The 230,263-nt window shown below is 37.2% G+C and overlaps 9 protein-coding genes, 1 long non-coding RNA gene and 1 pseudogene across 12 annotated transcripts; 5 read left to right on the top strand and 6 right to left on the bottom strand.

Annotated features, from left to right (window-relative positions):
- Positions 1-832: 832 nt before the first annotated feature.
- Positions 833-35,965, top strand: LOC139965786 (engulfment and cell motility protein 1-like). 3 transcript variants are annotated; one of them, XM_071968481.1, is made up of 21 exons: positions 833-1,115; positions 2,838-3,009; positions 4,140-4,307; positions 9,678-9,847; positions 10,928-11,027; positions 11,746-11,825; positions 14,402-14,467; positions 16,412-16,490; positions 17,060-17,110; positions 17,638-17,757; positions 18,258-18,365; positions 18,930-19,034; positions 19,359-19,467; positions 20,216-20,352; positions 21,122-21,294; positions 22,950-23,053; positions 24,199-24,225; positions 29,027-29,134; positions 30,698-30,768; positions 32,160-32,225; positions 33,131-35,965. In XM_071968481.1, exons 2-21 carry the CDS (start codon positions 2,890-2,892, stop codon positions 33,323-33,325), a joined length of 2,157 nt encoding a protein of 718 aa, XP_071824582.1. In that variant the 5' UTR covers positions 833-1,115; positions 2,838-2,889; the 3' UTR covers positions 33,326-35,965. The 3 variants fall into 3 exon arrangements, with proteins under 3 accessions (XP_071824582.1, XP_071824581.1, XP_071824583.1); XM_071968480.1 differs by having other exon boundaries at positions 834-1,070; XM_071968482.1 differs by lacking the exon at positions 24,199-24,225 and having other exon boundaries at positions 836-1,070.
- Positions 35,966-41,044: 5,079 nt separating this feature from the next.
- Positions 41,045-64,214, bottom strand: LOC139965785 (uncharacterized). The gene is made up of 10 exons (XM_071968478.1): positions 64,056-64,214; positions 61,311-61,608; positions 60,418-60,525; positions 58,693-58,771; positions 58,353-58,433; positions 57,025-57,132; positions 49,371-49,781; positions 48,584-48,783; positions 45,548-45,850; positions 41,045-45,021 (listed from the first exon to the last, which is right to left on the bottom strand). Exons 2-10 carry the CDS (start codon positions 61,459-61,461, stop codon positions 43,598-43,600), a joined length of 2,865 nt encoding a protein of 954 aa, XP_071824579.1. The 5' UTR covers positions 61,462-61,608; positions 64,056-64,214; the 3' UTR covers positions 41,045-43,597.
- Positions 64,215-67,958: 3,744 nt separating this feature from the next.
- On the top strand, positions 67,959-90,300 carry LOC139965783 (scavenger receptor cysteine-rich domain-containing group B protein-like). Its single transcript, XM_071968476.1, has 7 exons — positions 67,959-68,430; positions 76,645-76,910; positions 77,259-77,597; positions 78,622-78,960; positions 84,588-84,947; positions 85,206-85,583; positions 86,191-90,300. The coding sequence occupies exons 2-7, from the start codon at positions 76,775-76,777 to the stop codon at positions 86,595-86,597; spliced, it is 1,959 nt and encodes a 652-aa protein (XP_071824577.1). The 5' UTR covers positions 67,959-68,430; positions 76,645-76,774; the 3' UTR covers positions 86,598-90,300.
- Positions 90,301-90,717: 417 nt separating this feature from the next.
- LOC139965784 (BBSome complex assembly protein BBS10-like) lies at positions 90,718-93,976 on the bottom strand. Its single transcript, XM_071968477.1, has 2 exons — positions 93,779-93,976; positions 90,718-92,849 (listed from the first exon to the last, which is right to left on the bottom strand). The coding sequence occupies exons 1-2, from the start codon at positions 93,793-93,795 to the stop codon at positions 91,037-91,039; spliced, it is 1,830 nt and encodes a 609-aa protein (XP_071824578.1). The 5' UTR covers positions 93,796-93,976; the 3' UTR covers positions 90,718-91,036.
- Positions 93,977-99,513: 5,537 nt separating this feature from the next.
- LOC139958614 (adenosine receptor A2b-like) lies at positions 99,514-102,830 on the bottom strand. Its single transcript, XM_071955815.1, has one exon. The coding sequence runs from the start codon at positions 102,525-102,527 to the stop codon at positions 101,475-101,477; it is 1,053 nt and encodes a 350-aa protein (XP_071811916.1). The 5' UTR covers positions 102,528-102,830; the 3' UTR covers positions 99,514-101,474.
- Positions 102,831-115,087: 12,257 nt separating this feature from the next.
- LOC139965781 (sphingosine 1-phosphate receptor 3-like) lies at positions 115,088-115,710 on the bottom strand. Its single transcript, XM_071968475.1, has one exon. The coding sequence runs from the start codon at positions 115,677-115,679 to the stop codon at positions 115,101-115,103; it is 579 nt and encodes a 192-aa protein (XP_071824576.1). The 5' UTR covers positions 115,680-115,710; the 3' UTR covers positions 115,088-115,100.
- Positions 115,711-142,003: 26,293 nt separating this feature from the next.
- On the bottom strand, positions 142,004-145,176 carry LOC139965804 (alpha-1A adrenergic receptor-like). Its single transcript, XM_071968519.1, has one exon. The coding sequence runs from the start codon at positions 145,063-145,065 to the stop codon at positions 144,025-144,027; it is 1,041 nt and encodes a 346-aa protein (XP_071824620.1). The 5' UTR covers positions 145,066-145,176; the 3' UTR covers positions 142,004-144,024.
- A 17,397-nt stretch (positions 145,177-162,573) lies between these two features.
- LOC139958606 (T-box transcription factor TBX20-like) lies at positions 162,574-176,421 on the top strand. Its single transcript, XM_071955804.1, has 7 exons — positions 162,574-163,353; positions 169,501-169,849; positions 170,645-170,918; positions 171,768-171,932; positions 172,546-172,622; positions 175,179-175,408; positions 176,084-176,421. Exons 1-7 carry the CDS (start codon positions 163,239-163,241, stop codon positions 176,215-176,217), a joined length of 1,344 nt encoding a protein of 447 aa, XP_071811905.1. The 5' UTR covers positions 162,574-163,238; the 3' UTR covers positions 176,218-176,421.
- A 7,180-nt stretch (positions 176,422-183,601) lies between these two features.
- Positions 183,602-198,736, top strand: LOC139965794 (pyruvate dehydrogenase phosphatase regulatory subunit, mitochondrial-like). Its single transcript, XM_071968503.1, has 16 exons — positions 183,602-183,864; positions 184,399-184,532; positions 186,425-186,506; positions 186,989-187,152; positions 188,322-188,443; positions 189,255-189,372; positions 189,664-189,816; positions 190,931-191,055; positions 191,342-191,534; positions 192,122-192,280; positions 192,992-193,128; positions 193,961-194,109; positions 194,281-194,488; positions 195,094-195,183; positions 196,940-197,122; positions 198,337-198,736. Exons 1-16 carry the CDS (start codon positions 183,644-183,646, stop codon positions 198,706-198,708), a joined length of 2,610 nt encoding a protein of 869 aa, XP_071824604.1. The 5' UTR covers positions 183,602-183,643; the 3' UTR covers positions 198,709-198,736.
- Positions 198,737-203,786: 5,050 nt separating this feature from the next.
- LOC139964503 (lon protease homolog 2, peroxisomal-like) lies at positions 203,787-215,016 on the bottom strand (annotated as a pseudogene).
- Positions 215,017-217,336: 2,320 nt separating this feature from the next.
- Positions 217,337-219,281, top strand: LOC139965813 (uncharacterized). Its single transcript, XR_011792388.1, has 3 exons — positions 217,337-217,444; positions 218,204-218,441; positions 219,156-219,281. It is a non-coding gene; the product is annotated as an uncharacterized lncRNA (long non-coding RNA).
- The last annotated feature ends 10,982 nt before the right edge of the window (positions 219,282-230,263 follow it).

The raw sequence follows: 230,263 nt of genomic DNA, 5'->3' as shown, positions 1-230,263 counted from the left end.
CGCAACATCCTTGATAGGAGTCGTTTACCATCCACCGATACTTCCCAACCCAAGGGGAATATTAAATGTGGTAAAGCCCGGTGTAAGGCCTGTCATCATACGATCACGGACCCTGACATTCATCTCTCTCCTTCAGGGGTGTGTTTACACCCAGGCCCATGCAACTGTGACATTCCCTTTGTGATATACCTTATCACTTGTGTTCTCTGTCCTGATATACAATACATTGGCCAAACCTCCAATCCGTTTCGTATACGGTTTAATAATCAAAATAGCACAATCAGACTCAACAAAACCAGTTTTCCAATGGCTGAACATTTTAATTTCCACAAAACAATATCGACTGTCTAAAGTTTGCCATAATCCTGGTTAGTCTGTCTGACCATAAAAAGAGAAGCTTGAAGGAAGTCGAATTGATTCCATTGCTCTGGGCCGTGGTTCTTACCGGGGGAAAAATTTCCCCCTTGTGGGAACTTTTATTATTTTAGGGAGAACTTTTGTCTATCCTTAGCAATATGTAAGTTGCATTGTCCCCAGGCATTCTTCTTTCTGTGAATGTGAACTATGGAGAAAACCAATTTTGCTAACCCTTTTAGTGATATATTTTAGAAGTTGAAATACCTAGGGTGGCTGATTGGAAAGTGAGAACTGGGACGAAAAAGTTAAAGAATCGCTACTCTAGGCGCGACGCGATAGGCATAAACAACAAATTTATGTGTACATCATTCCTACACAGTAACATTGTCCGAGAGAGTGAGGAGGCGTCCGAAGTAAGTTCTTAGAACCTGTTCTGTAATCTGCTTAACACATGGACGGAGTTTGTATTTGGTGGCATGCCACCGAATTTACAGGAAGCAGGAAGTGAAACTCTGCTTAGGTGATACTTTGCACATTATGGTACGGTAGGGTTAATATTGAACATTTGAGTGTTTGAATAGTAACACCAGGTCTTCGTCTCTTGTACAGCATTGTTTGTATAAAGCAAGTAGTAAAAACCATAAAACAGCGAGAAAGGAATTATGTATTGAAGCAAGCGGTTCTGCTACGCCATCTTAGAAACAAGACTGGTGGTAAGTCGAAGGAAAAGTTCATGTTCCGACTTACACAAGTTACAGGTAGTTTGACATATACTAGTATTTGATCTAGGGCCTAACGTTAGGCCTCGGACAACAGTAGGTAACTAAAACCTTGACTAACCTTGTAGAGCCCTCACTCAAGAAACACATCTTTACACCATGGAAGTGCCAGCTGTACTGATCTATTACTGTCATCTGTCAGAGAGACAGATGACATTCCAGCAGGCATATATTACATAGAGTACAATATATAGTACTTAGTATTACTTAGGACTAGTTATAGGCCTACTTAGTCTTACTCTTAGGATTATTTACATAGGCTTACAATAATAACTTACACATGTATGGAACCTACTGAATCCTACAACATAAAGGAATTGAAGACTCGCCCAAAACTGTGTGAAAAAGTTAACTTTCCGTTGCTTGCAAGTGAAGTTTTCTACTTGTCGCTACAAAATGCAGAGGTAATGAAACGTGATACCTTGTTATCTTTTATCTAGACCTGAGATGCCCATCGCTGCTATGTACACTGTGTTGTGGGTATTGACCGTAGCTATATGTATTGACTGTACACTGGTGTCTAACTTCCGACGGTAGCAAGCTGTATGTGTATTTTCTTGGGTCGATGGTGGTGTCTAACACTTCTGTTACACCTCATTCAAAACTAGGTCAGAATACCAGCATGAAACGTTTCTCTGTGCGCGAGTCTTCATACCCTTTAAGCAATTGTTCCAAATTTGTGAGCTGCAATATTCATACTGTTGATGCATGAGAAGCGCTGTTGATACAGCAACATCGCATTTAGGAATCATAAATGATTTCGAGTTGGTTAGCATTCAAGATCTCTAGAGTAAGGCAAATATGTCACGAAAACAGAACTAGTTTTGTTCGATACAGGTGGCAAATGCCTGCAGTGGAATTACGACCTTCCTTACCGGTTTCGAACCTCTGGACATACAATCAGCGTCCATAGCCTAGTGGTTAGGGTGTCCGCATATAAAGCGGGAGGCACGCGTTCGAATCCTGGTGGAGGCTGGAAGTTTTTCACTGTTCTGGATTTTCCTACTCATTACATTTTCAATTATATTCATTTGCCTGTCGTTTACCTCCATTTCATTAACAAAAGTCTGTTCAAAGTATCTCTTTTGAGATCCGACTTTAGGAATCACAAATGACTTCGAGTTGGTTAGCATCATGTTTGATCTCTAGAGTGAGGCAAAATATGTCACCAAAAAAAAAACTAGTATTGTTCGATACAGGTGTCAAACGCCTACCGTGAAATTACGACCTTCCTTACCGGTTTCGAACCTCTGGACATACAATCACCAATCATAGCTTAGTTGGTTAGGGTGTTCGCGTACAAAGCGGGAGGCCGGGTTCGAATCCCGGTGGAGGCTGGAAGTTTTTTCACTGTTCTGGATTTTCCTACTCATTACATTTTCAATTATATTCATTTGCCTGTCGTTTACCTCCATTTCATTAACAAAAGTCTGTTCAGAGTATCTCTTTCGATATCCGACTTTAAGAATCACAAATGACTACGAGTTGGTTAGAATTATGTTTGATCTCTAGAGTAAGGCAAATATGTCACCAAAACAGAACTAGTATTGTTCGATACAAGTCTGGTTTCTTCAGTGTTGTTGTTCAGTTATAAACTGCATGCTATGTTTAAAGGTCACAATCAAGACCTACAGTTCAACTTCATGTTACTTTCTTTAGCTCATTAACTCCATCACTTGTATCATTTCTCTTCCTCGGCAGAACTTTTGAATAATTCATTTCCCCCTTCCCCTGCCTTAGAGGCTCTTCTACAATGATGGGAAACCCCCTGAAGATCCTTGACAACCAGCAGAAGGATAAGCACATCTTTAAGCTTGCCATTGAACCCCCTCAACACATAGCACCGACACCAAAACTTCATGAGTGGGATGTGGTTAGTATGATTCTAGGATATATTGGGTCTGTGACAAAAGACAGTGAGCTTATAATCATTTGGAATTTGTAATGACATTAAATAGAATGCCTTAGAAGAGGTGTTCGAAACAGGATATCAGGTTGTCTTTTAAACCTGATTGGAGAGTTAGTTTTAGAGTTAGTAGAGTTAGTTGTGGATAGTTATTTATCATTGTCAAAAGAAAATTTGATGATTGAACTGAAGGAAGTGCAGAGTGTACTATATATATCTTTTTGTTGTTGTGTGTAATCAGTAATGTATATCATATTTGGAAAAAAAAATTACTCGCTTTGAATGAGTCATGTTAATGGGGTAAGATTTATGGAACGGGGGGGGTGGGTGTATCAGAGGGGCTCTATTTCAGTGTACTAAAGTACCTACCAAAGTAAACTATATTTAGTTCAGAATCAGTTCAAGTTTGAGTCTTAGATATAAAGTTTGCAGACATCACAACTGACTATATTTCTGCATGACAGTGCTTGGTAGTGATGCATATGACACAGTGTGGTTAACTTCATGAGTATATAAAGAAGAGATACCAAACATCAAGTGTTAGGTCAAGTGTTAGGTTGGTCAGTGCATCAATTTAGTGCACTGTTCTCCATCCATAGACATGACCTCTCCCTAAATGCATGTTTCGTCCAGTATTTCTGATGAAAGGATTTGCAGAAAACCAAACAATCGGCTTTCAATATTTATAGAATCTTACAGCTACACATTTTAAGACTACATTAGTACGGCGTTCATTGTACTATCTTCTGTATATATGCATGTACATATATACAAATAAGTAGTTATCACCTCGAAAGCAACTACAACTACATTTAAGTCAGTAACACTATCACCTCCTCCAGCCATATATTAATTGTATTGAAATTGTGCTCATGACCTGTATTCAACATTGTGAAAAATATAGCCTTTTGTTTTCTCTCACAAGCTTTGAAGATGGTTCATGACTATTTGCACATGTCATATCATCTCAAGTTGTGTACTACATCCTCCATTTTGTTGTCATGTGACCAGTGGCCATTGTATTATTAAGACTCTGAGGCTGCATTTTGTTTATAATGGTAATTAAAAGCTCTCTTTGTGTTTTGTTTTTCCCTCAGCGACAACCATTGGAAGACATAATTAATGAACTCGCCGTGCACTACAACATTCCACGCCCCCAGGAGTATGGCATTAAGTTTGGCGACAATGTAAATAATTTTTACATCACAGAGAAAACCAAACGAGATGTGAAAGATGGAATAATTTTGAAACTCACAACAGCGCCTGTAAGTATAAATATCTTCTGAACTTCTTCCGGTTATTACAATTCTCTCTCTATTTGATGAACTGCTAACTAGAATAAATGGATTATGGCAGATGTTAGCTGCATTGATATCTTTTGCAACCGGAGTCGGCCTGTGGGCTGCCTCTTGGGAAGTACTTAGTAAACAAGAGAATATAAGAACCCATTCTGGAGTACATCTTTTCATTAAAGATTCCCATTAGAATGAAAATCAGATGATGAAACAACTGACCCAGCTGGGTGAAACCATGATGCCTTACAATATATCTCTAAATAGGCAGAAGTCTGTAGATGTTGTGTTCCTGGATTTTCATAAGGCCTTTGATAAAGTTCCCCACCAGCGTCTTTTACTTATGCTGAAGAATATGGGTGTCAATGGGAATTTACTGTCTTGGATCGAGAACTGGCTTGGTAATAGGAACAGAGGGTGCTAATTAAAGGCTGTGCTTCTTCTTGGCAGGACGTTACTAGTGGGGTTCCACAAGAGTCTGTTTTTGGTCCCTTGTTGTTTGTTGCCTATATAAATGACATTGACGAAGATATTTTTGTGTACAGCTTAGAAGTTTGCTGATGACACCAATCTGTATTCTGATGTCCCTTCCAAAAGAGGTTCTGAGAAATTTCAAACGGATTTAGATAAAGTTTTTTTCCAGGTCTGAGGGATGGCAACTGCTTTTTTAATATTGATAAATTCAAGGTGATGCATAATGGTTGTAGTAACCAAAAGTATACCTACAATCTTAATGGTGAGGAGTTACAGGAGGTCTTTGTTGAAAGAGACCTATAGGTATCTACATTGACTCATCTCTGCAACCTTCTAAACATTGTCTCAAAGCTGCTAAAAGAGGTAATAGGGTTTAGGTATGATCAAGAGGAACTTCAGTTTTCTGAAAGAGGACATAGTTGTTAGGCTTTATAAGCAGTTGGTTAGGCCTCATCTGGAGTATGCTGTGCAGGCTTGGAACCCATATTTTGCTAAGGATAAGGAAGTACTGGAAAAGGTCCAGTGGAGGGCTACTAGGATGATTAGTTCCTTAAAGGATGTTCCTTATTATAGGTGGTTACAACTGTTGAATCTCACCACAATGAAGCTTACTAGGTTACGTGGTGACTTGATTCAGGTTTTCAAGATTTTGTGTGGTTTTGACAATTTATTCTCCACTGACTTTTTCATGTTTGCTAATAGTAGTTGTACCAGAGGTCATAGTTTCAAACTTCAAAAGTCACAATGTAGGATTAATAGTCGGAATAACTTTTTTCTAATAGGGTTGTGAATGAGTGGAACAGTTTGCCTGAGAAAGTTGTACTTGCAAGTAGTGTCAATGGGTTTAAGAATGCTTTGGACAAGCACTTTAAGCATTGTAATTGGGTCTGAGTGTTTGTGTCTTCAGTTTTTTTTCTCGTCTCCTATAGGGTCCTTGATGGGGACTTGAATGTCCCTCCTGATCCTTTTTTTCTAGTAAACTAAACTAACTGATGAGTATGTGTAACTAACCAATGCGCCTCAAGAATCATACACAGATTTGTCAGTACCACATGTAAACAACATTAAAAACAATACACAAGACTCAGATTACTGAGTGTGGTGGCAATTACTAAGAACAAACGAAAAGTGTTGCTATAAATTCAGGATATTGGTTTTGTATCCATTGCACTGATTTCAAGCATTCAAGTAACCAAGTTTCATCTTTTCAGAGAAACAAAACTTTGACAATTCTGTGTTCCAGGTTGTAAGAAACAGCCTACTGTATGATACGACATGAGGCTGTGTGATAGCTATTAAGTGTTGGGTAAACAAGAATAGCATTGACCTCAAATTGACCCTTTTGAAGTAGTTCCTCTACAGTAAATTTAATATTGAGTAGCAGACTACATTTGTAAGGTTGACTTTCCCTGCCATTGAAGAAAACAATCAAACTTGAGTATGCTTGTCTCACAGCAAATATTTACACTGGAGGTAAATCCAATATTTTTTCAAATCAAGTGTAAACATTTACCTCAGTCCAGCAACACTTTCATAGCTGCAAATGTACCACCAGCCATAAACCTGATTTCCATTAAAGACACAGGGCACAAGTCAGTATGGCTATTAATTGGTTTTGCTTAATAATTAATGGCTAATTGCACCCATTTGAATCAGCAAGATTGTCGGTTATGTTTGACCAGCACATTTAAAGTGACTTACAATAAGTGACTTAAGTCTCTTGGGCAGTTGATTATGTACTCAATGTTTCTTAGTATAAATTTAAAAATTAAATACAACCAAATACTTTCGTTAGTGTGTACATAGATACAGTCATGGTTACTTTAATGATTACGTGACTTAGACTTGAGGGGTCAAAAGGTCACAGTCTGACCAGCTTTGGATAAATACTTAGCTACAAGGGGGACACACAGTTAAAGATATTGATATGTCATACAGTAGTTGCTTAAAAAGTGCCCTTGTGTTTATGCTTGAAAAATATTTGTGTACCACAAGGATGAATGGTACTTATACTGTACATGTATGTGCATGATCGTCATGACGACTGCCAGTGCCACATGTCATGTGTACAGAAGGCTGTTAGTTGTGATACAGCATCATGTGTAACACCACAAGTAGAATCCTGAATCCACCTTGTTTATTAGTAAGAGTGCAGAGCTGTAGGTGTATATGTAAGTGTACTAAGTATGTGTACTCAAGCTTGCCAGTGCTTACCTACACTAGAGTTCCAATTAAATGCCTCAAGTATGAATTCAGATACTGGGAACTGTGTTAGAATACAATTACAAACTGTGTGCAGACTTGAATGTTTTGATCATGTAGAGTACTTAAATATATACAGACTGCCATAGATTATCTGGTGTCACTATAGTTGTTAACAGTCTGCCATCATAACGCTAACATTAAAGTTGTATTTTTGTGTCACTTGTGGTGTTAGTATAGCTTGTACATAACCTATCGTATTTGGTAACTCTTCATTCTTAACAGTTTTATGAGAACTAATCCATTTACTTTGAAAGCGTTTTACAGTTGAAGGTTTACACTTTGCATCGATATTTGTCTGAAAAGCACCTTACCATACCAGTCAGCTTATAAGTCTGGTCACAGTACGGAAACTGCCCTCAATGCAGTTCATAATTTTATTACATCCAAGCTTGATGAAGACTGCTTTGTCCTTTTAGTTCTTTTAGACTTATCATCAGCTTTTGATACAGGTAATCATTCCATTTTGTTGGAAAGACTGCAGTCAAAGTATCGATTAGGTGGTTCTGTTCTATCCTGGTTCAATTCTTATATTACTGAGCGTTATCAACAGGTGAAAATTGAAGATGTTCTCTTGTCTCCTCGTCCATTAGTTACTGGTGTTCCACAGGGCTCTGTACTTGGACCTGTTCTTTTTTCTTTATATCTTGTGGAGTTGAGTGATATTATTCGGCACCATGGTGTTCATTTCCATCATTATGCGGATGATACTCAATTACTTCTTGCTTTCGATAAGGATGATGTGCCAAATGCTTTTCATAAAATGGAAACCTGTATAAGTGCTGTAAACACTTGGCTTACAACTAATCAGTTGAAACTAAACTGTGATAAAACAGAGTTTATTGTTTTTCGATCACGTTTCTCTGAAGTTACACCTAATTTTCCACCACTTACTGTTGGTAAAGACTCTATTAATATCTCCTCAACTGTAAGAAACCTTGGTGCATATTTTGACCAGACCATGTCACTTGAAAATCACGTTACTAATCTCTGTCGTTCTGCAAATTGGCAACTTAGGAAAATCAGTTTGATGAGGAATTACCTCGATAATAAGACTTGTGAGATACTGGTCCATGCGTTTGTGACATCAAAGCTTGATTTTCTTAATTCACTTTTATTTGGCCTTCCTGATTCGACCATTAAGAAACTCCAAAAGATCCAAAACACCGCTGCCCGTATTGTGAAAAGGAAAGGAAGAAAGTGTCGCACCACCCCACTTCTGAAGGAACTTCATTGGCTACCTATCAGCTACAGAATCCAGTATAAAATACTTCTTCTCACCTTCTGTGCTCATCATCTTGAACGACCTGTGTACCTGTCACAACTTCTCTTGCCATATACTCCAACTCGCACACTTCGTTCCTCCAACAAACTGTTTTTAACTGTTCCAAAACCACGATTGAAGAACTATGGTTACAGAAGCTTCCAATACTCTGGGTCTTATCTCTGGAACAAGTTACCAGATCACATTCGAACATGCTATAAACTTTCTACTTTCAAAAGTCTACTTAAGACCCATTTTTTCACTTGTTCTTTTGTAAATTAATTTACTTTCTCTGTAAAGCGCTTTGCGCAGTAACTTTTGTTTACTGATTTGGCGCTATATAAGTCTCATTTATTATTATTATTATTATTACAATTTTCAAAGGTACTATGCTTTGTTGTGAAGCCAGTAACCCAATGTAACAGTACACTCTTTTTTTGGGCTTGAATTCAAGCATGTTAATTGTGTTGAAGAATGATACCGTAACCAACCACTTTAAAATCAGATTTGGATCATATGAAAGCCAACAGTTTCACTTGACCTTTCGTAAGAGTTAGTTGAATGGGTTCACAATAATAGGTAATGCATCAGCCAACCTGTCCAATGATATCACATCAGGGTTATTTCCTGCTTTTTCAGTGATATCAATTATGTACGTATGTAGCCTACATAGTTGCTGTGAATCCAGGATGGTTTTTAGCAATGGTTCACTTGAGTTTGGAACAGACACATGTTACTCATTGTCAAATAAATTTCTCGAATTCCTACATATATCTAGAGTCATGATAATGTATAATTTTACATATTTTGATGAAGGTTTGATGCATCTCTGGACAATTTTTGTGGAAGTATCTTTGCTAATAATGATAACATTTTGGTATATTTTATATGGTAAAGTCTACTTAAAGAGAGTGGAATATGCCTGGAATTCACATTAAATGTGTTATGACTAGTACTGTCCTTTATTTTAAAGGATATACAGTACACTATGTACAATTATATATACACCCATACTTACATACATACATACACACATACATACATACACACACACACACACACATACATACACACATACATACTATATATTCTACTAAACTGATGTTCTTTGTGTAACTTTCATCGTAACAAGGCAAACAAATATGTAGAAAAATTATTTTAAAAACAAAGGATATTAACAGTGCATACCTGATTTAAAACATGAAATAAAACTTGGCCCTATTTTCAGTTTCTGTAATACAATAACCAGTTATTGTCTGTTCTTATGTTAAATCGGAGACAAACTGTTGGGTTTACTAGTCCACCCACTGAATTAAATAACTCACTGTTCTTCCTCTTTACAGTGGAAAGAAGCCAAGGAAGTGTACAGCGCCCTCAAGTCTGCAAGTGCAGGACATCGGAACGAGGCATTGGCCAAGCTCTCTGTTTCTGCCAAAGATGCAACTTTTGGGGCCGAGTTTGTCAAGTTAGAAGGAGTGGAGTATTTGATGTCAAGAGTAGAGGAAGGAAAAGAGTAAGAACAAATGATAAACTCATACTTTCTGGCTTCATTTTTGTGCTTTTTAAAAAAAAAATTATAGTTAGACTTGTTCTTGACTGTAAATAAAGGGGCAGGCTGAGTTTGTTCAACAGTTTCACCAAACCTAACCATTTTTCTCAAAACAAGATTGCAATTAATCAAACAAAGACATCCTGCTTATTTTTTGGGGGGTCTCCCAGTGAAATTAAATAATTAGTTAATGAATGAATGAATATGACTTGATCCTAAAAATTTGTTTTTGCTCAGTGTTTATATTAATCTTAATCTCATGCAAATAAAAATTGGAAACCTACAAAATGCTTTATACTTTTTTCCTTCATTATTTGAGTTGACAAGTGGCATTTTAATTTATGGTACATAAATTAAATTTATTTTGGATGGAATAATTAAAAATTTCACCCACTATTGACTTAAAATGCTGCTTCATTGAAAAAGAACATAAAACTAAAACAGAAATCGGAAGCAATGGTCCTTGACTTACTCAGTTAAAAAAAAGGAAAAACAACAAATGAAAATAGTGAAATCGTTCAACTTGTGTCTGGTAGAGCTAAATTTGTTAATATTATTTGAAATAAGTAAGGGACAAATTTAAGCATATTAATTTTTGTAAAGAAAATTCCAGTATTTATGACATGGTTCATGATATCACATGATCATTTTGCTATGAAAAATGCAGTAGAAAGTCAAGATGCATCAGTTTTTAATAATTATAAATGTCCAGTTATTAAATTTTGGTTTTGGGTTAACAGTTTGTACTTTCAGACCATTGTAGTACATATATGTCAAACTCCAATGGAAGTTCATTTTGCCATTTAATAATCAGAACAAGAAATATGCCACAGCTTTGCTTTTAAAATACTTTCAATTGTTTTCTGCCTTTGAAAATATTGCTGAGTTTTATAATTCTTTTGTTCTCACTCAAAATTTTGCTTATTTCAAGAACTGAATTTTTTTTTGTAGAATAGCTGTGTAATAAAAGTATCTACACAAAACATATTCTTCTTTTGTGGGATACAATGTAAATGATAATGTACATATTAATTGTTCCTTCAGAAAAGGTCAGGAACTATGTTGCCTTCTAACAGGGGTTCAAGCCCTGATGAAGAACAAACAAATACCAAGCACCACCCTGACACCTGCTGTCTTGAAAAAGGTAAAAGTAAAACAAAAATGAAACTTCATTGTACATATATTACTCCATTTGGTGGTAAGACATGCTCTATATAGAGCTCAGCTTCTCTCTAACTCATGTTCAACCCATCAACACATCTCAAGCAAAGCATTGACCAAGTGAATCACAGTTTAGGTGTTTAATAACATTAGTTTTTTATACTACTTCAATGTAAGCCCCAAACTTATGTTAACATATTGTCTGTCAAGGTAAAAAAAGGACTATCTTGTTTTCAGTCGAAAATTTTGCATTATGGTCTTTGGAGTAATTGTACATACAATTATCACTCAGTTGTATAGCCAGAATAGTTAAGCCTATCATATTTAATCATACAATATACACAGCCTAGCTATCTGTGTATAATTATCAGTTCATATAGACATGTGAATATGAATACCAGTCATGATGTTTGACAAGAAGCAGATGGCATTAGGATCTGAAAATCAGTCATTCATTATCTAGTATTGCTCCAGCAATTTGCTACATTTCAGGTTCTCAAACCAGTGAAAGTATCATTTATGAATTCTATTGGGGTTTGGCAAATATTTCTAGGGTTCCTGATTGCAGGTTATTTCTGGTGCTGTACTGTTCAATTACAGGAAAGTATAAATATTCTGGTTAGCTTTAACAAATTCCGTATATGATGTCAAGCTGTTATGCTAAATTGTGCTCTCTCTTTCACTGGTTTTTTCTTCATTAGATTGCTTTCTTCGTAGGCCCAGCAAATGCCAAAGTTACTCAGGTAGCACTTGCCATTCTGGAATCTGTTGTCATGAACTGGTGAGTAAAAAAGTATTAATGCTGATATCAATAACTATACTGGTATGTGTTGTGATGAACTCATGAATAATCATGATGCTGATTCTTCAATCACCCACCACCACCACCACCACCACCACCACCTCACCCCCTCACCCCCCCATGCACCTCGCAACTGTCATCTCCCTCCAAATTGTCAAATGTTGAAAGAAACTGATTAAACATGTTCACTTTGGAGGACATAGCCAGAGCAAGTTTGATTTTCAGTTTATGGCAAGATGCTCACAAATGCACAGTAGTAACAATCAATCGATCAATCAGTAGTAAAGTACAGTAGTATATAAAGTTAGCTCAAGTTAGTGATGAACAAGGCTAGTAGCATAATAACCATTAACTGTATACTATATAGATAAACTAAAAGTAGCAAACAGGCTTGTCATTAAAGAATTTTTGTTAAACAGGCTGGGGCAGTTTGGTTTTATGCCCATGAATTAATTTGTGTCTCTAGTTTGGCTATTCCTTCACAACCTATATATATTCATGTATCTTATACAGGCATGCATTGAAATGCCAAAAGGGAAGGCTATCACACATGAATACATTGATGCCATCCAAGCTGTTTACTGTACTTCCTTGTTCACACCTGTTAGGTGTTAGGTTAAGTGGTTAGGCTGAGCCCGTACTAAATTTATGCCATCCAAGCTGTTTACTGTACTTCCTTGCTCACACCTGTTAGGTGTTAGGTTAAGTGGTTAGGCTGAGCCCGTACTAACTTAAATTGCTGATTAAGTTATTGTGTAGGTTAATTTTGTCATTTTTCCAAAACTGAGTAAGGTTTTTGTTCCTTGATCAAACAATAAAGATTCCTTTCAGTTGCTTTCTTATATTTCATTGTCCCTATTATTTTCAAGTTTACATAATTTTCAATAGTTTCTGGCTTAAGTATATTTCATAAAACAAACAATATAGCATAAATATTATTGCTGTCTATATAGTTTACATGTCACTGTTCTTCTTCTACTTGCTTCAACCAGTCAAGAAACTGACTCAATAAAAGTTGTCTTGAAACTCTTTCTCTGTTGCTTTCTTTATCTCAAATAGTTAAATCTGCTACTTATTATAATCAGCTGCAGGTATTAAATAATGATCCCCAAAACAGTGACAAAAACAAGTGGGAATTACTAGATGATTTAGACCTGCTTCCTTGTACATTGTTGTACATCTGTTGTATTTTCTTTTCCCATGTAACACTTCCTGGTTTTTAAATAAAGTGTTGTTCCAGTCAAAGACACTTTGTCTTGTATAGTCACTGTTTTTCCCTTCTGGTTTCCCTGTGGTGTAACTCCCTTATACTTCAAAACACACTGTTTTGTGTGTGTAGGACTGATATAAGCTGTTAATTAGTTCGGCTGCATGTATATGCCATTATCCACTGATTTTTGTACATTGCTTGACCATAATATATTTATACTTACCACTTCTTGCAGTATGGGTCTTTGAAATAAATGGGAAAACTCAGTACAGTTTACAACCACGGTGATGAGTGCCTTTGATTTGTTATCTTTGATAAAAACAGATAATTGTTCAGCAAGAATCACCACATTTAGATTGTTGTCAGATCATAGGGCTATACAGTATTCATGGCACAGGGATGTTAGGTGGCATCCTTCAGTGCATAACATTTATAACTCCTGTTTAAACTCCATTTTGTTAAACTCTGTCAACATGATTACTGGTTCCTGGTACCTTCCTTTATATGTTACTGCATTAGTCTATAGATAATCCTCTTCATTTTGGCGTGCACAAGTTTATCAATATTAACATGTTTGGCTTACAACACTATGGAAACGTCTTTGTATCTTAACCGCTAAACGTTTTCATTTTCTAGTGCCTCTTCCCTTCATGCATGGGAGGTGTTCTAGTCATGAAGCTGCTTATAACACTAGCTTACACCAATATGCATGCTATATATGTAGATTAATCAATATATGTTTATATTGTATGTTGTTGTGGAAAAATATATAAATAAATGAAAATGAAGTGAAATATGTCAGCTTCAGTAAGTTTGAGCAACACGTATACTTTTCATAAAGTTTAATGACTATTAATACAGCAGTAACAGTTGTTGTTCCACAGTCATTACGTATAAGCAGGGTGTTGTTATGGAACTCCCTGGTATAAGATATCAAACTTAACCAGTGCGTGGCTTCTTAACTAGTAGGATTTGTAACATGAGTGAAGATGATGAAATGGAAAGTTATGCAAACCATCAGGAAACATAGTTTTCATATAAAGTATGTCTTTTGTGTGAAGTACCTGTTGAGCTCTCAGAATTGCTAAATGAGGTTTATATGAAAACATGTGAAAGATTCACATAAATTAGGTGTTCAGTTGTAAATCAAAATACATAATGAGATGTTGCAATGTTGAATCCTCGCTATGCCTGCACTATACAAAATACTTTGAAAAAGTGAAACTACGGTCCACATTTAGCATAGATATATAGCATTGTAAATGTCTTTTGAATTAAAAACAAAATCATTATTGTCCATTCCACTCTGTTCTTTTAAAATATTTTTCTTTCTTTACTTTTGCAGTCCTGACCATTATGTTACTGTTACCAATGAAGTTACTCTGTCTTCCCTACGACCATATTTAGACAAGTAAGTCACCCAGTACTGTACCTTCCTTCATTGCCTCTCTTTAAAGCACTCGTACTGTCAGTATGAGCAGTACCAACATCATGTTTCTATCAGAGAACAGGTTAGGAACTGTTCATACTGTCAGTAGGAGTGCATAAAGCATGATATGGAAGGAGGTACAATGTTATTAGCATTAGGAAATTTAGTGTGCTTTTGGTTTTATAAGTATTCACATTATCATATGTATTATCATTGATGTTTTGATATTGGTTAGTCCAATGCTCTTTGCATGTGTAAGTCATTTTGATATATTATGGGGCAGAGAGAACAAGGTCACAGGCTAAGAATAACAACTCTTTCCTGGTATCTTGTCTTTATAAACTATTTTATAGGTTAGGCTAACTAATAGGATATTGTCTGCAGGAACTGTGTACTATCAGGTGTTGTCTTGTCTGTGAATAACCACAAAGTTATGTTTGTATAGTTCTGCATACGTGGTCAGAGTGAAAGTCCTGTTCAAGCCGTGCAAGGCACAGCTCCCGCAGGTTAATTGGAACTTCTTTTTTTGATTGGGAAAAACAGACAATCGAGCAACTTAGAAGACAAGAAGTACAAACATTTGGAAGCTTTAAAAGAGAGAAGGGAGCTACTTAGGAAAAAATAATGGGAGGTTGCCCCAGACCTGGCAAACCCACCCTGCCGTAATGCACTCTTATGCTAAGAAAAAATAAAAAAGTAAATAATATTTCTGCATAGTAAATGATTACTGTTTGATATAGCTATGGGAAGCCAAAGATAGTGGTTGCATTGTAGAGACAGTTGCTTGAAATAGGAGAGTGTTAATAGATTAAATATATTGTGATAGTGTTTATGACAGGTTTGGACAGGGAGGGTGGATGGGGGGGGGGTTGGGGAGGTGAGGGAAATGATACGGGTGGAACTATGTAAATAAGTTCCTTACATTTGTTTTTATTATTCATAACATAGTAAAGAGAGCTGAAAAAGTCCACCTTTCAGATGTTTTATGATCTCTTTTATTTTCAGTTTTGCTTTCATTTAGTAGGAACAATAACTGGCTGAAATTAACATGAACATAAAAGTTACTTATAACTCTGTATACATAACCTAGGATTTATGCACTCTATGCAAATACTACAGGGCTATGTAAGCACTCATAGGCCATAAACTTTGTTCCTTAGATGATTTTGTTATCTTAAGCAAAGCTTGTAGTGCAAAGTTGTTATTAGATCCAGGAAGGGTAGCAATTCCTTACCTGTTTATGGTTGGAAAAAAAATATATATAAAAAACCCGGTTTCCATTTTAATCGGTGCGGTTTTGACCTTCAATGTAAATATTATTGTTGTAGCATCAGGTATCTCTTCGACAAATGTGCCGGAATCAAATAATGTTAGTCACTCACTAAGGGAAGGACCGATGAGTGAATAGAAAGCTTGTAAAATGTCTTAGTTTGATCAATGATAAGTGAAGGAATGTCTCGCCAAGCCTGCTGTGAATTGATACTGCCCACTGGGTGTGTGTTCATTTCACTCTGCAGTAAGAGTCAGCATTGCGTTATGCAAAAACTGACTGATGCCAAGCTTTCTTCAAATATTTCATCTCTTCTTAAAAAAAGATGTTTTTTAGACAAACTTTTTCAATTGTGGGTTTATTGATCAAACTCATTACATTCCAAGCTTCACGGTTGGGTAATAATCATATTTTAAACAGAACTTGAAAGGAGTCATACTTTGATTTTCTCACACTTCATGTGGGCGGGACTGTGCCCCAATGTCATTCACGCCTTGAGCACCCTTCCAGGTGGATTTGTGCATGTGATAAATCACCATTATTATTATTATTACTGTTATTATTCACATTTTACACTTTCTGCTCATATGTGGTCATCTTACTGTTCGTACATTTGTTCTCATCTTATTGTTTTTGTCTTATTTTTTTATATCTAGCCCTGATGATGGCGTTCGCCAAGAATGTCTAGGTCTCATCAACGCTCTGTGTTTGAAAGCAACTGCAGAAAAGAAGAAGGTGAAGCAATAAATTGATGATATAAAGACAAGTGATACATTCATGTAAATAGACATAACTCATGCCCCAACTCTTCCTGTCGATGTGCCCCTCTACCCTGTGGTGGAGCTAGGGGTATTGGTCAGGAGGGGCGAGAATGGTCAGTAGGGGCGCTTTCGACACTATCTAAGCGGAGCGCCACCACAGGTTGGCGCGTAGCATACAGAAACTTTTTTGAGTAAAGATACTCCCTAGATCGCCGGAAATGACCCTTTCCGGGCCTGGCTAATTTGCAGAATAAATAGGTTTCATCGCCAAATTACACCAACAAAATGTGACAAATGTCAATATGTAGATGAGAGCGCAATAAAAAAGTCAATAATCGTGAATAAATAAAAAGTGGTAAAGAGCTGAAAAGGGCGCCAGCAGTCCGTTTGAGTCCGTCAGGGGGGGCATTCGCCCCCCCCTCCTGACTGTATGGACGCTCTGCCACTGCCTCTACCCTCATTGACAATTCTCTGATTATGCTGCTGTTGTTAATACATCAGTATTCATGTGTAATAAAAGTCTTACCTTTGTCCCATTCACAGAGATTTGAAGAAAGCATTGCTTCCAGGGAGCTCAGAGTCGTGATTCACGAGGTTTGATTTTTTTCTGTTTTTTGGTAATCAACACAAACTAGGAGTATGTTAAGAAACAGAGTTTTGAATTAAGAGTATGCACATTTTCACCCTATTTACTCTTGTTACATTACTGTTTCATTTACCATTCTACAAAAAGCATTTGAAACTGAAAATCTGTGTAAGACTGGATAAATTTCTGTGAAACATAAACCAGTAATCTCTGTTATAGTATGACACTGTAGAGATGTCCGTTGTTTGTCTACGACGATGGTGCATGAGTGGGCCAGTGAAGTAAAGTGCATATATAGGTAACCTAGGTAATATGGTTCGTGACCTCCATAGGTAAATACAGCACATTACACTATACCTTGTGTTGAACTGCTGTCTTCATAAACATGTTTTGCGATGCAAATGTACTTATTTCATGGGGTGAGGGGGGGGGGGAATGTGGTTACTTGATGAAAATAGTGAACCTAATAGTTAAATGTTGAAATATTTGTGTTGTTAATTAATTGATAATAATTTGTAATTTTTACCCCGAACAGAAAGTGGTACGAGCTGCCTTAATCTCAAATGAAATGGCTCACAACCTCTATGTGTTCCAACAGCTGTACCTTAATTTGTTGCAACATAAGCGGATGATGAAGGTGGACCAAAATGACGAAGTAGGTGTCCATTCCAATGAGGAGAGGTTATATGTAGCTATGATTAATTTAAATGAAAGTAGTGCCTCATTGTTCCATTGCACACATGAAGCATGTACTGTTCAGAGGAAGCAAAGTATGTATCAATTTACTTGTTTTTTAATTCAGCCTATCAATGAGCTGCAGCACCCTTAAATCAACATGTGTAATTTGGAATCCAGGAAAGAACACATCATCAGTTGGTTTTAAATATCCATGGTTGCCACGGAGAAGATTATTCTATATATATATATATATATACATATATATATATATATATATATATATATAGCACTATACATTTCATGGAATCTTTTATATGAAAACAAAGAGCACAGCGAGTAAAATATTGCAGTTGGTTAAATTGGCTAGATTTTTAAGTAAGTTTCAGAAGTTATAGTCAATTCCCAGGACTCTGTTTCACTTTCCAAGTCTATATTAAAATGATATTTTGATATTCTTGCGACATTCCTCAATCACAGCTTCATCAGGAAATGATTCTCAATCTGAGGAAGAACGCTTTTGCAGCCGACGCAGAAAACAAGAGACCAATGATGCACACAGATGATTTCAAGAAGCTGGGATTTACTGTAATTATATCCAAACTTCTGAAATTATCATTGATTAATTGTTGAAGTTCTGTCCGCAACAACCCCCCCCCCCAATTAAAAAAGGAATAGCAAAATAAAATCATTATGGATTGTTTACCATTTTGTTAATATTATTTATTTGTCCTTAAGTAGCTATTGGTGTTGTTGCTCTGTATAGGATTTTACAGTACACAATTTTCATTTGTAGGATTAAATAAATAACAAATGTGATTTGATATTGCATGATTATTTTGTATTATGATAGAACAATTTTCTTCTGAGCAATGTTCTGATATATATATATATATATATATATATATATATATATATATATATATATATCCCTGGCATGTGTTCGAATAAGTTTCTGAAAGAACTACTTCAGCTAAATTTTCTATTCTGTTTAGGTTCTAATAGTTGTTGTAAACAATTTGAGAGGAACATTTGAGTAAACATTTCACTCAGCATTCTCATAATAGAGCAATACAAGGACTCCTTGATTAAACATTATACTCAGCATTCTGATAATAGAGCAATACAAGGACTCCTTGATTAAACCTACAGGACCCGTCAGACCCTGCCAAGGACTTTGAGGCCACACCACCAGGCGTCTTAGGGCTACAGTGTTGGTCCCATCTCTCCAATCAACACACAGAGAATTACACGCAGGTAAGAACATGATGTCACTGTAAAATAATCCAACGACTAAGGCAGTAACTTGACAACAGGTTCCTTCCCCAGGATTTTTCACTACAGGAAAGCAATTTTGCCCTAACAAAGAAAAATACCTCACAAATGAGAAAGTGTCTTTAAAGCCACATTTTGTTATTAATTTACTAGGATTATCACCATTGAAACCACCTTGATTGAAGCTTCTGGATTTAAATAAATGAACAATGGTCTTGAAACCCCTTTTTTCCCATCACCGGTCGAAAACTTATCGATAAAATGGATAAAATTTAATTTCTTTTTCTTTCGCCTTACCTGCTTCAGATGGTCCATGATAATCTTGGTCGAGGCGAAGAGTACCAATGTCCATTTGCCCAGGCATGCATCTCTCTCACCGAAGCCCTCTGCAATATTCTGAACATTGGAGACGAACGTAAGCGATCCACATTTGCTTGCCTAAGTTCCTTTATGACAATGACAAAGACAACAATTTATTTCCAGCTATTGTGTACAGTCCATGAATGTTTAACAAAGTATAAACTAATATTTTGATAAACAATACAATCTAGAGTGACAGGTACAAAGAAGAAGAAAAAAATTCATCATGATAATTTATATACAATAATTAAGCTATACAAATGCATGGAAAAGGAGAAAAAAAGAAGTGCAATGCTTATAGAATGTTTCCCATTTGAATATAATAAATATATACATATACTGGAGAGAAATTGGTGAAAGGAAACAAAACTCTAAAACAAAAATGAAATAATATAAAAAAAAAATATCAAATTTGGTTGAAATTTTCTTCAGTGTAACAGGTTCTTTTAGTGAACAAAAGAACGCACAAACAAAGGGAACACACACTGGAAATTGAACAATTATATTTGTTGACATCAAGAAGTAAACCATAACTAATCATTCTATCACTGGTGTCAGCCCCTAGCTACTGTAAAACTAACCCCACTCCCACCTTACATTATTCCAGCCCCTAGCTACTGCAAAACTAACCCCAATTCCAGTCTATACATGATTCCAGCCCTAGCTTCATTTTACATATAAGACACTACTTATATATTACATCAAACTGTCATAAGGCATCATACACCAGTAGAAATCTTTGCTGAGTATACTATAGAGTATACTATACTATAAGTCCAATATTTGTGTTATATTTTCTCTAGCTGATACTGTGAGCACAAGCTATCATCCAATGTTCTTTGCTATGGAAGACAGTTTTGAGGAATTCTTCTGTCACTGTATCAAACTATTCCACAAGACCTGGAAAGAAATGAAGGCTTGTCATGTTGACTTTCCCAAGGTATGTAAGCTTATTATATCCTCAGCCATACATACATACAGCTTAGCTATATTAGGTATGTAGGCTTATTATGTCTTGTACATAGGCACTGTATAACCTCAGCCGTACATACATACAGCTTAGCTATATAAGGTATGTAAGCTTTTTATGTCCTCAGCCATACATACATACAGCTTAGCTATATTAGGTATGTAGGCTTATTATGTCTTGTACATAGGCACTGTATAACCTCAGCTGTACATACATACAGCTTAGCTATATAAGGTAAGTAAGCTTATTATGTCTTGTACATAGGCATAGTATAACCTCAGCTGTACATACACACAGCTTAGCTATATAAAGTATGTAGGCTTATTATGTCTTGTACTTAGGCACTGTATAACCTCATCCATACATACATACAGCTTAGCTATATAAGGTATGTAAGCTTATTATGTCTTGTACTTAGGCACAGTATAACCTCAGCCATACATACATACAGCTTAGCTATATAAGGTATGTAAGCTCATTATGTCTTGTGCTTAGGCACAGTATAACCTCAGCTGTACATACATACAGCTTAGCTATATAAGGTATGTAAGCTTATTATGTCTTGTACTTAGGCACTCAAAGAAATCATTTTCTCAAACATTAACCTGTCTCTGAAAGGCCTTCCCTGAAGGACCCCCCCCCCTCCTAGGGGCCAAAGAGAGTTACACCTATTGTATTCATATTCAGAAGAAGAAGACAGTTTAACTATGGTTATCACACATTTTGTTTTCGTCAAAAGGTAATGAGCGTGGTAAAAGAACAGATTACGGAGGCCTTGGCTCTCAAGCCAGCATCCATGGATTCTTTTTGGCAGCAAGTTCAGACCCGCTTCGCCTATGCAAACATCAAGGAGCTGAGAAAGTTGAGACGAGTTAGTCTTGATGACAATAACAGCCAAGCTCCATCTGTTTTGTAAGTGTGATGTATGCTTCAACTTGCCATAACTCAACTGCTATGGATTGTTTTTGCAGTCCAGTGGTGAAAGCTGATTTGAGTTAGCTTTGATGAAAATAACCGACATAACTTTATTCACCTGCAGTTACACTTTCACCTGTTCTGAGTGAAGGTAAAGTCGGCCATTAATGAGGGTAGAATTATATTCTAAGCTACAACAACTAGTAAATGTGCTGTGATACAATTTATGCTGTAACCCAGTTTTTTTTTTTATGATTTTTTTTATTGCTCTTGAAAATCATACAATACACAATAAAGGATGAATTCAATAAGTGAAAAGAATAGTCATCTCACAATAATAATAATAATAATAATAATAAACGAAACTCTCACGATTGAAGTCAATGTACCCAAGGGAGCCAATACTTCTCCCATACCAACTCATCCATATTCTTCTGAAAATCATTTTTTGTATCATAAAATAACCTTCAGATATTTCACAGTGCCAATCACTGTGGGAAGAATCTTGATTTTCTTACAACTAAAAATGTAACATTTTATCAAAATGAGCATTGAATTGAGGACACATGAAAAATCGCCCCCAAACAAAACTTCAGAAATATCCAAATGAATTTTAATATCAACATTAATGAAAAGGTTTTCAAAGAAATTCCAAATTCTCTGAACAAAATCACAATGATAAAACAAATGTTCTATTGGTTTGAGATTAAGAAGGCAAAAAGTGCACATATTTGATGCAACAATACCAATCTTTTGCAAATAATAATTTGTCGGGATGATTCTATGAAGAATACGATACTGAAACCAGCGAATGTAATTATCACTACTAGAGTTAAAAGGGACTGTACAATGCAAGGCCCAATCCGCACTAGTAATACTGAACGATTCTGTCCATTTGAGGTAAGATTTACACGGGCGGTATGAAGAATACAGCCAATGATTGTAAACATATTTACAATCAAAACTACCCATATTCCATAGTATATTTATGAAACTATTAACAGGGCCACAAAAAGATACTGAACATTACAGGCATCTTTAATACTTCGCAGCCTGGTTTTTACAGACCGAATAAGGCCATGATATTCCAAAAAATTGGTCTTGATGGGATACTTCTCAATAAAGTGAATCAAAGAAAATGTCCGTTTTCATCAATCAAGTCACCAATGAAAAGTACGCCATGAAGCGCCCAATGACGATAATCAACCGGGAAATCCCCTATCGTCACCAGGGAGATATTCCAAATTGGCAGACTACAGTTTCAGTTAGCTTAAGCCAGTTGAACTAAGGGTGCCCTTATGTAAAAACCTGCCATAGCTTAATGTAATGTAAACCTTAAGTTTATAATAGATCACTACTACTAATCATTATTGATTGGTGTGTGGGTGGATATAAGTGTTACTGTTTTCTTGTATTGTTCTCTTTATTACTTATGGGAGCGCTCTATTAGACAAGCCGTCTGGGTTTTTTGGAGTGCTTCCTTTCACAATTTTCCGTGTTGTTGATATGTTCTGTCACTTAGCTAACTTCTCTGTATTTATGTTGTGAAGAAACAAACAAATGAAATGAAAATGAAATTATAAGCTGTGCTTAATGAAACCAAGTACCCTTGCAAACTCTAAATTTTTAATTTTTTACCCCTTCCATTGTAGAGATCTCAAACAGCAGTTAACAGCAGATGTGATGGAGTTGATAAAACAACAGAGACTTAACTTTATGGTCAAGGGTGGAAAGCTATCTAACAGATCAATGAAAGGTAAGAGAATGATAATATTGTCAAGATAATTCTAACAAGAAGTAAACTCAGAAAGGAAATGGGAGGGGGTGGTGGTGTTTGGAGGTGTAAGGCAGAAGAAACAGAAACAGTTTAAATTGTAGCTGAGTGGCTTATAATTTTAATTTAGGCGCACCTTGTAGCCCTTTGATGTCTACTAATTGAGCTGATAACCTAATTGAGTCATTGTGATGGTCAGATATGCAGATAAAGATCTAACAAACCTGTATTTTATCTATAATAGGGAGGGAGTGAGGGCAGGCTCATAGCCAGGTTAGGCTACAGGGGGGGGGGGGGGGGTGGGGAGTAATGTTAAGAAGAAGGGAAAGGAAGGAACATATGGGATCTCTTGATGGTCCTAAGTTAGATAAATGAAAACTCACATTCACCAATATGAAAGATTCCATGCATTTGTGTGTTTGAGTGTGGTGTTGGCTCTATGGTGAAAAGGATGTGGTTTTTTTTCCAGCAGTGGGTAACCAGAATTTTTCATTTATGGGGATTTACCCACTAACTTGATTTGCCATTTTCAGCAGCCTCATTGGTTGCGAGAGGGACCAGAGCACTCCCTACCTCTCCCACTTTCTCTTGTGGTGTTTTCTGTTTGTCTGTTTGCTTGTCTGTTTGTCCTGTGAATCGACACTCACATTGCTTTTATCTCTGCTTCATTCAGCCAATCAAAACCCAAGTCATGGTAGTGAAGGAATATCAGGGCAATTACCTGTTGCTTACAATATTTAAATGCTGTTTCACTATTCTACATTGATTTTTATGTAAATAAACAACTCAAAACTGATGAGGAACTTTAAAGAGGTTTTTGGCTAGAATAGTTTTTGAACCAGTGACTTCAGATGTACTTTGGCTTTGGACTGTCACCCTTCCCCCCCCCCCCCCTCCTCGCAATCAAAGAGATGGCTTTATAGGAATTGCCAACAACTACATGCTTAATTGGTCACTCGGGTAGAGGGTGTTGAGTTTTGTGTTGTGAGCTTTGTGTTGAGTTTCAAATCCTGGGGTCACTGCTTCAAATCCCGCTCTAGCCACATATTTCTATCTTTGTCTTTACAACTTTTTTGGTTAATTTATGAAGAATGTGAGAAAGTTTTATTGATTGCCTTGTCTCATAGACTCTTCCAGCTTCAAGAAGTCAGGAGGTATTCTATCTTCTTTGTGTTCACTTTGCTGTCACTCCAATTTAACTTTTCTTCTATCAGTTTCAAAACATACTCACACTTCTTACCATGAGTCGTCTGCTTGTCATGAAAAATTTCAGTACAAGTTGTTCCATCTTTTTATCTCACGCATATCCATGATCGACCGAGTTGTGGTGGAGGGCGCATTTCGGTATTGGGCAGTATCACACGCCTTATCTTTCTCACGTAACCAGAAACGTGAGAAAGAGCAGAATATCCAAGTTTTTTAGCCTATTCCCCTTCCAGCCAGCCAACCCCAAGAATTATACCACGCAACTGTCTGAAAGCAGTTTAGAACCACTTTGACTTTCTCTTTCGATTCCTACTTCGAGGATAAATAGCATGAGGTATTTACCACGGCAACTGAGGTCACAGGGTCAACGATCAAATGTACAACTTTTAGTACAAATTTGTTGTTAAAAACTTCTCCATAAATTTGCAGCAGTAAGTCAGAGAAAGATGTCAACCATTTCAATTTCCAACAGTTCATGTCTTTGCAGGAGAAGGAAGAGAGAGGGAAGTGGATGGGGGGGGGAGGGGGGCTCAGAAGAGTGCCGGAGAGAATGGCTCTGAGGAATAGCAGGTCTATTGATCCTGCGTTCCATCAGCCTGTTCTTAAATATGTTGAGTGTTGGGGCTGTTACTACATTCTCTGATATAGTCTCTTCTATATTTTCCAAACACAGTTGAATATAGTTTCCTCCTTTATTTCTAATCGTTCAATTTGTCATCAGCCTTAATTCTCTCCTCAAAGACTTTGCTTTCCATTGCTACTATTTTATTTGTCTCATCATTCTGTGTTGTACTCCTATTAAGCTAATATCCTCTTTGTCGGAGGCAGAAGGATTCTATGCGATGCGATGGTGTGACGCTTGTAAACACCGTAACTCAAAAAGTTCAAGGTGGATTAATTTAATACGTAGTATGTGGATCTGTCTTATTGAGCACAAGAACCATACTCCTTTCTGTCAAGTTCAATGGTCATTTGGGGTAAACAGAGGTCAAAATCTGAAAACTTTGTAAAACTCAAAAACTACATCTTTGTTGAACTTAATACTTGGTATGCAGATCAAGCTTGAACCAGCAAGAACCGTATTGAAATTGGTGGAGATCAAAGGTCATTTGTGGTCAACATTTAGGCCAAATCTGAAAATCTTGTAAAAATGATAACTCAAGTGGTACATCTTTCTTGAACTTCATACTTGTAGGTGGATCCAGCTTGGTGAGTGCCAGAATCCTATTGGAATTGGTAGAGGTCAAAGGTCAACTGAGGTCAACAGTTGTCAAAGTCTGAAAACCTTTAATACATGGTAGCTCAAACTTAAAGTTACAATTAACCTGTGACTTCTCCAATGCTATGATTTTTATAGTTTGGTCAAAATTCAGTTCAGTTTAGTGAGGCAAAGGAGCTCTATAAATCTTCAACAAAACATAAAGTCATCCAGGATATGAAATCTGCTTCAAGTTTGTTGATAATATTTTAACACATTCACTTTAACACAATCAACAGGCCCTTGTCAACTTTAAACCTCTGAGCTTCAAGGTTATCTAAAATTGTGGAAAAATTTGGCTTTAAAGGGGTCAACAGGTTATCTCAAATGGACTCAAAATTGGTCATTTTCTCTATGATTTATACTAGATGACTTTTGCGTGGCATAAGTAGTGAAATATTTCACAGTGTCTAAACAATGTGGGGGGGGGGGGGTAGAGCTCTCATTAATTAATAACAATTATTTAAGGGATGATTGCACAGAGGCAGAGTTGATTTTATTCATACATCTATGTTTCTATATTTCACAATAAGAAGACTGTTCTTTCTGGATATTGAAACGTTTTGGATAAAAAATTTTTATGTAAAATCTTTACCAGTTGATTAAAAGGTTGATGCCCACAAAGGGAGTGCTACAAATAAGAGCTGAAATTATCAGAATTTTTTTCTGGTTCTCACTTAATTCTTGGACAACTTTAACTCCCTTGCTCTACATTAGTGAGTCAGATAGTTATTTGTAATTTTGAGCAAATTGTATGGCAAGGAATTCACAAAGCCAACTGGCTTTCTAGTTTCAATATGGCTTCCAAACCTGTATGCAATAATCCAGGAGTGGCCTTACAAGGGACTTGTACAGGTTCAATACAACTTGCCATCAAAATTGGTAAAGTTCCCTTTGATAATTAATTTGCATTCTTTGTAAAGCGCCTTGAGCAGTGACTTTTGTCTACTGATTTGGGGCTATATAAGTCTCATTTATTATTATTATTATAATGCCAATAACTCTATTGGCTTTCTTTGTCAATTCGGCACACTGCCTACTGAATCTCTTTGATGTATTTCACATACACTCATAAATCCTTTTCCTGTCTGCTGTTCTTTCAAATCCTTTCCTCCCATTTCATATTTGAATTTTGGATTACCATCTCCAAAATGCAATCAATACCGAACATTTCCCAACATTAAATATCGTTCGCCACTTTTTGGTTCATTATCATCAACATGTCTAAATCTTGCTGTAGCTGTTATACTGCCCTCTCTCATTTGTTATTGGGCTTATTACTTGTGTGTCATCTGCGGACTTACGTCTGACTGCACCTATCTGTAAGTCATTCATGTACATTGTGGAACAAACAGGTCCTAATAGTGACCCTTGTACCGCCGAGCGGGTCACCTCCGTCCATCTGGATTCTTTCCCATTCAAACCTACTCGCTGCTTCCAATATCGTAGCCATTCCTCAATCCAGTTCAATATGATATCTATTCTATGTGCCCTGATTTTTGTTAACAGTCTTCTATGAGGTACCGTGTCAAATGCCTTCTGCAGGTCTAAATATATCACGTCTAACCTAGATTTTTTAGGATATATATGGCTGTAATGCTGGCAGTCCCATTATTATTGGCAGTGTTGGCGCACAAGTTTGCACAAACGCTGCGTACATGTTCTTACATGTGACAGCATGGATAGTGTGTAGTGAGGCACTGTACTAACAACAGACGCTGGCAATTCCGTACCTAACTTGTCTCAATGCATGAGAACACAAGAGTGCATGAAGTCATGGCAACGCAGTGAAAATTTGCATAGGCTAGAGCACAATATAATCAACTTGAAATTGCCATGAATTTCTACAAATGGGATTCCAGCAAATTGTGTTTCTTGTGGACCTAAAGTAATTATGATTAGTTGCTAGGATATATTTTTCTTGCATGAAAGAGTAATTAAATTTTTGGATTGGATCATGAAATTTTGGTCACCAAAGGGTGCAGGAACCTGTATAAGGCTACAAATATGGCACCATTTTGTTTGTAGACACCTTTCAAAATCATTTTAATTCAGGTGGACATTCCCTTGTCCTTAGACTTCTCACCAGGACATCAAATAGTGTCCTTCTTTATTACCAACAAAATGTGGTAACACTAGCTTAAAGTAATGAAACAAATTAGACATCTGGCATCACTTCATTATGGAAACTGGATATATGAGATAAAGGGATGGTCCATTAAAAGTTATAAGCAGCAGATTTCAAGCTTTCATTATTTTCTTCTGATAATTTATGGCATGAAAGAAAGAAGCAGAGGAAATTTCCCATTTGGGATATGTCTGTAGAAAATAAGATATGTAATATATCGACCAAATGCAGGGCAGCTGTACTTTGAATTAAAAAAAGAAGCAAAGCTATAAAAGCCGAATGTAGTAAATATACACAAACTAGACAGCAGTAGCTTAAAGAGCAACTCTTTAAAATAAACCAAAAAATAACATAGAAGAGAAAAAAAAAGCAATCGCGCAAGAGCTGAGACTATTCAAGAGCAGCATGACATTGTGCATGTAAGATAAATATGCTCTGAAACTGGATAAAGTCTCGCCTTGTGTTTTAATTTCTCCTATGGGGCAGGGGGGGGGTGTATGTGCTTGTTTATTACACATGTTTGTTGCAGTCACTTACAATGCCACCCAAGTTAGGATTCATAGTTTAGTCTTGCCAGGGTTTGAACCTGGATCACCATATTTAGTGGTCCACCAGAAGAACACCAAGACTTTGTAGTTCCCTCTAATTGGGTGTCATTCAAGTGATGCTGGTAAGTGGTTGGTCAAGGGCTTTTCCTAAAAGTGAAAAATTTGCTATTTTCTGTTCAATTTCTTATGTCCATAATCTGCTGAATCACAGAAAAATCAAGTAAACCTTGATGGTGATGATATATTCCAGTTTGAACTGTGAGCTGTGTTCGATATTTGAATACAGACTTGAAATAGACAAAGGGCAATCATATGTGGCTACTAATCATATGAAGCTAGTTGTTACATTTCAGATAACATGTGCACGATAACCTATTCTTTCCTTTTTTGATCCTCAAAACTTGATTTATAAAAAAAAATTGGGGGGGGGGGCTAAACTTATCACCATTTTCTGATCATAGATTCATGAACATTAAATATATTATAGGTCTGTCTAGAGGTCTTATAATGCAAACAGTAGCTTGTGGTTGCTGCAAGGAACTTTTTTGTATAATGATAACCTCACAGCTGTCAATACGTTATACTTAAATATAACTGAAAGAAAACAGAGCGCCTGCATTCTACAGGGTTTGACATGGCTAACAGTGTTGATCGTTTATGTCAGCTATTTTCCAAGTTTGCTATTTTCCCTGCAAAGATTTTACCGAGCGATTGGCATGAGTTAACTTATAGACTTGTCCTACTGCAGTTTGAAATGGTCAGTATTATGCATAAATTTAAAACCTAACGTTCACATTTACTTACTAAATCCTCAGGTAAGCCAACACAATACTTCCAGCTTTCGAGAAATCACAAGGTTCTGCATTACGGTGACTATAGGGATAGCACCAGCATTCCATCGATTGAGACCCTGAAGGAAAAGAGTAAGCATACATATTCATGAATAATTTATAAGACTTGTGGAAAGTCAAGTCATAGTCTATTTGTTATTTATGATGGTACAATGCATATTCATGAATGAATAATTAATTAGTCAGATTTGTAGCAAGTCAAGTCATACATATTCCCTTTGTTGCTTATATGATGATGCAATGTATATCCATTAATATATAAAACCCTCCCACACTCCATAAATGTATTTGCCATTAGTGTAATTGCTGAAAATACTGTACAAAAGCATTAATATGCTGCAAATAACAATAGGCATCATATATTTAACTGATCACAAAGGAGTTGCAAAGTTCCAGCCGTTAACTGCGATCATGTGTAGTATCATGTGTAGTCATGTAGTATATGATACATAGTAATATAAGTATCATGTGTAGTTATGTTCTATATGTTACATAGTAATATAAGTATCATGTGTAGTAATGTAGTATATAGATACATAGTAAAAGTATCATGTGTAGTAATGTTGTATATGATACATAGTAAAAGTATCATGTGTAGTAATATAGTATAGCCTATAGTATGATACATAGTAAAAGTATCATGTGTAGTAATATAGTATATGATACATAGTAATATAAGTATCATGTGTAGTCATGTAGTATATGATACATAGTAAAAGTATCATGTGTAGTAATGTTGTATATGATACATAGTAAAAGTATCATGTGTAGTAATATAGTATAGCCTATAGTATGATACATAGTAAAAGTATCATGTGTAGTAATGTAGTATATGATACATAGTATTATAAGTATCATGTGTAGTAATGTAGTATATGGATACATAGTAAAAGTATCATGTGTAGTAATGTTGTATATGATACATAGTAAAAGTATCATGTGTAGTTATGTTGTATATGATACATAGTAATATAAGTATCATGTGTAGTAATGTAGTATATAGATACATAGTAAAAGTATCATGTGTAGTAATGTTGTATATGATACATAGTAAAAGTATCATGTGTAGTAATATAGTATAGCCTAAAGTATGTTACATAGTAAAAGTATAATGTGTAATCATGTCGTATATTATACATAGTAATATAAGTATCATGTTTAGTAATGTAGTATGATACATAGTAAATGTATGTGTTGTAATGTAGTATATAATACATAGTAAAAGAACCATATGTAGTCTCATGTGTAGTATCTATTCCTGTTGAAGGGTCACCTGATACCTCCCTAGATGTATTAACGCTGTCATGATCACAGTTAGTCTCGGTGTAAGAAGACTGGAGATTAGAGCAAATCACGTTATTCGGTTGTATTAATATTTAGTGTTTATTTTTACATTAATACTTGAACACAAAATGTTGTTAGTGATCTGTATTACTCTCAAAACAAATGATGTTTGACAACTATGTGAAGCAATAAAACCAAACTTCCAGTCATGACAAACAATATTTACAAGATTGAAAAAGAAATGAAGAAAAGAATATTCCTAAAATTTCGACACCTTAGTCTTTGTAGGATGTCCTTCAACTTTGATACTCCTCATGTGCTTACTACTTGTGATTGTTACTTTGGTTACAGTTCAGGTGATAGATATTGCAGAGGTAGCTGCTGGCAAATACCAAACAACAGGAAATAGACCACATCACAAGGTTAGTAAAGAATTGAAGAAAGGTGACTACTGTTTACTAGGTGACAGAGGAGTAGTTAAGCATTGGGTGGAAGAGGGGGACTGAAAGGTTGGTGAGGTAGGAGGGCAGGTAGGTTGGGAATAAGAGGGGGTGACTACTGTTTACTAGGTGACAGAGGAGTAATTAAGCATTGGGTGGAAGAGGGGGACTGAAAGGTAGGTGAGATAGGAGGGCAGGTAGGTTGGGAATAAGAGGGGGGGGGGGTGACTACTGTTTACTAGGTGACAGATGAGTAATTAAGCATTGGGTGGAAGAGGGGGACTGAAAGGTAGGTGAGGTAGGAGGGCAGGTAGGTTGGGAATAAGAGGGGGGGGGGGGTGACTACTGTTTACTAGGTGACAGATGAGTAATTAAGCATTGGGTGGAAGAGGGGGACTGAAAGGTAGGAGGGCAGGTAGGTTGGGAATAAGAGGGGGGGTGACTACTGTTTACTAGGTGACAGATGAGTAATTAAGCATTGGGTGGAAGAAGGGGACTGAAAGGTAGGTGAGGTAGGAGGGCAGGTAGGTTGGGAATAAGAGGGGGGGGGTGACTACTGTTTCTAGGTGACAGAGGAGTAATAAGCATTGGGTGGAAGAGGGGGACTGAAGGTAGGTGAGGTAGGAGGGCAGGTAGGTTGAGAATAAGAGGGGGTGACTACTGTTTATTAGGTGACAGAGGAGTAATTAAGCATTGGGTGGAAGAGGGGGACTGAAAGGTAGGTGAGGTAGGAGGGCAGGTAGGTTGGGAATAAGAGGGGGTGGGTACAGAAGGAGGCAGGGGAGTGATTGTAGAGAATTGGGCAATGCAATGTGTGCGAAATTTACTTGTAACTAAAGAGCTTCTTGCATGAAGAGCACATGGCGTTAAACATGAAGTTTTCAGTGAATCTGTGAATTCCTTTAATGTTGCTTGGAACTTCAGCAAACCTCCGAAATCAGGTTAATGAAAGTCAAAAACTATACCATCTGGTTTTGTGCAGAGGCTACAATCTACCCTGGGTGACTGCAAAGTTCTCTTCATAAATGAAGCAAGTAGACCCCTCCCCCCACCCTGCTGCACATTGTAACAGTGGTGTAGATGTTCAATGTATGTGTCCAGCGAATTTAAGTCATTCTCTCAACCACAGACTTCCCAATGCAGTCCATTGTGGGTAACAAAACTTAAAAGTTTATCCCATCAATGTAAATATTAATAATTTGTATTATTTGTTTTGGAGATTGTAAGGGGGTCATGGAGTATTCTTTACATAAGATGGTTGTTTGCAACAAAGTTATTAAGATATCACATCATTTCAGAGCCAAACCATATATAAATGACATGTCATAATTTCTAGCTGATGTTGACATGTAATCATTTTTGTTCTTCTGCAGCATTTATTTACAATTTCCATGATCAACAATACAAAGATCGAGCTAAGTTCAGAAACTTTTGAAGGTGTAAGTAGAATCTTTTGAATACTTTACTAACGTAATCACAAATATTCATTCATTTATATATATGAAGTCTGTCGGCTGCCAATTATTAGCATTTTAAATACAATGATTTCAATGTATTTCCAAGTTGTAGTAATGATTGTGATGCTTTTAGCATCCAAGTTGCCTGGCAACACATCCTTCAAACCAATTGATCTCTCAACCATGTGACTGACCTTCGGTAAATTATGCCTTCCTAATGCTGTGACATGTGCATTAAAGTCATGCACAGTTTATATCCCACCAAATGGATTATTGTGGCATATACAATTACAATAAGCACAGGATTACTGGTTTGTATTGTTTGCAAGTAAATTTCAAAGTACTGGAATACTATAGGGTCTCATGTTGATAATGAAGAGCCCTCAAGGCAAACACAAAGAAGAGAGAACAACAACCTATTGTATTAGTAGTACAAAACTGAGCAACTAATGAGTGACATTATTTCCGCTGATGAGATTTTTTTAGCACCGAAAATGGTTTCCATTTTCGGGATAATTCAGGAATATCGAATAGATAAAAAAGGCACTACTATTTTGCATCACACAAACTAATTTTGTTGATGAAAATTTACTTCATGATTAACAGTTTAAAGGTTTAAATACATTTGTGCATAATAATGTTGTTGACTATGATTGCATTGGTGGAATTGTGGTGATTAAAGACATGATGATAATTGTGATGATGGTGAAGATGATGGCAGTGATGCCACTTATTAAAAACTGGTTCATTCTATACTTTTGAGAATAATAAGATGTGTCAGGTTTGGAAGAAAGTTACTACTCCATCTTCAAATCTAATCAAATTTATATACCTTATTAAATCCTCTCACTGTGTTTCAAATTGTAAGTGACTTGATTTTGTTTCAGATGGAGATGTGGATTGATGGTTTTGACATTCTCTTAGGGAGAGAAATGAGCAGCAATAAAGCCAAGTCAGATCTGGAATATCTATTAGGAATAGAGGTCAGCATACACCTATTGGACACTGCTAACCTTGTCATTCCTCACATCGCTCCTGTTGTACCAGAACCACCAGAAGACTTCAACTTTTGTACTGACTGAAAAGTCAGACCCATCGATAGGATGAGAAAATATGTAGATGAAATATAGAGGACAACCAGGGCTTGTCAGCAAAACAATGTATAGTAGGCAAGGATTAGGACCAATTAAGCATTGGGTGGAGAAGGGGGACTGAGAGGAGGGCATGGGGGTAAGTAGGGATTAAGTGGGGGGGGGGAGGGACTGGACAGGAGGCAGGGAAGCAAGGGTATGGGAAATTGGGCAAAACAGGTGTGTGCGTGTGGGGAATTGGGCAATACAAGTGTGTGTGTGTGGGGAATTGGGCAATACAAGTGTGTGTGTGTGGGGAATTGGGCAACACAAGTGTGTGTGGGGGTATGGGGAATTGGGTAACACAAGTGTGTGTGTGGGTAGGCGGTATTGGGCAGCATAAGTGTGTGTGTGTAATTTACTTGTGGCTAAAGGGTGTCCTGCTTTTAGAGTACATGCCAAGGAAAACATGGAAGTATTTGTTATCCTAAATGTATATAGTTTAACATGCATAAAATAGCTATGTTTTGCTATTGAAACAGCCACATTCCAGTTTAGGATGGGGTAGGGAAAGGAAGACCCATGCTGGCTGGCATCCTTGCTGAGGCCACAGTCATGCCAGGGCTCAATCAAAATCCATGTTTGACTGAGAAACGAAAATTTCACTGTCTATGCAACAATGAGTAGGTGTAGAACTAATTACATTAACAATACACATACAGTTTTACTATATAGGTCCTATAGGTGCACATAGAGTCTACATGTAAATAGTTACAGAACTGTTAATTCCTTTTTCTTTTAATTGGCTAGATCATCTGGGTTTTATTTGGGCATTCTATTCCACTGGGTTTGAAATGCAATACATGTTGTTGATTTTCATGCTGGCCCAAGAAGTAGTCACTGGAATGGTTTATATATGTGTTACTAGTTACTGAAGGATGTTGCATGGACAGAATTAATATTTCCATTTTGCCTGATCTCAAGTAGGAGACAGTTATCACTTGATGCGTATGTAAAGCAGGAAGACTGTATACTGCTAATTAACCATACTTCAGCTGTACGTTTAGGGATAGCATTTATACTCTAAACTTGTAAAATATATCAAGCTTTCTAAAGGTTGTATAAAAGCAGGTGACAACTTAAGTTGTTCCCTGGAGTTCACACATTAGTTACATCATTAAGTCATTCCCTTTTGGTGTAGGTCAAGTTTCCAACAAATCATGATCCAATTTGACAAAATGCAATCAGCTTTTTTTTTACTTTCTTTTTTACAAACAAGCATTTTCCTTGCTTAGAAAAGTAACACAAGCCTCACAAATTCCAAATATTCCATGTGTTGATGAACCAAATGTATTAACTGTAATATAATATTAAATTTAATTTTAGAAATTTACAATCTCAGCCTTCTGCTCTACAGCCTTCCTAATTCCATCTTTTGAAATGTGAGCAATGTTTAAATTTGGTAGAATCGTATCTTGCAGAATGATGCATCCATTCCAAATATTTTTTTTCTTCAAAATATACAGAATTTTCCTTAATGGTAACATTTTGTACATGTTTCTATGTTTTACGTTTCTATGTTTTACATGACTATGCAGCCCCGATTCTTTGAAAAACATGCTAGCCTTTTAATAACTGGGGTGGAAGATGTACACATTACTTTATCTCTGTCCAAATTAATATATGACAGGTTGATGTTAAGTGCGGGCAACTAGTAATACAAGTAAAAAGTAAATGTTCACAGAACAGTTGCCATGACAACTTCAATCTGGGTGGATTTAAATAAGATTCAAACATGGCAAATCTTAATCTGCAGTATTTTGCAAAATATTAACTACAGCTGTTTTTTGTTGAAAGTGGGGGGAATTCTGATAAGGTTATTGATAAAAGCTGCACCTCAATGGCCCGACTCTAAGATGGAACTAAGAGAGACATTAAACAGTGTATTAAAATCATTCCAACAGTCATAGCAAAGAGAAAGATGTTATGATACTCAAAATGTTCTTTCAAGTAAAGCTGCATATTTATTTTCCTCACTAAACATAATTTTGCATGCAATAGCTACTCTCTTTCAGCATTATGCATAAATACTCAGTGAAAATATTAATCTTACCAGAATACTTTTCATTTGAATTTAAAGGCATCTTTGTACATATGTAACTGCAACTCTACAGTATGATCATTTAGGATTAAGTAAGCCGCATAGCAACCATGGCGGAATAGAAGACTATTCTTACTCACTTAGTTGGTTTGAAGTAAAATACCAATTTGTCAATAACAAAGTCCCTTCAGAAGGAGGTGTGATATAGGGGATGGGGGGGGGGGGGGAGTGGAGTGCATGGTTTAAGATTTAAAGCTGGGATTGACTGCAAGTATGGAGTTTTCATTTTATTTTCTGCAAGAAATTTTTATAAATATATAGTTTGCTCTTTAAGATGTATTTTTGTGTTACAAATTTTTACATTAATTTCATAAACATTGTTATAAGAAACTGTATGTCATTTTGACTGTTTATATAGAGAAAAGGTTATTTTATGGCTGCAACTGGAATTTATTATGTTGTACACACTCAGATTCAAAATGTAAGAATTATGTCATCACAGCATTTACGTTAAAAATAAATATTTTAACATCAGAACAGCGCTGACACAATGTCTTAATTTGTGAATTTTTATATGGTTTGTGTATTTCATCTCCATCCTGTATGGAACCAATGCAATGACATTCCCTACAGTTGAAGAGAAACTCACATGCCCTGGATCACCTCATAATAGACTGAAATAGACTGGGCTGTATGGTGAGGGCTATACCGGGCTGTAGGGTGAGGGCTATACAGGGCTGTAGGGTGAGGGCTGTACCGGGCTGTAGGGTGAGGGCTGTACCGGGCTGTAGGGTGAGGGTTATACGGTGAAGGCTATACCGGGCTGTAGGGTGAGGGCTATACCGGGCTTGAGGGTGAGGGCTATACTGGGCTTGAGGGTGAGACCGGGCTGTAGGGTGAGGGCTGTAGGGTGAGGGCTATACCGGGCTGTAGGGTGAGGGCTATATCGGGCTGTAGGGTAAGGGTTATACCGGGCTGTAGGATGAGGGCTATACCGGGCTGTAGGATGAGGGCTTTACCGGGCTGTAGGGTGAGGGCTATTCCAGACAGCAAGATGAGGGCTATACTGGGCTGTAGGGTGAGGGCTCTACCTGGCTGTAGGGTGAGGGCTATACCAGGCTTGAGGGTGAGGGCTATACCGGGCTGTAGGGTGAGGGCTATACCGGGCTTGAGGGTGAGGGCTATACCGGGCTTGAGGGTGAGGGCTATACCAGGTTTGAGGGTGAGAACGGGCTGTATGGTGAGGGCTATACTGGGCTGTAGGGTGAGGGCTATACCGGGCTGTAGGGTGAGGGCTATATCGGGCTGTAGGGTGAGGGCTATACCGGGCTGTAGGATGAGGGCTTTACCGGGCTGTAGGGTGAGGGCTATACCAGACAGCAAGATGAGGGCTATACTGGGCTGTAGGGTGAGGGCTATACCAGACAGCAAGAGGAGGGCTATACTGGGCTGTAAGATGAGGGCTTTACTGGGCTGTAGGGTGAGGGCTATATCGGGCTGTACGGTGAGGGCCATACCGGGCTGTAGGGTGAGGGCTATACCGGGTTTGAGGGTGAGAACGGGCTGTATGGTGAGGGCTATACCGGGCTGTAGGGTGAGGGCTATACCGGGCTGTAGGGTGAGGGCTATAACAGGCTGTAGGGTGAGGGCTATACCGGGCTGTAGGGTGAGGGCTATACCGGGCTGTAGGGTGAGGGCTATAACAGGCTGTATGGTGAGGGCTATACCGGGCTGTAGGGTGAGGGCTATACCGGGCTGTAGGGTGAGGGCTATAACAGGCTGTAGGGTAAGGGCTATATCGGGCTGTAGGGTGAGGGCTATATCGGGCTGTAGGGTGAGGGCTATACCGGGCTGTAGAATGAGGGCTTTACCGGGCTGTAGGGTGAGGGCTATACCAGACAGCAAGATGAGGGCTATACTGGGCTGTAGGGTGAGGGCTATACCTGGCTGTAGGGTGAGGGCTATAGGGTGAAGGCTATACCAGGCTTGAGGGTGAGGGCTATACCGGGCTGTAGGGTGAGGGCTATACCGGGCTTGAGGGTGAGGGCTATACCGGGCTTGAGGGTGAGGGCTATACCAGGTTTGAGGGTGAGAACGGGCTGTATGGTGAGGGCTATACTGGGCTGTAGGGTGAGGGCTATACCGGGCTGTAGGGTGAGGGCTATATCGGGCTGTAGGGTGAGGGCTATACCGGGCTGTAGGATGAGGGCTTTACCGGGCTGTAGGGTGAGGGCTATACCAGACAGCAAGATGAGGGCTATACTGGGCTGTAGGGTGAGGGCTATACCAGACAGCAAGAGGAGGGCTATACTGGGCTGTAAGATGAGGGCTTTACTGGGCTGTAGGGTGAGGGCTATATCGGGCTGTACGGTGAGGGCCATACCGGGCTGTAGGGTGAGGGCTATACTGGGCAGTAAGCATAGAATAAATTTCCTTGTGGTTAACTGGTGAAGGGTAATATGTAAGAACTGCTCTATTGATTTTGTTGAGGAACTTGTTCCAAAACTTCATTGGAGCTATTTGGACTTGTTTGTTCCTAGAACTTCCTGCTACCCCTGGCAGGGTTCATTGACATTATAACAAGGGTCTGATAGTGTTAGGATAATTGTTTGCTCAAAGTTGTGTCAACTATTATGGGTACCGGCTGCTTGAACAAAAAAAAGTGTCAGACAGATGCGCCTCCTAATTGAAAGAGATAAGTAACCCCATCTCATTGTCATACAACTGTAATCATGCGGCTTTACATTGATACTTGATAGCCTGGCTTTATTAAAAATAAAAAGTCTCATTTATTTGAAATTGTTGTAGACAAAACTAAATGAAAAAGCAACTAATAATAAGAAGCGATTGCAACTTTATTTTATTTACAAATTGGAAAATATTTAAAGAAATAAAATAATTTGATCTTAGAGGACAACAAGTGATTGCACCAATTCGAAGACAGGGCATGCATGCATGTTTCAAGTATACCAGACAGGTGGTTGAACTTCACACAGGGGGGTAGGAAGCTTCCAAAAATGGGGGGCACAACATCAGAGGGGCACTTTCTCATTCCACAACCACCACTTGATATGCTATAAACCGATACACACCGGCCATATCACTTAAATATAGATGATGTGTTAGTATGCTATCAATACTATTATGGTGCATGTGAATAATTCAAATAAAATATTAAAATTAACAAAGGCTTAAGATATCCAAAAGATAGTCCTTCATCAAAGAGGTACATTTTATTTGCCATTTGCGAAAAAGTGGGGGGGGGGGGCACATGCCCCCGGCTCCTACCCCCTGACTTCACATATAAAAGCACTAATGAAAATATAGATAGAAATATGTCTTCTGGTTGAAAGGCTTTATAAATGAAAGAGCAACACATGTCAGTATTTGAAGGGTGGGGAAGAGGATGTAGTGCATTTTATCCAATAGGATAAAGAAATGATGTGAGAAAGTGACTGGGGGGGGGGGCGAATAAATTTCCAATTAGCCAAGATGATATATCACTTACTTAAGATTGGCCTCCATGTCTACAAAGTATTCATAGAGTCTCCAGAACAACCTTTTTTCAGAATGTAAATAATTTGGGTACAATTTGTCTGTTCAACTTAAACTTAACTTTCCATTATGACTTCCCACAATAAAAGACATCTTGTAAAATTCCTTGTGTCAAACCAACAGACTCGATCCATTAGAAGATGTTACCATACAATTAAATAACAATTTTATTCCCTGATTTAAAATAAATTGTTCCTAAATTTGTAATTGATGTTTTCATCTTTTGTGATACTTCAAAAAATGTTATCCATAATATTCCACTTTTGACAGAAAGTACTTTTCTCAATGTTTTTATGCCCTGAACATTTTGCTGAGTCTATCACAGTTGAGGAGACTTGTATTAGACCTTACTTCATTTTATTCATTTGTTATTTCATAAAAAAACATGATCTGTGGGTGGCTGTAAACTTGAAATTATTAATTATTCTACAGTTTACATGACTATTTTTTTGTCATATTTTTTCGGCAATAATGAGCTTTCTGGTCACATTATCTGTAAAGTGGCCTCTTCCACATTGTAAGTCATTCTGAGCACAAAGCACTAGTTTGTTGGAAAGTATAATTTTCAACAAACATCAAACATTACTATTATACAGGATCTTGTCCTGCCAAGGCTGTGACTCATTACAAAATCTGGAAACTTGTCACAAGGTATCCTCTGATGATGATGTGGTCATAGCAAAGACTCCGCAGAAAAACTCAGCAACTTGGAACATCTGAACCTAGAGAATCTCCAAGTCTATGATGTGGTCATATTAAAGACTCCGTAAGACCATCTGCACCTAGAAAATCTCCAAGTCTATGATGTGGTCATATTAAAGACTCCGTAAGACCATCTGCACCTAGAAAATCTCCAAGTCTATGATGTGGTCATATTAAAGACTCCGCAAGACCATCTGCACCTAGAAAATCTCCAAGTCTATGATGTGGTCATATTAAAGACTCTGCAAGACCATCGGCATGGTAAACCTATGATATTAGGTTTAAACACTAATAGCAGCTGAACATGCCACTAGCAGCATGGAATGGTAATTAACAGGCAAAGTACTTGCACAGTCTATTACCAATATAGTACAAAATAGTATAAGCAGTAGCATGCACATGATTTTAAAGGTGGGGAGATGGAATGGGGGAGGGGAACAAATTCTAAATTTAGGGGACATCTATCTTTATGGAATGACCAGTGGTCCCCAACTGACTGAGGTGGGGGAGCTACCTTTATGGATGACCAGTGGTAGGAGCATTTGAGAAAGTAGTGTGGTCCTGGGGTGTATGAAGCGATCACCTCCCTGCAAAATGGGGTACTCGGGGTCATATTTATTTAGACTATAAATTAGGTCAAGAATCAGGTATAATCGCAAGGGATATGCTAATAAATACTCTTGAATTGTCAAAAATCCTTGGACTGAAATTTTTCCCTCCAGGCCAAGGTGAGGTGGCTGTATGGACCGCCAATGTGCACCCCACCAAGTATAAGAAAATGATATACCAAATAAAACCGATATTATGGTGAAATATTAAATTGCATAACGTTCAATGGAAAACCAAAGGCTGTGGTCATATACCAGCTAACCACCATAAACCAAACAAGACAGTAAGGATGTGTGATACTGAGAGGGAATGGACAAAACAAAAACATTAACAGAAATAAACACACCAAAACTAAGATCACTCTTAATTTATGAAAGAGAAACCACTACAACACAATTTATCACTGTATGTGTTGACACTTATTGATACAAAGCAGAGGGGTACTACATCAGCTGGATTCAACAGCAAGACATTCAGAAACAAGGAGAGGTGAAAACAATTTGTGATTTACAACAAGAAAACAATTAATCATGGTTTTCATCCTATGCTAAATGAAGGGTGGCACAAAAGTCACAAATTGCTAGTAGCTCTGTTGTGTATTTAAAGAAATATTTTTATCTAATATTGAAAGAAAAATGATATTGACTTGCTTGGGCATAGTCATGCAGTGCGGTAATCACAAAAATAAATAGCAAAACACAAAGAAACGAAACAGAAATAGTAATAAAATCTCCACCAGAAAGAAAAGAAATTGACACAAGATATTTCTGCATGTTTGAAATCTATTGATACAGTGCCTTCTTTCAAGACAATAAGAAAAACACAAAATCAGGAAAAGTTTATCAGGGCTGATTGTAGACATTTCGTTATTTGAGGGGTTGCTAAAATACATCCAGAATAAATGAACTGCTGATATCTGTGGTAATAATATAAAACAAACTTCCTATAAGGATATACCTCCTCTCCTTAGACCTGTTCCCCCCCCCCCGGCAACAACCTTGGAGGGTCGACAAGATGATGAAGGTATTGGGTCATCAAGTTAAAACAGAATGAATAGCAGGGATTTAGAGCAAATCGATTGCTCAGCCCTTACTTATTTATATTGTTACTTGACATCCTTGGGTTTACCATGCTGTCTTCTTCATCTGAACTATGATTGGTATGAAGGATAAATGGCCATAAACAACAAACAGAATAAACCAGTTACAGCTCTGGACATGAATATCTGCATCTCTTGGGACAGTAAGAGCACCAGAATGGTCTTCTCAGTGTATATGACCAGGCCTGACAAGAAAAGGGACTGCAGCCCAGGGTCAATTAGGAGGGGGGGAGGCAGGAAAATATGGGATGACAATAGTTTGTTCTCACTTCACAATATACATAAAGAAAAGACTTCGAGAAGGTGGCATATTTTTCCACAGGGTCCCACCTGGCTCTGGACGTCTCTGTATATGACGATATCGTTTCTTATATAGGCTAGTACCAGAAGATTCAACTCAAGATAAATACCAATGTACAAGAAATAATGTCAAGATAACTGGTACTGTTTGGGGGTGGGGGGGGGGGTTGGGCCCTGTATAAAGTTAAAAGGAGTGATACATTCTCTAGAAGACAGTTTCTTTACTGGCCCACTCATAAATCTCTCATCCCTTTACTAGCTACAAGAGAGCTTGTGACCAGAATTCAACACTTAACTTCTATCCAGATGGAATACTTAAAAATTATAACTAAGTGAACAAGGTAAATATTACATAAAAGTTATAAGAACTAACAACAGTAAAATGATTTGATATCAGCAAACTATCCTATCCCTGTATGGGGTGAACCATAAAGGGAGACACACTATCCCCTTGTTAACTGAAATTGTGAGACATGCTCCCCCCCCCCCCCGTCTTAATGGTCACGCACTATCCTCTCCATGAAAAGGGTCACAGATAGAGTATGGGGAGCAGGGGGGGGTTGACTAACAATCCCCTCCCCACTAGGGTAAGACAAATTGTCTATTGTTAGCTTCCTTTTAAATTCCTCCTTGGATCCATTCCTGGGAAAGCTACATAGAGCATACCAGTGCTGTGGCCGAGTAGATAAAGCGGGTGGCATTTAAAGCAATGAGGCTTAGCAATCAAGAGGTTCTGAGTTCGATCCCCGGCTGGGTCATAGTAAGGTGGGTTTTTCATCCAAGAGCAATCTAGGGTTTTCCATCTGAAATGACTTTCTAAATTCAAAATATTCCAAATTTTAATTAAAATGTTGAAAGCCATCTGATGTGTAAGTTGTTATGCATAAACCCTTGGGGATGGTTCCCACATTTGTGGATGCTTAAAAAAATAACTGATTATTTAAAAAAATAAGTCACTGCTGATTGTTATTATATACAGCAATTACAACATCTGCACATCCACCTAGTGTTCACATATGAACATAAGTGTTCACCATTGCAAGTGTTCACATATACTTTGAATTAAACCTCATGAAATTTTAATTACAAAACCACAAGGAGGAAGTCAGAACCCCCTGAACCCGGGTCCCAGACCAATTTTTATTATCTCCTGTTCTCATCTTTGTTAGTGATATCATCAATATCTGTAAAAGTTAACCAGAAATGGATGATGGGAAAGAATTAACAAACAACACTAATCCTTCGATTATGCTTTATTTGAAAGTCATTGCTACTAAAACCTCAATAATATGAATTACAAAGAAAACAAAATTTCACATCCTCATTGGCTGAAAGTGGTTTTTCTTTATTACTTAAAAGCAATCTGGATTACATCTTACATCTTTTATTCATGAAAATCATTCTCAAAATTAATAGGAATGGTTACAAAACACATCTACAACAAATTGGTTAAGCATTATAGCAATTAAAACACTTAATTATTTAAACAATTAATAAGTTCTTAGCTTAACTATAATAGCTAAACATCACATTTTGTATCAAGCAGTGAACGATGGTCTAACTACAGTCAACAAGTGAGTTCCAAATTCACCGTTTTTACAGAAAATTTGTACATTATGTCAACCATGTTTATTTCCTGCTACATGACCCTTACTATCAACTTAAAATGCTCTCTTATAGTAAAACCACTTTTTTAATGGTTTATTACTGATCAAAGCTTACATGGAAACATTCTTTTTACAATACAGTGAAATTTAAATTAATTTAATATTTAGAAGTAACCAGAACTCCTTTGTTGTCCTTGCCATCCTGGTGTTCTTGCACATTGCTGTTGCTGAGACGGAGGCTGCATTGAAACATTCTATTTACAATGCAATTAGGTTAAGTTCAGATTAATTTAACATTTAGTAGTAACCATTTAGTAGTAACCAGAACTCATTTGTTGTGCTTGCCATCCTGGTGTTCTTGCACGTTGCTGTGGTTGTTGTGGTTGCTGCTGCTGAGATGGTGCTGGCTGCTGAGATGGTGGCTGCTGTTGTGGCTGCTGATAGTGCCGCTGAGGGGTCTGTCGTGCCGGTGGTGACTGCTGAGTCGGACGTTGCTGCTGCTGGGTTTGTTGCTGCTGCTGTTGCATGTGCAACTGTCGTTGCTGTGTGGGGGGTGTCTGCTGTTGTTGACTTGGTTGCTGTTGCAACTGCCTATGCTGTTGAGCTGGTGACAACTGTTGCTGCTGCTGCTGAGCCTGGGGCAACTGTTGCTGTTGCAGCTGTCGAGCCTGCTGCTGCTGTCGCTGCTGTTGAGTCTGAACCATCTGCTGGTGGTGTTGCTGTTGTGCCGGTGCTTGTGAAACTTGCTGCTGCTGCAACTGTCTCTGTTGTAGTTGTGTCTGCTGCAGTTGCTGTTGTCTCTGGAGCATTTGTTGTTGGACACTAGCTGCTGCCATGGGCCGTAGGCCCTGTTGTTGGTATGTTGTTGGCCCAGGCTGCCTTGGTTTTGCAGTTGTTGCAGGTAGTGTTGGTTTAGGGTGTCCCATATTCTGAGAATTAGCTGGGGGCAATGGAGGCTGACCTGCTGACACACCATGTGGACTGCTCGTAGGCAATGGCGGCTGAGCTGCTGATATGGGGGGTCGAGCTCCGGTGCCTCCCTGGGATGTACGAAGGGACGCTGTCATAGCCGTGGCATGAGACAGAGCAGCCAAGTTGACACCTTGCAACTTCGGTAGCCCAGTCAGGTTCTTCAAAAGATTCGGCCCATTCTGAATGAGGTCATCAAGAGCCTTTTGGATGTTGGGATTATTCAAGTTGAGGGCAGCAGCTGCAGACACTGGTGGTTTAGCTTGACTGGCGGGAGGTGGCTGTATTCTTTGTTGCTGCTGTTGATGTTGCTGTTGTTGTAGCTGCTGCTGCTGTTGCTGCTGTTGTTGCTGCTGATGCTGCTGTTGTTGCTGCTGATGCTGCTGCTGTTGTTGCTGCTGTTGTTGCTGCTGCTGTTGCTGCTGCATCACTTGATGGTTGACTCTGTTAGCAGCATTCAGCTGTGTCATAGCTGCCATACTAGCTGCTACTGATCTAGCCATGGCAGGCTGCTGTGCTATGGCCACTGCCTGTTGGATGGCAGCCAAGGATTGGCCTTGGGGCATAACTGGACTCATTCCCACAGGTACAGGGTTAGGAGCTTTTCCAAGCAAGCCTGACGCTGCACTAGCGGCTGCCAGTGTCATGGAGGGGGGTGTCACCACTGCAGAGGTCCCAGCACCAGCACTAAAAATGCTAAGAATCTTTGCCTGCAATGCTGAATCCGAAACTTGGGCTGGCTTGATTTCTGCGTTTTGAGGCAGAGCTGAAACAGAAGAAAATGTATTAATTATTAACTCCCTTGTAGTTACATATTTCTTGTCAGATTAAGGCTGGGGTTTTCATGAAATTAAAGTACATGCCTCCCTATCTGTGTTTACCACCTTGTGGGTGGTCTACCTACCATCTATCTACAGTCATTTCAAACATGGTTCAAATTGTTTCCGATGAAAAGAAGGACTATAACCACCCCGATATGAATATACAGCCACCCTTCACCCACCCTGAGGACCAAGTGCATCGTGTATTTTGGTGGGTAATTAACCATTTTGTTACAAAGCGTTTTTAACTGACTTCAATCAAGTTTCCTGGCGGATTCAATGTAATTGATACTCAACTTCAGTTCACATGACTGAGTATACGAGGACCACTACAGCTTCGGGTAGAGCAGAGAGTGGAAGGAGAAAGCTTAAATATCATGGAATAAAGATGCCCCTCATCAGGGTTATACATAGCTCTTAAAATAAGAAACCAAACATTACTGTATTTCTGACAGCTGAACTTAAACTTACCAGCTGTTGGAGGGACACCTGCTTCCCTCCCTAGGGTTTCACGCATACGTTGTAAGAAATCAACAACACGATCGATTTCTGGTACAGTTAACTGCCTGCCTTCTGCAAGGAGATTTAACAACTGTGGCAGTGTCAAATCCATGCTTGAAGCAGGAGGGGGAATTTGTGATGGGGAAATAGATCTCCTAGACTTGGGTCCAGTTGAAGGACCTCGCTCTCTTCTCTCTCGCATATCTTGGATATAACGATCAAAGTTTCGACCAATGAAAGCCAGCGCATCGTCGAGCGGCATGTTGCGGTGCTCTGAACAAGAATGAAGGAGAAAAAAACAGAAGTTTGCGTGTAAGTGAAACTGTACCGAAGTTCAACTTGGGAGGATATAAACAGGGCCTTTCCTATTAAGTAAAGATGACGGAAATAGAAAAACCTTACTTACCACATGTAACTGCTGACCACATCTGACAAGTAACTATCGTAATAATACTTAATCAAAAGTGTTCAAGTTCTTCACATCTCTATACAGCAAGTTCTACAAGGAGATAACTTACAAGGCTGTTCACTCTTTTGTTTTTGCCTGTCACTAATTTTCACCCAACTTCAGATTTCAAGAATATTTCATTCTTGAAAAACTTTTATTAGACAATTAATCAAACAAAAACTTTTGTCATACATCCAATTACTAAATTAACATCCCCCCAAAAAATGCATTCCATCTCATTTAACATTATTTTCACAATGTGGTTAGATGGAATGTACTCGCACATTGCACATCCTTTACACAATGTGGAAAATTTCTTATTACAGCAATGTAAGACGATCTTATACCGCCCTCTTGAGACAGCTTAATCCAAACAGGTACAAGACATACAAAGACTCTATATTCAATGGTTGGTACTAATAGACATCGAAGAAGAAATTAAACAAACAATAACAAACATCTCGTTATAAGATCAGGCTCAAATCAAGCCAAGTTAAATATCGCACATTGAGTAAACAACCTCATTTTGACATTTATGACTTACTCCAAACAAGTAACACATCAACAGTCTGCTGAACGGGATTGGCACAATACTTTACATTAAGCCCGAAGGCAGTTTGCAGGGACGATTTGCTTTTTTGTGTGAAGGGACGTTCTGTGGATTCCAAAGTTACTTCAAATTTTACGAAAGACGCTTTCCAATTATGCAATCTACGTTGACGCAAATGTAAGGTGAGAGACGTAGAGTACGAAAGACGCTTTGACATGTTTTTTCTTTGTTAACGAAAGGAAAGGAAAATACGAGAGAAATTTTGAATAAAACACTGTGTTTCGATCCGTGCGTAATGCAACTTTTGCACCGAAAGAAATATGTTGTTCACATGAGTTCATTAAACGCAGAGCTCAACAAATCCTTTGCAATCTCAATATATGGACAACTGAGTTAGACTATCAAACAGGCTCACCAGGCTTTCAACATTTCCAAGCTAGCACACCTGTATACCTTCATTCGCATATAAAGAAAGGTTGCAAAATCTTGTTTGTGGTCGTCCCATGTTAAAAGTAGAAGCAGTAAAAGTCACAAGACTTCTTTCTGCTTTCCGTGATAAACTTTAAAGGAAACTACACTGTGTTTCCAACTTTATCATATCTGCACATATAAGCAGACTTTCTGTTGCTTGTGTCATTTGAAACTGTGGTACCATAATGCAAGCAGTAACGTACTAGGTTTTGATTGACAACAATCAGAACAAATTCGATGCAAACTTGAAGAGGAAAAAAATGGAATGAAAACCCATTTATAACCAACTTTGCATCGTTCAAATTTGAGATGAGAGAGTGGCTTTGCGATGACAATCTCGAAACCACAGACATATTTTACTCATTTCATATTGTCCTCGGTAGTCATACATGAAATTTCAATATCGGCTCTACAAATACGTACAAGGTCGAGTTCGTAAGCATTGGATGCGTTGCGTTTTACGCTGTAACTGAAAGACACGACCAGCAAGTATACAGCTCACCAGCATCACAAGAGAATATAGCTAAGAACGAATCAACAACTGTTTGTTCTTGTTGGGTTCTATGTGAAGAGAACTTTGACGAGGGTTCAACAATGTTGTTTGACAATGATTATCACAGTCACGGTTACGATACGTGATAAATAATGAATGAAAGGTGAATGTATACCCAAAACAAACACGTTGATGGAAAAACTCTATTTGCGAGAGAGTTTATTTGGTGCGACCGTTCATGTTACTGGTTAATTAAAGAGAGACCGGTAGTACCGATAGTGATGCGATTTGATACGAAGAATGGCTGTTCCTTGTTATAATGACATTCCAGCCTGCCCACTGTTCTTGAGTGTGCAATACCATCTGATTAATCCAGATTTATATTAATTATGAACTCAAGTTGAGCATATGCGAAAGGTTATGCACAATTATTTCAGCAATTTGTGATGATTGCTAAGCAGCTTTGAATGGTGTGCCTGCTGCTCATTGTACGATACACTTGTCAGGTTCGAAGAACTCAAATTGCGTAACTGCCAAAGCATTTCCCACAATCATTCTGGCTGTTCATGTTTATTTTAAAGTGAACGATAGACACACTAATGGATGAAGCAATCACAAACTTAGCAATCAAATAAATAGTTTGAAGGAAAAGTATGTTTATTAACTACGGCATTAGAAATGAAATAACGCAATCCATATGTACATGCACCTACAATTCAATATTAAATCTCCGGTCTCTTCTCATCTATGGTTACATTTTTCTTAACATGAAACTTTTCAGGTTAATGTAACAGTTCCATCTACCATCACATTCCCTGCTTCCAAGTAGCCGTTGACGAGAATCTTGCTAAATCTATTACGCATTCCGAGACAATCTGTATACGCATGGTAACTTCAAATCCTCAGGGCACTCTACCCTCGAGTCTCGCCGCCAAGCATATTGCAATACGAAAACGGATTAGTGAGATGAGAGTGACTGGAAGATGTAAAAGATTAAGTAAAAGTTAGTACAACAGTAAGAACATGAGTTAGCAAATGATGTACCTTGAGGGGTGCCGTACAAGATGTTGAGTGTGATTGACTGATGAACTTCATGTTGGTGAGTCACAACAACAGCATAGAGAATGCCACGACGAGATGCACTGTCCAGAGCTGAGGTTAGTGTCACCTCTGCACTGAGATACATGAAGTCTACAGTCATTCTAAGACCTCGGATTCTACGCTCCACCATCTCAGCGTACGTCCTGTGTAAATGATGCAGAGAACAAGGAAGGGATCAAAATCTCACCTCTTGAGACATAAATCTATTATAAAGGTCTATTCACTTGTAGGGATTTTCTTACAGAGAGCAAACCGCAGACAGGTTAAAACACATGAAATTCACATTATGAAGGATTAATTAATATTCCTTTCAGTGAATTAGGTGTGGTTGACCAAACAACCCCCCCCCCCCTACTCTTCCCCCAACTAATTCACTTCAAACACTGCAATTACATCTTCTATTCTATTTCAATTTATCCAGAAATCAAGAGCCTATTGCAAGATAACAACAATCATTTCTATTCTATTTATTATAAACAGAACACAAACAATGCCAAACTCTTGCTGACAAAGTTCTCCAGACACCCAGTGTAAAACTTATGCACCTACCCACTCACCTAGCTAATAGGATTTCTTATACCAGTACAAGACCATAGAGGTTTAAACATTTTTGTACTGGGAAGGGAGCTAGTATTTTATGTCGAGTTTGTGGAGATAGGGTCAAAAGGGAGTAGCTGCACGACATAGGTATATAAACCCAGAATGTCCTGTGCTAATCATATTGACTTACTTCTGAGATCGACTAGCAATTACTATTTCCACATCCGTAGGTCCTTTCTCAGGAGGTTCTCGGATATCAGGAACAGCAGGCGGTGCAGGCCGACGTTCATAGAGTTCTCTCTCCCTTAATTCCCTCTCTCTTAATTCTCGTTCCCTAACATCCCGGAATTCCCTCGCGTCCCTTGCGTCTCTGATATCCCGCGGGTCTCTAATGTCCCTTGGATCCCCCCGCATATCCCTCCCGTCTCTTATGTCCCTAGAGTCTCTGAGCTCTCTGGCATCCCGAATGGACAGTGGATCTCTGATGGCCAGAGGATCTCGGAGTGGGAGTGGATCTCTGATTGAGAGGGGATCCCTCACTGAGAGGGGATCACGCAGGTCCCTGTCACGCAGGTCTCTTTCCAGTAGCTCCCTCTCTCTTCTGTAAAATTAAAAAAGACATTCTTTCAGCTGTCAGAAATATTTTTTTGGGGGGGGGGGGGTATCTGACATCGAATAGCAAAACACTGTGCAAAATAAGCAAGCGACACAAATGCAAACACACTGTGGAGAAACACGGTGTTTTGAACACAGAACTACAGTACAGAACTTTCAGAATGTAACTTCAATAATGCTCAAATTTGAACAAGTTATTCCCTGAATCTAACTGGCCTCTTGGCAATGCATATTTGTATAAACTTCAATGACACATGTCCAATGTTAAAACTTCATTACATTTGCATAAAAGCAGGTTGAAGCTAGGAAGACCAGTAGATTGTCCAAGTGTTGAGAGAGTTATCCTAGGTAAACAAAATGTCATCTAATATAAAATATTCATTTTTGAATAACTTACAAGATGGCGCTGCTTTTTAGCTTAAACTACGAATCTGAAAAATGCAGTTTAGATTCATGTCTGAGTTGGGGGTTGCATCAGTCATTTCCTTGTCTCAAAATCAACTTTTTTCACTACAAACTGCGCTGCCGTTTCTGTTGAACGCAGGCATAGTCAGCTAACCCTGCTGACAAACGGTCACTGTTGCAAATAAATCAGTCTCAAGTTCTAGTTGGACTGCCATTTCCAAGAGTTAAAGGCACAATACTGATGATGCCAACTGCCAGGAAAGTACTTGTACACTGGATTTAAGCGATTCCCAATATTTGATATCACATTAATATCAACATTCCTACATATGTCGATAATGTATGGTGGACATCGAACTGTTCTGTCTCTTGCTCTCTTACACTAGAGGCAGATCATCCATCTTACAAGATATTCAAAAGTTAAAAGTAATACATATAGATGGTTGCTTACTTGTCAAGAGTATGATATCAAAATACACCAGGTCAAGTTAAATATTTTACTTTTGCCAATTGGACTTGCACACTGTCAATAGCCAAGGCTGTACACATACATTTTCATGTTGAGCAAATTTATAACTTTTTGTGTGTTACCAAATTTTTTAAAAGGTCCTTGTACCAGACAAACAAATATATATGAATATAGAGAAAAGTGATTTAACTTCAAGCACTTATTGCTCTCAGTGCTCTGTGATATTTATACTGTGTAAATTACAAATCAGGGACACCATATTCCTGGTAACTCCCAAACTGAGGTATTAGTAGCTGTTCCTTAGCTGCTTGGGGAGGAAGAAGAGATGGGGGGGGGAGGGGTGGGGAGGAGATGGTGCAATTGCATATCACTATTACATGCATCTGTAATAATCTTTGCATGTTATTACAGGAGCCAGAGGGACCGTTTCCGAGAAAGGAATAAAAGAATTAACAACTTCAGTCTTCCATTTTAGAGAAAGATATATATTTGAGTCTTTGTTGACAATGAAATTACGATTTGTAACCACTTGAGATCAAAGTAAAAAATAAAGACAACGAAAAATAATTCATCATGGTTGTTATTTTGTGACAAAGTATTTCACAAATGACAAAGTAATGATTTGTACAGATCTAAGGGTAACTAACTGCACAGTAAACTGAAATAATCATAGTTACTACATAACAGATATTATGAGTCTCAAGGACAAACCAACATTAACAGACAAGCTGCAGTAACTGAAATGATCATAGCTACTACACAACTGAGACTATGACAGCCTCAAGGGCAAACCAACATTTATAGACAGTCTGGTCACGGGTGGAGGAAAATAATCAGTAACAAATACTTGAGTCAATCAGGAGCAACAACTAAAGAACTGGCAGCTTATTTCTTGCCAAGCACATGTGACAAGACTCATAGTGATGATTCATCGAGAAATAGCTCAAACCAAAAACAGGCTTCAAGTAGAACGATTTGAAACAAAGCATATGACAAAGAAAGAAGAAAAGGTAACATTTATTCATCATCCAGTTGGTAGAGTCTACATGAAAGATTCAAGGTGGTTTTATAGACTGAGTGCATCATGCATATATTGTGTGTACTAAACAATGTATTGTAAAAGCTCTTGAATTTTAATGGAATGCATTCCTTCTACAACTTAAAGCTTAGGTACAATATAAGAGCACCTCATTCCTAACCTACGCAAATCCCTTACAATCACCGTCACAAAGGAACTTGACCTCTAGCTCTCAGGACTGGCCTACAATGGAAATAGAATTTGTTGAATCTAGAGTGCTGTATCAGGGTAACTTTGTATTAGAACAGAATTCTAGCATCTTCAATGAAAACATGATACAGGTGGCCGACGAAAATAAAGGACAAATTTATCCAAGTGAGTTATCTTTCTTACAATAGAATATTTTTCAATGGTTTGGTATATGCGTGGTATTTCATTGTTACTTTGTATTAATTCTCATGAACCTGTTTATGCTTTACTTATACTTTTAGCTAAAAGCAAAACAATGAATCACACCCTTGTTGAATTTTAAGGGTTGAGAGTCTTTCACTGATTTAGCTAAAACCCTATAATCATGGACAAACAATATCTTATATCCAGCCTTCCTTTCTTATTAGTATTCATGGAATTACACAGCGGGTATTTTTGCTGCTCCCTGGGGCTGCGTCTTAACAGCCCCAATCTGGTAGAAATGAGTGTATCCTGAACATCTGACTCACTATCTGAAATACAGAGGGCTGTTACAACTGCACCTGATTCAACAGAAGGGCGGCACAGTTATAGAGAACAAAGTCAATTTGAGACAAGGAAAAGGACGGATCTATACTACACACACAGCATTTGAGTTGGTCTCTAGAAAATGGCTTCTGTTGCGTATTGAAATCGGACCCTATTGCTCGTTCCTTGGACATGCTTCACATTTTAAAGGTAAGTTGAAAAGTGTTATAGGCAATCTCCCAAGAGAGGGTAACAGTAAACTGTACCATGAAGTGCATCAGGCAGATGTTAGAATTATCGTCTCCTGTGATGAAAATGTTTTAACATATTTCAAACTTCATTCTCCTAGAAACTATCTAAAGGACACTCATGTAAAATTGACAATTAAGTTACCATACATTGGGATTCTTCGATTCAAACCACACTCTTAGCAGTTGCTAACATGGCCTCCGTTTGTGTACAGCATGCGACAGGAAGCCTGCGGACTGTCGGGCTGGTTCCCATTCTAACCTTGCAAATATGGATTATATGTAAACTTAGATCAGAGAACAACCAATGACAGTAACTGCCTACAACATTTAAGTCTACTCTGAATCTCAAATCTGTTTTGTACTCATCGCACAAATGAATGAACAGTGGAAAACTGACAGGGAATTTACAAACAAAGGAAAAGAACAGAGAAAATTGGCTGGAACATAACTTGAACCAGGTGGCTAGAACAAAGTGACTAAAACCAGGTGACTAAAGCATGACTTGAACAAAGTGACTAAAACATGACTAGAACCAGGTCACTGGTTCCAATGCTGTTCTAGCCAAAATATATTTTACATGTTTCCCTTTCATATAAATTAGATAGAAAGTCCAGTAAGCTTTGACCAATCACACTGATTAACCTATTGAACATCTGTGACCTTACATCAGGATTCTATGGAAATAAAGCTGGAGGTCAAGCAATCTGACAGACTGCTTTTCAATCAGGGCTGACTGATGGAAACAAAATCAAAGTACATACTGGGAGAGTAGCATGATGGCAAGATGGTCTCAGAAGCTCACTATGGGTTAACTAAAAATAATTTGTTGCACAAAACTGCTGTCACATGTATCTGAGTTATCCTGATATCCATTGATGCTCACAAAAGTTAGCTTTGAAAACTCCTTATTGGAAGTACAGATGTTGTTCTTGTACCATGTACATAGTAAAAGGAAACAACCAAACATATGACACTGGCACTAGAACTAGAAGAAGTCCACTGATAGGCCAACAGGCTTATGAATATGCATGGTGATTTAAACAAAACAGCTGTCACCTTATCAAGAGTAAAAATGCATTCAGGCTTGCTGCCATAAATAGTGACTTCCATAACCTAACCTTCTCGTTGTTGGGAACAGTGAGCATGTTTCCTGAAGTAGTCTGAAATTTTTCCAGAAAATGTCAATTATCTGTTTGTTTGTGTGTGTAATTGGAACATCCATACCTGAGGAAAGTTACCTTATATAGTTCAATTAAAATGTTTACATCCTTTGTAAAAACAATCATGAATGATAACACTTAACTCACTTCCAAGAACGTGGCTTCATAAATCCCAAACATTTTAAGTTATTACTTCTATTCTACAAGTCCGACATGAAACCTGCATCATATACCCGACACTGCTCAGACTCCGAACAAAGGATTCTTCTCTAACTTGAATCATTTCTTAGATGACTAGTTTAGATATCTCAATCACGATTTGTATCCATATTGTCATTTCCATTGCAATTACTGCATGCCAGTTGAATATGTCACCGCTGATATTTCCGGAATTGTTTTTACTACTGCCTTTGATCTCTCCCATATAGTCCACTTTTCATTACACCTGGAGAACCCCCAGATGCAGAAGACGGGGGTAGCAACGGCATCATTCCCCTTCCGGAGGGTTGGCTACTTGGAAGCAGAGAGGTGGCTGGTGGCGCATTGGACATGGGAGAATTGTAGGTATAAGATGATGAAGCCAGTCTCGGGTCTGCAATGCTAGAGAAACTCTTTTGCTGGTAATTGACTGGATCCATGCTCTGCTTGTAAATCTCTAACTCCAATGACTTTTTCTTCAATTCCAGTACCTCCATCTTGAGGGTGTGCTCCTCCTTCAATACCCGCATTCTCTCAAAGTGGTAGGCTTCGTTGTCCTCTAACTGACGGCGATGAACCAAATGCTTCCTCTCCATGTCCCTTATGAACTCTGGGGTGCGTGGACGTGGTGGCCTGGGGGGATCGTCTTCGGACTTCTCCAGGTTACTGATGAAAGAATGAAAAGCATCCAGATCACACATGTTGAAATCCACAATGTGCCAACTTTGCCCAGGCCACCACATCCAAAGATCTCGCAAATGCATCCTCTGTTGATAATCAAAAAACTTAAGGGAGAGAAAACGTCCAAAACCAAAATAACCAAACCTCGTGAAAATAACACAGCAACAAACTTTTTCTAACTTTTATTTCGCACTATCGATGAAGTCCATAGGAACACATAAACTTCATGTTTAATGTTGAGGCAACACTGTCGCCCACCATTCACAAATGCATGGTGAAGATTGCATGAAACCAGATCAAAAAGGTTTGGAAGAAAGGTGGTCCTCACACTACTATCAATGTTATCACCAACACCAAGGAAAGCATGCCTGGATTCCCCTTATAATACTAGAGGGCAGCATTTCAATCAAGCAAAAGAATAAAGAACAGAGCAGATGCATCGTACAGAAGACAAAATATGATATGTACTCCTCAACGCAAGAAGCCTGTCAAATCTTCAGATTCAAATTCACAGAAAATTTTCCAAGCTTGGTGAGTCAACATGACCAAATATCACAAAAGTCTAAAGTAAGATAGAAGGGTTATATCTCAAGAGATCCAACTCCTTACTTCAAAATGGTTTCCTGACTCGCACGCAAGATGAGTGTAAAAACTTAGAAAGATGCGTCTGTAAAGCAGGTTATACTGCACAATATGTCTTGGTTACCGATCTAAATCTCTCGTCTCCTTGGCCCTACCACCTTCTTGCAACTGTCAGTGACAATGTTTTATTTTCAATAAACTCTACACAGCAAGACAGATCCATGCAAACGTGCACTATCAGTTCACAATGAAATAAAATGGAAACAAATTTGTAGGAACTTCACTTAAGAGCCCCTGACATGTAACAATGCTAAACCAAAGTTTCCAAATACTTAGTTTCTTTTTAAGACCAGAAGTCTTTGAATCCAGGAGAGACATGGAACAATGACTCCTTTAGGTTCATGTCAGGATCCATACAAACCTGTAGGTAGATGTAGTGCCATACATTACAGCAGCCATGGGTACAAGCTCTGAGCCTATCATGTTGCAATGTACTGAAGGAAGTCAGGACAAATAGCTGATACAAGGACTTGACGATCTTCCTTACTTAAGTCAACTTAGGTGCACTTGCTGTTGACACATCCATCTATGTCCTCTACAAAGTCTCTCAAGTAATTACTTCAAGCCATTCAAGTATAGTCAGCTGATCAATTGATTCACACCCTTGTATTGTCCAGAACTGTATTAGCAAATTGGGCTAGGTCTATGAGTATATATGCTGGCAACGTGTTGTATGCCTGGAATTAGTATTAGGCAGTACATCCCAAAATCAAGACTTTAAGGCAGTAGTTTTTAACTTCCCCTACTATATTTTAGAACGGAACAAAAGGAAGAATAGTTTTTCTTTACGTTTGTCATCATCAGTAGAAGAAAATTTGTAATCAATCGTTGCTTACTGCAATGATTTGTTTCTGTCACTAAAATAATGGTAAAAAGAAGACATGCTAGATTGGCAAACATAACACCCTAATTAAGGCAAATTAACTTGAAGTTATTTACATTTCCACTCAAGAAGTGCAGAAACAGTCACTACAACCAAGAAAACAGACACTTAATTACATAAACTTACAGAAATAATGCAGCATTGCTTTCATTTATAATTCTTTACTGTGTTAATGAAAGCCACTTAATGCACTACAGCCTATGAGTGACTAAGTGTTGCTATTGGCCTGTTGTGCTTCATTACAAACTTGCCTGTGGGGAGGGGGAAAGAGGGGAAGGGGAAGGGATAAGAAGGACGAAGACTACTTTATAGTATAAATTAGCCATTTTGAGAAGAATAATCTTTAAGACAAACCTTAACCCCATTAAGATAAGCAATATCTACTTTCACAACAGTTCAACTGCACCACTTCATTTACACCATTTACCAACCGAGTCAAGATTCAAACATGATTTCAAAATTACATTTGAAGTAAAAGTGGTATTAGCTAGCACAGATGTAAGAGTAACCAATATATTTTTATAATGATAATGCCAAGGACCATCAATGGATCTTTACCTTTTTTTTTTTTCAGATTGGCCCACAACCTTTGTTCCTATTTTTTCAATAGAAGTAACACAGAAGGAGCTTGATGTGTTTCGAGAAAACTTCAGAGGTGGGTGTCACTTGTAACAAGTATGACCATTTTTATTAGGACTTGTAAGTGTGGGGGGGGGGTGGGGTGGGGGAGGGATCAAAACAAATTTGTAGATTTTTTTGTCATGTTTCTTCATTCTTAAAGAAGAATTGAAAGGTATTTACAAACCTGAGGAAGGCTTCCCTCTCTGCTAACTCCCTGTAGAATGGATCATCTCTCCTGTATGGATCATCTCTGAACTCACGAAGAGGGTACCGATCTAAGTCATCGTATCTTCTGCAGAAAAACAATTTAAACTCATCACTGAGAAAATCAGAATTTTGAAGATATTTTCAATAAATCAAATATTTAATGACACTTGATATCACATAGCTGCATAGCTGCATACTTGATATCACATAGCTGCATGCTGTCAGAATTTCTTAAGTTACTGCACATATGAAGGTGTGGAAGCATTACACAAGTAAATGGCAATGCAAAATAACTAAATTAATAACTCATAAAAATAAACTAACTTAATAACTAAATAACTTCATCACTCAATGATAGGCAAGTTCTGTACATCACATTGATACAATAATGGTAGACTTGGAGAATTGCCCTATTATGTATTGCAGAAGAGACTCAACCTCTGGGCAGCTGGACATTGCCTCACAAACCTCAACTTGTATTTTTGGTGCTGCATTTAAACAGTATTGAATAAATTTGCGTTATTTGAGTGGTAGTAAGTTTCACATCCCCTGCCATTGATAAATTACACTGTCAAATTTCAAATTAATAATCCATTTACAATCATCTAACCAGAGAATTTCTTTAACCTTTCTGGTGTGGTATACTTAGACGGATGGGAGAGAAAAACAGCAAGTGTTTTTATTGCAATTAGAACAGCATTGTTTATGTATTTGCTTGAAATTATTTAGTTTGTTAGGAAGTATCCAAATATGTTAACCATGATATGGGTCTGACAAGTCTTACACTGCAATCTACAACAAGGCAGAAATTGAAATATGCTTCCAGTATCCTTTCCGTGGGTAATGCCGAAATAGTGGTGATTGACCAAACCAGCGACCATTTGGAGAGTGTTTACTATCGGCCATATTATGAACACCACAGATTATGATTCTCTGAGATGCCTTCGATGCAGGCCAAATTATACAAGATGTTATAATGAAATTGTCACTTTAAGCACTTTGTTGCATTGAGTTGGGTACGCTTACATAAATCCCATACAGTACTTAGGCAGATTGTCAGCCTTACTTATCAAAATGTTATTATCAAGTCAGGAATAAGCGGTCCAACATAATCATCATTTCCATTGCATACATGTGATTAAGTTTACTGAGCTATGAAAAATACTAGCCTAACTAACATACAATCATTGAAATAACAGGTGTGTCAAAGCTGAATTCCATGTTATGTGAAGTTAGGTTACACGAGAATCTTGGGTACAAAATAGATAGAAACTTGTGACGGCAGGCATCAAGATACTTACTCACCTTTGCTCAAACCTGTCATCGAATCCTCTCACCGGCGACCTTTCACGACCTCTGCCCAATGACCCATATCCCGATGGACCACTACAAAATACCAGAGAAATGAAAAAAGTTTAAAAAAACCAACCTCACAGATACAAATACTGTTGGAGATTAAGATCAATCTTGCAGATTATTAACTTCAATCTTCTTTCTACAGTGTTCGAAGCATTTGTGCTACCGTACTAAATTACTGACAATGAACATCTTGTGGTCAAGACTGACTACAGACCTAACAATGCAAACACACCTGCAAGCTGAGCCGTGTGTTAAGTTGGCTGTTGCACCAAAACAAAAAGCTTACCCTCTGTATGCTCCGCTATCACCTTTCCCTGCTTCAGGTGGCCTGACACTTCGAGGCTGTTTCCTTGCTAGAGAACATTCTATAGTGAGAAACAAGAGAGAAGTATTTGTACATTCTTGCAAATATTCTACGCATGAATGTTTCCCACAATTCACTGAAATTTATAGATGACGTCGAGCCTAATTAACAGAGTGATTTGAGATCTTGTCATCAGATGCTGAATGTAAGAACTTGTTTCCATTGGTATTGGTGTCTCTGAATTGTGCATGTTCTTGTCACTGTACAGTTTATATGTATTCCTCTTCAGATGTCACATTTTATTAGCACTTGGGCCTTAGTTACTGACTGGTCTATCTTCATTTCAACGAATTGCAATGTGAACATTCAATTCAACATGAAAAATTATCCAACAAGATTGACTAGTTAGTAATGTACAGTTCTTTCCCAATTTTGCTTATTCTCTTCCAATTTCAATGATAACAAAATGACAGAATATTTTCATCTCTCAGAACCTAAAACATATGACCTAACATATTTTTACTAAACATTTCTCAAATTTGAAACAAAATTTTGCAAAACGGATTCTACTTAGTGTTGTTGTGGTTTCCATCTAGAGAATTGCCCTAATATGTTAAGCAGAAGAGACTCAACCTCTGGGCAGCTTAACATTGCCTCACAAACTTCAACTTGTATTTATGGTGCTGCATTTAAACAGTACTGAATAAATTTGCATTATTTGAGTGGTAGTAATTTTTACTTTCCCTGCAATTGATAAATAACACTGTCAAATTTCAAATTAATAATCCATTTACAATCATCTAACCAGACAGTTTCTTTAACCTTTCTGGTGTGGTATACTTTGACGGGTGGGAGAGAAAAACAGCAAATGTTTTCATTGCAATTAGAACAGCATTGTTTATGTATTTGCTTGAAATTATTTAGTTTGTTGTTAGGAAGTATCCAAATATGTTAACTATGATATGGGTCTGACAAGTCTTACACTGCAATCTACAACATGGCAAAAATTGAAATATAAGCTTCTAGTATCCTTTCCGTGGGTAATGCCGAAATAGTGGTGATTGACCAAACCAGCGACCATTTGGAGAGTGTTTACTATTGGCCATATTATGAACACCACAGATTATGATTCTCTGAGATGCCTTCGATGCAGGCCAAATTATACAAGATGTTATTATGAAATTGTTAAAAACTGTCACTTTAAGCACTTGGTTGCATTGAGTTGGGTAAGCTTACATAACTCCATGGTAAGGCAGATCGTCTAATTAATGTTATTGCAGTTTCCATCTATACAGCCTTAGCATTAATTCAACTTTCAGTACTGTACCAGAAAAAAACCTTAAATATTGGTGCGAAAGAACTAACCACAAACAAGTACGACTTGAAATAAAACTTTGCAAAACTGACCCTAACTGATATAGTCATGGTCTCCATCTTGATAGTCCTAGCATCACCTTAACATAGGAAGTGTACTAGAAACCCACAAAATTAAATCCAACATGGCCCCAAAATGACAGAATGTCCACACTACACCTGATTAGAGGAACTACTACAAACTGTACATATAATTATATTACTGATTTTAGTTTCTTCTTCCAGCTTAGTTCAATCATGTAATAATTACACACCTTTAATTTGCATCAAGTAAGATGATAAATTGTGAAAACTGATCAGACACGGGATAGATCATGGCAGTGGACTACATACCTATCCTGTTTTCCTCAATAAATGAACCAGATTCTCCTTTAATGGCAGTGTCCGCATCTTCTGCATTATCAAACTGTACAAAAGCAAAGGACTTTCCAATGTATACATCTGGAAATGAGAAAGCATAAGAACATCATGAAACATCATTGAATACCAATGCAGGTAACCATGGAGGAGAGAAATGGTCAGGTGGAGAGGGGGTAGGTAGAGAGAGGGTACAGTATACCACAAGGGTAAATGGGAGGGGATGGGTGGGGGCCATGTGGGGTTGCTTCATTGGTGCAACCTTCGTCTGGATGAGGGGTTGATGGATCCTCATCAAGTAAATATGTTTATATGAGAAGTGTAACAAATGTTTTGCATCACCTGGGTGCAGGATCTACTGTAAGCCTGTAGTTAACTATATATGATAATCAAGAATGGCTTTAAATGATTGCTTTCACTAGGCCTTAGCTAACACAAATGTGTACAGTGCTTTAAGGAGAATGCCAGTCTGATCTGGAGAGTCGTGTGGGCTAAACATTTCTTTTCTTTCTCCAAATATCATGCTTTTTTAATCTTAATTCTTTGTAGGTTGCACCTAACGAAAGAATTGAGAGAGTGTTGCATTATTCCATATGATATCAACAGAACCGTGGATAATATTTCTTGACAATTTTGTAACAATTTATCTTTTGGACTTAATCTCGAACTCCAAATCAAACAATCAAATGAGACATCAATATGCCTGAATAAGGTAAATATTTCACTAATGAAATAATATGCAATCCTTAGATACAGCAATAAATTACACAAACAAACCAATTTGCTGCATTCCCATTTTACCTATTTTATGAAAACATGAAGGCACCACTCATAGCTTTAACAATTCAATATGACACCCTTCTACTTACCTAAGACTCTACCATATTTCTCAAACCTTTCTCTCATCTGCTTGTTTGTAATCTTTTCCGGGGGGACATTGGCCACAAAGATCCTGGAGCTCATATTAAGTATGCTCCCCTTTTTATTATCATCATCTTTTTTCAGTCCATTGTCTGCCATAATTAATGTTGCTCTATAAGAGCTCAGTAATGTTCCTTCTTTCCAGTCTTCTTATCTCTGAACACATCAAATCTGTCACCTTAAACTTTGTGTAACTGGGCCACCAGTTACTGTCCTTGGATATCAACAGTTTGGGTAAGAAATCATCTGCCGCAAGCAAGAGAAGAATATTTATAAGATAACAACATTATGACCAAAACAACAATACTGCAAAAATGATTTCTCAATGTATGCCTTAAAGCCTAGGTTCTCAACCTTTTTCTATCCAGGGACCCCTTGAGATAAACTGAAATGTTTGGAGGACCCCCGGACAGTGACCGCCGGCCTGGGGGAGGGGTATAAGGGGAGGGGGTGTCCCCCTCCCCTTTTTATTTTTTTTTGCAATATTTGAGGGTTAGATGCGAAATGGTGTTTTATTTTGTGTTTTTTGAAGTAAATTTATGTTTAGAAATGCATTTTTCTGGGCCTGGAATGCAATTTTTCTTAGACCTGCAAGTATTGCTAGGCATAGGCCTACTTGGAAATTCTTACTTTCAAATTATATATTTCCCAATTAAATTTTAATTTGGAAGCGATGAGTTGTCAGATACAAACTGGTTGATTCTGCATGAGGTCAGGAGAATTATGGGTTTTCTTTAACTACGCGCTTCGCTGTGTCAACAGTGAGCAACACATCATAGTTATTGCTCTGCATATTAGGATGTATAGTGTGCAGTTAAGTTGTACACAACACTCGGTGGCATGTTACCATACCTCACCGAATGTATACCAATGAGAAACTATATTACTTGTTTTCATCGGGGGAACGCATGATTCAACATTTATCGACTACTGACGATACGGTCTGATCATCAGGGTCAGACGTATTGACGGCTAGCCTAGCCTAGATTTCTAGAGGCATACATACTTCTTCCTTCGACTATATCTCTCATTCCATTTTTCACGAACCTCTTCGGCTTATTTTTTCACGGACCCCCTGCGGACCTCTTTGCCCTCACGGACCCCCAAATAAATTTCACGGACCCCCTAGGGGTCCGCGGACCCCAGGTTGAGTAACCTGGCCTTAAAGCAACATGGAAAATATTATTGCATTTGTTATTGTGTAGATGTTGCATAATTTGTTATTGTGGTCATACCATTTTTGCATGTAATGCCCTTATCCATTGAGAGCTGATCATTTAAAATACATGTAGTTGTATGCATGTGCACATTATTTATCTCATTGTTTATGCCAGTAAGTAATTATGCAATAAATACAATTTCACTAGGAAAGGCTCAGCAGAGTTAGGAACACAGGATTCTGCATCTGTGATGCAAATCTTCAAATTACTGGTGTCTAGCAGACACATTCATTTTGTTTGTTTGGAGAAACTCCAAGTACACACTCACATTCAAAACTAGGCCTATGTAAAACTAGCCTATAGTGGTTGGGGAAAAGGACAACTTTGAATAAAACTTATGAATAAAGTTGCATTGGTCAACTGTTGATGGTAACTTATGACAGGGTTTCATAAACCTTGTGAGCAAGTACTACTGTAGGCCTTTCAGAGGGGTGTTCTTGTGTCGTCAAGATATATACGTGTAGAACTTTCTACATCATAATGGGCTTAATTAAATCAGTTAGAATTGCAGTATTTTATAAGAGCATTTTCTCTAGGCACTTGTTTTACTTTACATTGATTTTCAATATTTCCAAAGTATGCATATCCAATAACATTTTCACAGATGTTATTTAGGGTGTACCATAACAATTATGTGGTCCTTATTTAGGTGTGATACTGATGAATATTAAGGCCTATCCACCTTAAAAAAATCATAATTATTTCACAGAAGGCTGTCATTACAGGGGCTTGTGGTTTTAAGATTTTATGTGTGTATGGTAAAGACTTTTTTCCACTTCACTCGGGAACAACCTCTGCACATGAAAAATTCCCTTACTTAATGTACGTGCAGCACAGATAGCGAACCCTTTTACACAGTTAATTCCCATTGAGATTGGTCACTGACAATAATCAGTTACAACTTTAACTTGGTTCGCCAAGGTACTGCTTTTATGATACTGGGAATTTTTTGCAACTAATCCACAAGTAACTCCCCAAAATGTCAATTGTAGTGCATTTCCTATCCCCCAAAGCTAAATATTCTACTTGACAATGCCGAGTTGGCCACCGTATTTGTCGGGGCCTGCCCGGAGCTCTAATTTAGTGGACTGCAAATGCAGTTAAACTAAAGCTGAAATGACAGGGCCATACAATCTTGTCTTTTCTTTCCAACATAGCCCTTAGTATCATTTGGTATACGTTCGGAACCTTGTTAGTGAACCTAGGTAAGAGCATTCCCAGTACTACTACTAGGCCTTCCGGCCTCGTGGGCATTGTGGGAAAAGACGCCGCTAAACCATCCTAAGCCTAAATGCGTTAAGCATACTGCAGTCTCATCCTACCATATGTATCTTTTGTACATGTACGTGTTTGAGATTAGCCTAACCACGTGAGACCTAAGTTGAGCTGGGATATTAAACATGACAAAACTAAAAGCTGTTTCTCACTATGTACAGACAAATCTGCACAGGAAAGTACACTTATATATTTTACCTGTCGTTACTGGCCATACTGCAACCGATTACTTCACCATTTCTTGTTTCAATTGGTTAATTTTAGCATTTTCAGCCTGATTAATGTTCTCTGGCGCTCGCCGAATGTGACAACCAATAACGATACAGATATATTACAATGCAAGATCAGAAATACCCGTATAAAATCAAAGATATTTCACCTTCGGGATTATCTTTGATAAAATAAAGTATATGAAAAGTCATGAATATATATATTCATTGAACTTAATCCTGTTACTGATCAGTAACATCTAAAAATATATTGTTCTTTTTCAAATATTTTGTGGATATTATTAGTAAACATCAACGGATTTTAAAAGTAGTAATACTGGCAGAGTCTCGCTGAAAAAAAAAATCAAGATTTGACTGATAAGTATCTGTGTCCTGTGACAGCTACTTCTATGTAAGTGGGTTATGAAGAGGGCGTGGGTGCGAGAGAGAAGCGTTTTATGTGTTCCTGGACATGTGCATGTATAGTTTTATCAATTATCTTATCAATTATCAATTATCTTATCAATTATCTTATCAATTATCATAACTTACAATCTTTACCGTCCAAGGTTAATTATTGAATTTTTGTTTACATATATATCATTGGTGAATTTTCGTAAAAAAATCTATAAGATATTTTCTCTAGTGGAGGTAGATAGTTACCCCTTCCCCGGATTGTACCCCCCCCCCCTCCTCATGCACTGACGCAGTTCAGGTCATCTTTTCATATCTTTATATGAGATTTGGAATTCATTTTGAGAATTCTCAAAAGAATCACATACCTCATGTTTCGGTTAATCTATTAAATTCGACCCTTACCTCCTTCTTAGGAGAATAAAATCATTTTTAGATACTGGTACTTCAATTGTATTCTATACTAACTTGTCTGTATTCTGTGTGTGTTTCTGTTACTTGTCATTCAGCCTTTGAAGAAGATCCTGCTAGGATCGAAACGTCAGGCCAACTTACTTTTACACATACTTATTCTATAAGGGAAATATTTAACCATTTTCAGATTATTGTTGTCTCGTATGGGGAGCGTGCAATGATGGGAGCACGGAAAGAATTGTAATGTGAAAGTTACAGAAGAGTGATGCAAGGATAATTTTAAATATGCTCCTTACCATGACAGATCTACTTTGCTATTTGATAAATTAGGATGGAAAACTTTTGATAGATATATGAAACAAAAAAGAATGATAATAGTATACAAAAATTATAAATGATCTTACCTCATCTTACTTAAAAGAATGATTTACCCCGATAATGGAATTCCATAACAATTTGCTTGGATCCTCATCGTCTAAGAATTTCTACATTACAAAGGGGCAGTGGCGTAGCTAGAGGGTTTGGCGCCCGGGTGCGAGAGTAGAAAATTGCGCCAGTCCCAATTACAATTATAATATTGTGAAATAAATTGATATTGGTTGTATAGGCTTTAAGCATATCCGTACCGTACCATGCACTGCAAAAATAAGTAAACTGTCTAAATAACATTATTTAAACCCGAATAAGTTAGTCTTTCATCGATAGTAGGTTCTTTCTACTATTGAAACTGCATTACGATGTTCGCAACTTACAACATTACCATTATCCTAAGTTGTAAGGCTCTCATTACAAAACAGGATAAATAAGGAAAGAAAACGGTCGAAATGGACTGAAAAGAAATCACAATCTATAAATTTGCCAATAAAAACAATAACATTCATATTCTACGGTAATTCGTAACTGGAAAATATTCATGCCTGACGACAAACATAAATTTTGTCATGTTTTTCTTAAAAGTTCTTATTTTTTAAGTTCTCATTCTCCCATTTCAGCGCCCACAAACCCGGTGCATGGGGCACGTGCCTCCTGACCCCCCCCCCATAGCTACGCCACTGCAAGGGGCATACTGAATACCATAGAAATATATTTAAATGCTTATAGCGGCAAAATAATGGAATGAGCTTAAGCTAAGATAAAACTTGCCAATTACGCTCTTGCGAGTTTTAAAGAAATGATTGCTGATGTTTTTTAATGGTGTATATACCAGGCCTTGATATGTTTTATCTACTATATTTGTACTTCTGTTTCAGTGTTCCTTGTGATTTTATTTTGTATTTTATTCTTAGTTTACTCTGTTATTTAAATGTTTATATGTTTTAAATTATGTTCGAGGGCGTCATATAAGATTATCGTTTTGTATCGCTAAAAGACGTTTACCCTTGAAAGTTGAAATACATAAAATTAATAAGAATACACACGAATCAGTGAATAGTAGTTACAAACACCCCGAATGAACCACAATAGCTAGATCGGAAATCCGTGTATCTGTTATGCATGGGCATTTTTCTATTACGGGATAGCGCCATCCTCTAAGTTAATTACACGTAAAGGTAAGGTTCCAATTTTGATATAGGTTGTAGTACAAGAAATTAGACAAACGCTAGTGCTAGTCAAGTCACACCAAAAATTAGGCGTGGAATAACATAAGATCACCATGAAAGTTCCCTCAAATGAGCATTCCCAAGCAGTTGACAAAGTTTATTGGTGAATATCTTGAAATCTGGGATTGAAATCGAAATATGATATATGCGTCTTTCATATAGTTCTCTATGCTTCTGGACTATCGGACGTAAAATCAATTTTCTCCAAATTCATATCGTTTGAACTCCTCATGATAGCTGATACCAACTTCAAATCAGTCTGTGATTCGACAAAAAGCAATGAGATCTATTGAGAATAGCGAGTCATTACCCACACCGGACGTATAAAGTATCCGAAAATTGTTCATATGTCCATTGTTGAAAGTTTTACCCCTCAATCAATCAGTTAATACGCACAAATATATACGAAGTTTTTTGTGGGAAGTGATAGGGAAGGTACGTGCTAAACGGTCTTGATGTTGAATCGAAGATCCCATCAGTAAATAGTCCTTGACCGTGGTCTGGATGTGTAACTTTATCAATGTTAATCAAGGGCGTAGCCAGGATTTTCAAAGTTGTAGGCACGACTATCTGAGCGGAGCCCCGCCATCGGTTGGCCTCGGAGCGTACAAGAAAAGTTTTGGTTTAACAACCCCCCCCCCCCCAGATGGCCGGAAACGGCCCTTCCCGAGTGTTCATTCTGGTTCCACTGGCCTCTTGCTAACTTGAGACACCTCATTCAATATCACTTTTAAACCCAAAACACAAACTAGTTAAAATAGTACGTAATTCAATACTACATAATGTATTTAAAATTAGCAAGGTACATGTAAAGAGTAGTCTTACTTTTCAACTTCTGATACTTGTAGATACAAAGATAGGCCAGAAATGTCTTTGATACAACTATAGCCAGTAATTGTCTTTGATACAACTGTAGCTAGTAAATGTTTATCGAAAAGGCTGTTTTGGAACTTGGAACGCCGATCGTGACAACAACAGGCAACAAAGTGCTGCAGCTCTATAAAGTCTGTTAATCAACGATAGGCTTATTTGACTGTGGAATGTTTCTCAACTGAAATATTATCTGCGTAAACGGGTTCTTAGCCTAACTAGATGTTAAAAAACTGACAAGATCGGATCTTTGTCTTTTGCGCGGGTAGAGTGTTGAATGAAACGGCACGCGATAGAAATGACAGCTTAGATGACAGAAGAATAGGTTACCTAATTTAGCCATATTCTTGCTACGTTCATTTCATTAGTTTTTCCTGTCTAGAATCTTAAACTCGTCCAGCAAGCTCTATGGATTTGAATTATGGGTGTTTAAAAAAAAAGATAACTTGGCCCAAAAAAGTGTAGGCCCGGGCCTACAGTGCTACATACTGGCTACGTCCCTGTTAATGTAATAACATTGGCTATAATATAAATACTGTATGTACTTTCAATCAATGGGGTGAGACTTCCGGAATGATTGCCAATAGTTTTGAATGTTTGGAACTACCTTCAATCCCCATTACATGCTTCAACGACTTTGTCCCTTGGCGAAAGGTTCTTGCAATGCATTGTCCATTGTGACTAACTATTCTCGTCCATTGTGAATCTTTCAAGTGCACAACCACGAAGATCGAGACACTGAATGGTTTGTCACTAGCTGATTCACCTGAGCCTTGGGACACATGATTTCGCCACATGATCTTCGGAATAGTACGTACAGAGCACACAACTTGAATGATTACGTAACATAGCCAGGTTACCCTTTCGATCTTTCCTGCGGGACCTCTCTCAGTGAGTTCGATGTATGGTAGATGTTTACGAACTTTGCCAAACACAGTTCTCTGTCAAGTCGGAGTGTCGAAAGAGCAACGTTCACATAGCCGGGAACTCAACAAGTGACTGCAGAACTAGTATTAGAAACGCAAGAAAAAAGAGTGCCATGAAGTGAAGACAAAATGCTCTGAAGTACGTTCCCTCTTTGCGTAGTGTAACTCTAACTTAGTTACGCGAAGAAGTTTCTATTGATTGTATAGATGTTCACTATATTACCAGGCCTAGACATTTTATTGCATAGGAGACAGTACCGTAGGTCAACATAGCTGTATTCAAAACACATAGGTTAGCTTTATGTCTGTACATGCAAATGGCGAGACGAAAACAAGAGAGTAGGAAATAACACGAAAATATGATTCATTTTAGATCATATAAATTAAGTGCACTGTTGAAGTATGTAGGCTACTGTTCGTGAATATAACAAATGGTGTTCTGAACACATCACTGAGGCCAGTTATTAATCTAGGTTTAGGACCTGCCCATATATAAAATTAATAATCTTTGATTTAGCATAATGTGTGATTTTGTACCATAGGCTAAGAAATGCCAAACATTAAACTGATGTATGAAGTATATCAAACAACAGCCTTCTTAAAAGTGCTCTATATGTTATACTTAAAATGTCGAATGACTTCGACTTCTGAATACTCTGAGGATGGTTTTTAACTTAATTGTACTGCTTGATCCAAGCACATGCATCTCTTACATTGACCTAAGTCACACTATACTTTTGTTACTTCGGGTGATACTGATAGCGCCTCTCTTATCGGCCTAACCTGAGTTTGGCCAAGGATACAATTTGCAAGTCAAATTTTTAGCTGAATCGCATCATAATTGTTCCATGCTAGTATATATGTATATTTATTAATTCAACTTTAAAAGAAAAGCATTATATGTGATAATTTTAGAAAATGACTTTCATCTCCTAGCTAGCTTGGTTGTAGTTAAGACAGCTATATTACTTTGTATTTTGTCCCAAATCCAACGTGCTACTCAGTGTATTATTTGTAGTAGGCCTTTTGAGTCATATTCCAGTATAATTGCATGCCATATCATGCCTTAAATGACTGATAGTTCAAAGTGTGATTTATTGCATGCAAAACCAAAATTAAATAAGAAAATAAGGAAGGAATGGACAACTTTGTTTTCATTCATCAACTCACCCAAATTTGAATTTGTTGTACATGTATGTATAAGATATTTCCATATACAATGATAGTCCTAGCTGAGGACCAAATTTCTGTTTTGACAACCAAAATTAGCTGTGGAGGTTGTCTGCCCAATGACTATATAGATGTTTACATCAAATTCAAATTGCATTATAACTATAAATAACCCCAATAGGTCAAAAGATAATTGCTAGCATCCAAAGCTGGTGTTCTATTCACCAACTACACATCTGCCCTGTATTTACAGGTGCACATCCTACAGTGTAAAATCCTACAGTGTACATCCTACAGTGATATACAGGTCATTGTTATTTTGCTACATTTTTCGAACAACCAAATGTGCTGTGCGGAAAAAGAAAATGTAAGGCCTATGGGAAAACCAGAAATACTTCTTCAAATTTGCCTTATCCTGAAGTGCATAGATAAAAACAGAACATGTATTAAAAGAAATATTTCTGTTGGGAAGTAACATGAGGTATATGACCAGGAAGCTGTTACCAACTCAGTATAAGAAGTCCCTTGTTTGACCTAGCCATTTACAGTATTTTACTCTTTATTTCAATGTAACTAATAGACCTAGATGTGAATGATCCTGTTAAAGTAACAAATTTAAGCCAATACAGATTAGTCTTGTTCTGGGTTAATCTAATATACACTGTTTTGTGCAAATAATCTTGTAAATTTATCATGATCATGGTGTGAATTTAGTATGAGGTAATCAGGCATGTTTGAAGGTTCTTTTCTTCTTTCCCAGCTTGATCCAGCATGATATGTCACCAGACCATGACAAATTCAATGTGAAATTATTTTGTGTTTTGGGTGCTACCATTGATATGGTATTTTGTTGATGGTCTTTTTGATCGAGCACTCCCATATTAACTAGAAAGTCAAAGACATTTGGTTATTTATATGTTCACTCATTCAAACAGCATTTTTTGTCAGCAACCAGGCATTTTACCTATGGATATAAGACATGTATGCAAGATATTAATGTCAAGTTTAACACTGTACCTCAAATACCTGGGAATAATTTGGTGGTTTAGATTAAGCCCCCCAACCCCCCCCTTGCCCCAAGAAAATACTTTTGAAAACATCAATAAATATTAGCATGCTAAAACCTGTGCTATATGTTGTTTGCTGTACGTGATCAACTATTGCTGCACCTGTTTGTTGTTGCTTCTGTTATCAAAGATTGATAGCTGTATAGACAAAATCCCTTATGGGACAGTTTCAACCTATGTTGAACCAATGAATAGTCGTTACACTCCAAAAATATATGACCCTCAGGGAAGTCCTTTCACCATTATATTGAAATAATTCATTTGTGTTGGAATACACATTAAAGAGCATTTCGTGTTCTTGTTCGTTGGTAAATATTCTTCTTGGAATCCTCTAGGTTGTTCTAATTTATGGTAACCTTGATGGATCATTGTGAGTTGTGTGAGTACATCTGTAGAAACAAGTGGAATCGAAAAGTTAAGTCCCACCTGTATGACACAGAGTGTATTAGTATTTTAGGAGGAATTTGCCAACTAGTGTTTGTTGTTATTATACACAACTTAATAGTAGCTGTCAAAGAGGTCATGACAGGTTATTTGAAGAACGATATCGATAATCTTGGTGTTTATCAGATTGCAGACACATGTCTTGGTATCTCCGAATCAGTTTCTGTTGTTTCTGTTGATGTTGTTTCTGTTGATAAACTTAATCTATTGTATTTGTTTGTGTTTGCTATGTAAACTTGCTTAACATTTAAAGGCCTTGAAGACTCGCCCCAAACCACATGCGGCCATCTGAAAAAGTTAACTTTCTGTTGCTTTCAAGTGAAGTTTTGTTTGTGTCACTACAAAATGCAGACAGTAATGAAACGTGATACCTTGTTATCTTTAGCAGGACCTGAGATGTCCATCACTCTATTGTTTGTACACTGTGCTGTGGGTATTGACAGCAGCTGTATTTACTGACTGTACACTAGTGTCTAATTACCAATGGTAGCAAGCCGTGTGTGTATTTTCTGGGATTGATGGTGGTGTCTAACACTGCTGTTACACCTCATTCAAAACTAGGTCAGATTACCGGCATTAGACGTTTCTTTTTGCGCGAGTCTTCATACCCTTCAAATGGTCGTCTGCATGAACCCTGCACTGAGTGTGGTGAGGCTATGCTGAGCTGGAAGGTGTTTTTGTTGTTGTGTTTAGATTGGAGTTTAAACTTGAACCTCTGACTAAAGAAAATTGTTGAGTTTTAAACAACAAGGTCTAAGAGCTACGTATGTACTATATCATGGCTTAATTTGTGCAGTAATTGAAAATCAATGAAATTGGTAGTACAGTATTAAAAATACATATCCCGGCCACCACAATTGGTATTTTTAATACACATATCTCGTTCCCAAATTGATAGTACTAAATCACATATCCCATTCCTAGGTTGATAATTATATCCACCTAGTACAAATTTAGTGCAACGTTCCTTCTTAACTTCAAAAGCTAATTCTCTAAGACCTGAACACTTCATTTGTACATAGTGTGTACCAGAATTGACCAGTGTCAGAGAGAGGTGATTTCACCGAATTGTGTGGAGATTCTCCCTAACTTTGTTTACCCTTTTCTTTTGCATGGCCCTGCCCTTACCTGCCTATCTCTTTGCTATCAATAGAGATTGATCTATTCACTTTGTTATTTTGAAGTCTCAAGGGGTGTAGAAAACTTTCAATGGTAGTTATAACAAATGGACAATGGGATACATAGTAGTACTGTAAACCAGAAGAAAGGAACATGCAGGATAAATCAGACAATATTAGATTAAGGCAAAAACATGGTTCGTTGCATCAACCTTGTTCACATTTCAGAACGCAAGAGAGATTTGGATCTTGTTCCAACTCGAGTACAGATAAGAAAGCCAACTCTGGACACGTCAGAGAGCTGGGGGGTGGGCGGGGGGGCAGATCAACATCCAACTTAAGCAGATGATGAAAGCACGAAGAAGGGTCAAGAGGATTGTTTATCAATTAGCTAAATTATAGTTAGTAAATTGCTCCCTCCTTTAGACTCACGAAAGTTTGTGTTTTATGCCAGAGTAGCAAGGAAGAGTAACCAGAGATCAGTTGGGTTGCTTGATTATGTCCAGTGTGTTCACAGTGAACTAATTCACACCACAATCTTGATTGCACTTGCGGGATCATGATATCCTCCCCAAAAGCATCAACTCTACAATGTTGATCGTCTGTGCAGGGTATCAGGTCCCCTCTTGCATTCTCAAATGTGAACAAGGCTGAGTTCTATTGTCACCCTTTTTCACATGTTGCAAGGTCTTATAGTCAAGGCTTCTTGCAAGGTCGTATATTGTCTCAAAATACACGAGAGAAAAGTACTGTTTACAAGCTACTGAAGTCTTTGCAATTATGTAAAATACGGCTTGCATGATGGAATGAATTGGAAATTAATTCTCAGACAATAGACATTCCACCCAATTGCTCAAGCCAAACTTTGGCTTATATTTTAATAGATCTTGCCTGCATAATTTCATACAATAATTATTGTAAGTTAGATGGTAATAATGTATGGGATGTCCAGGGATGTGCCCAGGATTTCCTGAGTGCCAGGTATACCGATCGCCTGAGGGAGAAATTTTTCGATTTTTGAAGGTGCTCAGATGCCAAATGCTGGCACTTGTGTAGCTTTTTAAGCACATACACTAGTTTTGCTAACAATTTTCATTTTTTAATTTTGTTTTAGTGAAATATATTGTTAGGTATGTCAGGATTTTAGATGAAAATCGTGCTGGGCAGGATTCACGATTTTTAAGACAGTGCTGGGCGGTAATTTTTAGTGCTGGGTGGTGCCGCCCAGCGTGGGCACATCCCTGGATGTAAATTGCATTTCATGACTTGTACCACATACCCCCACCTTATCTTGTGTCATTATTTGTGGTGTAATTCTTTACCGAATTGATTACTTTCCTCAACTAATCAGATTCAATGTGAACTGTGCAATGAAGTCCAAGCTACATGTTTACTATTCGACTGACTTACTGAAAATACCATCAATTCTCAAGATCCAACTGGAAAATCTACCCACTAGCTGCAGAAGTTTTGTAATAACTGTTACCTTTAAGAGTCGTGACTTTAACATTGAACAAATTTGTGATACTGATTATTGGACAGGCCAATTTGTCATCATTAATGTAACAGTGTGACACCTGTATGATTTTAAAACCAGTGCTGCTGTACCTCAAGTTGAAGGATAATGGCTTCAAGGATTCGCAGCCTGAAGAGATTATGGAACTTCAGGGAAGACAATGAAGTTCCGCATACCATTTAATTACATCAGAGATTTCATTACCATGCCCGTTTGGAATCTGGGATACTGAATTTTTCTCAGAATAATACTTTTTGGCTATTTAACTCCTAAGTGTTGCATGATTTGCATCTACAGGGATTTATACAAGTCCCTGTGATTGCTTTCGTGGCAAGAAAGGTCTTTAATTCTGGCCATGAGATTATTCACTGTAAGTCCATGTAGAAATTTACAACTAAAAGAAAGGGATTTAGTAGGGACACATTTAATGGCTATTTCCGTTTAAGTCACGACTTAGTTGTAGAAAGCTTTCTCAATTAATCTTAGGATATTCATCATTGGAGATGATAGTTTGAGTCCTTATCAAAGTCAAATCATAAGTAGCCAGTTTACTCCACGGATTTAAAGAAGATGGAATGCTGTTTCTGTAAGAGGCATCATTAAGTAATGTAACCTTGTGTAGTTGTTTCAGATAGCTTTACAGATTACTTACAGTACATCATCCCTAGAAAAAAAAAACTAAAGTATACAAAGAAGGCCGTCTTCTTCAGATAAGAGTTTCAAAGATTGTTCTTTGACACAAGAAAGACAAAAAAGAACTGAAAACTAAAGGAAGAATTTGGAATTCAGGTTGAATAGAGGTCAATTATTCAGGTATTCAAAGTGGTAGTAAGAGATTACGAGCAACTGAACCACCTTAAATATTGATCAATATGCATAATTGCATATGTTGATCCACTTAATACGGTTCACCTTTTGGATTTCAAAAAAGGTCTTTATACAGTAGAAGTTTGTGTTTAAAGCAAATCTGGTACAACCATGATTTATTTATTTGCGCAGGGGAAACTTTTGATCTGTTTCAAGTTTAAACGAAAACAGAAAAACAAATAATAACCGAGAAGCGACCAAAGGCAATATTGCATTAAATTTGTCATTTATCAAAATGCTGGAAAGATTCTAGTACCGGAAGAATCTTGTTGTAAATTGTGTTTGTTGCGATGGGGGAGATTAGAGGGGAGATGTATGAGTGAGGAAGGGTTTGAGTAGATGATGCCAAGTGGATGGTTGCCCACAGACATGAAACATATCACATCTGTTTGTTGTTTTTCTATCTTCATGTCTCACTCATGGAACACCAATTGTAAGAACCATCCTTACAGTATATGTAACTGAGGATTTAGCAACAAAACTGTAAACAATTTTAAACGAACAAAAAAGAGCAAATACAAAGTAAAAACAACAGCATGAGTGTGAGAAGTAAATGTACATAGCAATGTTAGAATATTAGTAAGACTATGAATCAACTTACTACAAATCTGGTTTTGTGCAATACACAGTACCACACTAATTTATTTATCAGATTTACCAGTTCTTGTCTGTTTTTAGTTACAGTTTGTTTTGAACCAGTCACATTTGGTTGATGATTTTCATCCATGTATAGTGCATTGGTGTTTCTGACATACAGGTATTGGGGATATCCACTTCCTAGCACAAATGTACTTTAATGAGGCTGTGATACATTTATTGCGTTGAACTGATCTATCGATCACAATGCAATCCATAAGTACATTATTGTCAAAGCTGTGAATACAGTCAGTATCAGGTGAATGTCAGTTCCTGTCTGTACTCCTTCAGTGTAGCTGTGAAATTTAAGCCCACATCTCGTACTCAACCTCTCTTAAAATTGTATTTGGACTGTAAAATTAATATTTTACCTTACCAAAGGCAAAAAGAATCTTTGTGATGGTACTTGCATGTGTGTGACACCTTGGCTTGTACACATAACTCAAAATCCTTATGGTGGGTGAACTTCTTATTTGGTAAGTGGCAGCACCATATAGCTTAGAGGAAGGATATATTCCCTGCAGAGTTCAAGGGCATTTGAGACCAACAAAGATCATGTTCTAAAAACCTTGTAAACAAGGTAAATCCAAAGTAAACGTGTATGTAGTCAAACTCAAAATACGGATCCACTTATTGAGTACAACAACCCAATAGTTTTCTACAGAGGTCTAAGGTCTTTTGGTACCAGAGGTCAAAGTCTGAAAACCTTACAATAAACCCAAAAATAAATCTTGAATGAACTTCATACTTGGTATTTGGAGATCAAAAGTCATTTAAGCTTAGTAGAGGTCACAGTATGAAAAGCCACAAGAGAAAAACTTGAAATGAATATCATATGTGGATCCATCTTAAAGAATGCAAGAGTCTAAATTCTACTTGCTGGAGTATACTTAATTCAGTTGTGTGTTGGTACAATGTCTATTAAATTTGTAAGGTTTAAACCTTAAATCTGATATAATTTACTAAAAAACTTTGGAAAGATTCTAGTACATTAAAACATAGTTTATTAACCTACTGTGCCGTTAATACTAAGTACTGCTAGGTCCCTTCAGGTAAAAATGTGACAATTGCACTTTTTAAGAGGTGATTTACGGTACACTGTACTACGTATGTCCAGAGGTCAGAGAGGTGATGAGTTTAAATGGCCCATGGCAGTGCCACACTGATTGTGCACCCACTTGAGTTAATTGATATGAATTAATTAGATTGCGGATAAAACAAGGGAGCTTCCACTAGCTCTCTCTCTCTCCCTGATAAAACTTTCACCTCATAATGTGGCAGTAATGTATTGCCTTTAGAAACTGACTTCTTTAATGCTGGTTTCTAGTTCATTTCCAGAGGATAAAAGTTTCTATATAGCAACCAAACCCTGCATGCAAAAGTGTGGCAAGGAATCACAAAAGCCTCCTTAGTTTTCTGGTTACCAGCTAACAGTAGTTATATGTGTGTGTACCTGATCAACTCAAATTGAGGAATGCTGCTTTAATGTCATCTCTTTTGGTAAATTCTCTTTTTTCTTGTTCTTCTTTCAACAGTTTGGTTTATACAGAAATTTATCAATTGCTATAAAGGCGATAAGAGTGAAAAATGAAGTCCATGCCAATGTCGCTTGGGACATTTGCGCTGCTAATTCAGAGATAAATTGGAACAAGGGGTTTGAAAAAGATGAAGTTCACCAAGATGTCATCATCCACAGTGACCAAGAGGGGTTGTTTTTGGGGTAATTTGCCCCTCAGACTGGTTCTTACTTGGACCGTTCATCTTTTGTTGTGCAATAAATCCAAATCAATAAAGTTGACAGGTGAGTAAAGTTTGTTTTCTGCTCTTACCAAATGTTATGATTTTGCTGCTACATGAAAACAGCTGGGGGAGTTTTGTGTGTGTGTTTGGGGGGGGGGGTGGGGCAGAAAGTATTAATCAGTGACCTGTGGAGTATGTGTTAAATTTAATCTCTATCATGAGAGGTGGTGATCACAATTGCTGGGTAGGATCATGAGTACGCCATTGTTCACACTACAGAGCTGATTGCCCCTAGCTATATCAGATGGGTTCTCAAATTTGAACACTTGAGGTCTTAATTTCTAGTTTGTTCCTTAGCGTTTTGCATTTGATTTGAATTTTTTAATTATTTTTTAATTTTTTATTCCAGGTTACAAATTAAAACTAACAGGTGGCATCCATCCATGGGAAGGAAGGCCTCAAATTTTCACAAATGGAACTTGGTATACTATATGCAAATACAACGTAAACCAAACAGTCACTGCCGATGTGGTTTGCCATGAGATGGGCTTTCAAAGAGGATTATCTGTAGAGTCGTACATTCGTAACGTAGCATCGACAGATCCTATCTTGCCTGGATCTTTTGTCTGTGATTCTTCTTCGTCGAATAGCCTTAGTTCTTGTGTTTTCAGCTTAGATACCTTAAATAATGATTGCAGTCATTACACCGACTTGGTGGTCAATTGTTGGAATTCAGAACAACTATATGGTGAGTACAATAAACAAATAGATAAGGTTAATAGAAATGAGGAAGTGATATGGGTGTTGAGAGAGGATACAAGATTAACTATGGCAGGACTCAGACGTTTGTCTTAAAAATCAATGTTTCTGCAGGTCAAGCCAGATAAATAAACTTGTATCACTTTAAAAAAAAAACTCCCTTTAACCTCTGTCACAAAGAATGAAAAAGAACCCACACCCCCCCCTCCCCGCCCCAAAAAAAGAAGCAAGGTACTTTAAAAGAGCAGGAACTTTGAACCAAAAAATACATTTTCTTCAGAGTAATATTTCTACTTTTACATACAAATACAAATACATACAAATACAATACATACAAATACAATACATACTTTTGTTGAAGATGACGATGAAAATCTGTATGCTCACATCTGAACAAAGAAAGTTCAGAAATGTTGAACAAATAAGTGCATGAGAACAGTACAAATAGTTTGAATTAAGGAGTATTAAAATGGTAATCAAACATTGAAGTATTGCTAGCACTAGTGAAGTGAATTTTTCACCAGTTTCTTTGCAGAAAGGGATCTCAATTTATTGTATCATAAGGCCAGAAAAAATCATTGGTAGAGACCAAGGACCAGACAGAATCCAAGGTTCTTAGCTTGTACTGTACCTAGATTGAGCAATGTGGATGTTAGTTCTGGGTAGGGTAATCATGCCTATGGTCTCTGTATACATGATTCGTCCAAGTTTCTGGACTGATGCTTTTCACAGGCCGGGTTGATATCTTACATGGTCCAGATTTGGCCTGAGGCCCTGCCTATTGCTCGGAGCCCTTCCTTGGGGCATTCAAATTCCTCTTGAAATGGCTATACATTTATATTATTCCAAAATTTACAGTGATTTGACTTGCATATTGTGTACTTGTTTAAGCGCTTTGAGGCCTTTGCATAAAGCGCTCTATAAATATTTGCTTATTATTATTATCATTATGATTATTATATTTTCTGTTACAACGTATCAGAGCCTCCAAACGAATCGTTCTTTACCTACAGAAAACTTTGTGAGTCTACGTCTAGTTGGAGGCAGTGGGCCCAATGAAGGACGAGTGGAAGCTTTCCATGGTGAAGAGTGGGGCACAGTATGTGATGACTACTGGGACATCCATGATGCCTACGTGGTTTGCCGTCAGCTCGGGTATCCTTACGCCCTGGAGGCCACCAGCGTGGCATCGTTTGGCCCAGGAACGGGCACCATCCTAATGGACGATGTGAAATGTCATGGTTTAGAGGAAAACTTGGCAGAATGCCAACATGCAGGCCTGCGATCAAGTAACTGCTTCCACCCAGAAGATGCTGGGGTAGTTTGCGCAAAAACTTCCTCTCAGTTTTCTGGTGAGTTAAGTAGTACTGTGAGCATCATATTTCATTAAATCAAAACAGTTTGTTAACTTCATGAAACCATGTGATGTTCCCTTAGGATAAAATTTTCATCAGTTAGTCCGAGACAACCAAATTTCTGTTCTGAGAACCAAAGTCATGCTTGGGTGATGCTCCTGTGGACTACTAGTGGTTTACATTGAATTCAGATTGCACTGTGACTATACATACCTCCAAATAGGTAAAATGATATCTTGGTGTCACCCTCCGTCAATATATAGAGAATTTACTTCGCTCCTCGCTTACCTGTCTCCTCACAACCTTAGCACCTCATTCTACCGTGTCTAGTATGCCCTGGTATTCTTTTAACACTGTGCACCCTCAATGACTGGCTCCTCCGGTCGTTGCCCTCCCTTCTCTTTCTACCATCCAAAGTGTCTACACATGCGTTTTTGTAGTGGATAGCAAATCTTACTGAAATAGCCCGGATACTTTGGATTTTTACCTTTTATACATCCTTTGGGGATTTCAGAACGTTCTACAGTGGTTAACATTGAATTCAGATTGCACTGTAACTATACCTACCACCAAATAGGTAAAATAATATATTGGTGTCACCCTCCATCAATATATAGAGAAACTGAAATAAAGCACACAAAAGAGAATGTCATAGGCCTATGATCCACTCGAGTGGGAGTTTTACTGGCCCAAAAAGCAGGTGTTTTCTTCACATAACCCACACATCTCTCCTACAGTGTACATATTGGTCGTTCGTTGTTATTTTGCTACATTTTTATTGCTGTTCGGACTGGACCTGGTTGTCTGAGGGACAACCAGCTAAATCCTTAGAAATTTGCCATGTTCCCAGAGAATTAGAAGCTCTTTAATTTAAACGAATAGATCTATGTAGTTATTACCATTAAGTTGCCAACTTAGTAGAGTGTAAACTGATACAGAAATGTGTTTCCCGAAAAAATTAAGTGCAATTTTTTTCTCCAAATAAGCCAACCATTATTCGTGACTTCAGCATTCCTGTTTTGATACCAATGGACTAAGTCACAGATTTTGTTTATCAGTTTTCTTTAAAGGCATTGAAGACTAGCCCCAAACCGTGTGCCGCGCTCTGAAAAAGTGAAACTTTCCGTTTCTTGCAAGTGAAGTTTTCTTCTTGTCGCTACAAAATGCAGACAGTAATGAAACGTGATACCTTATTATCTTTTATCAAGACCTGATATGTCCATCGCTGCTATGAACACTGTGTTGCGGGTATTGACCGTAGTTGTATGTATTGACTGTACACTAGTGTCTAATTACCGACGGTAGCAAGCTGTGTGTGTATTTTCTGGGATCGATGGTGGTGTCTAACACTTTTGTTACACCTCATTCGATCTAGGTCAGATTACCGGCAACAGTGCGTCACTCTTCAATCCCTTTAAGCTATCCTTAACCTTCAAGTTACTATAAGATTTTGTTAAATATAACTCAAAATGCAGCTTAACAGAAACAAAACAAAAATTAGCCTGGTTGCTAAGCATGCAATTTTGAGAAGTGCTCACAAGTCTGTGTTAGGAGATTCAAAGAATAGCTGTACTTCATCGTATTAGTTTGAAATCGTAGCAATACAATTCAGAATTTTAACGACTTGAAATTTCAGTATCTGAGTTACGAAGGTAGCAGAACGACATAAGTTTTTGTTTCAACAGACAACATTGTTTGTTATCTTGTAGACAAATAGACAATGGTGTTGTTATCTAATTGGATTATAGTCAATGCTTCCCTTTTTGCAGGAAGACCTAGGATTGGTAGTTATGTCTGTTCTATAAAGTCCCAAGGGTGACTTAAGGAAAGCATTTAAGGACAATGGCTTTGATGGCCTTTGTTGGTTTCCTGCCCTCAGGGATGTTTTAATCAGCCACTTGAAAACAAATGCAAAAGAATTCAAAACTGTTAATTCAGCTACATTGCATTGAACCAAATCAGTCAATTTAGTAAATCGTGTGAACGGTTCAAAGAAGTCAACTGTGATACAGTATATATACTAATAACAGTAATTAATATCTAAATGCTTCACACGTATAGGAAAACAAATAAACTTGTAACTGTAGTGTAGGGGACAGTTTGTTAAATATTGTCATAGATAAATTTCATATCTTTTAAATGTAATCTTCAGAATAGTTCCAACAATAAATTGCAAATGGATGCATTTACAGCAGCTTTTTGAAAGTGATAAATATATTATTCCCATAACAATGGAACTCTTTAGTTTTGTTTAGTCATTTACTAATGTCAATAATTTTGAAATTTTGAAACTTGCTTTTACATATTTTTTGATGCTACTACTTTATGAAAAGTGTCTGACCAATGAATTATTGACGATTGAATTTATTAATTACTCACACAAACTGTGTATTAGTTCATTGCAAAAAAGCATGGAATGATTTCTTGGTTTGGATAATTTCTATCATATTTTAAGAAATACTCAAATATTTGTAAAAATGTCTGACAAATTCAAACCGATGCTCTAAAGTGAAATATTAAACATAAACAGAAGCATCTTTAAAGGGCTGTCTTGGTCAACCTTTTATGTTTTTTTTTTACTATAACAACGGTCGGAACTCAAGGTGATCTCCAAGTTTTGAATACTGTATGAACAAAGCAGATTTCCAAAACAGGTCAAGACTTGCCAAAAAAACTGTGTTGTGATTTTGAGAGCGTCATGACCAAATTAAGAATAACCAGCCAAGGTTTAAAACTACTGGAAATAACTTTTTAGAAAGTTGTACTGAAACTACAATATGACCATGATGGATGCTCTCTTTAGCAACCTTGACATATTGTACAAATATTGCAGTAGTATGGTCACTGAAGTATATATATAGTGTACAGTTAACTGCGTGATAGACTTCATTGTAGTCCATGCAGACCTTGAGATTTCTGTTCAATGCCAAAACTACTGTTAAGTCTGTATAATTAGTCTGAGTCAATCAGGTGGCAAGCCATTGTCAGCTAATAAAGCAATTGATAAGTAAATATCAAAGCTCTGAAATTTATTCTTTGTATGGAATTTACATTGGAAAGTGACTTATTTGCTTTGAGGCTACACTGCATACCAGCAATGTTTAGAAGGTATATTACACCAACACCTGTCAGAAAGAAAAAGACAATTTTAGATTGTCAAGAGGCTAATAGACTCATAAACATGTAACCTTGTCTTTTTGCAGTTGTAAGGTTTGTAGATCCTTAGTAACAGGGCATATTTGTTTTTTTTATTTTTTTTTTTATGATATTGTTGAATAGATGCTTGTACAACAAAATTGATTTGATGCTGAGGTATACCTGTAGATGGAATTCTGTCTTATATTATCCTAGAATGTTACAAGACTTACTGATTGAAATTTCTACCAGAATTTTGCAACTGTTTCTTTCATGGATGTGTGTGATTCCATGCCTAAACCAAACTTGGACTCTACTGTATGCAAACCACTTTTGCAAGGTCCCCAAAGCATGTAGATCTAAGTTTTCAAGTAACATGTCGTATCCACGAAATTAGAGCTGATGACTTTGAACACTGTATGATGACACAGTTTACAAATTTATCCACCGTTGTCATTTAGATTTTTGAGCTAGAACAGGTGAAATTTTAGCAAGGTACATCCCAACCTATGTGTCACCCGTTCTTGCATGATTTACCCATTTTATTAACCAACTTCTAAAATGCATTTAATCTAATAAGTCATTATTTGAATCCACTTGATATTTACACCGTCGATAGTTAATTTCATCCACTTCATTAAATCCAAGCATTAAAAAAATACCCCCCCCCCCCCTCAAAAAAAGAAAAAAAAATCATGCACTAGGTAGGACTTTTTAGGGATAATTTGGGACAATGGTTAACCTACTTGGTCTGATGTACATTGACCTAACTGTGGATACGTTACATGTTAACACACTTACTGAACAAGTACAGTAGTGGTGAAGCTCATATTTAGGTGGTATAGTGCAATAGGTTCCCCTTAATGAGTACTGCAGCTTTCTCTTTGCCATGGTGGAAATCAAAGGTCATTCAAGGTCAAAATTTATTCTATGGCTACAGTCATCTGTTATCGTCGTTATACAGATAAAAGACTGCTTGCTCCACAAACTGGTTACTGCTTGTTTGAAATGATCCTTGATCCCCAGGGTAAAGTACAATCTATGTTGCAATTAAGATTAAAAAGGCATCACTGCTAAAAAATGTATGGTAATGGCTCTTCTTCTGTGAGTAGGTTACTGTGATATTTTATGCCAAAATGTATTTGAACATGAGTGGGTACTGGGTAGTCAATTCTTCTTGTGCAGTGCCAGCCAGATGACTGGATTTTTTTAATATTTGTTGAGTTCTGCCAAGCTATAGCCGAGGTAATTGATTTGTAACGATGCATCATGAAAACAATATACTGCTTGGCTGTAGGTCAAATATAAGACAGTTCAATGAAACTTCAAAACATATTGAAATTGATTTAAATTGGTCTTTGTGTTTCTGTCTCGTTACCAGATGAATAGCTATTATTTTCACCAGGTCATGTAACAACAACAAGGGTTATAAGAGCTAACGTTTTTAAAAGGAACTTGATAAAAGAAAATATAAGCCAATCTGGGGTAATATATGTACATATTAGTTAGATAACCTGGTCGGTGTTTGACACCTTGGAAATACTGAGATTCATAAGTAGGTGACACTTTACGTACTTTAGAATATATACAGTAAACCGGTTAATTGTTGGCCGTTATGCAGTATTCCCTATGATAGAGGTCTGTGGCAAACTCAATGGTAGTGTGGTGTTTGATTTACACTGTATTTCAAACCATTTGCCTGTGCAGGCCGAAGATACAGGGACACAGAGAAGCGCAAAGAAGAATTGACATGAAAGAGACTATAGAATGATCCTAAAATTGCCAGATATGTTGTTAAATCAGAGCAACAAACAATGGTTTAGAAAAGCATGATGCTTTACTATATTTTCTAGCAATTTTGTACCCAATTTTTGTGACTGAAATTATGTAAAAAAATCTGTTGTTTAGTGAATTTCGTATCTGCAGAGTGATGGCTTACTTGTGTTCCACTCTATGAAGTCACTTAATTGACAAGAACAATGAGTAGCATCTGATTGATGAGATCTCCAAATTAAGGCAAAGGTTAAAAAAAGTCATTTTATTTGGGTTTGATCAAATCCCTCATTGTACTTGTGTTTATCATTAATAGTATCATTTCTTGTTCAGACGTAATAAATCAATCCTATTGGTCGGTCGTAATGAACAATAACCTGTGACATTTCTCACTGGCTGTGAAGCGGATTCTTGTACAATCTGTGGCATCTGGAGCCAGGTCTGACAATTATATCACGGGAATCCCCTCGGATCATTTCTAAGTGTAATAAGCTATAACCTGTGGCATTTCTCATTGCCTGTGAAGCAGATTCTTGTACATAATCTGTGGGATCTAGAGCCAGGTCTAACAATTATGTCATGGGAATCCCTCGGATCAGTTCTAAGTGTACTTGGGAGAGGTGAACATGCTGTACATAATTTTTAGATCATTTTTCCTTGGTCCGACATTAATATATACTTTACATTCACGATTAACTTTCTCTGACTTCTTTCAGCTGATTTCCTACTATTTGAAAGACCAATAAAGTTCGGTTGGTGCAGATACGGAGGAATTATAAAGGTCAAGTACGATAATATTTGGTGGACCGTTTGTGCGGATAGCTCATGGAACTTGGTGGACGTTGAAACTATATGCACACAAATGGGATATTCGACAGAGGGCGCCGTGCGGTTCTTTGACGATTCACTCGGATATCATCAGATCAGATTCGCGGATGTAGGATGTTTAGGAAATGAAGACAACTTTTTGCAGTGTTCTATGCGGGAGATTTTTCCAAGAGAATGCCACCCAGCACGAACAGCGGCTCTTTGTTGCGGGGAACCGTTTACAAAAGACAAAATCAGTTCTAAAGAAGGTAACTTTTTTCCTGGTTGTTGACAACAAAAAGCTAATCCCAGAAATTGCTTATGGAACACTGAATCCTTAAGCTTGTATGATGAGTGTGAGTCAAACATATAGCTAATTAAACCAACTGTTTTGCAAGAATCCATGAAATGAATCGCTTTGGAAATGATGTGTGACAGTGTTATATGTAATTAATTTTTAATCCTTGTTTTTTCTATAACTGTTTTTTCTTCTTCTGAATTCTGACTTTTCTCTTACTTCCAACCAGATTTAGACGTAAGGTTAAGGGGTTCCTCTTCAATCTTTGAAGGTCGTGTCGAAGTCCGCCAACCGGGAGAAGATTGGTCCACCGTTTGCGATGACATGTGGGACCTTCAAGACGCAGAGGTGGTTTGCCGTCAGCTTGGCTTTCCGGGAGCAAAGAGCGCTCATAACTATGCCATGTTTGGCCCAGGGTCAGGAGTCATTTTGCTAGATGATGTGGACTGCATAGGCACCGAGACTAACCTCGGTCACTGCAAACACAAGGGCTTTATGAACAGTGACTGTAATCACAAAGAAGATGCAGGGGTGTCCTGTTTACAATACTCTGAAGATAACATCACAGATACTTTCTGGGAACCTAACACAGTGAAGCCTGGTCAAGGTTTGTCCTACCCTTTTCTGTTCCATTGTAGGACTCAAACATAGTAACCAAAACTGCATGATTTTGATAATATCATCATCATCATCACATATCATATCATCATATTCTGTCCCCAGGTTTACCCTTTCTCAGTTAACAGAGGTTGGGCAACTACTTAAGACGTACGTTGAGCAATCTTTTCAGTTTGCGACACTCAAACTCTGGAACATTCTACCCATCCACACTAGGAATGCCCCTACCATGGACAATTTTAAAAGCATCTTAAAAACTCACTTATTCACATGCTACCCACATTGGACCTTGTCATTTTTTTTTTATCCTTTCATGTTTCTTTAAGTTTTTTTCCTAATGCTCTATATTTTTATAAACAATGTAGAATTCTTGTCAAGATAAAAAGTTTGATAGTTTTAGGAAACAATGCTGTGTGTTTACAGTATGCTATTTCAAGTATCATGAATACTTTTTTTTGGAGGGGGGAGGGGGGCAGAGATGGGGCAGTGAAATATGTGTAAATTAACATGAGTAACTGTCCGCCAGCATAATCTGTGTAAGATATATATGTTATGTGAATTAAAAGGTTTCTCTTTTTCTTTCTTTTCTTGGACAGTGGTGTCTTTTTCCTCCGGGGCTGTTATCATCATTGCTCTAGTGTCTTCTTTCGGTGGAATCCTCTGTTTAACTTTTGTTTCGTACCTCTCTTGCCTTGTACTTGATAAATGTTGTTGTAAACATCCAGAACCAACCTCAACACCTAACGTAAGAGTACGCAATGACCTCAGCCACTGGTCAAACCGTTACCAAGATGCATTTCACTTAAGTCAAGCAATCGCAGACCTAGACTGTCCTATCGAGACCATGCTGCCTGTCGTGGATCAGCCTCCCGCATATGAAGCTTTGCCAGCCGAGGAACAACCGCTATCAGGTGAACTTCAGAATATAGATCGTCCAGAGGAGGGAGCGACATTGCGACCTAACACTCCACCCCCGCCATATGAGGAAGTTGTATCAACGTAAAGGAAGGCTTTACCACCAGTTTTAAAGATATCAGAGCAAGAAAAGTCACAATTCCTTGAAAGTTTTGTTATGTTAATGGAGCAGTTACATTGCACTTGCCACATTGTTAACATTCTGTGAAAATAATGTTATTTGTTCAATGCAAGACAAATCATTACAGTTAAATGCTTTAGTAATTGGCTTTCGATTTAGTCAGCTGTAGCAGTTTTACTTCACATGCAACTATGATCTCAAATTGTGATGAAGATCTCAAATTTCAGAGAAGGGAAAAAGGATGTACAAACTGTCTCTGGCACACTGCTTTGACTAGACAAAGTACAGGAAGAAATCTGAGAAAATAGCTAGTGTTCCTAGTGTAACAGATGGGGATAAAGTGTCTCTGGCTCACTGCTTTGACTAGACAAAGTACAGGAAGAAAGTTGAGAAAATAGCTAGTGTTGCTAGTGTAACAGATGCAGATAAAGTGTCTCTGGCACACTGCTTTTGACTAGACAAAGTACAGGAAGAAAGTTGAAAAAAATAACTAGTGTTGCTAGTGTAACAAATGGGGATGAAGTGTCTCTGGCACACTGCTTTGACTAGACAAAGTACAGGAAGCAAGTTGAGAAAATAACTAGTGTTGCTAGTGTAACAGATGGGGATGAAGTGTCTCTGGCAAACTGCTTTGACTAGACAAAGTACAGGAAGCAAGTTGAGAAAATAACTAGTGTTGCTAGTGTAACAGATGGGGATGAAGTGTCTCTGGCACACTGCTTTGACTAGACAAAGTACAGGAAGAAAGTTGAGTAAATAACTAGTGTTGCTAGTGTAACAGATGGGGATTAAATGTCTCTGGCACACTGCTTTGACTAGACAATGTACAGGGAGAAAGTTGAGTAAATAACTAGTGTTCCTAGTGTAACAGATGGGATGAAGTGTCTCTGGGACACTGCTGTTGGTGGGCAAATGTCTTTGTGTCTTTGTGAAACTACAAAGAAGGCACAGGCAAATTAGGGAGGATGAAATAACTTATCACTTTCACACAAGCCAGCTGTTTGTTTATGGTCACCAATTTTGGAAATATTTTCAATTCTATTTTGTTATTGAAGACAGATTACCTCTGCCCAAGATATGACACCCGGGTTCCTTAAATTTTTTCCTTCTTTTTTTTTTGCCATAAGAAATTTAATTTGCTAATAATGACTTAAGTTTCAAGTGAAAACATTTGTCAACTCGACACTTTCAAATAACAAAATGTGGACCGTTTTTTCTTCTCAGTATTTGAAATGAAACTTTTCATACAAATTTCAGTTTGGAATTATGTCAAAATTAAAGTTAAACATCAGTGTAAAAGATTATTTTAATCCGTGGAAGTCGTTTTTATTTTATTATAGATGTAGAACACCGAATTCCATTTTAGACGTGAAACACTGTAATTTTCTCCTGGCTAGAAAATGATAATCATTTCCTGTAAGTTTGATCTTGGTAATCAATAAAATTAAAAAGTGAGTAACAGGAATAATCATGTAGTATTACAATAAAGCTATTCCTGTTTAAGAACAGGAATAATCATATGGTATTACAATATAACTATTCCTGTTCAAGAACAGGAATAATCATATGCTATTACAATAAAGCTATTCCTGTTTAAGAACAGGAATAATCATGTAGTATTACAATAAAGCTATTCCTGTTTAAGAACAGGAATAATCATATGGTATTACAATATAACTATTCCTGTTTAAGAAAAGGAATAATCATAGTATTACAATCAGGCTATTCCTGTTTAATAACAGGAAAACATGCCTTAGGTAAGTAATGAAAGGAGCAATGCTTTCTTTTTTGAAGAGTGAATCGTAGTGACCGGTCTTTGATGATCAACAAAATTCTTTTCTTCGCTCTTATATTCTTGTCGATTTGTGACTGCAAATGGGATTCATGTGGAGTTTTCTTATCGGTCAAGGTTCATTTCTGTCAGACATTTCATCACTATGCAACTTTTGTGTAAGAATATTCATTTTTGATATATATACGATTTGTACATAATTTTTTAGAAAAATATTGACCTGTTCAGCTCAAAATATCATGATGGCATTGTTAACTCTGCTGCTACCAGATATACATTCATAAAACTTGAACTAAGTTTGCATAAAATGTTTGATATTAATTATTGTTTAACCATGAGATGGTCAAGTAATATTTACATTGTTGACAATTTGAAGTCAAACGGTTGTCATTAGCACCAGTGCTACTCATTTAGGTCTGAAATGCAAAAACATGTGTGAAACGAGAATACGACTTTCAATGTTTCTCTACCATCTCTAAACTCCTGAGGAAAGCCGTAAGTTCTGTCTCATAACCAGACTGCAGCCTGCCTGCCAGATGGGTGTGACAGCTTTAAGCTTTAATTCCTACTAACCTTGAGATGAAACATTTACACTGCTGCTGATGTTGTGGTTCCTGCCTGGATCTTATTTATTGATTAACTGGTTCTTTGCTATTTCATTGAAAATTCACTATGCATATTTGATATCAGAAGCTAAAGTTATTTTGCTTCACAAATTTCAGGTTTGAATATATTCATAAATTTGATCATTGTGATTTGAATTTTAGTTGTATTTGTTTATTTACTGAATGAAGGCTATAATTCAGTTCTAAGAATGCCTCATTTAAGCAAAATAGGAATGATATATTTAAAATAGTTCAAATAAGAAAACGTGGACTTGTTATGAGGAATGTGGTTATTTTGAAATCTATAAAGAGGATATCTAATGATAAAATAATAGTTAATACCTTTTGCTCTTTTTTTTTTTTTTTTTTTTTGAGAAATGCTGTAGGAGAGAAATCATCTCATTGAGTTTGAGGGGCAGAAGTATTTATTTAATAAATGAATGATGTATGACAAGCTGTTTTGTTATTTTATTTATTTGTTTTATTTTTATCACCTATATTGAACAATACTAGTTCTGTTTTGGTGACATTTTTGCCTTACTCTAGAGATCAAACATGGTTCTAACTAACTTAAAGTCATTTGTGATTCCTAAGGCTCCGTCTTGAAAGAGATACTTAGAACAGACTCCATTAAATGAAAATATATATATATTCTATATATATATATATATACATACATACATATATACATATATATATACATATATATATACATATATATTCGAATCCCGGTGGAGGCTGGAAGTTTTTTCACTGTTCTTGATTTTCCAACTCATTACAATTTTCATTTATATATATATATATATATATATGTGTATATATATATATATATATATTTATTTATTTAAATAAGTATATATATTTTCAACAAGGTTGACTAGTTTATCTGGCAGGTTTTGTTCTAGGTTTCCGTGTTGTATATTTCAGACACTTTATAGGCTGCTCTTTAACCACTGTTTGGTTTTGTGCAATTAGGGAATCCCATATGTTATTTTTCTTGGGGGGGGGGGGTTGGAGGGATGGGATGGGGAAGAGATGGAGTGGAAGAAATCAAGTGAAAGGAAGAGGTGGAATCCATTGCCAAGGTTTATTTTTCTAATTTTGATTTCTGTTTTGTATGATCATCTTTTCAGATTTTTCTCTGCTGATTTTCTTGAGTTTTAATTATTTTCATTACTGTAGAGGCTACAATCAAGTACAGCGTCTATCATTTTTCCATGTTTTTGGAAATAAAATTTTGTACTAAAAATAAATAATATTGATTAAGAGATAATATTATGTTCTTCTCAATTATTTCCAGTTACCATGATTTAAGCATTTCAGTACCATGTATTGTAAAATACTGCTACTCTGAACTTGTGCAAGGAATTTCTGACTTTTACAAACTACTTTTAGAAAGGCAAGGTGGTCCAAAGAATATGTAGTATTTTTGAAAAAGTCCCTTTTAAAATCTTTAATAATAAGAAAAATAAATAATTTGTGAAACCTTGAAGGAAACATTAAAACTGTAGTGTAGTAAGGAATACCAAATTTGTGACCTGGATATACCACAAGGCTTGCAACAACAGTTATGGAAATCTTTTAGATGTAATTTTGAGATCTTCAGGACTGAAATGACCTATGAAAAAGTGCAAAAAATTGCTAAACTTCACAGAAGATTAATTGTGTTTGTGTAAACAACTTCTTGATCTTTTTGAACAGCTTCAACACAGGATTTCAGAATTTCAAAAATGTTCTGTAGTTTATCAAAACCTTGATTGGAGTTTGGTAGTAGCGTCTCTGTAAATATAGAAACATTTTGCTGATAATTCGGAAGACCAATGCAATGCCTTCGGTTGAATTATTAAAGGGGTTAGCATCCACACACAGTTTCAACAGGAACTTTCTGAACCTGCACCATGTTCACAGAATATGTTCACATCATTCATAATCTTCCAAAGAATCAAAATTGCATGATTTGTTTATTACATAGCATTTTGATAGTCAGCCAATGAAAGGATTTCTATTAATTATTGTTTTTCCTTGCAATTAGAATTGGCCATGCCAACACCAATAATGGCATCAATTCGAAACAAATCACAGAAAGTTTCCAAAACTTGCTGCCAAAGAGTCAACTTGTACATTAATGGCTCGATGATGCCGACTTCCTTGGCTGGCACCCATTTCCCAGTTCTGGCATGGATTCCACACACAGATTCCTGACCAATACCCACTTTTCCTTCCAGGTACCTTTTTGGATCTACTTGATATGAATTGTTATGCAATGTTTTAGGTACAATCTCTAATGAATCTGCAAAACATTTAAAGGCTAACCGAGTCATTTTATTTTCATATTTTTCTGAAAGATCTCGGATATTAATACTTGCTAACATTTCTGCAACACCACCCCCGTACACAGCATAGAGTTGCTTGTGATTTGTACCACAATCATGTCCTCTCTTACAGCAGGCATCCAGTTGCTCATCGAGACACCCACTTGAATGAGGAGTGGAGTCAAAGTGACCTCCCTCTAAAGCAGTCGCGACATTTCTAAGGGAGTTATGAATGGCGGAACTGTAAGATCTGCACACTGCACTTGTTGGCCCGCACACGACCAAATGTTTCATTCTTTGGCCTCGTTTATTCTGAAATCCAACAGAACAAAAGACGCTCTTACCGAGAACAACTCGCTTGAGGAAGGGGACAGTATGAATAAACCAAGCCGAAGTATCTGGAAAGTCATAGTTTAGAGGAACACCGGTTTCGTCAGAGATGTAGCACAGGTCTTCGAGAAACACAGAATGGATGACGGATATGCCAGAGAGACGGCAAAAAGCCATCAAAGGTTCCGGGAAAATATTGACTGATATGATTGCTGCCACGTTCAAACTTTGTAAATTGTAGACAAACTTTTTCCACTTTGTTTCATTCCAAGAGGCAGCACGGCTTATCCCTTCCACTGAAGAAATAGTTACACAAAGCGAGTCAGCTTGTTGGTCAATCTCAAAGTCGTAAGCTGTCAGTAGAAGTTTCACATCTTTGTCAGACTTTGAAAGAGTTGGATCTTGATAAGCAAAATCTCGTTGAATTAAAATACCTTCCATGATCATACTATCTTTGACTGAATAACCACTGACTTCTTGACAAACATGACGAAAACTTTTGATGATGTCAGAAATATGTCCCTCAATATGCAACTCTGGATGAGGTAACTTAGCAAACTGGATGGTAAGGTCGCTTAATAATCTAGCGTTTTCCTTCGCAAACTTATCTTGCAAAACTGTAAATGTCAACTGTTTCAGAAATTCCCAGAATTCATCAGTGTCACAGGGAGACATTTTCAAACACACACGATTAGAGATGATGGATGGTGCTAAAAGGGAGGGTATTACTTCCCTTCCAAGCAATGTGAAATGTTCCATCAATGCCTGACAAAATCTTTTCAAGGAATCATTACCAAATTGATTTTCATATGCAGCTCCTATGTGGGTGTAATAGGCTTCAACTCTTCTTAGTAGCTCTGATAAAAGTAGAATGAAAGATTTGCTGCCATCACCAGAAGACTTAAAATGGCTTTTTATGCGATCCTTTACCCAATGATTCAGAGGTGTCTGTGCTATGCAGGCTTCCATTATAGTCTTGCCATCTTTGCTTACCAAACAGTGTCCACTGCTGTTATTTATGAGGACTTGACTCCCACACGGTCCAAATGAAGGAGCAATGACTTCCTCAAATGCCTTGACTGCTTTATGATATTCCAAAAAGTTCACTGGTTTCTGTTCCATTAGGTTAAAGACACCTAAGTTGTGTGGTTTCATTTGAGGAAATAATTCACAGAGATGTCTGCAAGATGAAAAAGAATCACTTCTTGGTTAAATTCATACCAGATGAAAACAAAACTACTTATTTAAAAAGAAAAGACAATTGAATTGTCAACGGATCCTACTGTAGTTAACCCTCTCCATCTCGATCAAGGTGTGCTTTTCACTTCCTGACCACAGGGACAGTATATGTCTTTGCCTAAATACCATATTCCTACATCATACTCAACCTCAATAGGTGTAATTAAATATATTTTGTTTCTTCGACAGTTTATAAAATAATTTCAGCCATAATTCATATATGCAATGTAAGCATGGGCATTTGATATGAAAATTTTGGCTTAGCTGAGTGAAAAGAGATCAGGAGGGTAATAAGTCCACATCAAGGACCCTAGGTATGAATAAAACCTGAACACAGAAACTTCAAATCTGGTAGCTAGTTCTATGTTAAGTTGTCTTGCTTATTTTGGAGCATATTCATCACTTGTTCCAGTATTAAACATCACTTTTCAAAATTTCGTGACTATAGTCATGACTAGTTAAAAAACTGCTGCGGGGGAAGAATTCTGCCCATGGTTGCTCACTAACAACACATTACTATTTAGGCATAGGCCAATCAATATTTATTTCTGTGATGAAGCTAGCTAGGCCAGGCTATAGTAATAGTACTTATTACTATCGCTACACAGGAATGAGTTTCAAGGCTTGTCAAACGTGCTTGAAATTCTAATCACTTAGAAAACGGTGAAACCAAGGGCGTTATAATTGCAATCACAATTTACTGTACTGTAGCCAAGCTGGGTTTACCCAGAACATGTTTTGCACGTACAGTATATGATTTTCCTTACTCTGCGAGTGTAACTTGGTAATCAAACCACGTTGTACATACCGGATACGCGATTTTTCAAAACGTGTAATCTACAGTGTATTCACTGAACTAATTGTTCTTACCTAAACGTTTCCTCCATTAATCTACTCTTATCACCAGCATACTGTTTCAGAATCTTCTTTTCTTTGCTAAAAATACGATAATGAAAGTATCATTTGGTCTTTAAATTCTGTCCGACTTTTGTTTGCCATCAGAACCTAAGGTAGCATACACGATATAATTGCCCCCATCGACTGAACACATGCGCGTGAGGAATAATTTGTTCAGGAACGCTTATTCACGTATAGTAATGAACGTGAACTTCAATGACTCTGGGGTGTTATAGCTATTCACCTCAGTTTATATATATATTATAACAGTCAGCCATCATATGATTATTGATTATGTATTTATATAGTTCATATTTAAGAGGAGCAGAATACCTTGTCACTGATTCCGAATCTCTGGAATATCTTAGGGATTAGGGTCTAACCCTAACCTTATTACTCCAACGAAGAAATATTTTCTCACGCTGCTCTCAGTTATAGGAAAGGTATGTATGTATATAAGGGTCCAGCAGCGCAACCACGTATACTTCTGGGAGAGCTGTACCTACCCACGCCGCCCCCACCCGCCCCTCGACATAAATTTGAAGTAGATCAGCCTTTCCCGCTCTCCCTTCCAACCCGGCTGAAAGAATAGTAAAACAAATGCTAGTGTAGAATACAAAATATACAACATCAACATGTAGCCTATCTGCCTGGTGACAAATCTAAACAGTTGAAAATTCTTAATATATCGTTTCCACATCGTTTCCAAGTCGAGAAATATAGCACCAATTTGTAACTAAGCACCCTCCATTTTACAAAAAAAGGAAAATATTCTCAAAGGAGAGGGCCCGCTCCCTTGGATGTCCCCCTATCCCAAAGTATGGTCAATGGTTCGAATCCCTTCACTTGTTCGAATCCCGTTCTAGCCATAAATGTCTTTGCTCTTTTCCGCTAAAAAAAACAAAACAAACATCTTTTCCTATATAGCAGCCTGTTAATGTTCTTTCTCTCTACACTGACCTTGAGAAGAAAGGGGCTGGGGTATTGCCTGGCGCGAATGTAGTCAGTATTGTATTGCTCTTTCATATAAGTTTTAATAATTTAAGGATTTTGAGGTGTAAATTTTAAATGTTATAATTGCTTTATCTAATAACTTAGGGCGAAGACTTTGTAACCTTCTAATATATTTAGTGTTCATTCGTTCATTCTATTAGAATTTATGCTTCTATTTTCTTTCTGCATGGGAGTGTTCTTCGAAGTGTGTTTCTTAGAACTCTGCCCTTCACAAGTATTTATGCTGTGTTCAATCAATCAGTTTATTAGATATAGTCATGCAGTTCACACTGTACATAACCTGGTTATGAGTTATGAGTACTTTTACCACGTGATTTACAAGCTAAAGAGAGATCATTTTAAGTCGTGCATGTGCAATACAATCAAATTACATTTTAAAAGTTTTCAATTAAACATGAATAGTGAAATCTTTGAATGTAAAGTACTCTAACCGCAACTTACATTCGCTACCAACGTTTTCGTAAGAGCATGCTTGGAAGAGCATTTATTCTTTTGGCCTTCGTTGATTTCTATAGCGACAGTTCTATACATCTCTATGTTTGTATAACGGTCATGCAAATATATTGAAAACATGCAAGATACAATGCAGACAAAACATACCAAAAGGAGAAAATAGGTGTACGGGGGAGGGGCGAGCGGGTATGTGTGGGGGTGCATGGGGTGCATGGGGTTGGCTGATATATACAATCAACAATAACACGACTTTAGGAGTCATAGAACACTATACACACTATAAACGTTGGGCATTCCTATTATACCAATCCTCATGCATGGGTACGTATGTATACAACCACGTTTGCGTAAAGTATTTGTATTTTTGCAGTTGTCTGCATTTTACTTGTATCGGAGCAAGACTTTACCCAAATCTGGTTAAGATCATGCGTACACAGAGTAAACGTTGGGCATTTATGTTATACCAAATCCTCTGTATGGGTTCGTATGTATATCCAACCAAATTTGCGAATAGGTCTTGCGCTTTTTTGCAAAGTGTCTGCATTTTACTTTTACCAATTTATGGTTAAAAACACCTATACTTAGTGTTTGTTTCAATATTTGACTAAATGTTGAGTGAGTGTATGTTGCATACTCTCTGATTGGTATTACACCCAAATTATGCTATAACATATGCTACAAAATATGCTACAAAATATGCTATAAAATTGGTCACCTATTGTCAAGCTTTGACTAAAATCGTTTACTGCACAATAAGGGCATTTTGATTCACTGGAATATGTGATTGTTGTTTCTGACAATCGGCAAACCCTGGGAATCTGGGTATGTATGTTAATTTAATTATTGGAAAAGTAAAAGGTATTATCCTCATTCAACAAAGTTATATTAAGAACGCCGACGGCAGAATGGACAGAACGAACATTGAACAAAAAAACAAACACAAAAAAGAATTTGTACTTACGAGTTCCATTCATTGGCAAGAAACTTGCGATGTTATGTCTCTTTGAAAGAATAAATTGTTCTACTTCTGGAACTTATGATAACAAAGCTGTGGCGTCGAGAGTTTTTTTATATTAAGTTTGCAGTTAGAGAGTTAAATATTTTCTATGAATTAAATACAAGTTAATTGGTTGCTTATACGTCATCAACTAATTTAATATGTGACAACATGTGATATCGAATAACTTGTTTTAAACAACCATAAGTAGTTACTTAGCAATAGCTATTTAATTGTATAGGGCGAATCCAAAAGGAACGTTTTAACTTTCCATCCTCATTATTGAAACAACAAAAAACACAGCAGTGAATCATTAAAATTAATGTTACAATGTTAAGTAAGAGTTGGTAAGCTTCTGCAGTATTATCTGCAGAGAGCGAAACTGGAAGTAGGCCGCCTATAGAAGTTTCGTATACTTATATCTGTGGCCAATAAGGGAAGCGAAAATATACACATGCATGCAGCCGTTCAATTGTGCTCATCATTATAAGTTCCATAATGTACAATATTTTACCAACAAATTTTTAAGTTTGTCAAATGTTCAAAACTAGCAATATTTGTTAAATAAAGGTAGGCTATAGTCAAGGCCGGTAGCAAGTTTCTGCGACAGTATATAAGCATTCCTCCTTTTAAAATTGTTTAGATACAACATTATAATCAATCTTATCATTAGATTTAGAACCGTATTGATTAGGATATATATTACTTATATGTTCATGGCCGAAAATGATGTTGCTTTGTCAACCACATGTTTGCTAATAACGTTCACGAGTTTAGAGATGTCAGATAACTAATAGTTACGGTCTACTTGCACCTCGATCGGTTTGCAGACTTTCTAGTTTGCACAGTTCGGTTGGTTTGAACGTGTGATGTGGCTTTGGCGACAGTTTGGTACCAATTCTGATCTTTCGTTCGGTCGGTTGGCATGGCTTTCATTGAAGATGGCGGACTTCTCTTCAATGGACTAGAATTCCTTTATAGAGGAACTCTACTATGGACATGTATGTATATACTGATTGAGATAATTACCTTTGTGTTTGCTTCTTTTAATTTGAAGCATTTAATGCCATATAATATTTGACGTTTTCGGTGCGGTCAAAATAAAATTTGAGACATCTGTTTCTTATTTCTTGACGATTTAGTGTGATTTTTGTATCTTTGTTCAAATCCAAGTTGGTGTATTGATGGGATCTACTATCTCCGTGACTTACTTCAGACTTGTACACAATAGCGACAGCTATAAACAAGTCCAGAGCTATAGATACTCTATGTAGCTCTCTCTATATATATGGCTATATGAGCAAGTCATGCGCTAATCGAGGGCGCATGATCTATTAGTCTACATTTACACGCTTTTTAAGGTGGTTTGGTTTTGTTGCTTCTTGCAAGGGTCTTTGAATTGGTTCCTATAAATGGACTTCGTGACTGATCATGCATATGTAGCTTACTTTCAATTAATTTTTATTGGAAAGAAAATACTTAAATATAAATATATACAATGTTAGAAAATAGTATATAGGAGACTGCTATATTCATAATACTATAACGTAAATATACGTGTTAAGTTTGTATGTCTTCAGTTTCTTGAAATGCTCTAAGCAATGCCCTTTACAAGTATCCGTAAGAAAGTTTGTTTCTCAGATTTGCTTTTGTTGAAGTTCCAAATGATTCCAAATGGTGCATTCTAAGGCATATTTAGACTGTAATTTAAGTCTATTTATTTGTTTGCCACAAAAGTACAAAGTGGAGGGAAGTCTTCCATAAAGCTTAAAAGCTTAACAATGTGGAAGACTCCCTGAAGAAAGAAAAGAAAAGAAAAGAAAAAACAAAATATATATATGTGTATAAATACATATATATAAATATAAGTACAAATTAAATGTTCAATATATATATATATATATATATATATATATATATATATATAGTAATTACATACAGGTATAATTTTGTTTTAGTCAGTAACTAGCTATTATTTCCTTACAAAACCACTTCTTAAAGGATGTGACTGACTTTTTACTCTTTAAATCGTTCGTTAGAAGATTCCATGTTTTTGTTGCAGGGTTTTGTAGGCTTAAAGTTCCAATGGTGGTATTGTAGAGATTATATAGTGGGCATGATTAGCATGCCTCGTGTTATGATTATGTACATCTCTGTTACTGGTTAAAAAATTGTCAAAGGCAGCTGGTAGTAATCCATTCCAGGTCTTGTAGGCAAATAATGCAAGCTTAACTTTACTGAGATCGTGCAAAGTTGAGTATGATGATAGGGGACTGGTGTGCTCACGTGGGGCTGAGTGTGTTATGTGGCGAATGGCTGCCTTTTGGAGTATTATAAGATTGTTAAGGTTGGTGTTGTATGTACCAGACCAAATAATGGAACAATAAGTGAGATGCGGGACAACCAGGGTCTGGTATAGTGTTCTGAGTATGTTTTCCGATAGATAATATTTCAACTTAGATAATATGCCAACATTCCGTGCAATTATACTGCAAATAGTTGAAATATGGTTGCGCCAGCTAAGTTTACAATCAATATTTACACCTAAAAACTTAGTAGTATAAACTTGCTTAATTATTTTCCCATCCATACTATTATTTATGTTTATACGCCAGAGTGTTTAATAAATACTCTTGCATTGTTAAAAAAGAAAGAATAGGAAATAATCCCCATCAAATGAACGTTCTCCCCTGTCTGACGATGGAGGTGGGCCCATTCCGCTCATCCAACCGCCCTTCCAACTCCGCCTTGCGCACCACACTGCTAATGCAAACATCAGAACACGTGATGTGACGATAAGTTGGACCGTCGTGTATAAGAAATATCAAACTTCCGGAACTTTCCATTCTCCTTCCCCACCCCCCCCCCCCCCAATAAAAAGAAGAAGACGCAAAACCAATTTTTTTTGTGACATAAATTTAACTACATTTAACGATCCGACTCAAAGAATAATAGAACACATATGCAAAGTTTACTCAAGGACTTTCCCGGAAAACACGTTAAATATCATTAGTGCCTTTTGAGATTACGACACAACCATAGGCGTACGAGGCGGGGGGGGGGGGGGGCAGGGGGGCAGACTGCCCCCCCAAATTTCCAGAGGACAAGAAATTCGGGCAAAAGTCCTGAAAAATTCGGGCAGCCTAAGAGGAGAAAAAAATATATATATATATATATATATATATAATTTTTTTTTAGGCTGCCCGAATTTTTCAGGACTTTTGCCCGAATTTCTTGTGCTCTGGAAATATATGCAGTAGCTTGCCCGAATCTTTTCAAATTTTTGCCCGACAATTCCATGATTTTCTTTATTTAGCATCATGATGCCCGAATATTTCCGTGTAACACCACCGTAAGCGCAGTTCATCTGGGCTACCACGCTTTTTGCACAATCAATTTTTTTTTTAACTAATCAATTGTATACCTGGACCAAGGGCGGCGGAACCGGGGGGCGGGGGCACAGGGGGCACGTGCCCCCCACTTTTCCTCAGGTTAAAAATGTGCCTTTTTTCTACATAAAAATTGAGGTGCCTCAAGTTAGCAATAGGCCAGGGAACCAGAATGAACACTCGGGAAGGGCCGTTTCCGGCCATCTGAGGGGTTTGTAAAACCAAAAATTTTCTAGTGCGCTCCGCGCCAACCGATGGTGGCGCTCCGCTCAGATAGTCGTGCAGACAACTTTGCAAATCCTGGCTAAGCCCGTGACTTTTAATGAATTTCTGTGGGTCAAACTCAAAGCTATTTCGAATGGAAAAAATTTGTTAGGATATTAACAAGAAAAAACCCTCTAATTCGGAAGATTCCTGCATTAGCAACTAGCATGATTTCACCTCATTTTGTCTCAAAAGAAAACTTGTTCCTTGTTTCCCAATTTGCGCATTGGATATCGCAGTGCTAGTATGTATATTTTCCTTTAAGGGGGGGGGGGCGTTGATGGAGTGATGTGTATACACAAATAAGATAATACAATAAGAGTTATAAAGGGTACTAAATGTAAGGCTGCATCAGTCCAATCCATATTCTGCAAAGTGCCCTTTTGATGTCGGTGCCCCCTCCTCCAGATTAAAAGTGCTTCCACCACCCTTGACCTGGACATCCCCAACATGAGTATATAAGAAACATTTTCTTTTTCATGGATGGTGGGGGGGGGGGGGGGTAGTGCCTACAAGCCTACAAGTACAGGTTTATCATATTCTTTGTTATATTTTATACTTTTTTGTGAGACAAATTGCAGTCTCATCCGACACAGCGACATTATCCCGCCTATGTGTCGTTGAACAATGTATGTTTTTCTGGAGGTAGCTGAGTACTGTGTTAAAGTAATAAATAAGGTAACTAAATAGGAGCTTTAAAAATATACTGTCCAATTTTTCCCATTCAAAGTGATGTTACCATTTTTTCTTCTTCTAATTTACCAAATTTTTGGGGAAGTGTAAATTTCTAAAACGTGAGATTATAAAATAAAGAATGTTTAGATGCAACTTGCAAGGCCTCAGAAGTGCCGTTTCCGGCAATCTGAGAGGCATTGTGTGCCAAAAATTTTCTTGTACGCTACGCGCCAACCGATGGTGGCGCTCCGCTTAGATAGTGTCACGGGAACTTTCGGGCACAAAAAGGTCTGCCCCCCAAACTGAAATGGTCCCGTACGCCTATGGACACAACACCATGTGTAGTATGACCAAATTCCACAATATATCAAACATTGTTATTGGTTACTCTTAATGCTACTGATATTGTTACAACGTTGTTCAAATCAATTCTCACTTAGACTATACATGCACGTCAAATGCCATCGATTTTACTAAATTCTGTAAGTATATCAAAATAGCTGAAGTCACTTTTCCACTTGTTTGAACGCTTAGCCTACATAACGTCATGTATATATTATAGGCCTATACGTTCGTATATCAATACGAAATTGGCAAATAGAATATGCCATGAATTTAAAGCAGATTGGCCTTTTGTGCGAAAAACTTGTTGTGCGAAACGGTTAACCGGAATAATTTATATACGTTTAACCACTTTTATTTGTTATTAGAACAACAACAACTTAAGTAATATTTGAAAATGCAAATCGAGACAATTCACTGTGATACATGATTAATTGTAACTTAATCAACTTACAATTGCAGTTAAGTTCACCTCGTGTATTCGACATATATGTTAGAGTTAGTTTGGTTTTAGACCCAGATTCGCATGAAATCTTTAACCACGAATTGAGGAAGTGTTTGAGATAGATGTGGTCTTGGAACTCACTACCTGACTTGTACCACCCTTTTCTTTCTTTTCACTCTTGAGAACGAACGGACAACATATGCACAGTGCCACTTTAAATGAATCTCTGTATTTCTTGTTTCTGAGGGCGTAAAGAATCGGATTAATCGCAGAATTACAATAGGCCATGAACTCTACTACGGTTTGATAAATAAATTGTACATCTTCAGGTGGATCGTAAAGAACGTCGATAACCAATTTGATAGACATCGGCAACCAACAGATGCTAAATATCAACACCACTAACACCGCGGTAACAGTTGCTTTCATTCGAGATTTAGATTCCAAATTGCGAACTTTTTCTTCGTCCATTCCAGTACGTCGACGTTTGGAGACTTCTTTAAGGTGTCGTTGCGCAATCATGAAGATGCGCGCGTAACCGCAAAGCAGAATTGCAGATATTGTTGGTGTAAAACCAGCCGCAAGCAACGAATGAAGCGCCACTGTGCCAGATTTGTATGGGACATTTCCACACACCCACTGATTGGGATATTTAAGCCCACCAATGGCCGGCATCGTGCCAAATCCAAAACCGAGTATCCAAATTGAGGCGAGGATGATTTTACATTTGGACTTCGTCATAATAAGCGGATACTTTAACGGTGAAGAAACCGCGATAAGTCTGTCAACGGTTAAGACAATCAAATGACCCATAGAAATTGCACAGAAAATGAACGCTGGGGCGAAAAAGAACGGTCTAACGCCAGCCAGGCAAGTCACTCTACTAATAACAATGCGCGCGAACATTGCGGCCGGTACAGCGGTTAAACCAGTCAGAAAATCGGTTACCGCCAAACTGCAGAGGAAAATATTGTTCGGAGTTTGGGTTAAACGGTCCTTCACTACCGTTGTAACTACGACATAATTACCAACAAGGGTCAGAAAAATCACTGCTCCGTGCACGAGTAGATAAAGAGAAAGCGGGAAAATATCTAACCTTAGAGAAAATGTTTCCTCGGGAATGTTGCTGGAGTTCATCGCCATATCTTCAAAGTACTGGTAAATCTATTTAGCTTTATCTTCGAAGTAAAACGCGGCCAAGAACAATATTTAAAAGTCATGTATGTTAGCGACACAGCTCCACAGCGTTTTAACTTCACAGGTAACTGTTCATGTGCTTGCATTGACACAGGGCAATTCCCTCGGTTTAGATGAACTTGTGCGCCAACGATTCACAGTACCTTTTACAGCCGGAAAGTATAATCAAAGAAACTTCAAAAAGTGTCTAAAAATGTAGTTTTGTTTCACTTTCAAGAATACTGTATCCTGGAATAGTAAACTATTTCAAGCGAGAAGCTCTTAGCTAAAGCAGAGCAAATAATGATATAGCGACCGACTTTCAGGTATCTTCAAGTATATCGTTCTCAAATCCTTTCCAGTTTCATCAAAGTCTGTACGGAGGCAAAGAAACACCATAGAAAGAAACTTTATTACCTGTGTTTGCTCTATAACTGTGCATCTGCCTTTTCTTGTTTTCCCTACATTTTCCATATCATTTTCTATTGTTGTTGTCTCACGTGTGACTTTAATGGCTGACGACGAAAAATGGGAGGAAGAGAAAAGGATGGGGGAGGGGATGGGGATAGGGAGGGGATGGGGTTGGGGGTGGGGGAGGGCGGGGTTATAGAAAGTGGAAACATGTTCTACTTTCATGGCTTTTGTGAGCCGCCGTAAATTTGACAGTGTGACGTACATTTGCTGTTCCTTTTAATGTAACGGGTGATTACCAGTAATCAATATGATAATGTTGTGTATTCTTTAACTGCTGAACAAACTAACTGTGTTTGATACCCTTGAACTAATGGAAAAATCAGGACAGAGGGGTGGGGATTGGATGATATTAATGGGAAACATTGTCTCACACGGGTCTACCCTGCAGCAAGTTCTTACAAACTTCGGCACCGAGTAGCGATGATAAATCTTATGTGTTAATCCACACACAGACGTTACGGAAAATGTACACTTCGAAATTCCATTCTTTGGATCTAACTGAAAGCCGTTGTTGAAATTGGCTGAAGAAGAGGGATATTTTCGATCAAACAGCTATTTTGCCTTCTAAGACAAAACGAAGTTGATAATTAATTTAGCTCACTCTTATACGGGTCTAGGATAAACAGGGGCGCTCTTACTTGAAAGGTACATTTTTAGAGGATTTTAGCGTTGGCCAAGGCATGTGAACATTGACGTTGTTGATGTTCATCATTCAGGGGCAGATTTATGATTCTATATATAAAGGAGGCTGGGAGGGTGGTGACCCTGGGTTCCTTGAGTGTACTCCAATGTAGGCGGAGTAGGTGGGGTTGGGGGGGGGGGAGTTCTCTACAACAAAAACAAATCAAAGTTGATACTTCAAGTGGTGCATTCTCATTAGATAATATAGATGTATAATTATAGCTTAAATCAAGATTGTATTAAAAAAAAAACTTTTGAATATTTATAATTATGATAATAGGGAACCTAATCTTAATGCTTTCCCAGGCAACGAGTTTATGAGAATAAATCCACGACGTTGCGTACGAGTTCAAATAATTATGCTAGAAAACAAGTATTGGCTCACACTAGAGGAGAGCATGCGCACGAAAAACCAAAGAAGTTGATCCACTCTCTCAACCCCCGGGCCCAGTCCCCTCACATCGAGACTGTAACCATGTGATCGCGAAGGGTGTTAAGTACCAAATTAAGTACCAAGTTAAGTACCAAGAGTCGTTTCGAAAGGGAATATATACTGCGCATGATCTTTAACAGAAGTCCGAGAAGTCTAGTTAACGATATTATATCTGCTTTTAAACAATCTAGACTGTCTGTTTGTTCTTGCCAATCTGTATAATACGGCCAGCCCCGTCACCATATTATTTGACGCAGAGCTCCATTATTATTCCGAAGAACCCCTGCATGCTCCGAACAGCCAACCGAGGTGTAAATAGAGGGCGGTCTGGTAGATATTCGAGATTGTGAATATATATATCGGAAAATGATCTCCACGGTCTTGAGCAAGACTACTTCTAAACGTGATTCGTAAAGTTGAGTCGATTCCTGGATCCTGCGTATATATATCTACCTACCTATCGACCTACCTAGCTGGGATGCATTCACATACCATTACAATCACTGTGGTCGAGTGGTACGGACATCGGTCTGTGACACAAGATCCGGGGGCTCGATTCCTAACTTGGCCTGATGAGTCCCAAAAGGACGAAACTTGACATGAAGTGTAATTATTCTGGTGTGTTATTCTTTATTTATTTACTATATATCCGTCATACCACTTGCTAAACATTCATTATATATATATATATATATATATATATATATATATACATATATATATATATATATATATATATATATATATACATATATATATATATATATATATATATATATATATATATATATATATATATATATATATATATATATATTATGTCTTTAACTGGCTCAAAAACTTGTTCAAATAGTATGTCTTTCACTGGCTCAGAAACTAGTTTTCAAATAGTATTTCTTAATAACAATAATAATACCAAACACTTATAAGGCGCCAATTATAAGCAAAAGTTGTCAAAAGCGCCTCAGTAGAGATAACAACTAAAATAATACAAAAACAAATTAGCAAAAATACCTCATGAAGAGATACGTTTCAGCTTAGCCATGAACAGTGATTTATCGGTCTGTATATCTAAGATAATTGGGAAGGGAATTCTATGACTTTGGACCAGAGACATATAAAGTACACTTACTATAAGTAAGACCAACTTGATTGACGGGTATGCCGTTTATTGGTATGATTTCACAGAGATATTTTGGTGAGGAACCGTAGATGCATCCATGTACTAAAATAATAATTTCCATTGTATTCTTGATTCAATTGGTAATCAGTGTAACGATCTAAGAAGGGGGTAACGTGGGCGCATTTTGATTGCTCAAAAAGCAGTTTAGCATTTTGCAGACGATATGCATAGGTTTTTGGAAGACCAATTGAAATGGAGTATACAAAAGTTGAGACGAGATGTCACAAAAGCATGAATTAAACGTTCACTTAGTTCACGACACAGATATTGCCTTATATAGATCTTATATTTCTGAGGAGTACACAACATGATTGAACGATATTTGAGATATGTTTCTTAAGGGTTAAATTTGTATCAAAGGTTATCCCAACATTTCTTGCATGAGTTCATGGATTAACAATCGTCCCGCAAAGGTTCAATTTTATGTTGAGTACCTGTTTTTGTCGTGATTTTGATACTAACAACAAGAATTCAGTTTTATCAGCGTTAAATTTGAGATTGTTTAGTACCATCCAATTCTGAATTTTAATAAATGTGTCTTGAATTAAGCCGATCTTAGTTTGGATGTCAGTTGGGTCATCTAAATTAACCTCTGTCCAAATGTGCGTATCATCCGCATACATATAAAAAGAAAAATTTATTAAGTAGAATATCACTCAGGGGCGTAGTATAAAGAGTGAATAATAATGGACTTAATTAGACACTTCCTTGTGGCACACCATAACTAAGAAGATAATCAGATGATTGATGGGATTGAATTTGAATTCTAAAGTGCCTATTAACAAGATAAGATTTTAGTAAACCTAAGGCCGCATTAGAAAAAACAAACACATTTTTGAAACGTGTCAAGAGCATGCTATATGATCTATCGTATCAAAAGCAGCACTTAGCTCTAATAGTAATAAAATCACAGCTTTACGCCTGTAAAGTGACATTACCAGCTTATTGGAAATAGCCACCATGGCAGTCTCCACACTGTGCCCAGACCTTATAGGCGGATTGATACGAGGGATACGCATTTATCTCAAATAAATGCACTGGCTCAGACACTAGTTCAATTATTATGTCTTGCACTGGCTCATCAATGTGCACATAATAGGAACAGATCACACACATGATCCTGCATTACAAGACTAGGCTATATCGCCTATCGTACTATAGCTTCTTCAGATCACGTACCATCGCATGTGTTTCATGATGAAGGACTGTTGGCTGATACTTTACACACAAAAATTGACCCACTTGCGTAGAAATGCTGTATTTTAGTTGCCCTTGTATTTTTTTCAAATAAGTTTCCCAATATGAAGAACCCAAATATAATGTACAGGAAATATAGTTAATTTCTCTCTTTGTTTTCTGTAATTGTTTTGCGACCAAATCGATCTTATCAATTGTTTCATTAATTAGAATTTGTTTCATACGTTAATGAGTTACTTAAATTTACACTTGACACAACTTTTGTCAAGTGTGAAGGCAGACCTGCATGGCAAATTTATCTTTAACCACGTTTGTGACCTTCACATTTCATCTACGATTTGTTCGAAATTTCGAGATAAAAAAAAAACATAAAGTGATTTGGCCTTTCCGTCATCTGGGTCATGATGTACGTAGTTGCAAACTTTGATTAAAATATATAACACATTGATGGAAAAAAGACCAAGCTTAACTTGAAAAAGATCAATTATTAAATTTGTTAAATTTGATTGAATTATATATTCAGTTTGACTCGTGCATGGCTGAAACACTATTCGTTTTCTCGAGACTACCTTAGAGATCACAAAGGACAAGCAAAATTTGGCGCAAGAAATGTGTGTGTGTTTCTCTTTATTTGTCCCATAAAACGTGATTATTGTTTAAACTTGGCTCGTAATTCTTTTTGGAAACAGGGGTTAGTGTTTCTATTCATCGTAATATGCAGAGTGAAAATTCAAAGAAATGAAGCATCTGGGAATATGCTGAGCCAAGAAAGAAGAATTAATCCGTCTTTATTTTGTTGTTATTTGTTAATATAATTTGATTACACTTTAAAATTTTGTTGTCAGCCAGGCCTCGACAAATACGGTCGCCAACTCGCCAATGGCGAGTAGAATTTTGCGACTGGCGAGCAAAAAATGCATTACGCTCGACATTTTGGCGAGTGGGTCATTCGCTCACTGACTTTATACGATAGGCTTACTATTAACTTGTGAGCCAATCAAGAAAGGCCTATTGCCTAATGTTACACATCACGGTAGTATTATCAAGTGCACTGTTACATGTAGGTGAATAACTAGAAGAACTAGAACTAGAAGAACTCATCAGATGAACTAGTTTGCCAATCCCCCCCCCCCCCCCCATCCGTATCTTCAAACGATTCAACTTCATTCGACACCATCATTTATTCATTTCCCCAAAGATAACTAAGCAAGCAGTATTCGCGGTTACCTTAGCAGAAACAGAATGTGAGCCCCCCCCCCCCAAAAAAAAAAAGCCCGCGTATTTTCACAAATAGTTTTTCAAGTATCACAGAAGTATCACAGAAGTTTATTGCAGTGAACTTTAAGCAAGTCCAAATCGCATTTTTGTTCAACGACCAATGTCAATGGGAGATAACTGTGTGAAATCGCTTACTATTTTATACGTACATTATGTACGGATATTTTTCAGGTGCGGTGACTTTTTACGAAAAGTAGTGTGATACGAACAGAACTTTCAAGGGAACAAACGTAAAATAATAATTTTACCGAAATAACATTACATATCTCGAAATGAACAACAGGAAGTTTATTGGATTAATTTTTAGTCCAAAAAAATTGATAATTTTCGAGACCCGACCAAATGAAAGCTGTAAGTCCGACACTCAGTAATCGATCGATAATAATAATAATAATTGCCAGTGTCAAGCGTTATCTTAACTTATAAACGATACTAACACATGTATACACTGACTGACACAGTAGTCTGATGTCATGTCAAGTGAAAGTTACAGATTGTCAGCAATGCCATTGCTTATTTTTGTGTCCTAAACAATGCTTACAATGTTTCACCATTTTATATTTTCACATATATCATGTTTTAAACAGTTTTGACGAACCACAATTTAAATAGATCGTTTTTGCTGTAAACAACTAACAGTAACACTATACGGCCATATCCTAAGTTAGGCCATACTACCTAGGATTATATCACACACAAAATTAGCGGGGAAAATGGCGAGTAAATTTAACGTTTTGGAGAGTAGAATTTTAGACTCGGTCGCCAGTTGGCGAGTAGTTTTAAAAAAATTTGTCGAGGCCTGATGTCAGCTGAAAGTAACCATATACCGGGCGCCCTCTATTTTTGTACGTGTAATTGCAGAGCCATTGCAGATTGTATGTCCAGAGGTTTGAAACCGGTAATATATATATATATATATATAGCAATTGGTATAACAGATGTAAAAACAAATTAGGAAGAAGGAGGCTTTCCATTTCATACGTTTGGTGACGTTTTCGACTTTGCCTATGAGTTATATATTCTAAGAGTACAACATGAAGCAACCGTGGTAACTACAGAAACACGGCCTACTAATTGAAAATAGCTGGTAACAATTGATAAACTTATCGATTGAACTTCCCGACACATTCGAGTCTATAATAGCCTATTCGTGTGAATTTATTTTCGATGTTTACCTTATTTGTTTATCTAGTACAGTAGATACAGTCCTTAGACGCAACTGTCCTAGAGTCATAGAGACCTACAAAGCAGGACCGACTGTGTTCAATGTATTGTTCGATCGAACCTTTTTTGAAAACCTTCCAATGTTCACCAAACCTTTGGCTTCATTAACGTAGGCAATTTTGTGAGGTAAAAGTAAACATAGAATGCCTTTTAATTTCCTGACCACTGAATGCGATCTTTACAAGACGTGATAGTTTCCCTGCAAGATTCAATTGATTGTTCGAAAAAAAAGGAAGATTGATCCCACTGTCACAAGTGCAAATGTAACGCCTAGATACGCCTGTAACGCCTGAAACGGTTTTTAAGAAATTAGTCATAACAGAATCTATTTAAATACGAAGAAAATTTAGTGTTAAACGCAATTTTAGCAAACAACAAAAATTACTTGTATACCAGATTTTAATTATTGATGTTCAACACTCATCCGAGGGTAATGGTTTTATATATATATATATATATATATATATATATATATATATATATATATATATATATATATATACATATATATATATATATAGTTATATATATATAGTTATATAGTTATATATATATAGTTATATATATATATATATATATATATATATAGTTATATATATATATATATATAGTTATATATATATATATAACTATATATATATATATATGTATATAACTATATATATATATATATAAAACTATATATATATATATATATATATATATATATATATATATATACATATATATATATATATATATATATATATATATATATATATATATATATATATATATATAGTTATATATATATAGTTATATAGTTATAGTTATATATATATATATATATATATATAGTTATATAGTTATAGTTATAGTTATATATATATATATATATATATATATATATATATATATATATATATATATATATGTACCCATGATGAGATGTTTCACGTGTTGGATAGAAATAATAGTAGAAAAGATAATGACAACATGTTAAGCCTTCAAATATTTAAATCCAACACAATATTTAGACAAGATATTACTGCACGCCTTACAAATTTTCGGACACCCTGGTCCTTCGTCAGGTGTAAAAAGATGGGTTGAAATCACGTTAGTCTACCGTAAGCACCATACTGTTCAAAGTGCTTGAACCCGGAAAGAAAAGCCGTATCCCTATTGAGACCATGACAGAGTGAACGTACTTTAAGGATCAATTCGACTTCCTTCAAGTTTCTTTTATTAAAGTTAGACAGATTACACAGGAGTATGGCAATAGATATATACACACACCCACAAACACATATACTCACCTCCACAATAATATTGGGTGGGACCAGTAACTTGGTACGTTCACACACACACACACGCACACACGCACATACACACATATATATATATATATATTTATATATATATATATATATATATATATATATATATATATATATATATATAAACTGCGTGGTTGTGGTTTACGTACGCCTAGTTTTCGGTTACCAGCAGAGACAAACGCTATAGAAATTATTGGCAATGACTTCCATTTTTGACAGAATTCAAGTATGTAAGGGATTACAATCAAGACATCCGAAAATATTTTGCAGTTCCGCACATGATTCGAAGATGGTGGGTTGAGGTGGGAGGGAAGGGGTGGTGGAAATATCTAGGCTTCTCCAACTGATTTTGGTATTGGTATGAACCTGTATGGAAGAGCGTCCTGGTTCCGGAGCAATATTTGGAATTCTTTATAACGACTGAGAATATGTAAAATAAATCAGACGATAGGGATTGAGATGTGGGGGAGGGGGGAGGCCGGGGTGAAGGAGCATTCAATTGTACTGCAGATCATATGTTACTTGAAACTCTTCAGAAATAGTTGATACTCGAGGAAGCAAGTCCACTGGAAGTTGGAATACTTCATTGTACACACCTCATTTCGTCGCCAAGTTATACAATGATTTGATAAACCTAGTGATATTGCGAGCTGAAAAACTTACAGAAACAAATCAAATTAAAACAATGAAAATAAAACGAGACAAACAAGCAAGCAAAACAAAGAAAAAATTTAACTTCGTGCGAGAAATTATCCCATTAACCCATTTCATCAGAAAGGTTATACGTCACGCACCTTACAAAATGTGATCTGATCTTACCCTATAATTATTCAGAATCTTTACTCTTTCTTAAAATACCTGCACGTTTGCTTCGTGATTAGAAAGGAAAATTTGTGATTATTTTCTCTCCTTTATTGAGAATACAATGTATATAATTTTATTTGAGTGTAAAAAGTCAAACCATTGTAATCGAAAATTGTTAGAAATATCCATTGTTTCTCAGAAAGATCAAAGTTAACAAGCATCGTACTACAGTGAACACGAAACGGTGATGTTCATACGCAATTTTGCTAAAGTCTAAGAAAGGTGTTCATTTGACCAATCATACGCAATGACAAAAAGTAAGAATTGTTTTTTCATCCTCCCAAGGTTACCAATTTTCCCCTTCTTATTAGCATAAAAGAAAAAAGAGATACACGGTTAGTTTTATTCAAATGAGGAAATTCATAATAAGATATTTATTATGTAAACAAGCAACAACAAAAAACATTGAAAAACTAATGTATGTATTTCGAGACATTTTATGAAAAGATCCGAAAACACACGAGGCAAAAATATTTCAAAATTATTTCATTCTAAAATATTTTTGTTACCATATTTCTAAAAAGTTTCTATTGATGTTGAGTCAAATGACAAAAAAAAAAAAAAAATAACTCTCGACTTTTCTTAAGATTATATCAATTTGTCTACTCTGTTTTCATAACTTGCTAGCTTTCAAAATACAATAGCCCCATCAAGTTGACAAATTTCTCTTCAAGTGATTAAAAATGCAGCTCAGGAACACTGTAGGCTATGCTCTTAGCGTTATTCGACTAGTTTTCAAAAGTAAACATGAATATAGCCATTTCTGATCTCTGTAAATAGTTTCGAAGAACACAGCGAAGTTAACTTTTCTCTTATAAAATTAATTTTGGGAATCCATCTGTCAGTATCGCATATTTATTATTCGCCCCGAGGGTGTTTAGATAAATCTACAAGTTTTTCTGGTAAATGTGCATATTGTTTGTACGTACGAGTACAATATGCAATCAAGAGCGCTGGAACAGAATTCAGTCTGGAGGGGTAGCAACATGAAGCGGGGGCGGGGGGGGGGGGGGGTGGCAGGGGGAGTTTACCTCAAAAATCAAGTATTTGAACGTTTTGTTTGGATTTGTTCTGCCAAAAAAAGCACACTTGAATTACCTTTCTCTTCCTTAAAGGGAGTGAAGACTCGCGCACAAAGACACGTCTGATGCCGGTATTCTGACCTATTTTCGGATGAGGTGTAACAAAAGTGTTAGACACCACCATCCGAGAAAATACACACACAGCTTGCTACCGTCGGTAATTAGACACTAGTGTACAGTCAATTCATACAAGTAGCTACGGTCAATACTCACAACACAGTATACATAGCAGCTATGGACATCTCACGTCCAGCTAAAGATAACAAGGTATCACGTTTCATTACTGTCTGCATTTTTAAGGGACAAGAAAAAAAAACTTCACTGAACGGAAAGTTAATTTTTTTTTCAGAGGGCGGCACGCGGTTTGGGCGAGTCTTCAATGCCTGAGTCAACGACAGCAGGACTGGATTAAGCTAGTGCGGGGCCTGTAGCAATCAGCTAAGGCACGTTCCGTATTCGTTTTCATCTTTGTGACTTCGGTTTTAAATACAGTCTTCGTATTTATGTGTCGTTTATGTATCACACAGATCTCATACTCCCATTAATTAATTCGTTAATATAATAACCCCAATTTGAAGGCGAAAATTTGCTAAAATCACTAACCTTAAACACCCAGTCGTTTATAAGAGTTGCAGACAGTATATGTAGAGCAAGTATAGAGTCACTGAGTTGATGTTGATAGTTTGCAAGCATTTAGCGCGGGACCTTTGAAAATCCTACTTTTGCTTCTTTGTTAATCGGCCGGCAGTGGACGACAGGGTAACTCTTGTTTACAAGTTTCATTTTTTTTTTAAAAGGGAACTATTTACGTTTACGAAGATGGTTAAAAGTTTATTTATAATAATCACATATATCAATAAAAACATGCACATAAAGTCTGTATATATATACATTATAATAAGCTTAATAAATAACGTTTTGAGTATATACCATTTGGCAAAGAAACAGTGACTTGATTACTAATGAAAGAGAATTAATGATGAATATTCTGAATATTAATCTGAAATTACTGACCATACATGTATAGTCGGGTTCATAAAGCCTTCTTCTTCATGGCAAAAGTAAATAAAAACAAATAAACACGAAACCTGTCATCACTTTTTTTTTAAATACATTAATTTTGATGCAACGAAAAATCAATGCGTCGAAACCGGTAAGGAATGTCGTAATTCCACTGTAGGCGTTTGTCACCTGTATCGAACAATACTAGTTCTGTTTTTGGTGACATATTTGCCTTACTCTAGAGATCAAACATGATTCCAACCAACTCGAAGTCATTTGTGATTCCTAAGGCCGGATCTCGAAAAAGATACTTTAAACAGACTTTTGTTAATGAAATAGAGGTAAACGACAAAGGCAAATGAATATATATATGATTGAAAACGTACCGTAATGAGTTGGAACATTTAGAACAGTGGAAAAACTTCCAGCCTCCATCGGTGAAAACGGGATACAGTGGAATTACGACCTTCCTTACCGGTTTCAAACCTATGGACATACAATCAGCGTCCATAGCCTAGTGGTTAGGGTGTCCGCGGGAGGCCCGGGTTTGAATCCCGGTGGAGGCTGGAAGATTTCAATGTTCAATTATATATATATATATTATATATATATATATATATATATATATATATATATATATATATATATATATATATATATATATATAGTAGGTTGGCGTCTATCTTGGCGCAGAGTGCTCTATGTCCATTGGACAGAGCGTAATATATGTTGATACTAGATGAGACTAGTGGAACACTAGTAGTTGTTACTCGGAGTTTCACGCGTTATAGCGATCTTCAGAGTTGTCTGAAGATCTAGTATCAACATATATATATATATATATATATATATATATATATATATATATATATATATATATATATATATATATAAAAAACAGTGAATATATATATATATATATGTATATATATATATATGTATATATATATATATATATATATATATATATATAAATATATATATATATATATATATATATATATATATAAATATATATATATATATATTATATATATACACGCCGTTTTATAACACAACAATATATTGCAGTCATACGTGAAGCCATTTCAACAAAAACTCGTGAAGAACTTAAACTGTAAACTCTTATCTATGAAAACTGGTCTAATTAATATTTTGTTTATATACGTCACACGCAGTGACCAATTTTTATTGATAGCCTTATTAAGCCTAACTAGGTCAAATGGCTGAAAAAAAAAACTGTCCGCTCCACTAAGTATGCCTATATTATATGTAAAAACTTTGTATAAGATGCTTATCGAACAGAATATATAAAGCTCGTTGTAGTGTTGTTGTTAAATATCTATTTCCGTTACAGCTTAATATCCCTCGCTATCAACTTTACTTTAAAATAGTAACATTAATGTTATAGTTTGTCTATTACATTTATATGCGCGTTAACATATTTTATTAGGTGTTATGTCTTGCTTTTCAAAAAAACCCCATTTAATTATGTTAGTTAGCAAATCTATAGGCCTGTCACACGCTCATAGCAGGGTAACCCAAAGCTAGACTAATTTGCATATTAAATTCGGTGCTGTCTTCAGGCTAAATATCTAGTATTGGGTCGAAGAGTAATACAATAACTTGATATTGAATGAATGCCTGACGAGAGGGAGCCACGGTCTACAGCTTCTTGTCCGGGGTCAATTATGAGACCCTGGGAAATATCTGCTACAGAATTTCACTGTAGGCATTTGCCACCTATATCGAACAATGCCAGTTCTGTTGAAATATTGATGAAATATTTTGCCTTACTCTAATAATTTAAAGTCCAAATGATGAACCCGTTGTTAAACTTGTGCTCAAGGAAATATTCCGGTTTACAGAATCGTGACCGACCGTTGGCCCTCGTTTTTTATTCGAAAGAACGGACAGGGCTACTTTAAATGAATCTCTGTATTTCTTACTTCTGAGAGCGTAAATAATGGGATTAAGCGCAGAATTAGCGAACGACAAGATCTCTACAATGGTTTGATAAACAAACTGTACATCTACCGGTGGATCGTAAAGAACATCGACAACCAATTTGACAGACATCGGCAACCAACAGATGCTAAATATCAACACCACCAACACCGCGGTAACCGTTGCTTTCATTCGAGATTTAGATTCCAAATATCGAACACGATCTACGTCCATTCCAGTAAGTCGCCGACGAGACACCTCTTTTAGGTGTCGTTGCGCAATCACGAAGATGCGCGCGTAGCTACAAAGTAGGATTGCTAAGATAGTTGGCGTAAAACCAGCAATAAGCAACGAATGACCAGCCACGGCACCAGACTTATATGGGACATTTCCACACACCCACTGATTAGGATGTTTTAGTCCGCCAAAGGCCGGCATCGATCCAAGTCCAATACCGAATATCGAAATTGACGCAAAGATAAATTTGCACTTGCTTTTCGTTACATACATGTGATACTTCAACGGTGACGAAACCGCAATTAACCGATCAATGGTTATGACAATCAAATGGCCGACAGAAACTGCACAGAAAACAAATGCTGGCACGAAAAAGAAAGGTCTAGAACCTGCCCGGCAGGTTAATTGGCTGATGACAACGCGCACGAACATCGCTGATGGTACCGCGATTAGACCGGTGAGAACATCCGCTACCGCCAGACCGCAGAGAAAAATGTTGTTTGGAGTTTGGATTAAACGATTTTTGACGATCGTAATAATAACTACAGAATTACCAACAAGTGTTAGAAATATGACTATCCCGTGTGCGAGTAGATATAGGGAAAGCGGGAAAAGTCCTAACCGAAGATAAAATGTGTCCTCGGAAATGTTGCTGGAGTTCATCGCCATTTTGTTTTTCTCTAAATTATACGTAAATAAGTCAACTTCTGCGTTTTCTAAGCGAAACACACTTACAGAATAGTCACTACGGCCGGGACGATTTTAAGAGCAGTAAGTTCAAATTGAATTTCAACCACGAGATGAATTTGGGACGATGACTACATATAAAAACGGCAAAGCTGAAAGTGGTGTCAATCAACCGAACAGACGATAAATATATTTTGCGAACAATACATGCCACCTTTTTGGGACTGGCAAATGTGTCACACAATTGTTAAAGTCGTTGCGTAAATGACGATTGCAACGTAATTAAAAATTTTGTAAAAAGACGCGAAGGTTTGCTTTACCACCACCACGTGATTGAGTTTACTAAGGAATAGCTCACGATACTAACTTGCACAGTCGCCTGACTAATTCAATTCCTTGTGTGTAGAATTAGACTTTTCCAAATCCGCTTTGTACAATACCGGCTTTCAGTGGAAGATAATTGAAACAATGACGTCATCATCCAAACATACATATTATCATCCAATAGCATCCGCGAAAGATAATGAAGAAGGTGGGGTTAGGTGAGGTGAGTCAAACCTGCAAGGGTTGTTACGAACAACGAGACAGCCAGACATAATCCCCTCACAGTCATTACTTAATCCTTGTTCATGTTCAATTGTGTTGTCATTTTGGTGTTGTTTTTATTAGAAAACGAGGTTGGGGGGGGGGGGGAACCACAGGATTTCTTTACTCTACTAAAGGGATGCAAAAGGAACTCCCCAAACAATTTTTCAGTGGATAAACAATGCTGTGATGGGGGTGCTTAACCGACAGTAGCTACAGGGACACAGACGACACAATATCGGATGTCATGAGGTTTCGTGGAGCCTTGAGTCGGTAAAGTGTTATATAACTGAGTTCGTAAGGGTCTAAGTTTTCTAAGCAATGTACTGTAACTTTATCAAAAAGTGACAGAATTCTGGAAAGAAAGTTTTGTCAAATGTCCACTCAGGAAATGAACACTAGCTGTGACACAAGAGACATGGTCGTTTGTATGACTAGTTTGCTGTGGAAATCAAAGCTCACCATTTAGCTGTAGCAGACCAAACCTTGTATGAGTTCCCGATCCATATCCTGCCATCTTGTCAATCTGTCGAAACAGTATCCAACATAACAAGCGGTACTTTACATAGCTGGTTAAAGGTTATATCTTTTTAGCATTTATCACCTTGTAACACCTCTGTAGTCAATAAAGATTGTACTATACATTTGGCAAAATAAAACGGTCGGCTTCAAAACTTTGACGCTCATAACAAATACACATTATGTGGCACAAAATTCAAGCTGACAATTAATGCGGGGAATATGCAATTTCTTCTCAATATTTTATGACACTGTCGCCTTACAAGTCGGAATGATCACGTGTCCTTTTCGAGGAAGGGAATGGCGTCGTATGCTTCGCTGTTATACGGTCATGCACTCTTAGTCTACAAGTTGTCCTAGCCTGTATTTTTAACGTGCTAACTGTTGAATGTCATTATTTACTAACACGTGGGAGCTGTTCATATAAACTGAGTATTATAAATTATATGCATGATGTGTTTCAGCGGACAATCTCCTCCGTGTAACGTTATTGAAATACTACACAACAAAAGACGGAGAGGTCGTTGCTTTTTGTGATTGCTTTGTGACGTGATGACCCTCCTTTCATCTTTTAGAGAGGTCTGGTTTGTAAGTTCCCCTTCCATTGGTGTGTACCATTTGCTGTAACCTCATCACTCATGTTATGTACCCGGGGATGATTTACAGACCTATATGGAAAACGTTCATATCGGATGGAAGTACCATTTTAGGGTGGGGTCAAAAAGTATGTTAACAAGAAATCAAGAACCCCGCAGTAAAACCAAGAGGCCTAACGGACATCACACTTACTGATGAAAGACTGCCGTTTGGAATGCAATGCAGTTCTTCATAATGTAGACGGTCATAGGGTCATGTACCAGTGTCTGTGGTTCTTCATAATGTAGACGGTCATATGGTCATGTACCAGTGTCTGTAGTTCTTCCATATTGTAGACGGTCATATGGTCATGTACCAGTGTCTGTGGTTATTCATAATGTAGACGGTCATATGGTCATGTACCAGTGTCTGTGGTTCTTCATAATGTAGACAGTCATAGGAAGGGTCATGTACCAGTGTCTGTGGTTCTTCATAATGTAGACGGTCATATGGTCATGTACCAGTGTCAAGACTGTGGTTCTTCATAATGTAGACGGTCATAGGGTCATGTACCAGTGTCTGTGGTTATTCATAATGTAGACGGTAATAGGGTCATGTAACACTGTATGTGGTTCTTCATAGTGTCTGTGGTTATTCATATTGTAGACGGTCATATGGTCAAGTACCAGTGTCTGTGGTTTTTCATAATGTAGATGGTCATATGGTCATGAACCAGTGTCTGTGGTTATTCATAATGTAGACGGTCATATGGTCATGTACGACTGTCTGTGGTTCTTCATCATGTAGGCGGTCATATGGTCATGTACCAGTGTCTGTGGTTCTTCATCATGTAGATGGTCATATGGTCATGTACCAGTGTCTGTGGTTCTTCATAATGTAGATGGTCATAGGGTCATGTACCAGTGTCTGTGGTTCTTCATAATGTAGATGGTCATATGGTCATGTACCAGTGTCTGTGGTTATTCATAATGTAGACGGTCATATGGTCATGTACAATTGTCTGTGGTTCTTCATCATGTAGGCGGTCATATGGTCATGTACCAGTGTCTGTGGTTATTCATAATGTAGACGGTCATATGGTCATGTACCAGTGTCTGTGGTTATTCATAATGTAGACGGTCATAGGGTCATGTAACACTGTATGTGGTTCTTCATAGTGTCTGTGGTTATTCATATTGTAGACGGTCATATGGTCATGTACCAGTGTCTGTGGTTTTTCATAATGTAGATGGTCATATGGTCATGAACCAGTGTCTGTGGTTATTCATAATGTAGACGGTCATATGGTCATGTACAACTGTCTGTGGTTCTTCATCATGTAGGCGGTCATATGGTCATGTACCAGTGTCTGTGGTTCTTCATCATGTAGATGGTCATATGGTCATGTACCAGTGTCTGTGGTTCTTCATAATGTAGATGGTCATAGGGTCATGTACCAGTGTCTGTGGTTCTTCATAATGTAGATGGTCATATGGTCATGTACCAGTGTCTGTGGTTATTCATAATGTAGACGGTCATATGGTCATGTACAACTGTCTGTGGTTCTTCATCATGTAGGCGGTCATATGGTCATGTACCAGTGTCTGTGGTTTTTCATAATGTAGACGGTCATAGGGTCATGTACCAGTGTCTGTGGTTCTTCATAATGTAGACGGTCATAGGGTCATGTACCAGTGTCTGTGGTTCTTTATCATGTAGACGGTCATATGGTCATGTACCAGTGTCTGTGGTTCTTCATCATGTAGACGGTCATATGGTCATGTACCAGTGTCTGTGGTTATGCATAATGTAGACAGTCATATGGTCATGTACCAGTGTCTGTGGTTCTTCCATATTGTAGACGGCCATATGGTCATGTGCCAGTGTCTGTGGTTCTTCATCATGTAGACGGTCATAGGGTCATGTACCAGTGTCTGTGGTTATGCATAATGTAAACAGTCATAGGGTCATGTACCAGTGTCTGTGGTTCTTCATAATGTAGACGGTCATATGGTCATGTACCAGTGTCTGTGGTTCTTCATAATGTAGACGGTCATATGGTCATGTACCAGTGTCTGTGGTTCTTCATTATGTAGACGGTCATATGGTCATGTACCAGTGTCTGTGGTTCTTCATAATATAGACGGTCATATGGTCATGTACCAGTGTCTGTGGTTCTTCATAATATAGACGGTCATAGGGTCATGTGGCAGTATCTCTGGTTCTTCATAATATAGACGGTCTACGGTCATGTGCCAGTGTCTGTGGTTATTCATAATGTAGACGGTCATAGGGTCATGTACCAGTGTCTGTGGTTCTTCATCACGTAGACGGTTATATGGTCATGTACCAGTGTCTATGGTTATTCATAATGTAGACGGTCATATGGTCATGTTCCAGTGTCTGTGGTTCTTCATCATGTAGACGGTCATATGGTCATGTACCAGTGTCTGTGGTTCTTCATAATATAGACGGTCTACGGTCATGTGCCAGTGTCTGTGGTTCTTCATAATGTAGATGGTCATATGGTCATGTACCAGTGTCTGTGGTTATTCATCATGTAGACGGTCATATGGTCATGTACCAGTGTCTGTGGTTATTCATCATGTAGACGGTCATATGGTCATGTTCCAGTGTCTGTGGTTCTTCATCATGTAGACGGTCATATGGTCATGTACCAGTGTCTGTGGTTCTTCATGATGTAGACGGTCATATGGTCATGTACCAGTGTCTGTGGTTCTTCATAATATAGACGGTCATATGGTCATGTACCAGTGTCTGTGGTTCTTCATAATGTAGACGGTCATATGGTCATGTACCAGTGTCTGTGGTTATTCATAATGTAGACGGTCATATGGTCATGTACCAGTGTCTGTGGTTTTTCATGATGTAGACGGTCATATGGTCATGTACCAGTGTCTGTGGTTCTTCATAATGTAGACGGTCATATGGTCATGTACCAGTGTCTGTGCTTATTCATAATGTAGACGGTCATATGGTCATGTACCAGTGTCTGTGGTTCTTCATAATGTAGACGGTCATATGGTCATGTACCAGTGTCTGTGGTTATTCATAATGTAGACGGTCATATGGTCATGTACCAGTGTCTGTGGTTATTCATAATGTAGACGGCCATATGGTCATGTACCAGTGTCTGTGGTTCGTCATGATGTAGACGGTCATATGGTCATATACCAGTGTCTGTGGTTCTTCATAATGTAGACGGTCATATGGTCATGTGCCAGTATCTGTGGTTCTTCATAATATAGACGGTCTACGGTCATGTGCCAGTGTCTGTGGTTCTTCATAATGTAGACGGTCATATGGTCATGTACCAGTGTCTGTGCTTATTCATAATGTAGACGGTCATATGGTCATGTACCAGTGTCTGTGGTTTTTCATGATGTAGACGGTCATATGGTCATGTACCAGTGTCTGTGGTTCTTCATAATGTAGAAGGTCATATGGTCATGTACCAGTGTCTGTGGTTATTCATAATGTAGACGGTCATATGGTCATGTACCAGTGTCTGTGGTTTTTCATGATGTAGACGGTCATATGGTCATGTACCAGTGTCTGTGCTTCTTCATAATGTAGACGGTCATATGGTCATGTACCAGTGTCTGTGGTTATTCATAATGTAGACGGTCATAGGGTCATGTACCCGTGTCTGTGGTTCTTCATAATGTAGACGGTCATATGGTCATGTACCAGTGTCTGTGGTTCTTCATGATGTAGACGGTCATATGGTCATGTACCAGTGTCTGTGGTTCTTCATAATATAGACGGTCTACAGTCATGTGCCAGTGTCTGTGGTTCTTCATAATATAGACGGTCATAGGGTCATGTACCAGTGTCTGTGGTTCTTCATAATGTAGATTGTCATAGGGTCATGTACCACTGTCTATGGTTATTCATCTTGTAGACGGTCATAGGGTCATGTACCAGTATCTGTGGTTTTTCATGATGTAGACGGCCATATGGTCATGTACCAGTGTCTGTGGTTCTTCCATATTGTAGACGGTCATATGGTCATGTACCAGTGTCTGTGGTTATATCATAATGTAGACGGTCATAGGGTCATGTGTAGTGTCTGTGGTTATTCATAATGGAGATGGTCATGTACCACTGTCTGTGGTTCTTCCATATTGTAAACGGTCATATGGTCATGTACCAGTGTCTGTGGTTTTTCATACTGTAGACGGCCATAGGGTCATGTACCAGTGTCTGTAGTTCTTCCATATTGTAGACGGTCATATGGTCATGTACCAGTGTCTGTGGGTATTCATAATGTAGACGGTCATATGGTCATGTACCAGTGTCTGTGGTTCTTCCCTAATAGCAAGTAAAGGTTCTAAATAATTACATCGCATTGAATAACGTAATTTTTACGGGGTCACAGTGGATGTTACATGTCAATTGTAACCAAAACAAAATAAGCGAATGCAGTTTTTCAAACCTCTTCCTAAGCCGTGAGCACGATAGGTAGTATTATCTCCTGAATGTATGATATCATAGCATCAAAAGTCAGAAGTAAAGGGTAACAAAATATTTGTTTGAACTGCCGAATCAATATTCTGCTGATTGCGATCTTGCGATCTGAAGAGTTCTGAAAATACGTAAATACGTCAATGCAGGAAGCAAACCATATCCCCTGGTTTTGAGTTTTTTTAGTTGTTTTGTGCGGGTTGAAGCAAGCGTGCCGAGGTTAAGACATTCTTCTAGGTTTTTGACAATTAAAGACAAGGCGGGGGAGGGGGGGGGGAATCAAATCTGAGTAGTAAAAAAAGACAGCAAGAAATGTCTCAAAGTGCTATAGCTTCCGGGGGCTTCACCCCTGAAACCCATCTACTACTAAATACTTTCTACGCGTCTGAGTACCAGCTGTAAACTATAAAGCAAATTGTCTCTTTGTCTTTTAAATGTTTCAATCGTTGTTCGATCAGTCGCTGCAGTCGGTCTCAAGAAAGCTAATCGGTCTCAAAATCGATATACTGTGCGCCCCCTTGAGAGAAGATTTTTCCAGTTTGCAAGTTGCTTTATCTACCAAATTTGCCGCGAAAACTACTTTCCAAATCGGATATAGCAATCGACCAACTTACAGAATAGCGTACCGTACTGACTGATCTAAAATCTGGAGAAAGTCCCAAAACAGCGACGTGGCAAATACCGAGAATAAAATATCCACTGAATTCGACCTACTAAAGTAAAATTGATAAAATTCTTTTCCGATACCCACCAAATGGGAATTCAAAAGAAATCTTGTCCTCAAGAAAGAAAACCCGAAACTGAGTGCCATACCATGTCCTCATGGTGTCTAGAGGTGACAAATATCAAAATGTGCCTACCCGAGCCCAAACCATGTTGAATAAAAACTTTCCTTTGCTACGCCAATTACTGTAGCCTCAGATACACAACGAAACGGTTCAACTTTTCCCGTTACCCTCCAAAATGGGAAGTCAAGAGAAATCCTATCCTCAACAGAGGAATTCCGAGAGTTCCTTATCCGGACGTACAGAGGTGCCAAATATATAAAAAAAATGCTCACCCAAGTCCATCGATGGGTTGGGATTCTCATTTGGGGCTAATTTAAAAGGATTGTCTGGTGGCCCAAAGAAGTTACCTTAAAAAATAGTAAATAATTTTCCAAACATGTTGTCAAAGTATGAGAACGCTAATGTTGCGTTTGACAGAGAAACGATTTTTTAATCGTTATGGATAGACATTTCAAATATGATTTGAACAGTACAATACGTGACGTCAGCTCTGCCATAGCAGATTGCGTCATAACCCACCCTCCGCACAGTACCTATACGGTAATCACAACAAAAACAGCGTGTGTATACAGATAAATTTCTTCCTTAATTTCCGGTGAAATTTCTTAAAAATTAGATATGTTTTCAAAAACTCCTTAAGCCACCATGTACTTGAGCGGTGGTTCCGTGGTCTTTGTGTAACACAAGGTAAATTTTAACAGCAGACTCTGAGTTGTTCAGGCTAGCTATACATCGCGCTATCCAGCTCCAACGCGAAAAATGTTCGCATGTAGGCTGTACTCAAACGTTGACAATCGGACAGTTCTGCGAAGCCTAAGCTTTTCAGCGCTATATTCTGCTCTGACAACGATTCGATCAATTTCTTCAATAATTTCCGGTGAAATTTCTTATAAATTAGATATGATTTAAAAATCTCCTTAAGCCGCAATACATTTGGTAGATCGGTGGTTTAGTGGTCTTTGTGTAACACAAGATAAGTTTTAACAGCAGGCTCTTCGTTTTTTATACATCGCGGTATCCAGCTCCAGCGCGAAGAATGTTCGCGTGTATAGGCTACCCTAACGTTTACAATCGGACAGTTCTGCGATGACATCGATCCCGCCAAGTTTCATCTTTCGGTTTAACGAATACTTTATAAGTTTCCTTTTACTGTTAATTTGATCCGTGAATTTTATTTCAGCGAGTTCGAAGAACAGTTAATGAACTGTGGTTTGAGTGTGAGTGTACTATGTGTAACGCTATACAAGTACACCAACTGAGCATCGTAGTATATACGTTCGCGAGTATGTACGTTATATATATGAGGCAATTCAATGTGCTTACACGTGAGTTAATTTGCTGCGGAATTGGGAGTGCTAACTTCAAGTCGCCTGTTTTGCCTATCTGCAAGCACTACGTCAAACACCATATTGAAGCGTTCGAACAAACGGTACTTTTGGTGAGAAACTGGTGAATTTGAAAACCAGATTTCTACAAGAAGAAAATGTCGAATGGGGACAATTTTTACATGGTTAGAAAGAGAAAAATAATAACTACAAGGACAATGTATCAAAATCTTCCACCAGACAATTCCTTTAAATTGCGGCACCGCTACGCTCCTTGCTACGCCAAAATCAATTCACTTTTGCAATGTACTGAAATAGCGCCACCCCTTTGGAAGTGACGCTCTGAAGATTGGTCGACTTTGCTAAAATATTTTCCAGAGATAGTTTACCGTGATTCCAAGTCGTAAAAAAAAAACCAAAGTACGGAAATGATGTTTCGAGATTATTTTGAACCATTGCTGAAGTTTGTAGACATCCCTCGACCGCTGAAAGCAAAATGATAGGATATTTCTCTTGGTAATTTATTGGTTTTTCATTGTAAAAGCATATATAGGCCCATGCCCACTAAGGTATGCATTTTGCTGCTCCTGCATATGTGCATCAAGGATTTTTTTAGCCTACTTACTGTCATTAATTGTCTGTTGTTTTGTAAATTTTCAGAGAAAGTTGATGTGTTAAGTGCACAGCAGTCACAGCTATAAACTTTGAACATGTGTGGTACCAATGTTCTCCATTGGCTTTTAATAGGCGTATATGCTACAGTTTATGTTCTGTAGACACACCATCTCCATGGTTACACTCAGTCCGACTGTGAGGGGTCTGAGTCTGAAAGGGTATCCCGTCAGTGAAATAACGTTAGCATTTGATGACCAGGGTCTGTCTTACAAGGACCATCTTTTCTTACGGAGCATTCTTAAGTACATATACAAAGTCATATGCTGATAAAGTTATACAGAAGTGGAAAGTATATTTGGTAAACTAAAAACTTTAAGCCATGCTATAAATACCTAGTTCCGCGAACACAACATGAAAGAAGCAGTTACGAGAACGAGTTAGATGGAGATCGTTTAGGGGAAGAAGATGAAAAAGAACGACAGATGGAAGATGAGGGGACAGACATTGTGGGAGGGGAAGGGTGGATAAAGATGAAGTACTATAACTATTTCGTCACCGTACATACGTCCCAGTTGTACTTATATACTATATATATATATATATATATATATATATATATATATATATATATATATATATATATATATATATATATATATATATATAAGGGTCAGTCTATAGAAAATGTATTTCCATAAAATTAAAGAACTCATTCCCTCACATTTATCCTTCAAATACAAGAATATTTCTTATGGGTAATTGCGAGCGAAGATAAATGGGTGTACTAAATGTGAGGTTACATACCATGAATTGTTTCATACCATGTATTGTTTTATACCATGTATTGTTTTATACCATGTATTGTTTTATACCATGTATTGTTTCATACCATGTATTGTTTCATACCATGTATTGTATTATACCATGTAGCCTACATTTGTAAAGAGGAAATTCTCTGCTCCAAGCATTATAAAAAGGATTAACTACCAACATTGAAAAATGCCGAGTTTATGAATATTCATATTTAATTGCTATGACTGTTGTTAAAATAGTTTGCAGGACTGTCGAGTGTCACTTTATCTTTTAGTGAAAATAGCAATCAAATTATCTGGATGTTTTATGTAAGAAATAGACTTCACTATCTGTCAAAACAATCTGTTAAAACAATTTAAAGAAAGAGCGCCCACATTTGGTTTCCAAGCCACTCGTTACATCATCATTACATTATCGTAATTTAGTTGGATACATACACTATGTAACTTATCCACCAATCAGAAATTAGCACACTGTTCTATTATGAACATGCAGTGAGAAAGCTGTGTGTGTGTTTGTGTGTGAGAGAGTAATAATTACGAGGGAAACGCCTTTCAACGTATATTCTACGGTAGCCTCCATACACCATTGTTATTCATCAGCGTACAATAAACATATCCATACGATATTTTATGGCAACGGCTTGTTCTACAGGAAACTGTAAAACATAGTCTCACCTACTATTGATATCACAAGTTATTCAACTATTTTCGATTCAAAATAAAATATTAAAATTCCATATTCGTAGCTGTGAAACAAGTTTCGATCGAAAAGGTTCATATTAAGGCCAATATTTCAATTCAAATTTGAGGATCATCTGCAGCATAAAGCTTCCTACTAAAGTTGAGTGTACTAAAGTTGAGGGTACGCTTTCAAATGGGGAGTCCCCCTGGTGATAATTTGAACCTTGAATGCTTCGAGATTCGGTGCTAACGTCGTCGTTGGAGGGTCGAAAGTTCATCTTGACTTTCTAGTATAGTTTCACTAGCACAAGACCAGACATGAAGTGTAGTGATTTGCATATTATGTATAATGTTTATATGATGTAGTGAATTGATCTCAAGTATGCTGAAATGTATTCATGAGTGTAACATGTAATTTATATATGAATATGATGTGGTGTATTGAGGCATATGGTGTAGTTTAATGATGCAATGTACTGATGTATAAGCTAATGTAGTGTATCGATGTGTATGATGTAGTGTATCGATGTATGTGATGTAGTAGGCCTATATTGATATGTATCGCGTAGTGTACTAATGTGTATATGGCGTGTTGTACATTATGTGCATATACTGTTGTGTATTGATGCAATATACTAATGTATATAAGCTAATGTAGTGTATCGATGTGTATGATGTTGTGTATCGATGTATGTTATGTAGTAGGCCTATATTGATATGTATCGCGTTGTGTACTAATGTGTATATGAAGCGTTGTATATTATGTGCATATACTGTTGTGTATTGATGCAATGTACCGTACTAATGTATATAAGCTAATGTAGTGTATCAATGTGTATGATGTTGTGTATCGATGTATGTTATGTAGTAGGCCTATATTGATATGTATCGCGTAGTGTACTAATGTGTATATGAAGCGTTGTATATTATGTGCATATACTGTTGTGTATTGATGCAATGTACCGTACTAATGTATATAAGCTAATGTAGTGTATCAATGTGTATGATGTTGTGTATCGATGTATGTGATGTAGTAGGCCTATATTGATATGTATCGCGTAGTGTACTAATGTGTATATGAAGTGTTGTATATTATGTGCATATAATGTGTATTGATGCAATGTACCTTACTAATATAAGCTAATGTAGTGTATCGATGTGTATGATGTTGTGTATGTATGCCATCCTTGTGATCATTGACAGGCTATACTGTCACTTATTACATTCTGGTAATTCTGCACGGGTCATGTTTTTCAATTTTTCCTCTGCCTTTAATACTATTCAACCCCATAATTTAGTATCTAAACTCTTAAAAATGGACATCCCCGATGGTTTAATTAAATGGATTATGACGTATCTTACCAACCGTACACAGTTTGTGAAACTTAGTCCCACCTGCCGTTCAGATACTATTATGTCCAATACACGGGCCCCTCAAGGGACTGTCCAGTACAGGGGCCCCTCAAGGGACTGTCCTGGCTCCTTTTCTTTCTCAGTATACACGTCTGATTGCAGATCTCTCGGAGAGGTGCCCTCTAAAGCCATGGCTGGACTCATTCATGGAAATGATGAATAGGGCATACCTCCGCCAAATGCAATCATTCGTGGACTACTGTGACTCTAACTTTTTACAATTAAATGTCTCTAAAACTAAAGAAATGGTCATCGACTTTAGACATAATGTTATTCCATCACCGCCTGTAATTATTAAGGAGAATGAGGTAGAACGTGTGTCTACCTATAAATATCTGGGAGTGGTTTTCAACAATAAGTTGACATGGACGGATCATGTTGACGTCCTGGTTAGAAAGTTGAATTCGAGATTATATTGTCTGAGAAAAATGTCACTTTTCAATGTGCGTACAGAAATTGTAGATATGTTGTATAATGCTGGTTTGGAGATACTGCCTCATTTGTTGGGGTGGTAACGTTAGTAAGACAGAAAGGGATCGTGTTGACAACATCATTAAAAAAGCTGAAATTTTAGTAGGGGGGTCTCAGTGTGCTGTTGATTCTGTCTACCAGTGTCTCCTACAGTCCAAGCTCAACTCCGTTTGGGACGACTGTAGTCACCCATTTCATGTTCAACTCCATGATAGATTAATAGATAGGGGCATTGGTAGACTAAGACTTCCTCAACTGTAGACTAACCGGCGCCGCAATTCATTTATCCCTCGTGCAATAAAACTTTACAACAGCAATATGAGTCGTTAGGTGCCATGGTTACCTAGTCCTTGGATGGGTAGGCTCTCTGTCTTTAACTATTTAACTTGATCTTACCTTCTTTAGTTATTAATTGTAAATGTGAATATAGTTTTATATATATTTTTGTATTTCTTATAATGTGCGAGTATCGAAATTTCCAATTTTATGGAGCAATAAAGTTTTACTTACTTACTTACTTACTTACTTACTTACTTACTTACTTACTTACTTACTTACTTACTTACTTACTTACTTACTTACTTACTTACTTACTTACTTACTTACTTACTTACTTACTTACTTACTTACTTACTTGCTTGCTTGCTTGCTTGCTTGCTTGCTTGCTTGCTTGCTTGCTTGCTTGCTTGCTTGCTTGCTTGCTTGCTTGCTTGCTTGCTTGCTTGCTTGCTTGCTTGCTTGCTTGCTTGCTTGCTTGCTTGCTTGCTTGCTTGCTTGCTTGCTTGCTTGCTTGCTTGCTTGCTTGCTTGCTTGCTTGCTTGCTTGCTTGCTTGCTTGCTTGCTTGCTTGCTTGCTTGCTTGCTTGCTTGCTTGCTTGCTTGCTTGCTTGCTTACTTACTTACTTATGTATGTGATGTAGTATATTAGTATGTATCGCGTAGTGTACTAATGTGTATATGAAGTGTTCTGTGATGTGCACATAATGTTGTGTATTGACGCAATGTATACTGATGTATATAAGTTAATGTAGTGTATCGATGTGTATGATGTAGTGTATCGATGTATGTGATGTAGTATATTGATATGTATCGTGTAGTGTATTAATGTGTATAAGAAGTATTGTTTGATGTTATATAATGTTGTGTATTGATGCAACGTACTGACGAATATAAGCTAATATAGTGTACCGATGTGCATGGTGTGCTGTGTTGATGTATACATTGTAGTGTATTGATGTAATGCAATACTTAACATGTAGTGTAAGATATTATAGTCGTGCATTGGTATGCATGAGGTAGTGTTTATATAACACAGTGTGTATGATGTATGGCAGTACAGTGATGTGAATGAGGTAGTCTAGACACTAGAGTGATGTATCGATATGCATGAGGCACGGTACTGCATCGCTATGTGAACAATAATTGCCAAATTTAATGTCTGCGGGAGAATAATAAACAGATCAGAATCATGACAGCGAGCTATATACCTCGGTGTTTATTATTCATTTTGTTAAATCCGTGTTAATCGCATTCATCCTCCCTGCAACAAGTTACTTTGATATAAAACTAATATTTCAAACTCTTTACTTACAAGTTTAGATTTTGTTTTAACTGAACATGTCATTTTTCTTAAAATAAAATTTGATGAAGTAATGTTTATAAACCCTTTGCCAAACCGTTTTAAAAGGCGACATCACAAACCGACCAAGTCCATTCCATTGCTTGTTCATTCCAGAACCCAAGGTCAAAAATGACATGTAATATATTGTAGTTTGTTACAAACGATTATGGAATGATCTTCATAGTTTTATTTTATTATTTTTTTTTGAGGATGAGAAAACGAGATATTTTTAAAACTGTTAAGTGTCGGTCTTTGTACTTATTACAAACGTTTTCTCGATTTATCCATCATTTTAATGGATTTCAGAATATTACTTGTCAAAGTATTAAAGGATAACTTTAAGTAGAATAATACACATGTCGTAGAAACCTAAACCAGACATATTATCGGTGAAGGCGCTCTTGATTACCACTTTAATTTAAAGAACTTGCAGGGTGTTTTGGGTCAGTTCCATGAATTTGAAAGCGAGATGTGACGAAATAGAGTGATGCCTAAGAATCCGCAAAACTTTCAGCCTTTCTCTCGTGCAAATAATGGAGAATGAAAGTCGGTGTATTTTTGTATAGTGTCACTTCATTATAATATATATTAATTATAGTTAATTAAGACTATTGACCTATTTTTTGTTAACTTGAGAGTGAAACTTCACTCTTAGATAGAATCCCACATGACGAATCTTCTTTTTAGTGTGTGTACATTTCACACGTATCAAGGAGTGAAAACAAGTGATATTATTGCTCTCAAGTTGTAGTGAAATTTCGGTTCCCATTCTACAAGCTGCGTTTTGAATATAAGGCAAGTGTCAGGCCACGCTGGTCAAACTATATAGCGTTACACATCATGGGATAATCCATGAATTAAGGTTAAATCAGAAATTCCACTAGCCCTTAATTAGCGAATTATCAACTGTTTAAGTCGCTAAGGAAAACGTCTGTGTCCGACAAACATGTAAATTTAATCGTAATGCTTTCATTCTTTCACTCGGGGCGAGCCTTTGAATTATTTGACTAAAGGATATCGTTTCCTGAAGCAAATTTGGCAGAGATACTGGAATATGTAATAAATCGCATAAATTAAAGGATGCTGATCCCATCCTTACTTCACAAAAATGTATTCATTTTTTTTATGAGCACATTGGACGATAATATTAAAGTCATACATATATATAGACATCAAAAACTGAGTTTGTTTATAACAAACTATAAAAAAAACACATTTATAATATCGTTAAACAATGTACAATGTATATACATATACACACTCCTATATATATATATATATATATATATATTATATATATATATTATATATATATATATATTATATATATAGGAGTGTGTATATGTATATACATTGTACATTGTTTAACGATATTATAAATGTATAAAATATATAAATCCGAATTTCGAAATTCCGAAATAATCCGAATTTCTAAAACTTCTGCTCAATTCAGCAGAGAGCAGTAAGTCGCTTTGCCTTTACAACCATGCCGACTTCTCTATAAAATAGTTTCAATTCTTGCTACTCCTTGTCACTTTCGGTGATCATGCACTGAAGAAGAGCTAGTTTTGCTCGAAAGCTCTGCAAAAACCAAACATTGGCTGTTTTACTTCCAATCACTTACCTAATTCAATTATTGTATCTCACTCGAGATCCAGCCTTTTTCTAAATGCAGCATAGTTGTTTAACAGTGTTTCCATTCAATTTCTCGCCTATTATTTGATCTATCATTACATCATAACTAGATGCAACAAGGTAGTGCAATTGCTATATACTTGCCTTCATTTTACTGCTAAACGTGACCTTCGATTAGCACATTAGTTTTATACCCTGGATCGATGAAAAATATGATAAGAATGTTAAAAGAAAGAAGCAAGTAATCCATCATTTAATAAAAACAAAACATGATTATAGAATTAACAAAACCTGTGGTAAATTATCACGTTGTCTCTCTTTTTCTTAAATGCGAAATGTCATCAATTTGTCAAAACATCTGTGTCATAGCATTTGTTTAAAGTGGTTAAGAATCAATGAAAACGTCTTATATATCAAGTAAAGTTGATTATGTAGTTCCTGTTTGAATATACTCCACCACCTGTCTCAACAATTACATTTCATAGTACTGGTTTTCTTTATGGCGTACACATCACTTGATTCTTTTCCGTAGATATTTGCCGATACAGGTACATTTTTCGTATATTATGCGAACAATAGTTGGTTTTTCTCTAGAACTTACTGCATTAACATCGCTTCAATACTGGGAAAGTATTTCGTCTGTTTCGATGGAGTTTTAACATAAAGGTCTTTCCATTTCTCGTCAAATACTAACTTTCTGTTATTTTTATTCCTTTTACCAAATTGATTTGTTTACGGAGAATCGATGTTCGTTATAACCTTCATGGAATTTCTATGGAAACCAATGTAAATAGTTCAGTAGCGCTTTTAAAATCGGAGTGACTACTTTGTGCAAAACTTTCGTCAATAACATTACCAGTCATGCGGAGGTATTTTTGCGCATAATTTAACTGCCAAGTATATACGTTGTTTTATTACGGTGGACTTGGCTTAATCTCGAATAGAAAAGGGAAATATTGAACACGCGAAAAAGGTTTTGACTCTGCGCATCAGATTAGGATGAAAATCCTCTTATGATAGCCATGTAGCCTCATTTGCTACATTTGTTTGTTTTTAATGACATTTTATCTTTTTTTAAACACAAGTGACCATCTATAGGTTACTCTTTTTTGCAAGACATTTAATTCATCTCCATCCGACCGAAGCCAAGGTTTTCTCTGATCTGATAAAAACCTCTTTATTCAAAGGAAAAGAAAAACACAAAGACGAGGTCACCTATAGCTATTTACGCTATGCTAAAATGCCGAATTTACTTCTTTTTTTTTCTTTGTTTGTATATGATTTTTTTTTCAGCAAAAAGCGATTCAAGAGTATATATGAATAAAGATAAATAAATGGATCAATAATGTGTTTATAAACCCATATGCTCTTTATAGTGAAAGATGCATTTGAATTACTTTAATATGTTTGGTTTATGTATTGGCAGATGAAAGAACTTGATAACAACGAACTTGTGTATTACTTGAAAAGCTGGAGATTTGTTAGCAATTAAAATGATTTATCGCATCAGATGTGGGCGCTATTCGACTACACATCTCCAGTTTGTGAAGTTTATCCAATTCAAAAGTTCCCCTTTTCGTTGTTATCCAGTATGCATTTTAATCAAGAATCTTAATTAGAAAAATATTCGTTACTTCTTGTTTCACTTAGCTAACTATACACATGTAGCTTTTTTTTCCATTCTATTCACGACTAAACTAACACTTTAATCAAAAAACCGATCTTGTTGTTAAGTTTGACGATGTTTTAATCATTAAAAATATATCTTTACATTTATTTTTATTTTTAGTCGTATGATTAATAACTATATGAAAAAAGTGTCTCAGTTTTATACTTTATAAAATGGAACAAAAAATGAAATTACTCGCTGTCTTAGGTTTTAATCGGAGACAAGAATCTCTCTCGATTAGTCATAGTTTTTCACAATTGTTACTTTGTTAACACATTTTAAAGACAAATTGCCGACTAAAATCCAAACTGCTGCTTTAATAAACAAGACACCGTCTATTTCATAAGCTGAGAGTGTTTCTTTGCTATAGTTCAACTACTGGTTAATCAGGTGAATAAACTGACTGACTTAAGTCAAGAATTTGTTTTTTATTTGAAAGCAGTAAGTTTATAAAACACTCTTGGTTATTCCTCTTCCCATCAGGGTCATCGCTCAAGTGAAAATCGATGTTGCATGAATAATAATTGTCCGAAACGAAAGGTGTCAAGAATTTCCTTCTCGTCCTAAACTTGCCATGGTAACTATTGTCAAGGATACTGACAATTATCGCCCCTGATTGTAATATGCACCTGTGTGTTAGGATTAGAACTTTGGCCCATCTCCATAGCAATGCCTTTATTTATATTTATAAACAACTATAAGTGTATATTTGAAGAAGGAAAAAAAAGCGAACTTTTTCGAGATTTTAACGTGACATTAATAACATGTTCATTATGTATAAACATGGCCTTTTAAACTCAAGTCACGTTCGGTCTCAAAATGTCAATCTATTTTAATTGGAAGCAATTCTGTGACTTAACTTATATTCTCATCAAAATTCATAATTACCGATTATCTGCAAAAAAGAGGAGATAAAACGAAAAGAAAAAGGAATTCATTGTACTATATCTTGATGACGTTAGTTTTACGTATCAATTATTCCGACAGCATTAGCTATATATGTCCTGAAGCAAAACATGCCAGTTCACCAATAATTAGAAGATTAACTTATCAAACACCAATAAAATTTCTGAAATTTTATTGGTCAGATTAAAGATTGCTACAATTAATTGAGAAAGAAGGTTTCATTTCCAGGTATAGCACCATACACATAACCTTGTTATATTTTGTTAAAAGTTACTCAGTTTTCACCGGCAACAGTGCCAAATTAGAATGATATCAAAAGAAATTCAAATTCACAATATCATATTAGCTAGATTAGTTAGCAGATAAGATATATTCTTGTTTGGTTGTTCTCAAGGTCTTCAATTATGCTAATCGCTGTTGATATCTAACTCACGTAATTAACAAGATTAAAATAGTTCAAACTAAGTTTTTCATCTCAAAAGTACAATGTGCCTTGTTATGAACTTTTTCCCGTTTATCATTTGTCGTTTAATTTCGCAATATTCGGTGAATTAAGAATTGAGAGGCCCAAAATCACAGAGTCAAACTAAAAGCCATTAGCGTAGTTGGTAGTCATACAATATCATCCATTAGGCTTGTCAGTTCCCAGATTGTAGTTCGAATAATCAGCATGTTTGTCAATATAAAACGTTGAGGAAATGATTTATATTTTGACAAATATATAAACCGCAATAAACTTGATTTGTATTATATGAAACGTCCGTTAATATATTTTATCATATGTACGACTTTAATGTGTGTTACATTAAATCATGATTTTAAGGTATGTTGATGTAATGATATCATTACAAAGAAATAACATTGTATGTTATTGATGTTATGATTACGTCACACAGACGTAACATTCTGAAGAAATGAAATTATTTTCTTTAATTGTAGTATATATATAGGTCTATTCGCAGTAAGCAATTTGCAATGGATCACAACGCAATGAAATGTAACTCGGTTAATAAATCAGCGCATCATATCAAAATGTTATTCAATATATTAGCGTGCGACGCTGTGCTATAATTATGCTATAAGAAGATATATGTGTTGCTATGGCATGCTATGTTATGCTATGATATGCTATGGTTTGCTAATTTACGTTATGTCCTATGTTGTGGAAATAGGAAGCCATGCAATATAACCCAACGCAATGAAAAAGCTATGATGGAAATGGTTAGGTATACGTTAGAATTTAAAAGAAATATGGCCTCCTGTTATATGTTGTAATACTATGAGGAAATAAGTTTTTCCTCAGAGGTTTGGAACATATTTATTCGTAAAATATTATGTTGTTAATTTGTTTAATTTTCATTTGTCTTCACTATTTGTTACAGCTTCACTAAAATCTTAGACCATAAAATTTTAATAAAGGTAAGACTATATTTTTAATTGGAGTTTAAGGAAAAATTCCTTCATTACAGCACAGTTAGTCTTCATTCTTTATTGCTTATTCTTTTAGCAATTGCAGAAGTAATACCTGATTGTGCTCACGTAATTCCATTGATGGATATTAAACATCGCATACATTCATATACCACCAGGTAATTAGTGGAGGCGTAAAGACAGAGAGAAGGACCGCTACAAGGGCTACTCTCTCTATCACCGTTCAAAACCAACAAACATTCTGGCACCATTCCCTGCATAAATGACCACAAAAATTCATTTTCAGTCATTTTCATCTCCACGAAACTTCAGGAGTAGTAAGACACTCTTCCAATTATACCTGAAACAATCTTTAATTTTACAGTATATCAAACAATTATATATATTTAAACTGAAACTCTCCTGTCGTAAATCTATCAAAAATATCCATTCTTCAGAAGATGAGGTGTTTTATAGATGCACTACATACAAAACACCCTCCTTGAATTAATATGGGTCACAACAGGATAGCAAAGTCATTGCAGATAGTGAATAATAATAATACATGTATATGTATATATATAGAGAGAGAGGTCGAAATGTAATATCAGTTATAACAGTTCCTATCACCCTTGAGTAAGTCAGTCCATGTAGATATACGTACTTTCACGGTCACATTGTAAAAGGAAATTGAATTTTACGATTGCTATATATTTCATATCTAACATAATTACAACACAAAAGGAAGGCAAAAGAAGAAAAAAAGTAAGAAGGAAGGCTGATTTCTTCGAATACTCCACGTTTTCAAAAGTAATTTATCAACCTTAACGAGGGTTCTTACACGGTGAAGGTTACCTTTGACACATCAGTAGAGTCATTATCATATTTTATATGACGTAAGTGTTTCGCCTTTCCTTTGTATTTTATGTGTAGCGCGTTGATTAAAGCAAAGAGAGATAGGTGAAATGAAAGTTTTTTCCTAATAGTTTATTCAAGGATGATTTCTGTTTTATCTATAGTCACTTACGGGGTTAGTTTCGCGCTTCTACGAGTCCGGCATTGAGATCAGCAATGAATATGTCTTACTTATATAATTCAAACTACACCCTTGAACTTTCAAAGTTAACTGCCTACAGAAGTCGTCTCGAGATAAAAGTGCTACTTTTGGCTTCAACTTTTCAAAAGTTATTTAAGAAAAGATTCTACTGTGAACTAAACCAATAGGGAAATGTACAAAAACATCGGACAAAGTTGTGATTACTTTGAAGGAAGCCGATTAGTACTGCCATCGCCAGTCTACACTGATGTAAGAGAGTTATAGTCCGAAAAGGTGTCGAGTTGTTGTGGAAATATGTTTTAGTTGTTCATAGATTCAGTATAATCCTAACAGAGTAACTAAAGCTCTTAAAAGTACCGGTGAAAGAGCAATACCCCTCCCAATCCTCACCCCGCCAATTAATATGTTATTTCTTCGAACATCGTGGTTTGCTCAGAGCTGAATTCTTTAGTATAGGCTACCTGTATGTGATTTTCTGCTCGTTTTCTAAATAAAGCGTTGTTTATTTTGATTTTTGTTGCTTTCGTTTAATACTGATGTTTCCATTTCTGGGGAACTGAGTTACTTATAGCCACACAAGATACAGCTACGGGCACGATAACCGGTGCTGCGGCCGAGTGGATAAAGGCGGTGGCATTTGAAGCAATCATGCTTAGCAATCGGGGAGTTAATGGTTCGATTCCAGACCGGTTCATAGAAAGGTGGGTAATTTCATCCAAGAGCAGTCTATGGTTTACCCATCTGAAATGACTTTCTAAATTGAAATGATTCCAAATTTGAGTTAAAATGTTGAATTGGAAGCCACCCGACGTGTAAGTTGTAATCCATAAGCCCCTTTTCGCTTAAGCGTCGTAAAAGAGTAACTGCTGCTGATTATTATAGCACGCTCATGGCATTGTTAGATTCTCGGCTCCCGTTCCTTTACAGCGATACAGTTTCTCGCCTTGCACGAATGGGAAAGTATCTTTTTTGGAGGATTGGGTGGGAATTGGCAGAACTTTTTCCAGTCTGTTAATAGCACGTGGTATATTATAAAAGTTTTTCATTTGACGGAATGAAGAGGGCGGTTGGGGGGGGGGGGGGGGTCCAAGGATGGTAGAGGAGTGTGGGTATATAGAGACCGGACATGCCGCAGTTTTCTTGAAATGCTCGTAATTTTAAAATGAAAAATTTACTGCTTAGTTTTGCATTGTAATTTTGCATTGTTACTTCTCCTCGTTATATAGAATGTAAAGGTCATGTGTGGACATAATAATAATGAAAGGTCATGGTCAAAGTTAAAGTTCATGTTTGGACATAATAACAATAATATGTCGCAGGTTGTAATGATATAGAAATTGATCGCCGTCTATTTGTTTGACTTTTCGTCTTTGAGACTGATCGAGTCCGGTTACCAGACGGTGCAATGGTGGTACGTTCTGGATGAATCTCGACTTCAGCTAACTCCGCAGGGACAAGGGGAGATTATGGGGGGGGGGGTGCCTGTCGCTATTTAAGCGGTAAAAACTCATTTTCACCTAACTTTTCACCATAGCCCTGATTTACATGTGCGGTAATTTGACAATGACAATGACAATGAAACTGTTTATTTCCAACATAAAAGATAAGTACATTTTAAACAAGAATTCATATACATATAATCAAATAATCATGGCATTATATATAATTCAATGAAAACTACCAAAGATCTAATGTGTGGAAAAGGAGAAGTGCAATACTTATGAATCGTTTTCCTCCAAATATGTGTTGAAAAGTATAGACAAAAGAATTAGTCAAGACAAGTTAACATACACAAAGTTACAAAAATAACAGAAAATCGAAGGAAAAAAAGAAAAGATTGAGAGAAAAAAGAAAAGAAAGAAAGAGAAGATTGGGCATTTATACATATTTGACATTAATGGAGATAATCAATTTGAACTAGCAGTAGATAACAACATTTGTTTGTACATTTTCTTAAATAATGACTGGGTTCCATTGTTCTTCAGTTTATCATCAAATGAATTCCAGAGTTTAACACCAGAGATGGAGATGCACTTCTATTTTTTTGGTTGTTCTTGCAAAAATTTGTTTAAAATTATAATTCTTGTGCCTTATATTATAAGTATCACTAGATGCAAAAGAAAAATAGCTTTGTAGAGTGGGTGGTAATAACTTATGAAAAAACTTATACATGAATACACCTGTATATAGAAATCAATTAGTTTGGGTACAGTTAAGATTTTTCAATTGTAAAACAGTTCAGAAGTATGAGCTAAATAATGTACATTACATATTATGCGAATGACCTTTTGTTTTAAGAATAAAGGAGTAATATTAGACTTATATGTGTGCCCCCATACTTCTATACAATAGTTCAGATATGGAAGAAAAATTGCACAATATAAGGTATATAATGCCGTTTTGTTTAATATATGACTTGCTTTACGTATGACTGCAATACTTTTAGAGAGTTTACTTGATAGATTCGATATGTGAAACTTTGTCACATAAACTCTATCAATTCTTACATCATCTATTATAATTTTAGGATCAGCATTATACGAACAATTGGAAAAAAAAATCATATAATTTGTTTTCTTTATATTAATAGATAGTTTATTTACAGCAAACCAGACACTGAGTTTCTGGAGCTCCTTACTAACTAATCTGCTCAGGGTGTGGACATTCTCATGGGAACAAAAGATATTTGTGTCATCAGCAAACAGTTCGAATTTGAGTAATGAGGAGATATTGCAAATGTCATTAATATACAAAATGAATAACTTGGGTCCAAGGATAGAGCCTTGTGGGACGCCACACACTACATTACAAGAATCATATTCTAAGTTATTGATGTGAACATACTGTTTTCTATTGGATAAATAACTCTCAAACCAGTCATGAACTATTCCACGTATAACATAGTGTTCAAGTTTCTTTAGTAACAAATGATGATCTATAGTATCGAATGCCTTTTTTAAATCAATAAAAACTCCAATTGTTGATTCTTTACTATCAAGTGATGATGTAATTTCTTCACCTATTTCTAATAATGCCATTGATGTGGAACGTCCAGACCTGAAACCATATTGGTTCTCAGTAAGGAGATCAAGTTTTGAAATAAAGGCATTAAGTCTACTATCAAACAGTTTCTCAAGCATTTTAGAGAATTGTGATAAGTGTGATACAGGCCTGTAATTTGTATAAACATTCTTATCACCTGACTTAAAAATTGGAATTACTTTGGCTACTTTCATGCCATCAGGAAAAATACCAGCAGAAAATGATTTGTTGCATATAAACGTGAAAGGTTGAACTATATATGCGATAATACTTTTAACAACTGACATACTTAAACCATTTCAATCAACTGAGGTTTGATTACTTAAATTTCTAACAATATTCAATATCTCTATCTTAGTTGTATCTACTAGAAAATTAGAGTGTGTGTTTTTATCATGCAGATGATTATTAATAACGGCCATATTCGAACGTTAATTTAAGGAATGTTATTTAAGTTAAGGTAATATTTTTGAACATATTATTTACATTACTTCTTTTCATTTATAGAAATAATATCAGTGAAATGAATTTACTCGTTATGTAATTAATGTTATTTTATCCCCCCCCCCCGCCCCCCCCCCAAACCGCGGTTGAAATCCGGTGCGTTACAAGCACAATCCTATATGATTGTAAGTGTGTAAACTCATATTTGCCATTCTTAAGGGTGGATACAGCTGCTTGGCTTTTTCCAGACAAATTATTAATTTCACTTTCATACCCCTCCTCATATACAGGCAATTATGTGTTTAAATCAACAAATTGTATATGCTAGGCATGTTACATATTGAAGAAAATATTGAAATGACAAAAGAAAAATAGATATAGAAAACATAAAGTGTTAATCACAATAAAGAGATATATGTACAATAAATCATGGAAACTATAATAATGTCCTAATTTAGCAAAGATCAGTGGCGCCATTGGACATTATGTCAATATTCCTCCACTCCCTCACTCTCCCCAACCCCTCCCTGTTAAAAATTCCAATAATTTGTTATATGACGCTCTGAAAAAATAGAGAAAATACTGTGATGATAGAAAGTGAAGTCTACGTACCTTAGTATAATGTAATCTAACTTACAACTAATATAGTACCGATAGTAAATATATATCACTGAATTCTAGTTTTGGCTTTTCCTGTTTAATACATGGACCGTATTTTCTTCTGTATTTGCTTATTTAATGGCGAACAGTAATTTTCCTTTTTAAAACGTTACATCACATTACAAAAAATACCGCTTTACTAAAAAACTCAACTAAATAAAGTTAACAAACAACGAAAAACGAAGAATACCACTTTTTAGTGACTGGCATCCATTTCATACATACACCACTTCCTTTACTGTGGTTGCAGAGTAAAGATGGACGTTTCTTAGATTAACTATACCGAACGATCATAATTTGATCTCTTTTTTCCAACTTGTTTTTTGTAAAATACGATTCGAAAGAGAACCAACATTATCACACAAAGTGTGTACTATAGTGGGTTGGTGGGTGTCATAGAGGGAGAAGTGGATGGATCTAGGATTCTAAGTATGATGGCGGGGGGGGGGTGCCCTGGGGTAACTGAAGCTACCTCTCATTAAGGGAGTTGAAGGGGTCCCTCATCAGAAAAAAGTAAACGTTTAGACGTGAAATAATGCATTCTGAGGTATAAATTGTTAGGCTATAAGTTAGGTCTATCGTTAGGGCTACACACAAGATTGTGCGAATATAACCAAATTGAATTCTTTTTTTGAGGGGGGGGGGGGATGAAAAGACCAACATCCCCTGAATCCCTGACTGGAGAGAGTCGATCCATGTTGATTGATTACTTTGACACAAGGAACGATGTTTACAATCCATACTATAGCTGCACATAAAACGTATAATATATCATAATCCACAATCTGTACTCAATAATAGATAAGTTATGAACAAATATAGTTCTATTCAGTCTTCTTATTATAATTGAAAAAAATTGATGAAAATATAACGAATATATAATCTGTAAATTAATATCTCTAATCGATATACTTATCGAACTTTATGAAACTATTAACAAAAGAGTTCAAGTGAGATATAGTACATTTGAATCATAAAGAATGAGCAATCGCGACGTCTTGAAATACTATACAGATATAACTTGCGATCCTCGCTATCTACTCATCAACATTTTAATAATTGAATTTAAATATGAAATATAGTCAATTAATGACGTAGAATGTGGTAAATGAGGAAAAACTTTCTTTGCGAAATTAAAGTTATTTTTTATTTCCTATGTTATATTACATTATTTATATACAGATATGGGAGGGGTAATGTACTTTTTATTTAATTTATTTTATTTACATTGGTGTATTTTCCTCACGATTTGCTCTAACTTCGTGGGATATTATCGCGAATAGATCCCTGAAGTGAATTCTTCCTTCAACCCCACATTTGTCTTACTATTCGCCAAAGTTAATCTCTATTGAAGCGCTAAACACAAAACACGTTTATTAAAAACATTCAGTTACTTTATCTATAACATAACTGTACTAAATCGCTAAAAGCAATAAATAAAGTAATATGTTATGATGTTATTGACATTGAAGAATTCCTTCAAACTCTAAACAAAATTCCCAGAATCTGTTTAATTCGATAGATTAAATAGGGAAAAGAACTAAGATTTAGTAAAGATCGAAATGTCAAGAGCATACGATACCTGTATAAAGAACCTCATCAAACAAAGAACTGCCATGAACGAAGAATACGATATAATGAAGGGAAAAACATAACGTATCATTTGAAAATCAGAAAGTGGTTTTGAGAATTTTACAGAAATTGAAGGTAAAACTAGAACATAAACAAGGAACAGAAATAAAAGAAATAAAAGCATGAGGTCATTTCAAAGTACTTTTAGTTCGATAGAAGCAGAGAAACTTGAATTTGGCAAAATTAAAATGATGTCGAATTTTAAAGCTGTAACTTGTCCGAAAATTCCTAGACACTGTATAAATGTTTTTGAAGTTTGACGTAGTGGCAATAAAACTATTAATAATGGTTGTATTCAATTCACATGAAGTAGAATATTTTTAATTTCAAACAATGACATATTATTAGGCCATATTATTTTTGTCTCTAGCAAGATAAAACGGTGAAAGAAATTTGATAGAACCCAATCATAAACATTTACAATTATGATGTAATATAGTCGATTGCTGCTCTCTCTATATTGCGAGCTTAAATATGCCTTATTACAAAATACATGATTTGCTGATAAATACAGACAGAAATATCATATTCCAATTTGATCGATTTTGTTTAATTTTGAAGAAACTGCAACTAATCAAATTTGAGGTTTTATGTTTTAGGATGTAAAATATACATACACATAAAGAGGGGCTTATTGTTTTGGATGAAAAATTATGTTCTAATAAAGCAATCCATTATTACAGATTTTGCAATCAATTTTCACTTATCAGTGAGCAACAGAATAGTTCACACATGTATTTATATAATTTGCGTTTCATTCATTTTGCCAATAGCTTTTCCCTCTGTGGCATTCGCATTTCAACCATTAAGCAATCACATTTCAACCATTAAATTAAGAACCGCATTTAGCAATTACAATCAGTTATACTATAGCAACTGCATTTATCCCGCTATGAATCGCATTCATCCGCATAGATAGGATTAAGATCGTTTTGGGATGAATTTCTTTCATTTAGCGTAATTTCTATTTGATGATTACTTAGATGTCTAGTAAATGATCGGTAACTAAACCAGATAATAAAACTATAATTTATCATTGATCAATCGCATAATAACTGGACTACGATAACTTTGAAATATAATTAATGATCGGTAACTAATGTAACCCAAATAGTGAGGCTATTATTTAGCATTTAGCATTCAGCAATAGCATAATTTGTACGTTATGGTTACTCTGAGGTAATGTAATGATCGATAACTAATGTTCCACTTACAATTATAATATTAATAATAATAATCAGCAGTTATTTCTACGACGCTTAAGTGACCACAAATGTGGGAGAAAACCTGCAAGGGCTTATGGATTACACGTCGTTAACTAATTAACAGTTAAATAAAAAAATAAAAAACATATATGTTAAGAGTAGGTCTATTTAATGAAATTAATGATTTGGAAACCTAATACTCTCCCGACTCTAAGGTTACCTTTTTTAAACACTTTATAATAATTTTGAATGATAAACTTGTATTTGTATTTCGTTTGGTATATCATTTAGCCAATTAGCTAATTATTGATAAACTGACGAACTTCCGGAGACGATTGTGTTTCCCGTTACTGTGCTATTAACGAACGTTTTCTTATTTTCCTTGTTTTTTTTCTGATTTGAAACACAGAAGCAAAGGATTGATTTGTATGCTTCTTTGTACTTTCTGTTACGCAGTGCATATATGATAGGATTCACTGCCGAGTTGAAGTAGGCCAGAAACTCCACTGCAGTTTGGTAAATAAACTGAACTTCTTCCGATGGCTCCAAGAGCGAGTCGAGGACCAACTTAGCAGATTGTGGTAACCAACAGATGATGAACAGAAGTACCACCAACACAGCGGTAACCGTTGCTTTCATCAGAGATTTCGATTCCAAACTTCGGACTTTCTCTTCATCCATACCAGTGCGTCGTCGCATAGCAACATCTTTCACGTGACGTTGCGCAATCATGAAGATGCGCGCGTAAGCGAGAAGCAGTACCGCAGAGAGGGTGGGTGTAATGGAGGCCACGATAAAAGAATGGACCACAATGGCGCCGGGCTCATATTCGATATTTCCGCAGACCCACTTGTTGGGAGTATCTAATCCACTGAAGACCGGAATAATACTTAATCCGATTCCCAGAAACCAGGTAGATGCGATAATAATTTTGCATTTTCCCTTCGTCATTATCTGTGAGTATCGCAGAGGCCAAGACACCGCGATTAGCCTATCCACGGTTATCGCCATCAGGGTGAAGACGGACGCCCCACAGCAGGCGAAAGCCGGTACGAAGAATAATGGTCTGTATCCAGCCAAACATGTCAACTTACTGATGACAACGCGGGCGAATATGCCCGGAGGTAACGCAATGATACCTGTTAGTAGATCCACCACAGCAAGACTGCAGAGGAAAATATTGCTTGGGCTCTGTGTGAATTTTTCTCTAGCCATTGTAATAATGACCACTAAATTTCCAACGACGATAAAGAAAAGCAGTGTCCCATGGACCAGAATATAGATGGAAAAAGGCAACCAACCGATTCTTAGGTGAAAATCGTACGAAACATCGCTCGAATTCATTTTCAATATTTTGGCTGGATATTATCCTCAGCTGTGCCAAAAATATATAAATCTTCTACAAATACGGTATAATTCTGAGCTAAGTATAACGACGAATGTGAGAATTCTCACGAAAAGACTGAGTCTTGAATAAGTAGAAAGTTGGAAAAAGTAACTTGGGTTTTACAACCGACTCTTAATCTCCGAACGTGCATCAAAACTTACGGTAGTTTTGAAGAGACATTATGACAATGGCAATATGTTTACTGGCAAGGGCTCATGGGTAATATGAACTAGAGCCGCTATATTATATGTACTAAAAGAAGAAAAACAATTACGGAATATTAAAAGTAATGAATTATTTAATGATTCTGTGTGGATTACTCTCAAGGTGTGTGTGTGTGTGGGGGGGGGGGGTATTTGACACAGGCTCGCCAGAATAGAATATGCTTAAATATGTATTACAATGATCAAGCGAGTTGTTATTTTGCTGACTTAGCAAACTTTCGGTGAATTGTTTTTTTCTCAACGTATTGTTCTCATTTGACAAGAATATACTGGAACAGGAAGTGTTTGATAGCAGGCGCGTATCCAGGATTTTCAAACCCGGGGGGCGCGAATTACTATCTAAGCGGAGCGCCACCATCGGTTGGCGCGCAGCGTACAAGAAAATTTCTTGTTTTGAAACCCCCCCAGATCACCGGAAACGGCACTTCTCGGGCTTGAAATGACCAACCAGATGTACACTTTTTGCCTGAGAACCAGGTATTTCTTAATAGTTTTTTTTTCCATCCATAACCTTTTTGAAGTTTGTCAACCCGGCACATAACACATCATGTTCGACCTGATGGCATCTCCTGTGGGTCTTTGCTTTTGTATGTGATTCTACGTCGCGGCCCACAATACCCGTCAGCCCCACTTTTCAAGGTTTTAAGCCCCATATTTGTTCAGAATTTGAAAATTCACATTTCTCGTGAATAAACTCACTTGAAAACATACCCATAATGTTGTACAAAACATTAACAACTTCCTTCAACCCCTAACAGACCGGTCAAAATTGCACGAGTAGAGGGAAGTGTGATGCAGAATGTTGGTCAGAAATTTTCGAAAATTCAGACACAGTTAATTTATTGGTGTACAAACATTAAAACCTCTTATAACGGCTATTATAAAACTTGGTTGAAGAAAATGAAAAAATAGCAGATATTTCCGAGAGCGAACACTACACACATAGGCGTAGGAGGCGCGGCGGCAGTGGCGGAGCTAGGGGTATTGGTCAGGAGTGGCGAGAATGGTCTGTAGGAGCGCTTTCGACACTATCTAAGCGGAGCGCCACCACTGGTTGGCGCGTAGCGTACAGAAAATTTTTGAATAAAGATACTCCCTAGATCGCCGGAAATGACCCTTTCCGGGCCTGGCTAATTTGCAGATAAACGAAGAATAAGGTGTCATCGCGAAATTACACCAACAAAATGTGAGAAATGTCAATAAGTAGATGAGAGCACAATACAAAAGTTAATAATCTAGAATAAGTAAAAAGTGGTAAAGAGCTGAAAAAGGCGCCAGCAGTCCATTTGAGTCCGTCGGGGGGGGGGGCATCCACCCCGACCGTATGGACGCTCCGCCACTGCGCGGCGGGGGTGCAGCCCCTAATTCGCCATTACTAATGTAAAAGAGAGTTTTGACATAATTGGACCTCCATGCTTTTTATACATCTACATGAGACATGTCGTTGTTTACATTAGCATCCCGCGAAATACTGCGCAATTTTAACTGACCGTACGGTACATGATGGCATGCGATGTAATAACCGATGCTTGCTTATATGATATTGACATGAACACGTTGAACGCGTTGAAAATTTTTGGTTATTTTTTCAGGCCAGTCGGACAGTTTTGAGGCTTTTCATCCTGGAACGCCATTTTCATGCTCACTGATATGATGTGATATCTGCTGTTTGCGTTACAAATTCGAACAGGCGCGTAGCGAGGAATTTGCCAAGGGAGGGGCGAAGCCTGTAGGCAAATTATCTAAGCGTAGCGCCACCATAGGTTGGCGCGAAGCGTACAAGAAAATTTTGGCCGAAAATGCCTCACAGATCGCTGGAAATGGCACTACCCAGGACCATTTGTTAGCGCGAAGCGTACAAGCATATTTTGGCCGAAAATGTCTCCCAGATCGCTGGAAATGACACTTCCCAGGCCTTGTAAGTTGCCTCTAAGCACTTTCTATTTTGAAATTACTTAGCGATATCATTTAAAAAAAAGGTTGCTGAATGGGGGGGCGGGCGGGCGGTCGCCCCCATCCCAAAATGCGTCATGTTCCCCGACGACACGGTCGAGTTCGAGACCAGCCACAGTTGGTTTCATAGCACAATTCTACACACGCGTTATGATAGACCATATATAGTACATATATAGATCATTAGTGAGAGAGGAAAATGGAAACGTCAAAAAATGGAGTTGTCGGTGTAAGGGGTAGGGTGAGTCACACTTTTACGAAATCATTGATCCGTCACTGGCTACCCTTCAGCGCTGTAATGATGTCACTGTTCCTCTTTCTCTCCCCGGTGTCTTTGCGTTTTTCTTTTACTCCCTCCTTTTCTCCTTTTTCTCTCTTTCTTCTTTTTCTTTTCCCTTCCTTCCTCGCCTCCTCCTCTTTTTTCCCCTCTTTTTTCCTTTTTTCTTCTCTTTTTTTTCTCTCCTCTTTTTCTTACCCGGGGGGCGCGCGCCCCCAACGCCCCCCCCCCCTGGATACGCACCTGGATAGCTTAGGAAGATGAAATTTCACCCGTTGAAGGGAAACGAAGAAGACGAAGAAGAAGTAGAAGAAGAAGAAGAAATTGTGTAAATGTTTTAACAACATGTTAGCAAAAACTCATGCATATAAGTTAACAAACGAAGTTGACATGACTTTATAGTTTACACTCACTGATAATTCAACAGCAATATCATATAACGAAGTGATTTATGTTGAACCATTAATTTTAATTTTATTTTGGGTGGGGGTGGGGGGGGGAGAATTGTGCATTTTTAATATAATTAATTAGCTGCAATTCATGCTTTGTGAAATGTTAAACAAAATTTTCTCAGAAGGATGTTAGAAACTTGGGGTTTCTTAAATTTCCCATCATTTTCTTTACATCAATATAACAGCTTTTTAACAAAGTCTTCAAAATGATATTTTTAAAACAAAATGCTGCGTTGAAATGTAATATAATTACTAAACTGTTAGATAAAAACGATATTGTATTCCACAGTCTGACAATTCTGTTCATGACAAAGATTTGAATTTTCAGCTCAATGTGCAGGATATTGAGTTATTTTGCCTAGAGTATATTCAAATTGATCATGCACTCTTGCTACATTCATGTGATGACCATTGAGCCGCCTTCAGTATCCTTATAACAAACGATAAACGATTTCATGAAAAAGATGTATGACATTGGCTTATTTTGATATGATATTTTGGTTGAATCAGGTAACAAACAGATCACGTGACAAGGCTGCCATATTATCGTGTACTGGACCGTTGAGTGTAATATCACAATGTAATATACTGCTTTAAGTTTGAACTTATGGTGCCCTGACCTACATACATGCTTGAGAGAACATCTGGCATCAAACTCTATAACCATGGAGGTAAAGCAACTGTTTTACCTCCATGGTAACAACTCCCTTCCATAACAACTCCCCGCTTATATTGAACTAATTTTACAGCTGTAACACCTCAATGCCACACGGCTCGTTATATATATTTATATAGTAAAGTGACGCAATATGAACTTATGTAAAAGTTAAATTAAAATATTATCTCGGTTAAAATCCATACTTCATTTGACGCTTTGTGATAATTACCGTATGCGTTCTGATGGCATTTCTTTTTATCCATAGTCCATTAACCATCACTTCGCATGAATTATGACATATACTTTACTTGGAAAGTCAAATGTTCGTGATATTCAGTTCTGTGTCAAAGAAATAGAGAAAGAGAGAGAGAGAGAAGTGGAAGGGGGGGAGGGGGGAGGGGGGGGAAGAAACTTTACGCAAGGTCACCTGCGTGCAACAGCGAAATTAATGGCAGCAAACTATAGTTATAATAGCAATGAACTACTTGAATTATTTTCATCGATTATTTAAGGTACAATTGACGGGTTCATTGCCAATTTCCCACAGTTTTCTCCATAATTCATAAGATCTATAAATAACAAAAGAAATCTGCATATTCCGCTTTGCTTTACGAAGGTTGATTTTGTACTTATGAAAGAAATTAAGTAATAAATCCACTTTTTAAGTTTTGTTTATGAACTCACTTGCAGGAAGGAAGTTGATGAGATAATATGACCGTGATTGGTGAATTTGATGTACCTATGATTATAATTACAATTGCAATTATTATTATTATTATCATTATTATTATTATTATCATTATTATTATTATTATTATTATTATTAATATTATTATTATTATTATTATTATTATTATTAATATTATTATTATTAATATTATTATTATTATTATTATTATTATTGTTATTATTATTATTATTATTATTATTATTATTAATATTATTATTATTATTATTATTATTATTATTATTATTATTATTATTATTATTATTATTATTATTATTATTATTATTATTATTATTATTATAATATATTCTTTGAGGCCAATTACGTATATGGTAAGTCAATTACTAATGAGGATTATGCAAGCAGAGCACAGCGCCATTGAACAAAAAAATAAAAGCAAAGCGCCTTGGCTTCAGTTTTTGTTACTTGACGTTTGATGACGTCACCCGCTTTTATAACATCTATAACCTTAAGACGTATATGCAAAGAGACTCGGATCATTCTCTTCATAAAGGGATTATATACCTAGAAGCGTGAATGAATATGAAATAAGAGTGTTATTTGAAATTATCCAAATCCCCGCAAGGAAATATCCATAATAAATGTTCTTGTTCGTTAATAATATATACATAAGAAGTGTGCTGCTTTGTTCAGGGAAATGCACTTTTTACAGGTAATGTACTTACAATGAAGCCTAACTGTGTTAATAAGGTTACATTTGCTCAATCATAAAAAATTAACGCAGTTGGCCCATCTGTGGTTGGCTGCCATGTGCTTACGTCACTTAAATGTCAGAGGGTTTGACAATACCTTATAAATAATCAATTTAGCGTCAACATGCGTTGATGGAAAAAGGTGCATAAAGAGGGGGAGAGATAGAGGGAGGGATTGGGTTGGGGGCGGGAGGCGCTGAGCTTTGACGATGGGAGGGGGGGGGTCAATTTTTGGAATGTTTGACAAACCTACCGGGAATTATTCAAACTAAGATTAATTTTGAATTTGAAATTCAAGTTCTCTACGCCCCTGCTAAAGAATCCTCAACAGTGGCTTGAGCAAGGGAGAAAGTGGGCATGCCAAACCTCCATCATCAGATGTGGGTCTTTGTAATCCTGTGCGTGTCACTGACTCACAAACCTCATTACGCAACACATTATGAAAGTCACCACCATCAAAGATATTTATCTTTACCACCATCTAAAAATAAACGATGGCGCTAGACTGTTAAGAAAATTTAACCAAAACTAATATAAACTGTTTCTTTACAAAATTCCGCTGGATCTTGTGGCATATCGATTGTACATGTCTAATCAGCCTAGGGTATTGGAATAAGGACGGGTTGTGAATGATTGCGTTGCGACCCTCAGGAGGTGTTCGCAGTAAACTGTGTGGCATTTCAGTCGTGCAAAGTTACTTACCACCATACAATGGTTTAGCATGTTATAACCAGGGAGGTGATTGAGACCTTCCTAATACGACTTATATGTTAAGTCGTATTCACTCTTCGTTCGATTTGGGTAAATGACTTTCTATTCACAGAGATTCGTTTAAGATCTAATACACGTATAGCGCCACCAGTTTAACTTTATTCCTCTTTTTTTGGGACTGTCTAATTTGACGGGCGCCGTGTAATCCAACTGCCGCATATTTCACAAAATAAAACTTAGGTAAATTGCCTAGAAAATTGTACTGGTGGGCGATATCTCCTGCAATGCCGTCGCTTGTGGTCCCGAGTAAAGAAAGCGAGGAAAAGTTTTAACTTGGAGGGAATTTGGTATGATTACAATAATAATACTAATCTGCTTTTACATTCACATTCGTACCCAGCCCTGTATAACATGGAGGATCTCCCTTAGTTTAACATAGACACTCAATTAACAACGCCATGCCAATATAGTCTGTCAAGGTATGTACGCCAATTGGCGATGGACGTTCACAACCCAACATCGATATTTAAACTGGTCCAACAAGCTTCGTCTTCTCCTGTTGAGACATCTGGTCTATATTTAATCTTTAGCTGCATCTGTTTATTGTCTGATATCACATCAACAAAGCTATCGACGTAATCTTGAAGTATTAATGCTATATGTCCCCCTCTATAATCCCTCTTAATCCAACCATACCAGTCTTTGTTTCCCGAAGCTAAGGAGGTTTGTAATGTACTATGTTTATACTTGATTAATTGATGTGGAAGTTCTATTCGTCAAGACGGGAATGTTTGAGCTTCCTTTTCGAGTATTCTCTTTCATAACCAATAAATTAGAGTAATATAAACGGTACACTAAGTTACTCATTAACCTTAAATGCAATGTGGCGTTTCAGAGATAAGGAATCAGGAGAGTTTATGACAATAGATGTGACTCGTTTACCCTTTTACCCTGTCTAGTTAGTACCCTATCAGTTACTTACTCAATGTCTTTGTTGGTTCAGTATATCATCGCTGTCTGTTAGAGAATATTGTGGCTGAAATTTTTCGTGCGTCCCCTCATTCACTGAAATGGTGGACGGAAAATGTCCCCTCCGTCCAATAATAGTCGACTCCATGGGCATATAGCTGCCCGAATCATTCCTGCAGAAAACTGCGCAAGTGAAACGAAAGACAATGCACGATAATTAGAATTAGAAGGAAACCAAGTCTAATATATTGGACGAGGCGAAGGCTTTGACCAGAGCAACAACAACAAAAACAGGAGAGAGATCGAATAGAAAATATATTAAATTTATATTCTATAAAATTATAATTAGTTTTATGGAAACACGGGGAAAGGAACATACTGTGATGATATTATAGAGGAACAGCGGCTTGCATATAGAGCCTTCTCTTTTCGAAAAGTTTCCTCAGAGAATTACGAGCCAGGTGATTAATGATTAAACTGCACATTGTTGGAATTGATTGAAATTGATAGCATATTGACAGAACGTTTGTAAACAAACGCACACACCCACATACACACATACTTTGCACAATTTATCAACAGAAATCATCTTGTGACAAAGGGGAAATTGATTCTGTTCGCGACAAATCGTAAAACAATTGGCAATCCATTGTTGGGTGGTGATCTATGATGCATAGTTTGAGAAGAGTGGCTCAGAATGCTCATGTTTTTCCGAGTCTCATAACTTTTTGCAACATATTTGTGTTACATTGCTCATCTAGCGATACACCCAGAACATTACTCAAACCTGCTTTCCGTCTTAAAACAATGGTTTTTACATGGTTATTCAATAGAATGTTATGAGCAAAACCATGTAGAAACCAACCAACCAGAAAATAAGCAAACCCCCAAATTTAAAGTATTTCTTTAGTTCAGACATTTGTCAATAATTAAAGCTTGATCTGGTAAATATTTTTAAGTGGCTATATATAGGTACTCGTACACTGCTTTAAGTTTGTATACGTTTGTTTACAGGTGGCCATAACTCTATACCAGAGGTAACCTACATACAGCTGGTGCCGTTGTCTGTGCATTACCATTGAATAATATACAGCCTGAGTTATGATGCAAAGGTCTCGAATATTTAATATGTTTTTAACTGTGATTGACACATTTGTTCAGTTTCAATCGTAAAAGTTCTCATACGCTGTGTGGATTATTGTCACGTAAAATCCAGAGTGCGCTTCCACGCCGGAAGGTGAATTACTACCAATAAACAGGTAAACCGCGGCGGCGGAGCTCAATATATATAGATGATGTATTTCATCGAAAAAGGACAGAAAACGAAAGAAAGAACAAGCAATGTTGATAGTAACACTCATGTACATGTTACTGCATGCGTACCGTACGTTATTTTCTTTCCGTCGGCGCGAACTGGCACATGTGGTACTTAGAAAAGTGCCGGGCTATGTAGGCTTAGATCAATGGAAGTAGGTTGTACTCTCGAATCGTCACTTCAAGTAACAATACATCCTTGCCAAATAATAATAGCTGAATTTCCCTGAGTAAATCATGAATACGCACATGCGTATAGGTTACATTTTGCTCGTTATGATATAAACTTAAGTTGTAGAGGCCATCAGGTGATGGTTTCGGGCAGTTCCTCCCAGTGGCGTAGGAAGGTCCTTTTGAGTGGTGGGGCTGAAGACTGATGGCCGGCCTGGGGGAGGGGCCAAAGGGGAGGGGGTGTCCCCTTTGGGTGTCCCCCTCCCCTTTGGAATTGTTTGCATTTCCAGGTGGCCTCGGATGCAATTTGGTGCAATATAGCACACTTCAACACCCACTCCATTTTGTAAACTTAATTTTGTATTTTCACCTGGCCTTAGATGCAATTTGGTGCTCCAAATAAGATTTTTTTTCTCATTTCGAAATGAAAAAGGGGTTTTCAGACTTGCGAAGCGGGGGGGGGGGCGGAATGATACTTCCGCCCCTCCACATTTTTCACTGGGGGGCTGGCGCTCCCCCAGCCCCCCCCCGGTTCCCACGCCCTTGGTTCCTCGATAGAAATGCTTCTATTGTTCCACAGGTTAGGCTCCTTTATATACATTGGAAATGATTTTCCAATAAGACAGAAGGCAAGACATTTACACAAGACTTTTTTCTTCTCACTAACAGAGTAAAATGGTACACAAGCTGACCCTTTACTTCACACCGTGTCAAACCAGTATATCCAGTCTATATTAAATCTATTAGAATATATGGTAATAATAATAGTAATCGTTATTATAATAGAAATTAGTAATATTTCGTCAATGACGTGCCCAACAGTTGTTAGAGTGTTACTGATCTAATGTTAGCAAGTCTCATGCATTTGAATAATATAAACCACTAGTATACTCAAACCTGCTAACTTCGTTATCTTGGCAATCCTCCAGTGGTGGGATATTGTGATCTGGAAAATGGACATACGGGTAAGAAGGTAACCCCCTCTGCCTTCCTCGCCCCCTTTTACTCCAGCCACGGTGGTATCCCCTCCTCCTTGAGATATGGTTAGATATGGTTAAGGGTGCCGGCGCTTTTTTCAATAATCCTGATATTTTGCCAACCTTTGCAGTATGCTAATTTATATTCAAGGTTTTTCCACAGTTTTGCCACAAACTCATTAGGCTCCAATTTTTGCTCACCCTCCCTGTTTGTTTTAAGATGATTGCGACTCCCACTTGGAATACCAGTGATTTTAAGCATAGCTCCATGTTTTAAGCTATATATATTATTCACACAATATAGAGTAAACACCATGATGGGCGTTAATAATGGCCCGATTCTCGTAGTTTATATACTAACTCAGGGTTGTCCAACCTACGGCCCGCGTGCCACAGTCCGGCCCGCCGCAGGGTTGCGTCCGGCCCGCCAGATATGCTCTACGGTGCGAAATTTTAGTGAGCAGATTTATTGATAACAATTTGAAGCTATATAATCAATCATTCGAACCTTCTGGGTCCAAAAATCTGCATACAGGTCAGTTTTGTGACACTCTCAGCGGAGGGGGGGGGGGGGAGCGGCTGGACTTTATTCATCTGTTTTATCAGGAAGGAAAATATCGAGCGTAGGGTTCATACGGCCCCTCCTTCATCATAATCATTCCATGTGGCCCTCCTCTGCAAAAGGTTGGACAACCCTGTACTAACTGAAAGCCTCTCAACGTTGCTCCCTAAATATGCGTGAATGTCTACAACTCTCCATAACTATTCTGGCAAATCGTCTACATGTATTTTACTGCCATACTAAAAAACAATTATCCATGCATATAACCTATAACACTTCTCGTTGCCTTAGGAAACATATTGAGGGTCGGAAATCTTGCAGAAATTATTCATTTCTCAGACTTTTTTCCGGCCCACTGGCTATTCCGTATTTTAGTTCTTCTCCTTTTCCCGGGTCAGTGGGTAAAGTCATCAAGCCGTTTTACATTGATTCAGTGAAGTGTTGACTACCTGTCGCTGATCGTCATTAATAACCCGGGACCATACCGTCGAAAGCGCCCGGCGAACCCGTTATGTTTTCTTTGCCGTCAACCGTTGAGAAACTTTTGCCCGACGCTTCGACAATGAGTAGCAAAAACATTGTAGCAGGCACGTCTCTATCGACTGAACACTCGTAAAGATTGTGTCAAGTTCAAGGCAAATGGTTCAAACTTTTTATTATATTTATTTCTATTCTCCTTCTAAGTTCTATTTTTTTATTATTTAAGCTGTTAAAAATACTGACGGAATTAAAAATAACATATTTCAGGTTAGCTGTTTCGACACGTTATGCTCAATTTACGGTTTGCCATCGCTGTAAAATGATGAATGTTTTTACAGGGGGGAAAAAGGAGAATAGTTTATACACTCAACTTAAAAGTTTATGTGTGAATGTGGTTACGAAGCGAACCCAAAATGTTTACCGTTGAACGCTTGATTTATTTTCATGAGAACAGACTGCAAACTTGAGAAAAGAGATCGCTGAAGGATGTACGTACAGGTAATAGGAACAGGCAGAAGAAACACGCAACAAAGGTCAAATCATTGTGAAATATGAAATCATATATTAAAATGAAAGGTAACTTTCTCTCTCAAAATCGAATCAGTGGCCTATATATGTAAAAATCTTCGTCTTAAAAATTACAAATGATAATCTCCCTACGTCGATATAACATAATATACATTCTCATGATAACGCGGCCATTTTATGGATATTTAATGTGACAAAATGTCTTAGAAGCAATATAACAAACTTGAGTATATAATTCACATGTACGTGAGTCAGGGTAATGTTCATTGATTGAATAAAACGGTGTGCGTGTAAGAGAGGCGAGGTTTAATTGAAAGGTTTTGTATTTTATAGGAGGGGCTCCGGGTTAGGGTAGGGGGTGGGGTAGGGGTGGGGGTTGGGGGACTGATCAAAATGGTCGCGTGGGACGAATTGGTAAAGGTATGTAAGGAAGTTCAGACAGTATATTGGGATAGTGGTATGAAGGAATTTATGTGCTGGCGCCCATAGAATACGTTTCCGTCAGTTAAGCTTGATAACAGTAGTGGTTTCGGCTGTATGTGCTATGGATGATGACGCCATCGTTATCTCCCTGTGGGGTTGAGTCGCTTTTTACAATTACTATCGTTCTGGTTTGTCTTCGTGAAAGTATTCGTCGTTTTGACAATCCGCCTGCAGTGAATGATTCGAAGCTTGAGCTGGTACAGATCAAGGTATATAGTGATAATCTATTAATGACATCAGCAGACAGTAAACTCAGCAGCAACATAGTGTGTACTCAAGAAAGAGAATAACCAAACCCCGCATGTAGATAGATGAAAAGATAATCTATGGGATCAAGGTCACAGGGTTGTCGGTCAAATAAAACGGTAAGAGGAAAGGAACGGAGACCGTTTATGATGGCGACTCAATTATTGCTGAAACGCGGTTCAGATCCTCTAAAGCGGGGTTAGGACCAAAAAGGCGTAACAATATACTTAAATTGACTAATTATACTGTTCAAATGTTTTCGAGTCAAACAGTCAAATATTACAATACCCGGCCTACATGAGGTCGTCTTCGACGATACTCGGGACAACATCCCTTTCTTTATAAAATGTTAGATCTACCCCAGTGCAGGACACGAAAACTTCCGAATTGTGTTACATGCATAATAACGAGTGGCTGAAGCGAGCATACAGTTAGTTATATAAGGGGTATAGAGTGATGTCATGGGACCCCGAATGGCGAAGATGAAGCGCGTATACCCTCCAGTTGTCTTATAACTCCAGTGGTGTTGAATTTGCGCGATAGGTTGCACCTCGCCAGCTTGAAGTTATTTCCGATGCCTCCACCCCCCCACACCCACCCCCGATATCCGTGGTCCTGGAAGTGTGAATATTAAATATGCATGGTCAGACTGACAAGACGTTACAGTCCATGGCAATGTAAACATACGGCACAAACAGAACACAAAGAACCGATGATTGGAACAATGATGGTAAACATCACATGTGACCTCTAAATGGTCGTTTTTGTCTGAGGTGACCAAAAGGGTTTCTTTCAAAATACTGCTGGAGAATACAGGACATTTTCGCGTGTAATGTTCAAGTCGGTCGTTGCTCCTTTAAGGTATGTTTGACTTCTGGCTGTCGCCATCAGATAATGCTGTAATCCTGCATTGTATCTGCAAGTTATCAAACTCGACACCAGTAATCCGTACTACACTCAAGAAAAAAAAAACCCGGGCACGGCATCTACATACGTAAGGTGACGCTGCAATATTATCGAATTATTTTAAAGGCGGAAGAGGGTTAACGGGGGTGCCCTGTTCCAGTATGAAGAGAATAAATCAGTTGAACGAACTAATAATTAGTATATCGTCAAAATTGGATGGACTTCACCTGAAGTGATGACTTTCTATTATTGTTATACGTTGTTAAGTTGCTCCTTTTAAGACCAAACTTGTTTTTCAGAAATAACCTATACAACACATCGCAATACTGCAATGATAACGTCACAGATCCCTATACTTGTGACATAATGTCCTTTCCGTGTTTGCGTTGTGGTAAATGGTCATCAGAATTTTACTATCAGCTTAACTTTATTTGAAAGAGACAAAATTATTTGCCTAGAATTTCGCAGTTTCCTTGACATTTTGAATTAGACTATTAATATGCGAAGAAGTTGTAAAAGGGGCATCAAACTGAATTTTGAACATGAGCGACCACCCCCCCCCCCTCTATCATGCTCTTGGGAGGGCGCCACTGATGATCTTTAAACTAACACAACGATTCACGATGACGTCATAGTCCAATAAAAACAGACAAAAAGATTGGAGAATGACGGTCTTTAAAGTTCAATAGAGGGCGTGCAATGGATCAAGAATTAGACGATTGGTTGAAGAGACATATATATCTGGATTATGTTTCCTCGCTCGACCCTCCTTATAGCGATGAATATTTACTCCCGTTGTCGTTTCTTCAAGTACTTTTAGATGGATTGGTCGCACCGCGTCAAACAAAACAGTGGTTTACTCTCGCGAAGTTGTTGACAGGCTTACGAGCAATTACGCTGTTCTTCGAGAGTACGACGCTTCCGTCGTAACCTCACGGGTTTTGTAGCCCAGTGAGCTCACCATCCTCGACGGTAGTACAGTATAGAACCCTTTAGGGAACTGGTGAAGTTCACCGGAGGTGCGAGTAGGTTCATGATCAATGGGGTTTTCGTGGATGTAATTTCCCTTGGCATATTACACCCTCCACCGAAGGACCGCAGAAATTATACAGAAAGCTACATAATAAATGCTATGTTTATGATATATTTATTTATATATATATATTTATATATCTATATATACTGGCCTAAACAAAGACATGGGACCCCTGAAAAACTATCAGTTCTACAAACTTATATGTAATCCGTTCTTTGCTCCTTAATCCGCTTCCTGTATAGTCATGTTTTATTTGGTTCTAATTCTATCAATGACACTTGAACATATCTAGCGTCATACTTTCATTGTGTTACATTTTGTACTTTTGATTCGACTGCCAAGTATTGCTGACGAAGGTCCCAGGGGGACCGAAAATTCCAATATATTTTCTAAAACAATACTCCTTATTTGTCAATTATGAGTCATATCTTATTTCTCTGGTTTTCTCTAATGATATATATATATATAAATATTGGCCTTTATATACAAAGTGTTATTATTTGATATTTCGATATATTTTACAATATTTGATCGTATATGGTTAACTGAAGTTATAGTCTTACTAGAAGAAAGAAAGATGAAACATAAGATAGCAATAATGATGAAAACAACACGTTTGAAAGTATTTAATAACCACATTTATTGAATAATATATTTAGAGACATATATTATTTTATACTTGTCAGCGTTCATTTATAAACTTCATGAGATATTAGAGCATTGCAATGAAATGTATATTCCATAAGTTACAAACCGTGAGTTTAGCAATTAGCCAATTAGGTGAGTAGCTTAGATGTAAATTAATTAAATATTCATGTTATTGCTTTGTTCGTCCCGATGGAACACTTTTCCTTTCAAGATGTTTGAAAATATAAAAACGTTCTTATCTTGTAACTCAGATTACGACGAAATAGCACATATTGAGCAAAACCAGGCCCCCAAATGAACCTCTTTATTTTATTGAAAAATTAATTTAGTTACAATTCTTGCGATGTATATAGTTTATCCTGGTGATGTGAGAACATATTTACAATCTAAACCGGTCATTTTCTCTTTGTGTACGGGAGAGTCTCTGTGGTTTAGATAGAGAATCGACGCGCTTTTGTGCTATGTCAGAAAAACCAACTGGTACACATAAATACCGGGACAAACAAACGTGGCTTATATTGCTGGAGCAATTATTGTTATCAATTTGTCACAATATTTGTACATTAAAAGTGACCGATAAGCTAAGGCCAATATTTCACAAGTTTTATTGACGCCTAAATTATGGTCACGCCGTAAATATGATTTTATTGGATGAGCTCTGGACCAGAAGTCCTATAGATTGAATGCGAAGTGGGAAGGAGCTGGGATCGGGGGGGGGGCAGGTGAGTGGGACATAGTTGGGTAATATATGTTATGGTTATCTAAACATATATTTTAAAGCTCATTCTTTTGCGCTTCGAATTGGTTCAAGGCCCCGCCATATGGGAAGGATGAGAGCGGCGGGAAACTCCTAAAACGTCCACACCAATGATTTTCAAAAGTGGGTGGGTATTGAGATTAATATTTTCAATTTAATACAGAATTCAAATTTCTGTACATTTTTTGGGGGGTATTCGCTTGAAATAATCGATTACAATTAAAATAGTCCTTGTCATTGATGCAATAATATTATATAGTCTCTATATATAATTTCGAGTTGGTTAGCATCATGATTGATCTCTAGAGTTTGGCACATATGTCACCAAAACAGAACTATAGCATTGTTTGGTACAGGTGACAATAGCCTACAATGGAATTACGAAATTCCTTACCGGTTTCGAACATCTGGACATAGCTAGTTGGTTATGGTGTCCGGAGGCCCCGGTTCGAATCCCGGTGGATGCTGGAAGTTCTACACTCTTCTAGATTTTCCAGCTCATTAAAATTTTTAAATATACATATACTCATTTGCCTTTGTCGTTTATTTCCATTAAATTTAACAGAGACTGTTGAAAGTATCTCTTTCGAGATCCGGCCATGCAGTGAGACAGCAATACAAACAGTTAAATGTTTTGCATATTTTCACAATTCTCCTTTCAGTTGAAAGAGGTGAATGAGTAACAGTGTTTGGAAGGGACATATATAGGAAAGGGCTCGGGCTGTTTATTTGTAGGGTCATGCATGAACGTGTGATATTGTGAGGTGTTAGGCATAATGCTATCGTGGCTTTTCTTTAGGAGGGGGGGGGGGTGGGGGTGGTTGTTATTAACCTCTTTCTATATCCGTAAAATTATGCAGCCCCTTTACCCAAACCCACAAGGGTTTGTTACAGTTAGGGTATTCTTCCTTGCATAATGACCGTGTCTTCTATTTGTAAATTATAAGTGTTATAAACAACCGAAAGGAGCAATAAAAATAGAATAATAAAATAATACAAAACAATGAAAAGAGAAGGAAAGAGATAAATGGCGCAAACGTCATCTCCGTCCCACCCAACGTCATGATCACGTGGTGACCGGAGTATACCATTCGGTCACTGCACAGAGGTATTATTAATGCAATGCACGAGCAGATGATGTTTGTTGAAGCAAAGACAAGTCGCCTTGCGTGTTCCTATATTACCATCAAATGTATTTAAGTCTGTAGCAAACTCCTGAGTTATTTATAAACAGTCTAGACAGGTAAAGGTTGGTATTGTGTCTACTCGAGATAAATAAAGATGAAAAGCGAGAAGATTGACTACTACCAGCCACCCCGGCTGTTGACAGTTTTTCCCTTTAGGTGTGAATGTGAAACGTGATGACTCGAGAACACATCTTAATTTTCTTCTCATTATTACAAGCAACACGTCCTCATCTGGTAAAATTATCCTTAATGAGTCTAAACCATCTGCACCAGTTTATCTGACAAAGCTCTCGCCATTTCCACGCGCCATTAAACCAGTAATTCCTTTCACCAGACTTGATCTTTAATCCTAAGCCAATTAAAGGTGCCACCGATTCCCTATTCAAAACGTTGTGACTTCGTTTGATCCTTAAGAGAGGGTGTTAATAGGGAGAAATTACCTAATTATAAGCAAAATAAATACAAAGAGACCCGACAACGGGTGGCTTGAAAACTCTCTCGAATATTTCTAAACTTCTTGACCACACAAAGTGTTTTTTTACTCGGAGCCTCATAACGATGGCATATTAGCAATAGTTGACTATCAAGCACTTGTTTCTGCAGCTTGATCATTAAACTAATTAGATCGATTTTCCGAGAAATACAAACAAAAACGAACCAACATATACCCAGCCAAGTGACCAAAACAACCATACCACTTACACGTGCTTATACACCTGCCAACAACAACGCACGCTTGTCGTTCAAAAACAGAGATGCAGGCCTTTAGGTGAGGAAAAGACTGAAAATTGCAACCCCCTCTTCCCAACCACTAAATGGTGCTTGTGACCCCCCCCCCCACCCCGATTCTTAGTTAAAATCTGTCCCTTACTAAGAAACGAGTTGTGCTTTGCCAATGCCCTCCGTGATAGTCAATAACTTATCAAGCACCTTATCAAGTTAGAGATCAATTAACGAATTGACGGACTTATTTCGTGATGTCACAACAATAAATGACGATTTAATTGTCTTTGAATTATTAAAATTAGAAGGTGTCTCTTAGCGCTCAAAGTTTCTTTCAATGCGTTTTCGAATCATTCTTTTTCCATTGTTCTTATAAGCTATGGCAGTAAGGTCGGGTATGAAAAGATAAATTTAATACTGACAGAAGTGGTATATCCCATATCAGGTACATATAGACACACTCGGCAACCTGGTTTCAAAGAATAGCCTATAATAAAGCATATGAATGATGGAACACCTAAGATGTAACATTAATAAATAATTAAACAATATTTCTCCTATACACATTATTGGCCATACCATATAGAATGTGATCTTGTCGTCTGCTTGGCGGGAACAGTGATTTTGTGCACGATCGTAACGTTATACACTATGCCCTTCCACTTCTGGGTTGTTTCAAGTAACGGCGTTCAGTGACGTCACGAAATCGGAACGAAACAACGACGGAGTTCGATAGACTAGAGGGAGCTGTCATTTGAGCAACACTTTATTTCTCACCTCTTGTTTGGTGACTGTTTGTTTTTAGAGGTATCGTTTGCGACGGATCAGTAAAAACACAAAATCCGCCCGATGGTCGTCACTATAACCCTTAAGAGACAGAGGCTTTACCTGGTTTGAGTGCACTATTCACTTTGTTGACTTCGAGGACAATAACGGACCAACTATAACTGTTAGAAAGTTAGAAGTGACGGAAATCAATTACACAGTGATCGAATTTATTAACATTTTACCTCCCTTCAAGTTTGGGCGAGTTTGTTACTTCCTTTGGTATATTTCTAAACGTTCTGTGAGGATCGCGACTAATTTTCTCTACTGAAACGTATTTCTTAGTTTATGTTAAACTTGAATCGAGTGGAATTGAAAACTTTTACTAATGCGGTTGAGCTACATTATGAGCGTATTTTTAATCATTATAAATTAATATTAATTTTTGAGCAACTTAAGAGAAGATCTCGACATCTTCAAAATTAATTCATTAATTTTATGTTGATAACTTATATGTGGATATATTATATTATTACAACGAGATCGAAGAATTAGTCTTGTGGGAAAATGTTATCGGGTCTTGAACACGTTTAGTCCACGACTGAGAATTATTTCCTTTCAACTCGGATAGGAGAAGTTTTATAGCGATATTTCCATCTCACCATGTATTCTAAAAGAACGGAAAAGCAAAAATTAACAAAACTGTCCTCTCGTGCTGCCGCATTCTCCATCGAGTCGCTACTAAATGACAACACTGGGTCAAAGAAAACGAGAAAAGGTAGGTATCAGGTTTTTGGCTGCTAACTTTGTGAAAATTATACCATATAGATACGGTATATGTGCCATGATGTGTTGCCTATGGCTTTGCACGAAGATCAACGTGTAACTATACCTGAGTGTAACTTAATGTGCACAGGTCGACCCTCCAAATGTTCTTTTTAAAGTCTGAAAGTTAATCAATATTTTTTACGAGTTATCTATTCAAGTTGGATTATTACTTTTTGTTGTATATACGTTTGATGTTTATGAACTTATATATGTATAAATGACGTATATGAGTACTTGCTTACCGCCAATATTAACGTCATTATTCATTGTAGAAATTCTCATAGACTATAGACTATAGCAATTAGCTATGGAACTGTCTTCAACTGTCCGGGTACATATGGGAAGAGCCCTAGAACAAATTGAACATGTAACCATCTTCCGTGACTGTGTGGGACTGTGAAAGTGGACTGGTGGGGTACAAAGGCAAAATGATAAATTAATATTAAAAAAGTATGGAAGTAAAGTGGGATTCTCTTAGTTTACTTTGACTTCAATCTTTAGAGACACGTATATATATATATATATACATATCTCCTTATCAGTTTTATATTTCTGAAATTTGTCAGAACAACTTTATGAAGGTGAAGAGGGCATTAAATAGATATTGAGCACTTGTTACGTACTTTTCTGAATGACTTTCGCACCAAAATGTTTTTTTTTTATTTTGTATTAAATATACAATTTTCTACAACACGTATAAACTTTTATTTTGGTTTAACTGCGGACTGTTTTAATTTTATGGAATGTAAAATATAGGAACGATATATAACACATTAATTTGTGTACATCTTGTTGATGAACATGTGAGAAAGAGGCAGTTTGACGGAGGGTGCTTGGGGAGGTTAGATGTACCGGATTGGGAGGGGTGGGAGAGGGGGGGGGGATGTGTATGTTATGATATAATTTTGTAATGTTTAAGGGTCCAAGGAATTGTTGATTTACAAAATCGAACACAGCAAAACCTTTTTTTGGAATTGTTTTGCACTTCGTAATTCAATTACTGCCATTACATGATTAAAACAATGATTGAAGAGATATTTATAATGCGAGGAATATGAATTTACTTGATACCATGCACCCCGAATATTGTCTTACTAGCATACTCAGTCGAGTATGTTAGAAGACTAAGGAACATAGTTCTTTTAATATATATTTTGTGTATATTATTTCACACTAAAGACATACTCAATCACATCAAATCTTACAGGATAAAAATGGACGTTGGAGTGTTAATTCTCCCTAATAAATGGTCATAACTTGTTACAAGTTCAGCGTAGCTCTGAAAAGGCTGAAATATTGCTTTTCTGAGAATAAAGATAATTAAGTATGTTAGCTATCCAAATGAAGGTTTGCGTGATACCTGACTGTATGATGCTATCAAAGTTTTCATATTAATTTTTTTGTTGCTCCATTTTTTTTACTATTTCTGAAAGAAAGACTTTTGCAGGTTGCAAATACTGTTGAATATTCATGAATTGTTTAGTATGAAGTTTTGCAATATCTCATCTATATATTATCAATCATCGGATTTTGAAGTATTTATGACAAGAATGTTTTCATCTTTTCTATAACATTTTCAAATCGATGACAAACTGATGTACTCAGTTCACAATAACCCTGGTTACAGATTTCTAATTTGAAAATGAAAACATAATCCCTAAAATGTATGGTTTTCTTTACTTGAAAATAAGATTAGTTATAAATTGCAAATGTTAGGGCGACCATGTATGCTTTATTCAAGTTAGCTATATACGAGGATTGAAGCTTGAGAATATCACTGCAACATTCATTGCAATTATGTCTAGTGAATATATGGTATGGCTCCAAAACCAAGACATGGAGGTCCCTTTATGGGGGGGGGGGGCTGAAGTCCCCTTTATGAACCTCTCAGCGAGGCATATGCTACTGAGATGAATTCGGCTCAGTCTTAAACAGTTAGTTATATACCCGCTTGATGTTAATAAAATAATTTGTTTATACGCGCTCACATGAGAAAGTCTGCATGCATGAAAACATACAAAACGGCCAAAGATTGAGGAGATTAATTCATCTTAGATATGAGAATTTCCAGAATATCAGTTTTATGGATATAGTAAACTTGTTTTGTCAGACATATACAATAATGATTCGAATGTCTGGAATTATTCTTATCTCAATGTTTGACATGAGTTTAAGAAAGTAAGACTATTTCATTGTATTCAAATTCGATTTGTTTTCCAACTGTTAACGAACCCCCACCATAAGGTTCAATTTCGAGAAACCAAGACCCCCCCCCCCTTAATTGTGTGTGTGTTTGGGTCGGGGGATGGTTCACAAATGTTTATGTTGTGTATTGAGGGCTCTGTCGTGATAAAAGAGGGTAAGAAATTGGAAGCAATTATAAGCGTGCGACATACAAATTTGTATGAGGCGAATGTAAATTTGTATGAGGCGTATTTAACCAGTAGCCTATTTATTCCCTCCGTACCTTCTATGCCATTGTGAGGGTCGCCCATGCACTTTAAAGAAAACAATTTTCAAGTTTTATGTAAATATTTGATATTATTTTCAAAATTGTACGATGACCTGACACCACATGACCAAGACAAAAACACAATCCTACCACACGTATACATACGAGACGCTCGAATGTGTCCTTGGGCAAGACATGTCACTATCAAGTAACTGGATTCACAAATGATATCAAACCCGAAGAAACCAACAGTGAATCTCAAATTCCAAACAAAATTTGTATTTTCCATATATATTGATTATTTCGCTTAAAATAATATAAGCTTACTCTCTTAATATGACAATTTTGTTTGTTTTTCATTGACAATTTGAATAACAATTTTTACGAAACGCAGAATACCAAGTATTATAGAAGTGTGATTGCATTGATCAACCTCCTTAATTGTTTATAATCAACTAATAGATTCCGCTTTTGTTTTTAACAAATTTGTCACCTATAGAAACTTTCTAATGTTCATACTCAATGTCTAACGCAATAATCAAACGAACAATTATGTCATTACCCTAAAATAGTTTTGGTTTTATCTCTTTTAAACTTTTTTATTATTTTGGTAAAGTTTGAATTCTATTGGATATTAACAAATTTATAACAATGCAGTCTATAGCTTGACTAGATTGAGATGATAACAGGAAATTTTGAAAATATAAATTATATAAATATGCCCATTGGCAATTAACAGCAATGTGAAAAATGTGCCCTGGCGACCAATGGAACGACTTTTTTTGTAACTTTCTAATGAACTTTAAAACAAAAATAAAAATATCCTATTTAAAAAAAATAATTCCAATGTTATTTCGATGTATTCTTTAAGGAACCGCTATTATAATGAACGCTAAGCACTCGTTGGCAAGACAAGTTTCTTGGAATCCAAATGTTTGGTTTGTAGGTTTATATTTTTGGTGACTGTTAATCAAGAAGTAGATATTCTTTATACTCTTACGACCTACTTTTGCAGCTTCTTCTAACCAGCGGTGCATATACCATTGAAAGGGGTATCAATGTGTTCACACATGGTTCCACTTGGCTTGTTTTTCAGGGGCACGATACCACCAAATACTTTTAATACAAGAAAAAAAAATCATCACAGGCTGCGACCAACGGAGAGGGTTTTTTCTTACAGGGTTACTCGGCACGTAAACGGTGTGTCTTCCATCGTTGTTTGGGGAACAGTTTAAACAATTAACTTTATAACAATGATAACAAAATTAATTTATCTGTTAATTGTCCATTAAGTATAATTATGGAGAAAGAGGAACGGCTTGATTATCAGACTTTGAATTTTCCGTTCATTTATTATTTATGTAAATGATTTTTTTTATTAAGTGTGTATATCAGAAAATTTGCATTTGCATTTTAATAAAATGACATGAGATTACTAATCAACACTGAAATAAACCACAGATAAGCTTTCGGATTCTGAAGTTTCGGATTCTGAGGTTTAGCCAGAACACTAAACTAACTTTTCAAATATTTTCATCACTAGTTTACAGTCACTTTCACAGATATACTGAAATTGATAAATACGATCGCAATGGATAAAAGTGAGACACTCTCCTGAAACGCTTTTGTGATTCAAAGGTACCGATAGCTCAATAGACAGCAATTAATCCCCCATAACCCACCCCCTCGAGGCAGACAATAAGCTAGCTAAGAAGTGTTAATCTTATTAGAAGCCCTAAAGAACACTGTTTGAAGAAACGAAAGCAAGAATCTTGATTATTGAATGTTTTTGAAAATGTCGTCACTATACGCTGTACTTTGCATTGTAGTTGGATTATCATAACATTGAAAAATTATGCTCTAAAACGAAATAAGATACAAAATGTCCATGTTTAGCGTCTTATATAGGCCTATATGACAGTTTATCATTCAGAAAGGCAGCCAATAGCCTATTGCAGTTAGATATCTATATAACAACTGTACAAGCTCCGAATTTGCTCCAGATGTCGAACCGTTTTTGTGAGTCAATACGTTTATGAAAAAGATTAGATTTGACCTCACTAATGGTTACGGTTTAGTGATTCGGCCAGACAGGATGGGATCCAATTTTACAATGATACACCCTCCTTAATTTCAATTACAAGATTAAGTTGCTGACAACTAATTAAAATACTGTCAAAAATGTAACAAAACAAACAAGCGGTTCTTTCATACAAAGGTCACGTGATACCGTAGCTTACCTTCACACTTAGGTCATGTGATCTCTGATATAGCTAAATAAAGTGGTCACGTGTTCCTGTCATCTCTTCTTTATATCAAGTATTTGAAAGTCTGTCACGCTTTATGAGTTTAAATTTCTGGTCAAAGGTCATGTTACGTAAATGTGTTACAGCTAGTTGCTATACCTTTAACATGTGTGTTGTATAAAGTTATAAATTAAAAAAAAAATGAAGCAATTCCCATTGTTTTTATTAAGGGGGTGAGTGTTCTCAATAATTTTAATATGATGGTCAGTTTAAGATTCCTTACAAGTCGCCCTTTATACTTTTAAGGTCAAATGACTGAACCAAGAATTTAGCTGGATTTCCTCCCCTCCCCTTTTAAACTTATTTAGAAGGCAAGTGGACATAATTTCTGCTAAAAAACAAAACCATGATATATATTTTATTTATTTATTTGTTTTGCGCAACAGTACAAAGTGGAGGGAAGTCTTCCATAAAGCTTAAAAGCTTAACAATGTGGAATTCTCCCTGAAGAAAGAAAAGAAAAGAAAAGAAAAGAAAAATATATATATAAGTATAAATACATATACATAAATATAAATACAAATTCCCATTAGAGTGTTATCTCTAGGTCTTACGGTACCAATAATCTTAGCTACACCATTCTGGAGTTATCAGAACAAATTAGTTTATACTTAATTGGGGTTTATTCGGTTATGTGTATATGTTACCAGATAGGTAACACATTTTGATGTTTCAGTGTTAAGCCAACAATTTCTATCAGACACACAATCCTAATAACAAACGCTTGCCAATGTGTTTCGTGTTGTTTGGTTTATAATGTAGTCTTTAAATACAAAATATACTCGCGGGTATGTCCCTTAATTATATTTTTCAGACAAATGTGGTAGTTTTAACCAAACTAACAAAAATCGGAAATAGTTTTGAAATTTACTCGCTACATTAGTATAACACTGATTACATATAAGGGCTGCAAATTTGTAGGAGAAAAATGGAAAAATCTTGAACCAAAATAACTTTCAAAAGTCGGTAAATAGAACACCTTTTTAACTATAAGCACCTTTTCTCCGTTGCATATAAATTTTGGTTCATTGTGGATGGGGTACTTCCTCTACCCCATGCCACAACATCCGCCACTGAGGGTCGCTATGATGAGGCAGATGGACATTATGCTACCAAGCAAGATATTTTTTTTTAAACATACCAGGATTTTAAAGTGCAATTTTTATTTTTATCATTTAATTTTTCTCAACTTTCAATTGATTGAGTTAAAGGGAATGTTTTAACGTTAAAGTACATTTATTATTGATCAAAGCTACTCCTTCAGACAAATTGATAAATGCTTTTCGTCACTATAGTAGCTTCTTCGTGTGTATTTATTTATTTTTCTTTCTTTTCTCAGACGATTGGAGATGTAAATCAACAAATCAACCAACATCCTACCATCCATATAACCGACATTTCAAAAATGATACGAAGAAACGGTTTGATGATTTCTACACCTCTGGAAATTCGTATAGATTGTACACTCAGTCTCAGGTAACAATGCCTTTGGATATAAATACCGAACGAGCAAAGTGCATGAGACCGGACACCGCGGTACACCGGTTGAACGTACCGTGTAAAGAGTGTCAAGGGAATGCAAACTGCAGTGACGAACTGGACAACGTGCAATGTCATTTAGAGATTCGAGAATTGTGGGAGAGATTTCACGAATTAGGAACAGAAATGATAATAACAAAATCCGGAAGGTTTGTGAAGATTCCGTTGTTGTCTATTATATTTTACAATATTTGGGATCTATTTTTTTATATCAAATATCTGTTTACTATTGAGACTGTCGTTAGGTTGACCAGGGTATTCTTGAGCTGTTTGGGCAGGGAGACGGTTATTCAGAGGCGTCGGACAATATTGACACAAGGTCCCCATTTTGCATTCCTCAATTTTTCCTTAAGTAGGTCTTTACTATATATATATTGTAACCGCCCCCCCCCCCCAATCCCCCTCGCCAAGAGAGCCGCTATTCTTTAATGAAATTCCACGGTTAGTTGAGATGAACCGATCAAACAATACTTATAGGCGTTGAGTGAATGACACATGAAGCCATTTTCACTGAAGAAGACTGTATATTCCATAGTGTGGGTGGAAGCCGTACAATGGCACTCGTATCATTCGTGCACGTGCTGAAGTTGCTAGGGACTACATTCTCTTTGTACACGAGTGGTCAGTATTTGGTAAAACGATGCATATGGCAGCCGGTTTTCCTTCTTTGAAAATCGGAAAAGAATTTGCTGCAATAAATAATCCAAACTGACACATTATAATTTCTTCATGTAATATGGAGCCATATTGACTGGTCAAATTGCGTCTCTATATAACGCGTTCTGTAGAGAATCGCTTGAACATTTGAAATGGCGCGTATAGGCTTCCATAAAATGAGAATTCCGAAACCTTGCAGTTGGGTACATAATCATAGGCCGAAGTGAAAATTTAATGAATCTTTCCCTTAAACTGATCTAAATCTGATTCTTTTTTCTTCTATTCAGACGAATGTTTCCTGCTCTTAGAGTCTCGTTCAGCGGTTTAGATCCCAAATCGCGATATATCATATTATTGGACATACTTCCGGTTGACAACAAACGGTATCGGTATGCCTACCATCGCTCTTCTTGGTTGGTAGCGGGCAAAGCAGATCCACCAATCAAAAACCGATTATATCTTCATCCAGATTCACCCTATACAGGAGAACATCTCTCAAAACAGATGATATCTTTTGAAAAAGTCAAATTGACAAACAACGCCCTTGATAACCAAGGACATGTAAGTGTAAATGGTATAGCCTATAGTCAAAATAGTAATTATGACGGGCACGTATTAATGGTTGTGTCGTCCCCCCCCCCCCCCTTCGTCTCCACCCCTCCTCAACCATTTTCCTCACCATATAAATTCGGTTTGGTATGTCAATAAATGTATGTTCATTTCAAGAAGATGTTATATGATACACAATAAGGAATGTAATAATATATGTATAGTTCGCTATCATTGGGCTACACCTGCATTTTCGTACATGTAAGCGAATACTGAATACAATTCCTTTCGAAGAAAATTCATATTTCCGTAATGTTTAGGATTATGATGTATTAAAATATGGGTTCATTTCCAGTCCTTTAAAGTGTTTAACATAACACTATCGAGTTACAAGATATCTAGACATCCATTAATGTGACTTAAATTGACAATTCAAACTAGACTGACACACTAATCTGGTTGACAATGAGCTTGTGTCAGTAACGATTTAATGTTATACAGATTGGAAGTAGACTATATAGTAGAACGTTTTTGGAGAAGAAAACTAAAAAGTTTGTAGATGAATCTAAAATATATTTTAGATGTGGACGTAGAATAACGTTCATGCTTTTCAAGAAGTATGACTGATTTTAAAGAGATAAATTTCCACAGAAAATAAAACCGGGAAAATAGATTTTTTTCTCTTGAAAACACGAATTGCAAAAAACATAATAACATGGTTTGTTTGTAAAATATAGTAGGCCTAATTGGATATTGTATGTTTGGTTTATTTAATGTTTCAGGGATGTCACTGACATTCTGTCTTTAAATCAGTTATTAAGCTGTATATTTGTTTGTTCTTCTTATCTCCGATATAAACAGATAATTTTAAACTCCATGCACCGATATCAGCCCCGGGTACATCTCGTCAAAGCAGCCAGAGCAGACCCGCAAGATTTAGAGAAATATTTGGTATCTCAACATACCAGGACATTCGCCTTTAGAGAAACAGCATTCACTGCTGTGACTGCTTATCAAAACCAGCTTGTAAGCCATTTAGACTTCATATACTTACAAAATAAAAAAGGTGTTGGCACCAGGGTGAAGAAGAGGAACAAGGGTAGACGTGGTGGTGGGATGGGATGGTATTTCTGTGTATTGTAGGGTGGGGGTGGGGGTGGGGGGTGGGGGCGTGAATGTTGATAACATAGTGGACGGGTGAGGGATGTCAGGTCAACATCTGCAATAATAAAGTTTAATGCCATATTATGTGCTTCCGTTTGCCTTTGAGTAATGGAACATGATAACATCATGTATAGGCCTATATCAATATTGGCCTGTAGTTGTTTTATCTTGGTTAATTTCAAGACCAACCAACACTAGTGTGGCCAGTGTGAAACAACAACAGTTAGCTAAATTTATAACATGCCTCTTTGTTCAAGTGATATTCATGATAATTATATACTTTCGACGATGAACTAATTGGACTGATTTGTGAAACAAATAGAGAAAGTTAAGCCTTATCATTTTATTAAAGTCACTTTGAATATAGAGTAATGGTAAGGTTGTACCCTTATGAATTACTTATATAGCGTTTCTAAATTGTTAATCAAATATTTTAAGTGTCAATTAATTAGATTTTTGCTTTATCCTTTCAAAGATCACGAGGTTAAAAATTGACAGCAATCCTTTCGCGAAGGGATTCCGAGACTCAACACGACTGACAGAATTTGAAAGGTAACAGTACCGGTAAATAATACAGTAACATGTATATAAATATCTATATTAATGTATATATGATATATAACATATGATATATAATATAAGTTGAAAGGTAACAGTATACAGGTAAGTAATAGAGTAATATATATATATATATATATATATACATATATAAGTGTACTATGATATATAACATATGATATATAAATATAATTTAAAAGGTAAAAGCACCGGTAAATAATAGAGTAACATATATATAAATGTATATATGATATATAACATATGATATATAAATATAATTCAATTTAAATTATTTACTTTAAAATGAGTTCACAAAATATTTCTCAGACAGGGGCCAACCACGTATACTTCGGGTGGGGGGGGGGTCGGGGATTAACCCAAGAACAAACTCGGGGGCTGAATAGAAAAGTTATATATATATATATATATATATATATATACACATATATATATATATATACATATATAAATATATATATATATAAATATATATATATATATATATATATATATATATATATATATATATATATATATATATATATATATATATATATATATATATATAGAAAAATATGCGCAATATTTCCTAAATTATAACCGTGTAATAACTTTGAGTTTAACTCTCCAAGGGAGCAGACGACAGGTTTTCAATAACTTTCAAACTTTTATCAGTGTAAGTAGTTGTACGTTCACGGTTAGTGACTGCCGGGTCAAATGTTTTACGACGAGCCAAAAGAATGAAAAAAAAATAAAATCAGCTTTCACGCATAAAAACAGTAGATTTCATAACCTAACCAAATATCGAGTAGAATTTATGAGGATTTACCTATTGTTAGGACACATAATCGTTTGTCGGTACTGCCTGTGGTTTTGTGGGGCAGAATTTCACTAACCACTTGTACCTTTGCGTAACCTTGACCTACGAACTTCCATGTCCCACGGAAACAGACTCCTTAAAAATGACTTTTGATGGTATCGGCGACACTGTTTTTTGTGTGGAATTATGAAAATCTAAATTGCCGCCTCACCTATTAAAACAACAAGACCATCATTTAGATTCTAAGTATAAATGGGCAAAATCTGTCAACACCTTGGCAGTGAGGCGACAAGAATCTCCGAGGGTCTGGGATCCGGGTTTGTAGCCGTTGTCAAGGAGTGATGTAGTTTGAACATTACGTCTCTCTCTCTCTGGAAAGAGGTTAGTTTATACCTCTCGACATTTTATTACCCGTCACACCAATTAACAAGACAGGCAAATGATAAACCCTGAAGAAGTTTTAAACAAATATTTGGAAGTGATTTTTCTAAGGCTGAGTTGATGGCAGTTAATCTATAAATTTCAGAATGTAGACATTTGCCACGAGAGCGGAATTTCACTTTATCTGATAATTTTTTGTTAAACTGTTTCTCATTGGTCGATTTCCGCGCGCACGGGGGGCAATTTAAAGGATGGTTACCAATGACATATGTAGATAAGTGAGGCATTAAACCAATCAGATAACGCCATACTACCGTCGAGGTTTCTTTCCTCACTCCATTCATTTAGGCAGGCAGAAGGACGTGTTTGTGACGTCATAAACACGTCGTCGGTTCTCCTACCAGGTCAATTGCGATCCGGCTTTTAGCAAAAGATAAGAGGAACTTGTAAATAAATGTGACATAAATTGAGATAATAATATACTGCAAGTCTGACTACTTCAAAAAGTTCCTACCATTAATATACTAAGAGAATGAAAAGGACCGCGGTTCTGAAAGTTTTAATCTTCAATCACGTGACACATTCAAGTGGCTTTTTGGCTATTGAGGACATTTATATATTTCATGTTCGCATGTAATAAATTAAAAGATTACTTCCAAGCGAAATATATCAATCTTTTTCTATCTCTATATTTCTTACCCTTATTTTTTCCCTTCATGGTCTGCTTACAATGGCGACATTTGGAACTCTGGAAAACTTTATGAAAACTGTTTTGGTCATTATTTTAACTAACTTTTTTAAAGCTTTAATTAACTGGTCTTGAAGAACCGCCAGAAGATCGTATAAACATATGTGATCTTGACGAGAGTTTATATCTATATGCAATTTGAAAGCATATAACGTAACCATTGTATGTACGAACCATCATATATTTCCCAAAAGCTAAAGTGTAAAGAGGTATTTCAAATTGCGAGGGATCATAGAGGAGGGGTGGGGTTAAGGTAGAAGTACAGGTAATCGTATGGGTGGGGGAGGGGTAGGGGTATCACGGTGGGAATATAGCGGATACGGGATAGAAGTAAGAGTATAGGGTAGGGGATGACTCATTCTGTATTTTATATTTAGGTACATGATTTGGTGGAGTATTTTAATTACATCCCGTTGCTGAGGACATTTATTTTATTTTATTTTATTTTAAACGAGCAAAACACCGTTAAACTATATAGGTATAGTTGTACGTTATTCTCGAGTTCATTTCTACCCCACTGCCTTCCTGACTCTTATTAATAATTCATTCAGTGTATTGTTTATTACTGTGTAGTTTTATTTGTTTGTCTACACGATGACAGAGAAAGAGTGGAGAACCTGCTTCAAGACAAAACAACTTTGATGACGCCGTACAGTCAACAAACTCATAAATACTACGCATTTACTGCAGGAAGCGCACCGTTTCCCTTTCAACCCTACGCGCCATCCTTTAAACTGGCGCCACCATCTCCGTCATCAACATTAGGTGTTACGTCACAGACGCCACTGATGGTACCGGTCACAAGGCATCCGTCCACTTTCAAGAATGGAGGTATAATATGCACGATTCAAATTGTTGATGTATAGTCTGTCCTTATAACCTATCTTTCTCTAACCGTATGTGACTAAGCCCCGTCATTACAGTGAAGTATGTCGTTAATTGTATATTACTCCCTCTCCCTAAGAGAGTAACATAAACAGGCCAACTAATTCAGGACGAAATGCCATATGACTGCATATATGAATTATTTTGTTAAGTTGCCCTTTATTTTGGACTGAAATCTCCAGTTATGTTTTCAGCTACTTTATCGTTTCCATTGATCGTAACAGTATTTTGTCAAATTCAACGCTAATTATTACTTGAAAATTGACGAAATACAAAGTTTTGATCTGAGCTAGATGATATGGCTAATACATTTGTCAATATTGAACATTTAAATTGAAATGATAGAAAAGTTTACGTATTCATATATTTTAAGATGACAGAGATATGAATATGCAAAGTTCATAATATATAAGATCTATGAAAGTTTTTGCGCATATTACATACAACGGTACTTATCTTTAAACATCTCTCAGTAATTATGATGTCAATAATTTTTGCTTAAACACGAAGTTTTTCTCTGTTTGAAATTTTAATAAAAATGTTAATATTTGTGTGAATGATGAAACGCATATATATATACAAAAGTTAAGATATTGTTTTCACTTCTTATCTTATTTGCAGATAAATATCCATTATTCGGGCCTCATTGCAATATCCTACATACATCTCTTTTACCGAGTTATTGTCACAAAGTTGCGTCATCGCATTATGAATATGCATTAAGTACTGTAGATGAGGACAGCCAATCAACATAACGTGATGGAGAAAGAAACACGCCGTATATACAGTAGAGTTACAGTCTCAATTTATAAAACAGTGCTTGTATCTTCGTTACAATTTTCATTTACAAATAAAGTTAATACTTAAGACGAATGTGCATATATACCACGGTAACACATTCGTACTGCATCTAAAGCTTTGGGTTAACACGACCCTCCATCCCTCCCTTCCCTCCCCTCCCCTCCCCTCCCCTCCCCTACCCTACCCTACCCTCCCCTACCCTCCCCTCCCCTGCTGTGGCATGATCCTTTACCATGTACTTCAGGTTCAATATTCATCTCATATAGCCTATATAGAAAAAATTATCCGATGTGACAAGCAACGAAAAATGAAACATTTCAATTTAAGGGAAAGAGTGAAATTGTGAAATTTTTAATCTGATACCTTCCGCGTTTCTTTACATCCTTTCATGCGTAAATCATCATCTTGAGCCAAACTTGTTGCTGGTTTTGACATATCGTAAACCCTTTACTTTATATGATCAAGCAATGCAGTTTATTTATGTATAAAGTGCATGGGCAAGCTTCCATAGATACAATGAAGAACATTACAATGTCAGTACAATATTTCGTTTGGGCTTCTATACCATTAATGTAACAAATTTACATGCTATTAATTCATGTAAAAAAACGTGCATGCTGAGTACATGAATTAATATCTAATAAGTGATCTTTGGTACAAAACATGAAAAAATGGTGTCTTATAACATATTGATCAATCGCATTCATATTGTAATCAATGGTCGAAGACACTTTTGATCAAGTGACTAAACCTTATAACTAAACTCAACCTGTTTCTTCAGTGAACGAATATTCTGGATATGTAAAGGTTATCAGTTTGACCCAAGTTTAGCTTCGCTAAATCGACCAGAAGGGTTTCAATTTACTTTTCTTGGAATTTCCACCCTTTAATGTATTAGTCCCAACAGAACATAGCATGGCTGTACACTGATGTAGAAGATTGTATCACTATATCAAGTTTAATACTTTTGTTTCATTTGTAGGACAATCTTTTTCTGATCGTTCGTATTTGTGAATTCAACCAAAATTCATACCCTATTTCATTCAAACCAATCTTAAAACAACGATATTAATAAAAAATAATTTGAAAGTATTTATTGTAAGCCATATTAAGACATTCATGTGTGTTCTTCTCAAACAGAACTAAAATAAATTCAAAATAGACTAATTAAATTTGTACATTCATTATTATTGACTGTAAAAATCAGTTTCGATATTAAACCAACTGTCTGAGTGTGTTTCTTTCATAAATAATATCTATTTTATAAATGTCGACTACCAATTAGGGCTATTCTCACTTACAATAAATTAGCGTGTGCAAATCTCGTGAAAATGACAGAAATGTTTGTCACAATGTTTGTAACATCCAGATTTTACGTAGGTTAGACCTCGGTTCATTTATCTATGACATTTTTGGAGGGACCGCACCGTTGGCTAACTCCGTGGAACCATGTGTACCCAAATCTTCTCTGAATGTGGGCCTGTTACTCTGCAATCGTAAAACTCCATACGGAGAAACATCATAATTTGTTGGCTTCAACATAAAATTGATAAAACAGTGGATTAACAATAACATTTAGTCCCGTATGCCTTACAGATCTGCTTTGCTGGCTCCAATTATAGCACGATATAGCTAGGAAAGTTTTGTGATTACGTAATCGACCTGCCACGTTCATAAATCGACCTCAGACTCCACAATTAGCCTGCATAGCTTATCAACACCATTATAGTCTCCTTGTGTAAACACTGTGCGGAAATATGTTCACGTCTACAGTATAGTTAATCATACAGCGTTCACACAAAGACCCTCATACAATAAAAAATATGTGGCAGGCGTTGCAGACAAATTGGTAAAAGTGGTCATTTTACGACCACGGGCAGGTCGATTACGTAATCTCAAAGAAACTTTTCCATGATTGCGTGCTATAGTTGGGGTCTATACAGCAGACCTTTAAGGAACATAGTGTCGTCATCAATTGAGTCTTAAAGTGGCAATGTAGAAATTCATCATATTTTCAAACTCAATATCTAAATTGAGACATCACTAGCAATATTTTTTTTTAAAACTCTGACATCTCAAGAGTAAAAATTCCGTCTAAATCAATATTTTAAATTCTTCACAGACTCTTGCGGATATACTGCTTTAAATGATTACCACCAACGATGGTAACGTGATGACAGCCAGCGAAACCAATTGTTGCATTGGTTCCAAATTGTCGTTCGATTATAGCAGAATAATCTTTCTCTTCTATAAGCTGATAGAGTAGCTCCGGGTCAAAAGTTTACCAAGGTGTGAAGAATAAATCAGACAAAATGTCGAAACAGGAGCATAAAGGTCACATCCTAAGTTTTATAAAATTACGTCTTAAATCAACAAGAACTCGTAAAGGTGCTTTTTTTTGTATGTTAACACAAATAATTTCCAGTTAAAACTTTAAACGCATTACCGCTTTATATAGTATATGTATCGTTTCAGGAATGTTTGAGGTTAAGATCATGTGTGAATTAATATCATATATAGCTCTGTGCATGGTATAGCGCCATGTTTTCTTTCTCGTGTGGCTATGTGGACATTCACTGAAGCAATTGGACATAATTTTGCAGTATTCTTTTACGATATACCCAAGAAAGTATATTTACAACAAGACTATACCGTAAATAGTCCTAAAAATGAAGCACTTATATATGCCGACTCCTGATTCTTACTCATCGGATGTTAATTAAAAAGTACATAATAATGACATTACATTTGCGGCCACTAATTGGTGAAGATTAACGTATGTAACAGCAGTGCTGTAATTACCGTAAATCAGTCATTTGAGTCACAAGTTGAATTCCATCAAGTCAAGTCAAAGGTCAGTTGATTTCATTGCAAGACAACGAACGCGTTACAAGTCAAATACAAAAATAACTTATACAGTTATACTATCGGTATAGGCCAAGCGACACATCAACGGCTAAGGTTCAACAAGGCATCTTTGTAAAGTGTTATGGGGTTTGGTGGATGATGACGTGTAATAAACTGAATAGTGAATTCAAGCTTGTATGCCATGATGGGAGTAAGTTTAACAACGGTATGTTCTTGTGGATTGAACAGCGACTGAACATGATTGTATAGCTTATAGGCGTGCACTTCCCAGTTCTCACTCCCTCAATGCAATATATGAAAATCTGACCGATATTGACATTGAAACCATGAAACATGGCAATGGAATATATTCAGAATACGTTTCATGATCACAGCTATTAACATTTTACAGCCTGATGAAACTTCTAATTGAAACTTGACACTAGTATTATGCATACTCTAGTCAAGCCATAATACATAAACTCAGCATATGTATATATATATATATATCTATATCTATATATATATATATATATACGTTACTACACATTTTAATTAGCATTTTAATGAGCACTCTGCAAGGGTTCATGTACAAGATATGATATATAACAACACATTAAAATTGATATCTATACTAAAATTAAATAGGCCTATCATAGGCTAGTATGCCTATATTTAAGCGGGTACCCCGTCAATGAAATCTCAAAACCATACCCGGGTGAAGAGATCCCTTATTGAATATTGTAATATTTAACTATTAATTATACAATAAATATATGCTATAAATGACTTTCCGTGCGAAATTTTCACAAAATTGACCACTCTTAATGAACTTAATTCTCACATGCAATGGTTAGGAACTGTATAGTCCATTATTCAAAAACATCACAGTAATCGGAACTTATTATGTGCATCCAGATATGTGGGATTCCCTTTCTACAATATAAACAAACTGAGTTGTCAACTGCAATGGATTCCATACGAAATAGTCAGGTTGGAAAGTCACGCAATTGAAGCTGTCTTTGATGTCATAAAAGTGCCTCTATAGGAGGTGAAATTTGTCAGTTTTGCAATTTTTTGTTTTGTTTTTCTCTCCATGCATATTTTCAAGGTGAAAAATAAACAGCATTGTTGCTGACTTACAAACTGCATCATTTGAGCAACAACATTTGTTTAACGAATACCGAAAGCAAAGGGATTAAACTAGACCAACTGAGACCCACGTGATGTCATTTTAAAGACCCCTACCTATATCTGTTCGTAGAAGTTATATCCCTGCCACAAGTGAAGGTTGCTGGGGAATTGATTCTTAACCAATTAGACTTAATATGTTTCATGAAGATTTGAAATGTTGGTGTCGATAAGTGACAACGACGCTAGCGATGTCGGTGGCAGCCGGTGGTGCGATGAAGATAACTTGGTATCATTAACACATAAAGGGCCGTAAAAAGACGGATGGTAACACGTGCCTCTTCTTCTGCCCTCACAAAGTTCCCTCCGAGTGCCTTACATTTTACAACACACAAACTCACAGTAGGCTCATGTATACTTCAAACACGGTGGATTGTACAACGTATGCCTCCAGAGTGATGATATCACAGTAGCCATTTAGATAAATTTGGGGTGATATCTGCAACTGCATGGATTGTATACTTGTTTCTTTCTTCTCAAGAGGCGGGGCGCAAAACTGTCTTTGTGAATTTTGATTCTCTTCAAGTTCAAAAGTTCCTTCTGAAACTAGAGAAACACGATGCCCCTATTGTCTTACAGGTTTGTTGGCCCTGCCCCATCCTCATTACCCCAACCCTAAAAGAACGTGTAATCCGCAGAAATCGTCCATTTCACTGGTAAAAGTGAAGCATGCGGAGTTTGGATGGAAGATTTCGTTAGCATAATATGCTTTATCAATTCTGGCAACGTCATTATCAAACACGGCACGAGAACTTGCCCGCACAGCGGACGTGTATTACTCCTACACCGGTTAGCCGCATCCGTAATAACACAACATCCACACCTGCTACGCCGCGAAGGTTACACGAAAACTGGTGCTGAGGCCTGGCCTGGATGTATAACCAAAGATTATTCACCTTATCTTTGTGCAACCAAAGATAATTCACCTTCGTATACAACACAGCTAGCTCTGCTCGGGACACATATTGAAAAGGAAACTTAGTTAGACTAATAAGAGTGGACCGCTGCAGCGCTAGGCCTGACGTTATGCCTACATAGCAAAATCGGTAATTTTGAAGTAACCATATCTACCCAGTGGTATAATTTGTGTATAACCATAAATGTCAGATCCAGCTACAATGCACGTCTGGACCACAGGCACTTGTAACATAAGGCTATACCTACTAGTATATATAATACTATTATATATACCGGTAGGTATAGCCTAATGATAAAAGTGCCTGTGGTCTGTACTACGAAATTCAATGTCATAAAAGTTTGTCTGTGATGAGGCGCAGTCATATCCTAGCCTAACTTATTGTAGCGCCCCCAACGGGGTTTTAACTTGCCGAGCGGCCGTGGGTTCGATAGGGCCGCTGTCGGCCACCTTATGTCAGGATGAATGTGGGGCAACTACAATTTGAGACAACCTGAACCAATAAAAACACGAACAAATAAATTGCTTTTTAAGCTTCTAATCATTTAATACAAAAACCTTTGCCTTCTCCACTCGGGCAGGTGTCTATAAAAACCAAATTAAATAATACATGAGGTCAACGCAGTGACCTCCAAAAATAAGGTAGTAAGGTGATAAATTAGGACCAATAATTAATTAATTTAATAACATACAAATCCACATAAATCACAGCTTATAATTTACATAAATGATAACGATACGTACCTACGAAGTCCGTGGCCAAACGTATAATTACGAGGCCTAAATCTACAATAAGTAGGCGTTGCCTCGGGGAAAATTCAACCCGAATTAAAATCACCCCCCGCGCCACAATTATAAGAATAACCCCGCAGGGTGCGGCGATAATATCGACCGTGTTCACCAACCTTTTAGTAAATTTAGATGTAATCATTTAAAGGGATTCTGACAAACGGGGAAATACGCCCACAATATTATAAGAAATAGGACTCGGACTTGCCTAAACTATAAAAGAACATTGAACTTACTTAACGAACTGACCAACGGACCTCACTAGGTAGCAGCAAACACCAACAAATAGAACACACTCTTGGAACCCAAAATGGCAAGTGCCCCAACTTAACACAAAAACTGAATCGAAACATTGGAACTTCGCGTGGCTCGAACATTCCACATAGCTACGGAGGGACCAGACTATTGTCACGAGAGCTGGACAGCGGAAACAAAAGGTATAAATTAGCATATGAAAATACAACAATTCACTTTACATATAAAAAGATATTAGATAAAACAGACCCCCAGAGAACAATAAAACAATACACACAAACAGGACAACTACTCCAGCAGTAATGCCACCTATGTACGGAGGCGTTTACGTGACGCTCCCCTAGCGTTAGGCTGGACAAGGCCTACAGTAGGACCTAATTTTGTAGGGTCCTAGCTTATTTATCCTATCTTTGGCCAGTCTATTGTACTTGCTGGCATTTATTAGACTATTCTGGTCACTGTTTGTTCTAGTCCACTGAGGATAGCCATCTATGGCATTGTTGGTATTCTGTCTATTGTTTACACTGTAAGTTGAGTTATGTTTGGAAGTTGGTATAGCCAGGTCAATTTGGAGAGTACCCAGGTGCACACACTCTGGTGTGATCACATGTTATACATGTGTAGATGTTTGTGAGAGATGGAATGACCTAGTGGGAGTGGTCAGTGGTCTTCCACCTACCAATAGGATTGTATTATACTAGGGTGTTGGTTTATGTTAGTGTTAATTTGTTATGTATGTTGGAGATGATGTTACAAGAGGATAATACAAACCAGAGCTCCTCCAGCATCCAAGCTGTCAACTTGTCTTGTGTCATTATTTGTTGGTTGCATGTGTTTTAGTTTGTTCTGTTACTGCTCGGTCACTACAATTTGACCATGTCCTAACATAACAGTTACTAATACTACTGCTACTGCTAGGCCTAAGTGAGTATGTAACGGCTTAGAGGCATCCCAAGTCAGGCTGCGCAAACTTACACTTCAGCCGGCACTTTATATTATCTGTATGTATATTGTGGGCTGACTTCATGTAAATACTAAACTATTACTTATTTACTTTAACTTAAGTAGGCATAGGGCCTAGGCTACACCATATATTATTGTTACAAAAGTATGTTACCTTACAAGAGGCAGGTCTTACAGTATTTTCTTGTTCCTGACTAGACCTAACAACGTTACAATGCTATCACAATTTATATTGTATTATAGCCTGCTGTTGTCTCACAGGCCAACCACCACGTTATTATTGTCTTATAATTATTATTTTGGGTTCTAATATCGTTATTCAGTTATGGGTTAAGGTGGAACTCATCAAAGCTTGCTATTGCTATTTCATTTTCTAGATGCGACTACACAGCTGAAATTTAAGAGGGAGCAGGAGAAATATGTATCGGTCAAAAGTCCGACAGTTTGTGTGTGGATGTGGCCATAGATGGGGAAGAATGGCATCTGTGGCTACAAGACTATACAGTGGAACCAGCAAGTCATCCACCCTACCAAGAGAAACCAAGGTTGTTGTTTGTGGTGGTGGAATAGCAGGACTTTCAGTTGTTTATCATCTAGCAAAGTTTGGTTGGAGGGACATTGTTCTTTTAGAACAAGGAAGGTAATAATACAATTGTAGACTAAGTTGCATGCTATATACTCAACTATTTCATCAACACATCTACTACTGCTTCGCATTTGTTGTCTCTTCCTTTAATGACAATGTTCTCCTCTTTCAAAGATTCAAAGTGTCAAGAGGAAAAGAGGAATACATATTTGTGTATAATGTCCTCCTAGGCATAAATGTGTAGACGTTAGTCAATGCCCTCCATAGTTACCCTTCTCTCCCATGCCCCCCTCTTGGCTGTAAAACTTTGACAGAAAGTAGCCCAGAGGGGGAGGGGGGGGGTCTGGTGAATGTAGCGGGGCTTCTGCAGGAGGGAGTGGTTTCATCAGTGTGGCTCTTTCCCTACCCATCTTGCTAGCCTTGGTTACCTCCACAGGCTTCACTAATGGACTGTGACTTGATCAATATAATCTTACAAGGAGTCGCCCTAGGAAGATTAGGACTAAATAAAGCTTGACTTTTAAGATTCATGTGGTTGTGAGAAGACAACCATGCAGAACTGTGTCATGTTAATTCTTGACTTTGAAGGTTAACTAGTGGAACAACATGGCATGCAGCAGGGTTGATTGGACAAATCCGAAGTTCAGAAGTGATGACTCACATGTGTCTAGAGAGTGTAAAACTCTATGAATCTCTGGAAGAAGAAACCGGAATGAGTACAGGTACGTGGTTGGGAACAATTCTAGAACACCCGGATATATGAAGGTTAGCACTGATAAAGACCTCGGGAACAATTCTAGAACACCAGGACATACGAAGTTTAGCACTGTTAAAGACCTCGGGAACAATTCTAGAACACCCGAACATACGGAGGTTGGCAAAGTTAAAGACCTCTATAACAATTCTAGTACAACCGAACAGTTAGCACTGTTAAAGACCCCGGGAACAATTCTAGAACACCCGGACATACACAGGTTAAAGCACTGTTAAAGACCTCTATAACAATTTTAGTACAACCGAACATACAGAGGTTAGCACTGTTATAGACATCGGGAACAATTCTAGAACACCCGTACATACAAAGGTTAAAGCACTGTTAAAGACCTCGGGAACAATTCTTGTACACCAGGACATACAAAGATTAGCACTGTTAAAGACCTCTATAACAATTGTAGAAAACTCGGACATTCGAAGGTTAGCACTGTTCTATGTACATTTGCAAATGAGAATACTTTTTGCAAATTTTCAGAAAGGACTACGAGTGAATTTAGCATGAGATTTTGTTCCTGTGAAGGCTTCAAGTAGTTTTATAGAGAATGTTTCTGCCTCCCAGAGTCACACAAAATAGATTCTGAGTTTGTTTCTTGGACGATACAGCAACTGCTACATGACAGAAAAAAGTGCTTCGTTTTAAAGAATTGCCTGCACATACAGTATTGTATTCCTACCACACAATTGCATTACAGCTTTGTCCTAATGCCAAGCCTACCCCACATACTAATTGGGGTAAAACATTTGGTTTTCCTTAGCTGTTGCTTTGTCTGGCTAGCCCAATTGCACCTTTTGAACTGAAAATAAATATTAATAATTGTCTGTACAGAAACTGGTAGTAGTTGTTTGAGTTGGTTAGGAAGCATGATATTGTATCAAGTTGGTAATATTACATCTCAGGCCTATGGAACTCAACTCGTGTACGTAAAGCTAACCAAGTGTGAGTCTATGACTAGAGCAACAAGTCAATTCAAACATTAAGAAAGAATTACTATAAAGGGCCATGAATTCAGACTGTGTAATTGTGTCCAGGGGTTGTCTTTCCCAGTAGATCTGTCATGTTATCGGGTGCCTGGATGCAACCTGTAATTGTAAATATTTGCTTTTACTTTGTTTGTTACTATTTGTGCTGACCTCTGGACCACCTCCTGCTCACATGTTAATAGCCTTATTCTCTGTCAGAACGGTCAGAACTTTATCCTGTTGACCTTTGAGCAGGTTTTCAGCAGTACCATGACGTGTCGAAAGATACCACAAGTACAGCCATTTTATCTTGATGCAACATTTCTGGATTGTTTGTTGGTCTCCCTGATGCTAAATTTATTCTGATATAGTTTAAAAATTAACGTGGCACATTTGAAGGGAAGGCTTGCCAAAGATTTGAAACATATCAGGTGAATGATAAAATGACTTGAGCTGTCAGATGTGGGTAACCTTGACAAAAAGGCTGGGAAAACTGTAAAAAAAAAATCAGATCAACAATTTGATATTGATGCAACTTTTTCTCACTAAAAGGAACACATATAACTGAGACTGCAATCAGTCAGATAATTCCTTACCTATATATAGGCTAGTCCATTATTCTGATTAAATCATATCTATTTTGGCAAACATGTGAAACTGTCCATATATCTGATATTTTGGTGGCCCCTGTGATTGTCTCCTGATTGTCTCCAAATTGACCCTGGGCAAGGGTTTGTACTGACACCCCCTCCCTTCCCCCACTTCCTCATGTCAGGTCAGGGTGGAAGATATATTACAAACACAAACGCATAGAAAAGTGAGTCAAAAAGGTCTTTCATATTTCCGCTTTTCATGTCCTTTTTTTCTTTCTTCTTGAAAGGTTTAAAAGTCTGTGGATCTCTTGCATTAGCTGAGTCAAAAGAGAGGATGCTGGATTTACAAAGAAAGGCTAGTCGAGCAAGGTAAGATGTTTGAATGGGTGCCGGGGGGGGGGGGTGATTTGGAGAGTGACGATGGTGCAATGTGTTGAAAGAAAGTGAAGTAGGTATGTCTGGAAAGTATTTTCTGACCATTTTAACGTGTCACTAAGTTCTTCCCATAGTGTGTACAAAAAGCTTTGCAGACATTGTAGGGCCACCAATTTTCCATTTTCAAGTTTAAAATTCCGAAAAATTCTGTTTTTTAACTCACTTTATTACATAAAATTCTGTTTTGTTAAACGCCATGGGTATTGCTGTATATTAGCTGAAATTGTAGTGCTTTACTAATGGGGTAGTTAACAATAGGCCGTTTGTGCAGTAACAACACTTTAGTTTTTAATCGTTGATGACGGGCACAACTTTTAGTCAAAGAGAATGTCCCGTACAGTCACATTTGGAGAAAATCTGTTTAAAAAGTCCAGTTAAACCCCAGGTTTATCCTTAATTCGATGTTGTTGTTGCAGGGCTGAGGGAATTGAATGTCAATTTCTCTCTCCTTCGGAACTGGAGAAGATGGTCCCTTGGATCTGGACGCAAGATCTTCAGGGAGCTCTCTATATTCCTGGTGATTGTGTTGCCAACCCAACAGATACTTCTATGGCTTTAGCAAAAGGAGCAAAACAAAATGGTGAGCGTATGTCAGTCTATAGAACTGTACCTAGTTTGAATGTAGTTGGGATGGGAGGGGGTGGGTCTGGTGGGTCGGGTGGGGTGTTGTCTATGTATGAGAAACTAGATTTAATGTAGTGTGAAACAGACCTGGTCTTGGTGATGGTAGCCTGTGCAAACTGTTACATATGGCATTTAAGTCCTTGTAGTAAGGATTTGTTAAGCTAACAAGGCCTTAAGAACCTCACGTAATCTTGGACTCGGAAACAGATAATCCTTGTTTACCCAAACATTATAAGGGCTAGCCAAAGCTGTTGGTACCTATATCTTCTGCATTTAGTGCCCATGATATGTCCAAAGTACGCCCCATATGACCCTCTTAATCTGACCCCTACTAATGGCACAAAATGCTGCAATGTATTTTTGGTTGTGCCATCAATTCCCTTTTTTTTTATTTACTTCATCAAAGTTTCAATATGAAGATATGATCAATGACAATATGATATTAGCTCTACTACCTCTGTCTTGTAAGAAATCAGAAAAATACAACCCTTCATTAAGAGAACTTGGCTGGAGAACTTGAAGTTTAGTTTTTGGAGCTAGATGACTAATTTTAATTCTGGATTCCTTTTGTATTTCTTCATTGTTTCTTGCACACACTTTAAAAAATTATGCATGTAGGGACAACATCAATGCCCTTTGAAAAGAGAAGTTTTATTCTATTGTGCCCTTTAATCTTACTCATGTGTGCAGTTGGTGCCCCCTTCCCCCTCCCAAATTGTTACTCTAGCTTAACGATGGTCCATATGCTTCTCTCCCGTTTCAAACATTTGTCAAGTCGTGCTCTGCTTTCATTGGTCATGTTTATTGTCATATTTTGGCAGATGCTGTTTTGATTGCGGATATTAAATCACTGCTGGTGTATGTTTTGGCTTTGTGGTTGGTAGGAATTGTCTGCTTGCGATCTAAATTTGTTACTTCTACTGATAAATGCTGTTTGGCATCTAAGTGTACTCTGTGAATTTTAAGCCAGGAGCAGTATGAGGCCATGGAGGGCCTTAAGTGTCATGTAACATGTATAGCAAACAGTGCATGCAAAACTGATGGAATGGTAAGAACAGATTGTTTGCCCCATATAACTTGAAACTGACCTAGATGTCCAAGCTGTAATTTGTTTCAACCATGCAGGCGTTCAGATCATTGAAGGTGTCCGTGTGGACAGTGTAGAGACCCTGCGAGAGTGTGTCAGCCAAGTCCGAACCAACCAGGGACCAGTCAAATGTCAATATTTTATCAACTGTGGTGGAATGGTGAGTGGTTTTATATATGTAACATGACAAAAGTGTTCCTTAAACGAGTCTTCATCCACTATCTACCTGAAAGCCTAGTGCTGTTTGTTCTCTCACCATGTCTATGGTACAGTCAGGCTTTCTATTCATTCTGACCTGTTTCAGATGTAATGGTGAGGGTACTAGCTGAGTCCCATCCACTATCTATCTGAAAGCCTAGTGCTGTCTGTTCTCTTACCATGTCTGTGGTACAGTCAGGCTTTCCATTCATTCTGACCTGTTTCAGATGTAATGGTGAGGGTACCTGATGAGTCCCACCCACTATCTATCTGAAAGCCTAGTGCTGTCTGTTCTCTTACCATGTCTGTGGTACAGTCAGGCTTTATATTCATTCTGACCTGTTTCAGATGGTGAGGGTACCTGATGAGTCCCATCCACTATCTATCTGAAAGCCTAGTGCTGTCTGTTCTTTTACCATGTCTATGGTACAGTCAGGCTTTCTATTCATTCTTAACTGTTTCAGATGTGATGGTGAGGGTACTTGCTGAGTCCTTGTTAGTTTACAAAGCATCTGTAGTGTAGGAAGTTCATAAATAGTAGCATAACAATGGAGTTTGTGTTGGGGGAATGTGGGGGGGGGGGGTTGGAGGCGTTGGGGAGACATTGGCTAGGAACATGGTTCGATTGATATAATGTTAATAAACTAGCTAAAGTAGTCTGAATACCAAGATACTGAGCTGCCTCCTTCCACTTAGCAATTCAAATGCTTTGTATTCTGTATTTAATACTTTAACTTTGCTGAATGTTTTTCTGTTTCTCTTGTCTTTACCAGTGGGCGCATGAACTCGGAATGAAATGTGATCCAATTGTTAAGATACCTCTACATCCCAATGAACACCAGTATCTCATCACAAAGAAGATGAAGGAGATTAATACTAGAGGAATGCCATGTGAGTATAGTTTGTAAGAGGTTGGTTGATAACTTTGTATTTTTGTTGAAGACATTCATGTTTGCATTGTGTGGATGCGTTAGATTCATACAGTGTCATATATTAGATTATGATTCTTTTTCATGTGAGAAACTTAGCTCAGGTTTCCCTATGAAGATCAGGGATAGTTCTTGATATGGATTTAAGTTTCTGAATAATTTTGCATGGAACATTGAAGGTATTCTATTACAGTATTCTGATCCAGAAAGTATGTAAGGGTTGTTTGTGAATAGTTGTTGGTTTCCCCAACAGATATACGGGACCTAGACAACGACTGCTACATCCGTGACTGGGGCGAGGGGTTCATGGTTGGTGGTTTTGCAGTCAAGGGTAAACCAGTTCATACCAATGGTATACCACACCCAGCTGAGTTTGCATCGCTTCCAGAAGATTGGGATCACTTTAGTAAGCAGCTTGGGTTTTGTGTTTCGCAGTAGTTTGACTTTTTGAGAAAGGAAGTTTTGATTATTCCCAAATCCTCAGAAATCATATGTAATAGCTGGTGTATGTTTGTTCCTTTGATTATGGGTAAGCATCAGATGATACATTTACAGCTTATTATTATTAAATTGTTATTGTTTGTTGGATTGCCAAAAAGTCAAACCTGCGTGTCTCCTCATTTTTCTCTGAAAAGATTCCTCTGAAGAAATCGAAGAGACCATATTGATTATGTGGTTAGATCGTATGATGTAAATTCCGCATCTGTAAATATTTATATTCTCAAAAAAAAAAAAGTTGTGATTTGAAGATTGACTATTGTTCAAACTTTGAGAGACACACAAATGGCAATTACCAAGGTAAGGTCAAAGTTTATTTTGTTGTTGTAACCTTTGTTGTTGAACTGGTATCATTAAATAACATTTGACATTGTGTTGTTCATGTTGGCATGAGATCTTTGAAGGATCAATTTAGTAATCACAAAGGTAAGACATTTATTGGTGGGTTCCGTTTAGCTGCCAAATATCAAAAATAGATGAGTCTTTGTGGCGGTCTGTAGCACAATAAACAGCATACTGTTTTAATTAAGGTAGGACTAGTTTTTAAAGGAAAATGTACTTTTCATGCTGGAAAGTTAGTAAAGTGAAACATTGACCGACATTTCTCATTTTACATCAAACATGGCAGATTAGACACTTCATGTATTGGTCACCTGATGATGTACGTGATAAATTTTCTTTCATGGCTAGATCCTCTTTTGGGGAAAGCAACACATTTTCTTGCGGAAGAAACAAACTTAAATTAAAGCTACAGTTATCTAGTACTAGCTTTAAATAATGGTACCAAGGGATTGTTGACTGTTCCTTATGATATTAAATATGCTGTATTGTATGTTAAATGAACATCACTTGGGTTTTGACAATATACCCAACAAGAGCATCATTAAATACACAAGGTTCTTCACACACTTGAATGGCAGTGAGTTTGGTAACAACATGACATTCCTTTTATGAGATAAATGCAACCTTATGAAGCCTTTGAAAGGCAATAAAATATTCTCCTGCATTTCTGAATATCGTAGGACCAATTCTAGATGGGTTCTTGAAGAGGGTACCCGCAGGTGACAAGGCTGAGGTCCAACAACTGTTCAATGGTCCCGAGAGTTTTACCCCAGATATGGCACCCCTGATGGGCCCTGCATCAGAGGTAACTTGTCAATTGTTTGAGCAATATTGTATTGAGCTCTCGGGCTCTTGGTTATGGCAATTCATATTTGCTTAATCTTCCTTCAGTTAGTTAAAAGTACTTTTATACTGTTAATATGTACATGGCTCAGACTCACTGAATGTTCCTTCCTTGTATCTGCTTCATACTCTTTCTCCAGTCTTGCTTGTTACGTTTTTTAGCAGTCCTCGTCCAGTTACCCTTTTCTGTTACATGGTTTTATCCTGATTAAAATGCTCAAATTGGAATTGCTTTGTTGTTGCTTTAGGTTGATAATTATTGGGTGATGGCAGGCTTCAACTCTGCTGGTATCGCAACCTGTGGTGGAGCAGGGAAGGTCCTGGCAGAGTGGTTAATGGAGGGTAGGCCGCCTTTTAATACATGGCCTGTAGACATCAGACGCTTCACCAAATATCAGAATAACAAGAAGTTCCTGATTGACAGAGTCTCAGAAACAGAGGGTTAGTCAATGACTTAAAGTAATTAAATGAAATTGATAGATTTATATGTCATTTGGAGAAGAAAAAACTAAATGAGTGGACATTTCTTGCAAATTGTAACTTTTTGAAATTGCGGAGTTTATTTTCACTATCAAGTTTAATTAACACCAGAGAGATTACTTTAGGAACTTACTAAGTCCTAAAAGAGAATAGATTTGCAAAATGAAAATGTCATTCTTGAGTTACATGGAAGGAGAGTAATTAAGTCAGTGTAACAGATTATAACATTGGCAAATGCTAAATTAGAAATTACATCAAGTTCAAATGTTAACAATTAACTTACTCGGTTGTGTTGAGAACTGAAGGAATTTATAGGGGAGAGGGGGGGGGGGGTAGGGGTTGGTTGGCAGTGATTCACAAAACATTTCTATAGATGCCCAGGTAATATGGAGACAATTTGCTCATACACAAAGATAAGGTAAGAAGTTTAGTCTTACTCTGCCCTATTAGTAGGAAAAGGTTCGTTATATAATGCACCTAAGTTGTTCATTTTGCTATATTCTTTGGATAGTATTCTTCCTCTAAAGGTGTTGTCATTGTCTTTCTAGGTGGTCATTACAAAATAGCATTCCCTGGTGCTGAGTACCACACTGGTAGGAAGCTAAGATGTTCTCCTCTTTATGCAAGCCATGCTGCAGCTGGTGCTGTTTTTGGTGACAGAAGTGGGATGGAAACACCTAAATGGTTTGCTAATATGAGTGATACAGGTTAGTATGGGCGAGAAAGTGCTATGCCATTAAACAAGGCAAGACATGTGATGTGTATCTGACAGGTTAGGTATATGTATTGGTATAACAAGCAGAGATCCTGATTCAGAAGGAAAGATAAATATTTTTGTGGATGTAGACAGTCACAGTGAAACTACTATGGTATCAGTAGTGGGATGTAAATTTATAACAACAAATCACAAATGTTTTGATCAAGGAGACCATCGTATTGCCCCACAAGGGATTTGCAAGTGACAGCGACATATTTCAAGAGGAAACAAGAATAAGAAATATGTGTCAACTTATGATGGAACGTATCTTGCAATCTCCTGGATGTTTAGGGTATGAGGTACAAATTCAGCTAAGTATTTATCAGAAAAGTGTACACAAAAATACTACCACTACTCTAAATGAACCAACAATGTTGCCACTTTCAGAAAGAAAAGATCTACCAGATGTCCACGAGTGTTATAGGTTGTAGCCTTTCATTTATGGCTACCCATTTCTAAATATTGAATTTTCAGTTTGTTCTCCACACTGACTTGATAACAATGATAATCTTAGCAATTTTATGATCTGTCACTGACTACAATGACCTGCCCAATAGTGTGTATCTTGGAGTCTAGATCTAGTAAACCTTCCAAAGTCATGGCAAAATTCACATTTAATGATATCATCATGACTGAACCTGTACATGATTTTTCATTCCAGAGGAGTATGGCTTTGAAGCTCAGACTGGTACGTATGGAAAACCAGGCTGGTTTGATATGGTTCTGTCAGAATACTGGGCTTGTCGGGAAACAGTCTGTGCTATGGATATGTCTTTCTTTACAAAGTTTGAACTCAAGGTAATATATAATAGGTTTGTATGGTAAGGTATATGGTTGTGACAGTCAAACCGGTACGTACGAAATACCACGCTGGTGTCATCTGGTTCTATCAGAATGCTGGGCTTGTCAGGAAACTGTGCTATGGATGTCTTTGTAATTCACAAATTTTGAACTCAAAGTAAACTATAATGGTTTTGTATGGTTGGGTATATGGTTTTGAGGCTCAGACCGGTAGGGATGGAAAGCCCGGCTAGTTTATCTGGTTCTATCAGGCTTGTCGTGTTTTTTCATTTACAAAGATTTAACTCAAAGTATTAATGTTACCTTATAGCAAATGTGAATGTTGTGTTGTACCAAGCATTGTTGTTTTGCTGTGGATGTGTTAGCATATTTAATGATATCTTAATGGCTATGAAACATTATTTTAGCGGGTAATAATTCTATAATGATGATATCTTTGTGGCTATTGCTGCTATATTGATATGTAGATGATCTAATCATGGGATTGTTCTGTAGATATGTCGTTATAAGTTTAATTAGGAAGCCGATGTGGGAATGGCTTGATATGCTAATGTGTGATACAATGCTTCATGAGTACTCTAAGGGTACAACCCAATTGCAACAATTAATGAAGGGATTAATGATCACTATCTTGTCACAAAATGAGATAATTTGCCAAATTTATTTCTTCTCCAAGAGTTTTTGCTCTTTTAAAAGTAAAAAAAAGCAAAAGAGAGAAAATGTTTGTGTGTTTATGCGACCAATATTAATATGAAATGAGCATCCATAGTGTTGTTTAGAAATGTGTTTGATGACGTTTGTTTTATTCCCCCATTTTTGTTGTTGATAGTCTGAAGGTTCCGAAGCTCTTGAACTTCTCCAAAAGTTGTGTCCTAACGAGATGGACATGCCAGTCGGTCATGTGGTCCACACAGGCATGCTGAATGAGTGGGGAGGTTATGAAAATGACTGCAGTGTTGCCAGACTTTCACCAAACTAGTAAGTTTGAAAAACAGAATAATGTGATAATTGTAAATGTTGTAAATCTTTCTACAGTGCTGTGTCTTATAGTATATCAAGTATAAATAAACATTGTTTATGTTGCTGAAAAATATTCTCATCATCTACCCTATTTTATTATTATGATTCTTATTTTTATTGCTTTCCCAGTTATTTCATTATTTGTCCAAGTTTCCAACTTGCCAGGGGTTACCGCTGGATTGAGAGACATCTTCCAAGCGATGGGTCTGTTAAATTTCAAAATGTCACCCATTTGTACGGGGGACTCAATGTCGTCGGTCCCAGGGCAAGAGAAGTACTGCAGAAATTGACTGAAACATCCTTGAAGCTCTCAGAATTCAAACCATTCATGTGTACAGTAAGTTAATTATACAGTGTGTATGAAGTAAATAAAATGAAATGGAAAGAAAACTGGGACAAAGTTTCTTAATTTAAGATTTAACATAATATTGCTATGTTGATAGATAATAAGTCGAAAGTTGTTTTGTTAATTGCCTACAGGAAAGTAAAAAGTATTACAACAGTGTCTTATCTTGTAGATATATTGAGGCGTAGTTGGATTTGTAACTCAAGGTGATGATGGTCCTCTTTACCAATCTCTTTTCAATTACACTTAAAAGATGTGATCTAACATTAACTATACAGTGAAGCTTGCACTAAGGCTTTCCTCAAGTAAAGAAAGCTCTTGTTTGCTTATTAGCCATTTGTTTACAGTTATAAGGATTTGTGTAAATGCTACACAAGTTGTATTTTGTATCACCAACCTGTAGGGACATCTGTCACGGTTCTCAACTTTGGTGACTTTACTTATTATATAATTAAGGTTATGGACCTCCAATCTGATTGGCTTAGCTACCTATTATAGGAACAGTCAAGGTACCTTATCTCAAACTTATGCCTCTAACAGGCATAGCTATGAAATACTCATGAATTGATGCTGCTCTGTGCTCTGTGTCATTACAGGAAATTGATCTGGGCTATGCAAGTAAAGTACGTATCATCAGTTTAACACATACCGGAGAGGACGGATTCGTTATGTACATCAGGTGTGAGGTAAGACACTCATCAGGATAGCTTCTAGAACTTAACAAACCTTACATGCACATCTGAGGACAGATTCGTTATGTACATAAGGTGTGAGGTAAGAAACTCACCAGGATAGCTTCTAGAACTTAACAAACCTTACACGCACATCTGAGGACAGATTGGTTATTTACATTAGGTGTGAGGTAAGAAACTCATCAGAACAGCTTCTAGAACTTTACAAACCTTACACGCACATCTGAGGACGGGTTCGTTATGTACATTAGGTGTGAGGTAAGAAACTCATCAGGATAGCTTCTAGAACTTTACAAACCTTACACGCACATCTGAGGACAGATTGGTTATGTACATTAGGTGTGAGGTAAGACACTCATCAGGATAGCTTCTATAAGTTTACAAACCTTACATGCAAGTGTGTCCGTTCTATATTTTATAAATCATTGAAAGTATTGGTCTTTTTCTGATCTGTTTAGCAAAAATTAAAAGGAGTCACAGAAAACTATAAAACGACATATAACATATAAAGTGAAGCACAACATAAACACATAAAGGAACAACATACCAACTCATGATACTATGTATTATACCATTGTATACTATGTGTACTATGTATAATACCATTGTATACTATGTATAATACCATTGTATACTATGTATAATACTATTGTATACTATGAATAATACTATGTATAATACCATTGTATACTATGTGTACTATGTATAATACCATTGTATACTATGTATAATACCATTGTATACTATGTGTACTATGTATAATACCATCAAGAAGCAAATTATAAACATACTCAGTGAGAGAGATACATTGAATCTTCCATACTTTCATTCTGATCAGTTTCTCAATATTACCACAGCTCAAGTTTGATTTTCACATTGAAGATTAGCATACAGGCCCTTTTGCTTTCTTTGATAAACATGTGGATTTACTGTTCAAGTACTGTACCATACTGCTGATGGTGCATCGTTCAAATGTTTTTAGTTGTAAGGATAGTTTGATACCCGTCAATTGTCAACACATCATATGTGCAGGTTTCTATGTCAATCCTACTCTACCAATATGACAGAAATTTTGATAGAAAAGAAGTTGGGTTTTCTTTAATGGTATCTGTTCTGTAGAATGATAGTTGATGGGAATTTCTTGAAGGGACAGGTGACTCATAAATTACCAGATCGGACAGATTTATGTTCAGTATTACTTTTCATGTTGGAATGTTTTACAATGTAAAGACTATTGCGTTTAAGATGATCCCAGTCAGTTTGTGGAAGCATTGACGTCGGCGGTGTATTTGTTTCAAAACTCTTGCCGATCCTTTCAGATGTAATTTGGGTATTGCAGGCTATATCTTGATACTGACGGAGATGATCTTTTGTAATTGTCGTGTCGTGTGCTTGGATGCTGTTCTAGTCATATGTCTTCATTATTGTTTCTTCTTGAAGAAACAGGTGATTAATAAATTAACAGATGGGACAGATTTATGTTCAGTATTATTTTTCATCATTCACAGTGTAAAGATTATTGCATGTAAGATGATCTGTCAGTTTGTGGAAGCATTGACATCGACGATGTATTTGTTTCAAAACTGTTGGCGATCCTTTCAGATGTAATTTGGGTTTTGCAGTCTACATCTTGATACTGACGGAGATGATCTTTTGTAATTGTCGTGTGCTTGGATGCTGTTCTAGTCATATGTCTTTGTAACTTTTTCAAAATCATCTCCACGTAATCTTTCAAATTTTCTTCCGACAGCATGCTCTTCACGTCTACGATGCCCTGAAGGCAGCAGGTAGAATCTATGGAATCAGAGATGCTGGTTATAACGCCCTCCGATGGCTCAGGCTGGAAAAATTCTATCCTTATTGGGGAGAGGACTTTGTGGATGATGCCACACCATTTGAAATCGGAAGGGAACATCGGGTCAAGTTTGATAAGGTAAATATTTTTGCAGGTTTGGAGGGAAGAGTGAAAACAAGAAGAAGGTAAGGGAAGAATATAGAAAGAGTTTATTGACACGTTGGATATCAAACTATGAGAGGAACAGGTCAACCCTGTGAGGGGATGGGGGGGGGGCGGAGGTTTAGCAAAGTGAGAATTTGTGGGAAGACAGGGAGGATTGAGGCATAGGTAGAGGTCAAAGCTATTACAGTGTGCTTAAGTGACTGATAGGATAGGGGCCACTTAGAAGGACAGATGTATTAGCTATAAGTTCAGGTGTATAGTGTGGCGGGCTTTATGGGGGGGGGGCTCTCAGTTGACCTGAATAGTGCCTGACAATCACTGTTCTGAATGAAGTGCTTGTCACTCTCCAAGCTTATGCTTGTTATGAATGGGAGTGACCAATTAACCTAATAGTAGAGCAAAATGGCAATGATAGAAACAAAACAGATGTTTTAAAGCTTTAAACTCTCACCTCCTCCCCCCTCAAATAGTAGAACAATATGGCAATGAGAGAAACAGTACAGTTATTTTAAAGCTTCAAACTCTCACCTCCTCCCCCCCCCCCCCCCGCCAAAATAGTAGAACAATATGGCAATGAGAGAATTAGTACAGTTATTTTAAAACTTCAAACTCTCACCTCCTCCCCCCCCTCCCCACCAAAATAGTAGAACAATATGGCAATGAGAGAAACAGTACAGTTATTTTAAAGCTTTAAACTCTCACCTCTCACCCCACCCCTCCAACAGGTCATTCCATTTTCTAAACCAAAACAAAAAGATATGATCCCATTTGGAAAATAATATTTAGATACGTAAGGTTGAAATGCCTTGTATACAGTTTAGTAACAGTTGTAAGTGTTAAGATGTCTGGTAGATAATTTCAAGAAATGAAAAGATGAGAGTTCTTTGCAATTTGCCAGTGTGCTGATCAGGTGTTATCTATCCCTGGTAATCAGAATCTTATGTCATAGTGTAGTAACAGTCCTATATCTAAGCACTGCACTAACCCAGAGCAAATTTAATTGGTTGATGTAAGTCATCTTTAAGATTCCCTTGAAGCCTTAAATAACTTTTTAATAGTTAAATTCTTCAAGCCATTTTGTAAGACATGCCACCTTGTTGTAATATTTCAAGTTTTCAACTAGCTTGGAAATATGTCTGAAATGAGCTATGTTTGACTGCAAGGTATAAACCTGATTTTGATGATAGGGTGTGGACTTTCTCGGACGTGAAGCTTTACTGAGGAAACGAGAAGAGGGCCCTCGGAGGCATCTAGCCATGTTCCTGGTTGAGGACCATGATCTGGATCATGACATGTGGCCGTGGGGTGGAGAAGCCATCTATATTGATGGCAAGCTCACTGGCTACACTACCTCTACAGGGTATGGCCCAACACTCCAGAAACTCGTCTGTCTGGGATGGGTGACAAACAGGGATCAGAACTCAGGAGAAGCAAGAGAAGTCACACTTGACTGCATACATCACTCTAAAGTAGAGATTGAAATCGCCGGGAGAAGGTTTCCAGCCAAGGGATTCTTGTATCCTCCGGCTGTGCCTAGCAGACAAATTAGCCACGTTTGAGGGAGTGTTTGATCGTTGGCAAGCAACAACTGGGCATGGGCGGCGATTATGGGGGGGGGGGGGACGGGGGGACATGTCCCCCAATTATTTAGGTGGGGGATATAGTATCTAATATCCCCCCCAATATTTGGTGGCATAGTTTTTATAAGCATATGTTTTGTATATTTTATGATATCGCTAGTAATTTAAAAATAGAAAATGCCTAGCTGCAACTTACAAGGCCTGGGAAGTGCCATTTCCAGCGATCTGGGAGGCATTTTCGGCCAAAATTTTCTTTTGCGCTCCGCGCCAACTTATGGTGGAGCTACGCTTAGAAAGTCTGGGTACAAGCTTTGCCCCTCCCTCGGCAAATTCCTCGTAAGGCGTCTGTCTAACCATGTCATAATTTGTTACTATATATGACCGAAAGTAGTTTTTACTATTTTTTCGAAATGAATAGCTAGACGGACCGCATCCATAATGAAATTTGGTTTGCATCTTGTGTATGAGTGTAAGTGCGCACAATCATCCATATGATCCACATCGATATGGGTTCACTGGGTTTCCATTTGGCCTGTTTCCTACATATTTCTAACCACAGGTGCGTAGCCAAGGGAGGTGGGGTGGGGGGTGAAGGGTGGAGATCGCCCTCTCCGTCGAGCATATTTTTTTTGTATTATCTATGATATCGAAGTTTTATAGTAGCTGTTATAGGAGGTTTTAATATTTGTACACCAATAATTTAGCCGTGTCTGAATTTTCGAAAATTCCTTGACCAACATTCTTCATCATACTTCCCTCTACTCGTGCAATTTTGATTGGTCTGTTAGGGGTTGAGGGTTTTTTTCTATATACTGGTTGTCCATAGATGAAATTTTGTGCAACATTATGGGTATGTTTTGAAGTGAATTTATTATTCAAATTCTGAACAAATAATGGGCTTAAAACCTTGAAAAGTGGGGCTGACGGGTATTGTGGGGCGTTACGTAGAATTACCTACAAATGCAATGATCCACAGGAGATGCAATGAGGTCGAACATGATGTGTGAATGGTGATAATCTTGAAAAAAGATTATGAATGAAAAAAAAAACAATTAGGAAAAACTTGGTTCTTAGGCAAAAGTGTTCATCTGGTTGGTCATTTTCAAGCCCGAGAAATGCCATTTCCGGTGATCTGGGGGCGCTCCGCTTTGATAGTAATTCGCCTGCATAAAAGCAAATGTCCCCCCCCCCCCCAATGTTTGAAACAGATCGCTGCCCCTGCAACTGGGTAATATGTATGATATGGCAGATCGTTGCCAAGAAACAATCAGGTAATGTGTTTGAGGGCAGATCGTTGCCAAGCAACAATCAGGTAATGACAGGGCAATGTAACTATGATTCAGACTACTTACTGGACTGTCCACAAAGTAGAAACCAATGGTTTGATATTGGACCGGACATTGGTTGTGCTTTCTCTGTTTTTTTATTTTCTCCAAAGTTACACAAGATACCTCATTTATGTAAAACCTTTAACAACTGGGCAATGCTGTACGTAACTTATCACACGGTGTTTGTTAATGAGACTAGGGGTTTATGCTGGCAGTGATTGTTGAACAGTTACAGTGGTAGTGGTGATAGTGTAAAGACTGCCAATCTATTACTAATTATGTATTCACAAGGATTGCAGTGATGACATGCAAAACCTCATGTGATCGTGCATTAGTTACTTTATTAAGGGCATTGAAGACTGGCCCCAAATGGCGTGCGGCCATCTGAAAAGGTTTACTTTCTGTTGCATGCAAGTGACGTTTTGTTCGTGTCGCTACAAAATGCAGACAGTAATGAAACGTGATACCTTGATTGTTATCTTTAGCTGGACCTGAGATGTCCATCGCTGTATCGTTTGTATACCGTACTGTGGGTATTGACCGCAGCTGTATGTACTGACTGTACAATAGTGTATAATTACCAACGGTAACAAGCTGTGTGTGTATGTTCTGGGATCGATGGTGGTGTTTAACACTTCTGTTACACCTCATTCGAAACTAGGTCAAATTACCGATATTAGACGTTTCTTTTTGCGAGAGTCTTCACACCCTTTAAGTAAATAGGATGATAGTAGGATGGCAGTGTAATAATAACATTGACCGGGCGACAATTATAGTGATATAAGTGAAAAAGCACTTTATATTCACAGTGATAGTGTAAAGACATAAGGGTAGCATACTCCATATAATTCTCCCATTGACTTACACAATAAAAAGTCAAAGTAATATGGTCTCTTGTAAGTCCTAGTAGAAGTTCTCACTAGTTAAACCCAACTCATTACAACCCATAGCTGACATGTTGGCCATTCATAGTACTTTTACTTTCTGTTCTACTCTTCGGAGGGCTAAAGTGGTCTAAAATTGTCTCTCAACTCTGTCATCTAAGCTATAAAATGCCAGATTTTTTGGGATTACATATCAGAACTAATGTTCTCCTGTTGCTTTTCGGCACTTTTCCTGAGATAGGAGAATACTCAGAACTGTGTAAGAATTATCAGGACTGGGTTGTAGTACTGTGTGACTGTCTTGTTAACAGTTAGTGATATTAAGCAGATTATGCTTAGACACAACCCGGTTGTTACTGTGTAGCACGTATCAACGTATCTGTGAATCAGTACAAGGAAATATTTAGCAAACAGTTTTAGCGGTGCAGAAAAGAATTTCTTAAGAGTAGGGAATCATCAAGTTATGATAAATAAGAATCCCTCAATACTAACATTTCATGATTTAATTTTTTTGGCTGCCATGGGTATTTTAATCAAAGACAAAAGAAGTTTCCTTACCAATATCCAAATCATTTACTTTTTAACTGTGTTGTTTATAGGATGTATAGAGTATTGAATGCTCATGAAATTGTATTTGTGTTTTTGTTTTAAATGAAGGTTCATTCAAATGTGGTCAGAATCGGACAGGGAACACACTGTTCAACTTGCAATGAAATTTAATGGTTGAATTTTGTTCACATTTGAAGACTTTCAATTGTGATGTTTGGACATTTCTTGGTTTACTGATGGTTTAAGGTATGTTTTTGACAGTCTGTAGCCCCCTCTGTGACAAGCTGTGAATTAATCCCCAGTGTGATTTTGTGACATGCAGGCAGCCTGCTATTCAGATCATATACTAGACAGACAATAAGAATGTGCCTGTTTGACAGACTGTGCCTTTCTGTGACAAACTAGCAATATCATTTGGTATAATCCTGTCTGACAGTCACAGCACTGCTATTTTACAGTTAGACTGTCTCTATGTGACAGTCAGTGTTAGTCAGACTATGTGTGACAGTCACAAAGAGCTGCTGTTTGTCATTCAGACTGCCTCTATGTGACAGTCAGTGTTAGTCAGACTATGTGTGACAGTCACAGTGCTGCTATTTGTCAGTTAGACTGCCTCTATGTGACATTCAGTGTTAGTCAGACTATGTGTGACAGTCACAGTGCTGCTATTTGTCAGTCAGACTGCCTCTATGTGACAGTCAGTGCTAGTCAGACTAAGTGTGACAGTCACATTGCTGCTATTTGTCAGTTAGACTGTCTCTATGTGACAGTCAGTGTAATAGCTCTGAATGACAGATAAATCCATGCATGAGACAATCAGGCCCAGCCCCTATTTGACCATGAAACTGTGCCCCTCTGTGACACACTGTCAATGTTATTTGGAATATGCCTGTGTGACAGTTAGACTGCTGCTGCTGTCAGATTGATCCTATGTGATAGTGCTTAACAGCTAGACTTTGTCATAGTGTGACAGGTGGAAATATAAGCTGTGTGTGGTAGATCTGTCCCTGTGTGAGACTGGCTGTTGGGGCTGCCTACATGACAATGTGGGTTTGACCATGACTGCACCTGTGTGACAGGTGGTGCCTAGGTGACAGTTGGAATGACTGCCCTGTGTGACAGACAATACAAGTTAATCACAAAGATTGGACATAAATTTATTGTTATTTGAATTAGATTGATTGTGCAATCTTCAGTATTGTCCGAGTGCAGGGAAATCATTCAAATTTACATGTATATTTATTAAGCTTTCCCAATGTCATCTTGAAAACACACTCAGTATTAAGGTACGTGTGTTTTGCTTCACCATAAAATTGGAGAAAGTTTGCCTAATAAACGTTCCAGACTGATAGTATTGTATCTTGTAGAAAAAGAAAGTATTGATTTTATAAGGAGCAATAAATAATCTTGAATTTTTGTTGTATCTCAACTGTTCCATTTTTTTCTCTTGTGAGGGGAAGGGAGATGGTAAAAACTTCTGCTTAAACACTTCTTCCTCACGTTGACATGCAGCAGTTGTGTCCACAGGAGTTCATTGAAAGGTGGGGGTCGGGGGAGGAACAAATTCAAATTTCCCTCAACTGATTAGGAAAGAGTATTATAGAAGTGCCAGAGGCAACCAAGGATTTTTATTTATGTGAATTGGTTCAGTTTTATTTATGTGAATTGGTTCAGTGTTACAGTTCTGCTAGAAATCTTTGATCAGGTTCTATATATCTAGCGAAAGAAAAGTCTCACAGAATCTACGAATGATGGAAAAAGCCTAAGATTTTATATAGATAACATGCTTTTGAAAATTTAGGTCCAAGACGTTTCAATGCTCTTCCTCCACATGTTCTTTCAAGTCAATCTCATAAAGTTTATTAAGTGTCACTTCAAACACATTTATACAAAGCTGCTTTTCAGCTCGAATTTTTGTAAGTTTTTATTTTTATTTTTAAAGTTTAAGTGGTGTATAGTTTTGTTATAGTACCTGTGAACATTGTAATGATGGGTATTGTGTTTTATAAATATTGTTTTACTACTTTATTTTATCATTTATAAAGTAGAGTGTGTAACACGTGAGAACATTGAAGACTGCTCTGGGGTTCTCCCTAAGAAAACAAAACTTGAGCAACTTTAAGTAAACCAAAAACAAGTAACCATTGGTTTGTTCACCTTGTGTAGTAGCTGGAAAAAGGGGTAGATAAGGGGGCAAACTGTGAGACTCAAGCTTTGGTAACGTTACAATCTTCCACATATTTCATTTCCTAGAAGAGAAACAATTCACATCTAAGATAAAACCAAGAAGACAAAATCAAAATAACAAAGAAGTAGTTTTAATTGTTCATAGAAGCATCTTTGAATTACAAGAATTAAAAAAAGAATTCTCTTATACACAAAAATCAACAGGAAATCACGGCAGAAAGAGACTGGTTCTTGATAAATCAAACATTTCTTTTAGCTCTTTAAGGAGTAAGAGCTCAAAAGATTTCAACATGGCAGAAGAAAACCTGCCGGGAGTAAAAGCTTCATACATCAATGAATACTTATTTTTGTTTGTGAGATTCAAAGTAGCATTAACAAGCAATAAATGCAAGGTTGTAGTTGGGGGGAGGGGAGTTGGAAGGGGTTCAAGATGATTTAGAGTCAAGCACTTCATTTACCTTTTGTCTTGTCGCGTCCAATCACATCCATCACTTTACCCATTTGACTAACCTTGCACCCTTCCGTTTAAAGGCTAAAAGAAAACTGCCCCTTTCTTCCTTGAACCGTGTGAAATATTGTCCACTTAAATTGCATAGAAACTTGGTAAGATGAAATCAGATGGAATTTTGTACATCATAACTTGGTCCTGTTCAAGGACAATTTCATTGCACTTTTCCCAATTCGAGGCAGCGTTGCCTTCTGTTTTAATCTGAGACATCAAATACACAATTATAATTTCATTGAAACAAAAAATAGAAGCTATCTTAGGATAAAATGCTTAATAAAATACATAAGAGACATGGTGGTGAATTAATTGAAAAGTCTGATGGATTGTCAGTGGTCTGCTATGACTCATATCTGGTCCGACAATCAAACCTTATGCTTTTGAAACTAATCCTTCAAACAAAGGGTCCCAATTTATCATTTACTTTACCCTTACTCAAGAACCAGGGTCAGATATTACCCAATCAAAGTAAACATTTCCTCTCAATCATATCATAGTTGAGTGTTGGGTGGCCTCCAACCCTCATTAAAGTGTGGGCGGGGGTTGCAACTTGTAGACGAAAATTGTCAATTTGCTGTTAAAAGTTTGTTTACATTCAAGGCATAGGCTAAATGACTTACACATTTTCAGGAGATGCTTCATACAAATCACCTTTTACTGCAAAGAATTACTAAAATTAACCCTTACCACGTTAATTGAACTTTTAACTGAAGTTACATTTAATGAAGCACCTAAAATGGCATTGCTTGTCATTCAGATATGTAGTTGGACCCCAATGAAAAAGCAAACTGACTAATTATGCAAAACGAAGAGAACAGCAGAATGAAAATTACATCAGCATAACATTCCACCCTGTGTCCATAGCAACCACAAAATATGCTTAACAACCATGCCTTGCATTATTCCAAAGAAATGAAAATCTACATAGCAATTAACATTTACATATTTATTGGGTCCTTAGCTTAAGAAAGAAAACTCGGTAGGCAATTTGGAGATCCGTTGGTTTAATGCGCTCAACTTCGACAGCGTAGGGATTAACTGAAGAGAGTAAAAAATGAAGCAAAAGACATAGAAAATAAATTGCTACTAATATCTCCATACACTACCCCTTTAACTCTTGAGGACTTCCAAACTCACTACCCCTTTAACTCTAGAGGACTTCCAAACTCCCAAGAAACTGCATATACATAATATAAACCACATAACAACATCCCTGAAAAATATGCATTGTGAAATAGATCACCTTTGATATAAACCCTAGCCAAGTCTAAACTACAAACTTGATAAACCTCCAATTTCCCCACTGAATACCACAGTACTGAAAAAACACATTCACCCAAGCTTGCCCAGGGAAGCTAAACTAAACGAGAATCTTAAAATAAACCCAAGCCCAATAAAAGTACGTATACCCCCCTGCAACAAACGATTGCGAAATATCATCTCACCGAAACAATTTCCCCACCTCCACGTAAGAACCGAAACGTAAGAACCTGACGTATTGTAGTTCACAATCGTAAACTGGAAAAACAAAATACAATTATGAATAAAAACACTGTAACATACACAATGTCAATCTCTAACAATAAACCTTGACACATCTTACAAAAACATAAAACTGCACTGCGACCAAGTAATAAGGAACAATGATAAGTAAGTCCTAACGTTACACTTTGACTACAACAAGACATATAAGCATTTAATATATAAAGTATAGGAATACACTGTCGTTACTATCTCAATGAAGAAAGAGAAAAGTCACATGTACCAAAATGAAACCTAGCAACCTTACAGGAAAACCATATCCCAAGAAAGCTGTCAAAAGACAATAAAATAAACAAAGGAAACTATTTACCCACCTAAACCTTTAAATTGTATAACCAAGCTGCCGAAACACCATCTAAAAACCAGCAACAGCCCAAACAAGATGGCTGAAGTAAATCGAAGTTTCACTCACTAAAAACGAGGGCGCTATAAACAAATTGAAGGAGTAAAGACTAAACTAGAAATCAAATTTGGTCACAACAATATTATTTCCTCTTTATAAAGCAATGTCTTGTGTTCATGTTAGGAAAATGATTCATACACTGCGATACTAAAATACATTAATTTGACTTATCAAATTTCACATTAAATAAAGTAAGAAAGCTGAAAATATTGAAAAATGATGGCTTAATTTTGCATGTGATTTTAAGCTGTTAGCAGCAGTGTTTGGGCAACAATTATTAGAATTCTATGAGACATGTGTTAGAATTGTATTGGATCACTGATTTACCACAAATTATTGTTCATCTTGGTTAAAAGAAAGATGAGGGGTATCTTGGTTTGATCAATTACAATCTCACTTTTCAGTTAAAAACTGGAAATCACTAGCGATTCCATACAATGAATTGTTTCGCAGCAAATTTCTCTTTCTGATGATAGCAGAAGGAAGGGAAAGCAATTTCCTGTTTTTTCTCTTGTTTTTGTTTCGTTTTCCCCCCTATCTTCATGTATTTCTTTAATTTTCATTAAATTGCTTCTTACACTCAAACATCTTTGGAGTTCCTTCCTGTATTTGTCATTAACATCTATCAATTTGGTTTCATCTGTTTACATCTGTTTCACATTCACAAACTGGCAATCCCATCTTTGTAATCCAACCACATGTACATCCTCCAGACGATTGATATTGCTAAAACAACTCAAATCTTGATTCATACAGTGGTGTCAATATGTAATAATACAGTCATTTGATTATTTCACAGTGTAGTCACTATGTAATATTACAGTGATCTGACTACTTCACAGTGGAGTCACTATGTAATATTACAGTGATCTGACTACTTCACAGTGGAGTCATTATGTAATATTACAGTGATCTGATTACCTCACATTGGAGTCACTATGTAATATTACAGCGATCTGATCATATGTAGTAAATGATCACAGACTACTTTCACAGTGGTGTCACAATGTTACATACAATATTATTGTTATATAGAGTTATTCTCAACATGGTGTCACTATGCTGTGAAGTATATGAAAGAAACATTTCTTCATACGATCAAATCACTTGGATTAATCCTTGAACAACTTGTCCACTTTCATTGTTGTATTGGTAATCAATAATGTAATATCTCATAGAGTGGATATAACTTGCAGCCAGCAACACCAAGCAGCATTAAATTATGACTACATTGCAATAGTAGTGGATATAAATTGGAGCCAAGCAACACAAAGCAGCATTAGATAACCACTACATTGCAATCAAACTCAAAATCAAACTCAATAGTAGTGCATATCATTAACATTCACCATAGTAACATATAACAATTGCATCACTGGTCATCGATTTATTCTTCTGTTACTGGCTTGAAAGTACTGACTTCATTTTCTGATTGTTGTTGTATTTAACTGTTTTTATCTACAATTTACTCGGAATGACATCTTCTGACACAACCATTCTCTTGAGATGGGGAAACCCTCCTTCAAATGCTGCATCCAGAACATCCTCCAACGTTCTGGCAAAGACGAAGGTCATCTGTGAGAGGACATTCTTTGGTACTTCTTCCAAATCCGTCTCGTTTCTTTTTGGTAGAATAATCCGATAGATTCCTGCACGATGGGCTGCTAGGACCTTTTCCTTAATACCGCCCAGCGCCAACCTGCATTCAAAAGATACAAAAATAGAACTGCTTGTCATACATCAGCATCCACAATGAAAGAAAGACATAAAACACTGATTCAGACCATAAGTCTCATTTCATGTAAGCAATTCCTTGTCAATGTGAAACATTTTACCATCAGCACACTGCTTGACTGGACTAACATAACTGAAATTGGCTTAAATCTTAAGCTGCTCTGTATGTTCACAGAATATGTTTATTTTGTTTAGAGAAAGCTATAAACAAACAAATAACATCCAACTGTGATGTTCTTGGGTAGAAATACTTTGGGTTGATAGTGTTTCTGATGATTTGGGTCAGACATTATCGACAGCAGTAAAACCAGCTCCTTGTTTGCTCAACTCTACATGAAGTGAAGTTTACAACTTACGGCTGACACCATCCCTCTAAGGGTGATCTCACCAGTCATGGCTGTATCACAACGCACACAACGATCACTGTGGGATAATAACAAAATATGGGCAAAGATGAAGACTATAATATTGCTCCTGCATGGCAACCACCAGACCATTCACTTCTTTTATACTTCAGTACTATAGTACATTAAATCCTTCAAATTCCAACTGGAGAACATCAGACAATTATACATGCCATGCAATATTGTCACCTGTCATAACACATATTAATATTTAAAATATAGCAACAGACAATTATACATGCCAAATTTGTTTTCAGATTTCACAGTTAATTATATGGTTTCTATAACCACTGCTATCACATGGTAGCCAAAATGCATAAAATTAGCCACAAAAGAAAAAGCAGACGAATAAGCCTATATCTCAAGCACTTGCACAATACTTATTTGTTCGGTGTATACTTTAGACAGTCGATAAAACCTTGTCAATGTGTGCCTTGAGGTATATTTTAAACTCACCAAACAGCTTGAAAATGTCAAAAGTTTCATTCTTCAGCGTTCTATCTGACACAGATTAAGTTTAACTGGCCAATAAAGGTGATGGCACTACTGGTGTTATATTGTACATGTAGTTACCTGAAGAGGGACACAAGTACACAGGTAATGGTTACCCAGCTGATGGTCCATCCTTCCCCACTGCTCCTGCTGGAAAATGGATGTGGACATCAGTCTTTCTCAGTAGATCTTCCTGTGTTTTCTGGTCTAGACCGCACTGATGAAGGAATAAAAGAGAAAAGACAAGTTTGTACCGAAAATTTCAAACAAGTCACAAAGATTGAAAAAAAAATCTCTGAAATAACCAGTTGTTGAATGGCATGTACTTTAAGTGACTATTTGTATAATCTGGCAGACATTTTAAGAAAATATTCTTTCAGTTGATGTCTGAGAATTTTAATTATTCAAGTTTGAATATTATACGTGAGTTATCCTGCTGGCTGCAACATTAAATGATCTTTGTGTTTAAAAGCCCATACCTTAAACAGCTTTGAACTGACCTCTTGTAAGACTTAATGCAATGAAATCAAATTCACTGAAGTTTGAATATTTCTCCTGATTAAATACATGAAATGGACAATCTGTCAAGTAGCCTGTTAACATGTTGCTACAGTAAAACCTGATAATTTGGTGGATATCTGTCATTCAATTTCTGACTTCAACTTGTCGGTGACTATGTGTTCTGGTTTATATCTAGTTGTCATTGGCATGAGTAACTACAAAGTCAAGGTTAATAAGTTAAGTGTTGTCTAACAATCGTAGCATACCTCGGCGGCATGACTTCGAACCCAGGTGAGGGCCAGTTGGTCAGATTCCTTCATGACGTCACCTAGCTGACCGGTCAGTGTGAGTTCCCTGTCGCCCCCCATCTTGGCAGCTTCAACAAACATGATCTCCCCACCCATAGTAGTCCAGGCCAGCCCTATCATAGAGTAAATGAAAAGAAAAAATGAATGAAAATATAGAAAGAATTGGCCAGAAAAAGAAAAAAATATTGAAGGTTTTCAGTGACAAATATTTATATATGTGACTTGAAAGTTTGATTGATATAGTTCAACTCAACTTGAAGGGAATATAAATATCTTTTCTCTATCACCTCTGTACACAAAATACACAAAATGAAACTTTCAATACATGGCAATTGTAATAAGTAGCTAAAAGTTTTAGTGTTTCAAAGCATGGCTCGAGAACCCTTATCAAGTGTATCTCTTGTGGAACCTTTAGATGTGATAGTCTACTTCACAACAGCACCACGAACAACACCCACAAAATTGAAAAAAAAAATGATACTAATTAGTGGGAACCAAGTTAACCTTCCCAAATATTGGCACATTTAATTGGACCACCCCTATTGTCTCCTCTTTCTAAATTTGAAAGAACGTGAAAATTTCTTTGCTCTTTCAATTTTATACATAATTTGCATATAATTACGTTTATACATATGCATACATAATTGTAGAGTGGGTCTCCTTTTTCAAAGAGTATAACGTTATCATATCTTCAACTCACCTATTGCTACTCCCGGCTGTGACAACCTCTCATACTTTTCCCTCTCATAGATGGCAGGCTGAAAAGTTTAAAAATGCAAAACATCTACATTATATATATGTATATGGTTTTGTAGGTTACTTTCATTTGAATAAATATGTGATATTTTTGCCCCTTTCTATTGGGTTTATCCTGTAATGCATTGTAACAATCAGACATGCTCAACAATTAATACTCTAAGTGTTCTAAAAGCTATAGGTGATTGTATAGGAGCAGGAGGGTGGAAAGAGTGAGAGGTAAGGGGTGGGGGGGGGGGGGTGGGGAGGGAGGGAGGGAGGGAAGATAACATATACTTCACATGATTCACTGACTTACACAAGAGAAGGAAGAAAACAGAGCAGCACATACTAATATATGTAAAATACATATCCAGGCATGGATAAAATTGCTTAAAATGTGGGCTTTATGATTTTTTTCATTCATTTATTCATTCCAGTATAAATCTAAAATCTGATGACTCACCCCAAGTATATCCCTGATGGCAAGTTTATCAATCACAATAGGCATCTCAGGTGTCATTTCAATTAAGGCATCTTCAGTTGGTTGTTGAGGTGGTGCAACTTCTCTCTTCTCCTCTTCCTCCTCAGATGGTGAGGCTATACTCACATGTGACCAAGCAGGGGGTGGGGGGAATGATTACACAACAAGCTTTCTTCTTCGTCTCTATCATTTAATACTATCCTGGTGTTAACCGAACTGAAACCTTTAAACAAATGAAAAGAAAGAACAATACATAAAAACAAGCTCACTTAACAAGATAAAACAGAGCTTTTGACAAAATGACTCCTATTTACAATGCTATGAATCAACACATATACGTACAGCAAATCTTATAAAGATCTTGGCAGTGATGATTACATACAGTCTGACTTTATTAAACAGCTGATGGTATAAAGGCAATTGTACGCAGGAAAACATGTGAACGGGTATCCGCAAATGGGGCTTCCCTCCTTATTTCCAATATGCATGAGTTTTAATACGTTCCCTTTAAAAGATTCCACAAATGGTGGGTAATACCCCTTTAAATACTGAACAATTAATAAACATGGTGTTTCCTGACTCTATGCTGTTTACATTGACAACTATTAAGTAATGTTGAAAACTGGGGTGTCCCTTTAAATAATCAACAAGTCTATGACTTCAATTCTCATAGCATCTGAACATTAAATACAGTACGACTTAAAACAATTCTTTAGGATCCTAGATAAGGAATAAAGCATGCTACCTAAAGGACCATTTCGCAATCAAAAACCCTAATGTTCACCATGCCATCAGGCCATAAATGGATAAACTAAATGAAGCACTTGAGATAAGTCTGACCCCAAAGTATATCACTCTATGCCTGTATATACAGCACCCATAGGAAAACCAATAACACCATGAATAATAAACAACCATGCTTCATAATCTAAGAAGAGTCTAGATACATGAACAAACAATGAAATTACATACTCAATACTCCAAAAATACCCTGACTGTCACAGACAGTCATTTCATGGTTCTCAACGCACATACCAATTACCGGAGATTAATGCATACAAAGCATTCCCCTCATGCTAGACCTAGCTATATGAAAACAATGGTATATGTACAATGTGACTTGTTAGTCAAGAACAAATAAAATAACAGTAACTTACCCCTCTCCAAAGCACAACCAATTCTCTCTCTACAAGGTCATCACAGGCACTGGTATATTCTTTATTTGCTATAAAACAATACTACTGCCAGTAACCATTGGCAAAAGCCATGAATCTTGAGGATTGACTGGATTTCATATGTTGGTTTTAGTTTCTTTTGTTTAGTTAGAATGAGATGATCATAAGGCTAAAATAAGGGCTCACTTCATAAATTGCAAATAGAAAAGAGGTGGTTAAGAAATATGCTATATGCAGGTACCTCAAGTACCTATGTCACACACATATTTGACAAGACTGGTGTTCTGCTACCTTGACTGCGACTGCTCGACAGACCGATCCAAGCTTTCTCTCCAGAGCACGAACTCCAGATTCACGGGTGTACCTTGCAACTTCGGAGAGAGAAAGCATAACAAAGAAGACAAAACATGATAAGCTGTTAGATAAGGAACGAGCATCATGTATAAACAAACTTGAATTCCTAAAGGATCGATCGATAATCTGTCTCACCTCAATAAGCAAAAGTATATTTCATATGCTTTTGTTTTGAAGTATTTATAAGCCCTTTATACTGCCAGGAGAAAATAGAGCTAATTGGAAATAAGGTAATTATGACTTTGGCATACTGCAATTGCTAGTAGCATGAAGTAATATTGAATGGTTACATGTATCCAAGTAACATCAATGGACATTCAGTACCAGATCAGTAATATTGATTGCAAAACAAAAGTAGCATCACTGTTCCAACTAGATCTCTCCAGTTGAGACTTTCATGTCTTCCGTCAAAATCAAGAAATCAATAAAGTTGGATCAGAAAACGACACATTGACAGCAGATAACAGACACCACACGTGCACACGTAATTCAAACATGATCTAAAATTCCAATCCTGAAGTACGATACTCTATTTTAATCTCTGATACTCACTGATGAGTTTAATCCCGTCCTCGGTAAACTGGAGCTGTTCTTCCGTTAAACCGTGTTCCTTGAGTTGTTTGCTGACCAGATGACGCAATGCAATCTCTGCTTTCTCCTCTTGAGTGTAACCAGGGACGTACGTGAATGATCTCCATCCTGTCCAGCAGGGCTGTAGGAATCGTGGCAGCACTGTTAGCTGTTGCTATAAAGAGGACTTGTGACAAGTCGAAAGGCACATTTAGGTAACTATGGTCTGTTTAAGGAAACTTCAGAATATGGTTCTAACAAGTAAATGACAAATATGTAGAAGCTTGAGGGCCTGATGTTTCATGTTAGTAACATCACTCTCCAAATAGCAGAATGATCACATGAACATCTGCGGCTAAGAAGAGCACATTCCACCAAGCTTGGAAACTCTCATGATAGCATTCAGTCAGCCAAGTTGGTTTATTTTTAAACGGTTGAAACAGGTTTAATAGCCACACATACTAGGAAAGCTCCATAGCATCTTACTTGTACCTTATGTTTGGAGCTCATATAGCATCTTACTTGCACCTCATGTTTGGAGCCCATATAGCATCTTACTTGCAGCTCATGTTTGGAGCCCATATAGCATCTTACTTGCAGCTCATGTTTGGAGCTCACTTAGCTCCTTACTTGCACCTCATGTTTGGAGCTCATATAGCATCTTACTTGAACCTCATGTTTGGAGCTCACATAGCATCTTACTTGTACCTCATGTTTGGAGTTGATTCAGTGAACTATTGGATGTTGTTTGTTATTTTTTAAACACTTTAGATGTGAACTCTTGAAGCTGTTCCACATTTTAGCCAGATAAAAGTTCAACATTATGATTTCCCAGATGCAATAGCTTTCATCTACTTAACAGTTACTCCGGTGAAAAGTAGTCTGTATGGCATAAAAGCCATCAAATGGAACTAAACAAGGTCGTATCTATGTTGTACTGAAAGGACAAAGGCCAAGTTTTGCACCAAAGACCATTGGAACCAATATGGCCAACATATTAAAGGGGAACTCTATAATACCAAGTCATCAACAGTGTAATTCGATGACAATGTTGTAAATATTAATGACATCAGTCACCCCTGCCCCAAAACTGAAAAACATGTAGATTTGTGACGTTTCCCTTTAAATGTCAAATTAATAAGTGCCTTGCTACAACTCTGTGTGATGAAAGGATACTGGTCAGTGAAGGTAAAATTTTGTTCAGGGTCCAAAACTTCCAGCAGGGCAGCTGCAGGATCTCCATGAAGTCCTTTACCCTGTAATGGCAAAAGAAAAGAACACCAATAAAATAAATCTCCAACTGATGAAGTTAACTATTGTCTAAAAGATCTGGCAATACCAACTCTATGCCTTGTTCTATTTATTAACCAATTTTAAAAATCCCATACAGAGAAAAATTGCAACTTAATAATAATATTGTAGTGAGAATGTAATGTAATGTAATAAGAAGTAAAGTATGGTTAAAATTGTCTTTAAGAGACTAACAGTTTACAAGATGCAATAACTCATCTTTAGTATAAAAACAATAATATCTACTGAATAAGTTCACCATGTTTGAGTAGTTCTGTTGTTTTTGAACTGAAGGCAAGTACTTCACAGATATGCAAAAAAAAAATAATGAAGTCTGGAACTGCAGTCATATTAAATTCATGTATTAAATGATCACAAATTTTAACAAATAAAATATGTCTGTGACAGTTCCGATGCTCAACTTCACATTTCAATCTTCATGACTTATGTAATGAACTAGCTACTTGAAAATGAGGCAAACAGTCCAACAATGAACTCAATTAAACACACAAGCACAAAGAGAATGAAGGCATTAAGTGATCATGTTGTTTTAATGGAGGCTTTACCAATTTATCAATCTCATCTAGAAGAAAGACAGGGTTGTTCACTCCAGCAGTTCTTAGTCCATTAATGATCCTTCCTGGCATAGAGCCGATGTACGTTCGTCGATGGCCTCGTATATCTGATTGGTCATAGCAGCCACCCAATGAAATCCTGCGATATGAATGAAATTAAACGTAATTCAATCCAGAACAAAAGAGCAAAAGAGAAAGTAAACATTTAAAATGACTTTTAGGGAAGTTTTAATTCCATGCCTATGGTCAATTTCCTACTTGCCTCATCATGATATTAATGCACCATTAACCACCAACATCTACACATTGTCCATCTTAATGTCTACCGTTGTCCTGTTTTATTAACTTTTATCTGTATTTTCCACTTTCTTTAAGCAATGTTCTTCACCCTGTCCATTTGTTTATACAATGTATATCAACATTTCTGAGTTACAGTTTGCTTCCTCAAGATTATACTATAAGAATGACATCAACATATTATGGCCATAAAGAGAAGTTTTGGCTTCTTAAACTTAACTTACTAATTGAACATACATGTATATCTATCTATCTATCTATCTATCTATCTATCTATCTATCTATCTATCTATCTATCTATCTATCTATCTATCTATCTATCTATCTATCTATCTATCTATCTATCTATCTATCTATCTATCTATCTATCTATCTATCTATCTATCTATCTATCTATCTATCTATCTATCTATCTATCTATCTATCTATCTATCTATCTATCTATCTATCTATCTATCTATCTATCTATCTATCTATCTATCTATCTATCTATCTATCTATCTATCTATCTATCTATCTATCTATCTATCTATCTATCTATCTATCTATCTATCTATCTATCTATCTATCTATCTATCTATCTATCTATCTATCTATCTATCTATCTATCTATCTATCTATCTATCTATCTATCTATCTATCTATCTATCTATCTATCTATCTATCTATCTATCTATCTATCTATCTATCTATCTATCTATCTATCTATCTATCTATCTATCTATCTATCTATCTATCTATCTATCTATCTATCTATCTATCTATCTATCTATCTATCTATCTATCTATCTATCTATCTATCTATCTATCTATCTATCTATCTATCTATCTATCTATCTATCTATCTATCTATCTATCTATCTATCTATCTATCTATCTATCTATCTATCTATCTATCTATCTATCTATCTATCTATCTATCTATCTATCTATCTATCTATCTATCTATCTATCTATCTATCTATCTATCTATCTATCTATCTATCTATCTATCTATCTATCTATCTATCTATCTATCTATCTATCTATCTATCTATCTATCTATCTATCTATCTATCTATCTATCTATCTATCTATCTATCTATCTATCTATCTATATATATATTAACATATATATATACACATATATATATATATGAACATCTTTTAAACAACCAGATAAAGGGTTGAATGAGCTAGGAAGTTACGGAATCCTTCGTCTGACTTGAGCTTACTTTAAGTAAGGCGGTTACTTGCATTCTTTTAGTATTCAGCTCTGATAGAAAACTGAATGGAAAAACTTAAAGGTCAAGTGACACGTAACAGATTTCCTTCAAACTTGCACAAATTGAAAAGCTACATATCAAAACCCTATATTCCAAATTTGGAGTTCCACAATTGTTTCTTTGCTGTTTTAATTAAGTTAATAACCAAGCTAATTCAGTAAGATAATGACGTCACGGGGGGAACCGCCAATGTTACCAATACTAAGTATGCCTAATATGTTAACCGAGATCAAAGCCGTAAACAATACGTCACGGACAGTAAACAAAATATCATATGAGAATGGGTGCACAACAGTACAAGAAAGTTTGTGTTCGTCAAACACTGTATACAGCGATAGCTTAGTACCAGTGCACTCAGCCAGCCTTGCTGCCTATAAGTAAAGATTGGCTTGGACCTTCGAGCGAATCTTATGTGTGCAGTACACCCTTCACTAGTTTAAGTTTCGATTCCTATCGCCTATCCGCGCAACTTGGACTTGGAACACCAACAGCTCGCCGTCTACAAGACAATGCCGTTCCTTCTCTATTTGGAGAAAGTATCTTCAAATCTCGAGGAGATATAGAAACAAGTAGACCAGTAGTTGCGAAGCTGGATCGGAAAAGAGTAAGTGTATTTTCTGGCCTAGGCCTACTACAACAAGGACTAACTTGGTATTCTTACTAACTTACAGTAGGAAAATTTTTATAATTTCGTTCAGTTAGTTAGGCCCTAAATTAGGTATGGCGACGATAAAGTTAGGCGTAGGCTAGGGCTATATTAACTTTTATCAGTGGTACATCATGAAAAATCCAGAATAACAAGCATCAGATGTTTACATGTCATTTTGCCCAATATTATAATGTGCTCCCACCTATTTATATACTCAGAGTCATAGCTCATATGTTGCACAGTAAATGACATCCTAATATTTTGCCATTTTTGTTGGTAGGGCTGCAATTTTTGTTACAAGAGAAAACGCTTGTGACAGGTGCTTTCAAACATATCAAACTGCTTTCTTAAATGAACTTTCATAACTTCCTTTCATTTTCTTTCCCAATTTTCACTACTTAAATTAATCAAGAAGCTGTTCCCCAACCAACTGCAGTGAAAATACAACGGCAGGATTCTGCAGAATGTACATCTCCATCTAAAGGTAGCATGATTTTATATACATGTGCTTGATATTACCGAAAAACAGTTGGGAAATGGGGTAGGGGAGGGTGGTGACAGGCATTAAAGATTTAAGTAGTCAGTTTTTAACGGGATACAAGGAATCTCCACCAGTAAACCATCAAGGCATGTATATGGGGGGCAAGCTACCAGACAAAAAGGAGGCAGCAGTATTATGGCTGAAAGGTCCCCATAAATAGGCATTAATAGAGTGATGGATGGGGAGGGGGGTGGGGGAGAAAATGTGGTAGAGAAGTGTAAGCTAGGGTAATACAAGGAAGAATGGAAAACTTTCATACATCTATAGAGTATTCTATAGCAGAAGTGAGTACAGGGGCCAAAATTTTAGAAACAGTACTCGTTGAAAGCAAAATAGCAATTAAAAACTGCACATCGGGCAGGCTGACTAGGGGATAATAAACATTGTATTTTATCCATCATATCCGCCTGCCTGACGAGAGTGGTTGAGGAGGCTATACCTGATGGCTTCACAGGAAAATATAAAGGCTACATCTATAGTTACTGAGAGAAGGGAGATTACATTGTAGTTATACTATATGAAACCAAGCTGAAGTCATTTGCAATGCTCATGGTGTAAGTGCCCATATTTTTGCAGCCACATAAAGCAGGAGGATATGCTCTCCTTCAGAAAAGATAAGTGAACCATCTAGGCATCTGACCCCGGTCCAAGAGCAGCCTACTGTATGTGTGTGGTATAATAAGCGTTTATTCTAATTTTCAGTGAATGTAACACATGTAGAAGTCCAGTGTTCACTGGTCCCCCTACCACCATTGAAGTTGCTGACTGGACCAACAGAGACAAGAACATCATCAAAGCAACCAGGGCCATCTCACAGTGGCGATGATGGTCCGTCTGCTGCTGTGGCATCCACATCGGGATACACCGAAAAACCGCCAGGTAGTCGGGACTACACTCCATCAGTTAACTCATCTGAACGTGACAAAGATGACGCTTCAAGGTAATTTTCAAGATTGATAGTAGATTAGTTTGGAAAATCAATTGGTGCCATAACTTTTTGGAAAGAGGATCATTATTAATTTTGACACCAACACTGTGGGGCAGTCTGGAATGTGTGGTGAGGCCATCAGTCTTTACTTCAATTAGCATATACATACTGTATCTGGTAGAGTTGTCACAGCTGTATGTGAACAAGAAATAAAGGCACAAACAAGAAGTTGGATTTAACAGAGTATATTATATCTTCACTTGGCTGGATATCTGCTACTGAATACAAATGGTGAATGTTGCATCTTATACACTCTTTTACCATGGATTACAAGGGGATGGGACAGGATGTTACTCTGTCCACATGTTTACTTTACTACATAAACAGTGGTTAAGCTACTGAGACAATGACCACACATCCTGCTGAAGATTACATAATCCATAATATTAGGTGCACAAACAGGTGTAGGGTTTTTGTTGTAATCAGTAAAAAAATATATTGGAATTGTTTCAGGCACAAGTTGTCTGGTAAAACCTGACCCATGTATCCACACCAATTGAGGTGTACTCAGCTGTCGCCTTAGTTGGGCATCCAAAGACTTGACTGACAACTGTGCATTATGCCATGACTATTGACCGAAATGGAGTGATTGGAATGCCTCTATCTAAATGGAATGTTTTTATGAACTATTATTATATTATTCTTCATATCTTTATTATTCTACAGATTATGTATGGAAACTTCTTGACTGCTTGCAACAACTTCTGCAGAAGTGGAACTCTGGGAGAGGAGTGTCCTGTTCCTGTCAGAAAAGAGCCCCCACCACTTGCAAGCTCCTATGTTCATCCGAACAATGAGGATGCCATAAAACAACACCGAAGCAGATTCAAAAGCTTTGCTGAAGTACTGTAGTTGATGGCCTCCCAATTTCTAATTTTGTTTCATTGTGGTGGGGAGCAATCGACTCTGTGAATCGTCTGTTCACATGATGTTTTGGCACAGCTGCAGAGCAGTGTTAATTAACAGGTCGCTACCAACCTTTAGGGAAGTTGCTAAAGTCTTACATTAAAGTTTTACTTACATCTGGTTTCCATTGTAACTAACTAAATGATAACATTATATTTAAACAAAAGTTCCAATGACAAATATTCCTCTCTAGAGAGCTTAGACTTCATAAATATAAATTTCATGCTGACTTAATATTTTTATGCAACTTTGGTGTTTCAAACATGTTGCCAATTTTTTGTTTTTCTCAAAAAGAATTGACAGAAATTTGCTGTTCGTTCCCCGCATGGGATAAAATGTGATTTTTTTTATCCCATTTATGATCAAGTAACCTTGATATTCCATGGATTAATGAACTATTTCAGATTGATTCTCATTACACTTTTATTAAAATGAAAGCCTAAGCTCTCCAGATCCCATTGACATAGTGGTTTAGGGTACTGTATTCAAACTAATCTTCTATTTAACCTAGTATATTTGAGATTTCAATCATCCAGATTTTGTTGGCAGGCTACTAGAAGTGACAGCTTTGCTTACAAGAGAGAATACATACAAAAAATTAACTTGAGTTTTTATTATTTATTACTGTTATGTACTTCCCAAACTTGAAAATGTAAAATTTCATTCAAGATTGTAGTTAATACCATGAACCAGAAAAATGTAAGCTGGAATTCCAAAATGTTCACCATTCAGCCACAAAACAGACAGGACTGAACCCTGTTTCTATAAAACTTTGCAGAAATAATACTATGACTTGGCATAAACAGTCCACATTCTCACAGTCTTGATAATTTAAATCCTTCATACTGTTCAGATGGTAAAGCTTCTCTAATCCTCCTTACTGCATAGGATGGGAGAACAACACAAATCTCCTTCCCTAAAAACTGCTAGCTCATCCGTGCAAGTTGTCTGTATGCTGTGTGTCTGTATATCCTGTAAAATAATCATATGAAAACCAGCTATAATAGATGAAGACACACAAAAGCTTGGTAGCCATCTGGGGACGTAAATTTTAAAATAAATTTCATTTCCAGAATTTGCTTGGCCCCTGAATCTGCCTCCCCTAAGGTAAGCCTAGCTATGCCATTTATACAAACTGATCATTGTATCTCGGTGACTAAAATTTGTAAATGGGTCGTGCACAAGCATGGTGGACATTTTTTGTGTGGCATTTGGTTCCATGGCTCAGTGTAAATGACTACTACAGTCAGCATGATAAGGGTTAACCTCAAGGGCATTACACCAGTTTTTTGGACAAAATGACCTAATCAGAATCAGGTTTTGAACATGGTGCACAAATTTTCTTGATCAAATCTATATCTTAATGTTATTCCTTTCACAACGAAACAAAACTAAACTATGAATACACCCTCTGTATTGTTACATCTTTCAACAGCAGGTCAGAGCAATGAATAAAGGTATACAACAAAAATAATGTATTCTATACTTACTCTTGGATCCTGTTTTCCTGTGCACGTCCACCATACTGTTGACGGTACACGTAGTAGGCTGTCTGAAGAAACAATGGGTTCAGGCACACAGCTTCAAAACCTGGGTGTAAGGTGATGCATGCAGCACCATCTTCATCCATCACAGTCCTTACTTTATCTATTTCGCTGCAGCACCTACACTCCCTTGCTGTAGGCATCACAACACACTGGCCACAATGACACCTGTAAACAATACAAACCAGTTCAAATAATAAAGAGCCAATTCAATGACTTCATACCGACCGCAATTAGTGGGGAATACTGTACTAACATGTCAATAGAAAAGGGGCACCTCTGAAGGGCAATCTACCGTTGAAGCTCCTTACAAGTAACATCACTAGCAAGGAGGGGGTAGCCTCTTCTTAGAAGTCTTGCCTCTGTTGGGACAATGCTGCAAAGGAAAATAAAACAGGTTGATGTTGCCTCGTTTCCAACTCTTTCCCACTTCTGAATCCATTCGCTAGATTGAGAAATCTGGTTATGAAATTAGCTCAAGCGGAAATGACGAAAAGCTGGTGTTGTAATGTTACCGACCAGGTAATATGTTGTTCAATGTCCAAATAAAGACAGAAATACTTCTATAAGGAATTACGGAAATGTTTTAAGAGGTTAACACTCGGAAGGCCAGATCGCAAGAGGCCGATCCTTGAACATACAAGGCTATGCACCAAACAGTAATGATGTTGGTGAGCGACATATAAAGTAGCTCTTAAACGTATAGCATAATAATGTCACATCCCTCCTCTTTTGACAAAGAAATTGATTCTTCAATAGAATCGAATACTAAAGTTTCAAAACCACTAACTTTAAAAATGTTTGGGTCATTTGACAAAACTATCAGGTTTCATATACTAGGATGAACTAATGGTACATAATATCAATATGATATATAATAACAAATTAACACAAAACAACAAGTTTCCAGACACATGCCAAACTATAGGTCCAAAATCTCTCTAGCATGAATTGTGCGGCCAGAACCTGTGACATAAGTCTTGTCCTTATTCATGTGCCTGTTATTGTCTGTTAGTCCATTAGTCACGTTCGAGTGAGTTGACATGTCTTGGTTCTATGTCAGGGTTGTCAAACCTACGGCCCGCGGGCCACAGTGCGGCCCGCCGCAAGGTTCCGTCCGGCCCGCCAACCTCATTAATTTACAAATGTACTTTTACCCAGGAATTCTTTCTTGATAAATTTGAGAGATCATTATATCTCAATATGAAGATTGTTTTGATACAGATCAGAAGGCTTGTGAAGTGTCATTTCCTGCAATCTGGGGATCTTTTGGGCGATTTTTTATTTTCTTGCACGCCACGCGTCAACCTACGGTGGCGCTCCGCTTGTAGAGTAACTTCATTTCCCATACCCGCTAACAGACCCCTGGCGGGGCCACTGAAATTTGCCGCTCTGGCACGAAACCCTGGATATGCCACAAGAGCTTGTAGGCTCATGCGGCCCCTCCTTTATTATAATCCTTCGAGGTGGCCCTCCTCATCAAAAGGTTGGACAACCCTGTTCTATGTCCTCGGTTTCTTTGTATGATACTCCTTTTCCCCCGGTTTCCTTGAGATGACGTCGGTTACGCCTTAGCGTATGGCCAGTCTCAGTAAGGACTTCATATGAGCGAGGTTCTTCTGAGCGTTTAATAATGCTGGCTGGTTTCCATAAGCCTGAATTGGGGTCCTTCGCTCGTACTATTTGACCAGAGGTCATTGGTGGTAGTTCTTTTGTACTTCGGTCGAAGTTGGACTTCTGTTGAGTTTGTCGTTCTACCAGCCTTTCATTGATCTTGTCTCGGTCCGGTTGGGTGTTCGGTATCTTGGTCGGTATACTTGATCTGAGCTTCCTATTGAACAAGAGTTCTCCTGGTGATGGTAGATGGTTATCTATAGGAGTTGCACGTATAGCTCAGCATTGCTAAGTGTACATCATATTTTGACTGTCTAGCCTTAGTGATGGTCTGTTTCACTGTCTGCACCTGTCTCTCAATGAACCCATTTGATTGCGGGTAGTGCGGGCTTGATGTGATGTGGTGGAAATTCCATGATTGTGAGAATTCCTTGAAGATATGGCTACTATACTGGGGGCCATTATCACTGATCACTCTCTCTGGGATACCTTGCTCAGAGAAGATGCTTTTCAGTAGGTTGACTATATTAGGACTCTTGGAATTTCCTTTTGGAATTGTTTTGATTATCGTGTACTTCGAGTAATAGTCTGCTACTATCAGATAGTCACGTCCATCAAGGGTAAACAGATCCATGCCAATTATCTGCCACGGTCGAGTCGGAACTTCATGAGATTGAAGTGGTTCAGCAGGTTGAGACTTGCTGTTCTCTAGGCAGATTGGACAAGCTTTCACTAATTCTTCAATGTCCTGGTTTATTCTTGGCCAAAAGACTGCTGTCTTTGCTCGGAGCTGACATTTTACGATACCCTGGTGTGCATCATGTAGTTTAGCAAGAATGTCGTTCCGGCACTGTAAAGGTATGAGGATTCTTTGTCCCTTCATGATTATTCCACCCTCTTCTACTGTCAGTTCATCTCGGTATGACCAGTAGTGACGGATGGGTTGTGGTACTGACCGCTGTTTCTCTGGCCAACCACTTATGATTTGTTCTCTCAGAGCTGTCATTTCTGAGTCCTCATTGGTCATTTGTTTAAGTTCCATGAGTTTTCCATCTGAGAAGTAAGCGAAACTCATGTTGATTCCAGCAACTGAAATTACATCTTGATCAGGTAGTGGATTCAGTCGCGACATGGCATCTGCCAACAACATTGTTTTCCCTGGCTTGTATGTAATCTTTAATTGATAACCTTGGAGGCGAAGAAGCATCAGCTGTAGTCTCGTTGGTGCAGCCACTAGGTTCTTTAGATAGATCATCTCGAGAGGTTTATGATCGGATTCAACTATGAATTCCTTCCCATATACGTACATGTGAAACTTCTCACACGCGAAAACAACCGCTAGAAGCTCTCTTTCTATGTTGGCATAGCGCTGTTCCGCATCGGTGAGAGATCTGGAGGCGAAATATATTGGTTTTGCATCTTGCATTAAGACTGCTCCAAGTCCGCTCATGGATGCATCAACTTGAAGAGTTGTCTGCTTTCTAGGATCGAAATATGAGAGTGTCACCTCCCGGCATATGAGCTGTTTGATATGTTCAAATGCATCTTGGTGTGACTGTTGCCATTCAACTTGGCATCCTTCTTAATCAGATTCCTCAAGCTGGATGTATGTGATGAGAGGTTAGGGATAAAGGGTGAGAGATAGGTGGCGATACCCAGGAACTCCTGTAGCTCCTCCTTGGATTCAGGGGCCTGTGGGTGATCAATTGCCTTGATTTTCTCTGGGTCTGGATGGGTTCCATTCGCATCATACAGTAGAGCAAAGAAATAAATACTCTCTTTCTTGATCCTGCATTAGTCTCTGTTGAAGACAAGTCCATGCTCTCTAGCCACACGCATTAGGTTATGTAGGTTTCTGTCGTGTTCCTCTTCTGTAGCACCGAATACTGCAACATCGTCGGCTATGCTTGCAGTTTCTTGGCAGTTCTCCAAGATTTGGTCCATCTTTTGTTGAAAGATGTCCTGGCTGATACTGAGACCAAAAGGAAGGCGCTCGAACCTAAATCGTCCGAAAGGGCTGTTTAAGGTTGTTAAGTAACTGGATGGTTCATCGAGAGATATCGACCAGTATCCGTGCTTTGCATCAAGCTTAGAGAAGACTTTTGCCCCAGAAAACTTGTGCGTTATCTCCTCTATGGTCGGTATACGGTGATGAGTCCTTTTGATGACCTTGTTGAGGTCCCTTGGGTCCAAGCAGATTCTCCATCGCCCGTTTGGTTTCTGTGTATATGCAAGACTAGAAACCCAGTCAGTCGGTTCCTCGACGGAAGCGATGACATCTAACTTGACCATCTCATCCAGCTCTTTCTTTATCTCTTCCTGGATATGGATTGGACATCGTCTGGCGGGATGAACTACAGGAAGAGCTACTTTATCGATCACGATATGATAGTCTCCTTTGAACTGACCTATACCTTTAAATCTGTCTGGGCATAGTCTAGTTAAGTCCTCAGTGTCATTGATCGGTGTCCAGTCTTTGACAACCTGTAAGTTACAGTTAACATTTACTAACTTCATTGTCAGTGATGCTTTAAGTCCAAGTATAACTTGCTTGTCCACATCCGTTGTACTGACATACAATTGTACAGGTACCTAAGTGATTAATCTTAGTGCCATTGTATGCTGGGATACGTGTCAAACTTTTCTTAGTCTCATTTGGCAGTGGATAACCCTTTGTATCGTGTTTGTCAGGGAACATATTTTGATATGTCCTCAAGGGCAGTATGTTTCCCTCCGCCCCGGTGTCAACTTTTACCTTAAGAGTACAACATCTAGTCTCATTTGGTAACTTTATTTCAAGTTTTGCAAGTAACTCGTCCCTATCATTTGATTGGGATTGATTGAGATCTATCTGTAATGTGTCAAATTCTAAGGCAGTCGACCTTTGTGACTTTTGATCCTGGTCTTGGCTTAATTCATTCACATCACGTTTATCCCATTTTTTGTTCTTTGGTGTCTTACCAAATCTCTTTGATGGTAGTTGGGGTTTTGATTTGAATCGGCATACACGTTTCCAGTGACAGATCTTCCCACATTTGTTACATTTTGTCCTCAAAGCAGGGCATTCCCCATCGTTGTGGTTAAGACCACTCCGCCCACATTGTGGTGATCTACTCGCGGTGTTTGGCTTATACCTTCGAACAGCATTAACATTGACACTACTAGAATTTGTTAACTCTTCCATGTGCAAATGAGTAGCTTCATGGGTTCTAGCAATGTCCATGGCATTATCAAGAGTGAGTTTCTCATCCTTACCAAGAAGGGATTCTTGTACCTTCTTGTGTTTCGTACCCAAGATCAGTTGTTCAATCAACTTTTCCTGAAGTGCTTCATTGGTGAATTTACATTTTTTAGCCTGTATCTTGCACCGAGTAACAAAATCATCTGTTGTTTCATGTGATTGTTGCTTATAGTCAGGCGCGTATCCAGGATTTTCTAACCCGGGGGGGGGGGGGGGGCGCGAATTACTATCTAAGCGGAGCGCCACCATCGGTTGGCGCGCAGCGTACAAGAAAATTTCTGGTTTTGATACCCCCCAGATCACCGGAAACGGCACTTCTCGGGCTTGAAATGACCAACCAGATGTACACTTTTGGCCTGAGAACCAAGTATTTCCTAATAGTTTTTTTCCCATCCATAACCTTTTTGAAGATTGTCAACCCGGCACACGTCATGTTCGACCTGATCGCATCTCCTGTGGGTCTTTGCTTTTGTAGGTGATTCTACGTCGCGGCCCACAAAACCCGTCAGCCCCACTTTTCAAGGTTTTAAGCCCCAAATTTGTTCAGAATTTGAAAATTCACATTTCTCGTGAATAAACTCACTTCAAAACATACCCATAATGTTGTACAAAATTTCATCTATGGACAACCAATATAGAAAAACTTCCTTCAACCCCTAACAGACCGGTCAAAATTGCACGAGTAGAGGGAAGTGTGATGCAGAATGTTGGTCAGAAATTTTCGAAAATTCAGACACTAAACCTCTTATAACGGCTATTATAAAACTTGGTTGAAGGAAATGAAAAAATAGCAGATATTTCCGAAACCGAACACTACACACATAGGCGTAGGAGGCGCGGCGGCAGTGGCGGAGCTAGGGGTATTGGTCAGGAGGGGCGAAAATGGTCTGTAGGGGCGCTTTCGACACTATCTAAGCGGAGCGCCACCACTGGTTGGCGCGTAGCGCACAGACAATTTTTTAGTAAAGATACTCCCTAGATCGCCGGAAATGACCCTTTCAGGGCTTGGCTAATTTGCAGATAAACGAAGAATAGGGTGTCATCGCCAAATTACACCAACAAAATGTGACAAATGTCAATAAGTAGATGAGAGCGCAATAAAAAAGTCAATAATCTACAATAAGTAAAAAGTGGTAAAGAGCTGAAAAAGGCGCCAGCAGTCCATTTGAGCCCGTCAGGGGTTGCATCCGCCCCCCTGATCGTATGGACGCTCCGGCACTGCGCGGCGGGGGTGCAGCCGCTAATTCGCCATTACTAATGTAAAAGAAACTTTTGACATAATTGGACCTCCATGCTTTTTATACATCTACATGAGACATGTCGTTGTTTACATTAGCATCCCGCGGTATACTGCGCAATTTTAACGGACCGTACGGTACATGATGGCATGCTATGTAATAACCGATGCTTGCTTATATGATATTGACATTGACACGTTGAACGCGCGCTTCGCGCGTGAAAATGTTTGGTTATTTTTTCAGGCAAGTCGGACAGTTTTGAGGATTTTCATCCTGGAACGCCATTTTCATGCTCACTGATATGATGTGATATCTGCTGTTTGCGTTACAAATTCGAACAGGCGCGTAGCGAGGAATTTGCCAAGGGAGGGGCGAAGCCTGTAGGCAAATTATCTAAGCGTAGCGCCACCATAGGTTGGCGCGAAGCGTACAAGAAAATTTTGGCCGAAAATGCCTCCCAGATCGCTGGAAATGGCACTACCCAGGACCATTTGTTAGCGCGAAGCGTACAAGCAAATTTTGGCCGCAAATGTCTCCCAGATCGCTGGAAATGACACTTCCCAGGCCTTGTAAGTTGCATCTAAGCACTTTCTATTTTGAAATTACTTAGCGATATCATTTAAAAAAATGCTGAATGGGGCGGGGGGGGGGGGCGGTCGCCCCCATCCCAAAATGCGTCATGTTCCCCGACGACACGGTCGAGTTCGAGACCAGCCACAGTTGGTTTCATAGCACAATTCTACACACGCGTTATGATAGACCATATATAGTATATATATAGATCATTAGTGAGAGAGGAAATGGAAACGTCAAAAAAATGGAGTTGTCGGTGTAAGGGGTAGGGTGAGGCACACTTTTACGAAATCATTGATCCGTCACTGGCTTCCCTTCAGCGCTGTAATGATGTCACTGTTCCTCTTTCTCTTCCCGGTGTCTTCGCGTTTTTCATTTACTCCCTCCTTTTCTCCTTCTTCTCTCTTTCTTCTTTTTCTTTTCCCTTCCTTCCTCTCCTCCTCCTCTTTTCCCCTCTTTTTTCCTTTTTTTTCTTCTTTTTTTCTCTCCTCTTTTTCTTACCCGGGGGGCGCGCGCCCCCAACGCCCCCCCCTGGATACGCACCTGATAGTTATGCAAGTGAAAACGATTAGTCGGAAATTGCTCTTCGGCTCAAAATGTGTCTTGAATTTTCCAAAAACAGTATCCGGTTCTGCCTTGTCTTGGTCAGTTAATTTCCAAGAATTGAAAATTGTAATTCCCTCCTGACCTAACCACAGCAATAAAAATGTGACTTTTTCTTGACCTGCTTTTTTCAACAGAGGGCCTGAGAAAATCAACTTGCAATACTGTTCGAAGTTGTGGAATGCATTTGGGAGATCATTTGACATCCAATCAAATGAAGCAGGTGTTATACCCGACAAGTTCTCCCATGATTCCAAACGCATGTGTCTGAGTACTCAGTTTGAAACTTTTCACTTGTTTTTTTTTTCAACACTTAACCAGAAAATTGTGATTGAAAGAAAGTGTATCTTTCCCACACAACATGTGATTAATTACAAACAACTGTAGGCCATTTGTATTATTGTATCGCCTATCGACTCTTATGTTGTTACTTAATGTTAGTCTGGGCTTAATATTTTGCACATCCGGTACCAACAGTGTTGACCAGATTACAAATATTATAATCTCGCCTTGACTACACACACTAGCTTAGGTTTGTTAGTTCTTTGCCTTTGGGCCTGGCAAAATACGAAAGGAAAAATGTTTTGCTTACCACATTGTAAAATCCTTCGCTTAGTAACGATAATGAGTCACAAAACGATAAACACCAAAATTTCTTAATGTCCATGTAAAATACAAAAGGGCATTGACCAGTTCCTTTTTCACAGAAGAATTTATAAACAAAGCTTAAAATGTCCGTTACAGCTCCTGTATTTTCCAGTTCCTGTTGCCAGTGTTGACTCCACAGAAAATTTAATGAACAAAATCAAATGCTTAGAACGTCCGTTTACAACTTACAGGGCATTAGCCAGTTCCTGATTTACAAAACTCGATATATCAGTACGTCTCCGCTAAAAATTCATCGTCTGATACGTGTAGTCCAGTAGTACTGGTAAAATTCCCTTTTCTGGCGATGCGATGCAGTTGTCGTTATGTCCTGGGCCTTGGCTCCGTTCCAAATCAGAAGTTTCACTCAATCTGCACTGGGCCGTTTCAGAAAATAAGTTCCGGTTTCGCACATGTGCAAACTCTACATCGACTTGGGGAGAAGGTGACCTCCAGCACTAATGTCACTGCTTGTCGTTCAAGGATTGGCTCAAACCTCGTTGTAACGGTTACACAGTTTGTTTTCCAGACTGCAAGCGTTCAGTGTTATGAAAGCTATCGCCTAGCTGTATTATACGATATACAACACGTATGTTAGGCCAACTGTCTGTTACGATCTCGCCTTCCGATATTGGCAACTCGGTCGTTAAATGTTCAATTTCCAAAATTATCCCGTAGAAAATCTGGATTTGCGAGGCTCTCAAGCACCGCTGCCACCATGTAATGTTACCGACCAGGTAATATGTTGTTCAATGTCCAAATAAAGACAGAAATACTTCTATAAGGAATTATGGAAATGTATTAAGAGGTTAACACTCGGAAGGCCAGATCGCAAATTAAAATTAGAGGCCGTCTTAATTAACTTAATTCTCACATGCAATGGTTAGGAACTGTATAGTCCATTATTCAAAAACATCACAGTAATCGGAACTTATTATGTGCATCCAGATATGTGGGATTCCCTTTCTACAATATAAACAAACTGAGTTGTCAACTGCAATGGATTCCATACGAAATAGTCAGGTTTGAAAGCCACGCAGTTGAAGCTGTCTTTGAGGTCATAAAAGTGCCTCTATATGAGGTGAAATTTGTCAGTTTTGCAATTTTTTGTTTTGATTTTCTCTCCATGCATATTTTCAAGGTGAAAGTAAACAGCATTGTTGCTGACTTACAAACTGCATTATTTGAGCAACAACATTTGCACACGTTAATTGTACCTCTAGTATGCGGGAGAAAATATTAACGAATACAGAAAGCAAGGGGATTAAACTAGGCCAACTGAGACCCACGTGATGTCATTTTAAAGACCCCTACCTATATCTGTTCGTAGAAGCTATATCTCTGCCACAAGTGAAGGTTGCCGGAGATTTGTTTCTTGGCAATTAGACTTGATATGTTTCATGACGATTT

Source organism: Apostichopus japonicus, chromosome 3, assembly GCF_037975245.1.
Source record: "Apostichopus japonicus isolate 1M-3 chromosome 3, ASM3797524v1, whole genome shotgun sequence".
NCBI lineage: Eukaryota > Metazoa > Echinodermata > Holothuroidea > Aspidochirotida > Stichopodidae > Apostichopus > Apostichopus japonicus.
Note: the sequence above shows the minus strand (reverse complement) of the source record. Positions and strands in the feature narration are given on the sequence as shown.

What these genes read in the sequence shown, in the direction of transcription:
- LOC139965786 (XM_071968481.1), top strand. Translation starts at nt 2,890, where the DNA reads ATGATGGGAAACCCCCTGAAGATCCTTGACAACCAGCAGAAGGATAAG. An exon ending in GAATCTGTTGTCATGAACTG is followed by an intron (nt 11,826 to 14,401) that starts GTGAGTAAAAAA and finishes TTACTTTTGCAG; the next exon opens with TCCTGACCATTATGTTACTG. An exon ending in CTACGACCATATTTAGACAA is followed by an intron (nt 14,468 to 16,411) that starts GTAAGTCACCCA and finishes TTTTATATCTAG; the next exon opens with CCCTGATGATGGCGTTCGCC.
- LOC139958606 (XM_071955804.1), top strand. Translation starts at nt 163,239, where the DNA reads ATGTATTCTAAAAGAACGGAAAAGCAAAAATTAACAAAACTGTCCTCT. An exon ending in ATAATAACAAAATCCGGAAG is followed by an intron (nt 169,850 to 170,644) that starts GTTTGTGAAGAT and finishes TCTTCTATTCAG; the next exon opens with ACGAATGTTTCCTGCTCTTA. An exon ending in CGACTGACAGAATTTGAAAG is followed by an intron (nt 172,623 to 175,178) that starts GTAACAGTACCG and finishes ACACGATGACAG; the next exon opens with AGAAAGAGTGGAGAACCTGC.
- LOC139965804 (XM_071968519.1), bottom strand. Translation starts at nt 145,065, where the DNA reads ATGAATTCGAGCGATGTTTCGTACGATTTTCACCTAAGAATCGGTTGG.
- LOC139958614 (XM_071955815.1), bottom strand. Translation starts at nt 102,527, where the DNA reads ATGGCGATGAACTCCAGCAACATTCCCGAGGAAACATTTTCTCTAAGG.
- LOC139965783 (XM_071968476.1), top strand. Translation starts at nt 76,775, where the DNA reads ATGAAGTTCACCAAGATGTCATCATCCACAGTGACCAAGAGGGGTTGT. An exon ending in GAATTCAGAACAACTATATG is followed by an intron (nt 77,598 to 78,621) that starts GTGAGTACAATA and finishes CTTTACCTACAG; the next exon opens with AAAACTTTGTGAGTCTACGT. An exon ending in AACTTCCTCTCAGTTTTCTG is followed by an intron (nt 78,961 to 84,587) that starts GTGAGTTAAGTA and finishes GACTTCTTTCAG; the next exon opens with CTGATTTCCTACTATTTGAA.
- LOC139965785 (XM_071968478.1), bottom strand. Translation starts at nt 61,461, where the DNA reads ATGGCAGACAATGGACTGAAAAAAGATGATGATAATAAAAAGGGGAGC. An exon ending in GAGAGGGAAGCCTTCCTCAG is followed by an intron (nt 49,782 to 57,024) that starts GTTTGTAAATAC and finishes TTAATTTTACAG; the next exon opens with AAGAGAGAGGGAGCTACTGG. An exon ending in CTTGTACGGCACCCCTCAAG is followed by an intron (nt 45,851 to 48,583) that starts GTACATCATTTG and finishes ATTCTTGTTCAG; the next exon opens with AGCACCGCAACATGCCGCTC.
- LOC139965794 (XM_071968503.1), top strand. Translation starts at nt 183,644, where the DNA reads ATGTATCGGTCAAAAGTCCGACAGTTTGTGTGTGGATGTGGCCATAGA. An exon ending in GTTCTTTTAGAACAAGGAAG is followed by an intron (nt 183,865 to 184,398) that starts GTAATAATACAA and finishes TTGACTTTGAAG; the next exon opens with GTTAACTAGTGGAACAACAT. An exon ending in AGAAAGGCTAGTCGAGCAAG is followed by an intron (nt 186,507 to 186,988) that starts GTAAGATGTTTG and finishes TTGTTGTTGCAG; the next exon opens with GGCTGAGGGAATTGAATGTC.
- LOC139965781 (XM_071968475.1), bottom strand. Translation starts at nt 115,679, where the DNA reads ATGCCGGCCTTTGGCGGACTAAAACATCCTAATCAGTGGGTGTGTGGA.